At 41.7% G+C, this 288358-nt stretch overlaps 1 protein-coding gene across 1 annotated transcript; it reads left to right on the forward strand.

Moving 5' to 3' along the window:
* The first annotated feature begins 18778 nt into the window (after positions 1-18778).
* Positions 18779-239154, forward strand: PRDM5 (PR/SET domain 5). Its single transcript, XM_056564227.1, has 19 exons — positions 18779-18883; positions 25900-26011; positions 49056-49222; positions 49338-49443; positions 55984-56067; positions 59882-60004; positions 71206-71392; positions 73205-73379; positions 80335-80427; positions 80769-80887; positions 87226-87305; positions 107515-107599; positions 108046-108203; positions 115493-115586; positions 121463-121623; positions 132761-132854; positions 185112-185197; positions 220857-220961; positions 238939-239154. The coding sequence occupies exons 4-19, from the start codon at positions 49351-49353 to the stop codon at positions 239101-239103; spliced, it is 1902 nt and encodes a 633-aa protein (XP_056420202.1). The 5' UTR covers positions 18779-18883; positions 25900-26011; positions 49056-49222; positions 49338-49350; the 3' UTR covers positions 239104-239154.
* The last annotated feature ends 49204 nt before the right edge of the window (positions 239155-288358 follow it).

Raw genomic sequence — 288358 nt, forward strand, 5'->3', positions numbered from 1 at the left:
ATAAATAAACAAATCTGTAGCAAGCCAGCTGCAGGGATAAAAATGACACATAGCAAGGTAATTTGCATGGTGATCTTTGTCTTTTTTTTTTTTAACATCCAATAGACTGTGCAGACTTCATTGTATAGTTCTACATCCAATAGACAGTGCAGACTTCATTGTATAGTTCTACATCCAATAGACAGTGCAGACTTCATTGTATAGTTCTACTTTAATCAGTAAAATAAAAAACAACAATAATAAATAATATACTGAAAACAAACACTGGAAATAAAAAAAAAAAGTGTATTCTCAGTTAATAAGCAATTTATTTGGTAAAATTATTCTAATGGATATTTGGCTGCAGTCCTACTGTGGTAATCATAACCACTATGAAGCCGATAATAGCTGTTTTGGAACCTTTACTTATCATGTATTATAGTGGCTTACAATTCTTTTATTGACAGTTAGATAAAAAAAATATTTAAAAAGTTGATATAGTTTGTAATTAAATTTACTGTTAATGTTAACAGAGATAATAGGAGTAAATCAGGACACTAAACATCATGTGTACAATTAAATCTAACAATACATGCTGTTTAAATCTAGTGCATACTATATATATATATATATATATATATATATATATATATATATATATATATCATTTCCTGACAATAGTGTTTGTATGTAAAGACCACCCGTCAGAGCCTCGCATTGGTTTTTAAAGAGTTTGTTTGTCTTTCAATTTCAACAGGCTGGAATGGAGCCAGAAACTGTGATCCCGAAAACATATCAGAAGCTGTGATAAACTGAGAAATTAAACCCTAATATCTTTCTATCAATAAACACTTAGCTCTGCCTATGCATTATCTACATAGAGACTGATATATGGATAAATGTAAACAAAGACAGCCAAACTCACAAGCACCATAGCTCTGACAATCTGTTTCCAAAACATATGGTCAATTCTAAAAATTGACTTCTTTTAAAGATAACTTGCACTTTTTCAGGTTGTTGCTTATGGGAATTTTTCTTCATCTGTGTTTATATTGTTTGATAAATATGTTAAACAACAACAAAGACGTGGTCTCAAATGGCTGGAGGTGCTCAACCCCAAATGCAGTTGTGCATATATACTGGGGGAGCAGATCCTGCCCTTGTGGTCTGTTGCTAGGGGCAATCCCCAGCATAAAATACATACAATGCCTGCAGTAGACTACAAGTGCCACAATAGAATCCTACACCAGATTGACGGTGTGGATGTGTAACAATTAGAATAATACAGGAATTTTGGGGAACTACTGTGGTAGATGTAAACAATGACATTGGCTAACCCTCAACACTGATGTTAAAATTGAGACATTATCCAGTATATCCTTGTATGAAGGACATACCTGAGCCCGCACACGAACCCAAGGTTTCTCAAGTGGCACGGGACCTAACACTAACCTAACTGTGCGTGATAAGCAAAACCAGGGGCCAGTGGGCAATTACAACAGCATTAGGTCTGACTCACAGCCTGTTCCCAGGTTAGCTCCAGTGTGGCTGGGTACACATACAATGGGAGGAGGGAGGCTGACTATAAACCCCACTCAAGTTGGCTGATATAGTTGCTGGCCTCACATGTGCACCTCAATGCTGCCTAGAAAGTGTTCAAGTCACGTTAAATATGGAGTTTACACACCTCCAAGTATAAAATTTAAACAACAACATCTATCACAGTAGTGCACCTAAATTCCTGTATTATTGATAAATATGTTGTTAGGCTTGGTTTCCATTTGGCAGTTTTTTTTTTTTTTTAGAAAACTGCCACTGAGGTTTTTTGAGCCAAAGCTAGACGTGTATTCAAAAGGAATGGGAAATATAAAAGAAGGGCTAATACTTCTCCGTCTTCATGGTTCCACTTGTGGCTTTGCCTCAAAAACTACAAAACCAATTTTCAAAAAACCACCAAGTAGAAACCCAGCCTTACGCTTAAGTAATAGTGCTGTTATTTCCCTGGCTATGAAACGCTGAAGAGAAAAATGTCTCCTTACCCTCTGTCTTGTAGATCAGACACAATGATTGAAACTCCAGGTGCATAAGGCATATCTGTAGCGGGATCACAGGAAATCTTGGTACTAGGGAGGAATACTGTATGTCCACAAGGCACAAGCCGAGCACTCAGGAGAAGCACATTATTAATTAAATAAAAATTTTGACTTCATAGTAAAAACAGTGAACCCAAAAAGTTGACATTGGGGGGTGGGAGTTATGAAGCTATTACTGTTGTTTCTGTTTAGGTGTAGAAAAGTCACACATTTTTGCACAAATATGTAAAAACTAAAAAACTTTTTGACAACTTTATGCCACACTCGCCAACTGAGCAGGGCATCATGTGGTGGGGTCTGTTGTTGCGCTGAATTTACCACAACTTATCACTGCAAACAGTCATAAGTTCAGCTCCTATGGAGAGGGCAGGTATGCCAGATTTGTTAAGAGGTGTTTATTAAGATAATATTTTACATATCTAACATATATGGTACTTGCTAGGCTTCCTTATTCATAGAAAATTACTACTGCATGAATACTATCACAAATGCCCCATAGTCATAATCCTTTTCAACGATTTTACATGCTGACTCCCTCACATGTGATGTAAAAGTCATGAAAAACATACATCAAACTATCAATAGACGTATCATCTATAATATGCCCTGTATATTATAGGTGACATAAAACCTGATGGATTTATCTTATCTTTGTGTGAGTAGCAGCTAAATGGTAAGATATTTTTAATAAAGACTATTTAGAAAGTTGTTTCATTTTGCATTCAGGAAACAAATAAGTAATAAAAGAAAAGGCACTGCATTTGTGTCCCTACCCTTTAATGTCGGCATGCTCAACATTGCTTAACTATATAAGCTCATAAGTGTTATGGTACTAAGAAAGAGGCAATTGCTCAATAGTCCTAACAATATGAATGGGACCTGTGCACAATACTTGAATTATATTAACCAGCATGTTATTGCTTCTCTCCATGCCAAATGTCAGAATAGGCAAGAGTGTATGCTCTCTATCTTAAATAGCTTTTCCCAATGCTGCCCCCGATGCTCCCTGACTCTGGCATCAGGAACAGCATTGGATAAAGCTATTTAGAGAGAGAGAAAGATAGAGCAATGAAAGCAGTGTGCACGTAGTGCAGCTCTGCTGTTGACCACACACAGCCAGAATAGTCTAGTAAATAAAGTCTAATAAAATAAATAGCAAAAATACTTAAAATTGCCTATATTTTGCAGTAATAAAGAAGACCAAATTCCATGGAAATGTATGAAGCAGGTACTAGAATATCCCTGAAATTATATCTATACCTTATAAAAAATAGCAATGTCTAATAAACACATTCATATGTTTAAGCTCAGTTTTCTAGATAATCTAGGGCAAATGAAATTATAGCTTCACGTTTCGTGACATAAGGAATTTTTTGAGAGGAAATATAGTTTTCTTATAATATCAAGCAGACAATGAAAGTGATTAAAGGAAAATATGACTCACCTGTGTCTGTTCAATGTTACTTCTCAAAGTGATAAGACTGATTCTTTATAACATTCCAACTGCTCCTGAGTAATGTGGCTAAACCATCAGTTATTATTAAAAACATTTGGTGACCTTGTACTTTCGCATGAGAGATAATGTCTAGACCTTGACACAGTGGCATGTAAATCTATAATGTAATAAAACAGATGACGTTCTTCTGTACGTAAGTTTATAATATTCCATAAGAGGGAAGAGGCGGTTGGATGAGTGTTTACTTTTGTGTGAATGTAATTTCACAACCTTACTGTGCCCCCTGCATAATAGCTTAACCATCATTGCTCAGGAAAAGGCACAGCCTGTACTTTAACCAGTAGATTATAATAAAATATGGCCGGTCAAGTATCCTTGTAGTTGTTGAGCTCAAGGTGAACCTGAATTTGTAAAGAAAGCTAAACAATTGCCCTAATATACTAATGCAACTACAATTTCTTTCAGAGGACACCAACCATTTTAATATTTAGATTTGTTGCACCATAATAAAAAAACATGGCTTTCTGTAAATTGCAATGTATAGCATTGTATATGAAAATAATGGCATTATACCCTATGTCTGTCTATATATGGAATTAATCAACATATACAGTTTGCTTAGGACTGCAAAAAGCTGCAGAAGAACAACTCCTTCAACTAGTACAAATTGAAGGAGTTTTCTGCTGAGGTGAGAAGAAAAGCTTGTGGTCCTGGGGTCCATCCACATTTTTTCTCTAAGAACTAGTCAAACTTACACTGGAGACACTTGACCCACCTGTGAACATTATAGGGACATAACTTCATCAAGGGGCCAAAACCATGGACACATAGGCCCAGATTTATCAAACTGTGTGAGAGAAAAAGTGGAGTGATTGTTCCACAGCAACCAATCACAGCTCAGCTAACGAGCTCTGGTTGCTGGTTGGTTGCTGTGGAAACATCTCTCCACTTTTTCTCTCACACAGTTTGATAAATCTGGGCCATAATATTTTCCTGTGAGAGCCTTTGGGCATTCCCATGGTGTTGGTTTATTTGGCTTTGGGTCAAGTAAAGTACTTCCTAATGGTAGGTGCTGGTTGCAGAAGAGAGATCAAGAAAAGACTACCTGTATTACCTCCATGGACTGTATTAGTTTCTCTGCATGTCCTTTTGGCCTGACTAATTCCCCAGCCATCTTGTAACAGTTAATGAAGCTGTGCCTTGGAGAATTGAACGTTGAGCTCCAACTGATTTACTTGAACGTTACTGACATTTTCTCCAACGCTGAGAGACTGGGTTGATCTTAACCTGTTCAGGACCCAGGGCGTAATTTTACGCCTTGGTGCCCTGGTACTTAAGGACCCAGGGCGTAAACTTACGCCCTGGTGTTTTCCGGTCCCTGCCGCACGCCGGGCAGAGATCGGAAACAGATGCCTGCTGAAATGCTTCAGCAGGCATCCAGGGCAAACGCTGAGGGGGGCCATGTCTGCCCCCGATGTCGGCGATCGCTGCAAATCGCGAGGGAAATCGCCCCTGCGATCTGCAGCGATACCGGGCTGATCGGGTCTCTGGGACCCGATCGCCCGGTAATTTTGCATGATCTCGGTTGTCACAGACAGCCAGGACCATGCTGAAGTATAGGAGCAAGGTGCTAACCGATCAATCGCAGGGGGGGGGTTACTTCCTCCCGCCCTGCCCGGCCCCTGGAAGTCCAGTGAGAACGGGAGGAAGACCGGAGGTCGCGGCGGGGGACGGGGAAGTGCTGGGGCCCGGCCCGGTACTTACCTTATCCCTGAAGACCCGGATCCCGGCGCCGGAGGTGACGACAGGTGAGTGGATCTTCGGCGGCGTTGCGGGACCTTTGCAGCAGTCCAGACCACCGTAAAGCGATCTGGACTGCTCCATCTGGTCCCCTTACACTACAACTCCCAGCATGCCCAGACAGCCTTTGGCGTTTGGAGTTTGGAGACCACTGTGCCCTTCCAGATGTTGCAAAACTACATATTACTTACTGTCCAGGCATGCTGGGAGTTGTAGTTCTGTAACATCTGGCCCTTCAGATGTTGCAGAAATACAACTCCCAGCATGCCTGGATAGTTTTGGCATACTGGGAGTTGTAGTTTTGCAACATCTGGAAGGGCACAGATTGGGAACCACTGTATTAGTGTTCTGCTAACTGTAGTCCTCCAGATGTTGCAAAACTACAACTCCAAGCATGCTGTGAGTTGTAGTTTGGCAACATCTGGCTCTAAAGATGTTGCCGAACTACTACTTCCAGCATGCCTGAGAATGTTTGGGAGTAGTGGTTTAACAACAACTGGAGGCACACTGTTTAGGAAATTGTCTGTTTCCAAACTCAGTGTTTCCCAACCCGTGTGCCTCCAGCTGTTGCAAAACTATAACTACCAGCATGCACTGATAGACTGTGCATGCTGGGAGTTATAGTTTTGCAACAGCTGGAGGTTCCCCCCCCCCCCCAGGGTACATTCACATGGGCAGGGGGCTTACAGTGAGTATCAGGCTGCAAGTTTGCGATGCAGCAAATTTTGCGCGGCAACTCAAACTCGCTGCGGGAAACTCGCTGTAATCCCCTGCCTATGTGACTGTACCCTAAAAACACTACACTAACACAAAATAAAATAAAAAGTAAAAAACACTACATATACACATACCCCTACACAGCCCCCCTCCCCTGCCCTATAAAAATGAAAAATGTCTGTTACGCCACTGTTTTGAGCCTCCAGCTGTTGCAAAACAACAACTCCCAGTATTGCCGGACAGCCGTTGACTGTCCAAGCATGCTGGGAGTTTTGCAACAGCTGGAGGCACCCTGTTTGGGAATCACTGGCGTAGAATACCCCTATGTCCACCCCTATGTAAATCCCTAATTCAGGCCTCAAATGCATATGGCGCTCTCACTTTGGAGCCCTGTCGTATTTCAAGGCAACAGTTTAGGGCCACATATGGGGTATTGCCGTACTCGGGAGAAATTGCCTAACAAATTTGGGGGGGGGGCTTTTTCTCCTTTCACCCCTTATGAAAAGGTGAAGTTGGGGTCTACACCAGCATGTCAGTGTAAAAAAATATTTTTTTTACACTAACATGCTGGTGTTGCCCTATACTTTTCATTTTAACAAGAGGTAAAAGGGGAAAAAAGCCCCCCGAAATTTGTAATGCAATTTCTCCCGACTACGGAGATACCCCATAGGTGGACGCAAAGTGCCCAGAAGGGAGAGTGCACCATGTACATTTGAGGTGATTTGCACAGGGGTGGCTGATTGTTACAGCGGTTTTGACAAACGCAAAAAAAAAAAAACATGTGACCCCATTTCGGAAACTACACCCCTCATAGAATGTAATGAGGGGTGCAGTGAGAATTTACACCCCACTGGTGTCTGACAGATCTTTGGAACAGTGAGCTGTGCAAATTAAAAATGTTGTACAGCCCACTGTTCCAAAGATCTGACAGACACCAGTGGGGGTAAATGCTCACTGTACCCCTTGTTATGTTCCTCAAGGGGTCTAGTTTCCAAAATGGTATGCCATGTGTTTTTTTTTTTTTGCTGTCCTGGCACCATAGGGGCTTCCTAAATGCGACATGCCCCCGAGCAAAATTTGCTCTCAAAAAGCCAAATATGACTCCTTCTCTTCTGAGCATTGTAGCTCACCCGTAGTGCACTTCAGGTCAACTTATGGGGTACCTCCACACACAGAAGAGATGGGGTTACAAATTTTTTTTTTTGGGGGGGGGGGGGGGTATTTTCTGCTATTAACCCTTGCAAAAATTTGAAATTTGGTGGGAAACACACATTTTAGTGAAATTATTATTATTTTTTTTAATACATATGCAAAAGTCGTGAAACACCTGTGGGGTATTAAGGCTCACTTAATTCCTTGTTATGTTCCTCAAGGGGTCTTGTTTCCAAAATGGTATGGCAAGTGTTTTTTTTTTTTTTTTTTTTTTTTTGCTGTTCTAGCACCATAGGGGCTTCTTAAATGCAACATGCCCCCCAAAAACCATTTCAGAAAAACGTAATCTCCGAAATCCCCTTGTCGCTCCTTCCCTTCTGAGCCCTCTACTGCGCCCGCCGAACACTTTACACTTTACATTTCTAAGATGAAGACCCTTCAAATCCACTTCAAACCTGAACTGGTCCCTGAAAAATAGTGAGTTTGGAAATTTTGTGAGAAATTGGAAAATTGATGCTGAACTTTGAAGCCCTCTGGTGTCTTCCAAAAGTAAAAACTTGTCAATTTTATGATGCAAACATAAAGTGAACATATTGTATATGTGAATCAAAAAAAAATTTCTTTGGAATATCCATTTTCCTTTCAAGCAGAATGCTTCAAAGTTAGAAAAATGCTAAATTTTCTAATTTTTCATCAAATTTTGGGATTTTTCACAAGGAAAGGATGCAAGTTACCAAAAATTTTTACCACTATGTTAAAGTAGAATATTTCAAGAAAAAACAATCTTGGAATCAGAATGATAACTAAAAGCATTTAATGTTTAAAGTGACAGTGCTCAGATGTGCAAAAAATGGCCGGGTCCTAAGGTGTAAAATGGCTGGGTCCTTAAGGGGTTAAACCCTAGCAAGTGCCATCTGTACAAAGAGCATATAATACCTGGGACATGTAACAATGGGAGGAGGTGTCCAGTTCATAGTTTTGGAGGTGTATGCAGTGCAGCAATGGCCTTTGGCAACATCAAAAAACTCAGAGCTTCCTTGGGTTTGTCAGTTACTACTGATGATTAGTGGACTTTGTGAAAGTAACTATTCCCTTGTATGCACTCTTGAACAAAAAAGGAAGAAAAGTGCCATTGTCTGGGGGTTGATTACAATGAGCTGTTTGCCATTCACAACAATAGTAGAATGAAAGGCTTGGTAGTGGGTTGCTCTTGGATGATTTCCTTTGCCAGTTAGACCCTGTTAGGAGAGAGAAACCTTGAAAACTATAACTGCTTTCAGTTAGGATTATTTAGTGGCATGGGCTGTAACAGAAAAGTTTGCTGACATCCTACTGGGAATTAGATTTTGTGTTGTGGACCAGCAACAATCCCTTAGTTTTACATCGACAGTGGCAAGTTTGGGAAACTGTAACAACACTGGGTGGCTTTTTGAACAAGTTCAGGAGCAAAATGCACTAATGGCCCGTGCATAGCAACAGGAACGCAGATGCATTTTACGGTCACTGGATGGAAGTGGCCATTGGTCCTAAAGATGAAGAGAGATACAACATTTGTCCTGGTCCAAAATGCCAAACCATCTGAAGAATAGAAGATTGCACAGTAAGAAGCAGCAACATAATGAACTGGATGGGCTTAAAAAGGGGGCCTTTTAGGCATTTCAGCCCAACCTTGAAAAAGGAAAGGATGCTAATGCTTTCTGGAGGAGAACTACATCAGGGATATTGGCTGGATGTTCAAGCTGGGTAGCTATGTGTAAAGATAATGCTACTGACTGAAGTGAGCCTCATCTGCCTAAGGGAGGAGTGAGAGACGTGGCTAGGTGGATTCATATCTGGTAGTTATATAGTGGGAAAAAAGTGGAGACACTCAAAAAACCAACTTTTGATAGGATGCCCTCCATGTTTAAAGGGGTACAGAAAACAGAAAGTTTAACAGATTTGTAAATTACTTCTATTTAAAAATCTTAATTCTTCCAGTTATCAGCTGCTGTATAATACAGAGGAAGTTCTTTTCTTTTTGAACTTCCTTTTTGTCTGACCACAAGTACTCTCTGCTGACACCTCTGTCCATTTTAGGAACTGTCCAGAGAAGGATTAAATCCCCATAGCAAACCTATTCTGCTCTTGACAGTTCCTGACATGGACAGAGGTGTCAGCAGAGAGAACGTGTGGTCAGACAGAAAGGAAGTTCAAAAAGAAAAGAGCTTCCACTGTAGTATACAGCAGCTGATAAGTACTGGAAGTGTTAAGATTCTTTAATAGAAGTAATTATCAAATCTGTTTTTTTCGCGAATATCGCATATTCGTGAATTTGCGAATATTCGCGAATATAGCACTATATATTTGTAATTACGAATATTCACTTTCAGCTTGTGTGTTGTAAAGAAGGCTCTAATACTACTGTGTGAGACTGGCGTGCAAATTTTCGCATGTGTGAAAATTTGCATATGCTAATTTTTGCATATGCAAATTTTCGCCTATGCTAATTTCTGTATATGCTCATTTTCGCATATGCGATTTTCGTATACGCGAATTTTCCCATATACGAAAATAAAACACGAATATTACGAATATGCAAATTTTGCGAATATATGAAGAATATTCGTCCATATATTTGCGAAATAACGCAAATTCGAATATGGCCTATGCCGCTCAACACTACAGTTGATTAAAGAAAAATGTTTTCCATTGGAGTACCCCTTTAAGTTATTTATCTTGTGTGACTATGTTACCGAGACTGCTACAGAAAAACCAGGAGGAAGACGGTATAACCCATAAAAGGAGTAAGCCACCATTGGGAAACCAATAACTAAGAGATCAGAATACATGTCCCATTTAAGTGGTCGAAAGAAGAAGTGTTACCAGCAGTTCCTGATGCCCCCCAGTTGGTAGCAGCACATATTATATGCTGATGTACTGAAGTGGAAACTGTTATTAAGTTACCAAGTGCATCGCCCTTATCCGAGAGACTGATCCATCTGTTATCTGCTATTCTTTACAAAAATTATTGCTGTATGCCTGTTCTGAAACTTTAGTACATTCTATTATTCTATTATTGCCTGAATATTGTCACCATATTATTTGTGCTTACCATAACTAACAGGTCCAACAGAGTATGCCCGCCACAGCGTAGCTGAAGAGGCTCATGGAAATCTCTATTATATTAAATACATCCAATCGCTGAACTCCACCAAAGGGGAAAAAATTATTAAAACTATTAAAGCCATTCTAAGTCATTGGCTGAATTTATGACTTTCACATCTCATCCATAAACTTCTCTCGTTTATTTAGCAATGATATCACCTGTGCATTGGCTCCACTGGGACCAGACCTTCTCTTTATAGACAGAGGGGATATAAAATATAAAAGATTTAAAATACATTCAGGGAATAAACATGGTAAAGGAGCTGAGAATATTTAAAACAAGCAAAACTACCAGAAGAAGACATAGTTTTATATTAGAGAGCCTAAGGTTTATGCAGTAATACCAGGAAGTATTACTTAACTGAGAGAGTAGTGGATGCAAAGAATAAGCCTTCCTGCAGAAGTGGTCACTGCAAATACAGTGAACATGCATGGGATAAGCATAAGGCTATTCTTTATATAAGATAGGGCCAGGGACTATTGATAGGATTCAGATTATTGGGCAGACTAGATGGGCCAAATGGTTCTTATCTGTCGACACATTCTATGTTTCTATTACAATTTCCAGTGGTTTTACATAATACTGCAGTAAGCCTAAGTAAAAACAATTAAAAACACATTCAACACTGCTACATTTGTAGTTCTTGTGAAACAGAAACATAAGAAAAAAATCCTTTGATGTCAAAATAAAATGTAACCCCATTTTGAAGTATTCAGTTTAATTATGTTGCATAAGTGATGATTACATCTGAAAGATCCTCAACGATGCATAACATATATTTTTCTGCATTGACAGGGAACCAATACACTGCTTAGGCCTTTGTGCCACAGAGTTATTTTTATAGTGACCAAAGGCAAGTGTAATTGTTTCCGAAAGTAGATTATGGTTTTGATTTTATTAAAAGACCTCAAAGTTCAGCATTAGGGATCTGACATGTGGTTTGTGTTGAGGTCATGTCAGTATGATTTGTTCTGGGTCTTTACTTGTACAATATCTGGTAGTTACATAGTGGAAAAATTAGTAAGGGAATGTAGAAGCCAATGACAAAATCAAATGTTATCTTGCTTCTATAAATCTCTATACTTAATAGAACTGGCAAGTCTCACTTTTATTGCAACCATCAAAGTAGATTCCTTGTTAAGTAGCTGACCTCAATGTACTGCAAGTAAGGGTTGTGCTCGCAAGATGGAAAAAGCTGAAGGAGCACACTTGTTTGTTTCCTACTCTACTAACCATCGCTATGGAGAGGGATGGCATATGCTGACAAATGGCTTCAAATCAAATGGTACCAGAAAGTTATACAGTTTTGTAAATGACCTCTATTTAAAAATCATAATCCTTCCAATACTTATCAGATGCTGTGTACTACAGAGAAAATTGTATAGTTCTTCCCAGTCTGACCACAGTGCTCTCTGCTGCCTCCTCTGTCCATGTCAGGAACTGTCCAGAGAAGGAGAGGATTGCTATGGGGATTTGCCTCTACTCGAGACAGTTCCTGACATGGACAGAGGTGACAGCAGAGAGCACTGTGGTCAGACTGGAAAGAGCTACATATATTTCTCTGGAGCATACAGCAGCTGATAAGTACTGGAAGAATTACAATTTTTAAAGGGGTACTCCGGCGCTAAGACATCTTATACTAACAATCACGGGGGCCGGAGCATTGTGACATCACGGCCCCACCCCCGTGTGATGTCACGCTCCACCCCCTCAATGCAAGCCTATGGAGGGGGCTTGACAGCTGTCACTCCCCCTCCCATAGGCTTGCATTGAGGGGGTGGAGAGTGACATCACACGGGGCCGGGGCCGTGACATCACAATGCTCCGGCCCCCATGATAGCCAGTAATCAGACTCGGAGCGAATGTGGACTGATTGTAACGGGGTGCTGCGTGCAAGATCACGGGGTCGCCAGCGGTGGGACCCCCCACGATCAGGCATCTTATCCCCTATCCTTTGGATAGGGGATAAGATGTCTTAGTGCCGGAGTACCCCTTTAAATAGAAGTAATTTACAAATCTGTTTAACCTTCTAGGACTAGTTCATTTGAAAACATTTGTTTTCCACCAAAGTACCCCTTTAAGGCCCCTTGTTTTTGGCAGCGGAATCCCATATTGTTGCATATGCTACAGAAATAGCATACAGTTGCATATGTCTAAAGTATAATTTTGGTGTCACACCAAATATACACATTAAACATAAGCCCCAGACGCAATGTAAACAGCTCGAACAGCCATTTACAGTCATCTTTACATGCTCCATTTTCTTTTATCACTTTATCCAAATGTAAATCACTATGGAATACTTTGCCAATAATATGACATATCTCCTATGCGGTCGATTATCAACAATATTGTAGAAATAATTTGCACGATAAACTATGATCCCTTATTTACTGGTGTGGTGCTTCTCTGCCCACAATATCGGTGTTTAGTAAAATCAAAGGACAATATTTAAAACAAATTGGATTTCGTGCGTTTTAATTCAAATAAACAGATTTAAAAGATTCATGGAAAGAATAGTTTTCCCTGAAGTAAAATGAATGTTTATTTATTTAGCCAGTTGCCCCCATCATTAACAATTAGCTGGACAAAAAAGAAAATGCCAATCTTTATTAGTAATAAGTAATCACATCCCCGTTCAGACTTAAACTGTGAAGACATGGCTATACTTTAAAGCTATCAATCAAGTCTATTGATCTTATTTATGACACATCTGTTTCTTATGCTTTCTTTGTTGTCTTGACCTGATAAGAAGCTACAGATTTCCTGTTTTGTACTTCAAGTCAATGTAGATAACATTGTTTTATTAGTGCCTCACTTTAAATTAATTCCCATGGAATTGTTAAAAAACAAAAAAGGAGTTCAAAAGTTTGGTATAATATTGAAATTTACATGCAATACATAGTTTTTGTATATAATCATGATTATATAATTTTTTTTTTTTTTAAATTCAGTACAAAATAATATGCAGTGGCATGTGGCGAATTTAATGAAGTGAGAGAGGGTGAATTTACTGTCCTGAGGCACAAGGTGAAGGCAGGGCTGCATACACCTCCGGGCTGCTCTGAACTGTGATACAAGTTTCAGGGGACGCTGCAATGAATATATGCCAAACACAGGATGCATGTTTTCTTGAGGTTTATTGCAGAATGTCACAATTTAAAAACAGCAAGCAGACTTTGGTTCTTCCCAACTTTGAAGGCACATATCTGAATGTGGCTAAAACTCTGTTGCTGTCTGTCATTGCTTGCCCCTTGGAGTGTTAGCTAATTCTGCTGTAGTAAAAGCAAAACACTGTGACAGTCTCTTAATGGCAGCAGGACAGAATGAGCTTTCTCTTGGCCTGCTTGCTTATGGACAGCCCAGGCAATTTTGATTCTTATTCTGTCTCTTTTATATGTTCAGTTGTCACCCCCTGGAGAGGCAGGAAAACTAACATGTACTTCCCAGTACAGGGACAACCCATGGTTCGAGGATAGTATAAGACCCAGAAATGAACTATGAAAACCAAACCCTTAAAGCATACCTGTCATATCACAGAAAAAAAATAATGCTTATATATGTTACTCACTAGGTCATGCAGATACTTTACATATCTTTTTTTTTTATGTGTCTAGCTTCTGTATTTGGCTTACAAATCCCTCAGTTCTGCTGCTCACTCATTTTGACATCCACTGCTCATGAAGGGACATGTCCAAGACACACACTGAGAACGCTCTTACTCACCATGCATTCACTTTTGGCCTTAGTCTGCTGTGTGTGCTGGGTCTCTTCACCAATCACTGCAGGCTGCTCTGTAACCCTCTCCTCTCTGTTTTCAGACAGGAGTCTGACCTACAGAAACTGTTAGTTAAAACAACTCTTTTGGTCCAGTCTTCACTAATTTGGCTTATGGACAGGTTTTGTGCTGATGGGACACCTATCTAATTGTTGGAACAATATCTAATCTATATAAAACAACAATCAAACAAACAATCAAACAAATTGAATTTTAAAGGTGTCTAACAGACCCCTCCCCCCTCCCCCCCCCAAACTTCCTTTATATAAATAACATACCTTTTCACCTGGGAAGAATAGACATGCACATGGGATCATTAGAAAAAAGCTATTGGCCAAACAATCATTAAACCAAAAACCGTCAAAACATACAAAGAAGCATTTTCCAATTTGTTTTCCAAATCCTCCCTTTTGTATGTTTTAATGGTCTGCCTATCAGTTTTCAGTTATCCAAACCAAAGTATTTATATGTGGAGTAGATGCAGAAAAGAGGTGCTGTGAACCCCAGGGCTTGGGGTTATCTACTATTTGAAAATGTCTTTATGGCGTTAATCTTCATATTTTGTTGGTTTATTGATGTTTACTATTATAGAAAATGTACTTGGTTGAATAATAGACTTCTAACTCTTAACTCATTATTTTTATAAATCTTTGTAAGCCATTACTATAAGTAGTCTTGTATGAAAAGTCATTGCATGGTTATAATTGTTAAAATCACCTTGCTTAGTGGTTTTGATAACATGTTTTTCACATCACTTTGCTATACAGTTATTCTTATTCTTGGAACACAACGAATAGTCATTTGTGCTAACAATTGGGAATGTGCTGCCATCACATTGAATAGAACCTTGGATCTTTCAGCCTTTCTTCTAGTATAATACTGGTGTTTGCTATTGGAGAGGTATGGATTGCACTTTGGCCCTTCAGACATCATTTTCTTCATTTCTTATTTCTGAATATTAACGTGGATGTACTGGATGATACAACTGTATGTGGTGTGTCTCCTATCTCCCCTAAAAAATGTTTTGTACAAAGAAAAACATAATTTTTGTTTCAATCTCCAGATGATCTGAATTTTTGTGGTTTATTCTTTAACAGTTTTGATGAGGGACAAAGAATTGTGGTGAAAACTGCAAAGTTAAGCATTTTTACACAAAACCAAGCTTAAAGAGTCAATTTCCGTGTACAGTATTTATTTTAGATTTCAGGCTTATTTTAGCAGTTTTTATGTGAATAGATATGTGAACCATTTGCCTTTAAAAAAGAAAACTGTGAACAAAAGACGTTAACAAAATGTTATGGAATGACCTAAATTATTATTATCATGTGGGTATGGGGTATTAGTTATTCAAAGTCATCATTATAATGCACTGCTAGAATCTGTATTTCTGCTGCTTATAGGGTACCTCTCATCAAAAAAACTTTTGATATATTATAGATTAATGTGTGCAGAATAACTTTACAATTGCATGTTATTAAAAAATATACTTCTTTCTATTTAATTTTCCACTTTGAAGAAATGACCACTAGGGGTCTCCCTACCAGTCCTGGCAGCAAGCATTTCAGACTCATGCTGGAGTCCTAAACACTACGAGCTGCCAGTCTGCTTTGTTCACAAAGGAGAACACTCAGAGCTGCCAGCCTGCTTTGTTCACAGCCTGTTTGGCTGTGAACAAAGCAGGCTGGCAGCTCTGAGTGTTTAGGACTCCAGCATAAGTCAGAAATGCTTGCTGACAGGACTGATCGGGAAAAATACAATAGAAAGAAGCATATTTTTCATTAAGATGCTATTGGAAAGTTGTTCAACATTCATTAATCTAAAATATATCAAAAGTTTATTTGAAGAGAGGTACCCTTTAACTCATGGGAAATGTGAAATAATTTACTGTTTATGCTTTTACTGTCTGCATATAGTTTCTGCTTATATTGTTTCTGCTTATGGTATATATAGCTTTGACAGAAGAGTCAGATTTTTTTCCCATTTCCACATGCTTTTCATGATCTTTAGGCCAGTTTCCTAAACCATTCTATGCTGCAAAAATAAGTTTCTATGAAGATGGATGTCCTGTACAGGTTAATTCCTTGAGTATGGGACCAAACTTGGCAAGGCCTCCTCTAAACAAGGAATCCATGGTAGCCACATTGTCTGCCTTTATGGTATATACAGTACACCCTTGGTTTCTGCAACTTACCGTATAAGACTCACTTTTTCTTCCCCAAAACTGGGGGGGGGGGGGGAAGTTGGTGCGTCTTATATGGCGAATACCTGCGGCCATCAACGACCGGGACCCGCAGCAAATACAGGACATCACCAATCGCGGTGATGCCCTGTATTAACCCTTCAGACGAGGCGATCAAAGCTGACTGCCGCGTCTTAAGCGAAAATAACACTAACCTGGCTGTTCTGTCGGGACGTGGCGACAGCGATGGAGTGACATCCAGGGCAGCGGTGATGGGTCCGGGACCAGGTGAGTACTACCTCCTATCCAGTGGTCTTCAACCTGCGGACCTCCAGATGTTGCAAAACTACAACTCACAGCATGCCCGGACAGCCAACGGCTGTCCGGGCATGCTGGGAGTTATAGTTTTGCAACATCTGGAGGTCCACAGGTTGAAGATCACTGTTGGGTGCAGAATCTTTTTTTTTTCTAGATTTTGCACCTTTAAAATAGGGTGCATTTTATATGCCGGTGCGTCCTATAGGGCGAAAAATACGGTATCATCAACAGGTCTGATATCTACAGAATTATATATGTACACAGATGTATCACAGTAATTCATTATACAACCTAGCTAGTAAACCAAACTGGTAGAAATATATATCGCTCATAAGAAGCCAGAAAACTACATGGATCTCATTATCGGTGGTATAGTCAACTCAGAATAAAATGCAAAAACAATGTTAAGGTATGGAGCTAGAGGATGCTGAAAAGTTAGGATTGGAGACTCCAGGGAGGGACCAACAGGCAAACTGTGGAAGATTTGATGACTGAGAGGGGTCTGTCCCAAAAAGATTGGCATGGAGACTTGAATGAGCTTGGTGGGAATGAGAATGGTGACTTGGTAAAGGTATTATTTGTCCTTAGGTGTTACTTTGATGAAGTAGAGCCCACAAGTGACTGGGCTGTTATTATTTTTATACAGCAATCATTGACATACTGAAAGAAGCCATATATTTCTGGATTGTTCTTAGCTGCTATACTGTTTTGTTGGCTGTCACATCACTAACTCATAAATCAGGAAACTGGTACCTCTGATTGGATTGTGTAGTGAATTTATATTTATTTTTTTTACCTAAGGGCCCAAACTTCCTACTAAAACAGAAAAGGCTTATACATATCTCTCTTACTCCTTCATAGTTTATCAGTTCCCGGCCTCTACAGAACTTCCCCTTCATGAAGTTGCAGATATGACGCAGCTAAGCAAATCACTGGCCGTGGCGATGTCCTGCCTCAGTCAGTGACTAGCTGAGCAGCGCTGCTACATCACATCTGCAGCTCAGAGAAGGTCAAGTTTGGCGGTAACTGTGCACTGATACTGAAGGATAAAAGGGAGCAACAACGGTGGAACTCTGGTGGAAAACATTTTTTTTTTTAAATCAACTGGTGCCAGAAAGTTAAACAGATTTGTAAATGACTTCTATTAAAAAATCTTTACCCTTCCAGTACTTTTTAGCAGCTGTATGCTACGGAGGAAATTATTTTCTTTTTGAATTTCTTTTTTTGTGTTGTCCACAGTGCTCTCTGCTGACACCTCTGTCCGTGTCAGGAACTGTCCAGAGTAGCACATATTTGCTATGGGGATTTTCTCCTGCTCTGGACAGTTCCTGATACGGGCATCAGGTGGCAGCAGAGAGCACTGTGGACAAGACGAAAAAGAAATTAAAAAAGAAAATGATTTTCTCTTTAGTATACATCTGCTAAAAAGTACTGGAAGGGTAAAGATTTTTTAATAGAAGTCATTTACAAATCTGTTTAACTTTCTGGCACCAGTTGATTTAAAAAAAAAAATGTTTTCCACCGGAGTACCCCTTTAAGCCGTCTGGGCCCATTGGATAAAAAAAAAAACTAAAACAGTACAACCCCTTTAAGCAATGATACTGTGTTTCTAAATTGGCAAAAGTGTCATTAAAGCTAAGAGCAAAAAGTAACAAGGAATGAGGCGTTCTTGACAGCTGACTTTGCAGATATGACGCAGCTAAAAGCCAATCACTGGCCGCGGCGATGTCCTGCCTCAGTCAGTGTTTGGCAACTCCTTTACATGTAGAACATGCCTGTACAAAATATTTGTGAAGCTGTGAAGAGCTCACCTAATTCCAAGATTGATGAATAGGACGCAACCATTTCACCAATTCAGTTCTTGAAATGTCTTCCCTCCTAGATCTTTTGAGATTATTTCACCAAGTGCTAATAATAATAATAATAATCATAATGATTAAGCTAAAAGGCATAGGTGGAGATTTATAAAAACCTGTCTAGAGGAAAAGTTGCCCAGTTGCCCATAGCAACCAATCAGATTGCATCTTTCATTTTGAAAAGGCCTCGGAAAAATGAAAGAAGTGATCTGATTAGTTGCTATGGGCAACGGGGCAACTTTTCCTCTAGACAGGTTTTGATAAATCTCCTCCATAGTCTTTAAATGTTGCCATCTCTCTGCTGACTCAATAACTGCAGAATTCCAAACCTCACTTGACATTTAAATGAACACAACTGTGCTTTAGGAGCTTCATGGCATGGGTTTCCATCACAAAGGAAAATGCTCGGGGTAGGATGATTTATATTACAACAACTAGTGTAACAATCAATATATAGGTCTCTTTCTTCTTAAATCATATCAAATCAAGGGAGCATTTTTTCTTCAATAACATAAAACATCAATTTTATTCAGACTCTTAAAACCATGATAGTGTTCACATAACAGCACTTATTTTGTTAACCGACCGCCACCATTTATATCCACACACCTTTTGCGCATAAATGACTTTTATAGTAACCTCGCAGTCAGTGCGCCAAATGACAGTCCTGTATTCAATCAGTGGATACAAACTGAAAGTCCATCAATATTTCATAGTCTTTTGCTGAAGCTGCAATATTTTGCAATCAACACCTTCATGACTGTAGTATTTCATAGAGACAAGGTTTGACACTGATATCAACCAATGTGTGTATTACAGTTTGTCAGCCGTTCACATTAGCACCATTTAATTAGTGTCTATACTCATATTCAAATGCATCAAGGTGTCAAGGTTTACAAATAGACATGCATTCCATATAGCAGCAATTGTGAATATTGCACCAGTCCGAGATGTAAAGGTGTAGAATCCAAATAGACATGCATTTCATATAGCAGAAAAATGTGAATATTGCACCAGTCCCGTATTGCACATCCACAAGCAGATGAACTTGTTTAGCAGCAGCCGTAATGAATTGCACTATCCACAAACTGATTAGCAGCTACAGGATTGCACCACTCCATTGTCTGCTATTCACATTTCTAAATGCAGCATGGAATGTAATGCACTTTATAGTGACATATCCTGTCGCATTTTCTGAATGGGTCATACGCGCTTCCCTTGCCATCAGTTGTCAGGGACCAAGCTTTGTGGCATCTTTATATTTGCAGAGTGTGCCACTGTGGGTGTGTGCGGCTCTGGTGGCGGCTCAATAAAGAGCCTGCACTCATTTTAAAGGCAGTAGTCCCTCCCCCTGAATGACGTACCCGCTTACCCCAATCTCCGTAACTGTGTAAACACATGTCCATTACCTGAGAACTGAAGTACTTGATTCAGGTGATTTTCTGGGGAGGACTCTAGATACATTACATCGGGATGTGCTCCAAGCCTGGTTCTGAATACTGAGAAGCTTAGATACCAGGCGGCTTGCGTGTCAAATGTTCTGCGATCCTGATACTGATTCACAGCTCACATTAAGGTACTTAATACCAGTATGCTGTACACACTGTTTCCAAGTATATATAATTTATGCTAGAGGTGTGTGCCAATTGCGCTGCGATCCCAGTGCTGGTCCACAGTTTGATTGACTTCAAACTTTTCCAACGTGGAACAATTTCTCTGCATACGTAGGTATTGACCTGTAGGAATGCTCCTCTTCAGTGGGAGAGGATGACATTTTTAAGTCTAAAAAGACTAACTCTTTTTTGCTACAAGTGGAAGTAAATCCTAAGCCCAACGTGTTTCTGTTGAGGGTTTTGACAAAATCATTAAACATGTCCTCGGTAGATGTCCACATCAGGAACACACCATCTATGAACCTGACCCACATAGCTATGCGGTCAGTCCATAGAGACATGTCTTCCCCGAAGACATGCTTGTCCTCCCACCAACCGAGGTACAGATTTGCATAACTGAGGGTGCACGGCTCCTCATTGCTTTACTGTTGGTGGAAGGACTTCCCCTCAAACAAAAAATAATTCTTATTAAGGATGAATGTTAGGAGTTCCAGGGCAAAATAATTATGTGGGCCATATTGTGTACCTCTGGTATGAAGAAAAAAATATGTGGCCTCCAAACCTCTCTTGTGCGGTATTGAGGAGTAAAGGGCCTCCACGTCTAATGACTTTAGGGGGGCCCCCCTCCTCAATCCTTAAATCCTCTAATCTTTTCAGCACATCAGTAGTATCCTCACTTGCTGCTTGAGTGAGATTTTCTATTCCAGATACAATAGGGCGCCCCCTCAAAGGGGGGGGGGGGGAGGGTTGCCCTTGTGTATCTTCGGAGTAGCATAAAAACTGGCAATTGTCGGATGTGTAGGTTTCATGTACTCATATTCCTTCATGTTAATCAGACCAGAAGCCATAGCTCGATCCAAAATACCTAGCAATTCATAACCAAACTTTTTGGTAGGATCAGTCCTCAATGGAAGGTAACATTCTCTATTGTTAAGAATCTGGAGACACATCTCACGGTAATCCTCCCTGGTCATCAATACAATATTATCCGAGGGTTTGTTGACCAGGGAGGAGTCCTGTTCCAAACTCTTAAGTGCTTCACTTTCATGTTGAGAAATGTTATAATATCTGGACGGTTCATCCCCCAATTTACGCAATGCATTAGACACCACGTCAACAAAAATGTCTATGTTAAAATAGTCTCCTAGAGGTGGAGCATGTGTACTTTTTTTGCTTAATTGAGTAAAAGGACCCTGACTCTCCGGTATGAAACCTTCTTGCATGAGTTGTCCCATGTCCCTAAATAGGGCCCTCTCTGAAGATTCAAGGCCATATACTTCACACTGTCCGCCCTCTTGTAAGAGGAAATACTTCCTCCACTTGAGCCTCCTCGCAAACAGGTTTAAATTCTTCCCCCACAGGAAAAGATTGTACCTCACCATGGGCAGGGAGGATAACCCCCTTGCCAGTACTCATCTCTTTTCTTTCATGCGCACAATAGACCTGTCAGTGTCAGCAAGCAATGGTGGACTAGTGGTAGCTGTTGCCAGTGGACAGCAGGCATTGGTGGACTGATGGTAGCTGTAGCCAGCGGACAACAGGCAATGGTGAACTAATGTTATCTTTACGCAGTGGACAGCAGGTGGTGGTGAACTAGTGATAGTTTTTGCCAGGCCTTGTGATGTCGCTCCATGTGGTTACGTAAAGTCGTACTTCCTTAACTCAGGTCCTGGCCATATATTACTTTCTGTTTGCAGTGTTGCAAGTGAATTGGTGTCTGAAAATAGTGAAGAAGATATAGAAGTTGGAATCTACACTGCTCATAAAAATAAAGGGAACACTAAGATAACACATCCTAGATCTGAATGAATGAACTAATTGTATGAAATTCTTTTGTCTTTACATAGTTGAATGTGCTGACAACAAAATCACACAAAAATTATCAAATTATCAATGGAAGTCACTCTCAAAATCAAAGTGGAAAATCACACTACAGGCTGATCCAACTATGATGTAATGTCCTTAAAATAAGTCAAAATGAGGCTCAGTAGTGTGTGTGGCCATCACGTGCCCGTATGACCTCCCTACAACGTCTGGGCATGCTTCTGATAAGGTGACGGATGGTCTCCTGAGGGATGTACTCTCAGACCTGGACTAAAGCATCTGGCAACTCCTAGACAGTCTGTAGTGCAATGTGGCATTGTGGATGGAGCGAAACAAGTTGTCAAACCAATCTAATTTGCTTTTATGAAGAGGTGAGTAGAAGCCTTGACAGAGGAATGGCTGTGGATATAGTGTGTCTGGATTTTGCTAAAGCATTTGATAATGTCCCTCATAGTCGGCTGACAGGTAAGTTAAGGTCTTTGGGCTTGGAAACTTTAGTTTGTAACTGGATTGAACACTGGCTCATGGATCGTACCCAGAGAGTGGTGGTCAATGATTCGTACTCTGATTGGTCCCCGGTAATTAGTGGTGTACCCCAAGGTTCAGTACTGGGCCCGCTGTTGTTTAATTTATTTATCAATGATATAGAGGATGGTATTAACAGCTCTGTTTCTATCTTTGCAGATGACACCAAGCTTTGTAGCACGGTACAGTCTATAGAGGATGTGTATAAGTTACAAGATGACTTGGATAGACTAAGTGTCTGGGCATCCACTTGGCAAATGAGGTTCAATGTGGATAAATGTAAAGTTATGCATCTGGGTACTAATAACCTGCATGCGTCGTATGTATTAGGGGGGATTAAACTGCCAGAGTCACTGGTAGAGAAGGATCTGGGTGTACTTGTAGATCACAGACTACAGAATAGCATGCAATGTCAGGCTGCTGCTTCCAAGGCCGGCAGGATATTGTCATGTATAAAAAGAGGCATGGACTCAAGGGACAGGGACATAATACTCCCCCTTTATAAAGCATTGGTATGGCCTCACCTGGAATATGCTGTTCAGTTTTAGTCGCCTGTCCATAAAAGGGACACTGTGGAGCTGGAAAGGGTTCAGAGACGTGCGACTAAACTAATATGGGGCATGGAACATCTTAGCTACAAGGAACGATTAAAGGAGTTACAATTGTTTAGTCTTGAGAAGAGACGTTTAAGTGGGGATATGATAAACGTATATAAATAGCCTATACAAAAAATATGGAGAAAAACTGTTCCAGGTTAAACCCCCCCCAAAGGACGAGGGGGCACTCCCTCCGTCTGGAGAAGAAAAGGTTTAGTCTAAAGGGGCGACACGCCTTCTTTACCATAAGAACTGTGAATTTATGGAACAGTCTACAACAGGAACTGGTCACAGCAGGAACAATTATTAGCTTTAAAACAGGGTTAGATACATTCCTGGAACAAAATAACATTGATGCTTATGCAGAATTGTAAAACAACATCCCTTCCCATTATCCCCTTACACCCTTCCCTTCAATTCCCTGGTTGAACTTGATGGACGTATGTCTTTTTTCAACCATACTAACTATGTAACTATGTAACTATGATGTCCCAGATGTGCTCAATCGAATTCAGGTCAGGGAAACGGGCGGGACAGTACATAGCATCAATGCTTTCCTCTTGCAGGAACTGCTGACACACTCCAGCCATATGAGGTCTTGCATTGTCTTGCATTAGGAGGAATCCAGGGCCAACCGCACCAGCATATGGTCTCACAAGGGATCTGAGGATCTCATATCAGTACTTAATGGCAGTCAAGCTACCTCTGGCAAGCACATGGAGGGATGTGCGGCCCCCAAAGAAATGCCATACCCCACACCATTACTGACCCACCGCCAAACCGTTCATGCTGTAGGATGATTCAGGCAGCAGAACGTTCTCCACAGCGTCTCCAGACTCACATGTGCTCAGTGTGAACCTGCTTTGATCTGTGAAAAGCACAGGGCTCATGTGGCGAATTTGGTCAATATTGGTGTTCTTTGGCCAATGCCACCTGTGGATGTCGGGCCCTCATACCACCCTCATGGAGCCTGTTTGGGACAGTTTGAATGGACACATGCACATTTGTGGCCTTCTGGAGGTCATTTTACAGGGCTCTGGCAGTGCTCCTCCTGCTCCTTCTTGCACAAAGGCGGAGGTAGCGATCCTGTTGCTGGGTTGTTGCCCTCCTATGAGCTCCTCTACGTGCCCTGATGTACTAGCCTGTCTCCTGGTAGCGCCTCTATGCTCTGGACACTACGTTGACAGACACAGCAAACCTTCTGGCCACAGATCGCATTGATATGCCATCCTGGATGAGCTGCACTATCTAAGCCACTTGTGTGTGTTGTAGACTCCGTCTCATGCTACCACTAGAGTGAAAGCTCCGCCAACATTCAAAAGTGACTAAAACATCAGCCAGGAAGCATAGGAACTGAGAAGGGGTCTGTGGTCACCACCTGTGGTCACCACCTTATTGGGCGTGTCTTGCTAATTGCCTATAATTTTCACCTGTTGTCTGTTCCATTTGCACAACAGCATGTGAAATTGATTGTCAATCAGTGTTGCTTCCTGAGTGGACAGTGTGATTTCACAGAAGTGTGATTGATTTGGAGTTATATTGTGTTGTTTAATTGTTCCCTTAATTTTTTTGAGCAGTGTATACAGTGGTCCCTCAACATACGATGGTAATTTGTTCCAAACGACCCATCGTTTGTCGAATCCATCGTATGTTGAGGGATCCGTGTAATGTAAAGTATAGGAAGCTGTACTCACCTGTCCCCGTCGCTCCAGACCAGGTCCTCACCGCTCCCGATGCTGTCCCAGGGGCTCCCGATGCTGTCCCGCTGCTCCGGTGTCTTCTTCGCGATCCTCCGGCTTCCTCCGCATCTTCTGCAGGGTCCGGGCCTCGCTTTCTGGTGACGTTATTACGCTGCTGCGCCGGCGCGGCGTGCGTAGTGACGTAATAACGACGCCAGAAAGCGAGGCCCGGACCCTGGAGAAGATGCGCAAGACACCGGAGGATCGCAAAGTGGAACCGGAGCAGCGGGAATAGGTAAGCGAACCTGCCAGGGATGCTTAAACTGCTATCCGACAGCAGCTTAAGCATTTTGCGCTGTCGGATAGCAGTTAATGCGATGGCCCCGACATAAAAGCATCGTATGTCGATGCTGACATCGACACGCGATGGCCTCTGAGAGGCCATCGTATGTCGATTTTATCATATGTCGGGGCCATCGTAGGTCGGGGGGTTACTGTATACTAGTAGAGAAGGTAAGCCAGCTCACCACAGGTGGGTTCCATCCATGGCACGGCAGCATCAAAAGTCCAATAGAAATAGAAGCAAAAGCCAGCTTGGATATTTCAATGTGCGGAGTCCCGTTTATTCAAGTAAAAGTCATGAGACACAGGTAGTGAACATAGAATGATGCATTTCAGGCGTTGCCGCCCTTAGTCATATGACTAAGGGTGGCAACGCTTGAAACGTGTCATTCTATGTTCACTACCTGTGTCTCATGACTTTTGCTTGAATAAACGGGACTTAACACCTTGAAATATCCAATCTGGCTTTTGCTTCTATTTCTATTGGAATCTATATCGTTTAGTATTTTAATAGACTAGAATAAATGTTTTTTTTTAGCTTGATCTTTCTTTAGTGATAGCAGCTTTTCACATGGTAAACTGGGTTTATATTTTTCTTCTGTGATTTTCAATCGCAATTGACCCTAAAAGAAATATAATACTACACAGTACCCTTAATGAGAAAAACACTGTGTTTCCTGAAAATAATTATAATATACACTCTGCCACTGAAATGAATTGTAATCCCTACTGTGCTCCCTAAAATGAATTATAATACACTGTCCCCTTGATGATAATACACATGATGATAATACATTTTCCACTAAAAGATACTCACCTGTTCCCATTCATGTGCTGCCTTCCATAGGTACCAGTTTGGCCTCTTATGGCCAGGCCTGGCTCTTGCTGATAGAAGTAAAGTGAGAATGTAATTGTACTGTCTATATCGCAATGAAAGTGCTGAACGGTTGGAAAGAGAGGTAAGAAATTTTTGGTACCCTCCAATGACTCATTTTTAAATCATATATATGCCCTAAGAACTCAAATTACAAATAAATTACAAATTACAAATACATTTTGGCGAACTGAGTTGAGACCCCGCTTCTCCCTAGTGTCCTGAACCAGAATCGGGAGATCCAGAAAAAACCAGCTGGCTCTCACTCCTGTCTCTGTCTGCTCTGTCTTGCACAGTACTATCAGTTCTCGTAGAGGCCCAACAGGATCCCCCTGTACCCTGTCTGACACAGTGTAAAGTAATGGATACCAGAAATCAGCTAAATTAAGGATATTTGTGTTTGATCTTTAGTTTTAAAATGTTCATATCTCCACGTATTTAGTATCCTTTTGTGACTAAGTTGAAAGGGGAGCAGCAATGAATCCCTGTATAGTAGAGCGGTGATATCCACTGATTAAACAGAGACATCTTTACATGTGATTGCATACTGACAGCATTCTGCTCTATATCCCATGTAGCCCAATTACATGTGTTTTGTATATGTGTCTTTAATCAGTCAGGTGGTTTGGTAAGTTTACACTGCAGGATACATTTCAAAAGGCGCCTATGATCTTATATTTTTAATTTGATAGAATTAGAGTCTATAGTAAATATGCTCTAATCTTAGATGTAAGCCACATACAGTAGATCACACAATATAACTGGATCTGCTGCCTCAGTTCTCTATTACAGTAGAAGGCTTGTTTGAGCATTGACAAGTTTTGAAGTGATATCAGCTACAACATAATGTTGTCATACCCGTCTCCACTTCATACCTATTCCAAGTAACAAAATTTCTTCTCTAAGGCTGCATTCACATCTCGTTTTTAACATACGGGCGCCGGATTCGGATGGGGGAGGGGCAAACCAGGCGCTCCCGTACCCCAGCCGGATCAGCCCGTGACTCCATTTACTTTAATGACCCGACCGGAGTCAAACGGTGACTCCGGTCAGCTCAGTTTTGACCCGTATGCGGTTTTGGACCGGACCTAAAACCGTAGTATACTACGGTCTTAGGTCCGGTCCAAAACTGCATACGGGTCAAAACTGAGCTGACAGGAGTCACCGTTTGACTCCGGTCGGCTCATTAAAGTAAATGGAGTCACGGGCTGATCCGGCTGGGGTACGGGAGCACCCGGTTTGCCCCTCCCCCAGCCGAATCCGGCGCCCGTATGTTAAAAACGAGATGTGAATGCAGCCTAAGAACACCAGCGGAAGACAAAGGAAATGTTAAAGTGTACCCGTCAGATCCAACTAAACATTCTTTTTATATATATATATATATATATCACTCAGTACCTAATCCTGACCATGTACATCAAATTTTTATGTGTCTAGCACCTTTATTTTTTTTATTTCACTTTCAATTTAGCTCACTAGTCTGAATTCCTCTCAAAGGGAGGGGCGTGGCCTCATTGTGCAGGTCTCCGCCCCCTCCCTCAGTATGCTGTCTGCTCCCATCTCCCCTAGCATTAGCAAAACTACAACTCCCAGCTCGTCCTCACTGACAGTAGCGGGACACAAGCTGACAGTGGGAGAATTTTTCCTTCAGCTGTGAGCCCTGCGCTCACAGCTGTCAATCAAGGAAGTGTGTCCATGACGCATGGACACAGCAGGACTAGTATGTGTCCAAGCAGGAAGGGGGGGGGGGCAGAAGAGGTGTGACTGGCTTTTTCAGTATGAAATACTGACAATTTTCTAATGAAAGTAATTGCAAAACCTATTGGTTATACATGCTTTTCAACATATCAAAGGTTTTTGTATCTGACAGTGCCCATTTAAAGGTAAAGAGGTAAAGGTTAATGAAAATGTTACAATGTGGTTTACAATTAAAAGTTGCATTTCTTTCAGCAGCATTATTGTTTCTGCACTATATAGGTTTTACACATAGCGTTTTTGGGAACTTATTTTTTTTACCAAACCGAGAAGTGGCTCCAACAGAAGGAGAAATATATATTTTATTATTTTACCATTCCTTTCTAATCCATTTCTAGTTCTGACTCAAAAACTGCATTGAAACAGTGTGCAGATTTACTATTGTGCCAAAATTCGAGCACAGTTTGCACCAAAAAACTGGGGCACGTGCTGTGCACTACATTTATTATTACACTCAACAATAGAGAAAAATCTGGTGGTGAAAACTTTGACTAGACTATGAAAGAATGAAAATGAAACAAAGTGGACACAAAACAACACAAGGTGTGATTATTGGAAGTGCCTACCTAAGGCTAGGTTCACACAGTGCAGACAATTGCCCTCATTTACTAAGAGTGGAGTGTAGGTTTCTTTGTGGGTTTTAATTCCCTACAATTTATTTTCCATGGTATTTACTAAGGTTTCCCTACATTTTCCACTTTCCCTACACTTTGCTTTTTTTTTTTACACATGTTCTGATCTGTAGGGTTTTCCTCAGCTGAAATCCACCACATTTTATGTGGAAACCTTAGTAAATATGTTGGGTTTTTGTGAAAATGTCAGGAACACACCCCTTTTCAGAGACCACACCCCCGTTTCACAGCGGCCACGCCCCTTTTTCGGGTTTTCTTAGCAAAATGGAGAGTTAGTCGGGGTTTGTCCAATTCTGGCGCAAAATCTAGCGCAAAATCTGGCGCAAACAGAATTTCTGGCGCAATGCGACAGAATCTGGCGCACAACCCGACAAAACATGTCGGGTTTGCAATAGTAAATGAGGGCCACTGTGTGTATATTTTGTTTAACCCCTTAAGGACACATGACGTACTGGAACGTCATGTGTCCACTCCCGATCTATAACGCGGGGCCACGGCGTGACCCCGCGTCATAGCGGTTCGGGCCCGGCCTCTAACAACGGCCGGGACCCGTGGCTAATAGCGCGCGGCATTGATCGCTGTGCCGCGCGCTATTAACCCTTTAGACGCGGCGTTCAAAGTTGAACGCCGCGTCTAAAGTGAAACCGAAAGCATGCCGGCTAGCTCAGTGGGCTGTTCGGGATAGCCGCGGTGAAATCGCGGCATCCCGAACAGCTGACAGGACAGCGGGAGGGCCCCTACCTGCCTCCTCACTGTCCGATCGCCGAATGACAGCTCAGTGCCTGAGATCCAGGCATGAGCAGTCATGCGGCAGAATCATCGATCACTGGTTTCTTATGAGAAACCAGTGATCAATGTAAAAGATCAGTGTGTGCAGTGTTATAGGTCCCTATGGGACCTATAACACTGCAAAAAAAAAGTGCAAAAAAAAAGTGAATAAACATCATTTAACCCCTTCCCTATTAAAAGTTTGAATCACCCCCCTTTTCCCATAAAAGAAAAAACACAGTGTAAATAAAAATAAAAATAAACATAAATGGTATCGCCGCGTGTGGAAATGTCCGAATTATAAAAATATATCGTTAATTAAACCGCACGGTCAATGGCGTGCGCGCAAAAAAATTCCAAAGTCCAAAATAGTGCATTTTTGGTCACTTTTTATATCATGAAAAAATGAATAAAAAGCGATCAATAAGTCCTATCAATGCAAAAATGGTACCGTTAAAAACTTCAGATCACGGCGCAAAAAATGAGCCCTCATACCGCCCCATACACGGAAAAATAAAAAAGTTATAGGGGTCAGAAGATGACAATTTTAAATGTATTAATTTTCCTGCATGTAGTTATGATTTTTTCAAGAAGTCCGACAAAATCAAACCTATATAAGTAGGGTATCATTTTAATCGTATGGACCTACAGAATACATATCAGGTGTCATTTTTACCGAAAAATGTACTACGTAGAAACGGAAGCCCCCAAAAGTTACAAAACAGCGTTTTTTTTTAAATTTTGTCGCACAATGATTTTTTTTCCCGCTTCACCATAGATTTTTGGGCAAAATGACTGACGTCATTACAAAGTAGAATTGGTGGCGCAAAAAATAAGCCATCATATGGATTTTTAGGTGTAAATTTGAAAGAGTTATGATTTTTTAAAGGCAAGGAGCAAAAAACGAAAATGCAAAAACGGAAAAACCTCCGGTCCTTAAGGGGTTAAACTCGCATTTTCAGTCTTTTGTTTGGCAAAAAACTGCTGCAAAAAATTACACTGACAGAAATGACTGAAAATGCAAGCGTGTATAGATATGCAGACAGGTAATAGAATAGGCAAACTCATCCTCTGGCACAATGTTCTGGCACAATTATATTGAGAAAATTGTCAGTCAGGCTGCACATCCTATTTACAAAGTGTTAATCCTTTTTTCCTTTACATACAGTGCACCTTACTTAGAAGGAAATCATTTGACAATACCAGTATTAGTAAATATGCTCTTTGTCATGCAGCTTTAGAAAGCAGTAACGTGTCCTTGAGAAGTAAAAAGGTTATACTGTGATTGCGGTTACTTGTATAATCTGTGTGATTTTCACCTCACATACACAGTATTGAAACATATTTTCTGCAGAAAAAGACCACCTGGACCATCTAGTCTGACCTTATATTATTTCCTTTTTATTCTGATTTTAGAATAGATATATGGATCTATATAGATACCAGGCTTTACTAATTTTACTTACTGTGGATTTACCAACCACATCTGCTGGTAGTTTGTTCCAAGCATCTTCCACTCTTTCAGTAAAATAATATTTTCTCAGGTTACTTCTGATCTACCTCCCCCAATGAATCTGAGATTGTGCCCTTGTTCTTGTGTTTAGTTTTTCGTCAAAAATGCTCTTCTAATTTCTGGCATTAAACCCTCAAGGACATTGGAAATAAATGTACATCCTGATGACCTGGTACTTTGCGTACCAGAATGTACATGAAGGGAGCGCTGATGTCCGCCATTAACCCTTCAGATGCCATGATCAATTCTGACCATGGCATCTCCAGCTTTGCAGTGGGTTTTTATGGCTCATTGTTGAACCCGTCGCACAACCGCGGGGATCTGGAGGTCCCCTCACCTGCCTCCAGCTGCTCTCACGGGGTCTTCTTCTCTGACCTGCCTTCTAGCAGACCAGAGAAGTAGATCACCAATAATGCTGATCAGTGCAACAAATATGCACAGCATTGAACAGTATTAGCAATCTAATGATTACTATAAATAGTCTCCTATGGGGACATAAAAAAAAAAGTAAAATAATTGGAAAAAAAAGGGAATAAGCCCCTCCCCCAATAAAAATGTAAGTTACCCCCTTTTCCCTTTTACCCAAAAAAGTGTACAAAATGTTCCAACTATCAAAATATAATGTTAATGATCCTGTACAGTGAACTCAATTCAAGCATAAAAAAGTCCAAAATTGCTGCTTTTTGGTCACATCACATTTCAAATAAAATTTCCTAAAAAGCTATTACAAACATCCCATATATGCAAAAATTTCACCAATAAAAACTGCAGATCAGAGTGCAAAAAATGAGCCATCATATACCCCCGTACAGTGGCGTTGCTAGGGTTGGTGTCACCCGGTGCGGTAGAAAATGGTGTCACCCCCATACCTACCCCCTCCCCCCAGTAAGTTTTTAGCCTGTTGTGACAGACACCACTGTTGTAGCGCATTGTGAGAAATTCCAGTATAATAATCAGATATACCAGTTGCCACAGAATAGGAAAGTGTTAAAGAAGTTTTCACCATTGAAATATACAGCTCCCAGAATGACTTAAAGGGGTATTCCACTGGAAAACATTTACTTTTATATCAACTGGTACCAGAAAGTTAAACAGATTTTTAAATTACTTATATTTAAAATCTTAATACTTACAGTACTTATAAGCTGGTGTATGCTCCACAGGAAGTTGTGTTGTTCTTTCCAGTCTGACCACAGTGCTATTTGCTGACACCTCTGTCCATGTCAGGAACTGTCCAGAGCAGGATAGGTTTGCTATGGGGATTGGCTCCTACTATGGACAGTTCTTGACATGGACAGAGGTGTCAGCACAGAGCACTGTGGTCAGACAGAAAATAAATTAAAAAAGAAAAGAACTTCCTGTGAAGGTACTGGAAGGATTAAGATTTTTAAATAGAAGTAATTTACAAATCTGTTTAACTTTGTAGCACCAGCTGATTCATTTTTTTTTTTCCAGTAGAGTACCCCTTTGAGCAGTGGTGAGGTTATGCTGGGAGTTGTAGTTTCACTGACCTAACTGTAGAACTGACAAGTGACTACAGCTCTGATAGGACATAGAGAGGAGAATGTACAATGATATCAGTGACGTCTTCTCTATAGTCTTCCCTTATCTAATTCAGATGGTACATACCGCCTGGTCCAGCTAAAACTTCTCTCTGCAGAATGTGACGCCCAGACGTCTCCTCACTATGTCAGCGCATTCTCATCCTCTATATGAAAACAATTATTATTATAAACCTGACAGACACTGTATCCTCTAAATATAATACTACTATACACTATACTCTTTCATTATAAACCTTCCATACACCATACCCACTGAATATAAGACTACCACACACTGTACATTCTGAATATAATACCAACACATACTGTACACTCTGAATATAAATCTGCCACATACTGTACCCCTGAATATACCGCCACACACTGTACCCACTGAATATAATACTACCACACACTGTACATTCTGAATATAATACCAACACATACTGTACACTCTGAATATAAATCTGCCACATACTGTACGCCTGAATATAATACCACCACACACTGTGCCCACTGAATATAATACTACCACATACTGTACCCTCTGAATATAATACTACCACAAACTGTGCCCTCTGAATATAAATCTGCCACATACTGTACCCTCTGAATATAAATCTGCCACATACTGTACCCTCTAAATATAATACCACCACACACTGTACCCACTGAATATAATACTACCACACATTGTACATTCTGAATATAATACCAACACATACTGTACCCTCTGAATATAAATCTGCCACATACTGTACCCCTGAATATAATACCGCCACACACTATACCCTCTGAATATAATACTACCACAAACTGCGCCCTCTGAATATAATACTACCACAAACTGCACCCTCTGAAAATAAATCTGCCACATACTGTACCCTCTGAATATAAATCTGCCACATACTGTACCCCTGAATATAAATCTGCCACATACTGTACACCTGAGTATAATACCGCCACATACTGTACCCTCGGAATATAATACTACCACCCACTGCACCCTCTGAATATAATACTTAGAGATGAGCAAACTACAGTAAATTCAACTCGTCACAAACTTCTCTGCTCGGCAGTTGATGACTTATCCTGCATAAATTAGTTCAGCTTTCAGGTGCTCCGATGGGCTGGAAAAGGTGGATACAGTCCTAGGAGACTCTTTCCTAGGACTGTATCCACCTTTTTCAGCCCACCGGAGTACCTGAAGGCTGAACTAATTCACGCAGGATAAGTCATCAACTGCCGAGCCGAGAAGTTTGTGATGAATCGAATTTACTGTAAGTTCGCTCATCTCTAATAATACTACCACAAACTGCGCCCTCTGAATATAACGTTGCCATACACTGCCCCCTCTGAATATAATACCACAACCGCAGTAACACCCCTCAACATCCGTTAGCTGATGCTATTACCACGGGAGGGTGGTATTGGTGGTGTTGCTAGTGGATGATGGGGGTGCTACTACTGGGGGGGTGTTGCTGGAGGATGATGAGGGTGCTACTGGCCATCCCCCCTGGCAGTATCACCCCCATCATCCATCGGCAGGATCATCCTCCTGGCAGGAGCACCTCCATCATCCACCATCAGGATATGTTGATGGAGGTGCTGCTGGGGGGGGGGGGTGTTGCTGGTGGATGATGAGGGTGCTACTGCCAGGGGGGGGGAGCATTAGGTAGGCAGCAGTGCCCCCACATTAGGTAGGTCGCAGTTTCCCCACATTAGGTAGCATCTATTCCCCACATTAGGCAGCATAGATTCCCCACATTTGGTACCAGTTCCCCCACATTAGGTAGGTACCAGTTACCCCATATTAGGTAGCAATTTCCCCACATTAGGTAGCAATTTCTCCACATTAGGTAGCAAAGATTCCCCACATAAGGTAGCATAGACTTCCCACATTTGGTAGCACAGATTCCCCACATTAGGTAGCATACTCCCCACATTAGGTAACATAGACTCCGCAGATTTGGTAGTAGTTTCCCCACATTAGGCCGCAGGTTCCCTTGCAGGTTCCCCACAATGGGTCAAAGTCTCCCCACAATAGATCGCTGGTTATACCCCCCCCCCCCCCACACACTAAAAAAAAAACACATACAACACAGAGAGACAAACACACACACACAGTCAGAGAGACACACTCACAGACAGACACACACAGTCACACAGTCACACACACACAGAGTCGCACAAACACACACACACAGAGTCACACACACACTCAGAGAGTCACACAAACACACACAGTCACATACACACAGTCACACACAAGCATAGATAGAGACAGACAGACAGACATACACACTCACCCATCCAGCACAGCGCTCCTTCTCACCGGGCGCTGTGCGAGTGACGTAACTCACGTCCTCCTGCGCGGCCATGCGGTGTGACGTCAGGCCGGCGCAGACGTGGGAGCGGAGGACGGGCACAGTGCTGGTGAAGGTGAGGGGTTTGCTGACGGACGGGCGCACCGCACACACAGTGCAAGGAGGGGGGGGGGGGGGTGCTGACGGATGGGAGGCCGGTCGGGCACAGATGGGGGGGGGTGCTGCGGAGCGTCTTGGTGTCACCCCATTAGGTTGGTGTCACCCGGTGCGGGTCGCACCCCCCGCACCCGGGTCGCAACGCCACTGCCCCCGTACATGGAAAAACAAGAAACTTATAGGTGTCAAAATAGGGCAAATTAAAACATACTTATTTTGTAAAAAAGTTTGAGCTTTTTTTTAAAAGTAGCACAATAATAGAAAAGCGTGTGTCACGATGCCGGCTGGCAGGTAGTGGATCCTCTGTGCCAGAGAGGGATTGGCGTGGACCGTGCTAGTGGATCGGTTCTAAGTCACTACTGGTTTTCACCAGAGCCCGCCGCAAAGCGGGATGGTCTTGCTGCGGCGGTAGTGACCAGGTCGTATCCACTAGCAACGGCTCAACCTCTCTGACTGCTGAAGATAGGCGCGGTACAAGGGAGTAGACAGAAGCAAGGTCGGACGTAGCAGAAGGTCGGGGCAGGCAGCAAGGATCGTAGTCAGGGGCAACGGCAGGAGGTCTGGAACACAGGCTAGGAACACACAAGGAAACGCTTTCACTGGCACAATGGCAACAAGATCCGGCGAGGGAGTGCAGGGGGAGTGAGGTATAAATAAGGAGTGCACAGGTGAACACACTAATTGGAACCACTGCGCCAATCAGCGGCGCAGTGGCCCTTTAAATCGCAAATACCCGGCGCGCGCGCGCCCTAGGGAGCGGGGCCGTGCGCGCCGGGACAGGACCGACGGAGAGCGAGTCAGGTACGGGAGCCGGGGTGCGCATCGCGAGCGGGCGCCACCCGCATCGCGAATCGCATCCCGGCTGGAGGCGGTATCGCAGCGCCCCGGGTCAGTGGATCTGACCGGAGCGCTGCAGTGAGGAGAGTGTAGCGAGCGCTCCGGGGAGGAGCGGGGACCCGGAGCGCTCGGCGTAACAGTGTGTTATTATGGGCATCATTTTAATCGTATTTACTCACAGAATAAAAAAAAATACATGTTAACAGTTTTACCTTAAATATACAGCATGAAAACAAAATCCTCCAAAAGCTATGGTTTTCTTTTCAATTTCCCCACACAAATTAGTTTTATGGTAAAATGAGTGACGTCATTTCAAAGTGCAATTTGTCGCTCAAAAAACAAGTCTCCTATGGGTCTGTGGATGGAAAAATAAAAGAGTTATGGCTCTTAGAAGGTGTCCTTAAAGAAGAAGTCTCATAAAAATAAGTGGTATCGCCGCATGCGTAAATGTCCGAACTATAGAAATATATCATTAATTAAACTGCACGGTCAATGGCGTACGTGCAAAAAGATTCCAAAGTCCAACATAGCGTATTTTTGGTCACTTTTTATATCATGAAAAAATGAATAAAAAGCGATCAAAAATGGTACCGCTAAAAACGTCAGATCACGGCGCAAAAAATGAGCCCTCATACCGCCCCATAAGCGGTAAAATAAAAAAGTTATAGGGGTCAGAAGATGACAATTTTAAACGTATACATTTTTCTGCATGTAGGTATGATTTTTTACAGAAGGATGACAAAATCAAGCAAAAAAGTGTAGATCAGCTCACCAAAGTCCATATGAATTAAGCATCTGTCAATGGTCCCGGAGCACGGGTGCAGGGAGCCGCCACTCCCCGTAACATATGGAAGAAAATTGTAGCAAGGGTCCAGCTCCTGGGTGTGCAAAAATCCAATAAAACGTAACCTTTAATCGTGCACATTAAAAACATGGAAAAAATCGCCACTCGGTGGCAAGTGACATGTCACTTAAAAGAAGGGTGAAACGCCGACACGTTTCGAGCTATTGCTCTTAGTCATGGCGTTGGTACCTTGTCACACGGGGGTTTAAATACCTGTTGGCATATGGTCAGGTCCCACAAATACAGGACCCATAAATGTATGGGTCCTGTGATATCATCTTTATATTTCTCTGCGTGTTGTATGTCCATCTGCATGTTCCCATAAGCTAAAATATGTTGTATGGATTTCTAACAACACGGGAAACCATGCATTGACGGATTCTAAAATATTATTTATTCTATTTATCGCTGTATTTCACATTGTGCGATATGTGTTGTTATATCCGCTTCAGTTGTTGGGTTATGGCACTACTTGTGCTTCTACCATACCAGATACCCAGGTTATTTTCCACTTTTATTTTTATATTTTTTTCATATGATTTATTAGTTATGTAATCTGCAATTGATGGTATATTATGCACACCATGTCAAGTTGCATTTGTGCATTCATAGGTCCTGCGTTACTAATATATTTTTCGTGGGTTATATACTCATCCATTTGCATGTTCCCACGAGTCTAAATATGTTGCATTTATCTTGAATATTTTATGGGATCACAAATTGATGGCTTTTCAAATATTATAGACTTTAATTTATTGTTGTTATTATATGGGCCAAATTCTATGCTATACACGTTGAGGACTATTTGCGAAACAATATACAATTTTTTGCTTTGGGTATGTTTTTTGTTGTTTTTTGTTTTATTTTTTTCCTATACACATATGTCATGGTTCACAAGATGCCTTTTCTGAAATGTATTCTGCATATTCTGCTTACCTTTGCTTCTGGTTTCATGTTTTGTGTTTCCTATGCCGTTATTGTTCCTCCATAATATTTCATAAGATTTGGAACCTGTGCGACTTCTTGCTTGTGTTTTACAGGTTGCGGTTGTGCATATTGTACCGTATATATGTATCTGTGGGCACAACTGCAGATAAACTAATATGATATGTATGTTTGCAAGCAAGAAGGTTACCTATGGGTTAATCAGCTTTATTCAGCACCCCAATTAGGTTTCACCTGGTCGCACTTTCATCCAGCTATCTTCCACATGCCACGTCATATCCTGTTTGACGGAGGCAGGGAGTTTTGATCCACGGTGGGACCTGACCATATGCCAACAGGTATTTAAACCCCCATGTGACAAGTTACCAACGCCATGACTAAGAGCAATAGCTCGAAACGCGTCAGCGTTTTACCCTTCTTTTAAGTGACATGTCACTTGCCACCGAGTGGCCATTTTTTCCATGTTTTTAATGTGCACGATTAAAGGTTACGTTTTATTGGATTTTTGCACTCCCAGGAGCTGGACCCTTGCTACAATTTTCTACCATGACAAAATCAAACCGATATAAGCAGGGTATCATTTTAATCGTATGGACCTACAGAATAAACATAAGTTGTCATTTTTACCGTAAAATGTACTGCGTAGAAACGGAAGCCCCCAAAATTACAAAATGGTGTTTTTTCTTCAATTTCGTCGCACAATTATTTTTTTTTTTCATTTCGTCGTAGATTTTTGGGTAAAATGACTGATGTCACTGCAAAGTAGAATTGGTGAATATAAGCCATCATATGGATTTTTAGGTGCAAAATTGAAAGGGTTATGCTTTTTATAAGGTGAGGAAGAAACTAAAGTGCAAAAACGGAAAAACCTGTGGTCCTTAAAGGGGTACTCCCATGGAAAACTTCTTTTTTTTTTTTTTATCAACTGGTGCCAGAAAGTTAAACAGATTTGTAAATCCCTTCTACTAAAAAAATCTTAATCCTTCCAGTACTTTTTAGGGGCTGTATACGAAAGAGAAATCCAAAAAAGAAATGCATTTCCTCTGATGTCATGACCACAGTGCTCTCTGCTGACCTCTGCTGTCCATTTTAGGAACTGTCCAGAGCAGGAGAAAATCCCCATATCAAACATATGCTGCTCTAAACAGTTCCTAAAATGGACAGCAGAGGTCAGCAGAGAGCACTGTGGTCATGACATCAGAGGAAATTAGTTTCTTTTTTGGATTTCTCTTTACTATACAGCCCCTAAAAAGTACTGGAAGGATTAAGATTTTTTTTATAGAAGTGATCTACAAATCTGTTTAACTTTCTGGCACCAGTTGATTTAAAAAAAAAAAAGTTTTACACGGGAGTATCGCTTTAAGGGGTTAATAAAATTTCGTAGGGTACCATTAAAAAAAAAAAAAAGATACAGTAGTGATGGAAAAAATTGTATCTAACTAAATTTATATTTTTATAATGAAATTTGTATTAATTTTTAAAACAGGGATCAATTTATGTGGGCGGGCAGGGACCTAAAAATGTAGCCGACAATAATAAAAATGTATTGTGTGCGTGTTTTTAACTTTTTTTTTCTTTATTATTAAAATTTTTTAGGTAGTACAACTACACCCTGCATTGAATACACTGTTCCATGATAGGAGTAGTAGTACCTGTACTAATTGACAGATCGCCCGTGTCACTTCTGACACCCGTTGCAATCCTCCTGTTTAATGAATAGATGGGGCCGTACGCTCTTCTATGGTCCCCTGCACTGTCGTATATATATATATACCTATTCATATTTCCCGCAGAGAGTTGGGATTGGCCAGATGGTCCCAGCCAATCACAGCACTCTGCGGAAAATATGAATAGGTGTATACATATAAGTCAGAGCAGGGCACCATAGAAGAGCGGCCGGCTGCATCTACACATTAAACAAGAGGGGAGGATCACAGCGGGTGTCAGGAGTGACACTCCCTGCCATCTGTCTATTAATGCAGGTACTACAGCTCCCAGCAAGGAGCAGAGTGTGCTCCATGTTGGCAGCAGTAGTACCTGCAGTTTAGGACAGATCACAGCGGATATCACTCCTAACACCCACTGCGACCATCCTCTGTCCAAAAAATATAAAAAATAAAGAAAAAAAGTGAAAAACACACACATTACATTTATATTATTGTTGGTTAAATTTTTTGTGCCCTGCCCGCCCGCATAAATTGATCTCTGTTTAAAAATTTATAAAAATGTTGTTTACAAAAATATGAATTTTGTTAAATAGATTTTTTCCCATCACTACTTCCTTCTTTTTTTAATTTATTTTTTGGTACCCAACAAATTTTGGAAAAACTTCAGAGGAGCCAAAAATGCAATTTCCACTCAACGGCAAAAAACGCCAGGAAAAAATTCAAGAAAAAAACACAGGACAATACTGTGGCATTTTTTCTGGCGTCTTTTTTCTTGCATTTTTTTTTAGCCACAAAAACACCAAGTAGACGCTGTAAAACATGTTTTATTTTTTTTTAAATCAACTGCTGCCAGAAACTTCCAGTACTTATCAGCTGCTGTATACTACAGAGGAAGTTCTTTTCTTTTTGAAATTATTTTCTGTCTGACCACAGTGTTCTCTGCTGACACCTCTGTCCATTTTAGGAACTGTCCAGAGTAGGAGCAAATCCCCATAGCAAACCTATTCTGCTCTGGACAGTTCCTGACATGGACAAAGGGGTAAGCAGAGAGCACTTGTGGTCAGACAGAAAGAAAGTTCTGGAAGGATTATGATTTTTAAAGAGCTGATCAGCCGATCAGCTGATCAGTTCTGGAAGGATTATGATTTTTAAAGAGAAGTAATATACAAATCTGTTTAGCTTTCTGGCACCAGTTGATTTAACCCCTTAACAACACAGGACGTATATTTACGTCCTGCGCCAGCTCCCGCGATATAACACGGGATCATGAGGCGACCCCGCGTCATATCGGGTTGGTCCCAGCAACCGATCGCATTAATGCCCTGTATTAACCCTTCAGACACAACAATCAAAGTTGACCGCCGCATCTGAAGTGAAACTGAAAGTATCCCGGCAGCTCAGTCGGGCTGTTCGGGACTGCCGCGATGAAATCATGGCGTTCCGAACAGCTTGCAGGACACCGGGAGGATCCCTACCTGCCTCCTCAGTGTCCGATCGGCGAATGACTGCTCCGTGCCTGAGATCCAGGCAGGAGCAATTGTCACGATGCCGGCTGGCAGGTAGTGGATCCTCTGTGCCAGAGAGGGATTGGCGTGGACCGTGCTAGTGGATCGGTTCTAAGTCACTACTGGTTTTCACCAGAGCCCGCCGCAAAGCGGGATGGTCTTGCTGCGGCGGTAGTGACCAGGTCGTATCCACTAGCAACGGCTCAACCTCTCTGGCTGCTGAAGATAGGCGCGGTACAAGGGAGTAGACAGAAGCAAGGTCGGACGTAGCAGAAGGTCGGGGCAGGCAGCAAGGATCGTAGTCAGGGGCAACGGCAGGAGGTCTGGAACACAGGCTAGGAACACACAAGGAAACGCTTTCACTGGCACGATGGCAACAAGATCCGGCAAGGGAGTGCAGGGGAAGTGAGGTGATATAGGGAAGTGCACAGGTGATAACACTAATTGGAACCACTGCGCCAATCAGCGGCGCAGTGGCCCTTTAAATCGCAAAGACCCGGCGCGCGCGCGCCCTAGGGAGCGGGGCCGCGCGCGCCGGGACAGGACTGACGGAGAGCGAGTCAGGTACGGGAGCCGGGGTGCGCATCGCGAGCGGGCGCTACCCGCATCGCGAATCGCATCCCGGCTGGAGGCGGTATCGCAGCGCCCCGGGTCAGTGGATCTGACCGGAGCGCTGCAGTGAGGAGAGTGTAGCGAGCGCTCCGGGGAGGAGCGGGGACCCGGAGCGCTCGGCGTAACAGTACCCCCCCCCTTGGGTCTCCCCCTCTTCTTAGAGCCTGAGAACCTGAGGAGCAGACTTTTGTCTAGGATGTTGTCCTCAGGTTCCCAGGATCTCTCTTCTGGACCACAACCCTCCCAATCCACCAAAAAAAAGGTTTTCCCTCTGACCTTTTTGGATGCTAAAATCTCTTTGACGGAGAAGATGTCCGAGGAGCCGGAAACAGGAGTGGGAGGAACAGATTTGGGAGAGAAACGGTTAATGACAAGTGGTTTAAGGAGAGAAACGTGAAAGGCATTAGGAATACGAAGAGAAGGAGGAAGAAGAAGTTTGTAAGAGACAGGATTAATCTGGCACAGAATTTTGAAAGGACCAAGGTAGCGTGGTCCCAACTTATAGCTAGGGACACGGAAGCGGACATATTTAGCGGAGAGCCATACCTTGTCTCCAGGGGAAAAAATGGGAGGGGCTCTTCTTTTCTTATCCGCGAATTTCTTCATGCGTGATGAAGCCTGTAAGAGAGAATTTTGGGTCTCTCTCCATATGATGGAGAGATCACGAGAAATTTCATCCACAGCGGGCAGACCAGAGGGCAAGGGGGTAGGGAGGGGGGGAAGAGGGTGACGGCCGTACACCACGAAAAATGGGGATTTGGAGGAAGATTCAGAGACTCTGAAATTATACGAGAATTCGGCCCAAGGTAGAAGATCTGCCCAGTCATCCTGGCGGGAGGAAACAAAATGTCGTAAATAATCACCCAAGACCTGGTTAATTCTTTCTACTTGTCCATTGGATTGAGGATGATATGCAGAAGAAAAATTTAATTTAATCTTGAGTTGTTTACAGAGAGCCCTCCAGAATTTAGACACGAATTGGACGCCTCTATCCGAGACGATCTGCGTAGGCAACCCGTGAAGACGAAAAATGTGTACAAAAAATTGTTTAGCCAACTGAGGCGCTGAAGGAAGACCAGGAAGAGGGATGAAATGTGCCATTTTGGAGAATCGATCAACGACCACCCAAACAACAGTGTTGCCACGGGATGGGGGTAAGTCAGTAATAAAATCCATACCAATCAGAGACCAAGGCTGTTCGGGGACAGGCAGAGGATGAAGAAAACCAGCGGGCTTCTGGCGAGGAGTCTTATCCCGGGCACAGATAGTGCAGGCTCGCACAAAGTCCACCACATCTGTCTCTAGGGTTGGCCACCAATAGAAGCGAGAGATGAGTTGCACAGATTTCTTGATGCCCGCATGACCTGCGAGATGGGAGGAGTGACCCCATTTGAGGATTCCGAGGCGTTGGCGTGGAGAAACAAAGGTCTTTCCTGGAGGAGTTTGCCTGATGGAGGCTGGAGAAGTGGAAATCAGGCAGTCAGGAGGAATGATGTGTTGCGGAGAGAGCTCTACTTCCGAGGCATCCGAGGAACGAGAGAGAGCATCGGCCCTAATGTTCTTGTCGGCAGGCCGAAAGTGAATTTCAAAATTAAATCGGGCAAAGAACAGAGACCACCTGGCCTGGCGAGGATTCAGCCGTTGGGCAGACTGGAGGTAGGAGAGGTTCTTGTGATCGGTGTAAATAATAACTGGAAATCTTGATCCCTCCAGCAGATGCCTCCATTCCTCAAGTGCTAATTTAATGGCTAGAAGCTCTCGATCCCCGATGGAGTAGTTCCTCTCCGCTGGAGAGAAGGTCCTAGAAAAAAAACCACAAGTAACAGCATGCCCGGAAGAATTTTTTTGTAGAAGGACAGCTCCAGCTCCCACTGAGGAGGCATCAACCTCCAATAGGAAGGGTTTAGATGGGTCAGGTCTGGAGAGCACGGGAGCCGAAGAAAAGGCAGATTTGAGCTGTTTAAAGGCGTCTTCCGCTTGAGGAGGCCAAGACTTGGGATCGGCATTTTTTTTGGTTAAAGCCACGATAGGAGCCACAACGGTAGAAAAATGTGGAATAAATTGCCTGTAATAATTGGCGAACCCCAAAAAACGTTGGATGGCACGGAGTCCGGAGGGGCGTGGCCAATCTAGGACAGCAGAGAGTTTGTCTGGATCCATTTGTAGTCCCTGGCCAGAGACCAAGTATCCTAGGAAAGGAAGAGATTGGCATTCAAACAGACATTTCTCTATTTTAGCATAGAGTTGATTGTCACGAAGTCTCTGAAGAACCATACGGACATGCTGGCGGTGTTCTTCTAGATTGGCAGAAAAAATCAGGATATCGTCCAGATATACAACAACACAGGAGTATAGGAGATCACGAAAAATTTCATTAACAAAGTCTTGGAAGACGGCAGGGGCGTTGCACAGGCCAAAGGGCATGACCAGATACTCAAAGTGTCCATCTCTGGTGTTAAATGCCGTTTTCCATTCATCCCCCTCTCTGATGCGGATGAGATTATAAGCACCTCTTAAGTCCAGTTTGGTAAAAATGTGGGCACCTTGGAGGCGATCAAAGAGTTCAGAGATGAGGGGTAGGGGGTAGCGGTTCTTAACCGTGATTTTATTAAGACCGCGGTAGTCAATGCAAGGACGTAGAGAGCCATCTTTTTTGGACACAAAGAAAAATCCGGCTCCGGCAGGAGAGGAGGATTTACGGATAAAGCCCTTTTTTAAATTTTCCTGGACGTATTCAGACATGGCAAGAGTCTCTGGGACGGACAGAGGATAGATTCTGCCCCGGGGTGGAGTAGTGCCTGGGAGGAGGTCGATAGGACAATCATAAGGCCTGTGAGGAGGTAGAGTCTCAGCTTGTTTTTTGCAAAAAACATCCGCAAAGTCCATATAGGCCTTAGGGAGACCGGTTACAGGAGGAACCACAGAGTCACGGCAAGGGTTACTGGAAACCGGTTTTAGGCAGTCCTTGGAACAAGAGGACCCCCAACTCTTGATCTCCCCAGTGGACCAATCCAGGGTTGGGGAATGAAGTTGAAGCCAGGGAAGTCCAAGGAGAATTTCAGAAGTGCAATTGGGGAGGACCAAAAGTTCAATCCTCTCGTGATGAGATCCGATGCACATTAGAAGGGGCTCCGTGCGGAAACGTATGGTACAGTCCAATCTTTCATTGTTTACACAATTGATGTAGAGGGGTCTGGCGAGACTGGTCACCGGGATGTTGAACCTGTTGACGAGAGAGGCCAAAATAAAATTTCCTGCAGATCCGGAGTCCAAGAAGGCCACAGTAGAGAAGGAGAAGGCAGAGGCAGATATCCGCACAGGCACAGTAAGACGTGGAGAAGCAGAGTAGACATCAAGGACTGTCTCACCTTTGTGCGGAGTCAGCGTACGTCTTTCCAGGCGGGGAGGACGGATAGGACAATCCTTCAGGAAGTGTTCGGTACTAGCACAGTACAGGCAGAGATTCTCCATGCGGCGTCGTGTCCTCTCTTGAGGTGTCAGGCGAGACCGGTCGACCTGCATAGCCTCCACGGCGGGAGGCACAGGAACAGATTGCAGGGGACCAGAGGAGAGAGGAGCCGGGGAGAAGAAACGCCTCGTGCGAACAGAGTCCATATCCTGGCGGAGCTCCTGACGCCTTTCGGAAAAACGCATGTCAATGCGAGTGGCTAGGTGAATGAGTTCATGTAGATTAGCAGGGATTTCTCGTGCGGCCAGAACTTCTTTAATGTTGCTGGATAGGCCTTTTTTAAAGGTCGCGCAGAGGGCCTCATTATTCCAGGATAATTCTGAAGCAAGAGTACGGAATTGTACGGCATACTCGCCAACGGAAGAATTACCCTGGACCAGGTTCAACAGGGCAGTCTCAGCAGAAGAGGCTCGGGCAGGTTCCTCAAAGACACTTCGAATTTCCGAGAAGAAGGAGTGTACAGAGGCAGTGACGGGGTCATTGCGGTCCCAGAGCGGTGTGGCCCAAGACAGGGCTTTTCCAGACAGAAGGCTGACTACGAAAGCCACCTTAGACCTTTCAGTGGGGAACTGGTCCGACATCATCTCCAAGTGCAATGAACATTGGGAAAGAAAGCCACGGCAAAACTTAGAGTCCCCATCAAATTTATCCGGCAAGGATAGTCGTAGTCCAGAAGCGGCCACTCGCTGCGGAGGAGGTGCAGGAGCTGGCGGAGGAGATGATTGCTGAAGCTGTGGTAGTAACTGCTGTAGCATAACGGTCAGTTGAGACAGCTGTTGGCCTTGTTGCGCTATCTGTTGTGACTGCTGGGCGACCACCGTGGTGAGGTCAGCGACAACTGGCAGAGGAACTTCAGCGGGATCCATGGCCGGATCTACTGTCACGATGCCGGCTGGCAGGTAGTGGATCCTCTGTGCCAGAGAGGGATTGGCGTGGACCATGCTAGTGGATCGGTTCTAAGTCACTACTGGTTTTCACCAGAGCCCGCCGCAAAGCGGGATGGTCTTGCTGCGGCGGTAGTGACCAGGTCGTATCCACTAGCAACGGCTCAACCTCTCTGGCTGCTGAAGATAGGCGCGGTACAAGGGAGTAGACAGAAGCAAGGTCGGACGTAGCAGAAGGTCGGGGCAGGCAGCAAGGATCGTAGTCAGGGGCAACGGCAGGAGGTCTGGAACACAGGCTAGGAACACACAAGGAAACGCTTTCACTGGCACGATGGCAACAAGATCCGGCAAGGGAGTGCAGGGGAAGTGAGGTGATATAGGGAAGTGCACAGGTGATAACACTAATTGGAACCACTGCGCCAATCAGCGGCGCAGTGGCCCTTTAAATCGCAAAGACCCGGCGCGCGCGCGCCCTAGGGAGCGGGGCCGCGCGCGCCGGGACAGGACTGACGGAGAGCGAGTCAGGTACGGGAGCCGGGGTGCGCATCGCGAGCGGGCGCTACCCGCATCGCGAATCGCATCCCGGCTGGAGGCGGTATCGCAGCGCCCCGGGTCAGTGGATCTGACCGGAGCGCTGCAGTGAGGAGAGTGTAGCGAGCGCTCCGGGGAGGAGCGGGAACCCGGAGCGCTCGGCGTAACAGCAATCAAGCGCCGATTACACTGATCAATGGCATATAAATACAGTGGTCCCTCAACATACGATGGTAATTCATTCCAAACGATCCATCGTTTGTCGAATCCATCGTATGTTGAGGGATCCGTGCAATGTAAAGTATAGGAAGCTGTACTCACCTGTCCCCGCCACTCTGGACCAGGTCCTCACCGCTCCCGATGCTGTCCAAGGGGCTCCCGATGCTGTCCCGCTGCTCCGGTGTCTTCTTCGCGATCCTCCGGCTTTTTCCACATCTTCTGCAGGGTCCGGGCCTCGCTTTCTGGTGAAGTTATTACGTTGCTGCGCCGGCGCGGCGTGTGTAGTGACGCAATAACGACGCCAGAAAGCGAGGCCCGGACCCCGGACAAGATGCAGAAGACTCCGCAGGATCGCGAAGTGGACCCGGAGCAGCGGGAATAGGTAAGCGAACCTGCCTGGGATGCTTAAACTGCTATCCGACAGCAGCTTATACATTTTGCGCTGTCGGATGGCAGTTAATGCGATGGCCCCGACATATAAAAGCATCGTATGTCGATGCTGACATCGACATGCGATGGCCTCTGAGAGGCCATCGTATGTCGATTTTATCATATGTCGGGGCCATCGCATGTCGGGGGGTTACTGTACATGACAGAGATCAGTGTAAAAGATCAGTGTGTGCAGTGTTATTGCCCCCTATGGGAGCTACAACATTGCAAAAAAAAAAAAAAGGGGAAAAAAAGTGTTAATAAATGGGACTTAACCCCTTCCCTAATAAAAGTTTGAATCACCCCCCTTTTCCCATAAAAAAAAACCAAAACAGGGTAAATAAAAATAAACATATGTGGTATTGCCGCGTGTGTAAATGTCCGAACTATAAAAATATATCGTTAATTAAACTGTTAAGGACCCATGACATACCGGTACATCATGAGTCCCCCCCGTTCTAAAACATGGGGCCATGGCGTGGCCCCGCATCATAGCGGGTCGGGCCCGGCTTCTAACAACCGCGCGCTTTTAACCCTTTTGATCGCCGCGTCTAAAGTGAAACTAAAACGTTGCGGGTTAGCTCAGAAAGCTGTTCGGGATAGCCGTGGCAAAATCGCAGCATCTCAAAAAGCTTACAGGACAGCCGGAGGGTCCCTACCTGCCTCCTTGCTTTCCGATCGCCGAATGACTGCTTAGTGCCTGAGATCCAGGCATGAGCAGCCAAGTGGCAGAATCATCGATCAATGGTTAACTATGAGAAACCACTGTATAGCCCCCTATGGGAGCTATATCACTGCAAAAAAAAAAGTGCAAAAAAAAAAAAAGTGAATAAAGATAATTTAACCCCTTCCTTTAACCCCTTCCCTAATAAAAGTTTGAATCACCCCCCTTTTCCCCTAAAAAAAAAACAGTGTAAATAAAAATAAGCATATGTGGTATCGCCACATGCAGAAATGTTCGAATTATACAAATATATAATTAATTAAACTGCACGGTTAATGGCGTACGGGCAAAAAAATTCCAAAGTCCAAAATAGTGTATTTTTTGTACTTTTTTTGTACTTTTCATATCATGAAAAAATGAATAAAAAGCGATCAAAAGTCCAATCAATGCAAAAATGGTACCGATAAAAACTTCAGAACACGGCACGAAAAATGGGCCCTCATACCGCCCCATACACAGAAAAATAAAAAAAGTTATAGGGGTCAGAAGATGACAATTGTAAACGTATAAATTTTCCTGCATGTAGTTATGATTTTTTCCAGAAGTACAACAAAATCAAACCTATATAAGTAGGGTATAGTTTTAACCGTATGGACCTACAGAATAAAGATAAGGTGTCATTTGTACCGAAAAATTCACTGCGTAGAAACGGAAGCCCCCAAAAGTTACAAAATGGCGTTTTATCTACGATTTTGTCGCACAATGATTTTTTTTCCATTTCGCTGTGGATTTTTGTGTAAAAGGACTATTGTCACTGCAAAGTAGAATTGGTGACGCAAAAAATAAGCCATAATATTGATTTTTAGGTGGAAAATTGAAAGGGTTATGATTTTTTAAAGGTAAGGAGGAAAAAATGAAAATGCAAAAACTGAAAAACGCTGAGTCCTTAAGGGGTTAAAAAAAATGTTTTCCAGCGGAGTACCCCTTTAAGGCCTAAATAGGCTGTGCCATTAAGGGGTTAATGCTTAAAAGAATTATCAGACGGCAGATAAGGCATTGTCGCTGTTGTCATTATTATTTTAGAATCTTATATAGCATTATAATTTGAATACAATTCCCTAGGGTTGCTGGATGCCTTTCTCTTACTTACACCAGCTCTTAGAATGTATTTTTTATACCAATATTTTGCACCCCTTAAAGGGTTACTCCGCTCCCCAGCGTTCAGGAACTCAGTGTTCACGTTGAGTTCCTGAACGCTGTGTGTGGGCTTTCGTGTTCACGCCCGTCCCCTCGTGACGTCACGCCCCATCATGTGATGTCACGGCCCGCCCCCTCAATGAAAGTCTATGGGAAGGGGGCGCGGCGGCCTTCACGCTACCCTCCCATAGACTTGCATTGAGGGGGCGGGATGTGACGTCACATGACGGGGCGTGACGTCACGAGGGGGCGGGCGTGAACACGGAAGCCCGCACACAGCGCTCAATGTTCCGCACGCCAGGGAGCGGAGTAACCCTTTAAAAGAAAAAAAAATGTCAATAAATTTGTTGCATTTATATTTGTCGCAATCCTCTTTTTATAGCGGTATTTTCCAAACAGTTTGTCTCCAGCTGTTGCAAAACTACAACACAGCATGCTGGGAGTTGTAGTTTTGCAACAGCTGGAGACACACCGTTTGGAAAACACTGTTCTAGAGACCTTTTAAAGTGACGTGCAAAATCCATCTATTACAAAAAACACCTAATATATCTGGTATTACTGTTTAGCTAGTGTTTGCTTGTGTGTGTACACTGAATGCTTCTTCACTGATTCCTCCTCCCCTGTTGACCAGGGGGGCTTCTCCCCTCCTATGAGTCATTTCAGTGGGATGTCGGGACTTGTAGTTTGCTGAGAGGGGGGGAAGAAAACACACGTCACTACAGACTGCAAGCCCTCCCACATCCCAGGAATGCAGGCATGAAATCCAGCATGAGAAAGGAACTACACATCCACAGATAAGTAATAAAAAATGCTGAAAAAACAAAACAAAAAAACAATAGTTGTTGGTGAGAAGCTACCTAAAATGTTCTATTATCTACGTATTTAATGGTGCCCTGAATTCTTCTTTAAATAGCAGAGCCATAAAGATGCTGGGCATGTATGTGCCAGACAGATTTTCTCTGAAGTCGTCCCAAGTCCAAGACGGGATGGGGATATACACCAGCAGGAGAGTTAAAAAGGTTTGTGTCCTTGTTCAGTAAAGCCGTAGAGAGTGGCACCGATACCCAGGAAACAACATTAGTAGGCTGCTCATCCCTGCGAGCCGGGCGAAGCTGCCACATCTACACATGGAGAACACAGAAGCTCTATGCTGGAAAGGAAGCTCAGCCCGGCTCCTGGACATACCTCATACTTGGCTGTCATGTTATCGGATAAATGTTTACGCTCCCTAGATTGCAAGCTCTTGTGGACAAGCTTTTTTTTATTGTATTCTATTGTATAAAAGATGCCGAATATTTACAGTTCTGCGTCTTTTATACATGAAGTCATCAGGCTACTTGTTGATATTATAGTCGTTTACTGCTGCTGCCAGATATGACATTATAATTAGTACAGTGGTCCCTCAACATACGATGGTAATCCGTTCCAAATGGACCATCGTTTGTTGAAACCATCGTATGTTGAGGGATCCGTGCAATGTAAAGTATAGGACAGTGGTCTACAACCTGCGGACCTCCAGATGTTGCAAAACTACAACACCCAGCATGCCCGGACAGCCGTTGGCTGTCCGGGCATGCTGGGAGTTGTAGTTTTGCAACATCTGGAAGTCCGCAGGTTGAAGACCACTGGTATTGGAGGTTATACTCACGTGTCCCCGCCGCTCCGGACCGTCACTGCTCGTCACCGCTGCCCTGGATGTCGCCTTCCATCGCTGTCGCCATGTCCCTGGGGTGTCCCCGACGCTCCAGCAAGGCCTCTGCTTCCCCGGCATCCTCGCTCTCTGTCGCCGCCATCACGTTGCTACGCACAACGCTCCTATTGGATGATGGGACGGCATGCGCAGCGACGTGATGACGACGATGGAGAGCGCAGAAGATGCAGGGGATCCCGAAGAGGACGCTCCGGAGCCCCGAGGACAGGTGAGTGACACCCACCGGACCACACGGGGCACCGTAAACGGCTATCCGGTGGCAGATGAAGCAGTCTGAGCTGCCGGATAACCGTTTATTCGATGGCACCGACATACAAAAGCATCGTATGTTGATGCTGCCTCTGAGAGGCCATCGTATGTTGAAATGATCGTATGTCGGGGCCATCGTAGGTCGGGGGGTCACTGTAATTAGACAAGAGAGCCTGGCACTTCAGAGACCATAGGGGGTGGATAGGGACTCGGATATCAGTACTGCGGTATATAGACGTATTAGTGGTGCTCTAGCTTCTATAGTAGAACTTTAATTCACAGTGAGATAAGAGACAGGAAAAAGACGGCGACTCACCATTCGTACGTCTTCAGATTTCTTTTATTGAGGTACTCACATAAAAATCTTGGGAGGGAACATGAACAGGGGGGGGGGTACAGATAGGCGACAAGCCGACATATGGCCAGATGAAGCCTCCCGAGATTTTTATGTGAGTACCTCAATAAAAGAAATCTGAAGACGTAAGAATGGTGAGTCGCCGGCTTTTTCCTTTCTCTTATCTCACATTATAATTAGTGATGAGCTGCATTGGCCGTATTCAAATTCATGATATTTTGCGAATATATGGACGACCATTTGTCCTATATTTGCAAATTTTGCATATTCGTTATTTTGTTGTGTATTTGTTGCATATTCGCCTAATCACACATGAATCTGCAAAAAAAAAAAAAAACTGCTGGGAGGAGTCTTATGCAGTGAAGGGGGTGGGAAACTTTACTATTGGTTGCTAGGGATGTTGATAACCTGTGACAAGTGTATTTGCATCCTTCCCATTGGCCCACAAGCTAAAAGAGGAAATATGCAAATATGTGAAATAGTCGCGCTCCACAGTCTCACACATTAACTAGTATTGGAGCATTCTTTAGACCACGAGCTGGAAGCAGGGAGGGATGATGATCACTGTGATGTGTTCTGTGAAAAAAGCAAAAAAAAAAAATGAATATTCGTAATTTCGAATATATAGCGAATATATTCCAAGTATTCTCAAATATGCGAATTTTCGATATTCGCAATAAAAATTTGAAATGCTGATATTCATGACCAACACTAATTATAATGGATAGAATTAGAAGATCTAACTTAAACAAGTTTTAGGACGTATTCACACCTATAGTATCCTGACAAAATTTGATGCGCAGAAATTGAATCTACAGATTTGGTGCTGAGTTTAATCATTTAGTTTACACTGAACTCTGAAGCATAACATCTGAAGCTACAAATCCTGTGCATCAAATATGCACAGGATACTGTACGTGTAAATACACACTTAGGGTATGTTCACATGTACAGGTACTGCTGCATATTTTTTCTGTATGTTTTGTGCAGCTGATATTGATACCCATTAAATTCAAGGGGCAGCAAAATCAGCTGCACAAAATGTGCAGCAAAAATATGCAGCAGATCCTGTACGTGTGAACGTACTCTAAGTGTGTATTTACACGTACAGCATCCTGCGCATATTGTATGCACAGGATTTAAAGCTGTGTTCAGTCATTTAGTTTACATTGAAACCGTAGCATGCAGCATAAAATCGGCAGCTATAAATCCTGCATATTAAATATACGCAGGGTACTGTACGTGTGAATACACCCTGAGGGTACATTCATATGTGTGTATTTTTGCTGCACATATGCTGCAGATTTGCTGCTGCAGATTTTGCTTCCCATTGACTTCAATGGGCACCAAAATCTGCTGAAGCAGATCTGCAGCAGAAAATAAGCATGTGTGAAGGCATCCTTAGGGTACTTCACATGTACATGATCTGCCACGTATTTTGTGCAGCTGATTTTTTTAACCATTAACTTTAATGGGTAGCAAGATCAGCTGCAGAAAATATAATATGCAGTAAAAATATGCGCAGGATACTGTTTGTGTGAGTATGGGAACATTCACATGTGTGTATTTTTGCTGCAGATCTGCTGCAGATTTGCTGCTGCATATTTTGTTGCCCATTGAAGCAGATCTGCAGCAGAAAATGTGAATGTACCCTTAGGGTATGTTCACACATATAAGTATCCAGTGCATATCTGCAGCATAAAATGTGCAGCTTTAAATATGCAACATCAAATGCACATGATGCACATACAAATACACAACCCCTCCCATAGGCTTGCATTGAGGGGGCGTATCGTGACGTCACATGGGGCGGGGCCGTGACGTCACAATGCTCCGGCCCCTGTGATCGCCAGTAATCAGATCCGGAGCGGACCTGCTCTGGGGACTGATTATAGCGGGGTGCTGCGTGCAAGATCACAGAGGTCCCCAGAGGCGGGACCCCCACGATCAGGCATCTTATCCCCTATCCTTTAGATAGGAGATAAGATGTCTAAGCGCCGGAGTACCCCTTTAACGATTAGTGTGGGTCCAATCTCTGGTACACACCACTGATCCTGAGAAAGAAGGGTTGGCAGCTCTGATTCAGCTGTCGTTTCCAGCCACCCAGCTATGTGGGGAACTGCAGTTGACCTTTATATAACTGTGCTGCAGTTCCCCCACAATCTGGTGGCTGGACACTGCTATGCAGGAAAAGACTGTGAAGAGGCTACTACACTGAATCAATGCTGCAGTTCATGCTTCTAAAGAGCTGTGATGAAATATTTTACCAACATGCCACCATCACACCACCTTACATTAGATGGGAATTCCCCTTTAACACTGGAAAACCCCTGATAATGAGGCTACTAGTTATTGTGTACTATGTGTGAGTATTTGAGGCTCTGCCTCTTACTCAATCCTCTTAAGCTGCCCATAGATACATTATAGATGTGACAAATAACGCTCCTTTGTCTGGCAGCCATCTCTTCTACTGCCAACACACACACACAATGGATCCGGTGGCATCCATTTTGAGTCTTGTACAGTTTTGTCCATTTTTTTTCCCGTACCCAAAACCGTAGCCTACCACAATTTTCGGTCCGGTTCAATGGGAACCGTACAGACCCGTATGTGCGTACGGTTCCCTCCCATTTGCATGATACATTTGCAGTTTTTTTTCTTTGAATTTCAATCAAACAAGTGAAACTATTACTATTCATAATGGAGTGAAAAGTTAAAAACATATACATTTTTTTCTTAAAAAAACGGATGCAACCGGACATAATTTTTCAAACCGTATACGGGTTAAAATTTGTACACAAATTTTGATACAGTTTAGTCAGGTTTTGAGGAATCAGTTTTTCATCAAAAACCTGATATGGGAACTGTATTACAGAAACGTGGTGTGAATGCAGCCTTACTATGGTTATTCATTTTGACAATATATCCTATAGTACTACTCAAAGTATATATTCCTTCTCATTGGACACTAACATGATAGGGTTACTACTATATGTCATGTGACAGGCAACTGGGTTTTGACAGGACTGTCCTTTTTTTGACCCAAGTCCCAAGTCACTTTGTGCTCCTAAAATGTCCCTCATTTTGACCTGGTGAAAAGATTTGCGTTGTTACACTTTATGAGACTATTGCCAAGACTTACCAATCTGCCTGAAACCAAAATGTTCTGGTTTATCCAATTACAACCAATCACAGCTTAGCTTTTCTATCTCATCGAGCTCTGGTAAAGTGAAAGCTGAGGTATGCTATTATATCTCAGAACCTTCATGTGATCTGTAAGGGAATCCAGACATCCTTGACAAAAACGAATTTGTCTCTGTTATGTGTCAGAATAAAATGGGCCTTTTATGTCTTATGCACATGATATAGTTAAAGGGGTATTCCCCTGGAAAATATTTTTTTAAATCACCTGGTACCAGAAAGTGAAACAGATTTGTAAATTATATATGATAGAAAGAGTCTGGCACTGCTACAATGGAATCCGGCTGAACACGAGCGCAGGTGTGGAGTGAAGCCAAAACGATGCCGGGGGTGCTCGGTCTAATAGCAAAGACCAACAATGGAAACCAGCAAATGTAGAAAAGAAGACGGCACTCACCCAGGTACGTGATGCTGACAATTTCTTTATTTCATATCATCCACAAGTTAATGCGGGGAGGTGCAGTGTCAGGCAGGTGTAGACGGCAGGAACGCTGGAGCTAACAGCGTGATGACAACAGCTGTGTCATGCTTCCGCACTTCTTCAGACCGTGGTCTGAAGAAGTGCGGAAGCACGACACAGCTGTTGCCATCACGCTGTTAGCGCCAGCGTTCCTGCCGTCTACACCTGCCTGACACTGCACCTCCCCGCATTAACTTGTGGATGATATGAAATAAAGAAATTGTCAGCATCACGTACGTGAGTGAGTACCGTCTTCTTTTCTACATTTGCAGATTTGTAAATTACTTCTATTTAAAAATCTTAATCCTTCCAGTATATGTTCCACAGGAAGTTCTATTCTTTTTTAATTTCCTTTCTGTCTGAACACAGTGCTCTCTGCTGACACCTCTGTTCATTTTAGCAACTGGCCGGAGCAGGATAGGTTTGCTATGGAGATTGGCTCCTACTCTGAACAGTTCCTGACATGAACAGAGGTGTCAGCAGAGAGCACTGTGGTCAGACAAAAAGGAACTTCCTTTAGAACATACAGAAGCTGATAAGTACTGGAAGGATTACGATTCTTAAATAGAAGTAATTTACAAATTTGTGTAACTTTCTGGCACCAGTTGATCTAAAAAAAATGTTTTCCAGTGGAGTACCCATTTAACCGCTCAGAATGTTTATGACAACATCAGGAATCCCTATGACTTAGTACTGCATGGCCATAGACACTCTTTATGCTTGCCTATGGACAGTTATGAATGGTCTCTATAATGCGACGTGTGTTTATATGTGTCTGAGGCCTATGGAGGTACAGTGTATAATAGACTTCTATTAGTCCATAATGAACCTTTTTACTTTTTTCCACTTTGTTCTGTATTGCCCCTGTTAGGGTATGTTAACACCGCAAAATTTCCGTTCGGAATTTAGCAAAAGAATTCAGCCAGAAATTTTGCTGTCATTTACTGTCTTATGGTTTAAATGTGATTCCGTAGTCCCATTCAGACAGCAGAATTTCCGCAGTAGGCATTTGGCATTCCGGTGTGGGAATTCTGCTTTTGGCATTCCACAAAAATATAAGACAAGTCTTATATTTTGTGACATTCCGCAGCAGAATCCCATTCAGATCAATGGGCCTTGAATTTCGGCAGAATCATGTGTTCTATGAATTTCTGTGGAAATGTGAAAATTCTGCCGTGTAAACATACCCTAAGGCTTTGTTCACATTAAGGAAATTCCCCCCAGAATTTACTGCTTGCAGCATCTTCCCATTAATTTCAGTGGAATGTTTCTGCTCTGTTCCAGAACTTCCAATGAGGAATTTGATTCTTCTGACAGATTGAACATGTTCAATGTTCCTGCCTAATCCGCAGAGAAGTCCCAGTACTGTGCTGCAGTGAATTACACAATGTACAAATAGGGTTGTTGTCTGATATCAGGGGTAGATGCCCATTCAGTTCAATAGACATGGGACAGACATGGTACCTTCTGGTACTGCAGCCACACATAGACTGGTTTAAAAAAATATATTTACTTGACATCTATTTCTGCCATTTTCTAGTTTTCTAACATATATTCATTTGTTTTTAAATGTTTTTTATAAGGGAGAGAAGTTTGGACCATTTGCTGGAGAAAAACGGATTCCAAGTGAAGTGGATGAAATTTTGGATAACAGATTAATGTGGGAGGTAGGGACATACAAATGTTATATTTTATATGTTGTTATTTCAAGATGAAAAAACATAGTTACAATAATAAAAACCTGTTCTGAGCTTATAAGAAAGATGAGCTCTGTTGAGGGATATGCAGTACTGAAGTTGAAAAGTTTTGCATAAGGTAAAGTGGCCAGCAGTTGCATTAGTATCAATGGAAAGGTGGTGATTCGAGGTCTATGGCAGCTACAGCTATTTCCAAAATTCTCAAAGTTACATAGGCCAGGTTCACACTACAGAAATTCTGAGCAAGATTCTGTGTCACGTACCGGGATGTAGGCTGTCACGAAGCTTGGATATGGATCCTCCACCTGTGTGGCTGATGACTCGGACCATATCAGGGAGCGGAGTCTAAGGTGCTGCTGGTCTTCACCAGAGCAAGGCAGGATGGGCTTGCTGCGGCAGGCGACACCCAGGTCGCTACCCCCGACATGGCTCGACTACACAGGTAACTGGGCAAGGCAAGGAACCGTAGGATGAGGCTGTAGCGTAGTCAATGTAGCCGAAGGTCAAGGCAGGCGGCAAAGGTTCGTAGTCAGGAAACGTAGGGGGAAGGTCTGGATACACGGGTATGGCAAAACAGGCTATAGGGAATGCTTTCTCTAAGGCAATAGGCACTGAAGATCCGGCAGGGAAGTGTGGGAGGTGCAGGAACCTTATAATGTGGTATCAGGTACTGGCCCTTTAAATTTCAGAGCTCCAGTGCGCGTGTGCCCTAGGAGATGGGGACACGCGCACCGGAGCTGAGAGACAGGAGAGGATACGGCAGCAGGACGTGCTAAGTGACGGGCCAGGATTCGCATGCGGGCGCTTCCCGCGATGCGAATCCTGGCCCCGCCGGCAGACGGGGACACAGGTACTCCGCGCTCCCAGCCGGAGCTTGTGGCGGGAGCGCAGAGTGTAACATTCCGGTGCAGCAGTCCCATTGCTGGCAATAGGATTCCCCTGCACAGTGCACACTATGGAATTTTCAAGGCGGACTCTCTGCTTGGAAAATCTGTGTGCAAAATACAGCCAGAACATTGAACTTGTTAAAAGTTTAGGTGGATTTCCGCTCTGCAGAAATTGCCGTCTATGGGGACAGCAATGTGTATGTGGTCCTAGCGCCGACTGATTCAGTCAATGCTGGCTGCACTCGGAAAATACAACAATGGCGTTCAATGGCGTCCAATTGTATCGGCAAAACGGAGTCTGAGGGATTCTCTTCTGCACCTATCAGGTATTTTTGGCCAATTCTGTGGCTATGCAGTATGTTTTTAAAAAAGGAATATCCCATACAATATCTGAATATAGTTAAATGTGATATGAGAAGACAAAACCTCATGAACTAATCTGCATGTCTGTGTTACATATTGATAATACCGTCTTCCCGTAATCTTACCCTCCTGCTTTTCCTTGTATATGAAAAAAAAAAAAATCATGACAAAAATTGTTTAAAATCATCCGGAATTATTTTATTGTTTCTTACACGAGTGGTGATTAGTTTTCTATTCATTTTATTTTTATATATTCATAGCATGTTATGTAAACATTTTATGATGGAACTTTGACATTATGAGCAGACCAGATATGATGACAAGAGAAAATAAGATCTAATATGGTCAGTTTTCACATAATCTATCATAATATTGATTTTGTTAAATTATACCAGAGATAATGAGATTTTCGTCCTCTCAGGGAATCTATATTCTCCGCTAGCACTAAGACCTACTTAGGCTCATTTCACAGAAGCTCTGTTCAAACAAGCCATACATTTCAATTTAATACTGTGTAAATACTGCAGAGAAGAAAACATACATATAGTCATGTACCATATAATGCTCAGTACATCAGGATGTACTGTATAATGTCGTTTTGTGTTTTTTTGATGCCCTTTTGGCTGTGCCCCATATAACATTAAGCTTATTGTTTTTTTTTTGAGCTTCTAAAATCGCCCCAACATTTATTTAATATGAGGCTATTCTATAAGGTCAGTAGTTGACACTATCACTGTGCAATGTGTCTGTGTGTTAAGGGGTTGTTGAGTAAAAACTATGTTATCGCCTATCCACAGGATAGGGGATAAGCTGATTGCGGGGGGTCTTGACTGCTGGGAACCTCCCCCCCCCCCCCCCCCCCATGATCTCTTGAACAGGACCCTGGCTCTCAGTGAGGAGTTTGTATGGTAATAATAAACAGGGCCAGTTGCTACAGATATAGAAAGGGAAAGAACCCTGAAGCAGATGCCATCGGTTGGGTAACTTTTCTTTTTGAAGGAGATTCTTACAATTACTCATTTTTTTTATGCTTTATGAATTTTTCATAATTTTTTGCATCTTGAATTTAATCACATACTTATAATAGTAACTTATAATAATAATAATTACTTAATAGCTAAAAATGGAAAAGGACTTTCCCTCTGTCACTGTTCCCATGACCCTGTACAGGGCTGATTTTAGACTAGTGTAGACTAAATGTGGCACTGTCTTGGCTCTTTAAGGGGTTGGACTTATTTATAAAAAGATAACAGCCTGTTTTGCTTTGTCCGAAGCTTCTTCTGTGGGAAAACATAATATGTACATATACACCGGCTAAGGGCCCATAGGTCGGTATATATGTACACTTCATGCTATCCCACAGTAGAGGCCAGAGGAAGCTTCAGATGAAGCAAAACAGGCTGTTGTCTCAGTGTTCCCCTGCATTCCTACCCCTCCCAGCCTCTATGTAACCACCTGTGTTTGTGTACTGCAAGAAAGTTGCCAAATAAATATAAGAAGTGTTCACAACAAAAGGGGGAGTCATTACATGTCACCACCTGTTACTGAGAGTGCAGTGAGATGTATTAGGCCCCGGCACCAGGAAGAAGACCGGTGCTAGGGCTCAATACGTCACACTGGCAAGGGACATTGCTGCGGCCAACAATTAGCTAAGCTGTAGTCTGAGTAGTCGAGCACAAGAACCAGAAAGTCTAGGTTTAAAAAAATAATAATAATAAAATAAAAAACACAAGTTCTATTCAAAATAAAGCCATTAAGCTTTTTTTCATAGGTTGTTATTTTTAGAGTGACTACCAGGTTCGGACTGGCAATCTTGTGGGCCAGAGTACCCCTTTTTAGAGGTTTTTTATTGGCCTCACCGTTCCAGCGATATAATCTTCTGTAGCCCCCTGACAATCTTAGTAATCCTTCAGAGGGGCGGGGACATAATTAAACAGTCTGTTGTGTTTGCTGTGCAGTGACTGTGATGGAGGTGTGGGCATATTTGATGGCCAGGCTGTGTATCCAGCGCATGCCAGTGCTCAGTGAACAGGAGATGACCTCAGGATTTTTTGTTGTTCCAATGGGTCAATCCTACACCGTTCAGATGTCATTTCCAGGCTTTGAAATTACCCTGAAGACCATGAAACAGAAAGTCATGGACATATATATTCCAATCCAATGAGTAAAAAATTGTAGAGTTTAGCATCTCTTTTGTTTTGCAGTCAGACACAGATGAAGTATGAATAGTTGAGGCCTTCCTCACGTAGATGTGCCTAGCATATATCTATAAATGTTTTTATTTATTCTTAGATTCTTTTCTGTACAAAGTACTGCACTTTTGTCTTCCTTTTTAATGAAAAACCAAATAAGGTCTCATTTCTTAAATGACCAAATCAGATAAAGTCCATGTTCTCACGGTATATGCAAGTGCCATGAAAATTGTTAATAGGTCTTTTAGGAGTTGTGTACATAGTATGTTTTGTCTGTGGTTTTCCATTTTCTTTTCTAAAGGAAAACATTCCATGTTTAAATTATTCTTTTTTCCTCTCCAGGTCCGAGGGAACAAAGGGGAAGTACTGTATATCTTAGATGCCACAAATCCACGCCATTCCAATTGGTTACGCTTTGTCCATGAGGCACCGTCCCAGGAGCAAAAGAACTTGGCAGCTATTCAGGTAACTTTTTTCTAAATACATTGGCACAATTGTGTTTATAGCTTAAAAACAAAGTGTAACTTCAAAATGCGTTCTTTCAGTAGGTTGTGAGATATTATATATTTTTCTTCACCTATTTACAGATTTAGCTCTTGGGAGGTGAATACAACACCGCTGAGTTTGTCATCATGGTGTTCCCATCAGTGTAGGTCCCTTGCGCCTGATTGTACTGTGTCGATTTTTTCCCCCATATCATACACACTTACTATCACTAGTCCTACAGTGCCATTTGTTTTATTCTAGCCCAGCTGCATCTATATGTTTCACTACAGTAACTAGGTCATGTGATGAGTCTGACTTTCCAAACCTTCCAGTGCTTAATGTGCCTGAACAGAATGTCAGTTCTGGGTCTAACTTCCTGTGAATTAAAGGGTGACAACATCACCTACAAGATCCCTCCCAGCAGCCCACAGACCACTCCCCTCTCAGCTCCACCTGCTATCTTTATGAGATCAGGATATATAGTATATGTTACGCCGAGCGCTCCGGGTCCCCGCTCCTCCCCGGAGCGCTCACAGCATTCTCCTGTTCGCAGCGCCCCGGTCAGACCCGCTGACCGGGTGTGCTGCGATAATGTCCCTAGCCGGGATGCGATTCGCGATGCGGGACGCGCCCGCTCACGGTGCGCATCCCAACCCGCTTACCAGACTCGCTCCCCATCTGTGCTGTCCCGGCGCACGCGGCCCCGCTCCCTAGGGCGCGCGCGCCGGTTCTTTGCGATTTAAAGGGCCGGTGCGCCACTGATTGCCGCATGGTTTTTAATTAGTGTGTTCACCTGTGCACTTCCCTATATAACCTCACTTCCCCTTTCCTTCCTTGCCGGATCTTGTTGCCATTGTGCCAGTGAAAGCGTTCCTTGTGTATCCCTAGCCAGTGTTCCAGACCTCTTGCCGTTGCCTCTGACTACGATCCTTGCTGCCTGCCCTGACCTTCTGCTACGTCTGACCTTGCTCTTGTCTAATCCCTTGTACCGCGCCTATCTCAGCAGTCAGAGAGGTTGAGCCGTTGCCGGTAGATACGACCTGGTTGCTACCGCCGCTGCAAGACCATCCCGCTTTGCGGCGGGCTCTGGTGAAAACCAGTAGCAACTTAGAACCGGTCCACCGACACGGTCCACGCCAATCCCTCTCTGACACAGAGGATTCACCTCCAGCCTGCCGAATCCTGACAGTATATATTTATCTCCCCTGTGGCCATGTTTACATATTGCATGCATTTTTTTATGTTTTTGTTGTAATTTTTCAAAAATTGTGGCAAAAAGATGCTATTTTGCCACAGTTGTGCAAATCATAGTAAAAAAATGTCATTGTACCATGATTTTTGAAAATGGCAGCAGAAATTGTCAAAATGTTGTAAAATGCAGTAACATTAAAAATGTGATCACAGCCTAAAGACTTCATAAAACTTCTCTAATTTGATCATAGGTCACTAATGTGAACTGATAACTGACATCAATCCATTTATGAGTATTAGCTGATTAGGCTTCTGGTTGTTACAGTGTAGCAGGTGAATAGGTTGGCCTCACCAGGGATTGACCCCCCCCCCCCCCCTCAGTTCCGCTTCCCCTCTGTTTGTAAAGCCAGATGATTCATGGGAAATGTAGGTAGAAAAACAAATCCAGTTGTGCTCTGAATCAAAAACATGTCTAAAATCTGATGCATGCCAAATCAGCTAAAAAAGGTAAGCACAAGGCATACATGTGGCAGACATGGATTGTTTGTCACCTTGATTTTTATTCTTGTCTGATATGATTTCCCATTGCTGGCTACATTTCCCATTATGGATATTGGTATTGGCCTTTGTTTCAGACAGAAGCCACCAGGGACTGCCCAGATGACTTGTGGTTTAGGCAAGACGATGACAGGTTACCTTCAAATGGCGTATGCCTTTATTAGCTAGTTCTCAGCTTTGTTCTGGGCCTGGCCTAGACCAGGATCAGGTTAAAGTGAGTAAGTAAATTGAAGAAGCAATAATTATTATTATTGATTTAATAAATTTTTTTTGTTTTGTTTTTTGCAGATATAGTGCAGCATAGAGTATTATCAAATAGTAGAGTAACAGCTTTTGTGCATGCCTTGTGCTTACCTGTTTTTGCTGATGTAGCAGGCATGGATTGTACGCTACCTTGATTTTTATTCCTGTCTGATATGATTACCTATTGCTGCCTACATTTGCCATGATGCCTCTGGGTTTGCAGAGAGTTGGTGGAAGTTTCATTATAGTGAAAGTAAAAAGAAAATGGAATCTAGAGCACTCACCCAATATTTGATAGTAGATACTTTATTGATCAACGTCCACAGAAGTAAAATCTGTTTAAAAGTACATGCTGAGGAGCGGAGGCTGCCTCTGCTCCTCAACATGTACTTTTAAACAGATTTTTTCTTCTGTGGACGTTGATCAATAAAGTATCTACTATCAAATATTGGGTGAGTGCTCCAGATTCCATTTTCTTTTTACTTTCATTGCATGATTGAAGCACCACACGTATGAAGTACACAACTTAGTTTGGCTTCTCACCTGCCAGTGACTGATAGCGTGTTACACAACCAGTACCAGGTAGCTGTTCTTCTTTGGACTTTTAGTCTCATTGCAGTGTTTGCTCTGATTTACATCTAATTGCAGTAAGTGACATCAATCTTCTTTCCATTTACTCATATGATACTGCAAACCTGTCTCCTTTTCTCCCACTTTTCTTTAACACACATATGGTAGACTTTTAGTATTGTAAGTGACATTTTTCTTTAAATGATGATAGCAAAATTGTATCTATTATAACTCTGTATGTTCCATCTCCTCCATATTTAAAAAAAAAATCTAGTTACCTTACCGTTATATAACCAGACTATCACAGAATACCAGGAGGAAATGGAAGAATTCTTAAAAATTGAGAGGGCACTAGATAAGCTACTTACTAGAATTTACATATTACTGAACTGTTTGGTGAACACAGCAAATCTACTACAGTCTTTATAACTACAAAGGGAAGATTAACTTGTAACAGAGCACGAATTGTAAATTTGAGATATAATTTGTGTCAAGGATACATTGAGGACAGAATTAGGCTGTCTGCTTGATGTGTTTTCTTTTAAAGAATGCTAAAACCTAGCCTTTTAAGGTTATCACACATATAAAGGAAACATTTATTTTTCAGAGTGTTGTTTGATAGTATTAACTTAGTTAAACCTCAGGTGAATTGTCAACGTTTGAACATGTACGTGAACATAATTGGGAATGATTTATTTCTACATCAATTTAAAATTCTCAGTTGTTCAGGTAAAGAATGGGAAGCTTATTCTTGCAGGTGTAGAAGAATATTCAATAACATATTTTTCCTTCATAGTTACATAGTTACATAGTTAGTACGGTCGAAAAAAGACATATGTCCATCAAGTTCAACCAGGGAATTGAAGGGTAGGGGTGTGGCGCGATATTGGGGAAGGGATGGGATTTTATATTTCTTCATAAGCATTAATGTTATTTTGTTCCAGGAATGTATCTAATCCTGTTTTAAAGCTGTTAATTTTTCCTGCTGTGACCAGTTCCTGAGGTAGACTGTTCCATAAGTTCACAGTTCTTATGGTAAAGTAGGCATGTCGCCCCTTGAGACTAAACTTTTTCTTCTCCAGACGGAGGGAGTGCCCCCTCGTCCTTTCGGGGGGTTTAACCTGGAACAGTTTTTCTCCATATTCTTTGTATGGGCCATTTATATACTTATATACGTTTATCATATCCCCCCTTAAACGTCTCTTCTCAAGACTAAACAATTGTAACTCCTTTAATCGCTCCTCATAGCTAAGATGTTCCATGCCCCATATTAGTTTAATCGCGCGTCTCTGCACCCTTTCCAGCTCCACAGTGTCCCTTTTATGTACAGGCGACCAAAACTGAACAGCATATTCCAGGTGAGGCCGTACCAATGCTTTATAAAGGGGGAGTATTATGTCCCTGTCCCTTGAGTCCATGCCTCTTTTGATACATGACAATATCCTGCCGGCTTTGGAAGCAGCAGCCTGACATTGCATGCTATTCTGTAGTCTGTGATCCACAAGTACACCCAGATCCTTCTCTACCAGTGACTCTGACAGTTTAATCCCCCCTAAGACATACGATGCATGCAGGTTATTAGTACCCAGATGCATAACTTTACATTCATCCACATTGAACCTCATTTGCCAAGTGGATGCCCAGACACTTAGTCTATCCAAGTAATCATGTAACCTATACACATCCTCTATAGACTGTACCGTGCTACAAAGCTTGGTGTCATCTGCAAAGATAAAAACAGAGCTGTTAATGCCATCCTCTATATCATTGATAAATAAATTAAACAACAGCGGGCCCAGTACAGAACCTTGGGGTACACCACTAATTACCGGGGACCAATCAGAGTACAAATCATTGACCACCACTCTCTGGGTACGATCCATGAGCCAGTGTTCAATCCAGTTACAAACTAAAATTTCCAAACCCAAAGACCTTAACTTACCTGTCAGACGTCTATAAGGGACAGTATCAAATGCTTTGGCAAAATCCAGAAACACTATATCCACAGCCATTCCTCTGTCAAGGCTTCTACTCACCTCTTCATAAAAGCAAATTAGATTGGTTTGACAACTTCTATCCTTAGTAAACCTATGCTGGTTATCACTTACAATACTATTATCCCCTATGTAATCCTGTATGTAATCCCGTATAAGTCCTTCAAACAATTTACCCACAATGCATGTTAAACTTACCGGTCTATAGTTTCCTGGGGAAGACCTAGTGCCCTTCTTGAAGATTGGCACCACATTCGCCTTGCGCCAGTCCCTTGGCACAATACCAGACACCAGTGAATCTCTAAATATCATGAACAGGGGTACAGATATTACTGAACTTACCTCTCTAAGAACTCTTTGGTGCAATCCATATTGCCCTGGAGATTTGCTTACAGTTATATTACTTAACTTACCTTGAACCATCTCTATATTAAGCCAGTTCAGTACATTACATGATGTGTTACCAGCACTGACCTGTCCAATGTCAGCTCCTCCTTCTTCCCTAGTATATACAGAACTAAAGAACCTATTCAGTAGCTCCGCCTTCTCTTGATCGCCGTGACAACCTCCCCATTATCATTATTAAGGGGTCCTACATGCTCTGTCCTTGGTTTTTTTGCATTTATATATCTAAAAAAATAATTAGGATTAGTTTTGCTTTCTTTGGCCACCTTTCTCTCATTTAGAATTTTTGCTGTTTTTATTACATTTTTACAGATTTTATTAAGCTCTTTGTACTGTTTGAATGTTATCGCTGACCCATCAGATTTGAATTTTTTGAAGGCTATTTTTTTGTTGTTTATTGCTCCTTTAACATCATTTGTCAGCCATGTAGGATTTAGTTTTAGTCGTTTATATTTGTTCCCCTTTGGTATATATTTAGCTGTATAGTTATTTAGAGTTGATTTAAAGATGTCCCATTTACCTTCTGTATCAGTATTTGACAACACCTCCCCCCAGTCTATGTCCTGTAGTGCAGCTCTCATCCCAGGGAAATTTGCCTTTTTAAAGTTATATGTTTTTGCCTTCCCCGCCTGTCTTTGTTTTCTACATTTTAAGTCAAAAGTAACTATATTGTGGTCGCTATTACCAAGGTTTTCCCGCACAGTTACATTACCAACCAGCTCTGCGTTGTTGGAAATGATCAGATCCAACAAGGCATCACTTCTTGTTGGGTCCTCCACAAACTGGCCCATAAAATTATCCTGCAATAAATTTAGGAATTGTCGCCCCTTTGTTGTTTTAGCCAACCCCGGACCCCAATCTATATCTGGATAGTTAAAATCTCCCATTATTACCACTGTACCTGCCCGGGAGGCCCTCTCTATTTGTTTATGCAGCCGACCTTCTATCTCTTCAGTGATATTAGGGGGTCTGTAGATTACACCAAGTATTATTTTTTCAGTATTTCCCTCCTTTTGTAATTCTACCCACAGTGATTCCACATCCTCAGAATCATCACACACTATGGCATCGTTCACACTGACTTTCATACCACTTCTAACATACAGACAGACTCCACCTTTTCTGTACATTCTATCTTTGCGAAACAATGTAAACCCCTGCAGATTGACAGCCCAGTCATGCGAGGAGTCCAGCCATGTCTCAGTGACCCCAACTATATCAATATGTTCCTCCAGTATCAAGGCCTCAAGCTCCCCCATTTTATTTGCTAGGCTTATGGCATTTGTGAACATACACTTTACATTTCCATCCTTTATGTTATTGGGGTTAATGGGATTGAAGGGTGTAAGTTTTATTTTCCTATGAAGCCTATTCCTATTAGCTATTCTAACCCCTCCCTCCGCTCCACCCCCAGGTACATTTATAATTCCCACCTCTCTATCTACACTATCCTCCCCCCAAGTCCCTAGTTTAAACACTCCTCCACCCTTCTAGCCATCTTCTCCTCAAGCACAGCTGCACCTTCCCCATTGAGGTGCATCCCGTCCCTACGGTAGAGCCGGTAACCGATAGCGAAGTCAGCCCAGTTCTCCATGAACCCAAACCCTTCCTTCCTACACCAGCTTCTGAGCCACTTGTTTACCTCCCTGATCTCCCGCTGCCTCTCTGGTGCGGTTCGTGGTACTGGTAGTATTTCAGAAAATACTACCTTGGAGGTCCTTGCCTTAATCTTGCGGCCTAAGTCCCTGAAATCATTTTTGAGGACACTCCACCAACCTCTTACTTTGTCATTGGTGCCAATATGTACCATGACTGCTGGGTCCTCTCCAGCCCCGCCCAGCAACCTGTTAACCCGATTCGCGATGTGCCGAACTCGTGCGCCAGGCAGACAACACACTGTTCAGCGATCCCGGTCTTTGTGACAGATCGCCCTGTCTGTACCCCTAATAATTGAGTCCCCCACCACTAGTACCTGTCTGGCCTGCCCTGTACTCCTCCCTCCCTCCTTACTGGAGCAGACACCCCCTTTGCAGTCAGAGGCAGTATCCTGCTGCAGTTTTGCTAGCTCTGTAATGGCATCCCCCTCATCTGCCAAGCGGGCAAACTTGTTGGGGTGAGCCAGTTCAGGACTAGCCTCCCTGACACTTTTTCCCCTACCCCGCTTTCTAACTTTAACCCAGCTAACTGCCTTACTGTCCTGCAACTCCGTCCCACTGTCCTCCCCCACCTCTACTCCCGAGAGTGCCTGCTCAGTGAGCAGGAGACTCCTCTCCATGTTGTTAATGCTTCTCATTGTTGCCAGTCGCCCCTCTAGATGCAGGATCTGGGCTTCCAAACGGACAACTAGCACACATCTGGCACAACAATATGCACCCTCAAACTGTTGTTCAAGGATTGCATACATTGAACAGGTTGTACATTGGACTGCACTTTCCAACATGGAGGCCATCTAGTTATGGGGAGGCCATCTAGTTATGGGGATGTTTTAGTAATTATTAATTATAAAAAAAATTGGAATGGTTACAAAGTTGTTTAATTTTAATAGTTAAAAAAAAAAACATTTTATTACTTAAGGGAACCTGTAATCACCTTTCATGCTGCCTGAACCCTAAGTCACCAGGATAATCCCCAATGGCTTTATCCCTCCCCACAAGCCATGATTAATAGATCTATCCCTATATGAGTATAAGAAAAGATTTATTGATCAAGCCTGCACAGGGAGGGGAAAAAGCCACTGGGGACTGGTCATCAATTTCATGCTGCCCGAACCATAAATCATTAGGGTAATTCTCCATGGCTTCCTTCCTACCTGAAAGCCATGATTGATAAATCTATCCCTATATGAGTATAAGAAAAGATTTATTAATCAAGCCTACAGGGGCAGGGAGAAGCCACCGGGGACTGGTCATCAATTTCATGCTTCCTGAACCAATCCCCAATGGCTTCCTCCCTGCCCAGAAGCCATGATTGATAAATCTATTCCTATATGAGTATGAGAAAAGATGAAGGGGAGAAGCCACCTGGGACTGGTTATCAATTTCATGCTGCCAGAACCATAGACAGCAATCAAGTCAAGTGGGGTGTAGACAAACTGGCTAAGAAACGCTGTAGATTATTAAAGCAAATCATAGATAACTGTGATAAAGGAGCCTGTCCCTGTTTAATGCTGCCTTTGGTTCTGACAGCATAAAACTAATGATATGTTCCATTTAAAGGGGCATTCTGTTTTTTTATTTTTTTATTAATGAAGTATATTTAGGTGTAGAATAGGGAACCATAATACTTTTCAATATACATGAGTAAAAACCAGAAACATTCTCTTTAATTCTCCTTAAATCAAGTTTTTATCTTAACCACATTTTGAAATAATTTTTAGTAATGTTTTTTCTCTAATTTTCCATTTTTCTATTTACGCTATATTTTATAATAATCTTTAAAATGCAGTTTCCATTCTGGCCACTAGGGTTAAAATGTAACTGGGACTTTCTGTTCTGCACTACTCATTGCCTACTAGTGAAAAAGAAAAATATATATGTAAACAAAAATAAACATAAACATATGTGGTATTGCTGCGTGCATAAATGTTTTTTTTACTTGCCCCACAAATAATTTATTTTTGTTTCGCCATATATTTTGTGGTGAAATAATTGATGCCATTACAAAGTACAATTGGTGGCGCAAAAAAACAAGCTCTCATTTAGGTCTGTAGGTGGAAAATTAAAAGCGTTATCATTTTTAGAAGGTGAGGTGGTAAAAACGAAAGTGCAAAAATGAAAAAACACTGTGTCCTTAAGGGTATAATATTTTGTGTTAATACATATAGTAGGTTCTGTCTGGCACTTCAGTAGTTGTCAAGACAACATATTCACACTCTCTTTGAAGACTGCGATAACGCTACAAATCATTCCGAACTAAGGTGGTGCTGTATTATAAAGATGTAGTAGAAGCATAAGCACTATATCACATAGAAAAGTATACAATGGCACTCCCCTCACCATTACCGGTAAATTCAGTTTTTATTCAGCCACAGTGAAGCGTGCATACATGGACACTGCAGCGGGGAGCCAGTGACGATACAACAGGAGGAGATTGTGCAGAGTATGGTCTGATTACTGACAGGCTGACACCCCCTTTAACCCCTTAAGGACGCAGGACGTAAATGTACGTCCTGGTGAGGTGGTACTTAACGCACCAGGACGTACATTTACGTCCTAAGCATAACCGCGGGCATCGGAGCGATGCCCGTGTCATGCGCGGCTGATCCCTATCCCTATTTTACCCCCAAAAAGCGTAAAAAACATTTTTTATAGACATATTTGGTATCGCCGCGTGCGTAAATGTCCGAACTATTAAAATAAAATGTTAATGATCCCGTACGGTGAACGGCGTGAATGAAAAAAAATAAAAAAAAGTCAAAAATTCCTACTTTTTTAATACATTTTATTAAAAAAAAAATTATAAAAAGTGTATGAAAAGTTTTTTATACGCAAATGTGGTATCAAAAAAAAGTACAGATCATGACGCAAAAAATGAGCCCCCATACCGCCACTTATACGGAAAAATAAAAAAGTTAGAGGTCATCAAAATAAAGGGATGATAAACGTACTAATTTGGTTAAAAAGTTTGTGATTTTTTTTTAAGCGCAACAATAATATAAAAGTATATAATAATGGGTATCATTTTAATCGTATTGACCCTAAGAATAAAGAACACACGTCATTTTTACCATAAATTGTACGGCGTGAAAACAAAACCTTCCAAAATTAGCAAAATTGCGTTTTTCATTTTAATTTCCCCACAAAAATAGTGTTTTTTTGTTGCGCCATACATTTTATGATATAATGAGTGATGTCATTACAAAGGACAACTGGTCACGCAAAAAATAAGCCCTCATACTAGTCTGTGGATGAAAATATAAAAGAGTTATGATTTTTAGAAGGCGAGGAGGAAAAAATTAAAACGTAAAAATTAAATTGTCTGAGTCCTTAAGGCCAAAATGGGCTGAGTCCTTAAGGGGTTAAACTCTGCAGAAATGCAGCACATAATTTTATTTGCTGAATTTCTCTGTTCAGGGAGAGGCCGTTTATATCAAGGGGGGGCTCATCTTACTGCTGAACAGTTTTCGAGGTAGAAGTAGGTAGTGCTGGGCAGTATACCGGTTCATACTGAATACCAAAATGTTTGTGCTGCACGATATGAATTTTTCCCATACTGCAATACCGATTGGGCCCCTCCCCCTCGGGAATGAATGAATTATCAACCCAGCGCTGCACTGCCCCCACATCGGGGAACTAATCATATGTGACTTGCGAGCGCTGTTCTGCCCCCCCCCCCAATTAATTATCAGCCCAGCCAGCGCTGCTCTGTCCCCATCGGGGTAAATACTCACATATTACCCGCAAGCGCTGCCCTCCTCGTCCTCCTGTTTGTTGCGGGCCGCCGGCGCTGACACTCTATACTGAACGCTGTATCCCTATGCCCGGGCTGCAAAAGATAAACAAAATAAACTTTAACTCACCTTCCCCGTCAGTCCGGACCTGCTTCCTGGGGACGGGAGATGGCCGGCTTCTTTCATGACAGTAGGCTCAGCCTATCACCGACCGAGACGGAACATCGCTGCGGCCGGTGATAGGCTGAAGGCTCTCCGACGTTCCCGTCCCCAGGAAGAGCGTGAGGCCGACGTAGGAAGGTGTGTTTAAGTTTATTTTGTTTATCTTTTGCAGCCCGGGCATAGGGATACAGTGTTCAGTATAGAGTGTCAGCGCCGGCGGCCGGCAACAAACAGGAGGACGAGGAGGGCAGTGCTTGTGGGTGATATGTGAGTATTTACTCCCATGGGGACAGCGCTGGGCTGATAATTAATTGGGGGGGAAGCAGAACAGCGTTCGCGGGTCACATGACTTGGGGGGGAATACCGTTATATACTGTGGAACTGCCATAAGTTACAAAAATACCGTGATACACATATTTGGTCATACCGCCCAGCTCTAGAAGGAGGCCTTTCTCAGTCACAGTAATTTCTGTCAGAACAGGCTCACTGCTGTCTTATAAAAGAAAAAAAAACACTAAATATGTATTTAAGATAAATTACATAGTGGCATATCTATATATAATGTAGCTACAGTACATGCACCAACGTGTGAACTATGGTTAACTTGCACTTTATTTTTTATGATATTTTTGATTGTTTCATTGGCATGTGGAATTGGTATGTTTCAGGAAGGAGAGAACATATTCTATTTGGCTGTTGATGACATAGACACAGACACTGAACTTCTTATTGGCTATCTAGACAGTGATATGGAAGAAGCCGAAGAAGAAACCAAAGAAGTTGTGAATGTAGTAGCCAAAGAAGAGGAAGAGAACATTAAGGAAGTTCAGCCATCTGGGGAGAAAATTGAAACAGGTTAATGCTATTCTCTTCTAGTCTGAGATATATATATATATATATATATATATATATATATATATATATATAGTATAATCTCTAAGCTTAATGGGGAAATTCATTAATAATGTCCTACTGTCTGTGCTATTTTTAATAAATAAAGCTACAGTGGATTTGACTCACGTGCGACAAACTCATCAAACGTTACTCGTCATTTGATGAATTTGGCGAACGGCAAGTCATGCTGACAGTTTACAAGCTTTTGTTGGCCTGGTAAGAATTAGCGTGAGGTACGGCACCAAACTTGCGACATTAGCATAAAAGTCGCAAGTGATGAATTAGTAACCACAGCAAAATGTGCTCTTAAGAAAAAGTCGCACAGTAATGGCTGCAACTTTTCCTGCGACAAAATATAGACTAAATAAAATGGTCTAAAGGGTTTGAGGAATTCCCTCGTTGTGTGAACATTAAGTGGCTAAATGACTAAAACACATAACCAGTCATTTTGGGGTAAGAAGCTAAATTCTTACTATAGAATGCCATATTAGCGCACAACAAACCTCAGTGACCTATAAGGGGGTCCTTTAGGTTATGTCATTGTGTCTGCCATTTTGAAAAGAAAAAAAAATCTGCATTACGACAGAATTTGTGATGGAGTCTTCATCACACATGCTCAAAAAGCCTAAGCCAGTGTGATCTTTTCACATAAATGTATGTCATGTCAAAATATCAGTTCGATTGGACTTGCCCTTTAATATAAAGGCTAACTGTATGGACTTAAAAGGTTACTGTCAATTCAAACTGTACAATAAAATATGTAATTTCCCTCACAGTTGGTGGGTAAACACTCAAGAGCAGAACCATTGCAAAACTATTGTAGCCTCTTGCTTGGGAATACACCACACCACAAATCCTCCAGGAGGTCAACTTGCACCCAAATAGTTGGAGGCTTTTGCTCAAACATAACATACTGTTATTTGTCTAGAAAAGAAACTCCATTCACTATTCACACTTTTTATCATAAGGAATATTACAGATTCTAGTTACAATACAATTCCTTTCTAGCTCGGCAATTGTAAAGGCATCCTTTTTTACTTTCATAGTAGCACAACCTCTCACTATGTCTCACAATGTACTCCACTAACTAATCCACAGGGCAACAAGTCCTGGTATGATACTGGACATTCTGGTGGTTGTATTGATGGTCCTATCAATATACAGCTATTAGCTGGCTTTAACACGCTCTCGGACTCACAGCAGTCCTTTGTAGGCACTGACAGTATAAAAACTGCAATGATATGAACCTGGCTCAGCCAAACCTAGAGAAGCTGTAGTGAAACATATTTGTATCCCACTATCCACCATCCAGGGGATGATGAGCACTAAAACAATGGCCCCACTAACTGTTACCTGCAGGATGGCATTCAGGAACACTATTCTTGGCATCATCAACTCTACTCTGAGTTCCAGGGTGTCCTTAGACTCAATACAGTGCATGGCATCAAACTTTACAGTACAATAGCAAACAGTGTCATAACATCACATATAAAGCACCCAACAGTAATAACTGCATAACTTAGCAATATATTTTTTGTAGGTGGATAAAAGTTGGTTACTTGCAGTTCATTCCACTTACAAACTGCTTTGAGAGCTATGACATATTGATGACTATGTCTCAGTAGATTCATGTAAAAATAATAAAAACATATAACCTTGACAAACAGTATATACAGTAATAGTAAATAACCACAGTTGTTTGAGCCATAAATCTATAGCAACTGCATTCAGTGAGTTCAATTTTGTTACTTACCCTTCCTTTCAACCTTCTAGAGCAAAGCAATTGTAAAGATGGTCATGGCTGCCCACTTTGTGAGTCTAGTTTTCCGAGTCAAGAAATCTTAGCAGAACATCTTCAAACTTTGCATCAGAAGCCAAGTGAAGAAAAGGAGTTCAAGTGTAGAAACTGTGGGAAGAAGTTTCCAGTAAAACAAGCTCTCCAACGACAGTATGTACTCGAAACTGGTTTTCTTCCTTTAAATACAATCTCTCTATCTTAATTGTCTTATGCTTATCTTCAGTGTGTGGTGACATTGGAGACATTGATTGTAAGCTGGTATTGACTGTCTATGACAATTAGTGCAAAAGAAGTGAACTGTTGCCTATACCAACCAATCAAGTTGCAGCTATCACCCCAATGGCCCAGATTTACCAATTTGTCTGAGACAAAAATATGTCTGATTTTTTATCTCAATCACAGCCCAGCTTTTATTGCTCTGGTAAATTGAAAGATGATCTATCTGTGGTTGGTTGCTTTCTGCCTGAGACAAAAATCAGATTGATAACTCTGATGTTTAATACTAAAAATATAATGTTACATAAAATGTTAATACTAACCTAATTTTATCTCTATATTCTTTGTTTCTTGGTGTTCTGTTGATTAGTTTGGGTTCCAAAAAAGAGGGAATTACGACCTCAAGGTGTAAACGTATTACTTATTAAAATGTAACCTTCCAATTATGGAAATGCAGAGAAATAAGATGTAGCTGGTTTAAATTTAAATAAAATATGTGATTTATTAAGTAAATATCAATGATATACTCTTAGTCTGGTATCTGTGCAGGGCCCTTGCTACAGATCCAGTAAAATTAGTTAAAATAACATTAAAACATGGTATCAAGGATTTGTAAATACTGGCCTGTATGTACAGAGTACCTGTTTCCAGATGCAGGTTGTCGCTAGAGGTGTCCATTTGGTGTGTTGGCTCAACGAACTGCAGGGGAATGCTGACTTCTACTGCTGCTAGGTGGCACGGCACTGCGTCTGGCTTGCTGTAACGAGCCATTGAGAAAGGGGGACCCCCCGAAACGCATCTGGCCTTCCCATCACAGTACACAGTCCAGTATTGCCACCACATTGCTATTGCTTATAGCTCTTGCACATTTGCACTCTAATCCCTTGCAAGCGCTCGAGTCTCCGCATCTGGAGATCACTGCAAGGTTTACTACGCACTTGAAAGCCTCCAACTGCCACACGAGGACGCCGCTGACAAGGTCTGCACTCACCACTCCTGCCTGCCAGGATTCCGTTACAGCAAGCTGGACTCAGTGCCGTGCCACCAGGCAGCAGGAGAAGTCGGCATCCCCCTGCAGTTCGTGGAGCCAGCGCACCGTAAGGACACCTCTAGTGACAATCTGCATCTGGAAACAGGTACTCTGTACATACTGGCCGGGCGCAGCCCGTGCCATCCTGTATCGCATGCTCTCCGCTAAAGGCAATTATACTATAACTTTTGCAACATCCAGCACTCACATCGCAACTCTGCGTAGTTTAATTACTGATACACAGGATTATTATTTGGAATTATTTTGCATAGACTACATCATTGGATCTAATCACATGTGTCTATAAGGATCTATAACTGAGACACTATACAAAGGTGGCATACTGTGAAAATGTAATTTCTCTAATGATTTTTACAAATCTTGGTATTGATACCATGTTTTAATGTTATTTTAACTAATTTTACTGATCTGTAGCAAGATACCAGACTAAGTGTATAATATTGATATGTATTTAATAAATCACATATTTTATTTAAATTTAAACCAGCTATAGCTTATTTCTCTGCATTTCCATAATTGGAAGGTTACATTTTAATAAGTAATAAGTTTACACCATGAGGTCTGAATTGCCTCTTTTTTTGGTTATTATTTATTTTTGGCACTTTTGAGTATAGTGCAGCTCAGTACCTCGGTCTATACTCAACGTATTTATATTAGTGTGCAGCCACCCATATTTTTCCTCTCACTAGTTTGGGTTCCGGATATTCCAAGGATTCTTATTCTTAGTTAAAGGGGTACTCCGGTGAAAACCTTTTTTCTTCTAAATCAACTGGTGGCAGAAAGTTAAACATATTTGTAAATGACTTCTATTAAAAAAATCTTAATCCTTCCTGTACTTATTAGCTGCTGAATACTACAGAGGAAATTCTTTTCTTTTTGGAATGCTCTCTGATGACATCACGAGCACAGTTTTCTCTGCTGACGTTAATTATTAATAATAATAACACTTTGTTTATTGTTGTCCTTAGTGGGATTTGAACCCAAGTCCCCAGCACTGCTAACCACTGAGCCACCATGCTGCCCTTAGCATACATCTGCTATGCATGGTTGCTAAAATGGTCAGAGATGTCAGCACTGTGCTCGTGATGTCATCAGTGTTCCAAAAAGAAAGGAATTTCCTCTGTAGCATCCAGCAGCTAATAACTACTGGAAGGATTAAGATTTTTTAATAGAAATAATTTACAAATATGTTTAACTTTCTGCCACCAGTTGATTTAAAAGAAAAAAGGTTTTCACCGGAGTACCTCTTTAATAAATTTTTTAATAGTGTTGTTTGATGCCAGTGCCATGCGGAACGAATGATAAAGTGTTTGACATAGACAGACAGGAAAATGCAGCATGCACCATAATGGATGCATGGTATCACAACTGGTGCCAAAATTGTAAAATTTAACCCATCTGGTAACAGCAACACTTCAGCTCAACAATAGAGTCTAAGCAGATATTTCCATGAAGAAATGACAAGTTAACCAGGAAATGTTCCCACAAAACTACATATCAATCTGCTCAGCTCCTCCTGCTCTATAACATGATGCCTGCAGATTGAACTGCATTTCTAATATGGAAGGTTCCCTTTAACTATCAATTTGTAACAGTAATTGCTCACAATATCATATGATAGCTTTTTGATATACTCTACACAAGACAAAAATGTGTCTAATTTCCCTAAAGCAATCATCACAGCAAAGCTTTTACAACGTAATAAGCTCTGGTAAAATTGGTTGTTTTGGGTAAACTAGACAAATATATATATATATATATATATATATATATATATATATATATATATATAACTCAATGGGGAGATTCTCAATTAATTTTGCACCAAAATGTTGTCACGAAAAATATCGACCACATTTTCAAAGAGCTTTGTGCCGCGTTTTACACTGTTCACGTCAGTTTTGTGAAAGTGGGCGTGTCCACGTATATTGTCTGCTTTAAAGGGGTGAGAGTCCAGTTTACATCAAAAATTTCACACCAGCTTTTTGATTTAGTTTTATTGTTTTTTTTTTTTTTCTTATTTTTTTGGGGGAAAAGGTGTTATTTAAGTAATTATAAAAAAAATAGTTATTATTGAAAAGTATTATTTTAAAACAATATATTTTTATTTATTAATTAATTTTTTTTCTTGGTCACTGCACCTGCACTCACATTTAAATTGCTTATCTGGGCACTAGTAACCATGGTATATTTCATGAGATGTTTCCACCAGAATTTTCTGTGATGTAAAATTTGCTTTTGGCGCCAAACTCTGCAATTTTGGTGCAAAAAAATCCAATATGGCTGCAACAAATATTTTTATATTTTCAAAGCAGCACAAAAGACCTTTGAAAATGTGAGGAGAAAAAAAAAAAAAGGTGTGAATATCGCTGGAACAGAAATTACAGTAGTTTTTGAGAATCTCCCCCATTGTGTGTGTATATATGTGTGTATGTTCCAGCATCACTTCCAAATGGCTGAAGATGTTAACATGAACCTTGGTACATATGTTACTTATATGTCAACAACAAACATAGGATTGGTAATTTAACCCTTACCCACTCCCATTTGCGAGAGTCTGAGTTTTTATTTGAAGACCCATACAAGTCTATGGGAAAGATAAAACTTCCAAACAGCAAGAGATATTTTGATAATACTCAGTCACATGTTACTTATATGTCCACTAAAAATATAGGATAGTTAATTTAACCCTAACCTAGCCTCATTTGTGAGGGTTGGGGTTTTTGTTTAAAGTCCAATGCAAAACTATGGGATATGTATGTTCCAGCATAACTTCTGTACGGCTGTAGATATTTCGATAACACTTGGTCACATGTTACTTATATGTCAAACAAAAATATATAATAGTTAAATTAACCCCTAAACTACCCCTATATGTGAAGGATGAGGTTTTTGTTTTAAGTCCCATGCAAGTATAAAGGACTTCTGGTACCTTACTCCACAAGCTCCACTCTGCATTTCCTGGTGAAAACGTTAGTCCGGCTGGCAAGTCACACCCTCCCTGCATTCAATGCCCCATCTTGCAAAGACATGCCCACCATTTAAGCCACACCCCTTTTATTTTCAGCTTACAATATCTTTCCACAACTCAGCCCCACCTGAGGACGGGATATGAGGATTAGAAATGAGGATTAGATATCTGGACGAGACATGAGGACAGGACATGAGGAAGGGACATGAGGACGGGACATGAGGATGGGACATGAGGTCGGGACATGAGGACGGGACATGAGGACAGGACATGAGGATGGGACATGAGGATGGGACATGAGGTCGGGACATGAGGTCGAGACATGAGGATGGGACATGAGGTCGGGACATAAGGATGGGACATAGGGTCGGGATATGGGGTCGGGATATAGGGACGGGATATGTGGCCGGGATATGAGGTTGAGATATGAGGACAAAATATGAGGACAGGATATGAGGTCGGAATATGAGGAGGAGATTTGGTAGGTAAAAAAAACGGGCAGTGCCGGGTACTCAGCTAGTTATTAAATAAATGTGGGCCATTGTTTTTGCTATAAAAATATCAAATCAAGAGAGTTTTGTCTATGCTACCATTGGTGACAGAAGGAGACATATATTGTTTACATCATTTAATTGTTTGCTTTTAGGATAAGCCATCAGAATATATGTAACTAAGTTATTATTGGGATCAATTAATAGACATTAAACAGTGATAACTAGTTTGTCCCAGACAGCTCCCATATTTGAGTGTGTGTGTACAGTGCAGGTTCTATATGATGGAATATAGCATTTTTTTTGTTCGGCATTAGCTTATAGAAACTGTTGGTCTGTGTAAAACAAAATGTATTTGTCACTGTCTACATTGAAAAATCCTGTCTTTCCAGATTTATGCAGGTACCCTGTCGATGCTTTATGTTCTTTGTACACTCTCCATCTATGAAGAACGTAAATTTTCTTGTTATCATTTCCTTAACAGCACATATCATTCATATGGCTTAGTGTTTATCAACGCAACTGGGTGTGTTTTCTTTTGGGTCCATTATTGTGTTAAACCTATGGGAGGATCTTTGTGGACTTTAGTGAGCCAGACTCACCATAGTGACTTATATATGAAGAGATTGTAGCTGCACAGAACAAGTCAAAGCTTCCACTATGTTCTTATTTTGTATACATCTGTTGCATTTCCTTTATTTACTCCTCTACTATATATCTTATACACATATTTTTTCATCTTTTATGTGGTTTTCTCTATCCCTTCTTTTTCAGATTTTTGGTCTTTACATATTATTATCATGATAACATTTTAAAGTACTTTAATATACCCATAGACATTAGATTTTGTCAGCTGACATTTATCCTATGTCTATGACCAACTTCATTTCTGTTTTGTTTAAATATGTTTTCTTTTCTCATTTCTTCAATTTCTAAAAGAGGAAATTATGACATGCATTCATAAAAGTTCCTTGCAATGTCCACAAACAAACCTTCTATATAGACTGATGCTTTTGCACAGAAAAAATAATGTATTTTCCTATAGCACTTCTTATAGTCATGCATTTGCACCCTACCCTGACTGATACAAACGGGACAATATGTTAATACATTTTAAGTGCATGCTTAAGGAGATGTTTGCTTTGTACATATTTTTTGTAGAGTAGCCCAATGACCCAATGATCAGCTTATCTCTACTGTGACCTTCAAAAATTTGATAAACTCTGCTGCAAGTGTTCCATTTTCCTGCAGCACAGGCACTTTTTATTAGCTCCTATCTACTATATCAGTTATAGTATACAAATGTACTATATGAGTACCCCATACATAAGTGAAAATAAGTCATAAGTTTCCATAATTCCTTTAAAGTAATTACTTTATGCAGGCAATTGTAGTGAATAGTACTGAGAATGAACAACATTAATGCAGGCAGCAGTGAACCCCATCTCAGTTAGTACAAGTTGGAATTATTTATATGCTGGTGGCATACTGAGACAAAGAAAACACTGTGCGAAATGTTTTCCTATCTAGATAATGGTCCATCGTTTCTCAGTGCATTACTGTATACAAGAAATACAATCATTGCCACTTATATATAGTGAATTCTACTAGGGAAAAACACAGACATGGTCGCACATCCACAACATACACCTTGATCTAATGCTTCTCAGCAACATTTATTAAACTAACAGTTCGTTAGTGTACTTTATGATCATGAAGTGCAAGCCCGCTAGCCATGTCACGGCCACCTGTAAATAGCGGGTCACTAACGTCCCTAACATAAAATGGCGCAGCACTGAGCGACGACCACCACCACCCCAGCACCAGTGCCCACAGGGGGAATGACCCACTGGCAGAGCAGCCCCAATGCCCCTCAAACCAGTCCCTGAGCCACACCTCCCCTCAGACACGACGCCGGGGCAGCAATGGATGCCACACAGCACCGCACCAGTGTGAACAAATAAAAAAGACTGGGAGGCTGCCAGGAAGGAATAGGACCCTAATGCAGCTTCCTGCTAATTTATATAGGCCTGGGATGAGGGAAAGGGGCAGTGTTTTTCCATAGAAAGTAATAGCATAGCCCTAGGATGCATTAAAACTTTAAAAATGTTGGAGGTCTGACGGCTGGAATCCTCACCAATCCTGAAAACCAGTACTGTAAGTGAATGGGAATGTGCTGGGTTTCCCTTCATTCTCAGGATCAGTGGAGGTCCTGACCCGCGCTGGTCTGTAAATAATGACATATCCTACAAATAATTCCTCACTTTCTATCATGGAAAACCTTAATATGGTATTTGTGTGATAGTTGAAAAGTAAAACCAATATACAGCATTTTGCTGTTATGTTCTAGACTCTAAACTGTTCTCTTTTCTTTAGTGTACTTCAGTGCTCAGAAAGTATCATCTCCGGAGACACGTCAGGGAGTTATCAGTGTTCCGTTTGCAATACCTTCTTCGGCTCAGCGTTGAGGTTTTGTGTTTGAATTACTGAACCGCTGTCTAATTTCTGGCTTCCCTTTTTGCATGCCTGCTTTCAAGCTTCTTCTTGTTCTTTTTTGACATCTAACCAAGAAAAAGAAGTTCCTCCTTACCTCCTATTTAGGTAATGCACGTGTTAACTTGCGTTCATACTGTAAGGCCGTGGTCTCTAACCTGTGGCTCGATAACTGTTATGGCAAAGGTTGTGGCTTTGTAACAGTTGGAGCCACAGATTGAAGACCACTGCTATAAGGCATGCTCGATTTGATAGTGTGCAGATATACCTAATCATTTACATTCTTTATTGTTAATGTGTCATTTTTTCTATTATAGCTTTGACCAACACAAAGAGGCCTGTAAAGGAGATGTAAGGTTTATATGCAAGTCTGATAGTTGTGGGAAGAAATTTAGAAGCAAAGATGCCCTGAAAAAGCACAAAGAAAATGTGCATGGTATGTTTTGTGAGCAAAATACTTGTACATAGCTTTATCTTATTAGGCCTTGGTCAGAGTATTTCATGTATGGTTGTATTCTATGGATAAGGCAATAATAATAATAATAATTCTACTGTTCGTGATATTGCCAGTAATTCCTTGTTCGCCTCCTTGTTATAGTGGACAGTTATCTACTCTATTGCCATGCATTTTTAATGCACTGACTTGTTACTTATAATTTTAGAGTAAGACCTAGCATTAAGTTCTTGTCTGTGGGTATATATGGCAATATAAAAGCCATTGAATTTTAAAATACACTCTGCTGATACTGTAAATACTTTAGCAAGTCCATTACGTGTCACTTTACCTCAAGTGTGTCACCCACACTTTTACTTGAATTACTCTGGCTGGCATACATTATGGAAGGAAAATGTTGACATGATTTAGAGGGTAGATTGGTTAGCAATGTGTATGGGTGGGGTAGAGAGATAATTCTGGTTGGTATTGGCTGGAACAGTATATTTAAATGGAGGGTCACTAATACTTTGAAATAGAAAAGCTGACTAACAAAATTAATTATGAGGGCTCTGACTGGCATGGTTTATTATATGGGCAGCCCACCAAGCATTGTACTGGAGTGGCAGCAGCTACGGGGCTGCATATGCAGAGAAACCCCTATCACAGTGAATCTTTCGTCTTAATATTTACCTGTATGCTTTATGCACATGAACGTCCAGCACAAGTACTAAGTAGTAATAGTTACCCCCTCAGATTACAACGGTGAGCTGCTACAGCAATAACATATACTTGGTAACACCGTCATACAGAGTACAGTCTTGGTCACATGACAGGGAAGAAGAAGGGCTTAGTCTATGGTAGGGAGGCAAATATATGTTGTACAGTCCCAAACAGAAAGAAGCCCGCACCGCTACTCCGTAATCCAGTAATCTGCTATTCTCTTCTCAATATTAGACCTTTTCGGTCCTCACATTATAAGAATACAGATGCAAGTCCCAAACAGATAACAAAGAAATGGAGCACTCACCAGGTCATTCGGGGTCATCAAGCTTCTTTTATTTCATGGAGCTTGGCAGCATACAAACATGTAAGGGAGAGCGGACGGAACAAGGTGGGTGGGGGAGAGGGTTGGGTGACGGTCCGTATTCGCACACGTATCGCTTCGTTAGGCCCCTCAGGGCCTGACATGTTTTTATGCTGCCAAGCTCCATGAAATAAAAGATGCTTGATGACCCTGAATGACCTGGTGAGTGCTCCATTTCTTTGTTATCTTTTTGGGACCTGTAAATATATGTTGTGGTTAGCTTTACTTCATAATGTTTCTCTACAGAAGACTTTTCTTTACTCAGTATGCATCAGAGGCTTGTCTAGTTGATTTGTCTAACTAGATTTTTTTTCATAAAGTTACAGCTGCAAATTCTTGACGCCATTTGCATTAGTTACCATTATGGTGACCATCTGGAGCCCTGACACTGACATTCCTAGTCACCTCCCTACTGTTTGTGATATTTCCAGTAATTCCTTGTTCCCCTCCTTGTTATTGTATTGCCCATGCATTTTTAATGCACTGACTTGTTACTTGTAATTCTAGAGTAAGACCCAGCGTTAAGTTCTTGTCTGTTGGTATATTTGGCAACATCAAGAATAAGTGAGAGAACACTCTAGATCACATTGTCAGTTGGCAGCAGATTTTCTGCCAGTTTATTCCTAACATTGTGCCCTACTCTACACATTAGAAGCACATTGGTAAATAGGTTCGTGTTTTTGTTTTCTTGTCTAATAAAGTATTTTATGTGGTTCATTTGGTTTCAGTAGCCAGATGGATCAGAAAGGAGAGGTGATATCCGATACTCTCCGAAAGTCTTTGCGAGCTTGAGACCGGAAAATCAGCTAATCAGCCAGTTCTGCTAACTGCAAAGCAGCTCCGGGAAGAAAAATAATCACATGGTCCTCTGAATCCTATAGCATATGGCTGCCTTCCTGCCAAAAAATAGTGCTTTGTGAACTGATCATACTATGACATCTGCAAATGCTTTGAAACTAAGATGCTTTGATAGGAATACCTACTCTTCTTTATTTGTAAAGCTTTAGGCACTATTTGGCAAAGTGAAGTGTATTTATTAACAGGATCGTAGTACATTTCTAAGGGCTCAATCTGATCTTGAGGGGCCTGAAAACTTGACTATTATCAACTCAATTTCAGCTCACAATATCAATTTGTATGGATTTTGTCAAGCAAAGCAATACACCTGTTTTTCTAAAACATATAGATACAACACGATATAGCATAGATTGTTTCTGATTTTTCCTTAAGCAATAACGTTTTATTTCTTTATGTATTTATGGTATGCACTATATATATATATATATATATATATATATATATATGTGTGTGTATATATATATATATATATATATATATATATATATATATTACTTTATTGAAAAGATAAAACAGTGCAAATAAATTTATAGACCATTACAATTTCATATTATCATCAGGTTCCAAAATCACAGTCACATAGAATAGAGTTCACATAAGTACAAAATCGTATTCATGTACAGCATATTCAAACTGTACATCTGTGACAAAAATTACAGAGAGCTTAAAATTTCAAGAGTGAAGCACAGTATCACATACAATTCACTGTAGTATAGACAACTTGATAAAAAAAATTCTATATTTTTTCCCACTGATAACCAATCCCACCCCCACCCAGCATGGAAAAGAAAGAAGAAAAACTTTAAGAATATTTAAATTAACTCATCCTCCCCAATCTTCCTAGATCTTAGCTTTTTGTGATTTTGTGATTCTTTCTACTGGTAATTCCTATACATTAATGGAAGGGATATTGTTAGAAAACCAATTCCTAACTATTAAAAGTTTAGACACCGATTTAATATTTCGCACCTCAAGTTCCATGAATATTGCCCAAAATAGCTATCACTAGACTAGTTTCCAAGTTCACATTTACACTCTCCCTGATTTTTCTGAAAATTTCAACCAAAAGACCCTTTACTGCTGAACATTTCCATAGAAGAGGTTGTAATCCAGCATCACCCATTCCACATCCTGGACATTCCAACGAAGGTCTCACACCACACTTAAAAAGGCTTTCAGGGGAATAATGCCAATATATACACAGTCATGGCCGTAAATGTTGGCACCCCTGAAAGTATTTCTCACAGAAAAGGATTGCAGTAACACATGTTTTGCTATACACATGTTTATTCCTTTTGTGTGTATTGGAACTAAATCAAAAAAGGGAGGAAAAAAGAAAATGGGACATAATGTCACACCAAACTCCAAAAATGGGCTGGACAAAATTATTGGCACCCTTTCAAAATTGTGGATAAATAAGATTGTTCCAAGCATGTGAAGCTCCTTTAAATTGACCTGGGGCAAGTAACAGGTGTGGGCAATATAAAAATCACACCTGAAAGCAGATAAAAAGGAGAGGAATTCACTTAGTCTTTGCATTGTGTGTCTGTTTGTGCCACACTAAGCATGGACTACAGAAAGAGGAGAAGGACTTGAGAACCAAAATTGTTGAAAAATATCAACAATCTCAAGGTTACAAGTCCATCTCCAGATATCTAGATTTGCCTTTGTCCACATTGCGCAACATTATCAAGAAGTTTGCAACCCATGGCACTGTAGCTAATTTACATGGGTGTGGTCAGAAGAGAAAAAACTATGAAAGGTGTCAACGCAGGATAGTCCGGATGGTGGATAAGCAGCCCCAAACAAGTTGCAAAGATATTCAAGCTATTCTGCAGGCTCAGGGAGCATCAGTGTCAGCGCAAACTATCCGTCGACATTTAAATGAAATGAAATGCTATGGCAGGAGACCCAGGAGGACCCCACTGCTGACACAGAGACATAAAAAAGCAAGTTCATGTATAGAAAAAAGACCAGCTCACCGCCCAGTGGTTTCTTTGAATTGGAGGAACTTCTGTGGTTACCTGGAAGCAGGGAACCAATGGCCAAGCTGCATATTTGGTGTGAACAGGCAACAAAAAAGAGATGAAAATTCCAGCTCCCAAAAATAAGATTAAAGTCGTAAATTTATTTCACATAATTAAAAATGAATGCAAAAAATTAAAACCAAAAAAGGTGATTTTAAAAGCATAGCAGAAACGCCAACGCATTTTGAACCATTATGGTTCTTAGTCATGACACAACACTAGCTGTCTCATGCATCTTTATATACTATAAGCAAGACAAGAAATGAACACACATGCCTGCATGTGGGAACGCCTCTGATTGACGAAAGTTCTGGTGGTGAAAAAATAAAAAAGCAAGACTAAATTTTGCCAAAATGAACTTGAGTAAGCCAAAATCCTTCTGGGAAAACATCTTGTGGACAGATGAGACCAAGATAGAGCTTATTGGTAAAGCACATCATTCTACTGTTTACCGAAAATGGAATGAGGCCTACAAAGAAAAGAACACAGTACCTTCAGTGAAATATGGTGGAGGTTCAATTATGTTTTGGGGTTGTTTTGCTGCCTCTGGTACAGAGTGCCATGAATGTGTGCAAGGCATTATGACATCTGAGGATTACCAATGGATTTTGGGTCGCACTGTACAGCCCAGTGTCAGAAAGCTGGGTTTGCATTCGAGATCTTGGGTCTTCCAGCAGGACAATGACCCCAAACATATGTCAAAAAGCACCCAGAAATGGATGGCAACAAAGCGCTGGAGAGTTCTGAAGTGGCCAGCAATGAGTCCAGATCTAAATCCCATTGAACACCTGTGGAGAGACGCTAAAATTGCTGTTGGGAAAAGGCGCCCTTCCAATAAGAGAGACCTGGAGCAGTTTGCAAAGGAAGAGTGGTCCAACATTCCGGCTGATGGTTATAGGAAGCGACTGATTTCAGTAATTTTTTCCAAAGGGTGTTCAACCTGATATTAAGTTAAGGGTGCCAATAATATTGTCTAGCCCATTTTTGGAGTTTGGTGTGACATTATGTCCAATTTACTTTTTTTTCTTCCCTTTTTTTGTTTAGTTCCAATACAAACAAAGGGAATAAACATGTGTATAGCAAAACATGTGTTACTGCAATCCTTTTCTGTGAGAAATACTTCATTATCTTGAAAAATTTCAGGGGTGCCAACATTTACGGCCAATACTCAACATGCTATTAAAATTAACGATAGACAAATAGATCAATTAAGCAATAGATAATGAGTAGAAGGTTGATAGTTTTGATTTCTCAGATTTAAATAGATAAGGCTATGGAATTTTACAATTTCATAGCAAGAATCTCTGTTTTCACCTTATCACCCTTTTTGACACACTAAAATGTATGTTTACTGTAGTAGGTGTCATGAAAAAAAGTAACATTTCAGAAGACCTAATTGTCAAACCAATTATATATGCAAATAATGAAAAAAAACTATTTAGCTTGCAATCCAGTTATGTAAACAGTGGAAAAACTGTAAAAATAATAATCATCAGTCATCTTGTTATGTCATTCCTAAAGTGACCTGTTTAAGTAAACTAAACAAATGGATCTCTATAACACATAAAACAGTCTGCAAGCTGTCAGTCATTTCCCTCGTGTGACTGGCCTCAAACTGTTCTGACTTATGTATTGATGTGCATGTGTATGTATTTATTGTATAATGTATATACTGTAAAAGATAGTTTTTTCCTATATATAGAAAAGGTACTCTTGCATCCGTTTTGCACAGATCAGTGCAGAGAGTCAATCAGATAAGATTCTATGAATTAATTAATATTTTCATAGTTTTCCAATTCTTCTGTAAAACAGTGCTACACTGCACAGTGGTAAACAGAGGTGCTGTACACTGGCCCTCATTTACTAAAAACATTCCAACTCTTTTTGTCGGGTTGTGCGCCTAAATTCTGTGTAAATTCTGAATGTGCGACAGAAAAAACCCAACAGAATCAGAAACACTCAGAGTGGAAAAAAAAAATACAAATCGGGGTGGTTTTTGGGAAAAGAGGCATGTTCCCTGCATTTCATCCAAAATCCCTGTCTTTTCTTAAAACCCCTCAAAAAATCATGTGAATTTTCTATGAAGAAAACCCCACACCTTAAAGCATGTATAATGTTTCCAAAAGCGGAGTAAATTAGTAAATACCATCGGAAAAAAAAAGGTCAGAACAGCAAAATACACAACAAAACCTACACTCCACTCTTAGTAAATCAGGACCACTATGTCCACTATACTATCTATAGTGGTTCTCAACAATGAATAAATAAATATATAAATTGAACTATGTATATGTACTCATGTACCTTTATTCCACAGTAGTTCTATTATTCCATTTCTTAAGTTGTAATCCCCCCTTTTTTTTTTCCAGGAAATTCTAAGAAGAGGTTGATGTGCACAGTCTGTAACAAAAAATGCTCATCATCCGTTAACCTTCAAGAGCACCGAAAGGTAAAGTATAGACTTAGCAAGGTTAGTCTTCTTTAAGTTCACAGTTTGTTCTTAAAGGGGTACTCCGGCCCGGAGTCGTGATGTCACGATACTCCTGCCACATGGTTGTAACGCTGCACAGTCGGAGCCTCCAGCGCTGCGGAGAGCTCGCAAAGGTGGTTGCTGAATGACAGATTGCGGGAGTCCCCAGTGGTGGGACCCCCACAATCAGACATCTTATCCCCTATCCTTTGGATAGGGGATAAGATGTATTAGGGCTGGAGTACCCCTTTAAAAAATTGGTCACTTTGCTAATGAATGTCAAGCAAATGAATGAAAAGAAATATCCTTCATACGTACAATATGTTTCAATCTAAATTAAATGACTGAACACATCAAATCCTGCATATCAAATATGTGCAGGATACTGTACGTGTGATGGACCCTTAAAAGGGTGGCATGAGACTAGAAGATCATGGCTGCCTCTGTTTAGAAACAGCATCATTGTTGTCTCAGTCAAGTACAGTTAGTAATTCACAGAAAAACATTATTGATAAAAAGTGTTTATATTTATCAAGTGTTTTAAAAATACATTTATGGTATCACAAAAAAAAAGCAGAAAAGTAATACAATCTCTTGGAAAACAATGACATAAAAACTACTTATAAAAAAAGAAATGGGATTTTATTGTACAGACATACTGAAACATAAAAACTCATAATCACTGTAGTCAGACTGAGCAATAGTAAAGCAATAGTAAAGGTAACACATCACTTAAGGTGTGCAATGAGTGGTGTTACGTAAAGAAAAAAAATAGGCACCGACGTAAGTTATGGCCTGCCAAGCAGAGCCATGAGGGTGGATGGGAAATGGGAAGGAATATTAATGGGTACACAGGGAAGGGAAAAAAGACAGGACTCTGGAGAAAGATGAAAAAAGAGAACAAGAAATTAACCGTTTATCGGGGAGATAAAAGTCAGGCATTATTCCCCTATATGGTTTTTCAAAATGATGTGCAAATAGTTGTAAGATTAGTTACTAAAGTACTATCTGTAGACAAAATATCAGTAACGCAACATTAGGTGAATAATCTTATGGTGTTTACCCCCTGCTAGTGTGACGCACCATACTCCGGATACATGATTATTCCCCCTTCCAGTGGTATCAGACATTGCACCCTACTTGCCTCTTATCCCTTCTTCTCTCTGACTCCTAATCTCTCTCTATTTCAAAAGGGATCGTGTTTTTACATGCTGGGCATCAAGCAATGGAGGGTCAGTGAGAAGAACAGCAGATATATAACTCAATGACAGATTTGTGTTGTGTGTTTAAAAACTGCAATTACAGCACTACCTGCCTACCTGCCCCCTCCCATAGACTTGCATAGCGGCGGGTGACATCACACGGGGGCGGAGTCGTGACATCACGATACTCCGGCCCCGTGGTCGCCACCCGGCTGTTTGTGAGCTGGCACCGCGGTGTGCAGCTCAAACAGCTGGGTGGCGAATACAAGACTGTTGGGGTCCCCATCGGCGGAACCCCCGCGGTGAGATATCTTATCCCCTATGCTTTGGATAGGGGATAAGATGTCTCAGGGCCGGAGTACCCCTTTAATAACCGGATTGTGCTGGTCGCTGGAAAAACTCAAACCATTGCTTTTCTATAGAGAATATTTAGAATATGATTTTATTTAAATGTTAACTTATTGAACTTGGCTTTAGAGCCTTTTGTGCACATTAAAAAAATAGGTCCTAAGATAACATATTGATAAGACTTGGAGATGTTTCTAAAAATACCACGTGTTAGCTGAGCTTTAATGTCATCCTACATTGTCGACTTTTTCAAAGCAGTCACCTGAGCAATGACATGACAATGTACCTGGGGTCTAATCAATACATTTTACTTTCATTACCAGTGACACAACATAAAAGCATATTAATAAATAGTAACACAGATATTTTTCTTTGGTTTTCATTTAGAATGCCAGCTGACATACTGAGTTTTTTTCTTTTTTGTCTTCCCTGCATTTTAATGGCACTTGTGGGTGAAAGGGAAATCCCAGTGCATTTAGTTTGACATTTTTGACATTCAGGTCTATCACATATCCTACAAAAACATTGTACCAGAGTCATAATAATCAAAAATAATGAAATGCATAACAGCAATAAAAAAAACTGGTAAAATAACAAACTTTAAACATGGTACTTCAGACATAGACGCTCTTCTCTAATATACAATATATTAACAAACTGACACTATTAACAGTTTGGTACAAATATCAGGTATATGTACTTAATTATACAATAAGACAAACATAATGTTTCATAACTTTGTATTGAAAAAAGATACATTTCCCTTTGATATTTTGAAAATTAAATAGTACTCATTAACTCATTAATACAAAAGTTATGCACCAAGAAGAAGTTGATAAAACGTTATATCTGTGAAAGTTATAATAATATATAGATACACTTAAGGGGTATTCCAGTGGACTGGTGCCAGAAAGTTAAACAGATGTGTAAATTACTTCTGTTTAAAAATCTTAATCCTTCCAGTATTTATTAACTGCTGTATGCTTCACAGAAAGTTCATTTCTTTTTTTAATTTCCTTTCTTCCTGACCACAGTGCTCTCTGCTGACACCTCTGTACATGTCAAGAACTGTCCTGAGCAGGAGCAAATCCCCATAGCAAATCTATCCTGCTCTGGACAGTTCCTGACATGAACAGAGGTGTCAGCAGAGAGCACTATGGTCAGACAGAAAATAAATAAAAAAAAAAGAAAATAACTTCCTGTGGAGCATACAGTAGCTGATAAGTAATGGAAGAATTAAGAGAGAAGTAAATAAACAGATCTGTTTAATTTATGACACCAGTTGATAAGATATAAATGTGCTTCCCCCCCCCCCAATTCCGTGGCTCACTCCCAAGTATGCTCACTATACATATTACCATCATACTGTTACTGCCTAAATCCTGTATACTGACAAATAATACCAATAACACCAGTATACAAGGGAGAATAATACCACCACACCATGACCTCTACCATTATCACCACATAGTGACTGTATAAAAACCATTGAACACAGACCAAGATCCCCAATCCAAAGCCATACAGTGGTGACCCCCCCCATCTCTACACAGGTGCTGTAGACTGTATAAGTGATTGCAGTGCAGTTACATCTACTTACTCACAGGAGGCATCTTCTTAGAGTCATTCTCTTTCCTTCCCTGTCTTGCTCAGACCGCAATAAAGTCTTCTTCCAGTCATGAGTTGTCTTCCCAGAAACTGCCAGACGACAAACATATTATGCACCACACTTTTTCAACACAATCCCCACCTGTTTCCTATGCTAAATGCCCCAAATATTGCCCCCTTTGTGCCCTGCATAGTATGAGGGAGTAGATAAGTGTGTTGGGGGAAAGAAATACCTCCTCTATTAGGTAATGCTTCCAGTAGGTAGGTAAGGAATCCCCATATAACATAGAATCCCCAGTAGGTTGGTAATGCCCCCAGTATGTACTAAGCAAATAATTCCCCCCAAAATGCTCCCAGGTAGGTAATGCCCCAAGTAGGTAAGCATTAGTTAATGCCCCCAGAAGGTAAGTAGTAGGTAATGCCCAAGTAGGTATGTTGAAGGCGATGCCCCAGTAGGTATTGCCCCCAGGTAAGTCAAAGGTAGTGCCCCAAAGTAAGTAATGTCCCCAGTAGATAGTGCCCCCAGTAGATAATGCCTCAAGTAGATTGTTCCCCCAGGTGGGTAATGACCCAGTAGGTAGTGGCTACACCTGGCAGACACTATGTTAAGTTTATAGGGCCCGCAGCCTGTCCTGTCATTTAACCTCTAAGGACCCAGGGCGTACCTGTATGCCCTGAGTCAGGTTCCTTTCTATAACGCGGGATCACGGCGTGACCCTGCGTCATAGCGGCTTGGTCCCGGCCTTTAACAACGGTCAGCCCAGGACCCATGGCTGATAGAGCACATCACCAATCGCGGTGCCGCACACTATTAACCCTTTAGGCGCGGCGTTCAAAGTTGATTGTCGTGTCTAAAGTAGTAAAAAAGCACCTCTGGCAGCTCAGTCGAGCTGATCGGGACCATTGCGGTGAAATCGCGATGTCCCGATCAGCTAGGATGCAGCAGAAGGGTCCCTTACCTGCCTCCTGCCCGTCCGATCGCTGAATGATTGCTCCGTGCCTGAGATCCAGGCAGGAGCATTCAAGCGGCAGAATCACTGATCAATGTTATCCTATGGCATAGCAGTGATCAGTGTAAGAGATCAGTGTGTGCTATGTTATAGCCCCTTATGGTGACTATAACACTGCATGAAAAAAGTGTTAAAAAAAAGTTAATAAAGATGATTTAACCCCATCCCTAATAAAAAATAAAAAAAACTTTTTCCATTTAAAAAAAGAAACAGTGAAAATAAAAATAAACATATGTGGTATCACCACTTGCGGAAATGTCCAAATTAAAAATATGTATAAAGCCTGATGGGCTGTGTTTGTGCGAGGGGCGGAAGTAATTATCGCTCCCTGCACTTCCAGGTGGGGCTCATTGGGAACAGGTGGGGGCGTGTGTACATAACTTCCCCCTCTCCTACAGGGGCGGAGCACGTGTCGTCTGTGGAATCTCTGCTTCCTGTGGCAGTCTGGTGTTTGAATCTCCCACAAAAATCTTCAGAGCTGCTGCTCACGGTGTGGAGGCCTCGCTGATCATGGGTCTGGGGTGGTGCAGGCGCGGCATCCTGGCAGCTCCGCTGGCTGTCTTATCTGGGGATGCTGTGTCTCACTCTGATTATAAGGTAATATTGGGAAGGTATGGTTCTGGCTGGCTCGGCCCGCAGCGGTAGTGGGGGCCAGGAGCGGCAAGCAGGTGAGTTAAATCGGTGCTGGGGGTGGTGCGGCCTCAGCATTTCGTACAGCCCGCTAGCTGCCTCATGGCGACATGTGGACCGCCCGCCACCCACACAACTACAATTGTCTATGCCCTTGGGACAGGTTGCGGCAGCTGCCCAGTCCTCGTTAGGCGGTCCTGTCAGCTTGTCTGCTTTCGTTAATCTAAAGTATAGTGTAATGCTCTGCGGAGGGTTGTTTCAATATAAAGTTTGCTGTATACAGTGTGGTGCAATGCTCTGCAAAGAGTCGTTTCAATATAACTTTTGCTGTGTGGTGCGGTGCTCTGCGGGGTATACGGTGCCCTTGCAGTATACGGTACAGTGTAATGCTCTGCAAAGGGTCTCGTTACAATATAACATGTACTGTATAACGGTATAGTGCAGTGCTCTGCAGATGGTCTCGTTACAATATAGTATACATGATATACAGTTAAGGGCAATGCTCTGCAGATGGTCTCATTACAATATAGTATACATGATATATAGTTAAGGTGCAATGCTCTGCAGATGGTCTCATTACAATATAGTATTCATGATATACAGCTATGGTGCTATGCTCTGCAGATGGTCTTGTTACAATATAATATATACTATATACAGTATAGTGCTATACTCTGCAGATGGTCTCATTATAAACAAACTTTATACAGTTAGTGCAATGCTCTGCAGATGGGATGGTTTCAATACAACATATTATATAGGGCATAGTGCAATGCTCTGCAGAGGGTCGTTACAGTTAGCATGTCCAGTGTGGTGCAGTGCTCTGCGAAGGGTCTCGTTGCAACACAGGGTGGCATTTACTGTTTGGTGTGGTGCAATACTCTGCAGAGGATCACGTTGCAGGGTAGCATATGCTGTGTGTGGTGATACAGTGCTCTGTAGACTGTCTTGTTTCAATATAGTATATAGTAGGGTGCAATGCTCTGTAGAGATATAACATAGGCTACATCCAAATAAATCATAGTATACACAGTGTTATTTGCACGATCATGGTGTCCATACGGTTCATACGCTTGGTTTATTATGGGCATACACGCATTACTGGTACAAGGTGCACACGAGTAGAGCATCTTCACGGTTTGATAACTCCATGAGTTTCTTTTTGTCCGTACTCTCATGGTTAATTCATACGCTTATGGCACTGCTCGTACGCGCTTAGTATGTATACAGTTTCATGTGCTAATATCATTATATACGGTACATATACTCACTGACGATACATTCACAGCATTTATACTGGGCAAACTCGTTTATGCTGTTCACCTCATGGTTATTCTCTCACTCACTGGTGTTTTACACGGTCCACAAACTTGGCATTAATGCTGTTCACATATTCTTGGCATGTTCACGGTCTTACGTTCTTTCTACCATGTTACGTTCATGGCAATCAAACACCTCGTAATTATCACTGGTTCATACGCTCAAAGTATCATTCGGTTCATATGTTAATGGTATTTCATACTGGTTACGGCAGTATACTGCCTATAGCAATTATACGGTTCATACACTCATGGCAGTTATAGTGGTCACACTCTCACGGTTCTTAAGTTGTTCACATGTTCACCGCAGGGTTCATACGGTTCATACGCTCATGGCGGTTGTATTGGTTGCACGGTCATGGTTTTGTTGTTCACGCGTTCACCGCATTCATACACGCAGGTTTTATACGCTCATGGCAGTTACATTGGTCACACGGTTATGGTTTTGTTGTTCACACGTTCATCGCATTCATACATGCAGGGTTCATACCCTCATGGCAGTTATATGGGTTACACGGTCATGGTTTTGTTGTTCACGCGTTCACCGCATTCATACACGCAGGTTTCATACGCTCATGGCAGTTACATCGGTCACACGGTTATGGTTTAGTTGTTCACACGTTCATCGCATTCATACACGCAGGGTTCATACGCTCATGGCAGTTATATTGGTTACACGGTCATTGTTTTGTTGTTCACACGTTCATCGCATTCATACATGCCTAGTTCATACGCTCATGGCAGTTATATTGGTTACACGGTCATTGTTTTGTTGTTCACACGTTCACCGCATTCATACATGCAGGGTTCATACACTCATGGCAGTTATATTGGTTACACGGTCATGGTTTTGTTGTTCACATGTTCACCGCATTCATACACGCAGGTTTCCTATGGTTCTCACACATAGTGACATGCTGTTTCGTGCAGTTGTGGCCACGCGCTCATAGCATGTTCACAGCATTATACTGCTCATAGTACTCATACCTCATAGCGTCATACCACATATTAATTCGTAGCACATATGCTCGACGCTTATACTGCACATGTACTTGTAGCGTTTATACTGCACATACACATGGCCTACATCAGGCACATACGCTCTTAGCATTGATATCGCAAGTATACTCATAGCATTATACTGCTCATAGTATCATATCACTATACGCTCATAGCATTTATACCACATACACGCTCGTTGTATTCATACCACAGACATGTTCACGTCATGTATATTGCACATAGAATTGTAGCAATACACTACACGGACATTCGTAGCATTCATTCTGTACATACGATGGTAGTAATTATTATGCTGACACGTTGTAGTACTTATTCTGCGTACATGTAGCATTCATTCTGTTATGTTATCTGCACTAACATTCATAGCGTTTACTGTACATGGGTAATGGTATTTATTCTGCATGTTCATCCATAGCGTCTACACTACACACATGCTCCCGTAGCTTTTACTGTACGTATGTTTATAGCATTCATTCTGTGTATTCGTGCATAGTATTTTATACGGAAAGTTCACTCAGGTTTGTCAGGATGTAGCCCTATTGCCTGACTCCTCTTCAGGTTAAGGGGTCAATGTCGGTTGCTACTGACTTGTTCAGAGCAATCGCATTGTTGTTTATTGTCATGTCCTGCAAGTTCTCAGGTCAGATACAACCTCCTCTGTTGTATTTCACGACTAAGTTATCAGTTAGTTATAGAACACATATTCAACTATCCGGCACAGGTACTCGTTCAAGGGTGGTCATCATTTTAGTGGCACTAATCGGCTGTTCAATACCCGGTCACCTGACTCGTTCCTTCAGGGGTTGAATCGCGGTTGATACTGACTCACATTCAGAGCAACCAATTTCAGGAATAGTCACAATGTTAACCTGTTGCCTGACTCCTCTTCAGGTTAAGGGGTAATGTCGGTTGCTACTGACTCGTATTCAGAGCAATTTTGTCGTTGGTGTATTTGTTATGACCTGACACGTTTTCAGGTCAGATACAACCTCGTCTGTTGTATTTCTCGATTATGTTATTTCGTTATAGTACACAGATTCAACTCTCTGGCATAGTTGCACGTTACGCTCATAGTCTGGTTACGTTCATAGCTTTATTTTGTTGTACTGCACATGGGTAATAGTTTTTCTGCATTTCCATCCTTAGAGTCTACACTACACATATGCTCATAGCTTTCATACTGCATATTCGTGCATAATGTTTATACGGAAAGGTTATACAGCTTTGTTAGGATGTTGCCCTATTTGCCTGACTCCTTCAGCTTAAGGAGTTAATGTCGGTTGCTACCGACAAATTTTCAGAGCAATTACATTGTGGTTCATTGTCACGACCTGAGACGTTCTCAGGACAGATACAGCCTCCTCCATGGTATTTCATGACCAAGTTATCAGTTACTTATAGTAAACATATTAAACTATCCGGCATAGTTGCACGTTGTCTATCTTTTTAGATATATGTTTACACTTTATTTTCTAGGCATGTATGAGGTACTCATAATGATGTTAGAGCATAAATTCATAACGTTCCTTACGTTTTCACGGTACTTACGCTCCCAGCTTGTGTATGATACATGCACCAGTACACAGCATTTGTTGCATACTACCATAGTTGTATGCGGGTAGGTTATGTGCATTCGTTCCTAGTGTTGAATAGCAGTTGCACCTCTGGCTGTACATATATTTACAAGACACGATTACAGTATTCATATGGTGCTTACATTCATTGCAGATATATCGAGCACATTCTTAAACCTCCTACGTCTGCAGGGGGGATGCACCACATAGGTTATTGTTAGACATGTCTCAGAGCAATAACATATTGAGTAGCGACTTGTAGTTGGGTATACTGTTAGCAGGTTATGCCGCACATACGGTTAACATGTTTCATGTGGTGCACACAGGGGAGGTAGATCCTTTGCTTAGGGTATTGGACACAATTGGTCATTTTTGTTACTGACACGCCTTCAGAACAACACGCCAGCTTCATACAGTTATCTTGTCATGAATACTCATGATGTTACCCTGTTGCCTGACTCCTCTTCAGGTTAAAAGGGGTAATGCCAGTTGCTACTGACTCGTTTTCAGAGCAATTTTGTTGTGGGTTATATTTGTTATGACCTGACACGTTTTCAGGTCAGATACAACCTCGTCTGTTGTATTTCTCGATGACGTTATAATTTCGTTATAGTACACAGATTCAACTATCTGGCATAATTGCACGTTCTCTTTTAAGGAGGGCCAGCATTTAGTTGCAGATATATTCTGCATTTAATACAGTTTCATGACTCATTTCTTTAGGATCGGGGATTGAATCATGGTTGCTGCTGTCTCATTTCAGAGCAATTGATTTGACATGGTTATGTAGGTAATCTGACACGTTTCAGATAGTATACAATCTCAATATGGCATTTCACACTTACGTATTTGAGAAAAAAAAAAAAAAGTGGTTTACAAAGACCTGTGACGTTTACAGGCACAATGATTTCACAAAGACCTGTCATGTCTACAGGCTCGATGGTTCCGCGGGGACCTGTGACGGGTTCAGGCACGACGGTGTCACAAAGACCTGTCAGGTCTACAGACATGATGGTTCATCTAAACACTGGTCACGTCTACAGATACGTTGCTCTCGCAGGGAGCTGTCATCTGCAATGGGTCATCACTTCCAAGTCCAGTTGGGTCAGTACAGTGGCTAGTTAGGTATGTCTGTTACAGTCTCAATCAGGTAAGGTGCCTTCGTGAACCTTGTCATGCGACATGACCCACACGATCTATCAGGTAGATAGGTATTTCTTGTCATTTACCTGTCAGTTTAGTTTTTGCCTCTTAAATAGCAGGGGATTGGTGCTTGTCAGACCTGCCATGAAGTTAGCCTTTCCGTGTCCATTTGAAGTAATGTCACAAGTAGGGATGGTGATAGGTATAGTTCAGTTAGTATTTGGCAGGGAAGGTTATTCTCAGGTTGATTCTTTACAGATGGATGTTACTACCACGGTTTCAAAGGTATGGTTACCACCTCTAGTAGTCACTAGTTGGTCAGGGCTACTCTTTCAGCACATTAGGTATAGTCTACTTTGGGTATGTGAAGATTGATGCTGGATGTAGGATGTTTTATTTCAGGAATTGTATTCATCCTAGCATGGTTGCTTTTTGCCCTCTATAGGCGTGCCCTCATTGCGCGGTTATGGCACAACTCAGACCGCTATGCTAGGGTAAGATCTTGTATAGGTATGTAGGCAATCTTTCCTGTCACTAGTACACGTATGGAGCCCCGACCACAAGTATAAAGCCTGATGGGCTGTGTTTGTGCGAGGGGCGGAAGTAATTATCGCTCCCTGCACTTCCAGGTGGGGCTCATTGGGAACAGGTGGGGGCGTGTGTACATAACTTCCCCCTCTCCTACAGGGGCGGAGCACGTGTCGTTTGTGGAACCCTCCCAACCCTCCCTTATCTTATTCCTTCACTATAGTGCATGCCCTCTATAGGCGTGCCCTCATTGCGCGGTTATGGCACAACTCAGACCGCTATGCTAGGGTAAGATCTTGTATAGGTATGTAGGCAATCTTTCCTGTCACTAGTACACGTATGGAGCCCCGACCACAAATATTATTAGTTAAACTGCATGGTCAATGGCGAATGCACAAAAAAAATCCTAAGTTAAAAATAACGTATTTTTGGTCATTTTTTATACCATTAAAAAAATGAATAAAGTCCAATCAAAACAAAAATGTTACCGATCACGGCACAAAAAATATGCCCTCCTACCGCCCCGTACATGGCAAAATAAAAAGGTTATAGATGGCAGAAGATGACAATTTTAAACATATGAGTTATGAGATATATAGATATGAGATATATAGATATGAGATAGATAGATAGATAGATAGATAGGAGATAGATAGATATGAGATATATAGATATGAGATAGATAGATAGATAGGAGATAGATAGATAGGAGATATATAGATATGAGATATATAGATATGAGATAGATAGATGATAGATAGATAGATAGATAGATAGATATGAGATAGATATATAGATATGAGATAGATATGAGATAGATATATATGAGATAGATAGATATGAGATAGATAGATATATATGAGATAGATGGATATGAGATAGATATGAGATATATAGATATGAGATAGATAGATATGAGATAGATATATATGAGATAGATAGATATGAGATAGATAGATAGATATGAGATAGATATATGTGAGATAGATAGATAGATAGATATGAGATAGGTAGATATGAGATAGATATATATGAGATCGATTGATAGATATGAGATAGATAGATAGATAGATAAAGAGATAGATATGAGATAGACAGTTATCTATCAATCTATCTATCTATTTCATATCTATCTATCTATCTATTTATCTAACTATTTAATTTCTATCTATCTATCTTGTGAATAAATGCAGCACACCAAAGAAAGTCCAATAAAGTGCAGTTTATTCCATGGTGTAGATATACAACGTCTCAGTAGCCTCACGCCACCTTTTTCAAGTATCTCTACACTATGGAATAAACTGCACTTTATAGGACTTTCTTTGATGTGCTGCATTTATCCACAAGTTATCAAGTTTGGATTGTCTTGCCAGGATTCTATGACTGCGTGCACCCGCTACAACTTTTTATGGCTTCTGGATGTGCCTTCCTATCATTTCTATCTATCTATATATCTCATATCTATCTATCTATCTATCTCATATCTATCAATCTCATATTTAATTGCGTTTACGCACTACTGATTGAATACTCTGGATGTGCTTCTTCTATCTTAGTTAGATAGATAGATAAATAGATAGATAGATAGATAGATAGATAGATAGGAGATAGATAACTAAGGCTGCATTCACACCTCGTTTTTGCAATACGGTTGCCGTATCCAGTTTGGTTTAAAAAAACATTTCGAACCGTATTGCAAACCGTATACATGGACCGCTGTGTGGTCTGTTAATTCATTTCTGAGGCTGCTGCAGTGGGGGGGGGGTAAAGCGGGGATTTGGGGCCCCCCCTGGGATTACTGGAGTACTGGCTGTACCCCCCCCTGACGAAGGCCCTGTCTTATCTATGGTCCTGCAAATTGAAAGCCATATGGGAACGCAGCCCAAAAGGGGTTATCCAGAGTTAAAAAAAAAACAAAAAAACTTTGTGGCTTTCTTGAAAAAATAGCTCCTCACCTGTCCTCAGTTTGGGTGTGGAACTACAAATTGGCCAAGATGGATTCAGACAGCAAAATTGTGCAATTCCGTACAAATTCTGTTGTGGTGGAAAGGGAACGGAATTCTGTGTTCTCTATCACATCAAAGGATTTAGACTGTTTTTTCCCGTCTAAAACTGTTACACAGAAAGTCTCATTCTGAATATGTGCGACTTTTTTGTGACTTTTGCTTAACCCCTTAACGACGCAGGACGTATATTTACGTCCTGCGCCGGCCGCCGCGATATGAAGCGGGATTGCGCCGCGATCCCGCATCATATCGCGTCCGTCCCGGCGCTCATCAACGGCCGGGACCCGCGGCTAATACCACACATCGCCGATCGCGGCGATGTGCGGTATTAACCCTTTAGAATCAGCAGTCAAAGCTGACCGCCGCTTCTAAAGTGAAAGTGACCCGGCTGCTCAGTTGGGCTGTTCGGGACCGCCGCGGTGAACAGCGAACAGCTGACCGGACATCGGGAGGGCCCCTACCTGCCTCCTCGGTGTCCGATCGACGAATTACTGCTCCGTGCCTGAGATCCAGGCAGGAGCAGTCAAGCGCCGATAATGCTGATCACAGGCGTGTTAATACACGCCTCTGATCAGGATGAGAAATCAGTGTGTGCAGTGTTATAGGTCCCTATGGGACCTATAACACTGCAAATTTTTTTAAGAAAAAAGGGTTAATAAAGGTCATTTAACCCCTTCCCTAATAAAAGTTTGAATCACCCCCCTTTTCCCATAAAAAAATAAACCAGTGTAAAAAAAAATAAACATATGTGGTATCGCCGCGTGCGTAAATGTCCGAACTATAAAAATATATCATTAATTAAACCGCACGGTCAATGGCGTACGAGCAAAAAAATTCCAAAGTCCAAAAAAGCGTATTTTGGTCACTTTTTATACCATTAAAAAATTAATAAAAAGTGATCAAAAAGTCCGATCAAAGCAAAAATCATACCGATAAAAACTTCAGATCACGGCGCAAAAAATGAGTCCTCATACCGCCCCATACGTGGAAAAATTAAAAAGTTATAGGGGTCAGAAGATTACATTTTTAAACGTATACATTTTCCTGCATGTAGTTATGATTTTTTCCAGAAATGCGACAAAATCAAACCTACATAAGTAGGGTATCATTTTAACCGTATGGACCTACAGAATAATGATAAGGTGTTATTTTTACCGAAATATGCACTGCGTAGAAACGGAAGCCCCCAAAAGTTACAAAATGGTGTTTTTTTTTTCGATTTTGTCGCACAATGATTTTTTTTCCGTTTCGCCGTGCATTTTTGGGTAAAAGGACTAATGTCACTGCAACGTAGAATTGGTGACGCAAAAAATAAGCCATAATATGGATTTTTAGGTGGAAAATTGAAAGGGTTATGATTTTTAAAAGGTAAGAAGGAAAAAACGAAAGTGCAAAAACGGAAAAACCCTGAGTCCTTAAGGGGTTAAGAGAATTTTTAGAATATGATGCATGTAAGTCTATTTTAGATGGAAAAATGCATTGGTGCTAAATTTATCATCATTTATCATATTCTTTCAGCGAAATGTCGCATTGGTCAAAAGTACGCCGAAATGTCAGACCATGTTCGAGCAGGTTTAAATACAGTCTAAACCGTAGATCCCGAAGTCTGTGCACAGAATTTATCAAGAGCCGTGCGCCTTTTGATAAATTAGGCTCACAATAGACCGTCCTAACCCTCTGTACTTTGGTCTATATTGATGCGGGACATAGACAGCTTTGATAAATCCCCCCCCCCCCCCCCATATTCTAAAAAAAAAAGGCCTATTGAGTTCAATGGGATTGAAGTAAATGGGCAGTACATTTCTGCAGAATTGTCAGTAGAATTTTTCAGCAGAATTCTGCACAGAAAAGAGACTTTACCCCTGCTGGATTATACTACAAAATAAAAAAAAACATCAGTAACCCTCTGCAGTGTTCCTTTATTGCAATGAGCACTGTAATAGCTTGGTTATCTGACTTTAGTTAATGACTTGCTCTTTAAATGAACTTCCTACATGGCTAAAATTAGCATACATGTAACGCACAGGGAATTGTTTCCAGAAGTTTAGACTTTTTGTAATTTGTGGGAAACTAGCTTAGGTTAAAAATCGCAGTAAATAATTGAATATTCTTGAAGATTTTATTTTTGTAGTTTATTTTTTATTATTTATGTATTTATTTATTTATTTATTATGCTTTATTCATTCATTCATTCATTATAAGGCTAAATGCACACACCGTATTTGGTTTGTACTTCAGCCTTATGTTTACCAACATCCGAAATGGGTTCCAAACAGAAAAAAGGTACACACCTTTCCATTATAGCTTTTTCTGTGTTAGTTCTATTCCCGATTTTGCAATGATGAAAACCCCACTTACCCCTAAATTTTCTCCTAGCACAGAAGAGACAGAATGACTCTTTAACCAGTTTCCTCATATCATATTGTTTGTCTACTGTACTTATATTGTTTATTATAATTTCTTCCATTTTCTCCTATTATTCTTTTTACACATATATAGTGTGTTTAAAGGGAAACTTACAAGCTGTTCACTCGCACTTAACCCAATATTTTGTGTTATAGTGTGGCTGAACAGCAATAAATAGAGGGATTACTTACTATAATAGGTACAGTATTGGCAGAGTTATGTAGGCTTAACCTCCTCTTGCTATTGTGCTGCTGTGTGCAATGGAGGTGGGGAGCCGCCTCACTGTGCTCCCCTGCCTCCTCAATATTCACCACCTGGCCCTCCCCTCTCATGAATATGCTAATGTCACTGCAGGATCGTGAGCGCTCTTCTCTCTAAGCAGAACAAAGACACCACTGTCTTGCTCCACCTGACGTGAAACTGAAGACATTAGCATATTCTTGAGAGGTGTGGGCAGAGCACGGAATATTGAGGAGGCAGAGGAACATGGCGAGCTGGCACCATGCCTCTATTGAGCATAGCACATTGTTATATAGGTTACTACGGTCTTCAATATAACTAAACAAAACTAACAAAATCTCTATATTAAACCTCTTGACTGCAACACATTTTTTGTAGCTCAGCTGCTCCTTTCCAGAAGTCTCCAATTAATTTCCATGACCGCAAAAGATTTACAACTTTATTATTTATAGCTGACACTGCTGTATGCATAAGATCTCATTACATTTATTTATTTTTTGTGAAATATACTCTATATTCTCTATTATGTATTTATTTATTTATTTTTGCTTATTTTCATCTTATTTAGTTTAGTCTCGAGCAGCTACATATCTAAAATAGAAATTGAGATGGAACATGGTGTTCCTCTGGGGAATCCACACCCTCGCCATCGCCAGAACATTATCCTAAACCATGCAACTTTGATTCTCAATACACTAATAGGGACGAAAAATTATGTATGTCTCTGCATGAAATCAGAGGATTATGGAACGTATATGGGGGTAGAGAAAGACCCCTTAAATTTCTTTGACATTTTTATTACAGCTCCAGTCAACTTGAAGGTTTATAATTTAGTCATTTGTGTAAACTACTCTTCTTTTAGAATTATGGCAAATTCACGTCATCCAACTACCACGTTAGCCCATAGAAAAGCTACATTTTCCCATTTGTAATGAAATCCCTGATTAGAATTGTGTGTATTCAAATTGTGCATAGCAAATTGTGGCCTTCACTGGAGTTTCCTGTTTCAGGCCACAGTGCTGCCAGATGTGGGAACAAAGCTTTAGTAAATGATGTTCCTGAAAGTGTTACATTTCGTTTTATCCAGTTTACACTATTTACTTTGACTGAACATCCCACTTCACAGTGTTATCGCCAGAAGTAAACAGACGGGCACATTCTGCAATTGGTATAATTACGCTGCCTTTGATAGGACAAATCATACATTTTAGTGTTTATTAACTGTATGAAAGCAGGACGGTTTGTGTGTCATCCGCTGATCAATGTTTGGTATGGTTAGAAGGCCGTCGTATCTAATGCCGAAAAGAAAAAAAAAAACATTGGGGGAGATTCTCAAAGAATTATGCACAAAAAAAAATAAATCAATTCCGCGCCAAAATTTTGGCATGAAAAGTATCGACCACATTTTCAAAGAGCTTTGTGCCGCGGCTTACACTGTTCACGTCAGTTTTTGTAAAAGTGGGCGTGTCCACGTATATTGTCTGCTTTACATGATATTTTCAAAGGGGTGAGAGTCCAGTTTACATAAAAAAATTCACACCAGCCTTATGATAGTGTAGGAATCACAGAAAGGGTTGTAGTTTTATTGTCTTTGGGTTTTTTTTTCTTTGGTTTTTTTTTTTTGGGGGGGGGGGGGGGGGGAAATGGTGTTATTTAAGTAATAATAAAAAAAAAAAAAGAGAAATAATTTTTATTAAAAAAAAATTATTAAAAAATATATGTACCGTATTTTTCGCCGTATAAGACGCACTTTTTCTTCCCCAAAACTGGGGGGAAAAAGTTGGTGCGTCTTATACGGCGACTGCACACACCTATGGTGGCGGTCCCTGCGGCCATCAACGGCCAGGACCTGCGGCTAAAACAGGACATCACTGATCGCGGTGATGCCCTGTATTAACCCTTCAGTCGCGGCGATCAAACTGACCTCCACGTCTGAAGGGAAAGTGACACTAACCCGGCTGCTCTGTCGGGCTGTTCGGGACTGCGCTGGTGAAATTGTGGCGTCCCGAACAGCTTACAGGACACCGGGAGGGACCTTACCTGCCTCCTCGGTGTCTGCTCCGTGCCGGGATCTCCTGCATGGCCGGCGCTCTCCTTCGACGGAAACGTGATGACGGCGATGGAGAGCGTGGATCCTGAGGAAGAAGATGTCTGGAGCGTTGGAAAACCACGGGGACGTGGCGACAGCGATGGAGCGACATCCAGGGCAGCGGTGACGAGCGGTAACGGGTCCAGAGCAGCGGGGACACGTGAGTATTACCTCCTCCAGTGGTCTTCAACCTGCGGACCTCCAGATGATGCAAAACTACAACTCCCAGCATGCCCAGACAGCCAACGGCTGTCCGGGCATGCTGGGAGTTGTTGTTTTGCAACATCTGGAGGTCCGCAGGTTGAAGATCACTGTTGGGTTCAGAATCTTTTTTTTCTAGATTTTGCACCTTTAAAATTGGGTGCGTCTTATATGCCGGTGCGTCCTATAGGGCGAAAAATACGGTATATATGTTTAAATTTTTTCTTTATTGGTCACTACATCTGCACTCACATTTAAGCTCAGAAATGTTTTATTTATTAGTTCAGCAATTTTGACGCAAAAAAATCCAATATGGCTGCAAGAAAAATAAATGTTCTGGCGCGGAAAAAAACAAAAGTGGCTTGAACATGAATTTTCACATATTTTCAAAGCAGCACAAAAGTCCTTTGAAAATGTGAGGAGAAAAAAAAAGGTCTAAATAATATCGATGGAACAGAAATGACGGTACTTTTTGAGAATCTCCCCCATTGTCTTTTCCTTTCATGTTGATTTATTGAAATTCACTATTTTCACTCTTCATTTTCTGTTTAACTCTGGAAAACTTAGATAAGGAATCCCATATAAAGATTATCCAATAAAAATGTAACAGGTGAAGGATTGCAGTAGTAAACTTGCATGTAAGCTTGTAAATATTGCAAAGCCATCTTTATAGTAATTGAAGAGGATAAAAAACAATCCTATAGCATTAGTCCTGTCCCACATATACTTTTCCTTGTGTTTTATTTTGCTTGTAAAAACGCCATTAATTCCAAGGTTTTTCATTGCATTTTTTACAAGTGTTTTAAGTGCCATTTTTGTGTTGTTACATTTGCCTGTTTTCCTGTCATTTTAAAAATCCTATTTGGGAAACCTTGGGCCAAGCTTCCATTTTTCAACCTGAAAAAAAAAAACACAAAAAACTGCCATCATTTTGCACTTTTAGGTTGCAGTTTTAATTAAAAAAAATAGTTGGTTTTAGTCTTGGTATTTTTTTCTTTGCCATTTCTTTCCTCTGCGTTTTTATCATGACATGTCATGTGATTCTTTTATCATGTGACTCAAGATTTCTATTAAAGAAATGGGGGAACAAAACAGCAGAAAAAATTCCAACAATAAACCCACATGGCGTTTTTTATGGCGTTTTTTTTTCAGGGTTTTTAATGAAAATGCTGCTTCTTTGCAGCATTTTTTTCAGGTATTTTTGTAATTTTTTTTTGGTGACAAATATTGTGGCCACTAATGGTCACCAGTTCACCCGCACTATAACCCGATACACCGTGCTATAGTGTGGGTGAACAGGAGACCAATGTGGGGTCTCGGACTGCTATACCTACCTGCAAACCGGAGCCCCGATCCCACGTGAGCGCCTACTGAGCGCTCACGTGACCAGCGCTTATGAATATTTAAATCTAGCTGGCTGTACCGCCTCAAAGCGCAAGTCAGTGCTGGAAAAAGGGGACCTTCGGGGGATCTGGGCTCCGGACTGCAGGTAGGTATGTAAGTCCAAAACCCTGCATCGGTCTCCTGTTCACCCGCACTATAACCCGGTGTATCGTGTTATCCTGGGAATCCAAACAATATTTTTTCAATGAGTTGCCCCCAAAGTGTAGAGTGCAAAAAGGATAACTCTGTGTGGTGTCCCAGCACCAAAGGCTGTCCTGTGTGCTGCAGATCTCCTCAGGCTGGGCAAAAAAAAGGACTTGGGAGTCTTAGTTAACAGTAAATTTAGCTGTAGTGACCAGTGTCGGGCAGCTGCTGCCAAGGCTAATAAAATCATGGGGTGCAGCAATAGGGGCATAGATGCCCACGACAAGGAAATAATTCTACCACTGTACAAATCACTAGTCAGACCACACATAGAATACTGTGTACAGTACTGGGCACCAGTGTACAAGAAATATATAGTGGAGCTGGAGAGGGTTCAAAGACAGGCAACCAGAGTAATATGGGAATGGGAGGACTACAGTACCCAGAAAGATTATCAGAATTAGGGTTATTTAGTTTAAAAAAAGAAGGCTTAGGGGAGACCTGATAACTATGTATAAGTATCAGGGGGAATACAGAGATCTTTTTCATAATCTATGTATACCCAGAACTGTATCTATAACAAGATATCTATAATGTCTAGAGGAAAGAAAGTTTCTACAACAGCACAGACCAGGGTTCTTTACTGCAAGTGAGACTATGGAACTGGAGGATGAAGTGGTCATATAGTGGGTATAGGTTGAATTTGATGGACTCTTGACTTTCTTGAACCTTATGAATTATGTAATTATGTAACTATAGGAATGCATACAGACCTTTAAAATCATGAGGAATTGATACAGAAAGCATATTTAGAATTTGTAATTACATAAAAATATTAATAGTATTTATTCATTTATCTTGTTTATTTAAACAATTTTTTTAATTAAATAGATTCATCCTTTCTTTGGCAAGCATTCTGTTTTTAGATGTTGGGGGAAGCAGCAGCCATGTGAAAATTCAGATCATTGTGAGGGAGGGATCGGCAGTGCTTAAAAGGGTACTCCGCTGCTTAGCGTTTGGAACAAACTGTTCTGAATGTTGGAGCTGTCGCCGGGAGCTCGTGATGTCATCGCCCCGCCCCCTCATGAAGTCACACCACACCCGCTCAATGCAAGTCTATGGGAGGAGGCATGAAGGCTGTCATGCCCCCTCCCATAGACTTGCATTTAGGGGGCAGGCATGACATCATGAGGGCTATGACGTCACGAGCTCCCGGCGCCGGCTCCAGCGTTCGGAACAGTTTTTTCCAAGCGCTGAGCAGCGGAGTACCCCTTTAATACTTGCAGTGTGAGAACCATCACATTTTTCATTCTCAGTAAACACTTATTTTGCAGGTTCATGAGATCTATGAGTGTCAGGATTGTGACAAGAAATTTATATCAGCTAACCAGCTTAGACGGCACATGATAACTCATTCAGGTAAAACCACCCTTCCTCTTGAATGTCTGTTGTCTTATAGTGTGCCACTGTACCTGTGTATTACTTCATTTCACTGTATTATTTGTGTCCATTATTTGGAAGAATACAATTTTAGAAAATCATTGTGTTATTCGTAAAGCACGCTGCACATCTTCCAACTTTTAATCTCGTAGTAAGGCTTCTTTGAAGTCTTTCTCTTTTGATTTAAGCTAGTTAATTCGATGTCGGTTCGGGAAGATTGTTGTGAAGAATGTGGCAATGTCTCACTATTCCATCCGCTATGAACCATCATGTTAGAGAGGGCATTAGATGCTTTTCCAATTGGTTAATCTTAATTGGACTGACTTAAATGCGGCAGTCTCTCTGGAGAAGGCTCTGTTTGCCTTTCATCTTCTACCTCCTTTTCCATGTACAACAGATTAAATGTCCCCAATCATTTTCCGCAGAGAAGCGCCCCTACACCTGCGAGGTTTGCTGTAAGTCCTTCAAACGGCTCGATCAAGTGACTGCACACAAAATAATACACAGCGAGGACAAACCTTACCAGTGCAAACTGTGCGGGAAAGGATTCGCCCATAGAAATGTTTACAAGAATCACAAGAAGGTAAATAACTCATGCTGGTCATTTACAGCCTTTGATGCTGAATGGTAACATGCTGGAAATTCAAATGTTCAAAAGGAGATAATAGATGGCATGTGTCCCGTATAACACGGGATATATGTGCTAAGTATAAGTCTTGTGTATTTTGCAAAACAAAATCAATAAATACCCCACTTACATTAGCTTTAATATGTAGGAAAACAATCACGTTTTGTTTGGAGTTAGTATACTCATCCACTTCTATAAGGTTTTGTTTAGGCCTTATGCACACAGCCATATTACAATTTGGAGATTATTTCTTTTGGATACTTTAAGACTCTAACAAAAAATGTGGAATGTCCCACCAGATGCTATATGTGCTGTTTTTATTATTTTAGCCGTTTTTACCAACAAAATGGGGAGAAATAATCAAAATGCTCTGAAATGTGTGAACTCCCAGCTACTCTTTCATAGATTTTAATATAATATAGCCATTTTACTGATAAAACAATGACTAATTTTACAGTGTGTGAACATGCCTAAGGCTGACCTAACACATATATTGCTGTGTGACATTGTCGTACATATCAATCTCAGGTGCATGGATTGTTTTACGTGTTTCCTGCATTTCTTTAATAAATTGGTTAAAGGAGAGGTGTAGTGAAAAAAAATGTTATCCCCTAACAAAGGTTGGGGGATAAGTTATAGATCGCGGGGTGTCCGACCGCTGGGACCCCCATGTTCTCCTGTATGGTGCCCGGCAGTCCACGGGAAGCGGGTGTACTGCTGCTGATATGCCCCCTCCATGTTTCTCTATGGGGGCTTGGCATGCCTCCTTCCTGCGGACTGCTGGGGCCCCATACAGGAGATTGCAGTGGGTCTCAGCGGTCAGACCTTGCAGGACTTATAATTTATCCCCTATCCTCTGGATAAGGGGATAAGTTATTTTTCCCTACACTACCCCTTTAAAATAAGTTGAAAGTTTCATGACAAATCTTTTCAGCTTATATGTATCACATGCTGCAGTGCTTTTTTATGTGCATTTTCAGTAGAAATAGTGGTGCATATTGTGCATGATTTATTATATATAGTAAAAACTCTCTAAAAGACCACCTCTATGAGAAGACTACCCCATTATCTTGACCAAATATTGTATGATAGATTTTCAGTCCACCAATCTAGCGGACCTGTGTGCCACGCTAAAATCTCCTCTAGCTCCGAGCTAGTGGATATTTCAACATCCGCTTTTACTGCCAAAAACGGAGAATCTTGTCTGTTTAACCTGAGGAAGGGGACATAAGTCCCCAAAACGCATTTTAATAAGGACAATAAAAGAGTTTTAGGATCTTCTTATCCTTGCGGTTTATAGCACAGCCTTCAGGTATTTTTGCTGTTATCCTGCAGTTGTTAAAGGGGCACTCCACCCCTAGACATGTTCTCCTGTACTCCGGCCTTGGGGACCCCCACGTTCTCCGGGCTGGCGCTGCGGTGCTACAGTGACGAAAGTCTGTTGCTTCCATGATCGTGACGTCATGCCAAGCCCCCACCATTCATGTCTACAGGAGGGGGGTGGTGGTTAGTACACAGCCGTCAAGCCTCCTCCCATAGACATGAATGGAGGGGGCATGGTGGCTGTGTTTTCCAGTCATCCGATACTGCACAGAGTTCACTACATGCTTAGGATGACTGGGGTGCTGCGGCAGATATTGCGGGGTTACCCAGCAGCTGGACCCCCACAATCAGACATGTTATACCATGTCTAGCAGCAGAGTACCCCTTTAATATGACCCCATTTAATGGTACCCATTTACCCACCTTGGAAGGATGATGGGCTAAATTGGTCCTGCCTAGATTTGAACCTGTGACCCAGAGGTTTTGAACAGGCTCTGTCGTCAAGACATTTACCACTGAAATTAGTTAAGAATTCCAATTTCTCACACCATAAATTCAATACAGTTTTGAAACCAGTTAAAGCCTTTAACAATCTAGAATTTACATTACAAAATTTGGATGGCCAAACATAGACATAACTTCTATGCAGAATTCCCTTTATTTAAGGGAATTTACTGCCCATAGACTTTGACAGGAAATTCAGCAAAATTGAAAAACCTAATTTTTAGTCAATAGAGCCTTGAATTTCAGCAGAATTCTGTGTTTTGAGAACACAGAATTCCGACGCAATTTCAGGGGAGTTCCACACTTCCGATTTTATGCAGAATTGTGTAAATTCCGCAGTATGAACATAGCCTATCAATGAAATGTATTGCACAGGGCATTATTCAGACTGGTTTACTACAAATACTATTATTAATAGTTTCTGGCTTTCATACATAATTAACATGTAGGAATTCATGTGTTCGTTTACATCAGTGTTTCCAAACTAGGGTGCCTCCAGCTGTTTCAAAACGGCAACTTTCAGCATGCCCGTAAGCTGTCCAGAAATGCTTGGAGTTGTGGTTTTGCAACAGCTGGAGGCACCCTAGTTGGAAATACTGATTTACATGGTAGTTTTAGAAATGGTCTTCTTGCTTGGTGTTAGTGAAGAGCACAGATGTCGAATTTTTTAGCACAGAAGAAAAAGTGTTGTTCATAAAAATCTTTGTTTCATTTATTTGCATATTAGGAACCAAATTAATATAAGCTTGTTATACATCTGTTTTATATTTATAGTGTTTGCAGCAAAGACACGTTTGGCCTGCTTTAGAAGCACACAGCGTCAATGAGAACATTGTACATGTGTTTTTTGTCTGTTTTAACTCTATCCTTTTGCTTTATTTCCACTTGTTGACACATCATCAAACTAGTTCTTAAAGGAGTACTCCGGTGGAAAACATTTTTTTTTTTTTAAATCAACAAGAGCTACAAAGTTAAACAGATTTGTAAATTACTTCTATTAAAAAATCTTTACCCTTCCAGTACTTTTTAGCAGCTGTATACTACAGAGAAAATTATTTTCTTTTTGAATTTCTTTTTTGTCTTGTCCACAGTGCTCTCTGCTGACACCTGATGCCTGTATCAGGAACTGTCCAGAGCAGGAGAAAATCCCCATTGCAAAGCTATGCTGCTCTGGACAGTTCCTGACACAGACAGAGGTGTCAGCAGAGAGCACTGTGGACAAGACAAAAAAGAAATTCAAAAAGAAAATAATTTCCTCTGTAGCATACAGCTGCTAAAAAGTACTAGAAGGGTAAAGATTTTTAAATAGAAGTCATTTACAAATCTGTTTAACTTTCTGGCACCAGTTGATTAAAAAAAAAATCCACTGGAATACCCCTTTAAACTGCAACCCAGAAATAATTTAAAAACATCACAAGAAGAAACTCTTAATGTACAATGGAGTGTGAATGCTGAACGTATGCGCAAGTGTTATTATGTCACAGGATGTCAGACAGGAGATAGTTGTGTAATCATGCTTGTTGGATTATTTAGAACATGCACATGAGGGCTTATGTACATGGCCCCTGGGAACCTCCGCGATCTCTGGGCCAGCACCCTGGCATTCTGAACATCACGTCACGCCATGCACATTTCATTTATGTCTATGGGAGGGGGCCTGTCGAGTGTCCGCAGCCGTCACGTCCCCTCCCATATACATAAATGAAGGGGGCATGGCATGACGTCAGGACCATGGCAGCATGAACCTGGTGTTCTGAGCACACATGATCAGAACGGTGCCGGCCCATAGATCATGGGGGGTCCCAGCAGATAGAGGATATGATGTCTAGGGGCGGAGTACCCCTTTAAAGGAAAACTGTCAACCTGTTCACCCCCCCTAAACCCAATACACTGGGTTATACTTACTTAAATATGTTAAGTAGGTCATGAGATATGTCCCTCTGCTGAATTTACTGAATTGCCTACAAAGGGAGGGGCTTTGCCAGCTCAATTTACATATCCATTGTCTGTGCCTCCACTTTACTAGGATGTGGAGTCACAGGCAATGACTATGTAAACTCCGCCCCCTGCGCACCATTCACTGAATTCACCAGAGGATCTTCTGGGGGATATATCTCAGGACCTACTGGACATATTTAAGCAAGTGACCTCTCATCGGACTCCTGTTCACCCACACTATAACCCAGTTTTCCTTTAAGTGCATAAGAAGCCCATTTTTGTCTTATACTGTCAGCTTGTTTCTTTGTTTCTCTTCACAACTAAAACATAAAATGCTCGCAAAATGCAACTAATATGCTCTATTGACAAAATTTTGGCTTGCAGTGATCTGTCAGATTTGTTGGGCAATTTATAGAATAAGTTTCGTCCCCCTTTACAGATATCCAGACCTCTGTTCGGCATTCTTTCTGAAACAGTACAACCGCATTGGATAGAAACTGATGACTAAACTGATTACATACTTTCTATTGACAATAGTTTTGTATCTAGTGGCCTCAGTAGTGACCCCGGATATTTCCCTGCACCAGAAAGAAAAATTAGAGGGCCAAAAGGAGTTAGACAATGAACTATTCAAACATCTATATATGTCAATGACCTTTTTTTTTTATTTTTTTACTTGGCATACCCTTTGGATGGTACATTGATGCAGCGTTTGTTATTCTTTGATCGCAATATTTTTCTCAGTTTGACACACCTAGTAATGCAGAACTTCCCAGGCTTTATAATAAGTGGACCGTTGCTGAAGGTCAATGCAGCCAAGCACTTATGGCTAATGATAATTGTTTTCTTGTGTAGCCTTTATGTCTCTAGATGTCTACTGCTTTTTGTGGTCTGCTTGCTACGTAGCCAACAGCTGTGCAAAGAGAGTGACGTGGGTAGTTTCCTTCTTGATAGGTTTTACCTATGTCTGCGATATGTTACAACATTAAAGGTTCTTATTCATCATATACCTCTTTAGGGAATAGAAGTACAGGATGATGTCTTCCTCCTGTTGTATAAATAGTCATAAATCATGCATGTGCTGGTATTGTTTTCTGTCTCTTAGAATGGACACCTGCATTAACCTGCTGAAACCTATCTATCTAATATGTGTATATATCTCTACTGTATCTACAGTATATATCTATCTTCTGTTTATTATGTGTATATAAAGTACGTATATGTAGAAAACTTGGCAATATAAGTCCAAAATGTAGTATTATATTTGACCTGACTTTCAATGTCACATTTCTATTGATAAACAATGCAAGCTATATATTCTATTCACAATGTGCTACTTTACTTGTGTATGTTCTTTAACAAAACAGATATAAAAGATAAAATAATAATGTTAACATTGAAAAAGTTGTCCACACTTGTATTTTAAAAGGTCCCTGAACAACTTGCTGACCACAAGGAGTCATACTGCTTTAACCCACTAAGCCAAGCATTTCTCACCAGATAAAGAATTCTAGTATAGTTTGCCATGGTGCAAAACAATGAAGGATTATATGGCAGCCAACTGCTTTGCTGGTTCTTATAATGCCCCCTTGTCTTCTATCTAATAAAGAATTTGAAAAGTGCTTGTTGAAACAGATTAAACCTTAAAAAAAAAAAAAAAAAAATATATATATATATATATATATATATATATATATATATATATATACTAGCTGAGTACCCGGCGTTACCCTTCCTTCCTAATCCTTGTTGTCGAGGAAAATCAACAGATGAAGCTTTTGACTTCATATTCCGTCCTCATATATTGTTGTCATATCCCAACCCCGTATCCCGACCTCCTATCTCGACCTCCTATGCCGTCCTCATATCCCATCCTCATATCCCGTCCTCCAATCTTGACCTCCTATCTCGACCTCCTATCTCGACCTTCTATCCCGACCTCCTTTCCTGTCCTCATTTCTTGACCTCCTATCTTGACCTTCTATCTCGACCTCCTATCCCGACCTCCTATCCCAACTTCCCATCCCATCCTCCTATCCTGTCCTCCTATCCCGTCCTCCTATCTTGACCTTCTATCTTGACCTCCTATCCCGTCCTCCTGTCTTGACCTTCTATCTCGACCTCTTATCTCAACCTCCTATCCCGACCTCTTATCCAGTCCTCATATCCCAGCCTCCTATCCCGACCTCCTATCCTGACCTCCTATCCCTTCCTTCTATCCCGACCTCCTACCCCGTCCTCATATCCCATCCTCCTATCCCGACCTCCTATCCCGTCCTCCTATCCCGTCCTCCTATCCCGACCTCCTACCCCGTCCTCATATCCTGTCCTCCTATCCAGACCTCCTATCCCATCCTCCTATCCCGTCCTATCCCGACCCTTAATATGTGTATCAGATATTGAAATATCTCCAGCCATACGGAAGTTATGTGGGAACATACATTTCCCATTGATTTGCATCACAAATGGGGGTAGTTAAAGGTTAAATTAACTATCCTATATTTTAAGTGGACATATAAGTAACATGTGTGCCAAGTTTCATGTTCATATCTTTAGCCGTTTGAACGTGATGTTGGAACATTCACACATACATACCTTGAGATATATATATATACAACAAATACATTTTCTGTTCATACATTCTATGTCTATATCTAATCCATCAATAATAAAAACTTGGTATTTCACTATTCAAACACCATAGAAACTATGAAGAATGTGACACCCATGAAAAGTCTAAAGGCTTTCACAAGAGGCGGTGGTAGATATACAAGCATGGCTGATTTGCGGCTTTTGCTTCTTCCAGCTCACAGACATACATCACTCCCTCTGACGGTAAACTTCATCTGCGATGTTGTCATGGTTACCAATACACTCTGATTAAATGTATACTGGCAAACGGCATGTGCCCATATGGGTCATGTCACTGCAGTCAATCGCCCCATCAAATACTACATATAAAAACTACAAAAAACATGAGTTACAAACTATAGGAATACACTCCAGTGCTCCAGTACACAAGATCTAGGTGGCTTCCTTTCTCAATAATCAACGGTGACAATTTCCACCTTCTCTAGGAAGCTTTTTCTCCTCCAGTCCTGAAAATTGTATCAATCCTGGCTTTACCTAAAGTTCACTCCTTATAGAATTTATTAAATTGGGTACACCCTACACCCCTTTTAATTGAATTATATAAAGACAACACATGATTAATATGGTTTATTATTATGTTATTATTGATTCTGATGTGCTAGTCATTTGTCTTTTTTCACCTGAAGTATTCTGAAGGAATTTTAGGAATGACCATTTTTTTAGAATCTGTTAACATAGCTAGTAAGATTTTTAAATCTAGAATATAAAGCAGCGTTTCCTGAACCTTTCTATACTCTCCCCAAGGTTTACTTGTTTCCACCGTTATCATTGTAATTAGGCTTAATTAATTTACCCAGAGCTTTCTTTTTTCTCCCCCCTCTTTACAGACGCATTCAGAGGAGAGACCATTCCAGTGCGAGGAATGTAAGGCTTTGTTCCGCACTCCCTTCTCACTGCAAAGGCACCTGCTAATACACAACAGTAAGTGCTAATTTAAGGGCAAAAGGACACCATTAATTTACATGTGTATATCTCCTTTTCTTTTAACCTAATAGGAATTGCTCTCCTCTATTACCCCATATATTAGTCAAAGTAAAAAGATTAATTACATAGTATAATGCAAAGGAACAATGTAGTGTTAAGCAGCAGACTTACTGAAGACATGGCCCCAGGGTGAAGAATGGACAGACCTTTCTGCCCTATTCCCCTCAATGCTGGCATTTCTTTAAGTCAGGGAATGCACATTGAATATGATGAAATGGGGATGTGACTGTAACAATAGAAGAAATACTTCACATATCAGCTGTAACTGATACCTATAGGATGCATTTTCCCTATTGCTTTCTCTAATGCCTTTTCTTTAACCTATGAAACCCAAATGCTTTGTAACAATATGATATATTGTGTTGGCTTTGACAATTTAAGGTCTGAGTGACAATTCAGAACCTTAGGACTATATGGTTCCTCAATGAAAAGGGAATTGCTTATAGTAGCTTCCTGATGTGCAATAATCTTAAAATTATCATACTTACCTCTTTGCTCTTTTTATTTTGGCATGGTCTTTGACCACTGGTGTCATAAGCTCTGAAAAAAAGGACTTTTAGGAACAAAACTATAAGGATTTTGGAGGTTTCAAATACACCCAGCACCCAGTGTCATATGTGTCCTAAAGATCCCTTTAACTTAATACTTAATATTGCGGATGCAAATGCTTTACAACACATATAAGATACATCAGATCAATAGGATATTCAATTACTTAATCCCTTTAGGTAATTGTTTTACCTTAATGACCAGGCTCTTTTTTTTTATTTGACATGTGTCTCTTTAAATGGTAACCTTAGAACGCAGAGCGATTCTGAGATTATTGTTTGAGGGACAAGCAGTATTTTTGCGATACATGCTTTTGATCTTTTTTATCCCGTTATTTGTACCAAAATTGGCAAATTTTGTGCTTTTTTGTAGTTTTTTTTTTTTACAGTGTTCACCGTGCAGGATAATTAACATTATAGATTTATAGTAAACGTCATTATAGATGTGGCGATACCTAATATGTATATGATTTGTGTGTTTTTTATGATAATACAGGGCTTTTATTGGGAAAGGGGCATTGTTTTTTTTTATTGTTTTTTTTTATTGTTTTTTTTTACACTTCATACTTTTATTGAAGAACCTTTTATTATTTTATTTTCACTTTTTACAGCAGCACAGTATGACCTGATGAGCTGCACACACTACAGCCTGTGCAATCCAGCCTGTGGCTGGATCTCACAGGCTTCCGTAGCAGGCAGACAGAAGGCCATGATCTGGCCTCCTACTGCCATAGAAACGAACAGCGACCCACGATCATATCGCGGCACCGCCGTCGGTGAACAGGGGGAGCACTCTCCCCCTGTTAAAACCATAGATGCTATGATCAGGATTAATCACGGCATCTATGTGGTTAACGCTGCTGGGATAAACGCGATCGCGGCCCCGGCAGCTTCAACCAATCTTCTGAGCAGAAGATCTGCAGGACATATGCATACGTCCCAGCGCACGAGCGTGTTGGGTGCTGGGACATATGCAGACGTCCTGTAATGGGAAGGGGTTAAAGAGAATCTTTTAACCTCTTAAGGACCAAGGACGTATGAGTACGTCCTTGGTCCTGCTCCCGTGATATAACGCGGGGTCCCACGGTGACCCCGCATCATATCACGGCGGGCCTGGCGTCATAGTGAAGCCGGAACCCGCCTCTAATAGCACGTGGCACTGATCGCGGTGCCGCGCGCTATTAACCCATTAGCCGCGCGCTCAAAGCTGAGCCACGCGGCTAAAAGTGAAAGTACAAAGTGCCGGTTAGCTCAGGGAGCTGTTCGGGATTGCCGCGGTGAAATCGCGGCATCCCGAACAGCTGTACTACAGTAGGAAGGTCTCTTACCTTCCTTCCTGCAGTCCAATCGCCGATTGAATGCTTCAAGCCTGAGATCCAGGCTTGAGCAATCAATCGCCGAAAACACTGATCATTGCATCTCTATGGAGATGCATTGAACAGTGTTAAAGATCAGTAAATGCAATGTTATAGCCCCCTATGGGGGCTATAAAATTGCAAAAGAAAAGTGTACAAAAATCATTAACCCTTTGAATTATCCATTCCCCTAATAAAAGTTTGAATCACCCGGAATTTCCAATAATTAAAAAAAAAACTGTGTAAATAAAAACAAAAATAAACATATGTGGTATTGACGCATGCGGAAAGGTCCGATTTAAAAAAATATACCGCTAATTAAACCGCATGGTCAATGGTGTATGCGCAAAAAAAATTCCAAAGTCCAAAATAGCGTATTTTTGGTCACTTTTTATATCATGAAAAGATGAATAAAAAGCGATCAAAAAGTCCGATCAATGCAAAAATGGTACCGACAAAAACTTCAGATCACGGCACAAAAAATGAACCCTAATAGTGCCCTGAACACGGAAAAATTAAAAAGTTATATGGGTCAGAAGATGACAATTTTAAATGTATACATTTTCCTGCATGTAGTTATGATTTTTTTTCTGAAGCAATACAAAATCAAACCTATATAAGTTGGGTATCATTTTAACTGTATGGACCTAGAGAATAAAGATAAGGTGTAATTTTTACCAAAAAATTTACTACGTAGAAACGGAAGCCCCCAAAAGTTACAAAATGGCTGTATTTTTTCAATTTTGTCGCACAATGATTTTTTTCCCGGTTAGATTTTTGGGTAAAATGACTGATATCATTACAAAGTAGAATTAGTGGCACAAAAAATAAGCCATAATACAGATTTTTAGGTGCAAAATTTTAAGAGTTATGATTTTTTAAAGGTAAGGAGGAAAAAACGAAAGAGCAAAAACAGAAAAACGCCCGGTCCTTAAGGGGTTATTAAATGAAAATGACCTGCCCTAACCTGCTGATATAGGCATGTAGTGCAGGTGACTCTGATGACAATGATACTGCCAGATCCAGGTCCATGCCTCCTTTCCAGCAGTCTGACTTAATAGAAAACACTTCCTCAATTGTAATAAGCCTTCACTCTGCATCTGTGCAAAAAATCCCCAAGGGGGTTATTGGGCACATTAACAAAAAAATACAAAACCCTTGGGGGGAGCCCCCCTCGGGATCAAACCTTTAACTTATAAACCCCCTAATAAAAAGTTAATCTTTATTTATATACGTTAAAAAGAATAATAACTCATAAAGTGTGATGATTAGTGTATTTAAAAACATGGTCAGGATAGGTGAGTGATGTAGGTGAGAGGCTGTTAATCCTAATTGAGTTAGCTATATTAATGTAGCTAGCTCAGTTAGGATTAACATCCTATAAAAGGCACATGCAACTAAATTACTCAGCAAGCTGTAATCCCGGTAGGGATACCACTCACCTATCCTGACCGTGTTTTTAAATACACACATTGTCACACTTTACGAGTTATTATTCTTTTTTAATGTATATCAATAAAGATTCAATTTTTATTAGGGGGTTTATAAGTTAAAGGGTTGGTCCCGAGGGGGGTCCCCCCCCAAAGGTTTGGTATTTTTTTTCACTCTGCATCTAACCCCTTCCACTTTGAAATTTCTCTCACGAGCAGAGAGATTTCACTTAATGTCTCCTGTGGCCTGCTGTGCATGTGGAGGAGAAAGATCAGATGCAGAGTGGGGCTCCATTTTGCAGCATAGGAGGATCAGAACAGGGGAGGTAGCATTTCCTATGAAGATTTAAGCTGGATGTTACTATGCACAAGGGGAATATCAGCAGATTGTAGGCCCAGATTTGGGAACGGTAAGTACCATTGTCATCCACAGGATAGAGGATAGGTTTCTAATCCTGTGATGCCGACCACTGGGACTCCTTGCAATCCTAAACTGAGTCCTGTCTCTCCCCACTCAACTCACCAGCCATTTCTCCTCCCATGACCGCTTCAACCCCCACCTTAGAATGTGCGCTTGTGGCAAACAGGAGTGACAGACACTACTTGTGGCAAACAAGGGTGACAGCCAAATACCGGCTAAGACAGGACCCCAATGGTCCAAGGCAGCAAACCCAGTTAAGGGCTGGGTTCACACATCGTAAAACCATAAGAAAAAAACTGCAATAAATAGGTATAAAAAAATGGCCGCATTTTTAATCTAATATTGTGTCCCATTAAAATCTTTTTAGAAAATGGCCATACTTCTAACATTGGTGAATGAGTTAAAAGTTATTCAAATGTTCAACATGTCATAAAATATCCACACAATTGGTATTAACCCTATAATTTCTATACGGAACATATAGGTTTTTTTGCATGTTCTGTAAAACCTAAAACCACACATTGCTAATATCTCAGTTGTCATCCTTAAAATAGTTCTTTGTAGTCTTGATAGCTTGCAGTCAAGCCCAATTTTTTGGATGACAATAAATATTAAAGTCTTAGCTGAAGACCATATTGAGCAATGCATTTGTTTTGTTGACTTAAAAAGGAAAGCATGTAAAATATTAAAGTTTTCAGTCGATTCCTAATAATAGCTCAGGAAGACATCTTATTTATATCCTGGTGAGATCAAGAAGTCTTGATGAATAGACCTATATATATTTATAGTCTAGGCAAACCACACATTTATTACGTTGGCTCCACTGATGATGAAGGAAAAGAAAATGTATTCTATCCCCAACACAAAACAAATCCTCCATAGGACACATCACAAACAGAGAGCAGACATGTTTTTCCAATTGGACACTATCATCCATCTGTCCTCCATTAAGGTACATGTGGTTACTTTTCCCAAGTTTTTCTGCTCTACAGATCTTAAACAGATCTTGATCTGTTAAATAAATACTAATTATCCCATTTGGTTTCCAAACCGATCAGTTATTTACTAGATCACAAAGCTAAAGAATACCAAATACTATCTTTTTACTGACATATTATTGAAATATTTGCATAAGTTTTAGGTGATAATTTACAATTTAACAGACACCCAAAATTAAGGACAGCATGCATCAGTGAGTGGCAGCACGTAATTCAATGTGTGATAGAAGACTAAAGTAAAACGTTAAATGGACATATATGTGGAAACAGAACTATGATTGTCCAAGTTCATTGATGGGATAAAGCAACAGTAAAATGATTTTGAGGGTCCCCTGACAGCAGACATCAAAAGAAAGAGGAATTGGGCATGGTCGTCTTCAACGTGCCTAATTCTACTACCTCAAGAGATATAACACTGTCCGAGGTGCCTAGCACCCTTCTGATCCCCTCCACACTCTAATATAGCATGCACACATTGGTCAAGTTGATTGCACATTGTTATTGTGGGGTCAGAAGAAATACATAGCTGTCAGGTGAACACTCGCATGGCCACTGTCAAATGTGTACTGGTCACCAGATGGAAATAAAAAAAGCTCATCTAAAAAATACAAAACATAATAAGTATATTTGCACAGTATTGATTTCTATTATGTGTTTATGTTTATTATACTGTGTTAATATTATTATTGTTTAATCTACAATAAATTTCTTTGATATTTTCAGAATGTTGCAAAGTTAAAGGGGTACTCCACTGCCCCAGCATCCAGAACATTTTTTTCCGAACACTGGGTGCAGTCAGCGAGGGTCGTAACGTCATGCACAAGCCCCCTCGTGACGTCACGCCACGCCCCCTCAATGCAAGTCTATGGGAGGGGGCGTGGCTGCTGCCACACCCCCTCCCATAGACTAGCATTGAGGGGCCGTGGCATGACATCACTTGGGGGCGTGTTCATGATGTCACAACCCCAGTAGCCCGCACCCAGCGTTCAAAACAAAATGTTTCGGACACTGGGGCAGTGAAGTACCCCTTTAACATTATATTGTTGTTTGTTTTTTTCAAGGTGAACGTACTTTTAAGTGTGATCACTGTGACGCCACATTTAAAAGAAAAGACACATTAAATGTCCATATACAGGTTGTACACGATGGCCATAAGAAGTACAAGTGTGATCTTTGTGACAAAGCATTTGTGACTCCATCAGTTTTGAAGAGCCACAAAAAAGTAAGTATGCGCTGTTCCTAAATTTACTGTCTGTATATGTATATGTATTAATTCTTATAACAATGTAGCAGTCTTCTATTCAATGATTGACAGTTTAGTAAATATTACAATATGTCCCTATGACTGAATGTATGTGCTGTGTTTAATAAGGTTCGCACAACCATGAATCTATGAATCCTAAAATTTAACTAAGCACAAAAAGATCCAAATAAAATAGGCCTTTTTATAGACAATTAGAAAACACATGTCCATAATCCCTATTATGACTTAAAACATCATAGGGAGAAGTCCCCTGCCTTAATTTATGAGCCAAAACAGAAATCCACTAAGAAATAGGGGGTGATTATTCTCAGTCTGGCCATATATAGTATTTATATGGGCGCCAAATATCAGCTGTTTGTCGAGGTTTCAGGAGCCAGACTCTGGGTACCAGAATTGCTTAGTCTGCAAACCTTTTGGGCAACATTTAAGTGGTGTAATTTTAGCCAATGTCTACGTCAAAGCTCGTCTAATTCCTGGACATATGCTCAGCAGATTTCTGATTGTACATTTGATAAAGTTGACACAACATACATCCGTTAACTTTAATGTTTTCTAAAATTACACTTTTTTGATGCTATTGTCTATGGGAAGCAGAGATTTTTTCAGATTTGCTACATAAAAAAAAATAAATAAATAAAAAACTCACATTTTATAAATGTGTCTAAACCCTTGCCAAGTAGTAAGCCATGCACATTTTTCACTCCATTTTTTTTTAAATCTGATGTGTATGTTACATATGGTTAATTAGCATGCCACACAGCATATACGACTAGTTTGGAATAAACTACAACAACTAAAATGCAAATATAATGATAACTATGATCCTTTTAAAGTATTGAAACTACTGTATATACTCGAGTATAAGCCGAGTTTTTCAGCACGATTTTTCGTGCTGAAAATGCCCCCCTCGGCTTATACTCGAATGAACTTTCCGCCTGTCAATCAATCCCTTCTCAGTGGTCTTCAACCTGCGGACCTCCAGATGTTGCAAAACTACAACTCCTAGCATGCCCCGACAGCCATCGGCGGTCCGGGCATCCTGGGAGTTGCAGTTTTGAAACATCTGGGGGTCTGCAGTTGAAGACCACTGACGGGCCTTCGTCATCATCCAGACCCCCCCTTTAGTTTTCTACTCACCTCCCCTTGGTGGGAAGATAGGGTTAGCTGGTCTGGGCCATCTATGCTGCAGGGACCATCCAGTGGGGAGGGCTAGTCATTCCGGGCTGTCCATCTTCACCGGGAGGCCTTCTTCTCCGCTCCGGGACGGCCCCGAACTAGTGATGTTGCCTTGACGACGACGCACAGGGACCTCCCTGCGCATGAATGTCCCTGTGCGTCATCGTCAAGGAAACGTCACTAGTCCGGGCCTCACGGTGAAAATGGACAGCCCGGAACGACTAACCCTCCCCACCGGATGGTCCCTGCAGCATAGATGGCCCAGACCAGCTCACCCTTCCTTCCCACCGAGGGGAGTTGAGTAGAAAACTAAAGGGGGGGGTCTCGAAGGCCCAGCAGTGGTCTTCAACCTTCAACCTGCAGACCTCCAGATGTTTCAAAACTACAACTCCCAGCATGGCCGGACAGGGCATGCTGGGAGTTGTAGTTTTGCAACATCTGGAGGTCCACAGGATGAAGACCACTGATTGAAGGGATTGACAGGGGGTGAAGGGGGGGGTGATGACGAGGGGGATGATGACAGGGTGATGATGACGGGGGTCTGGATGATGATGTATTTCCCACCCTAGGCTTATAATCGAGTCAATAACTTTTCCTGGGTTTTTGGGGGGAAAATAGGGTCCTCGGCTTATATTTGGGTCAACTTATACTCGAGTATATACGGTAATGCTTTCTATCTACATCATACTATGTCTATACTTATGCCTTACCTATGCCACAGTAGAGCCATACATTGCCCATTGGTCATATATAAAAAGAGAAACGGTGGCCAACCATATGGGAAAACAATATTGGATAGCTCCCTCCTATATAACAAAAAAAGAAGGCTGATGCACACCATCCTGATGGAGCCCAAATATAGACATGCTTTGACAATGTAAAGCTGGCTTTCCTCAATATATACATATGCAGAGACATTGGGGGAGATTTATCAAAACCTGTACAGAGGAAAACCAATCAGATCGCTTCTTTCATTTTTCACAGAGCTTTTCAAAAATGAAAGAAGCGATCTGATTGGTTGCTATGGGCAACTCAGCAACTTTTCCTCTGGAAAGATTTTGATAAATCTCCCCCATTGGATCTAAGAGTTTGAGTTACAATGATTATGTATGATACTTTGCTAAAACATACCAAGATTTTTATTATGTTAGTTGTTTTGGTCATCTATTTATGTACATGAAAAATATTACAACTTTAAACAACATGTCAATATTCCTTTTATGTTTTTTTTTTTATGTGTCTAATGATCATAATAATACAGCTAAATGTAAATCAGTATGATCCTACCTTAACCTGTTAAGGACCCATGACGTAACGTTACGTCATGAGTCCGCTCTTGATCTATAACGCGGGGCCACGACCCGTGGCTAATAGTGCGCGGCATTGATCACAGTGCTGCGCGCTATTTGCCCTTTAGACGCGGCGTTCAAGTTGAACGCCGCATCTAAAGTGAAAGTAAAACCATGCCGATTAGCTCAGGGAGCTGTTCGGGATCGCTGCGGTGTAATCGTGGCATCCCGAACAGCTGCAGGACACGAGGAGGGTCTCCTACCTTGCCTCCTGGTGTCCGATCGCCGAATGACTGCTCAGTGCCTGAGATCCAGGCATGAGCAGTCAAGCGGCAGAATCATTGATCAATGCTTTCCTATGAGAAAGCATTGAACAATGTAAAAGATAAGTGTGTGCAGTGTTATAGGTCCCTATGGGAGCTATAACACTGCAAAAAAAAAGTGAAAAAAAGTGAATAAAGATCATTTAACCCCTTCCCTATTAAAAGTTTGAATCACCTCCCTTTTCCCATAAAAAAAAACCACAGTGTAAATGAAAGTAAAAATAAACATATATGGTATCGCTGCATGCGGAAATGTCCGAATTATAAAAATATATCGTTAATTAAACCGCACGGTCAATGGCGTATGCGCAAGAAAATTCCAAATAAGTCCTATCAAAAATTGTACTGCTAAGAAATTCAGATCACGGCGCAAAAAATGAGTGCTCATACCGCCCCATATGCACAAAAATAAAAAAGTTATAGGGGTCAGAAGATGACAATTTTAAACATATTAATTTTCCTTCATGTAGTTATGATTTTTTCCAGAAGTATGACAAAATCAAACCTATATACCGTATTTTTCGCCCTATAGGACGCACCGGCTTATAAGACGCACCCTATTTTTAGGTGCAAAATCTAAAAAATTAAAGATTTTGAACCCAATAGTGGTCTTCAACCTGCGGACCTCCAGATGTTGCAAAACTACAACTCCCAGCATGCCCGGACAGCCGTTGGCTGTCCGGGCATGCTGGGAGTTGTAGTTTTGCAACATCTGGAGGTCCGCAGATTGAAGACCACTGCTTAGGAGGTAATACTCACGTGTCCCCGCCGCTCCGGACCCGTCACCGCTGCCCTGGATGTCGCTCCATCGCTGTCGCCGCGTCCCCATCGCTCTGCTGCCTGCCTGCTGCTGAAGGTCTCTGCTGCCGGCCGGGTATCCTCGCTCTCCGTTGCCGTCATCACGTCGTTACGCACGCCGACGCACGTACGCGACGACGTGATGACGAGGAAGGAGAGCGCCGGCCATACAGGGGATCCCTGAACGGAGAAGACACCGAGGAGGCAGGTAAGGTCCCTCCCGGTGTCCTGTAAGCACTAACCTGGCTATTCAGTCGGGCTGTTCGGGACCACCGGGGTGAAATTGTGGCGGTCCTGAACACCCCGACTGAACAACCGGGTTAGTGTTACTGTCACGATGCCGGCTGGCAGGTAGTGGATCCTCTGTGCCAGAGAGGGATTGGCGTGGACCGTGCTAGTGGATCGGTTCTAAGTCACTACTGGTTTTCACCAGAGCCCGCCGCAAAGCGGGATGGTCTTGCTGCGGCGGTAGTGACCAGGTCGTATCCACTAGCAACGGCTCAACCTCTCTGGCTGCTGAAGATAGGCGCGGTACAAGGGAGTAGACAGAAGCAAGGTCGGACGTAGCAGAAGGTCGGGGCAGGCAGCAAGGATCGTAGTCAGGGGCAACGGCAGGAGGTCTGGAACACAGGCTAGGAACACACAAGGAAACGCTTTCACTGGCACGATGGCAACAAGATCCGGCAAGGAAGTGCAGGGGAAGTGAGGTGATATAGGGAAGTGCACAGGTGATCACACTAATTGGAACCACTGCGCCAATCAGCGGCGCAGTGGCCCTTTAAATCGCAAAGACCCGGCGCGCGCGCGCCCTAGGGAGCGGGGCCGCGCGCGCCGGGACAGGACCGACGGAGAGCGAGTCAGGTACGGGAGCCGGGGTGCGCATCGCGAGCGGGCGCTACCCGCATCGCGAATCGCATCCCGGCTGGAGGCGGTATCGCAGCGCCCCGGGTCAGTGGATCTGACCGGAGCGCTGCAGTGAGGAGAGTGTAGCGAGCGCTCCGGGGAGGAGCGGGGACCCGGAGCGCTCGGCGTAACAGTACCCCCCCCCTTGGGTCTCCCCCTCTTCTTAGAGCCTGAGAACCTGAGGAGCAGACTTTTGTCTAGGATATTGTCCTCAGGTTCCCAGGATCTCTCTTCTGGACCACAACCCTCCCAATCCACTAAAAAAAAGGTTTTCCCTCTGACCTTTTTGGATGCCAGAATCTCTTTGACGGAGAAGACGTCCGAGGAGCCGGAAACAGGAGTGGGAGGAACAGATTTGGGAGAGAAACGGTTGATGATAAGTGGTTTAAGAAGAGAAACGTGAAAGGCATTAGGAATACGAAGAGAAGGAGGAAGAAGAAGTTTGTAAGAGACAGGATTAATCTGGCACAAAATTTTGAAAGGACCAAGATAGCGTGGTCCCAACTTGTAGCTAGGGACACGGAAGCGGACATATTTAGCGGAGAGCCATACCTTGTCTCCAGGGGAAAAAATGGGAGGAGCTCTTCTTTTCTTATCCGCGAACCTCTTCATGCGTGATGAAGCCTGTAAGAGAGAATTTTGGGTCTCTCTCCATATGATGGAAAGATCACGAGAAATTTCATCCACAGCGGGCAGACCAGAGGGCAAGGGGGTAGGGAGGGGGGGAAGAGGGTGACGGCCGTACACCACGAAAAATGGGGATTTGGAGGAAGATTCAGAGACTCTGAAGTTATACGAGAATTCGGCCCATGGTAGAAGATCTGCCCAGTCATCCTGGCGGGAGGAAACAAAATGTCGTAAATAATCACCCAAGACCTGGTTAATTCTTTCTACTTGTCCATTGGATTGAGGATGATATGCAGAAGAAAAATGTAATTTAATCTTGAGTTGTTTACAGAGAGCCCTCCAGAATTTAGACACGAATTGGACGCCTCTATCCGAGACGATCTGCGTAGGCAACCCGTGAAGACGAAAAATGTGTACAAAAAATTGTTTAGCCAACTGAGGCGCTGAAGGAAGACCAGGAAGAGGGATGAAATGTGCCATTTTGGAGAATCGATCAACGACCACCCAAATAACAGTGTTGCCACGGGAAGGGGGTAAGTCAGTAATAAAATCCATACCAATCAGAGACCAAGGCTGTTCGGGGACAGGCAGAGGATGAAGAAAACCAGCGGGCTTCTGGCGAGGAGTCTTATCCCGGGCACAGATAGTGCAGGCTCGCACAAAGTCCACAACATCCGTCTCTAGAGTCGGCCACCAATAGAAGCGAGAGATGAGTTGCACAGATTTCTTGATGCCCGCATGACCTGCGAGATGGGAGGAGTGACCCCATTTGAGGATTCCGAGGCGTTGGCGTGGAGAAACAAAGGTCTTTCCTGGAGGAGTTTGCCTGATGGAGGCTGGAGAAGTGGAAATCAGGCAGTCAGGAGGAATGATGTGTTGCGGAGAGAGTTCAACTTCAGAAGCATCCGAGGAACGAGAGAGAGCATCGGCCCTAATGTTCTTATCGGCAGGCCGAAAGTGAATTTCAAAATTAAATCGGGCAAAGAACAGAGACCACCTGGCCTGGCGAGGATTCAGCCGTTGGGCAGACTGGAGGTAGGAGAGGTTCTTGTGATCGGTGTAAATAATAACTGGAAATCTTGATCCCTCCAGCAGATGCCTCCATTCCTCAAGTGCTAATTTAATGGCTAGAAGCTCTCGATCCCCGATGGAGTAGTTCCTCTCCGCCGGAGAGAAGGTCCTAGAAAAAAAACCACAAGTAACAGCATGCCCGGAAGAATTTTTTTGTAGAAGGACAGCTCCAGCTCCCACTGAGGAGGCATCAACCTCCAATAGGAAGGGTTTAGATGGGTCAGGCCTGGAGAGCACGGGAGCCGAAGAAAAGGCAGACTTGAGCCGTTTAAAGGCGTCTTCCGCTTGAGGAGGCCAAGACTTGGGATCGGCATTTTTTTTGGTTAAAGCCACGATAGGAGCCACAACGGTAGAAAAATGTGGAATAAATTGCCTGTAATAATTGGCGAACCCCAAAAAACGTTGGATAGCACGGAGTCCGGAGGGGCGTGGCCAATCTAAGACGGCAGAGAGTTTGTCTGGATCCATTTGTAGTCCCTGGCCAGAGACCAAGTATCCTAGGAAAGGAAGAGATTGGCATTCAAACAGACATTTCTCTATTTTGGCATAGAGTTGATTGTCACGAAGTCTCTGAAGAACCATACGGACATGCTGGCGGTGTTCTTCTAGATTGGCAGAAAAAATCAGGATATCGTCCAGATATACAACAACACAGGAGTATAAGAGATCACGAAAAATTTCATTAACAAAGTCTTGGAAGACGGCAGGGGCGTTGCACAGGCCAAAGGGCATGACCAGATACTCAAAGTGTCCATCTCTGGTGTTAAATGCCGTTTTCCATTCATCCCCCTCTCTGATGCGGATGAGATTATAAGCACCTCTTAAGTCCAGTTTGGTAAAGATGTGGGCACCTTGGAGGCGATCAAAGAGTTCAGAGATGAGGGGTAGGGGGTAGCGGTTCTTAACCGTGATTTTATTAAGACCGCGGTAGTCAATGCAAGGACGTAGAGAGCCATCTTTTTTGGACACAAAGAAAAATCCGGCTCCGGCAGGAGAGGAGGATTTACGGATAAAGCCCTTTTTTAAATTTTCCTGGACGTATTCAGACATGGCAAGAGTCTCTGGGGCGGACAGAGGATAAATTCTGCCCCGGGGTGGAGTAGTGCCCGGGAGGAGGTCGATAGGACAATCATAAGGCCTGTGAGGAGGTAGAGTCTCAGCTTGTTTTTTGCAAAAAACATCCGCAAAGTCCATATAGGCCTTAGGGAGACCGGTTACAGGAGGAACCACAGAGTCACGGCAAGGGTTACTGGGAACCGGTTTTAGGCAGTCCTTGGAACAAGAGGGCCCCCAACTCTTGATCTCCCCAGTGGACCAATCCAGGGTTGGGGAATGAAGTTGAAGCCAGGGAAGTCCAAGGAGAATTTCAGAAGTGCAATTGGGGAGGACCAAAAGTTCAATCTTCTCGTGATGAGATCCGATGCACATTAGAAGGGGCTCCGTGCGGAAACGTATGGTACAGTCCAATCTTTCATTGTTTACACAATTGATGTAGAGGGGTCTGGCGAGACTGGTCACCGGGATGTTGAACCTGTTGACGAGAGAGGCCAAAATAAAATTTCCTGCAGATCCGGAGTCCAAGAAGGCCATAGTAGAGAAGGAGAAGAGGCAGATATCCGCACAGGCACAGTAAGACGTGGAGAAGCAGAGTAGACATCAAGGACTGTCTCACCTTTGTGCGGAGTCAGCGTACGTCTTTCCAGGCGGGGAGGACGGATAGGACAATCCTTCAGGAAGTGTTCGGTACTAGCACAGTACAGGCAGAGATTCTCCATGCGGCGTCGTGTCCTCTCTTGAGGTGTCAGGCGAGACCGGTCGACCTGCATAGCCTCCACGGCGGGAGGCACAGGAACAGATTGCAGGGGACCAGAGGAGAGAGGAGCCGGGGAGAAGAAACGCCTCGTGCGAACAGAGTCCATATCCTGGCGGAGCTCCTGACGCCTTTCGGAAAAACGCATGTCAATGCGAGTGGCTAGGTGAATGAGTTCATGTAGATTAGCAGGGATTTCTCGTGCGGCCAGAACATCTTTAATGTTGCTGGATAGGCCTTTTTTAAAGGTCGCGCAGAGGGCCTCATTATTCCAGGATAATTCTGAAGCAAGAGTACGGAATTGTACGGCATACTCGCCAACGGAAGAATTACCCTGGACCAGGTTCAACAGGGCAGTCTCAGCAGAAGAGGCTCGGGCAGGTTCCTCAAAGACACTTCGAATTTCCGAGAAGAAGGAGTGTACAGAGGCAGTGACGGGGTCATTGCGGTCCCAGAGCGGTGTGGCCCAAGACAGGGCTTTTCCAGACAGAAGGCTGACTACGAAAGCCACCTTAGACCTTTCAGTGGGAAACTGGTCCGACATCATCTCCAAGTGCAGGGAACATTGGGAAAGAAAGCCACGGCAAAACTTAGAGTCCCCATCAAATTTATCCGGCAAGGATAGTCGTAGACCAGAAGCGGCCACTCGCTGCGGAGGAGGTGCAGGAGCTGGCGGAGGAGATGATTGCTGAAGCTGTGGTAGTAACTGCTGTAGCATAACGGTCAGTTGAGACAGCTGTTGGCCTTGTTGCGCTATCTGTTGTGACTGCTGGGCGACCACCGTGGTGAGGTCAGCGACAACTGGCAGAGGAACTTCAGCGGGATCCATGGCCGGATCTACTGTCACGATGCCGGCTGGCAGGTAGTGGATCCTCTGTGCCAGAGAGGGATTGGCGTGGACCGTGCTAGTGGATCGGTTCTAAGTCACTACTGGTTTTCACCAGAGCCCGCCGCAAAGCGGGATGGTCTTGCTGCGGCGGTAGTGACCAGGTCGTATCCACTAGCAACGGCTCAACCTCTCTGGCTGCTGAAGATAGGCGCGGTACAAGGGAGTAGACAGAAGCAAGGTCGGACGTAGCAGAAGGTCGGGGCAGGCAGCAAGGATCGTAGTCAGGGGCAACGGCAGGAGGTCTGGAACACAGGCTAGGAACACACAAGGAAACGCTTTCACTGGCACGATGGCAACAAGATTCGGCAAGGAAGTGCAGGGGAAGTGAGGTGATATAGGGAAGTGCACAGGTGATCACACTAATTGGAACCACTGCGCCAATCAGCGGCGCAGTGGCCCTTTAAATCGCAAAGACCCGGCGCGCGCGCGCCCTAGGGAGCGGGGCCGCGCGCGCCGGGACAGGACCGACGGAGAGCGAGTCAGGTACGGGAGCCGGGGTGCGCATCGCGAGCGGGCGCTACCCGCATCGCGAATCGCATCCCGGCTGGAGGCGGTATCGCAGCGCCCCGGGTCAGTGGATCTGACCGGAGCGCTGCAGTGAGGAGAGTGTAGCGAGCGCTCCGGGGAGGAGCGGGGACCCGGAGCGCTCGGCGTAACAGTTACTTTCCCTTCAGAAGTGGCGGTCAGCTTTGATCGCCGCGTCTGAAGGGTTAATACAGGGCATCACCGCGATCGGTGACGTCCTGTATTAGCCGCGGGGTCCCAGCCGTTGATGGCCACAGGGACCGCCGCGATAGGGGTGTATTCGCCGTATAAGACGCACCGACTTTTCCCCCCCAGTTTTGGGGAAGAAAAAGTGCGTCTTATACAGCGAAAAATACGGTAAGTAGGGTATCATTTTTATCGTATGGACCTACAGAATAAAGATAAGGTGTCATTTTTACCGAAAAATGTACTGCGTAGAAACGGAAGCCCCCAAAAGTTACAAAACAGCATTTTTTTTTCCAATTTTGTCTAAATTTTGATGATTTTTTCTGTTTCGCCGTAGATTTTTGGGCAAAATGACTGATGTCATTACAAAGTAGAATTGGTGGCACAAAAAAAATTAAGCCATCATATGTATTTTTAGGTGCAAAATTTAAAGAGTTATGATTTTTTAAAGGCAAGGGGGAAAAAACGAAAATGCAAAAACGGAAAAAACCCTCGGTCCTTAAGGGGTTAAAGGGGTATTGATGTGGATTTTTTTTTAAATCATTTGATGCCAGAAAGTGAAACCGATTTGTGAATTACTTCTATTTAAAAATTGTAATCCTTCCAGTACTTATTAGCTGCTGTATGCTCCACCGAAAGTTCTTTTCTTTTTAAATTTATTTTCTGTCTGACCACAGTGCTCTCTGCTGACACCATCCATTTTAGGAACTGTCCAGAGCAGGAGCAAATCCCCATAGCAAACCTATCCTGCTTTGGACAGTTCCTAACATGGACAGAGGTGTCAGCAGAGAGCACTGTGGTCAGACAGAAAAGACCAGTTGATTTAAAAAAAATTGTTTTCCACTAGAGTACCCCTTTAAGAAAGATGTCCCTGACTTTAAGAAATTAACCTACTGTAGCAGCTAAATATATAATATGAAATGTAAAAGCATCTATGTGACTATTGTAGCCACATCTACTATGTGTCCTAATGTTGAATGCGGAGTTAGAACGTTCTAAGCATCTGAATCCTCTGCATAGTGGGTGCACGGTGCAAGATGTGCACCTTAGCAGGCCCTCACCTGCAGTTGGGGTAAGATATTCTTCATCCCATCAATTTAACCCCAATGAATAATCAAAAGAGACTGCATCATCCGGGTGACTATACAAAGGAGAGGTCCCTCTGTCACTCCCACATACCTAGTGAAGACCCCTATGACTGCTGTTTTACTATTCCCAGTATATCCTACTAATTGCAAGTCCATAGACTTTCATAGAGAAATGATTATATAAAAATATAATATACCTATTTTATACCATATTTTCATGTTCTTTGTAATGACCATTTGAATCCTATTACTGTCACAATATTTTAGCTTGATTTATAAAAAAGTAACCAAAAAAGTAAATTGAGACAGTAGTAGTAGTAGTAGTAGTAAAAAAAAAAATATGGTAGTTTTAAATGGAACACTTTTGTGTTATTATAATTTGTGATTAAGATTATATTATTGTTTTAAAGACTCACACTGGGGAAAAGGAGAAGATCTGCCCTTATTGTGGCCAAAAGTTTGCAAGCAATGGGACACTGAGAGTTCACATACGAAGCCATACAGGTATGAATATATGTTTCTTCCAGAACATACAATGAACATTTACATATAATTTTTTTTTTTTTTTTGTGTAGTGGGATGGATGCTGGGCTGACTGACTGACTTTATTAATAGGGTGATCATATTTGTTGCTGAAGGTATATGACTAAATACATCCTATTGAGTATCAGACTGAACTTGATTAATACGGGTTATTTAAAGATTGTTCTGCATCTGCTGGTTCCTTTCATGTGCCCATGGATGCATTCCAATTTCCCAGCCCCTGGTAACTGTACCTATAAAAGTGCTTACGCTTTATATTAGATCACCACATTATCAAGGTCAATCGGACACTTTTTTTTCTCGAAAAAAACGTTATAATGGCCTTAGGTTTCAACATACAGTGGTCTTTTCTGGACCATTTTAACTTGAAACCATAGTGAACATACAATACTACAGACAGTCCAGGTCAGCGAAATGTGTCAATGGCTGGATGAACTGACAAATCAGAATAGGCATTGCACTGCTGTCTGGTTGCGCCTCCTTACAGTACAGGGAAGTACTACATGTTCTTTACTAATCTTTACCTGTGCCTGGTTAACTGATCCTATGGACATCAGGAGAGAGCAGCTCTCCCGTGTCATCACGCCACCGGTGTTAGCGCTCACAGTGCCGAAGTCTGTTTTTGCTGGAAGAATAAGGGAACCCCTGCCAGGATTCCCATCCTCCACATCTGTATCCCTACATTATCCACCATCCTCGACGGGACCGACGACCAGCTGCTCCCGACGGACCTGCTAAAAGAACCTGCTCAAAGCGCTTCACAGTGTTGCGTCTGCACAGCGCAACCTGCAAAGGTGAGCAGATTCCCTACCTACTATCCTAAACTCCCGGTAATCCCGGATAATCGGCACTATATAGCACCATCTCTGTCCCCCCCCCCCCTTTTTTTTCTTTCCTTATCCTACTATATTTTTATTTGACATATGAGTAGCATGTGAAACAAAGTATTATCAAATTATCTCTAGCCATTTGAAAGCTATGCTGGAACATACATTTCCCATAGACTTACATGGGATTTTAAACAAAAACACCAACCCTCTCAAATGGGTGTGGGTTAGGGTTAATTTAACTATCCTATACTTTTAGTTGACATATAAGTAACATGTGTCCCAAGTTTCATCAAAACATCTTTAGATGTTTGGAAATGATGCTGGAACATACACACATTGAGTTTTATATATACTAGCTGAGTACCCGGCGTTGCACGGTTTTTCCTTCCTAATCCTTGTTGTGGAGGAAAATCAACAGAGGAAACTTTTGACTTCATATCCCATCCTCATATATTGTTGTCATCCCAACCCCATATCCCGTCCTCATATCCCAACCTCATATTCCGACCTCCTATCCTGACCGCCTATCCCTACCTCCTATCCCGTCCTCCTATCCAGTCCTACTATCCTGTCCTCCTATCCTGTCCTCCTATCCCGACTGTCACGATGCCGGCTGGCAGGTAGTGGATCCTCTGTGCCAGAGAGGGATTGGCGTGGACCGTGCTAGTGGATCGGTTCTAAGTCACTACTGGTTTTCACCAGAGCCCGCCGCAAAGCGGGATGGTCTTGCTGCGGCGGTAGTGACCAGGTCGTATCCACTAGCAACGGCTCAACCTCTCTGGCTGCTGAAGATAGGCGCGGTACAAGGGAGTAGACAGAAGCAAGGTCGGACGTAGCAGAAGGTCGGGGCAGGCAGCAAGGATCGTAGTCAGGGGCAACGGCAGGAGGTCTGGAACACAGGCTAGGAACACACAAGGAAACGCTTTCACTGGCACGATGGCAACAAGATCCGGCAAGGAAGTGCAGGGGAAGTGAGGTGATATAGGGAAGTGCACAGGTGATCACACTAATTGGAACCACTGCGCCAATCAGCGGCGCAGTGGCCCTTTAAATCGCAAAGACCCGGCGCGCGCGCGCCCTAGGGAGCGGGGCCGCGCGCGCCGGGACAGGACCGACGGAGAGCGAGTCAGGTACGGGAGCCGGGGTGCGCATCGCGAGCGGGCGCTACCCGCATCGCGAATCGCATCCCGGCTGGAGGCGGTATCGCAGCGCCCCGGGTCAGTGGATCTGACCGGAGCGCTGCAGTGAGGAGAGTGTAGCGAGCGCTCCGGGGAGGAGCGGGGACCCGGAGCGCTCGGCGTAACAGTACCCCCCCCCCTTGGGTCTCCCCCTCTTCTTAGAGCCTGAGAACCTGAGGAGCAGACTTTTGTCTAGGATATTGTCCTCAGGTTCCCAGGATCTCTCTTCTGGACCACAACCCTCCCAATCCACTAAAAAAAAGGTTTTCCCTCTGACCTTTTTGGATGCCAGAATCTCTTTGACGGAGAAGATGTCCGAGGAGCCGGAAACAGGAGTGGGAGGAACAGATTTGGGAGAGAAACGGTTGATGATAAGTGGTTTAAGAAGAGAAACGTGAAAGGCATTAGGAATACGAAGAGAAGGAGGAAGAAGAAGTTTGTAAGAGACAGGATTAATCTGGCACAAAATTTTGAAAGGACCAAGATAGCGTGGTCCCAACTTGTAGCTAGGGACACGGAAGCGGACATATTTAGCGGAGAGCCATACCTTGTCTCCAGGGGAAAAAATGGGAGGAGCTCTTCTTTTGTTATCCGCGAACTTCTTCATGCGTGATGAAGCCTGTAAGAGAGAATTTTGGGTCTCTCTCCATATGATGGAAAGATCACGAGAAATTTCATCCACAGCGGGCAGACCAGAGGGCAAGGGGGTAGGGAGGGGGGGAAGAGGGTGACGGCCGTACACCACGAAAAATGGGGATTTGGAGGAAGATTCAGAGACTCTGAAGTTATACGAGAATTCGGCCCATGGTAGAAGATCTGCCCAGTCATCCTGGCGGGAGGAAACAAAATGTCGTAAATAATCACCCAAGACCTGGTTAATTCTTTCTACTTGTCCATTGGATTGAGGATGATATGCAGAAGAAAAATGTAATTTAATCTTGAGTTGTTTACAGAGAGCCCTCCAGAATTTAGACACGAATTGGACGCCTCTATCCGAGACGATCTGCGTAGGCAACCCGTGAAGACGAAAAATGTGTACAAAAAATTGTTTAGCCAACTGAGGCGCTGAAGGAAGACCAGGAAGAGGGATGAAATGTGCCATTTTGGAGAATCGATCAACGACCACCCAAATAACAGTGTTGCCACGGGAAGGGGGTAAGTCAGTAATAAAATCCATACCAATCAGAGACCAAGGCTGTTCGGGGACAGGCAGAGGATGAAGAAAACCAGCGGGCTTCTGGCGAGGAGTCTTATCCCGGGCACAGATAGTGCAGGCTCGCACAAAGTCCACAACATCCGTCTCTAGAGTCGGCCACCAATAGAAGCGAGAGATGAGTTGCACAGATTTCTTGATGCCCGCATGACCTGCGAGATGGGAGGAGTGACCCCATTTGAGGATTCCGAGGCGTTGGCGTGGAGAAACAAAGGTCTTTCCTGGAGGAGTTTGCCTGATGGAGGCTGGAGAAGTGGAAATCAGGCAGTCAGGAGGAATGATGTGTTGCAGAGAGAGTTCAACTTCAGAAGCATCCGAGGAACGAGAGAGAGCATCGGCCCTAATGTTCTTATCGGCAGGCCGAAAGTGAATTTCAAAATTAAATCGGGCAAAGAACAGAGACCACCTGGCCTGGCGAGGATTCAGCCGTTGGGCAGACTGGAGGTAGGAGAGGTTCTTGTGATCGGTGTAAATAATAACTGGAAATCTTGATCCCTCCAGCAGATGCCTCCATTCCTCAAGTGCTAATTTAATGGCTAGAAGCTCTCGATCACCGATGGAGTAGTTCCTCTCCGCCGGAGAGAAGGTCCTAGAAAAAAAACCACAAGTAACAGCATGCCCGGAAGAATTTTTTTGTAGAAGGACAGCTTCAGCTCCCACTGAGGAGGCATCAACCTCCAATAGGAAGGGTTTAGATGGGTCAGGTCTGGAGAGCACGGGAGCCGAAGAAAAGGCAGACTTGAGCCGTTTAAAGGCGTCTTCCGCTTGAGGAGGCCAAGACTTGGGATCGGCATTTTTTTTGGTTAAAGCCACGATAGGAGCCACAACGGTAGAAAAATGTGGAATAAATTGCCTGTAATAATTGGCGAACCCCAAAAAACGTTGGATAGCACGGAGTCCGGAGGGGCGTGGCCAATCTAAGACGGCAGAGAGTTTGTCTGGATCCATTTGTAGTCCCTGGCCAGAGACCAAGTATCCTAGGAAAGGAAGAGATTGGCATTCAAACAGACATTTCTCTATTTTGGCATAGAGTTGATTGTCACGAAGTCTCTGAAGAACCATACGGACATGCTGGCGGTGTTCTTCTAGATTGGCAGAAAAAATCAGGATATCGTCCAGATATACAACAACACAGGAGTATAAGAGATCACGAAAAATTTCATTAACAAAGTCTTGGAAGACGGCAGGGGCGTTGCACAGGCCAAAGGGCATGACCAGATACTCAAAGTGTCCATCTCTGGTGTTAAATGCCGTTTTCCATTCATCCCCCTCTCTGATGCGGATGAGATTATAAGCACCTCTTAAGTCCAGTTTGGTAAAGATGTGGGCACCTTGGAGGCGATCAAAGAGTTCAGAGATGAGGGGTAGGGGGTAGCGGTTCTTAACCGTGATTTTATTAAGACCGCGGTAGTCAATGCAAGGACGTAGAGAGCCATCTTTTTTTGGACACAAAGAAAAATCCGGCTCCGGCAGGAGAGGAGGATTTACGGATAAAGCCCTTTTTTAAATTTTCCTGGACGTATTCAGACATGGCAAGAGTCTCTGGGGCGGACAGAGGATAAATTCTGCCCCGGGGTGGAGTAGTGCCCGGGAGGAGGTCGATAGGACAATCATAAGGCCTGTGAGGAGGTAGAGTCTCAGCTTGTTTTTTGCAAAAAACATCCGCAAAGTCCATATAGGCCTTAGGGAGACCGGTTACAGGAGGAACCACAGAGTCACGGCAAGGGTTACTGGGAACCGGTTTTAGGCAGTCCTTGGAACAAGAGGGCCCCCAACTCTTGATCTCCCCAGTGGACCAATCCAGGGTTGGGGAATGAAGTTGAAGCCAGGGAAGTCCAAGGAGAATTTCAGAAGTGCAATTGGGGAGGACCAAAAGTTCAATCTTCTCGTGATGAGATCCGATGCACATTAGAAGGGGCTCCGTGCGGAAACGTATGGTACAGTCCAATCTTTCATTGTTTACACAATTGATGTAGAGGGGTCTGGCGAGACTGGTCACCGGGATGTTGAACCTGTTGACGAGAGAGGCCAAAATAAAATTTCCTGCAGATCCGGAGTCCAAGAAGGCCATAGTAGAGAAGGAGAAGGCAGAGGCAGATATCCGCACAGGCACAGTAAGACGTGGAGAAGCAGAGTAGACATCAAGGACTGTCTCACCTTTGTGCGGAGTCAGCGTACGTCTTTCCAGGCGGGGAGGACGGATAGGACAATCCTTCAGGAAGTGTTCGGTACTAGCACAGTACAGGCAGAGATTCTCCATGCGGCGTCGTGTCCTCTCTTGAGGTGTCAGGCGAGACCGGTCGACCTGCATAGCCTCCACGGCGGGAGGCACAGGAACAGATTGCAGGGGACCAGAGGAGAGAGGAGCCGGGGAGAAGAAACGCCTCGTGCGAACAGAGTCCATATCCTGGCGGAGCTCCTGACGCCTTTCGGAAAAACGCATGTCAATGCGAGTGGCTAGGTGAATGAGTTCATGTAGATTAGCAGGGATTTCTCGTGCGGCCAGAACATCTTTAATGTTGCTGGATAGGCCTTTTTTAAAGGTCGCGCAGAGGGCCTCATTATTCCAGGATAATTCTGAAGCAAGAGTACGGAATTGTACGGCATACTCGCCAACGGAAGAATTACCCTGGACCAGGTTCAACAGGGCAGTCTCAGCAGAAGAGGCTCGGGCAGGTTCCTCAAAGACACTTCGAATTTCCGAGAAGAAGGAGTGTACAGAGGCAGTGACGGGGTCATTGCGGTCCCAGAGCGGTGTGGCCCAAGACAGGGCTTTTCCAGACAGAAGGCTGACTACGAAAGCCACCTTAGACCTTTCAGTGGGAAACTGGTCCGACATCATCTCCAAGTGCAGGGAACACTGGGAAAGAAAGCCACGGCAAAACTTAGAGTCCCCATCAAATTTATCCGGCAAGGATAGTCGTAGACCAGAAGCGGCCACTCGCTGCGGAGGAGGTGCAGGAGCTGGCGGAGGAGATGATTGCTGAAGCTGTGGTAGTAACTGCTGTAGCATAACGGTCAGTTGAGACAGCTGTTGGCCTTGTTGCGCTATCTGTTGTGACTGCTGGGCGACCACCGTGGTGAGGTCAGCGACAACTGGCAGAGGAACTTCAGCGGGATCCATGGCCGGATCTACTGTCACGATGCCGGCTGGCAGGTAGTGGATCCTCTGTGCCAGAGAGGGATTGGCGTGGACCGTGCTAGTGGATCGGTTCTAAGTCACTACTGGTTTTCACCAGAGCCCGCCGCAAAGCGGGATGGTCTTGCTGCGGCGGTAGTGACCAGGTCGTATCCACTAGCAACGGCTCAACCTCTCTGGCTGCTGAAGATAGGCGCGGTACAAGGGAGTAGACAGAAGCAAGGTCGGACGTAGCAGAAGGTCGGGGAGGGCAGCAAGGATCGTAGTCAGGGGCAACGGCAGGAGGTCTGGAACACAGGCTAGGAACACACAAGGAAACGCTTTCACTGGCACGATGGCAACAAGATCCGGCAAGGAAGTGCAGGGGAAGTGAGGTGATATAGGGAAGTGCACAGGTGATCACACTAATTGGAACCACTGCGCCAATCAGCGGCGCAGTGGCCCTTTAAATCGCAAAGACCCGGCGCGCGCGCGCCCTAGGGAGCGGGGCCGCGCGCGCCGGGACAGGACCGACGGAGAGCGAGTCAGGTACGGGAGCCGGGGTGCGCATCGCGAGCGGGCGCTACCCGCATCGCGAATCGCATCCCGGCTGGAGACGGTATCGCAGCGCCCCGGGTCAGTGGATCTGACCGGAGCGCTGCAGTGAGGAGAGTGTAGCGAGCGCTCCGGGGAGGAGCGGGGACCCGGAGCGCTCGGCGTAACACCGACCTCCTATTCTGACCTCATACCCCGTCCTCCTATCTCAACCTCCTATCCTGTCCTCCTACTGACCTCCTATCCTGACCTCATATCCTGTCCTCCTATCTCGAAATCCTATCCCGACCTCCTATCCCGTCCTCATATCCCGTCCTCCTATCCCGTCCTCCTATCCCGTCCTCCTATCCCGTCCTCCTATCCCGACCTCCTATCCCGACCTCCTATCCTGACCTCCTATCTCAACCTCCTGTCCTAACCCTTAATATGTGTACCAGGTATTGAAATATCTCCAGCCGTACGATAGTAATGTGGGAGCATAAATTTTCATTGATTTGCATGGGACTTTAAACAAAAACCCCAATCCTCACAAATGGGGGTAGTTAAGGGTTAAATTAACTATCCTATATTTTAAGTGGACATATAAATAACATGTGACCAAGTATTATCGAAATATCTCCAGCTGTTTGGAAGTTATGCAGTAACATATATTTCCCATAGGCTTGTATGGGACTTTAACCAAAAACCCCGCCCCTGGCAAATGGGGGTAAGTAAGGGTTAAATCACCTATCCTATGTTTGTTGTTGACATATAAGTAACATGTGTGCCAAGTTTCATGTTAATATCTTTAGCCATTTGGGCGTGATGCTGGAACATACACACAGATACACACACACACACACACACACACACATTGGGGGACATGTATCAAAGATTTTACCCCTGTTTTGAGTGTATTTTTTTGAGCAAAATTTTGCGCAAGCCCTTTTCTTGCGCAATTTTGTTGCGCACGTTTTGGTAGAGCATGTCGTCCAGATGTGGCTGAATCAGGGTACCTTGGAGTGACATCTATAGTACACATGGATTTATTACCTGCGTTCTTTTCCTTTGCACCCAAAATTTTGACGCAAGTGCGTCTTTTTCCCCATAAATATAAGCCATCTTTAACTGCACGTAGCGATCCTTTCTATCTCTGAAGGAAAGTTCTACTAAGGAACCACCAGAATGTTTTTACTTTCCTATCTCAATTCCTCATTTGGTTTGCTTTATATTTTTACTCCTTGGTTATTCCAAAGCACTTTTTAAATAATTTGCATATAGAATATTTGTTTCCAGTTCAGTTATTCATTAGATCACTTGTATATTGGTATTGTTATTTTATGATCCAACAATTTAATACATTTACATAGGAAATGTTTGATAGCTTACTTATCATTGATCAAGCTCCGTCACATTAAAATAGCTTTGTAATCCACTTAACACTGTAGATCATTCTCTTTTTATTTTTACAATTTACTGCTTTCCATTATACTTTTCCCCAGCGCCCGGTAAGATGGTGGCTATCACTGATAACCAGCCATCTTACCATGTGACCACGGGGGGTTTCATCCCCCCCCCCCCCCCCAGCGATCACTGCTATCAGCTAGTCAAATCTGACTAGCTGATAGCAGCGCGGTGTGTGAGTCCGAATCACGGGGATCGGGACACACACACCTCTCTGCTAAGTGTCCCTTACCCGTCCCCCAGCGTCACTTACCCGGCCATGCGGTGTCCTGAGCAGTCCCGGTGCCAGCGGCGTCCTCCAGGCTGTCCCGGGGGTGGTGCGTCCCGGCGGTGAGTTTCCGGCAGCAGGGTGGCATCTTGATTGGCAGCAGTAAGATCACCGTAAAGCGATCTCACTGCTGCCTCTGGGAGTTTCAAAACTGCAACTCCCAGCATGCCCAGACAGCCTTTAGCTTTCTGGGCATGCTGGGAGTTGTAGTTTTGCAACATCTGGAGGGCCACAGTTTGGAGACCACTGTATAATGGTCTCCAATCTGTGCTCTTCCAGATGTTCCAAAATTACAAATCTCAGCATGCCCACTATGTTGAGGCATGCTGGGAGTTGTAGTTCTGTAACATCTGGAAGACCACAGATTGGAGACCATTTTACAGTGGTCTACAAACTGTGGACCTCCAGCTGTTGCAAAACTACAACTCCCAGCATGCCCAGACTGCCCAAGCATGCTGGGAGTTGTAGTTCATCAACATCTGACCCTTCAGATATTGCCGAAATACAACTTCCAGCATGTCTGGCCATGCTGGGAATTATAGTTTTGCAACAGCTGGAGGCACACTAGTTGGGAAACATTGTTCGTTTCCTAACTTTTTCCCAACCCGTGGGCCTCCAGCTGTGCCTCCAAACTATAACGCCCAGCATGCACTGACAGACCATGCATGCTGGGAATTGAAGTTGTGCAACAGCTGGAGGCACACTGGTTTGGAAACACTAAGTTAAGTAAAAAACTTTCAAGTGTTTTGCAACCAGTGTGCCTACAGCTGTTGCATAACTACAACCCTCAGCATGCACGGACTGCCAAAGGGCATACTGGGAGTTGTAGAAGTATGCCTCCAGCTGTTGCATAACTACAAGTTCCAGCATGTCCTTCTGCTGTCACTGCATGCTGAGATTTGAAGTTTTTGCAACAGCTGAAGGCACACTGGTTGTGAAACACTGAGTCTGTTTCCGTGTTTCGCAACCAGTGTGCCTCCAGCTGTTGCAAAACTACAACTCCCAGCATGCACGGACAGCCAAAGGGCATGCTCAGAGTTGTAGTTTTGCAACAGCTGGATGTTCCCCCCCCCCTCCCCCCAATGTGAATGGACAGGATACACTCACATGTGCGGAGGTTTACAGGGAGTGCTGCAAGATTGAGATGCAGCAAACTCGCTGTCAACCCCCGCCCGTGTGACTGTACCCTAAAAACACTACACTACACTTAAATAAAATAAGTAAAAAACACTACATATATACATACCCCTACACAGCCCCCCTCCCCAATAAATACGAACAACGTCTGGTACGGCACTGTTTCCAAAATGGAGCCTCCAGCTGTTGCAAAACAACAACTCCCAGTATTGCCGGACAGCCATTGACTGTCCAGGCATGTTGGAAGTTTTGCAACAGCTGGAGGCACCCTGTTTGGGAAACACTGGCATAGAATACCCCTATGTCCACCCCTATGCAAAACCCTAATTCAGGCCTCAAATGCGCATGGCGCTCTCACTTTGGAGCCCTGTCTTATTTCAAGGCAACATTTTAGGGTCACATATGGGGTATCGCCATACTTGGGAGAAATTGCCTTACAGATTTTGGGGGGCTTTTTCTCCTTTTACCCATTATGAAAAGGAACAGTTGGAGTCTACACCAGTATGTTAGTGTATAAAAATAAAATTATTTACACTGACATGCAGGTGTTGCCGCATACTTTACATTTTCACAAGAGGTAAATGGGGAAAAAGGATCCCCATTTTTTGGGACTCAATTTAGCCAGAGTACGGAGATACCACATATGTGGGCGCAAAGTGCTCTGCGGGCGCACAACAAGGCCCATAAGGTAGAGTGCACCATGTACATTTGAGGTGATTTGCACAGGGGTGTCACAGATGTTAAATGAAGAATAAGGACATTGGTATAATTGATGTGTTATAATTGGGTGCAAAAAGTGGTATTATTGTGAGATTAAAACTCTACATAATGAAGAAAAAAATTCTAAAACTAATAACAAGGACACACTTACTGTTTAGGTGCAGATACGCTGCAGACAAAGCTCCTACTAAATAGAGCTGCGGTGTAGATTTATGCTCTGAGGAGAATTCTAAATTTAAACGCAATTCAAGAAAGTAGCTGCGCAAGAATGATAAATTTAATGCAGCTGCACCAAATTTAGACAACAGGCAGAGGGGTAAAAATCTTCTATTATATACTGGAAATGATACATGTCCCCCATTGAGTTTTATATATATAGACTAGCTGAGTACCTGGTGCTGCCCGGTTTTTACTACCTTTTCCTTGTGGGGGAGGAAAAGCAACAAAGGAGGAAGCTTTTGTCCTCATATCCCATCCTTAAATCGTGACCCCATATCCCCTCATCATATCCTGACCCCAAATCCCCTCCTTATATTCTGACCTCATATCCTGTCCTCAAATGTTGTCCTCATATCCCGTCCCCATATCCTGACCTCATATCCCGACCTCATATCTCAACCTCATATCCCGGCCTCATATCCCGTCCTCAGGTGGGGCTCAGTTGTGGTAAAGGGTGGGCGTGTCTTTGTGAGATGGGGCATGGAATGTGTGGAGAGTGTGGCTTGCCAGCCGGACTGACGCATCACCAGGAGATGCAAAGTGGAGCTTGTGGCGTAAGGCACCATAAGTCCTATATACTTGCATGCGACTTGAAACAATAACCCCATACTTCACATATAGGGGTAGGTTAGGGTTTAATTTAACTATTATATATTTTATTTGACATATAAGTAACATGTCACCAATTATTATCAAAATATCTCCAGCTGTACCGAAGTTATGCTGGAACATACATTTCCCATAGATTTGCATTGGACTTTAAACAAAAACCCTGACCTTCGCAAGTGAGGGTAGGTTAGTAAAGTAACATATAAGTAACATGTGACTGAGTATTATCGAAAAATCTCCAGCCGTTTGGAAGTTATGCAGTAACATATATTTCCTACAGACTTGTATGGGACTTTAAATAAAAACCCTGAAATTACCTATCTCATGTTGGTTGTTGACATATTAGTAACATGTGTATTAAGGTTCATGTTAATATCTTTAGCCATTTGGAATTGATGCTGGGATATGCACACATACATACATACATACACACATTGAGTTTTATATATATAGATACTAGCTGAGTAGCCGGCGTTGCTCGGTTTTTCCTACCTAATCCTTGTGGGGGAGGAAAAGCAACAAAGGAGGAAGCTTTTGTCATCATATCTGTCCTCATATTCTGACCCCATATCACCTCCTCATATCCCAATCTCATATCCCGTCCACATATCCTGACCCCATATCCCCTCCTCATATCTCATCCTCATATCCCGACCTCATATGCTGTCCTCATAGCCTGATCTTTTATCCCATTCTTATATCCTGACCTCATATTCCATCCCTGCAGTATATCTTGTCCTCATATCCCGACCTCATATTCTGACCTTTTATCACGTCCATATATCCCAACCTCCTATCCCGTCCCCATATCCTGTCCTCATATGTCATCCTCATATCCTGTCCTCAGGTGGGACTGAGTTGGAATAAAATATTGTAAGATGAAAATAGAAGGGGCGTGGCTTTGTGGGAGTGGGTGGGATTTGCAAGCCAGACCAATACACAAAAAGGGTAGAAAATAAAAGAGGAGTGGCTTAAATGATGGTCGTGTCTTTGTGAGATTGGGCGTGTCATGTAGGGGTGTGGCTTTCAAGCAGTACTGATGCACCCAAGCCATATACTGGCTTGGGACTTGAAACAAAAACCTAATTCTTCCCATAAAGGGGTAGATTAGGGTTAATTTAACTATCCTGTATTTTTATTTCACATATAAGTAATATGTGTACCAAGTATTATCAAAATATCTCCAGCCGTACGAGGTTATGCTGGAACATACATTTCCCATTGACTTGCATGGGACTTGAAAAACAAAAACCCAGTCTCTAGCAAAAGGGGGTAGGTTAGGGTTAAATTAGGGTTAAATCTTCAACAAGATTTTCGAGTGTGTCTGTGGGAATCTGTGCCCTTTCAACTAAAAGAGCATTTGAGAGGTCAGACAGTGATATTGGTTGAGAGGATCTGCCTTGCTATTTGCTTTCTAATTTATCTCCGAGGTTGAGGTCAGGGCTCTCTACAGGATCCTCTCCTTCCCTATAGAGGGGTTTCACGGTCTCCACAGTTATATCGCATAGCTAAGTTGGGAAATATGGATATTTAGACCCCAAAGGGGTTTTCAGAGCATCTCTTGCCATTTTTAAAATAAACTCGTTGTCCCTGTAGAAATTAATTTCCTGTAAACTGTGTCCCTTGGGCAAGACAGGGCACTTGACTTTGGTCCCAAAGCCCTATGAAACCTGACAATTTCAATTGGATTCTCAGCAGGGCTTTGTAAGTAAATCACAAAAATATTTCTGGGCCCAGTGCTCACACTGTGAGGGTTAGGTCTTCTCCCTTAGACCATGTATCAAGATTATTTCTCCTATTCGGTCTTTTTTAAGACCATGAAAGAGGGTAGGTTTATAAGAAATGGATAGAGGATAAGATGTATAAGGGTCGGAGTACCCCTTTAAACTGCTTCTTCTTAAGGCTGGGTCTTTTTCATGCTAGATCTAGCATTGCTTCAATCATGTGAACACTTGCAGGATGAAAGCATTTTTCAATTGGCTTTATGTATCTGGCACAACTTGGTAATTGAATTATCCATTGGCCTGAAATAATTTGACATCATCAGCTACATAACCTGTTACATGATCCCCAAAACAGGGGACATAGCCTGGTTACTGTATATCATTATGGGTGTTTTTTCTTCCTTTTTATGATGTATAAGCTTCCTTTCTCCTAATGTTTGCCTACCAAATATTTGATTGTGGCGATTATTACGATTCTAGAAAATACTAAGCATTATGTTTTCAAACTCAATGTTTTATATGTTTAATTTAGAACTATATATTTCCATTTAATAGGTGCAGCATTCAAACAACTGCATTTATAATGTGACATCTCTATGGGAAATACTTTATGATAATTAGATTGCACCATGGAGTACAACTAGCTTAACAAGCAAAAGCACATTAGCGACAAACTGTTTGTGGATGTCTTATAATTGAAGTAATTTGTTTTAAAGATAGAGTTCCTATTGGGAAATTGTGCTACAAATACTCTTATTAAATTAAAAATATATAGACTAAATGTATAGACTGTCATAAAATAGCTAACATTTTTCTTACACTTATGTTTCTGCTTTGGGAAAATAGAAATTTCCCTGGTGGCCAGTTTTACACATGTGCAGTCAAGGCATTGGGAATTGGCACAAGCTTTCCTCTCTATTCCCTATAAGGCATTTTTCATACATTTTTTTGCCTGCATGGTGAGACATCCTGGAAAGCAGACAACCCCTTAACTCAACATAGTCTGAAAAAACAACATATTAGACTCTCGTGCTTTTTGAATCAGGATAGCCAATCTGATTGTTTAATTGTTGTTGTTTTTTTCCGAGCAAATTATGAAAAAATCATGGTCAGCTAATGTAGGATCAGGAATCAGATAGAAAGTCATGCTGGGAACCATAAGTGAGATGAAGAGTTGTGCTGGGTAACAAGAATAAGAAGAGAAGAGATGCTGAGGTATTCATGTTACTATGGCTGGGTCCGGCTCAGCCTAACTCGCTGCAACTGATGCCACAACTGATGACGAAAGTTCATCAGTTGGCATCAGTTGTTTGGGATACGGTGTTCATTATTGTGCATGCTAGACAGGGGAAAGCATCTGATGCCTGGCCCACATGCATTGTGTTCTATCATCTATCATCTTGAGATTAGAGGTGAGCGAATCGAATCTGACGACTTTCCTGTTAAACTAATTTGGGCCAGTTACTAGAGATAAGCGAATCTTTGAAAAATTCAATTCGGCCGATTTGCTGAATTATCTGAAAAAAAAAACGGTTAGGTACGAATTTATTTGCAGTGAATCGCTATTAAAAATGGCTATTTCTGGCCTACAGAAAGCCTCATTAGGGGTGTAGAACACTTTGACTTGCTGTAACACGCATAGGGTGTGTTCTTTGTTAGTGAAATAATACTGTTATTCAGTATGACATGCAGATCAGAGGCGTCACTATTAGAATCACTGTTGCAGAGCGGCACAATAACAGAGCCTGGAGGTGGCATCAGTACGAGGAGACCATATAGTGGCTGAATGACACAGCGTGGAGGTGGCGGAAGCATGAGGAGATCATGCAACCTCAATAAGGTTGTAGAACACTTGTTCTACACTTGTCCTAACACGCATAGAGACTGTGCTGTGTTAGTGAAATAATACTGTTATTCAGTATGACATGCAAATTACAGGCACCACTATTAGAATCACTGCCGCAGAGCATCTAGATGTGGCAGCAGGGAGACCATATGGCGTCAAAATGAAGAGAATAAAGAGAATTTTTATGTCATTTTTATTTTATTTTATTTGAATTTATTAACATTTTTTGAGTACCCATTCTGGTGAGCATCGAGCGGGCGGTCCTCCACCAGGCGAGAAACCGCCTTCCAGCCCCTGCCTCTCAGCGCCCCCCTGACTGTGAAAGTGCGAATGTTTCATTTAATCAGTTATGGTTCATTGTTATCGCTCTATAGATTTTTTGAAATTGAAATTTAAGATTTAATAATAAAATGTGTGGTTACAAAAAAAAACAAATCCAACAAGGAGTCACATAGCACATGGCGGCACAATGACAGAGCATAGAGGTGGCAGCAGCATGAGGAGACCATAATCTGGCAGAATGACACAGCCTGGAATTGGTGGCAGCAAGAGGAGACCATATAGTGGCTTAATGACACAGCCTGGAGTTGGCGGCAGCATGAGGAGACCATAGATCCTCACAATCCCTAAGATAAAAAGATGAATTTTCAAATTTAAATTGAAGATTTATGTTAGCTAGTGCTACCATAAAATGTTTAGGTAATGTCCCAGCAGCATGGGGAGACCATATAGTGGCTGAATGACACACAGCCTGGAGTTGGAGACAGCATGATTAGGCAATAGGGCTTCACAATCCCTACGATTAAAAGATGAATTTTCAAATTTAAATTGAAGATTTATGGTAGCTAGTGCTACCATGAAAAATGCTCTACGGTACACATAAAAAGTATTTATGTACACTAGCCATTGACTACTTTTGCATGGCCTTTCACAGTATATAGGTCTTTAACAGGAACAAAATAGTACACAACTTAGATATATGAATGTGCTATGCCCTTATGAGGGGAGAAAAATGCGCTACAGTACGCTTAAAAAAATATTTGTGTACACCAGCCGGTGAATACTTTTGCCTTTCACAGTATCTAGGAGAAAACTGTGCTACAGTACACTATCAGCTGGTGAGTACTTTTGCCTGGCCTTTCACAGTATCTAGACCCTTAAGTCTTTTGCCTGGCCTATCACAGTATCTAGGCCTTTGAGGCTTTAACAGGAACAAAATAGTACATCACTTAGATGTACGTATGTGGTATACACTCATGAGAGGAGAAAAGTGTGCTACAGTACACTTTAAAAAGTATTTGTGTACAACCCCAGCTGGTGAGTACTTTTGCTTGACCTTTCACAGTATCTAGACTCTTACGACTTTGACAGGCTCAAAAAAGTACATCACTTAGATGTACGTATGTGCTATGCATTTATAAGGGGAGAAAATGTGCTACAGTACGCTTAAAAAAGTATTTGTGTACACCAGCCGGTGAGTACTTTGCCTGGCCTTTCACATTATCTAAGCCCCTGAGATTTTAACAGGAACAAAGTAGTACACAACTTAGATGTATGAATGTGGTATGCATTTATGAGGGCAGAAAAGTGTGCAACAGTACTCTTAAAAAAGTATTTGTGTACAACACCAGCAGGTGAGTACTTTTGCCTGGCCTTTCACAGTATCTAGGCCCTTGAGATTTTAACATGAACAAAATAGTACACCACTTAGATGTACGTATGTGCTATTCACTTATGAGGGGAGAAAAATACTCTGCAGTACGCATAAAAAAGTATTTCTGTACACCAGTCATTGACTACTTTTGCATGGCCTTTCACAGTATCTAGGCCCTTGAGACTTTAACAGGAACAAAATAGTACACCACTTAGATGTACCTATGTTGTATGAACTTACAAGGGGAGAAAAATACGCTACAGTACGCCTAAAAAAGTATTTGTGTACAACATCAGCCGGTGAGTACTTTTGCTTGGCTTTTCACAGTATCTAGGCCCTTGAGACTCTAACAGGAACAAAAGAGTACACCACTTAGATGTACATATTTGCTATGCACTTATGACGGGAGAAAAATGCGCAACAGTACACTTAAAAAAGTATTTGTGTACACAGCCGTTGATTAGTTTTGCCTGTCCTTTCATAGTATCTAGGCCCTTGAGACTTTAACATGAACAAAATAGTACACCACTTAGATGTACGTATGTGGTATGCACTTATGAGGGTAAAAAAATGCACTACAGTACACTTAAAAAAGTATTTGTGTACAACACCTGCCAGTGAGTACTTTTGCCTGGCCTTTCATGGTATCTCGGCCCTTGAGATGCTAACAGGAACAAAATAGTACACCACTTAGATGTACGTATGTGCTATGCACCTATGAGGGGAGAAAAATGCGCAACAGAGCGTTTTAAAAAGTATTTGTGAACACCAGCTGGTGAGTACTTTTTCCTGGCCTTCCACAGTATCTAGGCCCTTGAGACTTTAACATGAACAAAAAAGTGCATCATTTAGATGTGCGTATGTGTTATGCACCTATAAGGGCAGAAAAATTCGCTACAGTATGCTTAAAAAAGTATTTTTGTACAACACCCGCTGGTGAGTACTTTTGCTGGCCTTTCACAACATCAGCGTCCTTGAGACTTTAACCCATTTAGGACCACAGGTTTTTCCGTTTTTGCACTTTTGTTTTTTCCTCCTCACCCTTTAAAAATCATAACCCTTTCAATTTTGCACCTAAAAATCCATATAATGGCTTATTTTTTGCGCCACCAATTCTACTTTGCAGTGACATCAGTCATTTTACCCAAAAATCTATGGCGAAACGGAAAAAAAATAATTGTGCGACGAAATTGAAGAAAAAAACGCCATTTTGTAAATTTTGGGGGCTTCCGTTTCTACGCAGTACATTTTTCGGTAAAAATGACACATTATCTTTATTCTGTAGGTCCATACGATTAAAATGACACCCTACTTATATAGGTTTGATTTTGTCGTACTTCTGTAAAAAATCATAACTAAATGCAGAAAAATGTATACGTTTAAAATTGTCATCTTCTGACCCTTATAACTTTTTTATTTTTCCACATATGGGGCGGTATTTTTTTGCACGTACGCCAATGACCGTGCGGTTTAATTAATGATATATTTTTATAGTTCGGACATTTACAGATGCGGCGATACCACATGTTTATATTTATTTTTATTTACTTTTTTTTTTTATGGGAAAAGGGGGGTGATTTTAACTTTTATTAAGGAAAGGGTTAAATCACATTTATTAACTTTTTTTTGCACTTTTTTTTTGCAGTGTTATAGCTCCCATAGGGACCTATAGCACTGCACACACTGATTGCCAGCACTGTTCACTGTAAAGTCATAGCTTTGCAATGATCAGCGTTATCGGCTGTCAAATGCTCAAGCCTGAATCTCAGGCTTGAAGCAATCAATCGCCGAGGGGACACGCCGGAGGCAGGTAAGAGGACCTCCGCTCGTGTCCCAGCAGATCAGGACACCGCATTTTCACTGCGGAAGTCCCAATCAGCCCTGCTGAGCAGCCGGGAAGGTTTCACTTTCGGTTTAGACGCGGTGTTCAACTTTGAATGCCGCGTCAAAAGGGTTAATAGCATGCGGCACCGCGATCGCTGCTGCACGCTATTAGCCCCGGGTCCCGACATCATATACATGCCGGGATCGACCCGATATGACGCAGGGTCACCGCGTGACCCCACTTTATATCGCGGGAGCCGGCCAAGGACATAAATATACGTCCTTGGTCGTTAAAGGGTTAACAGGAACACAATAGTACACCACTTAGATGTATGTATGTTGTATGAACTTATGAGGGGAGAAAAATGCGCTACAGTACGCTTAAAAAAGTATTTGCGTACAACACCAGCCGGTGAATACTTTTGCTGGCCTTTCACAGTATCAAGGTCCTTGCGACTTTAACAGGAGCACAATAGTACACCCCTTAGATGTATGTATATGCTCTGCACTCATGAGGGGAGAAAAATGTGCTACAATATGCTTAAAAAAGTATTTGTGGACACCAGCAGGTGAGTACTTTTGCCTGGCCTTTCACAGTATCTAGACCCTTGAGACTTTAACAGGAACAAAATAGTACGCCACTTAAGTGTATATATGTGCTATGCACTTATGAGGGGAGAAAATGTGCTACAGCACGCTTAAAAAAGTATTTGTGTACAACACCAGCTGGTGAGTACCTTTGCCTGGCCTTTCACAGTATCTAGCCCTTGAGACTTTAACAGGAACAAAATAGTACACTACTTAGGTGTGCATTTGTTGTATGCACTTATGAGGGCAGAAAAATGAGCTACAGTATGCTTAAAAAAAGTATTTGTGTACAACACCAGCCGGTGAGTAGTTTTGCCTGGCCTTTCACAGTTTCTAGGCCTTTAAGACTTCAACAGGAACAAAATAGTACACCACTTAGATGTAAGTATGGGCTATGCACTTATGAAGGCAGAATAATGTGCTACAGTACGCTTAAAAAAGTACACACCAGTGCTACAGCATACATTCGCTGTGTACTACACCCAAAATTACACTATCTCTCTGAATCTCAGGCAGGATTTGTGCTTGAGCTGAATCGCTGCTGTTCTTCTGTGCAACAAACTGCTCTCTGTAATAGAACGCTGTAGACAGTGACTGGGAGTTAAATCGCTACAGTAAGAATGCTTTTCTGTGAAACACCACTGTCCTCTTTCCCTCTCTCTGTGCAACAGAACACTGACATTACTAGGAGGTGAATCTCTACTGAAAAAAGCTTTTCTGTGCAACAAACAGCACTGTCTGTCCCTATCTATCTCTCTGCAGTGAAAGGCTGAAGTGACTGGCCACAATATGGCTGCCTTATATATAGGGCTGTGACATCACAGATGTTACTGGCTACTGATAGTCTGCATCCTGCATGTGATTCAGGGTCCTCCCGCCTACCCTTGTTCCCGCCATCCCAGGATTCTTTGCCCCATGTCCTCACATGTGGATCTGCCATTTTAGATGCCCTAGAGCTTGAACTTCACTAAATGGAGTTTACTGAAATGATTTGTGCGATAGGATCACGTCAATATTCGTTGCAAATCTATTTTTTCCTGAAATTCGTAGCAAATTTCAGCTTTCAGGTGCTCCAGTGGGCTGGAAAAGGTGGATACAGTCCTAGGAGACTCTCTCCTAGGACTCTATCCACCTTTTCCAGCACACCGGAGCACCTGAAAGCTGAACTCATTTATGCAGGCTAAAGTCAGCAACTGCCAAGCCGAGAAGTTCGTGACAAATCGAATCACTGTAACTTCACTCATCTCTAATCCCTACCAGTTACTGTGAAAGGGCAGCCAAAGCTACACACTTGTTTTTCTAGCCTAATACAGTTTTAGGCATAGCGGAGTGTATTGCCTCCTCTCATAAGTGTAAACTGTACATACACCTATGTGGTGCATGTTTTTTTATAATTTTTTTTCCTGTTAAACTAATTTGGGCCAGTTACTGTGAAAGGTCAGCCAAAGATATACACTTGTTTTTTTAGCCTAATACAGTTTTAGGCGTAGTGGAGTGCATTGTCCTCATCTCATAAGTGTAAACTGTATGTACACCTATGTGGTGTACGATTTTTTTTTCTTGTTAAACTAATTTGGGACAGTTACTGTGAAAGGCCAGCCAATGCTACACACTTGTTTTTGTAGCCTAATAGAGTTTTAAACACATAGTGGAGTGCATTGTCCTCCTCTCATAAGTCTAAACTGTATGTACACCTACGTGGTGTACGATTTTTTTCCCTGTTAAACTAATTTGAGCCAGCCAAAGCTACACACTTGTCTTTTTAGCTTCATACAGTTTTAGGCATAGTGGCGTGTATTGTCCTCCTCTCATAAGTGTAAACTGTACGTACACCTACGTGGTGTATATATTTTTTTCCTGTTAAACTCTTTGGGACAGTTACTCTGCAAGGCCAGCAAAAACGACACACCTAGTTTTGTAGCCTAATACAGTTGTAAGCGTAGTGGAGCGTATTGTCCTCATCTCATAAGTGTGACATATATGCACTCAACTGGTGTATAAGTATGTCAGGCAAATAAGTGCCAGGAAGTGCACAGAGCAGTGGCAGAGGCCTAAATTCATCCGGTGCAGGCAGAGTTCGCAGTAGACTAGGGGCATCTGGCAGCAGTAGTTGCAGTGAGAGGCCTGAGTTCCCGGTATCAGTTAGCGGTCATGTCTCGACCAGCAACCCATCTGCCATCATTGATTGGTTAACTCGGTCATCCACTTCATCCCAAGAGACATCTGACACCCTCAGTCAGAAGGTGGTGGGTTCCTCAGACACAACCCTCAGTTGGAATGGCCCAGGAGAAGTCCCTGTCATCCAATTGCCTCTGTCCTATCCTGTTCCCTCCCCCACATAAATATCGTATGCTGTGGGTACAGCTCCCCTATTTAGTGAGAATGATCTACTAGAGGACAATCAGCAGCTAATTCCCAGCCATGAATTGGAGGAGACATCCGCTGCTTCCTCCGCTAGGCGGGCAAGTAGTGATGAGGATAGTGGCATTGGAGGTGGTGTTGCGATCGTTCAGGCTAATGAAGCAGACACCGTTGAAGAACCGGAGGAGTACATCAGTGATGTGCAGACACAACTTGATGATCATGAAGCCGGTCACACTTGGGAGCCAGGTGCAGAAGGGGCTTCATCATCATCAGGAGAAGAGAGTTACAGGTTGCCCGTGAGGCAGCAGCTGAGCCAGCAAGGTGGTAGCATGGTTGGGCGTCAGCATGGTGGCAGCAGTATGAAGTCTGGAGCCAAATGTGCCCGGGGTAGACCACCTGCTTTGCGGCAGCCTACCAGCCCGGGAGGTAGTGGGACTGGGGTTCCTGGAGTCGGCGGCAGTAGCAGTCAGTCAGTGCGGACTGTTGGGGGTAAAATCAGCTACTCGGCGGTGTGTCAGTTTCTCACATGCAAGATGTGTTGGTAGAAGGTGAAGCATGGAAGCATGGCCAGGGTCCCAATGTTGGCACCACAGCCCTGCGTCAACATATGCAGCATCACCATAAAGCGGCCTGGGATAACCGTGGCTCTGATGTGGTGGTCCAGCCTGCTGCATCAACCAGTGGCAGGCCGCTCCCTCTTTCAGCCAGCCAAGGTTCCATCACCTCAGCTGAAGAGCTGTCTGTCATACCCATCTTCTGTCGTTCCAGATGCTCCTGCTACTCCTACTTCGAGTCAGTCATTCCGGGAGCAATCCATCAGCAAAGCCATATCCAAGAAAAAGCAGTATGCGCCCACTCATCCAACGGTGTAGAAGCTGAATTTGCTCCTGTCCAAGTTGCTGGTGCTGCAGTCCCTTCTTTTTCAAGTGGTAGACTCTGCACCTTTCAGAGAACTGATGGCTTGTGCCAAGCCGAGGTGGAGAGTCCCAAGCCGTCATTTCTTTGTGAAAAAGGCAGTACCAGCCCTCTACAATTATGTGGAACAGAAGGTGGGCCAGTCCTTGAGCCTGTCAGTGTGTACCAAAGTGCACAGCAGCTCTGCATGTGGAGCTGTAATTACGGTCTTGGACAATACATGTCCTTTACGGCCCACTAGGTGAATGTGGTTCCTGCACAGCCACAACAGCAACTTGGCCAGGTCACACTGCTTCCACCTCCACGCTCTCAGGCCATTGGTAATGCAACTGTGTAGGACTCTGCATCCTCATCCTCCACTGTGTCCTCATCCTCAACTGCACAGACAAGTCTCAGTGCCCCTCCAGCATACCATGTGTGCAGGGGATGGCGGTGTCACTCTGTTCTTCACATGGTTTGCCTTGGCGAATGGAGTCACAAAGGGGAGGAACTGTTAAAAGGGATTCATCAAGAAATCAAATCAAGGCTTTCTCCACGAAAACTGGAAATGGGAACCATGGTGACCAACAACGTGAAGAACATCTTGTCTGCGCTGTGTCAAAGAAGACTGAGCCATGCGCTCTGTGGGGGCTGGACTGGAAGAGGAGGAGGGGGACAGTGGAGCACAGGCAATGTTTTACAAGATGGGTGGTTTTTATAGTCATCTGACAGGAGAGGAGGAGCAGGAGCAACCTATGGAGCTACAGGGTGATTAGGAAGACGAAAGAGGACCCAGACATACAGAGGTAGTATGCAGTGGAGATGGAGGCAGTCAGTCCTTCCGAGTCACTTGCACAAATGGCATGATGCATGCTCACTTGCATTCGGCGGCAGGATGACTTCTGGCTCTCCACCTTATTGGACCTTTGCTACCGGCACAAAATGGGGGCCTTTTTTACACCCACTGAGAGGGAGGACAAACTGACCTACTACAGAGACATCCTACGTAGTCAGTTGGCCAATGCCTATCTGCACCATCGTCCATCCTCTCGCAGGTCTGACTTGCAGGGGGCCATCTGTGCTCACGTTCCACTGCCATGGCTGCTGGGGAGGGGTGGGGTGGCAGGAGCAGTACCAGCTCCATCAGCAGCAGCCTGAATCCACAGTCGCTGATTAGAAGCTTTTTTCACCCGCATAGGGAAGCAACTCATCAGCAGCAGGTAGACCTGGAGCAGGACCTGAACCAGCAGTTGGTGGCATACCTTGAAATGACCCTGCAAACAAACTTTAAAGATCCGCTGGACTTCTGAGCAATCCAAAGTGGATTTGTGTCCGCAACTAGCAGAGTTTGCCCTGGAAAAGCTGTCCTGCCTGGCCAGTAGTGTGTCATCAGAGCGGGTGTTTAGTGCGGCAGGGGCCATAGTAACCTCAAGGAGAACTCGTCTGTCCACTAAAAATGTGGAGATACTGACCTTTGTCAACATGAATCAGGCATGGATCACCAGGATTTCCATCCACCAATGCCTGATGCATCAGAGTAGATTGGCCATACTTCAAAGATATGGATACTGCAAAAAAAAAAAAAAACATTTACGGTGCTGCTCCCCAGTTACAGAAATTCCTCTGCATCTGACCACAAGTAAGTATTGAGGATATGCATTAGCTAAAACTTAACTTTTCTTAGGATAAAATATATGGACCAATTTTTTTTTTTTTAATCTAACAAAAGGAAAGGTGTTCAAAAACATCATTGATGTGATACACAGGCCTCTAAAAGGTGGAAGGGAACAATGCATAGTCCATTATAACAGGTGGGGGTAAAAACTTCCCCTGTAAGGCCCTACTCTTGCCCTAATAATTCCAAGTGTTACGCGCACTAAAAAGTCATTTAGTGCAAGTGTTGCTCGAACCAAAAGGGCGGCCCCACACAGGATCCTCTCCCTATTTCCACCACTGCCATTTCCCAGGGTTTTTAGGTGGATATAGGGAGAGGTTCCTGTGTGGGGCTGCCCTTTTTAGGGCGAGTAACACTTGCCAAGAAGGGAATTAATAGGGCAAGAGTAGGGCCTTACAGGGGAAGTTCTTACCCTCACCTTTTACAATGGACCATACATTTTTCCTTCCACCTTTTTGAGGTCTTTGCATCACATCAATACTTGGTGGTGTAGGTGGCACATGGTGTTTTTTGCACACCTTTCCTTTTGTTTGATTAAAAAAATGTTTAGGTCCATATATTTTATCCTACAAATAATATTAAAAGTTAAGTTTTATGTAATGCATATCCTCAATACTTACTTGTGCACACCAACACTTTGATAAAAGAGACCGTTTTCTTCTGCCTACCTGCCTCAGCTAATATTCTGATCCTGCCACCTGCCTGATGCCACATATCTGATGCCAAGTGCTCCTTCTTTCACCCACCTTCGTCACCGGGTACTGATATTGCCACCTACCTCCTTACTCTGTCACTGGGTCACTTTTAGGACTCCTGATGCTGTTGATGCCACCTCCAGGATGTCTTATTCAGTCACCATATGGTCTCTTCATGCTGCCGCCACCTCCAGGCTGTGTCATTCTGCCACCATATGTTCTCCTTTTGCTGCTGCCACCTCCAGGCTGTGTCATTCTGCCACCATATGTTCTTCTCATGCTGATGCTATCTCCAGGCTGTGTCATTCTGCCACCATATGTTCTCCTCATGCAGATGCCACTTCCAGGCTGTGTCATTCTGCCACCTTATGATCTCCTCTTGCTGCCGCGACCTCCAGGCTTAGTCATTCAGCCACTACATGGTCTCCTCATGCTTCAACCACCTCCAGACTGTGTCATTCAGCCACTACATGGTCTCCTCATGCTGCCGCCACCTCCAGGCTGTGTCATTCAGCCACTATATGGTCTCCTCATGCTTCCACCACCTCCAGGCTGTGTCATTCAGCCACTACATGGTCTCATCATGCTACCACCTCCTACAGGCTGTGTCATTCAGCCACTATATGGTCTCCTCCTGCTTCCGATACCTCTAGGCTGTGTCATTCAGCCACTATATGGTCTCCTCATGCTGCCACCACCTCCAGGCTGTGTTATTCTGCCACCATTTGGTCTCCTCATGCTGCTGGCACATTAATTAAAAATGTGTAGGTTCATCGTCTATTTAAAATCTTAAATTTATATTTTAAAGAATATATTTAATCTCTTCAATTGTGTGGCCGTATGGTCTCGTCAGGCTGCTGCCACCTCTAGGCTCTGTCATTGTGCCGCCATGTGATCTTGTTATATTGATCTTGTAGTTGTAATTATACACTATTGGAGCTGGAATTACTGCGACTGTTGATGCCACCTCCAAGCTATGTCATTCCATTCCATTTGGTCTCCACTGGCTCATATCAGCTATTTGATCCAAATAAATTCAGATCGAACAACATTATTTGAGAAAATTCTGCTAATGGGACAAAATGACATTTTTTAAATAAAATTCGATCATCGCCCAGTCCTCATATGTTATCTCTGGAATTACCACAAGAATCCAAAGAAACAGGTTGGAGCGAAAAATTTTTACGATAAGTGATTTAATTAAACATTCAAAGTTTAATAAGCAGTTTTGCAGTACCAGCCGTTTCTATTTACATTTGCATGGCTTGATATTTTCGACAAGCATTTGATACTGGCAGGATCTACCCAGCAACCCTCCCGGGTCAGGCCTGCCCCACTGAGAGGGAGTACAAACTGACCCACTACTCTAAAATTGTGCCGCTTTGCAACCTACATAGGCTGCCACCACCTCCAGACTGTCATTGTGCTGCCATATGGTCTCCTTATACTGCTGCGACATCCAGGCTCTATCATAGTGCCACCCTATGGTATCCTCATGTTGCTGCCACCTCTAGGCTCTGTCATTGTGCCATCATGAGTATTTTTTCAAAGTAAACGCTTCGGGCACCCGGGACACTCAGTCATGAGCATGGGGGGGGGGGGGTGCTGAGCAGCAGGGGCTGGGACAGGCGGTAGCTGGCCTCTTGGCAGACCTATGTTTATGAAATTTCTTGCTTCTCATTGGCTCACAACCTAAAAGAGGGGAGGGATCGGTGTCCTCTGGAAGTACCAATATTCGCAAATATTTGCTTATTTGCATATAGGAAATATTCGGTCTCCACACCAACTCACACAGTAAATAATATTGGAGCCTTCTTTGGACCACAAGCTTTTTTTTACACAGTACACATCATTGTAGTGATGTCTACTGTGAAGAAGAAAAACGAATATTCGTCCTAATGAATATATAGCGTTATATTCTAAATATTCGCTAAACCGCAAAGTGCCGATATTTGTGGTAAAAATTAGCATTTGGAATACTCGCGCTCAACACTAGTAATAATAAGGTGCACAATAGAGGGAAACTGCTTAACAGCCCAAGATGGCTTTCTTTAACCTAGCTTGACAAATTACACCATTAGCTACCAAATCTGTCATCGTCCAGCAGTAGGAGTGGATAAATTACTGAATCTTCAGTTTATTGCTGTATAACATTGTGGTACATTTCTTGCCTAAGGCCAAAAGCAGTGTTGAGGTGCCTGGCTCTGCCAGTTAGAATTGTAGAGTAACATTGTAACAATGTATGAAGTAAGGAGACACAAGATTAATGGCAGTCTATGTTTTCTTTGTTGGGATATGACATATGTCTCTCTTGGCAGCAAAGTTTTTATAAGGAATTTGACTTTTCACTATAGTTTACATTAAACCCTATCTCCGTTTATTCAGGACTAGGCGGGGACAAACTTGTGTATTGCCATTAATCATTAATTTATTAACGTGAACCATCACTAACAGACAAGTCTCCCATGAATATCCTGTAGGCTCAATCACTGTTCAATAGGACGTAATGTACACAGATGTGGTTTAACATAGAGGTGAGGACTTGAGTGATTATTTCCTGATGTTCTCTCCCGTCTTAGATTTGAGGGATGGACACTAGAAAGAAAGAAATGTAAACCTATGTATTTTGTAAATGATTGTGTATTTTGGGAAAATGTGCTGTTTATGTGCTGATATCCTGTGTAATCAGCCTGTATTATGGAGCCACTTTGTCCCTGTCCTTAGTTTAGATAGCAAATAATTAAAAATGGATGTGTGCCTATCTGTGGATGGATGTATGGCATTCATCACTTCTGATTATATCGAGGGATTTTCTGCTCTGCAAAACTGGTAATTGGATTAAACTGTTCAAGGAACTTTTCTTGTAGATCGGTATATGAAAAGAGTTTAATAAATTCAAATGCTAACAGACTGGATTTCAAGAAATTGAATGTTTTTTGTTTTTTTTTCTACCCTTTTAATGTGATTGCTTTGATTTGTGCGCTTAAAACCGGAGCAGTCACACATGCTTTCAGGAAGATTTAGATGGAGCACCCCAAATGCTTATTCTTGTAACCTATGGTCACATACTAAAAATACTATAGAGTGGTGATGGTTATTTCTGCAAGATGAGTGACAGTGCACTGAACTTACAAAAGAGTCTCTTAGAATTCAGTTGTTTTGATGGTAAGAATAGAGCAAATGCAGAGCACTCCGTTGCTCAGCATTTGGAACAAACTGTTTCGAGCGCCAGGAGTTCGTGTCGTCATAGCCTCGCCCCCTCATGATGTCATGCCCCGCCCCCTCAATGCAAGTCTATGGGAGGTGGCGTGACGGCTGCCACGCCCCCTCCCATAGACTTGCATTCAGGGGGCAGGGTGTGACATAATGAGGGGGTGGGGCTATGACATCACGAGCTCCCAGCTTCCAGCACTTCAGTGTGCGGAGTATCCCTTTAAAATCTCCAATGCAGATATCAACTATTTGACTTGCAAATAGACTTGTCTTTTTACGGATCATTGAATTGCCTTATTTATGTGAGCGGGAACCAGTGTTAATACTGATCAACAATAAACTACCAAAATAAGGCGTATAGCGACCAAATAGTAATGCAAAAAATAGATTTTATTAGACATATATGCACAGCAATACAGACATATATGTCACCCGGAAGAAGCTCTTCAGCGAAACGTTGGGTGGTGGAGGCACACGCTCGGATCTGCTGAAAGAATTAACCTATTTATTCTTTCAGCGAACTTAATTTGAATTTCCTCAGCGAAAATTCAACAGTGTGCATGGTGCAGCAGAATTCCATTCAAAACAATGGGAGCCTACCGCTCCGGAAGTTCCAAACTGAAATTCTCTGCTCAGAAATTCCATAGGGTGAAGGTGCCCTTAGTCAAAAATAACACCTGCAGCAAAATATGCACATGTAAAGATACCTTAAGATAGTTTAGTTCTGAAGCAGCTGATTTTTGTGATTAGGTTACTGCAGTGATCTGAAGCAAGTCAGGGTATGCAGAAACTAGCTTTATTGCATAAAAGAATCAGTTTTGCAATTTCCTGATGTAAAGCATACCCCTAAGGCCAGGCTCCCTCGGCACTTTTGGTGTGCAATTTGGAGTACATTCTGAACCAAAATATGTGCCAAAAAATGCATTGTTGGTTACATTTTTTTCAATAGGAATGCGCTTCATATTTTTTAGTCCATATTTTAAATATGCCAGAATACATTATATCACTTATTCCATGCATATCCCATGTCAAAAATGCAATAGAAATCCATTAGTCAGGTTAGCAATAGTGTTGAGCGCAAATATTGGCAATTCAAATATTGTTTGCAAATTTAGCATATTCGCGAATATGGCACTATATATTCCCAATTACGAATATTTGTAATTTTTTTTCACACAGAACACATCACAGTGATCTCATCCCTCCCTGCTTCCAGCTTGTGGTCTAAAGAAGGCTCCTATACTATTTACTGTATTAGACCAGAGAGCGAATTTTCGCAAATATGTGACTATTCGTGAATATCCTCATATTTGCGAATATCGTCACTTAAGAATATTATGATAGATAGTATAGATAGATAGTTATCCGCATGCGCACAAAATAACCGCAAAATAACCACAAATACATCGAATATGCGAATTTCGCGAATATAGCATGAATATTCATCCATATATTCACGAAATAACGCAAATTCAAAAATGGCATATGCCGCTCATCACTAGTTAGCAACATTGAATCGGGCTAATTCAGCCCCATATGATGTCAAAAGAGTGGAAATACTTGGCAAAAGGTTAAAGGGGTGGAAAACTATTTTTTTTTAAATCAACTGGTGCCAGAAAGTTAAACAGGATTACTTCGATTTAAAAATCGTAATACTTCCAGTACTTATCAACTGCTGTATACTACAGAGGAACTTCTTTTTTTTTTTTTTTTTTGCATTTCTTTTCGGTCTGACCACAGAGAGGTTTGCTGTGGGTATTTGCTTGTACTTTGGACAGTTCCTGACATCGACAGAGGTGTCAGCAGAGAGCACTGTGGTCAGACAGAAAAGAACTCCAGAAAGAAATACAACTTCCTGTGGAGCATACAGCAGCTGATAAGTACTGGCAGTATTAAGATTTTTAAATAGAAATACTTTACAAATCTGTATAACTTTCTAGCACCAGTTGATTTGAAAAAAATTGTTTTCCACCAGAGTATCCTTTTAGGGTCTATTCACACGTACAGTATTTTGTGCACATTTGATGCGCAGACTTGATGTGCAGGATTTCAAGCTGTGTTCAGTCATTCAGTTTACATTGAAATCTTCAGCAGAAAATCCTGTGCATCAAATCTGCGCAGAATACTGTACGTGTGAATTGACCATTAAAGAACATATCGTCCAATACTGTTATGTCCAATATGTCATTGTTACACCCCTTCTGTAGAATATACATCCCATTGTTGTCCAAATATTGATATAGTTGGGACAACTAGGGCTTCTAGGAGGTTCCAGTGGGGGATCACTCTTGTGCGAGTGGAAGTCCTGCAGATGATAGACAGGGCCTAATGTCTGGGTAGGGACTACTATTGTAAACTAGGTGTAATAACCTCTAGCCTAATTGTTGTGTTTTTCACTCTTTACGTTTAGACCTATGAAGGCACTTTTAAATACAATTTGAATAAAGGTTACACTTTAGACAGTACTTTAGTATAGATAGCATTAGTTACCTCAATGGCCCTCATTTACTATTCTAAACCCGACTTGTTTTGTCGTTTTTTTTTGGTGCATCTTTGTCTGCGACATGTCGCAGACATCGTGCGCCAGTCTGCGACATGATGCGACATTTTTTCCCGACGGACCCGATGTGGACCCGAAAAAGGGGCGTAACCCAACATTTCTGAGCTTTCCCAAGTATTTATAAAGGTTTCCAACCCGAATTTGTTGAATTGTTGTGGATTTTTTCCCGACAACTCAGAGGAGTTGGAAACCAAAACCTACAAAACCCACGTGCGACAAACAGGATGCGACATAATAATAAATACCAGGGGGAAAAAGCAATCGGGTAAGAAAGCAAGATAGACTTACAACCTGATTTTCTAAGTAAATAAAGGGCCAATGTCTGTAGGCTCATATTTTGAAGCAAACCTTTTTTTCCCAAGCCGAGAAATTTGCCATGTGTACAAATTCTTATGTCCTGGTTCACACTTCGAAGATTCCATGTAGAATTTCCAAGGGTGAAGTCTGCATGAACTTCACTTGCAGCAGCCTCCCATTGATTTCAGTGGGAATACTGCTGCTTAGTTCACAATCAGAAGTTCCATAGTGGACTTGGATTCCAGTGGAATCCTTAAGAGAATCCTTAAGAGAAGTGCCATTTGTCAATGAGACAGTACTTGTCCATCGCAGATTGCTGCAGACATAAGTGCCGATTCTGGACCATTGTGAATAGCCCGGATCCACAGAGGAGTTTCAGCAAGGAAATTCTTTGCTGATTTTTCTCAGTGTGAGCATACTCTAACTGTACAAACATTTCTCCATTTATCTGAATGTGGTTTGTTAAAAACCTTGCTCAATGACCAATCTCTCAATTCCTAAATGTGGCACACAAACTTAATGACATGAACACCCCTTATGGCTGGAAGTCTAAAAAAGCAGAAATAGAGATCATTCCACCTTCCTCTGCATTTAAAGTGTACATGTCGTTTGCAAAAACTTTTTATATAATGTAGATAATACCATTATGTATACAATGGGGTATACAATGTATACAATTGGGTGAAAAAATGCTGCCCCTGCAGCTATTTCATGTATGTATCTGTGAGGAGACCAAATACAGGAAGTGAGGGTGGGACAAGTAGGGCTCTGTGCAGCCTCCTGGCTTGTCAATAATCCTCATGTGTGAGTCGGGGGGGGGGGGGAGTGTCATAGAGCCTCTTTGCATAGAGCCCTGCTTGTCATCAGTGTACAGAGCCCTGCTTGTCTTTATTGTATAGAGCCCTGCTTGTCCTCAGTGTACAGAGCCCTGCTTGTCCTCACTGCACAGAGCCCTTCTTGTCCTCAGTGTACAGAGCCCTGCTTGTCCTTAGTGTACAGAGCCCTGCTTGTTCTCAGTACAAGAGCCCTGCTTGTCCTCAGTGTACAGATCTCTGCTTGTCCTCACTGCACAGAGTCCTGCTTGTCCTAAGTGTACAGAGCCCTTCTTGTCCTCACTGCACAGAGCCCTGCTTGTCCTTAGTGTACAAAGCCCTGCTTGTCCTCAGTGTACAGAGTCCCGCTTGTCCTCAGTGTACAGAGCCCCGCTTGTCCTAAGTGTACAGAGCCCTACTTGTCCTCAGTGTACAGAGCCCTGCTAGTCCTCAGTGTACAGAGCCCCGCTTGTCCTCAGTGTACAGAGCCCTGCTTGTCCTCAGTGTACAGAGCCCTGCTTGTCCTCAGTGTACAGAGCCCTGTTTGTCCTCAGTGTACAGAGCCCTGCTTGTCCTCAGTGTACAGAGCCCTGTTTGTCCTCAGTGTACAGAGCCCTGCTTGTCCTCAGTGTACAGAGCCCTGCTTGTCCCCAGTTTACAGAGCCCTGCTTGTCCTTAGTGTACAGAGCCCTGCTTGTCCACAGTGTACAGAGCCCTGCTTGTCCTCAGGGTACAGAGCCCTGTTTGTCCTCAGTGTACAGAGCCCTGCTTGTCCTCAGTTTACAGAGCCCTGCATGTCCTCAGTGTAAAGAGCTCTACTTGTCCTCAGTGCACAGAGCCCCGCTTATCCTTAGTGTGCAGAACCCTGCTTGTCCTCAGTGTACAGAACCCTGCTTGTCCTCAGTGTACAGAGCCCTGCTTGTCTTCAGTACACAGAGCCCTGCTTGTCCTCAGTGCACAGATCCCTGCTTGTTCTCAGTGCACAGAGCCCTGTTTGTCCACACTGCACAGAGCCCTGCTTGTCCTCAGTGTACAGAGCCCTGCTTGTCCTCAGTGTACAAAGCCCTGCATGTCCTCAGTGAACAGAGCCCTGCTTGTCCTCAGTGTACAAAGCCCTGCATGTCCTCAGTGAACATAGCCCCACTTGTCCACCCACACTTCCTATATTTTGTCTCTGCACAGCTGCAGGGTCAAAAATATACAATTTTTTTACCAATTTATATTACAAATATACATATAATATGTTCTACATTAACTAAACCATTTTTCCTAATGACAGGTACACTTAAGCATTGAAAAGATACCTATGTGTCCATGTGCAGGCACTCTCAATTTACTAAATGAAAATTTGGAAAGTATAGAATGATATGGATTGGTATACAACTGCCATCATATAATAAGCTATAGTACCGGTAATTAAGTTTTTTACACTGGTTCCCAATTCCATGCCTCTTTCTGATGTCTTTATTTATTTGATTATTGTCGACAAGTGTCAAGATTGAGGTGTCAGCACCAGTTTCTATGTGCTTCTTGAATTTCATTGAACACAGAAGTGCTTTACTCTTTGAGTCTTTATAGTAAATATCACAGCATGGATAATAGGTTACAGACAGAACATGAAATATGTAGTCAGTTCCTTCAGGTTTTACATAGGTGAATAAGAGCGCATTGTAACACATTATGCCTTTTTTTTTTTTAAACGTAATATATGCGGTATGCATTTGGTTTCATGAAGACTTCAAGCTGTGATGAGAAACCTTATACGTACTGTTTTCGGTCTTTTGGGTCTATACCTTTGTGTACCATATGTATACTGTACTTAGTGATGACAAGTTGTAAATTATATGATGATATGTTATCACCAAAGGTATTGCACTTTGGGGCTGTTGCTCATATTTCTTTCATAAATCCACCTCAACACTTCATTCCTAATTTATGTCAGTGCTATGTCAACACAGATAGTGTGCAAAATTGACATTATACACTTGTCTGGGACTATAAGTTTCCACGATGTTATCTGCTAGATGTGCATTCTTATGACAGTATCTATGAAATCAAATATTTTGAAATACTTAAAACCACATTGTGTCACATTTGATATGCCGAAGACTTGTTAAGCATACAGACAGTACCACACAGGCTTGCTGACAAATTGCAATTGTATATTTATTATGTTTTATTATAACTAATATTATTACTAGTAGTAGTAGAGGATTATACTGCAGTATTATCATGTGGCGTACTGTGTATTATTAATTTCTGTCTATATTCTCATTAAATAATAAAGACAGCATTTCTTTTCTTTTCTTTTTTTTGTATATCCGCTTCTACTGCTGCTATGGAGTAATGGATGCATTTTTTTCAGTACCTAGTACTGTCCTTATTCCTCACTTTAGTGTGGCTGCTGTACAGAATTTTGGATAGTACACATTGGTGTTTTTTAGCCACGGTTCTGCTTGAACAGTGTAGTTCCTTGGGACTCTGACACGGTTCCATAGGATCCTGACAGGAATTTCATGCACTGTCTGTGGTTCCGGACCAGTTTTGTGCTTGTTTTCACTGCACATGCGTCAGCGCCATTTGGTGATATGAACAATGAAAAGAGGCCTTGCAGTAAATCACAGCCCACAGGCCCCTTTGCCATATAAGGTCTTTCGGGTCCCAACACACCGGATTCTGTTACTGGTCGTTGTCAGAATTATGTGTGTTGCAGCACTGCAAGGTTCTTATGCTGAGCAACATCAAGGTCTGAATTAATATAGGGGTCTGAATCAATTTGGGAATCTGCCATAATTCCCTTTACATTATATGTATGTGTCAAACACGTGGTCTGCAGAAATTGCACTCTAAAACAGTAGGTAAAAAAAAAAAGATGTTTTAAAGGGGTTATCCACCATAAGGTGATTTTAGTACATACCTGCCAGGCTATCTTTTTGTGAACTGGGAATTTCCTGTTGGAGTTTGGTCCCTTAAACTACACATCCCATAGTTCCATGCTTGTAAGTGTGAAGTTACATTCCTTCCTCCCACACATCAGCCACCCCACCTATTGCAGCACAAATGAGCTGCATCCATTCAAAAGACCCAGTGTGTTTTCTAACCAGGGTGACTACAGCTGTTGAAAAATAATCTCTCCCACCAAGCGGTCGCTCCACCCATTGAAGCAGACAGGCTCCCTTTGCACAACTGACTAGTGAGGTCAGGTCTCGACGCACTGCAACCTGGGAAATCACGAGACTTGAGTAATTTTGTGTAATGTTAAAAATAAATTTGTGGTGAAAATCACATAAGAATTGTGAGAAAACCGTCACACACAGGCACAGACACTATATTATGAACTACACTAACTTTACAGCCCCTGTAGCATAAGCAAATAAAAAAAAATCCTGGACTACCCCTTTAAATTATAACTTTACAGTTACTTTGACTGTTGGGATTGTTGGTTTGTTGTTGGTCATACTCATTTTCAATTCAGTATTCCGGTTATCAATAAGAACAATTGTTTCCAGTAAAGTTGAAACTTTTCTTGTTTGTTTTTTTATTTCTTTTAAGAAGAAAAAAAAATATTGAAATTTATTGAAAAAAATCAGCATTAAAATGTAAGTTAAATAGAGAAACGCTGTATAGTATCAAAATATGGAATTTAAAAATGATTTGCATAAAAGCTAGGTCACCAGTGTATAGGATATGGATAATGACATGTGTAAAGTATATAAAAAAGATCATAGAATGGTAATAAATGTTAATAGACATCAATAAATATCACAGGTATAGGAGAGAAAGCGACAAAGATTATAAGTATATCATTTCTAAAGCTGCAAAGCTATATGTGAGTATTATGAAGTCAATATGAAAAGTATGTGTAGAAATGAAGAGCTTATGTGCATTTATTATTGAAATCAGTACCAAGGGGCTAGGAGAGGAATTAAATTATATATTTGTAGAGTGGGGTGTGCAGTGGCAGAGGACTGTAGCCGGTGGACAGGTTGAAAGAGGCATTTCATATTTGGTAGTACATATGTAGTTAGCAGTCAGGTTTTGTGTGTTAACCCATCTAGGTAAGGCACTATAATCCTTACTGTTAACTCTGCTACATCTGTATATTGTCGTAACACTGCTGGTAGGAAACCACCAGCATACCATGTGTCCTGGCTCCTACTAGCGTCTCAGACTTCAAGTCAGGAAACAGTCTGCTTAGCTTGTCTGTCTGCTGATCCTGTGTTGCTGATCCCTGCCTGTATTTTTTACTTTGCCTTTGCCTTATTCCTTGGACTCTGACCTGCATCTCATATGTATGAACTTGGACTGTCTACCACGATTCCTGTCTGCTTGTAGCTTGTCCTAGCATGCATCTGTAGCCATCTTGGCTAACTGCTGTCACTGTACCTGCTCTATTAATAAACACCCTAACCAGCTTTGCTGCGCCTAACGCTATTTTTGGTGTCAGTTTGCCCCATTATGCCTGCCTGGCTGGCTGCCAGTTGTGGCGCAGTGGGTCCACACCCGTCGGGCATTAACATTTTTACAATGAATAACCATTCTGAGACGGAAGGGGAACATTGGGCCAGCCACGTTTTTGCAATTACCGTCCCTTTTGCCGAGAGGTCCATAGTCTCAATTCTTTTACAGTAAAGAACCCCATCTGTGCTGGTGTAGAAATCTTCTTCCTCTAGACATAGAGAATGCTATAATTATAATTACTGTCCTGGGTTAAACAAATGATGGTAAAGATCTCTGTATTTACCTTTGATATATTATTACAAACTATAGTTAGAAGGTTACCCTCTTTCTGAGTACCTTTCTGAGTACCTATTCCATTTATTACCTTGGTTGCCCGTTTGAACCCTCTCAAGCTACATTTACATATGCACTGGTGCCCAACACATACACAACATTAAATGTGTGATCTTCCTAGTTATTTGTAGAGTGATATTAAAGGGGTACTCCAGCCCTAATATATCTTATCCCCTATCCAAAGATAGGGGATAAGATGTATGATCGCGGGAGTCCCGCCGCTGAGGACCCCCACAATCTGTCATTCCGCACCCACCATTCCGCACCCTCCTATGGGAGAGGGCCGTCACACCCCCTCCCATAGACTTGATTGAAGGGGCGAGGCATGACGTCACACGAGGGCAGAGTCATGATGTCACGCTTCACACTCGGAGCCTCCAGCGCTGCAGAGAGCTCACAAAGGTGGGTGTGGAATGACAGATTGTGGGGGTCCTCAGCTACGGGACCCCCGCAATCATACATCTTATCCCGTATCCTTTGCATAGGGGATAAGATTTATTAGGGCCGGAGTACCCCTTTAACATAGTCTGGGACTATCACCACTACAGTTATTGGTTCTGTTGTTAATTAAGTCATAACAACAAAGACAAATCCATTGAGAAATCTTCGCTAACAGATCCCACTGGGTCCATTGGCTTTGATTTTACTTTTACGCTCTCTTCAAATCACTGTTTTATCCTTTGACAGAAAGAATAGTGGACCTCATTAAAGTCAACCAAATCTGTCAGGATTAGTTGGGACCTATTAAAAACGGATCCATCATATCTGTCATGGCTCTTTTGTTGATGGAGGCAATTAGATTAGTGTGAATAGAGTCTTACAAGAAATAATAGCACAGCAGACCAGACCTGTCATGCTGTCAAACAGCAATAGAAATCTCAGGTCTCTCTTAATTGTTCTCTGATTGTTTATTTATTTGGAAAAAATATATAATCTAGCAGTTATGTACATACATATATAAATACATACATAATAACATAAATAAAAACATAAATAGTTTAACAACAGATATTGTAACTCCATTCTCTTTCTGCTATATATTTTACATAAGTTAAAAGCCTTAGTATGGCATGTGTTTAAATACATAAATTTAAGGTCTTTTCACCAGAAATTGTAAACAAAAATGTTTGCTATTATTGATTTAGACGTATAAATTATTCCAACGGAAAAACACAAGGTGCTTAAAACTTAACTTTTACTGTTACCACTAATAAAATCCACCCTTAAACTACATGTGGACACCAATCAAAATGATAGAAAAAAGCTCAGCATAAAATATCCATTCACAGTCCACCTGGGACTATTAGTTCCACTGACCCGCTAGCCAAGCGGTACTCAATTATATATATATTGAAGTAAATCCTATAGATCCTTAGCTGATATAGGCACGCAATTCCCACGCTGTCCAGGACCTTTAACATAGCCAAACCCAGTGTATGCATGGTATAAGATTCAAAGCCCATGCAACACTGTATTGACACCAAAAAATTGCTGATGTTAAACAGAAATAATAATACAGAACCCCAGTCCCGACGCGTTTCTGCAGGCACCTATCCAGTCACATAAATATCAGTGCCTACTTCCTCAGGGGAATTAGAGGGGGCTAGAAGTAACACACATTAATCATCTTACAGTGTCGCTATGTATAAGAATAAATGCATATATGGAAATCAATGCGGTATAGCAATATATTATACGTGGGTCAGTGGACCCCAAGTTAATAAAAATATATATATTAGAGATCAATGGACCCTTAGACCAGCACGCGTCACAGTATCCTTCCGGGTGAATCAAAGCTGTTCCCATTTATTCTCTCTCGTAGTAAAGGAACCTGAAAGAATGCACAAGGAAACAAGCGCGTAATGAGCATTTTTCCTCTAACTTACCCCAGTCGCAGTATCTAGGGTCCAAATACTTGTAACACACAATGCTACTTACATAACCACCAGAGGTTTCAAAGGGCAGACGCTATCTGCAATAAATAAATTTGTATCAAGGCAGACTCAGTATATGCTAACTAAGAAGATGCATCTAACACATAATTTATATTAGTTAGAGAGTTACTTACGGTCAGGAGTCTGTTACTGTACGCCGCAGTGGCAGCGTTCTCCGTCCTAGTGTCGGAGCTACGCGCGCCATCACACACACTGGCGTTTTATGATCACATGATCGTGGAAGTTCACGCCCATAGACCGCCCCTCGCAACGCCATAGCGAGAGGAAAGCCCAGTACAGAGCTATCCGCTCTATGTTTAACTATGTGGGCGTCCACGAGCATGGATCAGTATCTGACTAGTATATTAAAACAACTGATTTATAGGTCCTGCTTGCTGCTAGTCACAGTGTAATGAAGATTTCTTTCAAAGGTTATTATTACTGTCTGGGCACATAGCATTGAAGTGATGTATCCGCAACAGTGGGCGTCATCGGCTCACACCCACTATGCAATGGGGTAATAGATGGACAAACCATCTCTCACCCATATATTGGCTACCTGTGCTAAATCTGATAGTATGATAGCCAAAACTATTATTGATGTAGCTCATGCTGCATAGACAATATTCCCTCGTACATATTTAGCTTGTAGAGAAAAACTTTTCCCCATTGATAGTATAAGGAACAAGTGTCTGACCTCTTGGACTCCCTTGTGATCATGAAAAAGGGGACATGACTCTCCCCACTGAATGGAGCGGCGGGTCAGTATGCACCATTCTCTATCATGTTGCTGGAGATAACCAAGTGCTGTACATGTCTATCTCCAGTGACTCCATAGGGAATAAAAGGAGTGGATGGGTGCTCATGCCAATCTGCTGCTCCATTCACCAGGGAGAGTCAGGTACCCATTCTTATGATAACGGAGGAGTCCCAGAGGTCAGACTGTAGATAGAGGATACATTTTTGTTACTGGAATACCCCTTTAAATAACCCATACATAATTTACTTCATAGTAATAAAGAAGTGATAAAAAAAAATAAAAAATAGAGAGAAAACATGTAAATAAATGACATTAACAAAAAGATTCTATATACTTAATACTTGTGTATCAAGTAAATATTAAAGTGATTTTTCCCAGGAGATTCTAGGGTTGAACAAAGCAATATATGTTTTATTTACAGAAAAGTGTTTTCAGTAACATCCCTTAATGGTCTCAGCTATAACCGCTGCCGGACCATGGGTGTATGTTAGGTGATCAAAGCAAAGCTTATCGCAGGGAGCACATAACTATTTAGTTACCATATCTCCCCTCACTGGCATCTGATGAAAGATGTTAAAGATGTGGCTATTATTCCCCATTAACTGTGCGATTCATATCAGAAAGACATTTATAATAGTTTTCAGACCCAGGCAACACGTGGTCCCTGTTTTCATTTAATAAGATAACATTTTTCATCTGACCACTCTATGTCGCTTTCAGACCTTGTTTATGTCAATACTGGATAAACAAAGCGTAAGGCTCCCTCTTATATGAACACATGCTGCTTTGCTGAGGGTCTTACTAATTCGCTAGAAACATATGGAAAAGCAGGGCATGTGGCTTTACTAGTAAGATGTAGAATGTCTAATACAGAACACAGAATCTAATGTCATGGTCTCTTTTGTGGAATATTTAACATAACTGTTGAGGAGATGATTAATAGGTTTTTGACCAGGTAACTTTTCTTAGTCTGCGAGAAGAGCCTTTCTTTCCTGAATTGTCTTTCAGGCTTGTTAGCCTTCAAAGACTTTTAAGGTCAGCTGTGGCGAGACACTAAATCCATTATATTTTCTCTTCCTCTGTCTCCTCACATCACCCTTTTACTCCCAGCGTGGAGCCATCCCATTTTCTTGTCTGCAAGTTAGATATGGGGAAAAAAAATGTTTGACTCGCTTGGTATCTTGATGCTTTGCAGCCCTTCTCAAGCTAAGGTGGATAATGAAAAGCAACTTATTGGCTGTGGTAGTGGAATTAATATAAGACAATTTGGAATATCTCAAAAACACTGTGTTAATATTTGCTATATAAAATAAACTTACCATCGATTAACACTTACTTAGCAGTGTCTAACATTATGCTTGTTTTATATTTAGCCATGTGCAGTATGTCTGCTCAATGTAAACAGACTGCAATTGTTTGGATTGTTGCAAATGGCTCCACACTGTGAGGGTGGTGGTCAAGAAACAGGCCAAAGGTAGTAGAGCAGATATATGCCAGCAAATGACATAGTTATTGCTCACGCACATCTGATTCATATCCTGGTAGAAGGTATTGTTGTTAATATTTGCTGTCAGTAACAGGCATTGCAGGCTGAGGAGCAGCTGGATACAATGTTTCTCAATGTGATATCTCGACAGGAAGTCAACCGTTTTCTTTTAGAAAATAGGTTTGCATTGGTGGACATATATGTACACCGATCAGCCATAACATGAATAGCTCCTGCCTAATATTGTGTGAGCCCCTACCCCCCCCCCCCCCCCCACCACCACCACCACCACCCTTTTGCTTCATCACCTTTGCTATGTTCCTCAATTTTTGCAGTGTGGCATGGCATATTATCCTGCTGAAAGAGGCCCCCTACCATCTGGGAATACCATGGTGTATATTAGTGTGCAACAATATATAGGTAGGTGGTGCATTTTAAAGCAACATCTGCATGAACATCCAGACCCAAGGTTTCCCATTGTCAAGGCTTCATGCTCCCTCCACCATCTTGCCTTTTTTACATAGCGCATCCTGGAGTCACCCATCCTATGCAGCATTAACCTTTTCAGCAATTTGTTCTACAATAGCTCATCTGTAAGACATGCATGATTGAATTCACAAATGAAGAAATCACAAAGCGCTTTCTGCGTAGCCGTCTTCAGACAACAATTTTCAAGTAGAAAATTACAAACAATATTCACCCCAAGTGCTCACTGATATACGCAGCAGTCCATCAGAGCTCCATTGAATCTTCACCCTTCGGCGGGCATATGGAGTTCAGAGGACCTTCCTTCCTCTCCTGAAGGAGACCGCTGAATGAGTGCCAGATACATCCCCGACGTTTCGAGGGACACGCCCCCTTTCTCAAGTACTTGAGATTTCTTCATTTGTGAATACATGTCTTAACATGGATTGAGCCTCCATTACCTAAATCACAACCACCCATGTGCACTATCAAGGTATTAGCACTTTATTACACATGCATGAATGAGCCTTAAATGTCCAAAGCTGAGTTGCTGTTTTACTGGTTGTCCTTCCTTAAAGCATGTCTGTATCTCCATACATAGACTATGGAGCCTGGAAGGAATGAAAAAAAGAGTGAGCAGTTTAAACTGTGTATAAAGCCCTGGAGTGAGGTCTCTTACTTACAGAGCTGTCTATATTACCTCTCTCTGTTGTGCTGCTGTGTACACAGACACTCCCCCCTCCCATCTCCCTGCTCCTTAATCCCTTTCCTTCATAGGCATGTACTGCTTCCTATAATTTGATGCCAGAGTAAGCTTAGAGGGCAGGACATGTTTTATCTGATTTTTAGAGAGGGATACATTCTGAAAGGAGAACTAAGCATTTCTGTCTAATAAGATATATTACAAAGTTTCTTATAATGTTTCTTATAATGTCCTATGTTCAAAGTTTCTTATAATGTACTATCGATCTATGCAAAGTTTGTTAAAACGAGAGGCACGATTTAAACCACTTTTAATAGGTACCGACCACTATGTAGGAGAAACACCTTAATAGACCTGCCAAAAGGCATGTCTTGTTTGGTGTTGGGTGGTGATTACCTTTATTGAGAGGTTTTGACCCATTTAGGCTAAATTTCCACTTGTTTTTTTTGTTTTTTTTTTCTGGCAGTTTTTGGAAAGCTGCCACTGCAGTTTTTGAGCCAAAGCCAGAAGTGTATTCAAAAGGAATAGGACATATAAAGGAAGGACTTACACTTCTCCTCCCTTATGGATCCACTTCTGACTTTGGCTCAAAAACTGCAGTGGCAGTTTTCCAAAAACAGCCAGAAAAAAAAAATAGTGGAAACTTAGCCTTATTGCAATTTGACTCAGATATGCTTGTCTGTTTTTCCTGCTTGCCAGACACCAACTTCAAGAACTGACTGTTTACTTGCTGCCTAATATATCATATCCTTTGGCAGGTGCTATTGTGGTGGGATAATACATGTTATTTACTGTTATATCTGCTTAAGTTTAGACTTCAAGACAGCTCCCATGGAAGTATATTGAGCTATACTTTACCTCTGCATGCCTGTGATTTCAAATGGAGCCCACATTGGTCTTTTGCTGTCATATTCATTATTTGTGGCCTGACCTATTAAATGGTGTATTATGTAAGTGTCTGGAAGGGGTATTCTAGTGGGTATAAACAATTAACATGTTGCTGAGAATGTGGTGAAATGAAAATCAAAAAAACAAAAACTATACTTACCCCTGGTACTCCGCTGGTCCCACTGAGGCTCCCATTGTCTCCTTCTGGTCCCCCCAATACTCCCCTGTTCTTCCTACTTTGGGAGGAGAGTTTGCTGCAGGACCTGCCCAATCACTTGCCGAGACGGGACACTGCTGCACCAAGGTTTTGAATTAGGTTGAAGGAGAGCCGCAGAGGGACCTGTGAAAGATTGTTACGATGAGCGCTCAGGGTCCCTGTTCCTCCCCGGAGCGCTCACGGCGTTCTCCTGCATGCAGCATCCCGGTCAGACACGCTGACCGGGAGCGCTGCTCAAGTATCACCGGCAGGGATGTGATCCGTGTGGCGGGACGCGCCCGCCCGCGGGTCGCATCCCAATCCCCTCACCTGCCCCGTCCTCCTTCTGTCCCGTCCCAGCGCACGCGGCCCCGCTCTTTCGCGCGCTGGCTCTCTGAAATTTAAAGGGCCAGTGCACCACTAATTGGTGCCTGGCCCAATTAAGTGTAATCACTCCCTACACATAAAAACCCACTCCCCCTTCCTGTCCTTGCCGGATCTTGTTGCCCTAGTGCCCTGAGAAAGCGTTTTGTGTGTATCCCTAGCCTGTGTATCCAGACCTTTGCCGTTGCCCCTGACTACAAACCTTTGCCGTCTGCCTTGACCTCTTGCTACGTCCGACCTTGCCTTCGCCTTGTCCTTGTGTACCACGCCTATCTCAGCTGTCAGTGAGGGCGAGTCGCTATCAGGAGATACGACCTGAGAGTTACCGCCGCAGCAAGTCCATCTCGCCTTACGGTGGGGTCTGGTGAAAACCAGTAACTTCTTAGAACCGGTCCCCTGGTACGGCCCACGCCATCGCCTCACTGACACAGAGGATCCACTACCCGTATCCTATACGCATACCAGTCCGGTTCTTGACAAAGATCATGGGTAAGTAAAATATGGCTGTTTTGTTTCAACACATCCTTAGCAAAATATACTTGCAACATACTGGAATACCCCTTTAAGCTTGCACTAAACAGAGGTGCACAAAGTCCATACAGCTCCAAAGTAAAGGGATACATAATTAGGCTGTTTCATCATCATAACGATTACGGTAGTATTTTGGGGTCATTGCTTTCAATTGTTATTTTCCTCATTTTTTGTTAATTTATGTATTCTGAAATGCAGAGCACGTCAAAAAATATGTACTTGGTGAACATTAGGGAAGTAATATATTCAATGTTGGCTTAAAATCCATTTTGGGTGATGTAATGAAAAGTTTGTTGTGTCTGGTTCCAGTGACCACCAGCTTCTATTCCCATCCTCTGCTTATACTAATTAGGACAGACAATCCTTTCCGCCCATCACCAGTTCTTATCCCCACAGATCCTTTGTCTATAGGTTTTCAGGCACATGAGACTTTTTGAGATGGTCTTGAATTGATCCCAAACACATAGTAGCGTGGGAGAGAAACCACTGTATTCACTAGGCAAGTGACTGAAATCCCATTTGTAGACAAAAAAGAGCATGTGAAAACACCCTAGAATGAGTGTTCAGTTCATGTCAAACATGTAACCAGAGAAACATGGTTCTTCCCAACGCACACACACCACCCATCAACCATCCTTTGAGAAATGCCAGGTCTTATAGGCCATTCATATGAGTAAAGCTTAGCTGCTGGGCTATGTTTGCTTCCACATTCTGATCTGTAAATGATGTGTCCTTTATTTGAAATCTTTTTTATAGAACACTGAAATATACACAAAGAACAAAAAAAAAAATATATATATATATATATATATATATATATATATATATATTATTCATAAAACAGCAAAATAAATTTACCTAAGTTTAAATTGAAATCCAATGGTACTTGATGGTGCCATTTTGTGAGCAATTAAAAAATGTTATTTCACAATTAACCATAAAAAATATCACATAAAATCGTTTGTGTGGTGTGAATGTATAAGACAGGCTGCAATTGTTAAATCTCACGTGAAAGGCAAATTAGACTTGGTGCATACTGCATTTGACCTATAAATTTGGTGTATATCAGAGAAAGTCCATAAAACTTTGCTATAGCATTAAAAGATACATCCAAGCATGGAAAAAAACAGTAGTGTAGCCAGAGGCATAACTTGTAGTCTCTGAGACCCAATGGAAAATATGCAACAGGGCTCCATGTGCCATTAGGCACAAGGGTCCGGAGTGACTGCTGACACATTGTAGATGTTACTCCTTAGTCATAATCGGGCTTATTCTACAGGCCTTCCTAAGCATGTCCATTTCTGTCTGGCAGGTAGGTACTAAAATCCCCTTATGGTGGATAACCCCTTTAATGTCTCTGTTTTAGTGCAAAATTAAGAAATGTGCTGATGATATAGAAGGAACTTTTCTAGCTTATTACAAGCAAAGTGTCCTGTAATATACAGATAAACTATACTGTATCTAGGATATATGTAATGTATTGTACAATAAATAAACACTTACATTTTAAGCATTGTATATTGTCCAATAAATCATATTTACTAATGAATACTACTGACATTTTTTTTCTCTTTGTCTTAAATCTTTACATACAACATTCTTACAATGATCATTGATATTCTTCATATATGGAGACCTATTGATTTGAACATATAAAATCAAAGACCAGTTCTCATCTTTTTATGAATAATCAGTCATGACAATACTATAAATCATTGCCTTAGTCCAGAATGGGAATTCCCAGGTGCCTGCCTTCATCAGAACATTCCTTGACCTTACTAGATTCCATCCTACAATTTGTGTGTATCAGAAATTGACATTCAAGGCCTGGGACTGTGCAGGGGTTATTCAGATCTGAGCCATGGGAAATAAACACCTTAGATTGGATAAATAGTACTTTGAACCACTCTTCAGGTCTACTGACATTGCTGTTGGTATTGCCTGGAACTGCTTAAGCCCTCTATTTAGGCTTTAAAAGGAAGAAGCAAAGGAAATACTGCCACTCAGAGCCATAAGTGGGTACAAGTATGTCCTTGAACCAAGTAATGTTTCTATAATAGGCTGTAACCCCAGACTAAAATGATGGAATTACTACACTTGGAGGATGTTCACCCAACTTTTTTTTTTTTTTATTTAGAAGCAAATACATAAATCACTGATATGATAGAATAGAATATTTGTTTAATTATAGAATAGAATATCTGTTTAATAGCTGGACATTCTGGCTCTGTGAAATAGAACACATGAAACACATGAAAGAGAATTACTGTAATTAATGACATATGTTTTTTGTTTTTCTTTAAATGGGTACTCCAGTAGAAAACATTTTTTTGGTGCCAGAAAGTTACACAGATTTGTAGATTACCTCTATTTATAAATCTTAATCCTTCCAGTACTTATCAGCTGCTGTATAATACAGAGGAAGTTCTTTTCTTTTTGAATTTATTTTCTGTCTGACCACAGTGCTCTCTGCTGACACCTCTGTCCATGTCAGGAACTGTCCAGAGCAGGATAGGTTTGCTATGGGGATTTGCTCCTACTCTGGACAGTTCATGACATGTACAGAGGTGTCAGCAGAGAGCACTGTAGTCAGAAAGAAAATAAATTCAAAAAGAAAAGAACTTCATCTGTATTATACAGCAGCAGATAGTACTGGAAGGATTATATTTAATTTACAAATCTGTTTAACTTTCTGGTGCCAGTTGATTTAAAAAAAAATATATTTTTACACCGGAGTACCCTTTAATTCAGATCAAGTAGAGGTAAAAAAATAATAGTAATATATATGAATAAATGAAAATCCCAGTTAGTCCTTTTGTGCTTCTCTTTAGGCTTTTATTACAGTCAGAATGCATACATTTAAATAATGATAAAATAGAAATTTTACATCATGGTGGATTTTACTTTCTTGAAGCACATTTAACATATTAGCTTTGCAGGATAAAACATTGACGCATAGTTTTATTTATTTATTTGTTTATTTATTTCTTTATTTCAGTTGGATTGGATCTGTCATACATGAGGGGGTGAAATGTGTCTTTTTCAGGCATCATCTTTGTATGCTTTATTAGAATGACACCAAACAAAAGTTCTAGTAGCATTTCAGAATCATCCCTGAACTCCACTATTCATGATCGCTTCTCCCACAATATACTTGCCTTCTGCAGTATTAGTGTTAATTTTCATTTAGCAGTTTTAATGTGTGTTCTATTGTTTGAAAACCCCATTTCATTCAGCTAATTGTTTTCAGTTCTGTCACAAACCCCGACTCCTGTTTCTCCTCAATTAATTCATTGTGAATTTTTATCAAGGAATATTGCTTAAACTTTTCAATCTGACATCTTCCTTGTGCTACCCATATGTTTTCCTTTTATAACCTTCCTATTTTGTTTAGACTTGCACTAAATTTTACACGCAGCTAACTGGGAACCACTTGAAAGTGTTATAATTCTTTCCAATGTTTAATGTTGGGGTCATGTTTTATTTCTCACCACAGCTTGGTTATATTTGTATTTATAGACTTGCTTACAAATGTGCTGAAAATGTTTTCCCCCTTAAATGGGCACTGTCAGATACAAAAACTTTTGATATGTTGTAAAGCATGTATAACCAATAGGTCTTGCAATTGCTTTCATTAGAAAATTTTCAGTATTTCATCCTGAAAAAGCCAGTCAAACAACTGTACCCCCCCCCCCGCCTGCTTGGACACAGACTAGTCCTGCTGTGTCCATGCATCATCACCTATGTCATGGACACTTCCTTGATTGACAGCTGTGAGCACAGGGCTCACAGCTGGAGGATAAATCATCCCACTATCATCTTGTGTCCCACTGCTGTCATTGAGGAAAAGCTGGGAGTTGTAGTTTTGCTAATGCTAGGGGAGATGTGAGCAGACAGAATGCTGAGGGAGGGGGCGGAGACCTCCACAGTGAGGCCACTCCCCCTCCCTTTGAGTGGAATTCAGACTAGTGAGCTAAATAAAAAATGTAATAAAAAAAAAAATTTAAAGTGCTAGACACATGAAAATTAGATGTACATGGTCAGGATTAGGTACTGAGTGATATATTAACTTTTTTTTTTCTGGCCTCTGACAGGTACGCTTTAACACTGAGTGATTCCACTTTTTTTTTTTTCCTCTACTTGAAATAGAAAAACATTTGCCAATAATTGAAGTTATGGCGAGTTTAGACTAGGATTGTTCCCTTCGTGGAGCTAGTTACTAAGTTCGGGTCATTTCCGACACATATGCGTGTTTTGTGTGCTGTAGTTTTGAGTCCAAATACAAACAGGTATACATCTAAGAATTGACCTGTATGTAGTCACTACCCTTGAGGCATTAAAAACAATGGGACCCCTGCTTGTCTGTGCACATATATGTTGGCATCCCATTTTGACAGGTTGCCGATGTATACTTGTAATGTGAACCCAGCCTTATTGTATACTTGTAATGTGAACCCCGGCTTATTGTATACTTGTAATGTGAACCCCGGCTTATTGTATACTTGTAATGTGAACCCTGTCTTATTGTATACTTGTAATGTGAACCCAGCCTTATTGTATACTTGTAATGTGAACCCCGGCTTATTGTATACTTGTAATGTGAACCCAGCCTTATTGTATACTTTTAATGTGAACCCCGGCTTATTGTATACTTGTAATGTGAACCCCGGCTTATTGTATACTTGTAATGTGAACCCCGGCTTATTGTATACTTGTAATGTGAACCCCGGCCTATTGTATACTTGTAATGTGAACCCAGCCTTATTGTATACTTGTAATGTGAACCCCGGCTTATTGTATACTTGTAATGTGAACCCCGGCTTATTGTATACTTGTTATGTGAACCCCGGCTTATTGTATACTTGTAATGTGACCCCCGGCTTATTGTATACTTGTAATGTGAACCCCGGCTTATTGTATACTTGTAATGTGAACCCCGGCTTATTGCATACTTGTAATGTGAACCCCGGCTTATTGTATACTTGTAATGTGAACCCAGCCTTATTGTATACTTGTAATGTGAACCCAGCCTTATTGTATACTTGTAATGTGAACCCCGGCTTATTGTATACTTGTAATGTGACCCCCGGCTTATTGTATACTTGTAATGTGACCCCCGGCTTATTGTATACTTTTAATGTGAACCCCGGCTTATTGTATACTTGTAATGTGAACCCCGGCTTATTGTATACTTGTAATGTGAACCCAGCCTTATTGTATACTTTTAATGTGAACCCCGGCTTATTGTATACTTGTAATGTGAACCCCGGCTTATTGTATACTTGTAATGTGAACCCCGGCTTATTGTATACTTGTAATGTGAACCCAGCCTTACTGTATACTTGTAATGTGAACCCCGGCGTATTGTATACTTGTAATGTGAACCCCGGCTTATTGTATACTTGTAATGTGAACCTAGCCTTATTGTATACTTGTAATGTGACCCCCAGCTTATTGTATACTTGTAATGTGAACCCCGGCTTATTGTATACTTGTAATGTGACCCCCGGCTTATTGTATACTTGTAATGTGAACCCCGGCTTATTGTATACTTGTAATGTGAACCCAGCCTTATTGTATACTTGTAATGTGAACCCCGGCTTATTGTATACTTGTAATGTGAACCCCGGCTTATTGTATACTTGTAATGTGAACCCCGGCTTATTGTATACTTGTAATGTGAACCCCGGCTTATTGTTTACTTGTAATGTGACCCCTGGCTTATTGTATACTTGTAATGTGAACCCCGGCTTATTGTATACTTGTAATGTGAACCCCGGCTTATTGCATACTTGTAATGTGAACCCCGGCTTATTGTATACTTGTAATGTGAACCCAGCCTTATTGTATACTTGTAATGTGAACCCAGCCTTATTGTATACTTGTAATGTGAACCCCGGCTTATTGTATACTTGTAATGTGACCCCCGGCTTATTGTATACTTGTAATGTGACCCCCGGCTTATTGTATACTTGTAATGTGAACCCCGGCTTATTGTATACTTGTAATGTGAACCCCGGCTTATTGTATACTTGTAATGTGAACCCAGCCTTATTGTATACTTTTAATGTGAACCCAGCCTTATTGTATACTTGTAATGTGAACCCCGGTTTATTGTATACTTGTAATGTGAACCCCGGCTTATTGTATACTTGTAATGTGAACCCAGCCTTACTGTATACTTGTAATGTGAACCCCGGCGTATTGTATACTTGTAATGTGAACCCCGGCTTATTGTATACTTGTAATGTGAACCTAGCCTTATTGTATACTTGTAATGTGACCCCCAGCTTATTGTATACTTGTAATGTGAACCCCGGCTTATTGTATACTTGTAATGTGACCCCCGGCTTATTGTATACTTGTAATGTGAACCCCGGCTTATTGTATACTTGTAATGTGAACCCAGCCTTATTGTATACTTGTAATGTGAACCCCGGCTTATTGTATACTTGTAATGTGAACCCCGGCTTATTGTATACTTGTAATGTGAACCCAGCCTTATTGTATACTTGTAATGTGAACCCCGGCTTATTGTATACTTGTATTGTGAACCCCGGCTTATTGTATACTTGTAATGTGAACCTAGCCTTATTGTATACTTGTAATGTGAACCCCGGCTTATTGTATACTTGTAATGTGACCCCCGGCTTATTGTATACTTGTAATGTGACCCCCAGCTTATTGTATACTTGTAATGTGAACCCCGGCTTATTGTATACTTGTAATGTGAACCCCGGCTTATTGTATACTTGTAATGTGAACCCAGCCTTATTGTATACTTTTAATGTGAACCCAGCCTTATTGTATACTTGTAATGTGAACCCCGGCTTATTGTATACTTGTAATGTGAACCCCGGCTTATTGTATACTTGTAATGTGAACCCAGCCTTACTGTATACTTGTAATGTGAACCCCGGCGTATTGTATACTTGTAATATGAACCCCGGCTTATTGTATACTTGTAATGTGAACCTAGCCTTACTGTATACTTGTAATGTTACCCCCAGCTTATTGTATACTTGTAATGTGAACCCCGGCTTATTGTATACTTGTAATGTGACCCCCGGCTTATTGTATACTTGTAATGTGACCCCCAGCTTATTGTATACTTGTAATGTGAACCCAGCCTTATTGTATACTTGTAATGTGAACCCCGGCTTATTGTATACTTGTAATGTGAACCCCGGCTTATTGTATACTTGTAATGTGAACCCAGCCTTATTGTATACTTGTAATGTGAACCCCGGCTTATTGTATACTTGTATTGTGAACCCCGGCTTATTGTATACTTGTAATGTGAACCCCGGCTTATTGTATACTTGTAATGTGAACCCCGGCTTATTGTATACTTGTAATGTGAACTCCGGCTTATTGTATACTTGTAATGTGAACCCCGGCTTATTGTATACTTGTAATGTGAACCCCGGCTTATTGTATACTTGTAATGTGAACCCAGCCTTATTGTATACTTGTAATGTGACCCCCAGCTTATTGTATACTTGTAATGTGAACCCCGGCTTATTGTATACTTGTAATGTGACCCCCGGCTTATTGTATACTTGTAATGTGAACCCCGGCTTATTGTATATTTGTAATGTGAACCCCGGCTTATTGTATACTTGTAATGTGAACCCCGGCTTATTGTATACTTGGAATGTGAACCCCGGCTTATTGTATACCTGTAATGTGAACCCCGGCTTATTGTATACTTGTAATGTGAACCCCTGCTTATTGTATACTTGTAATGTAAGAAAGAATTTTCACCTATTAAATAAACATTGTTTTGTGTCATGTCTGTGATGTCTCTGTGATGTAGTAAGTGTGGTGATACCATAATTTTTGCCTGGGGCTGTATTTATTTAAAATGTATTTTTCATGTGAATGTTAGATTAAACTATTTCAAATAGAATTGCTCTGACATTTATGGTTTCCATGATTTTCTTCATGGCATAAAACTACATAGTAAGATGTCTCGATGTAGATGTACGTTGGTAGTTAAATATAGCGGAGGAGGAGAAATTGATTATAGTAATTAAATGTGATGTTTCCAATCCAGATGGTGGAAATGTTCAACAGATGTGTAGAAATGTTAGCACTCCTTAAAGGGGTACTCCGACCCTAAGGTGGGTGCTGCATGCAAGATAACGGGGGTCCCCAGTGGCGGGACCCCTGCGATCAGACATCTTATACCCTATGCTTTGGATAGGGGATAAGATGTCTTAGGGCCGGAGTACCTCTTTAAGAATAAAGTGTATCAAAGCAGCAAATTGAAAAGAAAAAAAAAAACTTACTAGCCACAACAAAATGGTTCATAACTCACTCCTTTACTGGACTGTCATATTTGCCCAGCATATCACTGCATGCATTCATATGTTGTTAGAAAACATCAGGCAACAGGAAGAGGAGCTTTGATCCAGCCCAGCATGTAGCCTGTATGTTCTTTTGTTCTTTATGTGAAGCTTTTAAAAGCTCAGATCTCTGCTCTCTTTTTTCACTCTTTTCGTAAATGAACATGAACCTCAAGCTGGAAGAATGTACCTCCTTTGACATAGTCATGCTGTGCTCTCCTGATGTGTCAGGGCAGTGTTTTCTATCCATGGGCTGCATATGGTAATTCTGATGCTTATCTTGTTTGCAGGTGAGCGCCCCTACCAGTGTCCTTACTGTGACAAAGCTTTCAGTAAGAATGACGGATTAAAGATGCACATTCGGACGCACACAAGGGTAAGTCAGGAATTAAATTTATACTCATTGGAATTACTAGTTAATAAATTACTATGTACGGTGTTTATGTCAAGTTTGTTTGTTTCCAGACATTCTGTCACTTGAATATTCAATAGTATGTAGATTGTTAGATTAACCTTTTAGAGTAGTGACAAGGCAAATTTTTGGCCTCCTACTGCTGTTTTTGAGTCCCTGAAAGTCCGCTCCTTTGTGCACAGCTATTTTTCATTTTCCTCAATTTGGAGGGCAGGAGCAGAGCTGGGCTATTTTTAGTAGCACACAAACAGTAACTTTCTTCACTTAGTTGCCTGTACAGTGAAAGCACATCATATACTCATTTCTGCTTTGCTATGAAATATTGCTGGTGAAAGTGCACTGAAGAGACTGCCACTCTGCTTGGTTGATGATTTACACAGTACTATATGTTGGGAAAGAAGGGATCTAGTGCACTGGCTTTGCAAGGGGTTATGTGAGCATAAATTAAAGAAACAGCAGCACAGCAAGCAGTGAGCTGCTACTGAAGATAAGCTAAAGGAAGAAAAGGGGAGAGTAGATTGAGGAAGCAGCACAGTGTATGTACAGCAGCAGCACAGCAAGAAATGGGTTACACTGCGCACTGAAACTAGCGCTGCCACTGAGATGAAAGGAAAGCTATCTCCTTTCAGGGACAGTGCAGATTCTCTGAAGGCTAGTATATTGCATGTGCAAAGTCTTTCATTCTCCTTATCTTCTGCGTATACAGTAGCACATAATAAGCCCTTTTCCCACTTCCTTTCTTTTGTCCTAGTCTCTCTGTTACCAACTATTTCCCTTAAAGTGTTCCTGTCGTCAACAAAAACTTTTTCTATAATGTAGATAATACCATTATATGTATATTTGTAACATACATTGGCCCTGATTTACTAAGAGTGGAGTGTAGGTTTCTTTGTGGGTTTTAATTCCCTACAATTTTTTTTCCACAGTATTAACTAAGGTTTCCCTACATTTTCCACTTTTCCTTACATTTTGCTTTTTTAAACACATGCTCTGATCTGTAGGGTTTTCCTCAGCTCAAATCCACCTTAGTAAATATGTAGTGTTTTTGTGAAAATGTGGGAAACACGCCCCTTTTCTGTGACCACACCCCCTTTCCTTGACAGGCACACCCCTCTTTTGGGTTTTCTCAGTAAAATGGAGAGCTTGTTGGGTTTTTCCATTTCTGGCACAGACAGAATTCTGGCACAATTCGCCTGATTCTGGCGCACACCTCGACAAAATGTCAGGTTTACAAAAGTAAATTAGGGCCATTGTTTAAAAAAATATGTATATTTTCCTTGCAGCTATTGCCTGTGTGTCTCCAAATACAGGAAGTGAGGGTGGACAAGCAGGGCTCTGTACACTGAGGACAAGCAGGGCTCTGTGCACTGAGGACAAGCAGGGCTCTGTACACTGAGGACAAGCAGGGCTCTGTGCACTGAGGACAAGCAGGGCTCTCTACACTGAGGACAAGCAGGGCTCTGTACAGTGAGGACAAGCAGGGCTCTGTACAGTGAGGCTCTGTGACATGCTATGGGCTCACACATGAGGATAAATAACAAGCCAGGAGACTGCACAGAGAACTGCTTGTCCTGCCTGGTCAATAAAGCAACCTTCTTATGTCTCACAAAAATTGGAGAAATACTGTTTGTTTGTTTCTTACACTTTTGTGACTGTTTGGTCATACGAGCATTGATTTTACTGCTATCAAGTGCCATTTGTTAGTTTTTTTGTTAGTTTGAAGGCACAAAAGAGCAGTTTTTGTCAGTATTTCTTGTCAATGTTGTATTTTGTATAAAAAAAAAAAAAAAAAAAACATTTTTAAAGTCCGAAAATACGAACATGGGAACATGGCCAAAGAGGGAACAAAAACATTTTTTTAAGTTCATGATTTGCAGATCCTGAATTCCACCAACAATGAAAAATAAACACAGATCAACTCATCTATATTGTCAGAAATTATACAATTTTCCAATGCACTGTATGTACCTGCTCCTATTATTTTCAAGATCTCTTTTTGCAGTCATTTAAAGGGAGTTTCCATTGTTTATAACTGCAAGCAGAGATCTTAAAGGGGTACTCCGATGGAAAACAATTTTTTTTATCAACTGGTGCCAGAAAGTTAAACAGATTTGTAAATGACTTCTATTAAAAAATCTTTACCCTTCCAGTACTTTTTAGCAGCTGTATGCTGCAGAGGAAATTGTTTTCTATTTGAATTTCTTTTTTGTCTTGTCCACAGTGCTCTCTGCTGACACCTGATGCTCGTATCAGGAACTGTCCATAGCAGGAGAAAATCCCGATTGCAAACCTATGCTGCTCTAGACAGTTCCTGATACGGGCATCAGGTGTCAGCAGAGAGCACTGTGGACAAGACAAAAAAGAAATTCAAAAAGAAAAGATTTTTTGTCTGTAGCATACAGCTGCTAAAAAGTACTGGAAGGGTACATTTTTTTTAAATAGAAGTAATTTACAAATCTGTTTAACATTCTGGCAACAGTTGATTTACACTATTTTTTGCCACCAGAATACTGTCATCAAACCATTTCTTCTAAACTAACTCAGATCATATTCACTAACTACTCCTAACACCCCTCCTGCCCTTAAAAATGTTCTCCAAGCTTTAAAAAGCTCTGTATCATACCTTTCCCCTTGCTCACGGGTTCCCCAGCAGGCGTGATGTCACTGAGGCCTGCGAGAGCTGTGTTTCGCCATGCCTGGTCTCCTGCCAGGCTGGGAGGAGACCAAACTAACTGTTTGACTTGCGCAGGGAACAGAACAGAGCCACCTAGTGGCCGTTTTTTCAATCACATTAAAAACATATAAAGGTTGAGAATTTTAAGTACCGTAAATAGCAAATTGTCTTTTAATTACATAAGGAACAATATATTAAAAGTTTAGTTTAGAGACCGGTACACTTTAACTATGAGATACTGGTACAGAATATATGTTGGAAAACTGTATGAATAAATAACCATTCACTGATAAAACTATAATATCCCTTAAATATGAATTTACCTACATTACAGAGCTTGGTTTTTCAATCCTCTGAGATTGTAACAAAATGTAAATGAATAAATTGTCTCTATGGCTCTACACAATATGTCAGTGTGGTACACATTAGAGATAATATTAATCCTATAGATTTATATTGAGACGATTTATCCTGGGAGCTCATGATAAGATAGCTAATTTGCCATGAAACCCATGAAAAACAATTGAATCATCCAAGTACTAGAAAGGTTTCTGCTCCACTGATGTGATTAAATGAGGTATAAAGATATCCCGGAACAGTGTATCAAATATGCAAACTTATTTTCATGTGCTGCCACCAAATCATATTGTATAACATGTCAAGTGGAATTAGATCCACAGAACAAATTAACTCATTTGTAGAAATGAAAAATAAAATTGATGTCAGATATGATTGTGAAATGCCGCATGTCTAGGTCAGTTAATTCAGTTGAACAGGCACTTGAAAATAATCCCCATATATAGTTTCTGAAATATTAGAAGGCACTAGAAGAACTAACTTTCTGGTAGTTTAACTTGGTAACAGAAATATTAGGCGTCACGCACATATATTTAACATGTACACCAAGTAAACCCCCAACATATATACCGAATTTGTGCATAGGGGTCCATTAGTCAGACAGAGGCCAAAAGAATGACCTTTTGGTCTCTGTCTGGATGATATATGTCAGTATACCACAAAGATAAAGAGGAGCAAATAGTGTAGTAGACTGCCCTACACAAGCTACCAGTAAATAAATAATATATAGTTTCCACTCTAGCTTTATATCTGTGTTGTTTAGCCAATAATTAGCTTTACTGCAAGATGAATCCACTATAATGTTGACTGGTAATGTTTAGGTTGAATGGTATATAGAAGGAGTTTTGTCTTGACTAGTTGGAGGCACTAGTTGGTGTCTTCTATGATAATACATCACTAGCAGATCCAACTTGCAAATAGAGATACAATGGCTGTTTTAGGGAAGTCATCAGGACATGGGACCCTGTGTATGGAAAAATGTACTAAGTATTCATGCACACCGGTGTGTTATGGATCTGTGCTATTGCCCATAGCAACCAATCAGATCGCTTCTTTCATTTTTAAGAAGGCCCCTGCAAAATAAAAGAAGCAATTTGATTGGTTGCTATGGCCAACTGGGCAACTTTTCCTCTGGACAGGTTTAGATAAATCTCCCCCTATATGTTATGCACAGATCCATAACACACCTGTGTGCATGAATACTTTTTTTTTCCACACACAGGGTCCCATATCCTGATGACTTCCCTAAAACAGCCATTATTGTATCTCTATTTGCAAGTTGGATCTGCTAGTGATGTATTATCATAGAAGACACCAACTAGTGCCTCCAACTATATATATATATATATATATATATATATATATATATATATACATATAATGGTCCCTCAAGTTACAATATTAATCGGTTCCAGGACGACCATTGTATGTTGAGACCATAACTCTATGGAAACCTGGAAATTGGTTCTGAAGCCACCAAAATGGCATCCAAAAATAGGAAAAAGTGAGGATTAAACAAAAATAAGTGGATAACTAATATAGATAAAGCAAGTCCTTACATATAAAAGTAAGAAAGAGCTGCTGGAAGCTGTAAATCACTGTCTATGTAAAGGACAGGAGCTTCTTCAGGGTCCTGTACAGTACACACAATGTCCTAAAAAAGTAAAATGGAGCTGCCTCCACCTGGTGTCCATAGGATCAGCTAACCCTGGCACTGGGAAAGAACATGTAGTACCTCCCTGTACTGTAGGGAGACACTACCAGACAGGAATGCAGTGCATACGCTTCAGTAATACAGGTGTTTTACCAGTGAATGCCCATTCTGATTGGTCGGTTCTTCCAGCCATTGACATGTTTCACAGCTTTGGACTGTCAGTAGCATTGTATGTGGAGTCTGGTTTCAAGTTACAATGGTCCAGAAAAGACAATTGTATGTTGAAATTATTATGTTGAGGCCATTGTAAGTTGAGGGATTACTGTATATACATATATACCGTATTTATCGGGGTATACCACGCACCGGCCTATAACACGCACTCTCATTTTACCAAGGATATTTGGGTAAAAAAAGTTTTCTACCCAAATATCCTTGGTAAAATGAGGGTGCGTGTGTGTGCATGTGTATACCCCGATACACCCTCAGGAAAGGCAGGGGGAGAGAGTCCGTCGCTGCCCGCTTCTCTCCCCCTGCCTTTCCTGGGGTCTAGAGCACTGCTGCCGCCGCTTCTCTCCTGCTTGCTATCTGCGCCGCTGCCCGTACTCTCCCCCTGACTATCGGTGCCGCTGCCCGTTCTCTACCCCTGACTATCGGTGCCGGCGCCCCATTGCCGGCACCGATAGCCAGGGGGAGAGAAGCGGCGCCAGCAATGGGGCAGCGGCACCCATTGCCGGCGCCGCTGCCCCGTTGCCTCCCCCATACCCGCTTGTATAATTACCAGTTGCCGGGGTCGGGTCTGCGCTGCTTCAGGCCTCCGGTGTGCGTCCCATGCGTCGTTGCTATGCACTGCACGGCGCGGCGCAATGACGAGTGACGTCATTGCGCCGTTCAGCGCATAGCAACGAAGCAGGGGACGCCACACCAGCAACAGGGAATTATACAACCGGGGATGGGGGAGGCAACGGGGCAGAGGCGCCGGCAATGGGTGCCGCTGCCCCTTCTCTCCCCCTGTCTGTCGGCGCCGCTGCCCCATTGCCGGCGCCACTTCTCTCCCCCTGGCAATGGGGCTCCGGCACCGATAGTCAGGGGGAGAGAACGGGCAGCAGCACTGATAGCCAGGGGGAGAGAAGGGCCGGCAGCAGGGCTCTAGACCCCAGGACAGGCTGGGGGAGAGAAGCCGGCAATGCTGGCAGTCTCTGCACCTGCAAAGCCACTGCAGTTCATTGATTTAAAGCGCCCGCTTTAAATCATTGAACTGCAGCGGCTTATCAGCGTATAACACGCAGGTAGACTTTAGGCTAAACATTTTAGCCTAAAAAGTGGGTGTTATACGCCGATAAATACGGTGTATATATATATATATATATATATATATATATATATATATATATATATAAATATATTGCATTGGATGGGAATAGATCCTATACAGGGATATCAGGAAAGCCTTTAGCAAAGAAAAGCTGGGTTGAAGGCTTTCATAAACTCCAAGGACAGTATGCAGTGCCATCCTTGGCACATGGAGTGGACTCAAGGATCTTCTAGTGTGTATTCTTAACAGGGCATGTTACTAGTTGAGCTACACTGTATCTACATATGCCTTGGATTTTATAGATAGACATAAAGATTCCATGTGAATTTTATGGAAAAAATGGCATGCTTTTTTAGGTGCTTCACTTCTAGAGGATAATACTGCAATTGGAAGCCAAATGACCTACCACTAAGTTTTCGAAGTGTGAATGAGACCTATACCTGAACATACAAAGGCTATATAGATGTTTAACCCATGGCCCAAGAGCTTGAAGTTAGCCTTGCTAACTGCTATAACTGTATTTCTGCAAGAGGTAACAAGTATATATATAATAATGGGGCTAGATCTACATTTGTGTATGTAGGGTGGCCTTTTTTCCCACTTTTTCTCTGGTCAAATTCTAATACATGGCAGAAGTTGCTCACCCAGAACATATATATATACAGACTGACTACAATATTGTGCCTACTGGGAGTACAATATTGTAGCGTACATTCATGTGTTCCTTCTCCTCTCTAGCTTTTTAAATCTTTTGTATAATGAGGAAATAAAAACTAAGTATCAGTCATCATACCAACAAGAAGGTTTTCAGAATAGGCAAAATTTTTTTTGCATTTGTTTGAATTGATACATTTGCTTCATTGATAAAAACTGTAAAACATGAAGCTCGTAGTGGAGACAGAAGATTTTGTCCGATCGGAACCCAGGGGTAGGCAACTTTTATTATGTTTCCATCAGAGAAAGATGTGGAAAAACCACCCTATTACCTACCTCTGTTCATAAGAGTGGATCTATTAGTGTGCAGAAAAAAGAGAAATAGCCGGAATAGACATTCTTTCCTGTATAACGAAACAAAGGCGCACCCACTGTTGCTATGGTTTAATCTAATTCTTTCAGTGCTTTAGTTTTTAAAATAGAATAATAAAAAAAAAAGCTTAGGTGCAAATACATAGAAAGAGAGTTAAAGGGGTACTCCCGTGGAAACCTTTTTTTTTTTATCAACTGGTGCCAGAAAGTTTCAGGGGCTGTATACTAAAGAGTAATCGAAAAAAGACATTTATTTCCTGTGATGTCCTGACCACAGTGCTCTCTGCTGACCTCTGCTGTCTATTTTAGGAACTGTCCAGAACAGGAGAAAATCCCCATAGCAAACATATGCTTCTCTGGACAGTTCCTAAAATGGACAGCAGAGGTCAGCAGAGAGCACTGTGGTCAGTACATCACAGGAAATGCATTTCTTTTTTGTATTTCTCTTTAGTATACAGCCCCTAAAAAGTACTGGAAGGATTGAGATTTTTTTATAGAAATGATTTACAAATATTTTTAACTTTCTGGCACCAGTTGATTTAATAATAATAAAAAAAAAAAAGTTTTCCACGGGAGTACCCCTTTAAATATGCACTTCCATAATGCAAAATGGCCTTGTACTGGAAAGAAAGCCATTTTAATACAGTATTCTCCAACAGACAGGACAACACAATTCTTCCCCTCTAGGAGAGAACTAGGGGACTAGGTGAGTCCATCAATGAACTTATATCAATTAAAATGAAGAAAAATGCTTTTTTGAGATAGCCTGACGAAGAAGGGGTCCCCCGCCCCTCGAAACGCGTCGCTGTATTGCATGCTGAAGGAATAAACCTTCTTTTTCTTTTCTAAATACATCCGTGTCCAAGCGGTTTTATTTCACCAAGTTCTTGGAAATATCTACATACCTGTGACGGACTACATCTGCGACGGAGGTGAGCGCCCTTAGAAGCACTTCTTTTTTCTCTGGACCACGGGACCGATATTCTTCCAAATGTTAGAATGTGTTACATTTAAAACATTAGAAATTCCTAGCTCAGAAAAATAATATATATAAAATATAACAATGTTTTTTTCTTTCTAATCTGTAACAAGGAGACGCATTTTGTTTTCTTTTACTTATCAATTCGGGTTCTTCTGACTTCCTTAGAATGTCACGGTATGTCAAAGGGCAGAAAAAGCACATCCTCTGAAACCACGGCTTGTATGGATTCTATGCAGTACCTTTATGTGTATCCTGACATGCTTTTGTCATAAGCTCTTGTCCCATATGAATGACCCTCAATCTGGTTAGTGCTCAGGAGGTCTCAAGGTTCCTGGCTGGAATGGGAAGGGAATTTCTGATAGCCCCCTTAGATAAGTTATTTCCTTTTCTGTTACCTTAAACACAAAGCCTTGTCTTGTTTCAAACAAGTAGATTTGTAGTCTTTATCCTGGGGAGTAGAGGCTAAATCTAATTAGCTTCTTTTTGAACATTTCCCCATCTGTTTACATGATGAAAAGCACATTCCACTTCAGTTGGTCATTTCTCACACCATAAACTACGTTGGTTGTTTTAATTCACCCAAATATTACGTTTTTCCCATCAAGTTGGACAATCAAAATGAAAATAATGCCCAGTATTAGATAGAAAAAAGTAGTTGTTATATTAGATAAGAAATGGATTTCATTCTACTGTAACATCGTATATGGATATGAAGTTTGCTGTTAGCTGTGAGGAAGTAAGCACTAGCTGGCCAAATAACAGTGTGAACCACACATTATAAAATTACCATATATACTCGAGTATAAGCTGAGTTTTTCAGCACGAAAATGCCCCCCCTCGGTTTATACTCAAGTGAACTCTCCGCCTGTCAATGCCTTCTCAGTGGTCTTCAACCTGCGGACCTCCAGACGTTGCAAAACTACAACTCCCAGCATGATGGCCGGGACCAGCTCACCCTAACTTCCCGTTGAGGGGAGGTGAGTACAAAACAAAAGGGGGGTCTGGATGATGACGAAGGCCGCAGTGGTCTTCAACCTGCTGACCTCCAGAGGTTTCAAAACTACAACTCCCAGCATGCCCGGACAGCCGATGGCTGTCCGGGCATGCTGGGAATTGTAGTTTTGCAACATTTGGAGGTCCGCAGGTTGGAGACCACTAGTGAAGGGATTGACAGGCGGTGATGATGAAGGGGGGGATGATGACGGGGGTCTGGATAATTACATGGGGGATAACGTATTTCCAACCCTAGGCTTATAGTCGAGTCAATAACTTTTCCTGGGTTTTTGGGGTGAAATTAGGGGCCTTGGCTTATATTCGGGTTGGCTTATACTCGAGCATATAGGGTATATATAGGAAGAATTCTACTGGTGAATACAATCTTTATCACATTGGGAAATCTTTTTTTCAGCATAAGGTCAGCATTATAGGAAAAACAGGAAACCAAACCACCACACAGGCCACCAAACAGATACTCATACAATTGTGCCAACCATTTTGAACTCATTATTAAAAAAAAGATACATAGCAACTTCTGCCACAACAGTATCCATATAAATGTTCTATGCCCATTTAAGGAGTTATTACAGTTCCACACATTGATGTCTTATCCTTGAAGATAGGCCATGGGAATATGATCAGCCGGGTGACAACATTTGTCACCCCAACCAATCAGCTGTTCAGCATGGCTAACGCAACCAGATCTATACTGCAAACGAGGGTCAGGGCTCAGCTCCTTTTTTACTACAACAGGAGTTGAGCTGCAGTAGCCAGACAATGTCGCTATACAGTGAACAGAGCCAACTTCTTCCGGACCCATTTTTCAGGGTAGGTCTTTCTATAGAAGGACTGCAGAACAGCTGTTTGATTGGGGTTCCAGGTCAGATGTTGATGGCTTATCCTGAGGAGCTATCAATATGTGGAATCAGAAAGCTCATTTAACAGAACACCCAGTCCTGTACTGCTCTCTGCTACTCTAAAGCAAACTCTGGTTCATAGGGGAACTGGTAATTGTCTAGTTGCCCCCCACTTATGTCCAGTCTTAAAAAAGACACAGTCACTATATTTGGCTGGCTGGCTGGCTGGCTGGCTGTGCAAGTAGCAAATTTACTAGATGTCAGGTCACCTTTACACATGTGTCCTGTGTCAGCATAGCAGTGGGCTCATCCGCTCCCTCCCTGGGCCACTCTTCTTAACTCACTGTGATGCCAGATGCACTTTTCTTACCATATCAACCTGCAGATTCTTTCTTTAATCAATGATGGTAAGATAATCTGTTCACGTGCATGAGATCTAAAAGTGATCAGGTATTTTTTTCATGCACAGACAGTTGGGAGCCCAGTCCGACACCCCTCTAACCAGAACTCACAATCCCTTGTTATCTGTTGTTGTGCAATGCTCTACATGGAGAAATTATGACTGAAGTATTCTGATAGAACCGATCTATGACTGATCAGGATATTGTGGGACAGAATCAGGAATCTAGGGTTGTATCATTGTATGTTGTGATTTTTTTTCTTGACTACCTAGGGTTTAATGTGTCAGGAGCCATACAGAATGACCATAAGGTATATGGTCATCACTGCAAATCTACCTCATGAAAGACTTTATAGTTTGGCTGAAGTTATGCAAACACACATTTGCCAAGTTACGAACTTGGATTATAATATTAACTTGACCAGTTCATAGTTATTTCAAGGTAGCAAAAATGGTTTCCCACTTGTAGTGGAGTACATTAAATACTTCATATTGATATTGGCTTAAATGTACTTCAACTAATTTTGTATTTCTTTGTATATATATATATATATATATATATATATATATTCACAGTATTTATTGCATAAAATCCGTCTTAATATGAAAAAATATGTTTTCATGGTTTCACACTACTACTACTACTACATTTACTTAACCCCTTAACGACCACAGATGTAAATGTACATCCTGGTTTGGCGGAACTTCGTGCTCCTGGACGTTTATTTACGTCCTGTGCATGACTGCGAGCATTGGAGCGGTGCTCACGTCATACACGGCAGGTTCTGGCTGCTATCAGCAGCCGGGAACCCGCCGGTAATGGATGACATCCGTGATCGCGCAGATGTCCGCCATTAACCCCTCAGATGCCGTGATCAGTACAGATCACGGCATCTGCGGCAATGCGCATGTTAAAATAGATGATCGGATCGCCGGCAGCGCTGCCGCGGGGATCCAATCATTTCTAATAGCGGATGGAGGTCCCCTCACATGCCTCCGTCCGTCTCCCGGTGTCTCCTGCTCTGGTCTGAGACCGAGCAGACCAGAGCAGAAGATAGCCGATATAACTGATCAGTGCTATGTCCTACGCATAGCACTGAACAGTATTAGCAATCAAATGATTGCTATAGATAGTCCCCTATGGGGACATCAAAAGTGTAAAAAAAAAGTTGAAAAATATAAAGATAAAAAGTAAAAAAAAAAGTAAAAAATTCCCTCCCCCAATAAAAATGAAAATTGTCAGTTTTTCCCATTTTACCCCCAAAAAGCGTAAACATCTTTTTTTATAAGCATATTTGGTATCACCGCGTGTGTAAATGTCCGAACTATCAAAATATAATGTTAATGATTCCGTACGGTGAACGGCGTAAACATAAAAAAAAAAAATGCTGCTTTTTTGTCACATTTTATTCCCCAAAAAATTATAAATAATGATCTAATAGTTTTATATATGCAAATGTGGTATCGATTAACCCCTTCAGGACCAAGCCCATTTTGGCCTTAAGGACCAGAGCGTTTTTTGCACATCTGACCACTGTCACTTTAAACATTTATAACTCTGGAATGCTTTTAGTTATCATTCTGATTCCGAGATTGTTTTTTCGTGACATATTCTACTTTAACATGGTGGTAAATTTTTGTGGTAACTTGCATCCTTTCCTTGTGAAAAATCCTAAAATTTGATGAAAAATTTGAAAATTTTGCATTTTTCTAACTTTGAAGCTCTCTGCTTGTAAGGAAAATGTATATTACAAATAAAAAAATTTTTTATTCACATATACAATATGTCTACTTTATGTCTGCATCATAAAAGTGACGAGTTTTTACTTTTGGAAGACACCAGAGGGCTTCAAAGTTCAGCAGCAATTTTCCAATTTTTCACAAAATTTTCAAACTCACTATTTTTCAGGGACCAGTTCAGGTTTGAAGTGGATTTGAAGGGTCTTCTTATTAGAAATACCCCACAAAAGACCCCATTATAAAAACTGCACCCCCCAAAGTATTCAAAATGACATTCAGTCATCATTTTAACCCTTTAGGTGTTTCACAGGAATAGAAGCAAAGTGAAGGAGAAAATTCACAATCTTCATTTTTTACACTCGCATGTTCTTGTAGACCCAATTTTTTAATTTTTACAAGGGGTAAAAGGAGAAAACGTATACTGATATTTGTAGCCCAATTTCTCTCGAGTAAGCACATACCTCATATGTCTATGTAAAGTGTTCGGCGGGCGCAGTAGAGGGCTCAGAAGGGAAAGAGCGATAAGGGGATTTTGGAGAGTACGTTTTTCTGAAATGGTTTTTGGGGGGCATGTTGCATTTAGGAAGCCCTTATGGTGCCAGAACAGCAAAAAACCCTCACATGGCATACCATTTTGGAAACTAGACCCCTTGAGGTACGTAACAAGGAATAAAGTGAGCCTTAATACCCCACAGGTGTTTCACGACTTTTGCATATGTAAAAAAAAATTTTTTTTTTCACTAAAATGTGTGTTTCCCCCCAAATTTCACATTTTTCCAAGGGTTAATAGCAGGAAATACCCCCAATATTTGTAACCCCTTCTCTTCTGAGTATGGAGGTACCCCATAAGTTGACCTGAAGTGCACTATGGGCGAACTACAATGCTCAGAAGAGAAGGAGTCATATTTGGCTTTTTGAGAGCAAATTTTGCTCGGGGGGCATGTCGCATTTAGGAAGCCCCTATGGTGCCAGAACAGCAAAAAATACCCACATGGCATAGCATTTTGGAAACTAGACCACTTGAGGAATGTAATAAGGAATAAAGTGAGCCTTATTACCCACAGGTGTTTCATGACTTTTGCATATGTAAAAAAAAAAAAAAAAAATTCCACTAAAATGTGTGTTTCCCCCCTAATTTCACCTTTTTGCAAGGGTTAATAGCAGAAAATACCCCCCAAAATTTGTAACCCCATCTCTTCTGAGTATGGAGGTACCCCATAAGTTGACCTGAAGTGCACTATGGGCGAACTACAATGCTCAGAAGAGAAGGAGTCATATTTGGCTTTTTGAGAGCAAATTTGGCTTGGAGAGCATGTCGCATTTAGGAAGCCCCTAAGGTGCCAGAACAGCAAAAAAAAACACACATGGCATACCATTTTGGAAACTAGACCCCTTGAGGCACGTAACAAGGGGTACAGTGAGCATTTGCCCCCCACTGGTGTCTGACAGATCTTTGGAACAGTGGGCTGTACAAGTTTTCATTTTCATGGACCACTGTTCCAAAGATCCGTCAGACACCTGTGGGGGGTAAATTCTCACTGCACCCCTCATTATATTCCGTGAGGGGTGTCGTTTCCGAAATGGGGTCACATGTGGGGTTTTGTTTTTTTTGCGTTTGTCAAAACCGCTGTAACAATCAGCCACCCCTGTGCAAATCACCTCAAATGTACATGGTGCGCTCTCCCTTCTGGGCCTTGTTGTGCGCCCCCAGAGCACTTTGCGCTCACATATGGGGTATCTCTGTAGTCGGGAGAAATTGCGTTACAAATTTTGGGGGGCTTTTTTCCCTTTTACCTCTTGTGAAAATGTAAAGTATAGGGCAACATCAGCATGTTAGTGTAAAAAATAAAAAAATTTTACACTAACATTCTGGTGTAGACCCCAACATTTCCTTTTCATGAAGGGTTAAAGAAGAAAAAGCCCCCCAAACCTTGTAACGCAATTTCTCCCGAGTACAGCGATACCCCATATGTCGCCCTAAACTGTTGCCCTGAAATACGACAGGGCTCCAAAGTGAGAGCGCCATGTGCATTTGAGGCCTAAATTAGGGATTTGCATAGGGGTGGACATAGGGGTATTCTACGCCAGTGATTCCCAAACAGGGTGCCTCCAGCTGTTGCAAAACTCCCAGCATGCCTGGACAGTCAACGGCTGTCCGACAATACTGGGAGTTGTTGTTTTTCAACAGCTGGAGGCTCTGCTTTGGAAACAGTGGTGTACCGGACGTTCTTATTGGGGGAGGGGGGCTGTGTAAGGGTATGTGTATATGTAGTGTTTTTAACTTTTTATTTTATTTTGTGTTAGTGTAGTGTAGTGTTTTTAGGGTACAGTCACATGGGCGGGGGATTACAGCGAGTTTCCCAGCGCAAAATTTGCTGCATCTCAAGATGCGAGAAACCCACTGTAAAAGCCTCGCCCATGTGAATGTACCCTGTACATTCACGGGGGTGGCGGGGCGGGGGGGGGGGGGCTTGCATCAGCTGTTGCAAAACCACAACTCCCAGCATGCATGGTCTGTTAGTGCATGCTGGGAGTCATAGTTTTGCAACAGCTGGAGGCACACAGGTTAGGAAACACTGAGTTAGAAACAGACAATGTTTCCCAACCAGTGTGTCTCCAGTTGTTGCAAAACTACAACTCCCAGCATGCCCAGACAGCTGAAGGGCATGCTGGGAGTTGTAGTTCGGCAACATCTGAAGGGCCAGATGTTGCTGAACTAAAACTCCCAGCATGCCTGGACAGTCAGTGCATACTGGGAGTTGTAGTTTTGCAACAGCTGGAAGAGCACAAATTGGAGACCATTATACAATGGTCTCCAAACTGGGGCCCTCCAGATGTTGCAAAACTACAACTCCCAGCATGCATGGTCTTTTAGTGCATGCTGGGAGTTATAGTTTTGCAACAGCTGGAGGCACACAGGTTAGGAAACACTGAGTTAGAAACAATGTTTCCCAACCAGTGTGTCTCCAGCTGTTGCAAAACTACAACTCCCAGCATGCCCAGACAGCTGAAGGGCATGCTGGTAGTTGTAGTTCGGCAACATCTGAAGGGCCAGATGTTGCTTAACTAAAACTCCCAGCATGCCTGGACAGTCAGTGCATGCTGGGAGTTGTAGTTTTGCAACAGCTGGAAGAGCACAGATTGGAGACCATTATACAATGGTCTCCAAACTGGGGCCCTCCAGATGTTGCAAAACTACAACTCCCAGCATGCCCAGACAGCCAAAGGCTGTCTAGGCATGCTGGGAGTTGTAGTTTTCAGACTCCTAGAAGCAGCAGTGAAGATCTTCACTGCTGCCTCTGAGGACTACATACTTACCTGCTGGTCCCGTCACTGCTCGCCCACGTGGCCGGTCCTGCCGCTGCTCCTCGGTCCTGCCGCTGCTCAAGGTAAGTCCGCCGGTCCCCACGTGTTCCCCCCGTGTGCCGCAGGTCCCCGCGAGCCCCTGCAGCCTTCGTCCCCCGTTCTGCCCGACTTCCAGGGGCGGGCAGTGCGGGGGATCTGAACTTTCACCCCAGATCACTTTGATTGGTCCACAGGGACCAATCACAGTGATCGCTGACCAGGACCATCAATTGATGGTCCTGGGGGTGAAGCAGAAGTTGTCCCCTGCTGGAAACAGCGGGACTTCTGCCAGTTAACCCGTGCAATGCTGCGCATCGCCGGGTTAACTGCATGTCATTTATAAACGCCGGGATGCGCGAACGCACTGCACAACCCGGCGTTTATATATGACATTCTGCGGGAAGGGGTTAATATTACAGATGATGGCACAAAAAAATGAGCCCTCATACTGCCCTATATATGGAAAAATGAAAAAGTTATAGGTGGTCAAAATAGGGCGATTTTAGATCACTGATTTTGTACAAAATGTTTTAGATTTTTTTTAAGTGGTACAAAAATCTAAAAGTATCTAGCCATGGGTATCATTTTAATCATATTGACCCACAGAATAAAGAACACATGTAATTTTTACCGTAAAGTGTACAGTGTTAAAACGAAACCCTCCAAAATGTGCAAAATTGTGGTTTTCATTTAAATTTCCTCCCTAAAAAAAATTTGGGGAGGGGGTTCGCCGTACATCTTATGGTAAAATGAGAGATTTTATTACAAAGTACAATTGGTCACGCAAAAATCAAGCCCTTATATGGGTCTGTAGATGAAAATATAAAAGAGTTATGGATTTTAGAAGGCGAGGAGGAAAAAACAAGAATGCAAAAATAAAATTGGCCTGGTCCTTAAGGTCAAAATGGACTTGGTCCTTAAGGGGTTAAATTAACCAAAAAGTTAATAGCAATACCAACTTTTTTATATATATGTTTCTAAAAGGAACACTTCTTGAAAAACATATATTCTTAACTGTATGATATTGTGGGGCATGTGAGGTCTCTTTGGTTTTCCATAAATCCTTTATATGATTATGTACCATATATTCTAGACCAGGTCCTAATCTAATTTATAGTGAACCTCTGGAAAAAAGCTAAAATTTTAGAAACAGTAAAAGTCCCACTCTAGACCTAGAGTTATATTTACTTGGTCCTGATATTCCAAAGATCTTTGGGGTCTTCAAACAGGTAGCTTTTTAAGGAAACCACTCATATGAAGAAAGCCACCATTAATCTACAGACCCAAGTAGGTATAACTACTGTCTTTGGCTGGCAGCCTTGATTGGAAATGCTGGTGGTACCATCAGCCTTAGTGGGTTTTGTGTTTTCAGGCAGGCAAATATATTTGTAATTGAAATGGTTGGCCTTTGTGAATATATCCTATTTTTTTTTTTTTACTGTGTGACAGTTGTGGCATTTACAAACCCATCATGATAGTTGGTGGAGGGTTGATGTCACCAGTTAACCATATCCCCATCTAAGCTTAGACATGGGTACTTACTGCTGGAGTTAATGCAGTTTAAATGCCTATTGGATGCTCATTTAGATTTTCTTTTAAATACCACAATCACTATATGTGGGAATTGGGTCATCCAAAAAGAGCAGTTGTGCTGCTGTATATGTGTGCTTAGTAATAACTACAGACATTATACATTTAGCAGATTCAATGGAAATGAAAAAACACTATCTACATGTTTACCATATTTCATATTTTGTACTCTAACATATCAGAGAACTGTTAAAATATTTGAAATACAAGCAAAAAAAAAAGTTTACTGTACCCTACCATGTTAGCACTATTGTGTGTCTGTCAACTCAGTCCTTATGCTATCCTAGGTATAAATAAATGTAGAAGAACCAAGAACTGCAAAAAAGGAATTCCACTGTTTGATTTAGGTCTAGCAGCTGCCACAGAGCGCACACAGTAGGGAACCCAGTGCAGATCTGGATGGCTCTGCTGAAAGTAAAAAGAAGTGTTGAGTGAGGACCACCCTAGGAAAACAGGGGAATCATTGCCAGCAATTTCGCTATTGCAATTACACACTTGCCAATCGATATAAAAGCTGTGTTAAAGTAAAAAACAGAGGTCTTGGAATATTTCACGTGGGGTTTCATGAAAGTGATATGCAGTGTCATGACCTCTTAGCTCCTTTTTGGTCTCTGCTCAGCACGGGATGCTTACTGGTTGACCTCCGTAAATTCGGACTGCACGTGTACAATAGGAGCATCTCTTCATAAGAATTCTACCAATTATATTTAGTCTACAGGTCTTCAAGTGCAAATGTTTTTTTTCTTAGAATTGTCTTGTTTTGGTAATGTTTGTAAAGAACAATAAACATTATCGGTAGTCTCTTGAACATAACAAAAGAAAGATTATTATATATTTCTATTTTTATATTTACAAATAAGTGACATAATGGGGGATATTGTTTTCCTGCATTGCACTTATATAAAACTCTGCCTATTTTCACTGCAATGGATTTCCCATGAATCACATGCTATGAACTAGCTTACATTTCTGTGACATTTACTGTCGCAAGTCGGGCCTAAAGTCGCAAGTGAGGAGGGCGCACCTATGCAAAGTCAAAGGCTTTTGTTTAAAGAAACAAATACTTTGCGGAGCCTAGTTTTTCCCCACCCCTATTGTGTGTTATTTATTATATTAATTAAAAGGAAATAAAGATCCACATTGAAGACAACTTTGGTACTACTCAACTTATCTTAGATTGGCCATAAAAGAGTAAAATCCCATGTCATCAAGTAATTCAAGACTGTAGATAACTTTTTTCTCTGTGATTTAATATGTTAACATGGTTACACATTTACATTTATTATTAATTTTAATGTATTATTAATTATTAATTTCTAAGCATTTCTCTTGCATATCCAGTAAAAGGTTTTCTTAGGATGGATCCCTTGACCCCTTACGTTGTTAAGTATTTCATCCACTATTTAGAACCATAGTAGTAGTGCTCGGCCATAACTTCAGTTGACCTAGATTCTTTATTGATCCTCTGTAGTTGGTTGAAATAGTTGTCTACTTCATCTACATGTCCAATTAGGACATACGTCCTTCTCAGGACCTCACTTCATCAGTCAAAATGGAGAGACACTCTATAAGGATGTTAAGTAAGCTAACTAAGCATCACAAAACAATATTGTTCACATATTTTGTTCACACTGTATACGCGTACCAGTACCATGTTGCCCAGGAGTTTACATTGGAATAGACTCAACATACATCAATGCTTGGGGCCATATAATGGTAGGACAAGTAGTTCTAATACTCAGTAGCTCTTATGATTAATATACTATAAATCAATAGTGAGGTTAAACAAGCAGACGTATGGCTGAATAATACTTTCTTCTGTGACTAATTTTTAATGGTCAGTTTTCAATCCTCTGGTCATTGCCTATGTCTGTTTAAGGATGACAAATATTTTATATGAATGTTATGCGCTTTTCAGTATTTATTATGAATTATTTAATATTATGTCTATTATTTTAGGCTCTGTCTCCTATGTTTTTTATTTTATTTTTTTGTTTAATGTTATTACTAGTAAGGAGAAAATGAAGTTATTTATGCATGCAAAGGGAATATGACATAGGTAGCACATGCAGTTATCTCCTTAACTGTAGATTTATTATGTGCATGTTTTATATTTATGTGCAAGATTGCAACTGACTTATCATATCAGTTCTACTTATATGGATACAGGAAAGTTTTACGTTTCAAATAAATGCTTGTTTGATACAGGCTGAAACCAACCTAACTAAACAAAAAACTAAAAACATTTACTCACCTGTAAATCTATCACCACTGCTCAAGCATCCCCAGTTGGGTCTGTGGTGATGTCACTTACGTTGTTTACATGATACTGCAACCATCTATATCTTTAGCTGCCTCTGCTTGTAAGTACAAAATGTGACCACTAAGAAAAGTTCAATCAAAGTTTGTATTTTTGACTGATTCTATCCCTTATGCAATTTGTCCCTTTAACCGTAAGTTATTTAGATGGATTGAAATTCTCATACTGTTGATACATACTATTTTATTTTAATTTAAAGTTCTTTTTTTTTGTAAGTGAATTTGTCCTGCACTAATCTGTAGATTCAGGATTGTAGTGCAGGGGTGACACTGATGACAATGACAAATACCATTCTTTGCTATATGCCTTTGTTCGTGATCCCTGTTTTTTGGTATCTGGTAACGAAGGAGCTTGGTGCACTACTCTGTCACCATGGGAGTAGCGTACCATGGAATGTACGTACAGTGAGCACGTAGTTCTGTTCTGTGTCCTATTCTTTTTCCCAAGTTTGTAACTAACATAAGAGAAGGTTTGTGCCTTGTGCAGGGAGTTCATAATAGTTCATAATATATATTCTTCTGGGAAGACTAGATGGTGGTCTTTTTCAGCTGACAATATTCTATTTATCTGTTTTCATGTTATACCTGTTGAATATTTAAGCAAATTCCACTTTTTACACTAAACCTACTAAAACTGATTAAGAGAATGTATTAAGAAGACTGAAATTATTAAAACACTAAAGATGATTGCATGGTTTTCTTCTTTGGGTTAAAGAACCTATATGATATTGACCCTTTACAACTCATATTTCGTTACAGCTAATTTCTGCTGGGCTGGGAACATGGCTTTATTTAGGTTTGCATTGTCTAAGTGACACATCTCTGGCCAGGAATGACAGCCTCTGACTCCAGTACAATGAAGAAGGGCCATTTGAATTGATGCCTGTTTATGGCATCACTAGAACAAATTGTTTTATAAAAGGCCATAGAGAAGCATAGTTATGTACTCGAAGGAAATTAGAAAGAGGGGTGGGCATTTCACACTGTTATTAACATAGACCCCACGGAAAAGAGTGCCCAATAAACTCTCTTACTATACAACCGATGTTAAGGCAAGCATTAGAATAGACTGCAAAGTTAATGTGACCCTTTTCTCTTCTAAATATATCAATTGTGTTTACCTAAAACACACAGTAACTTCCAAAGCTTTTCTAACTTTTTATATATTTAAATAATAACAACTATAATTTATATTTGCTTTTATGTGTGATTTATGTTTAAGTAGTAATCCTATCCTTCTCTTTCTACTTCTATTTCCTCTTTCATTAATATCACTGTACAGAGGGATTTAAGTACAGTGGTCCCTCAAGTTACAATATTAATTGGTTCTGGGACGACCATTGTATGTTGAAACCATTGTATGTTGAGACCATAACTCTATGGAAACCTGGTAATTGGTTCTGAAGACCCAAAATGTCATCCAAAAATAGGAAAAAGTGGGGATTAAAGAAAAATAAGTAGATAACTAATACAGATAAAGCAAGTCCTTATATATAGAAGTAAGAAAGATTTGCTGGGAGCTGTAAATCACTGTCTATTTCAGTGTTTCACAACCAGGGTGCCTCCAACTATTGCAAAACTACAACTCCCAGCATGCCCGGACAGCCGAAGGCTGTCCAGGCATGCTGGGAGTTGTAGTTTTGCAACAGCTGGAGGCAACCTCTTTGGGAAACACTTGTCTATGTAGAGGACAGAAGCTTCTTCAGGGTCCTGTACAGAACACGCAATGTCCTAAAAAAAGGGAAATGGAGCCGCCCTCACCTGATGCCCAAAGCAGCAGCTATCCCTGAGTACAGAACATTTAATACCTCCCTGTACTGTAGGGGGCGCTACCAGACACTAGTCAGTGCATGCACTTTAGGAATAAACGGGTTTTTACCAGTGAAATATCCATTCTGATTGGTCGGTTCTTCCAGCCATTGACACGTTTCGCAGATACAATGGCAGAAAAGACCATTGTATGTTGAAACTATTGTATGTTGAGGCCATTGTAAGTTGAGGGATCACTGTACATTATATAGGACAAAAAGGTGCAATAAACATGAACAAAATAAATGACTGTCTGGTACAAAGGATAAGCTGCAAAGATTCACTATCTACAAGGGAAGGAGGGTGAGGGTAAATGCTGTCCATATGATGTAGGATTTTCAGAAAAGTTTAGTTTTTTTTATTATTTTCGAAGGATTGGATAGTCCAGGAGAGTCTGATCAGTTGTAATAGTGAGTTCCATAGTAAGGGAAGCGTGGGAGAAATCTTGTAGACAGTTGAGTGAGGAACGGCAAAGAGAAGAGCACTGTAAGTATTGGAGATTATGTTAGAGGAGGTATCAGGAGATTGTTAGAGATGCGTGAAGGGCATAGGCCTTATCATTATTTTGTGCGCATTTGGTTTTAGACTTGGTCAATGTAATTCATACCCATCTCTGATCTGTCTAATGTTTCCTCACTTTTTAACATTAAAAGAGATATCTAAAGATCATACAGTAACAAATTGAAAGAAATACACCAATATTTTGTGTGGCAGTATATTGTATGCTTCTGGTAGCATTAAGAGTTCAATTATTGTTGACATGATATTAACAGTAAAACTAAGCTGTTTTGGAAAGGAATGAGAAAAACATATAATTGATGCTGGTTTTATCATTTAGGCTAAAATCATACAGGCATAATTTCTTGTAATAGTAGTAGTAGGGAAATTAACCTCCTATTGTCGATATAAATGTAATAGGCCATCCTGTATATAGTAAGGCAGTCTAGTATTACACCATTGTCATTACATCCACAATATTTGTAAAACAAGCTGAAAAAAACTATCTTATTGTACTTGTGAACTGTTTATAGTTGTTATGACACTTAAAAGGGTACTCCCGTGGAAAACTTTTTTTTTTATTCAATGGGTACCAGAAAGTTAAACAGATTTGTAAATTACTTCTATTAAAAAATCTTAATCCCTCCAGTACTTTTTAGGGGCTATATACTACAGAAGAAATGCTTTTCATTTTGGATTTCTCCAATGTTACAACCACAGTGCTCTCTGCTGACCTCTGCTGTCCATTTTTGGAACTGTCCAGAACAGGAGAAAATCCCCATAGCAAACATATGCTACTCTGGACAGTTCCTAAAATGGACAGCAGAGGTCAACAGAGATAACTGTGGTCGTGACATCAGATAAATCCAAAAAGAAAAGCATTTCCTTTGTAGTATACAGCCCATAAAATGTATTGGAAGGATTAAGATTTTAATGTAAGTAATTTACAAATCTGTTTCACTTTCTGGCCCCAGTTGTTTTCCACGGGAGTACCCCTTTAAAGGAGCTGTAATTGCATCTTGCCATTTTCTGATAAGTTGATATCACAAATAGTATGGACTAGTAAATGTATTAGTCAGCAACCAAAAGGTTTATCTTAACATTCCATGCTGTGGTATCACATTGCCCCCTCCCCCCCCAATGGCCCAATGACCTAATGACCCAATGACTTCTATTATGACTTTCTCATTATTGGTTGAACATAAACTTTTATTCAACATTGCTCAAACAAATTTCCAGTGGGTACACAAATTTCATTCACGCTCAGAAGTATTATTTTTTTTTTTTTTTTTAATGATTATGGAAAATACTTTGAGAAAGGGAAGAGTAATGGACCAAGACCAATGAACATAACATTTCTCTAGATGACATAAATGCTGCACCATGGACCCTATACTTTACTAACAGGCACGTAAATATGTGATTAGGTCCAAAGAAACAAAGGAGTGTTCAGGCATATATTTAAGTGATTAAAGGGAATTTGTCAGTAGTATCCCTCACACTAAACCTGTAACACAGGCTTGTTGTATGGGTGATGCTGATTAAAACGGCACTTATATTGTGTAGATTCGCCCAGCTGTTCTGCCACAAAATGCATTTTTCTCTCTCTCTCTCTCTCTCTCTCTCTCTCTCTCTCTCTATATATATAAATATATATATATATATATATGCTAATGAGGGCCTTGGGGCATGGGCAGAGCTCCGATCCAAGCTTCGGGCACCCTGACGTCATATTTGCCGGACGGCCACTGTGCACAGCTCATCAATATTCATAAACCCCCTCCCTGATCCTTCGGCCGTGTTAAAGTACTGCGCATGCGCCGCTTACTGTCTCCTCCCAGAAACGGTGTTCCCCTCGGCTTCTCAGCTGCAGATGTCATCATACAGTAAGCGGCACATGCGCAGAACTATAACACGGGGGGGGGGGGGTATTAATATTGAGGAGCCAGGCGCAGCAGCTGCCCAGCAAAGATGATGTCAGGGTGCCCGAAGCTCCGCCCATGTCTCAAGGTCCTCATTGGCATATATAGAAAAATGCAATTCGTGGCGGATCGGCTGGGCGAATCTACACAATGTGAGTACTGTTATAATCAGCATCACCTGCACCACAAGCTTATATAACAAGTTTAGTGCGGGTGATGCTACTGACAGATTTTCTTTAAAATTATTCCTTCCAAATATCTATGTCATCCTCTATACATAGGGATTATGCCCTATATCAGCTCTATATTGTATATGAGGTTATGCCTGTCCAGACAGGCAGCCATCTACATTATGCAAATGCACAAATGCTAGCCTGCTCTCAGACATTAAATTATACATGGCAACACCACTAGTGATAGTAAAGTAGGAGGAGTAAAAATGGGGGGTATGTTGAGAGAGCTATTGTCAGATGGCGATGGTTGAAGTCAAGAAACGCTATGAGCCAGCACTTATGCAGAAACTCCGGCTAGGACTACACAAATTTATGATTGTGGACCTGAGGAAGGCGCCAGCGCGTGCCGAAACGCGTTGTCCTGTTTTTATTTTCTTGACTTCTTTTTTTCAATAAAAGTTAGTCCTGCATAAGTGCTGGCTCATACCATTTCTTGACTTCAACCATCGCCATCTGACAGTAGCGCTCTCAACATACCCCCCATTTTTACTCCTCCTACTTTGCATTCTTGTCCGTCTACCTCGGGAAGACGGAATAATAAGGGGTGAGAGCAGCAGACTGTCGCCATTCCTTCTCACCACCATTGTGTACTATTGACTAAGGTCAGTACGCCACCATAGGTGTTGGTGGCGGGTATTTTCACTTTTCCATAAAATACTACACAGGGAGCGCCCCATTGTTTTTTCTCCTCCTTTCCACTAGTGATAGTAGTAATTTTTACCCACAGTCCTTGTGTCTTTATTGACATGGGACACAAAAACTATTTATTTTAGTAAATTAACTGTATAAACCTTTTATTTAAGGACTGTGTGTTAAGTGGTGAGCTTTCTGTCCTGTTAGATAAATGATATATTGTTTTACAGAAAAAGGACCTGTCTGCAGAATAATAGGGATATAAATAAGCCAATGAATAGGGGCTTGTTAATATGATTCTGAACATACATTTTTTTATTGATAGTTAAATGCAGCTTCAGCCCCCAGGGGGCATTCCCCAGCATGGGAAGAGCCCAGTCCTTGCCCTCTTTATCTAGTTGCTTTCAAACATGGGGTGATAATAAAGAAGTCATAGGCTGGGCTTGCCTGGGCTCTTGCCAAGCTGGGGAACACCCCCTGGGCACTTGAGCCTAATTTACATATTAACAAAAAGGCTTGTACCCCACCATTAGAATGAACTATTGACATAAAAAAGGTATGCCTGGAATTCTGACAACTAACCTTATCTAGACATGGGCTTATTTCTACAAAATGGTTTCTGGAAAGCATTTAAAAAACATTTTACTCTCATATCTTGCGTGGTTATATGTAGTGCAGAATGTTTATCCTGTAGATATTAACACTTTTGTTAAATGTGTACATTTTAGTAATTATAAGCTTTTGTTTTTCTAGTTTGACAATATGCTATAAAACGTACATAGAGCTATTATTTGGTAAAATCATAAGGTTACTGGTAAAGAGACAAGTAACACAGTCACTTAGATCCTAGCCTGGTTGTCATTGAGGTGTATGACTGTAACAGGCTACAAATCTTTTCCTGTAGAGAAAATTGTGTCATGCTGTCTTTATGGGGATCTCTGCCCTTTACATTGCCCCTTTACATGAACCCTCTGTGTATGGTATGTCTAGAAGTCATTGTCAGACTTTAAAGCATTTTCCGGATTTGCTTTGGTTGCTAATTGGTTCATATATTTTGACTGTAAATTATGGTTACTCAGTCTCTTTCCTGTACAAAACTAAATTATATCACCTTGTTCAGCCAATAAGAAGTGACATTTAGGTATAGAGAATGCCTATGTGTATTGTTTTTCATTTAATTAAGTTATTAACTATATATATATATATATATATATATATATATATATATATATATATAGCAGAATTGTGTCATGCTAAATTTTAAACATATTTGATTACAACATTTATTTTTTATTTTTGCTAAATATGTACACAGTATAACCATTAACTATAACATTAAAACCACTGACAGGTGAAGTAATAGAATAGTATTGCAAAAATTGTTAACAAATCATTTAAGAAACATGACAAAGAGATGAAGGTGTTAACTTGGCTTCCAGATCCTCCAGATCACAATCTAATTGAGCATTTGTGGGATGTGATTAAAAAAAAAATACCTTCCATAATATCGTCATCCCAGACACCACAGGAGGCCTTCTGAGATGTTGTAGAGTCCATGCCTTATCAGGTCAGAGCTGTTATATTAGCACAAAGCAGGCCCATTAAGTATTAGGCAGGTAGGCAGGTAGTTTTAGACTATGTTCATATTGTTTTTTTTGGCCATTTTTTTTTTGTACAAAAAAATTCTATTTTAAATTAAAAAAAAATTCCCATAGACTTCAATACAACACATTATTAAACAGAAAAAAATCCTTTTTCAACGACAAAAAAAAATAAATTGCTGAATTATGACTGTTTTACAGTAAAAAAAAATGCAGACTTTACAGTGTCTCGCAATCTCCTATCTTCGGCTCTGCCATAGAGATATATGGAGGGAGCATGGTGGCCCCAACGTTCAGACCCCCCGTGATCTAAAACTACTATGGATAGGGGATAAGTTTTTAAACCAAGTTTTATCATCGTATACAGTATTTTCCCCATATCTAATAACTAATAAGAAACTGGAGAAGACATGCTTCCCTAAAAAAAATTCTAATCCACCCCACTTTTCTAATTTTTTAAACAAAACACTGTGCAAACAAGAAAATATACAGATATTTGGGATCGCCACATGCGTAATTGTCCAAACTATTAAATTATTATGTTTCCTGCTCAGTGAACGCGTAGATGCAAACATTTTCAATACGCCAACTTTGTCAGTCGGAAAATAAAAAAGTTATGGGACTAAGAAGGTAAGGAGGAAAAAAACATGAGCCAGAAAAATAAATTGCTGGATCCTGACGGGGTTAAAGGGGTACTCCGGTGGAAAACAGTTATGTTTTAAAATAAACTGGCATGAAAACATTTTGCAGATTATTTTTAAAAATCCTTAATCCTTCAGGATTTATCAGCTGCTGTATGCTACAGGAAGTAGTATAGTTATTTTCTGTCAGACCATATTGCTCTCTGCTGACACCTCTGTCCATGTCAGGAACTGTTCAGAGCAGGAACAAATCCCCATAGCAAACCTCTCCTGCTCTGGACAGTTCCTGACACAGACAGAGGTGTCAGCAGAGAGCACTGTGGTCAGAGAGAAGAGAACTATACCACTTCCTCTGGAGCATACAGCAGCTGATAAGTACTGGAAGAATTAAATAGAAGTAACTTACAAAACTTTCTGGGACTTGTTGATTAGAAAAAAATTGTTTTCCACCGGAGTAGCCTTTAAGTTAACTGAAATGTCCTTTTCTCTCAGTCAGTTGTAACTGTTCAGTCCTGAAAAGAGCAGAGAAGTGGTAATGGTCAGCTGACAACTCATCTTCACTTATAGTCAATTTTTTTTTTAACTAAACAAGAAAGTATCTTTTTCTACAAACAGCTGAGTTGCAGATGTGGATTTTTTGTACGCATAAAGATCAGAGCCTAGCATAAGAAATGTATAATTCTGCAGGGATGCAGATTTATTGATGCGCCCCCTAGTAATACAGAGGAGCCCAGATTTGTTTGTTAGAACTTTCTGCTGCAGTATGGATGACAGCCTTATCTCCCCCTTCTGTGCCCACCAGATCCCTTATACTGGTATTACACTATCTGAGATTTGTAACACAGCAAAGTGAGTATCTTGTTCGTTCTAATTTAGGACACTTAAACATATAAATTTATCTTTTGTTTATTAATATATTTTATAAGCTTTGCTATAGATCTGAAATCAAATGCAAAAAAGTTGTTCTAATATCCAGACATTCCTAGATTAACAATGCAAGTCTTTCTGACTTGATACTAGTTTTCTCTATTATTGATGGTCGGTGTTTGCCTCGATTTTATTTTTTGTTAATTTTCATTTCATTTTATTATTTTTTTTGTATTAGCTATACTGAGCAAATAATTGTTGTCTGTACAAAAAAGACTCAGTCTATAACCATTTTATGTTTTCCATGCATTACCATAAAATATGTGACCCCCATTAACTCCTGACAACTATGATCTTCACAGCTTAGTCACAGGTAGCAGCAGGGGATGTTTTACCTACTGTGCAGAGTTAATAGAAAGCAGCAATGAGCAGTAGGGGCAGCTCATGACTATATGCACAGAAATGTGAAGCCTATTTAAATGAGTATTATGTTTATCTCTTATATTTATATATCGCATTGTTTATATACACTCTTTTTTTATGTACTTGAAATGTAGTTCCTTTTTGTATTCTGTTAGTCTGTCTCTAAACAGGCCTATTAACATTCATATATAACTAGAGGAAACAATGGGATTTTGTCAGGACTCGGCAGGACTTTAATTCTGTTTTCATTTCTAACAATCCTATCGCTGCTGTTTCGATTTTATCCACACTAAGAAGAAAGGATGCACAGTATTAAATGGATGTCACTACATCACCACCCCATGCGTTACCAGATAGCATGCGCTTATATTTTTCTTCCTGTCATCTGTGTACACTTTACCCCCTGTGCCGATATTAGTTCAGATTTATTATGTGAGATTATTGAATAACATTTGGAGATGGGTATCTTTTTTTACTTTTGTAAAGAGATGCATATTCATTTGGCCATTTTGAAAAGTAATACTAGTTTTAAGGCTGTGAAATGGGAAATAGGATTAAAATGGCACACAACAAGTGAAAAGCCCCATTCTACTGAAGCATTCCTTGGCCCACAGCCTTAGAATAAGGTAAAGCATGGAATCAGTATTTGGGAATTTCCTTAAGGTCATTTTTAAACTTCAGAGGCACTGAAGAAGGCACTACATGGTCACATATTCACCTGTGATGATGAAGTAAAGGAAGTGCTGCCCATCTTGCTTTCGGAGCAGCCGGAAAACTTCTCTGCAAGAAAGTTGAACAGTGTGCTACACCATTTAAGCAACTCCCATTAATGTCAGGCGGACAGAAATTGTGTAGAAAAATATAGAAAAAGAGACAAAGAGAGAGAGAGATCCTCCTAAAGAAGTGGTTTGGTGGATTTTTTTATTTTCTGATTGTCCCCAGGCTGCCTAATAAAATAACAAACACTTTAACTTACCTTCCTCTGCTCCTTTTTAGCTCCATTATCGGGCAGCCCGTCCGCAGCTGGGGACACTGCTTTACCCAAAGTGGCAGAGTGTAGTGTCTACAGCCAAGGGAACTGACAGTGCGCTCACCAATCAGTGGCCAAGGTGGATCACTATTGTGGCCAGTGATTGGCTGAGCAGAACTGTGAAATCATATCTACAGCGCCAGCCGTGTCTGTTAAAGTAGATTGTCACAGACTGTCAGCAGAGATTGGCCAAAGACAGGGAATCCTGATCTCAGAGTTACGAGGGACTAGAGGAAAGTGAGTTAAAGTTTTTGTTATTTTTTAAGCAGTTTGGGGACAATACAATACATTACACAGGACAATTTCTTTTCATGTAACCTCTTACGTGCTGCTCCTTTAAACCATAGCATTCCTTAATCTATAGCATTCTAAAAAAATATTTTTTTTCAGTGCAAACATTGATAGTTTATTGCTAAGACATGCCACCAATGTTAGATCAGTGGAGCTCTGATCTCTGGTGATCCTTAGAACAAAGCAGCAGTGTCACTAGATAGTTACGGCTGGACGGTACTCCTGACATACCCGGTTGCAGGGTTTGTCCATTGTAGGCCTACATGTGGCTGCCTAAACAAAGCTAGTGAAACCAACTGTAAATGAAGTGGTGCAGGGATTTTCTAAGTAATTGCTGGGATTATCAGTGGACAAACCTCCACTTTGTAATATGGCATTGATGTCTATAATAATACAGTCCTTTTAAAATGAATACTTTAGTAAAAAAAAAAAATGAAATCTAAATATGTTTTATATTTTTATCCAATATTCTTAGTTTATGTTCACATTTCACCTGTATATGTCGTAATACCATCAAAAAGGTATTATGGTGTATAAAGCTGAAAGTCAGTAACATAGCCATAGGATTTAATAGATACAGAAATGTGGTTTAATACACTTTTCTAGATGTAAATGAAACATATATCAGCCTCAAGCATATCAATCAGCCATTTATAGACTATACTTTGTTGATACAACCTTACAGCTATGCTGCAGGCACGCCAAGTACAGTGACCCCCCCGACTTATGATGGCCTCGACATATGATCATTTCAACATATGATGGCCTCTCAGAGCCCATCGTATGTTGAAGGCAGCCTCGACATATGATGCTGCTGTGTGTCAGGTCCATCGTACAAACAGCTATCTGACAGCGAAGACAACTTCAGCAACTGACAGATAGTTGTTTAATGTGCCCCGTTCTGCCTCCTGTTACTCACATGCTGTCCTGCTAACTCACGCAGGCTTCCACTGTGAGCTCCGTGTAAGCCCTGCCCCCCCAGTGCAGCTATAGCCAATAGCCTGCAGCATCTTGCTGCAGGCATCCAATGAGCTGATGGCTGCCCTCCCCTTCCTTTCCTATAGAGCTGTAGTCGGCAGGATCGTAATGGAGGACATTCTGTCTCCCCTGAAGGTATTTGAAGAACTGTACAGTACTGTATGCGATGTCACACATCACATACAATACATATACACACAATACGCCCCATACATCAAAGTTTCCCTATCAGTGTGCCTCCAGCTGTTGCAAAACTATAACTCCCAGCATGCCCAGTCAATGACTGTACATGCATGCTGGGAGTTGTAGTTGTGCAACAGCTGGAGGCACCCTGGTGTGTTAAACACTCCCCATACACTCCACATACAATGGTCATCCCAGAACCAATTAGCAGTTTCCCATAGAGATATGTATTCAACATACAATGGTTCCGAGGCCCCAGAACCAATTACCATTTTTACATAGACATATGTACTCGACATATGATGGTTTCAACATATGATGGTTCTACTGGAACCAATTAATATCATATGTTGAGGGACCACTGTATATGTTGGAATATCCTAACCTGCAAAATGTAACGTGAACAGGGTCTTTGAGAGAACAGGAATTTTACTATTTCTCAAGAAAACAGTGGCCACATGTTAAAGTATTTGAATCCTACTATGTTTCCAATAAATATGTCCTGTCAACTAGCAGATCTCGCCGCTATGTGGTGTCTATAGCAATTTTCTCAAAATATCTTATGTTGTCTGCTAAGGTAAATAGCTAATTGAGCTTAAGTTATGTGCATGTTTATTTAGGAAGTGAGTTTGCTAGTGTATATTCTATACCTTTCACCAGTTATGTCAACGCTAAATCCTTGCTATGTGCTACTGTGTTATTTTACTTGATGTCTTATCTATGCAAGAATGTTTGGGATGCAGAAAGCATATGGCTAGCGTACAACATATTTAGTGTAGTCTCTTGTTTATAAGAGAGATGCAGGGCTGGGAGATATCTATTTTGGATGGATTTATATTTTTTCAATAAATAAGCCTAACACTGAATACTGAATCTATTATCTGTATATTATCTGTTCTGGGACTTAGAAAAGTTTATCATAAATGGACTAACAAAGTCCTCACAAAGATTGCAAACAGCCACTTGATCGGTCATGGGCAGTTTTGAGTTTTGCAGCTTATTTAAATTAATTTTAAACACTTTTATACTGCAGTTGTGGTTCCAGTTTTCTTGTGGGAATATTTTCGACAAAAAAAAAAAATAATTTAAGAAATAAAGAAATACACTCCATAAACAAAAATAAGAAAAAGTGTAGCAAAAGTTCAACAAAAAGGATTGAAAACTTGGCAACTAAGTTTTACCTTTATAAGGGAAATGTCATTAATGTTGATAAGGAATATACAACATTTCATTCTGCCATAAATAATAGCAACTATTTCTTGTTAGATGGGCAAACCATTGGACCTTTTTAAGTACGATAAAAACCTTCCACTGAGCAGGAGAGAATAAAATAGGTTCAATTAAAAAAAAAAAAAAAACATGGTCACATATTGATTTATTATTATTATTAATGGGAAATCCTTCTAGTGGTAGCTGCAGGTATTAACCACTAAGGACCAATTTGGGTTTCTGCCAAGCTCTACATGGGCTACACATCAGCAGCCTGTCAGAATGGGATGCCAATGTAAAGTCCCTCATGCCCCTTGACTTTAATGGGTTGAATGTAGTCTGACTGTGACTAAATGCAGTCGTCTATTTCCTGAACATATGTGATGTCTGTGCAGGGCCAAAAAAAGGTGGTCATCCATGTTTGTGTCCTGCACAGAAAGCATATGCATTGAAGAACCAAACACAGTCGCAATTAGACTTTGTTTAGCTTATTGAGGTCTATGCGCCCATTGGCAACATGTTGGGCTGTATGTCAGCATGCCTTTTTGACATTTTGCCAAGGTATGACCCAACGAAAGTACCAAAACATGATGTAATTAGAACTTAAGCCACTATGGACCACCAGGGATATTACAAAACTAACTCTTAAACTAACTCCTAAACACCTTTTATTAAACAGTTACAGTGCATAAAGAAAGATAGGAAACCCAGTATAATGGAGGATGGAGCTATAAGGTAGTATAATTGTGCTGTTTCTGCCATAAGCACCTTGCACTCAAAAAGACCTTCAAAAATGTACATGATATAATTATTTTTTTGTATTATATGTGTTACTCTTCTTGTATTACCAAGAATCAAAGTGTTAACTGGGGCGGTGTTTACAATACTCCTCTAGATTTAGTGAACTAGTAAAAAGAAGAAACAACTGTCCCGTGTCCAAAAATGAATATTCTGTTTATTCAGCTAAATTTCCACATTCCTGTAGAAAAATATTAGATCTGCCAGAAATTGATTACACATATGTCCAGACCTTATTATTGCTAATATTTTTACTTCATAAATTAAGATATATTTTACATATATTTTATCTTGGGCTTCAGTGAAGAGAATGATTGTAGGAGACAGTATCCCATCTGTGTGACTTTTGAGTGCAGAGTAGAGGAAGGAAGCTTTAAACCCTTTAGGGATATAGAGATCGGTGTGGAAACATAAACTAGTTGTAAGGAAATGTGTTCCTCTGGTCAGTCTTCATAAGCTTCATAAAACTGCAGTCCATGTTTTTTCAGCGATGAGTTCTGTCCTGTGCCAACAAGGGAAAATACATCACCTTTATTTCCAATGAAAACAAAAATCATCAGTCATGTTCCCTTTTTCTGTATAATAGTTTTATTTAGGGTCTAGACATATACCATAATCTCTTTTGATATACTACATAAAGCATAATTCTACTCTATAAATTAACTGCATATTTAATTCATAGTTATACTTGGTTTAGAGAATTCCATTCATTTACATACTATGTACTTAAGGGACATCTGTACTGCATGAATTTTACATATTCCTATGCCTGGGCTGCAAAAATAAACAAACTAAACTTTAACCATAAATGTATGATTGTGGGGGTTTGACTGCTTGAACCCCCACATTTTCCTAAATGAAGACTAGGCTCTTCTGGCTGAATGGAGCAGCAAGACAAGCTTATGCACTGCCACTTTATTTATTCTCTATAGCAAGTACGGCGGTCAGCAAGCTCTGCTGCAGGGCACATCCTTACCTATCTCCATTCAACTGAAGAATCGGGTTCCTGTTGAGGAGATTGCAGGGGGTCCCAGCAGTTGAACCCTTACAATTAAATACTAATTATCTATCATGTGGATAAGGATAAGTTATGGAGTGCTACAATATTCCTTTAATTATCAAATGTAGTGCCCATTACATTACCATGTGATTGAGGCCTTACATTTGCCTAGAGAAACAATATTGAAACATTATAAAAAGAGCATAGCTAAATCACTGACGAAAATCTATTATCATAGTACATGTAAAGGTTAGGCTTACAATTATGAACATGTGCTGCCTCAATATAGTTTAATTTTTATTTGCTATGTTCTGCTGGCTATGCTGCTTTTCAGTAAAGTTCAAATTCATCCCCAAACTAGGCTTACCTGTAGAAAGCTAATATGCCTGTTTCCTATTATAAAAACAACTTATTTAAATCTTTATTTATACTGTTCAAATGAAAGATGTATTACTAAGTGAAAGTGCTTAAAGGGGTATTCCAGGCAAAACCTTTTTTTACATATATCAACTGGCTCCGGAAAGTTAAACAGATTTGTAAATTACTTCTATAAAAAAATCTTAATCCTTCCAATAGTTATTAGCTTCTGAAGTTTTCTGTCTAACTGCTCAATGATGATGTCACGTCCCGGGAGCTGTGCATGATGTGAGAATATCCCCATAGGAACTGCACAGCTCCCAGGACGTGAGTCATCAGAGAGAAGTTAGACAGAAAACAACAACTAGACTTCAGAAGCTAATAACTATTGGAAGGATTAAGATTTTTTTTATAGAAGTAATTTACAAATCTGTTTAGCTTTCTGGAGCCAGTTGATATATAAACAAAAGTTTTGGCCTGGAATACCCCTTTAAGATAACTATACATATAAGACTAGATGTGAGATAACCTAGATCAGAGGACTTGGTTGGCGCTCCTATGCTTGCTTTCATCGTCTTCCTTTTGTTTATCACCCCATTCCCCTACTACAATACCTAGTGAGACTTTCCCTGCCTTAAAGGGGTACTCCAGGGAAGATAAGAAAAAGAAAACAGCCCCAAAGCCACCACAATACCTGTTCTTTGTCCTCTGTAGTTATTCCTGTGGTTTTTGCAGCTCCTTTTGCCCCTGATGTCTACTAAATACTTTTTTCTTCTTTGCAACACAGACTACAACTCCCAGAAGTCAGTGCAGCTCTGTGTAATGGCTGTCAGCCAACTGCTTTCACTATCTGTGTGCATGCTTACATTGCAGCTCACACATACACTGTACAAGTCTTTTCTTTCAGACTATCCTTCCCCCAGCAATAAATCATAATGCGGTGCACTGAAACGCAGAAGTCAGTGATTAGATATTCAGTAGAAAAACAGCAGCTATGTGCTGAGTTGTGCCTAAGAATATTCACTGCTTTTCTCTCACAGCTCACAAGCTCTCACACAGGGAGGGGAGGGGAGGTGTGGCTGTACAGCCAGAGCTCTAGACCAAACAGAAATCAGACAGAAATCAGGTGGTGTTGTCCTAAAGGGTGGGGGCTAGTCTCAGTGAGGGGTTTACACCAAGACAAGATAGATTTGAGAATTACATTTTTCTCTCATTTCCTGCCTGTAAGTGACAGCTAAAAGAGGGAAACTGCTGTATATAGCTAACTAATGATATTTAGACAAATACATAGGTTGGTGAGAGGGAAAGGATGGGCTATGGGTTTAGTTCCCTGGAGTGCCCCTTTAACTTATCAGTCTACACATCTGTCATGGAGAAAACTTATGTAAGACTTCACTGTTTATTATATAGGATTATATTGCTTAAATGTATTATCCATTCAGGTCACAGAGAGGTCCTTAAGAAGCATATATGTTTTCCATTTAATGCTCACATTTCAAGAAATCATCTTAATATTTATTTTTTAATATATCCTATGTATATTTTGAAGTGCTTATGAGATGATGGACGATGAGCCTGGTGTACACAAGAATAATGAGCTGACAAGACAGCGGTGTAGATTACCACCATTCTATTTCAATGACTTATGGTTTGCAGGGTGTTAAACAAGCATATCTAATATCACCTGCTCTTGTCATCGCAACATGGCTGGTGAAAGTTTCTAAATCTTAGTGAAATGGTTGTATTTCTATTCCATCTCTATTCTCGTTCCTTCTATAAGCTATAAGTTGAAGAGAGAGCATAAAAGCTTTACACCATAACATCAAGAACTGAGGTTCTTCAACAAAATAAGACCTTGGGATACGATCATTTTTACATCTTATCTTTATATATAGGAAAAGCCATACCAGTGCACGGAATGTAATAAGGCTTTCAGTCAAAAGCGGGGACTTGATGAGCATATGCGGACACACACTGGAGAGAAACCCTTCCAATGCGATGTAAGTTTTACAGTCTTTTTATAGTAGTATTTATTTACCATAATATATACACAGTATCTTATATAATTGAGTACACTCCTCATATTTTTGTAAATATTTTATTATATCCTTTCACGTGACAACACTAAAGAAATGTAAGTAGAAAAAGAAAACAAAGGTGCGCTCCTAGTGTAGAGGTCTCAGATAAGCGGGTGCCCCCAAACAATATGTAGTAAGCTTACCAGAGGTTGTTGTGCTACGGGCACAACGCCGTGGATTGCATGTAGAATCGCAATGAAGACAGAGGTCAGCTAGCCGTAGCGTCCTTCTCAAGTGGCTCTAGGTCACTTCAGTGTTGGATAGGCATCAAGATCCGGAAAACAGGACTTTACCAGGCGCTTCTCCTCAAAGGAATGACAGCCCAAACCACACTTGCTGGATTCAGGGAAAGTCAAATTTATTAGGTGCTAATAAATTTGACTGTCCCTGAATCCAGCAAGTGTGGTTTGGGCTGTCATTCCTTTGAGGAGAAGCGCCTGGTGAAGTCCTGTTTTCCGGATCTATATCCACTTGATGCCAACACTAAAGAAATGGCACTCTGCTATAATGCAAAGCAGAGTAGTGCAGAGCCTGTATAACAGTGTTTAATGATGTGTCCCCTCAAAATAACTCAACACAGCCATTAATGTCTAAACCTTGGCGACAAACGTAAGTACACTGCTAAGTGGAAATGCCCAAATTGTACTCAATTAGCCATTTATTCTCCAGTTAACACTCTCTAATACTGGTCACTGGAAGTTCAGCTGCAGCATGGTAGGCAAGACCATACAGCAGTTTCACAGCAAAGGTTCCACTCAGAACAGGCCTCACCATAGTAGACCAAAGAAGTGAAGAGTGCACATGCTCTGCATTATATCAAGAGGTTGTTTTCAGGAAATAGACAAATGAGTGCTGCCAGTATTGCTGCAGAGGTTTACGGGGGGGGGGGGGGGGGGGGGGGTTGGGGGTCAGCCAGTCAGTGCTCAAACCATACACCACACACTGCATCAAATTAATCTCATGGCTCTCATCCCAGAAGGAAGCCTCTTCTAATGGTGAAGCACAAGAAACCCACAAGACAAGCAGACTAAGGACATAGATTACTGGAACCATGTCATGATGGTCAGCTGAAACCAAGGAAAAATTATTTAGTTCAGATGGTGTCAAGGATGTGTGTCTTGCCCACAGTCAAGCATGATGGTAGAGTGTGATGGTCAGAGGCTGTATGAGTACTGCTGGTACTGAGGAGCTATAGTTCATTGAGGGAACCATAAATGCCAACATGGGCCGCAGGGCAGTATTACAAAATGAGAAAAACACATATCTAAGATGACCACTGCCTTGCTAATGAAGCTAAGGGGAAAAGGTGAATGACTGGCAATCCATGTCTCCAGATCTAAACACTATTGAGAATCTGTGGGGCATCCTCAAACTGAAGGTGGGGGCAGCTCAAGATCTTTACAGCCACCAGCTCCATGATATTGTCATGGAAAAGTAGACTCCAGTAGAAACCTTGAATATAGTACAATAGAAAAAAAGGGTTCACACTACACAGCTTAGAATGAATAAAATAATTTACTTTATTAGAAGAAAATATATGATAAAATGTACAGCTCTCAAAATCTGGATATTGTGAGGGCCCCAGATAATAGGCCGAGCAACAAACAGAGGAGTATGTATATATATATATATATATATATATATATATATATATCATAACATGTATACCTGCGAGCACCTTTGTACCAATGTTGCACAATAGTCCATACTGCTCTGTACCCCAAAGCCGTTTCATTACCTTTCTCAAGAGGCTGCTGCTGTCTACTACTTCCAAGCTGCTCATTTATATATCCCTGACCCGAAGGTGGTATACAGCAGCATCCCCTTGAGAAAGAGGTAACGAAACAGCTTTGGGGTACAGAGCAGCAACACTAATGGGTAAGCACATATGCACCTAATGATTCTCTGTTATGCACTTTATTAATTCTCAGTAGCTTTGGCACTTTATTGATATGAGTAGAAATGAGCAAATTTTTGAAAAATTCGATTTGGATGATTTGCCGAATTTTCCGAAAAAATTTGTTTCGGTCTGAATTTATTTGCAGCAAATCGCTGTTAAAAATGGCTATTTCTGGCCTACATAGAGCCTCAATAGGGGAGTAGAACACTTTGCCTAGTGGCTGATTGACACAGCCTGGACTTGGCGGCAGCATATAGTGGCTGAATGACACAGGCTGGAGTTTGTTGCCACATGAGGAGAACATATAGTGGCTGAATGACACAGCGTGGAGGTGGCGGCAGCATGATGAGAACATATAGTGGCTGAAGAACACAGCGTGGATGTGGCGGAAGCATGAGGAGACCATATAGCCTCAATAGGGGTGTAGAACACTTTGCCTTGTCCTAACACGCATAGGGAGTGTGCTGTGTTAGTGAAATAATACTGTTATTCAATATGACATGCAGATTACAGGCATCGCTATTAGAATCATTGCCGCAGAGTGTCTGGATGTGGCAGTAGGGAGACCATATGGCGTCAAAATTGAAGAGATTAAAAAGATTTTCGATGTAATTTTTATTTAATTTAATTTGAATTTTAATTAAATTAAATTTTACATTTTTTGAGTACCCATTCTGGTGAGCATCGAGCTGGCCGTCCTCTGCCAGGCGAGAAACCACCTGTTCCAGCCCCTGCTTCTTAGCGATTTGCTGCAATTAAATTCAGACGACTGTGAAAGTGCGAATATTTCATTTAATAAATTATGGTTCATTGTTATTGCTCCAAGCTGTTTAATTGGATTCTTGTGATAATTCTACAGGCAATATATGATGTCAACAACCATAGGGCCTCAGTCTTGAAAAGATTACATCGATTTTTCTAAATCTAAATTTAAGATTTATATTAGATTCCCAAGTTTAATGTCCCAGCTTTTACTTTGAACTAATACTGTAGGACCACAAAACCCAATCTAACAAGGAGTCACATGGTGGCACAATGACAGAGCCTAGAGGTGGCAGCAGCCAGACGAGACCATAGGGCCTCAAAATAGAAAAGTTTGAAGATATTTTGTAAAATTTTAATTGAAGATTTTAGATACATGAACATTTTTCAAGTTAAATCTAAGGTGTCAACAGCATAAGAAGACCATATGGTGGCACAATGACACAGCCTGGAGGTGGCAACAGCATGAGGAGACCATAGGGCCTCACAATTCCAAAGATTAAAAGATACATTTTCAAATTTTAATTGAAGATTTTTGGTAGTTAGTGATACCATAAAAATGTTAAGGAAATGTCCCAGCAGCATGATGAGACCTTATAGTTGCTGAATGACACAGCGTGGAGGTGGTATCAGCATGAGGAGACCATATAGTGCCTGAATGACAAAGTGTGGAGTTGGCGGCAGTATGAGGAGAACATATAGTGGCTGAATGACACAGGCTGGCGGCAGTATGAGGAGACCATATAGTGGCTGAATGACACAGCCTGGAGGTGGTGGCAGTATGAGGAGACCATATAGTGGCTGAATGACACAGCATGGAGGTGGCGGCAGCATGAGGAGAACATATAGTGGCTGAAGGACATAGCCTGGAGTTGGCGGCAGCATTAGGAGACCATATAGTTGCTGAATGACAAAGCCTGGAGTTGGCGGCAGCATTAGGAGAACATATGGTGGGTGAATGAAACAGCCTGGAGTTGGAGGCAGCATGAGGAGGCCATATAGTGGCTGAATGACACAGCCTGGAGTTGGCAGCAGCATGAGGAGAACATATAGTGGCTGAATGACACAGCGTGGAGATGGCAGCAGTATGAGGAGAACATATGATGGCAGAACGAGACAGACTGGAGGTGGCCGCAGCAGCATCAGGAGTCCTGAAAGTGACCCAGTGACAGAGTGGTGTGGTGGGTGGCAATACCAGTACACAGTGACGAAGGTGGGTGAAAAAAGGAGTACTTGGCATCAGATGTGTGGCATCAAGCGGGTGGCAGAATCAGAATAGTAGCTGAGGCAGGTAGGCAGAAGAAAACGGTCTCTTTTGTAAAAGTGTTAGTGTGCACAAGTAAGTATTGAGGATATGCATTACGTAAAAATTTACTTTTATTAATATGCTTAGGATAAAATATATGGCCCCCCAATTTTTTTTTTAATCAAACCAAAGGAAAAGTGTGCAAAAAAACACCATGTGCCACCTACACCACCAAGTATTGATGTGATGCAAAGACCTCTAAAAAGTGGAAGAGAACAACATATGATCCATTATAACCGGTGGGGGTAAACACTTCCCTTGTAAGGCCCTACTCTCGCTTTATTAATACCCTTCTTGTCAAGTGTTACTCGCCCTAAAAAGGGCAGCCCCATACAGGAACCTCTCCCAATTTACACCTACAAACACTGCCATTTCCCAGGGTTTTTAGGTGGAAAAAGGCATTGGTTCCTGTGTGGGGCCACCCTTTTTAAGACGAGTAACACTTTCCTCGAAAAGGTGGAAACTAACAACGTATTGTCCATTGTAGCAGGTGGGGGGTAAAAACAGGAACCTCTCCCAATTTACACCTACAAACACTGCCATTTCCCAGGGTTTTTAGGTGGAAAAAGGCATTGGTTCCTGTGTGGGGCCACCCTTTTTAAGACGAGTAACACTTTCCTCGAAAAGGTGGAAACTAACAACGTATTGTCCATTGTAGCAGGTGGGGGGTAAAAACTTCCCCTGTAAGGCCCTACTCTCACCCTATTAATTCCCTTCTTGGCAAGTGTTACTCGCCCTAAATACGGCAGCCCCACACAGGAAACTCTCTCTATTTCCACCTAAAAACCTTGGGAAATGGCAGTGTTTGTAGGGGGAAATAGGGAGAGGTTCCTGTGTGGGGCTGCTCTTTTTAGGGCATGTAACACTTGCAAAGAAGGGAAACAAACCACCCATCTTGTGAAACCTAAACTGTACTCCACTGTGCCCCTCCCCTTCCTCCTCCTCCTCCTCCTCCAGTTCAACCCCCACAGGGCTCATGTGGCCGTGAGATGTAGGCGCCACGTCTCCAGTGCCCTGACCAGCCATCGTTTCCAAAATGTGTTGTAGTAGATGAAGCAGTGGAATGACATCGTTCATCCCGTAATCCTGGTGACTGACTAATAATGTGGCTACCTCAAAGGGCCTGAGCATAAGGCAGGTGTCACGTATGAGCTGCCACTGGTTAACATTGAAGTTACACAGGGGAGTACCCCTATCCGCTTGGATCATCAAAAAATCGGTGATGGCTTTTCTGTTTGTATAGTCGGTCCAACATATGGAGGGTGGAATTCCAACGTGTGGAAACGTCGTAAATCAGAGTATGTTGGGGAATGCCATTTTGACACTGCAGCTCAAGAGGGTGTGCTTTGTAGTGTACGAGTGGCTGAAGTGCATGCAAAGTTTCCTTCCCATTGTTAGGATGTCTTGCAGATGGGGGGAACCCTTCAGGAACCAGTGGAGGCTGAGTACACGGTGGAGGATGAGGAGGCGTAATCGCACACTGTCACAAGACCAATATCCTGAGAGCGTGGAGGCAGAAGCAGCGTGACCTGTTCAAGTTGCTGTTGATGTGGCTGTGCAGAAACCACATTCACCCAGTGGGCTGTAAAGGACATGTAATGTCCATGACTGTAGTTACAGCTCCACACCTCAGTGCTGCCGTGCACTTTGGTACACACTGACAGGCTCAAGGACTGGCCCACCTTCTCTTCCACAAAATTGTGCAGGGCCGGTACTGCCTTCTTCGCAAAGAAATTACGGCTTGGTACTCTCCACCTCGGCTCAGCACAAGCCATCAGGTGCAGAGTCTACCACTTGAAAAGGGAGCGACTGCAGCACCAGCAACTTGGACAGGAGCACATTCAGCTTCTGCGCCATTGGATGAGTGGGCGCATACTGCTGTCTTTTAGACATGGCTTTGCTGATGGATTGCTGGTGGAATGACTGACTCGAAGTAGGAGGAGCATCTGGAGCGACATAAGATGGGTATGACACACAGCTCCCTTCGGCTGAGGTGGTGGAGACTTGGCTGGCTGAAACAGGGAGCGGCGTGCCACTGGGTGATGCAGCAGACTGGACCACCACATCGGAGCCACGGTTCTCGTAGGCCACTTTATGGTGACCCTGAATATGTTGACACAGGGCCATGGTGCCAACATTGGCACCCTGGCTACGCTTCACCTTCTGCCGACACATCTTGCATGTGGCCAGGTTAATCTCCTCCGGATGAGTAGCTGATTTTGCCACCAACAGTCCGTACTGATTGACTGCTACTGCCGCCGACTCCATGAACCCCCTTTTTCACTACCTCCTGGGAAGGTAGGCTGCCGCGAACCAGGTAGTCTGCCTGGCCACGTTTGGCTCCAGAATTTTCACTTCTGCCACCATGCTGACTGCCAACCATGCTACCACCTTGCTGGCTCAGCTGCTGCCTCACGGGCAACCTGCAACCCTCTTCTCCTGATTATGATGAAGCCCCTTCTGCACCCAAGTGCGATTCTCTTCATCATCATCATCATCATCATCGAGTTGTGTCTGCACATCATTGATGTCCTCCTCGGGTTCCTCAACAGTGTCTGCTTCAGGAGCCTAAATGCTCGCAACACCACCTCCCACACCATTCTCCTCATCACTACTTGCCCGACTAGCGTAGGAAGCAGCAGATGTCTCCTCCACTTCTTAGCTGGGCAGTAGCTGCTGACTGTCCTCTAGATCGTCGTCACTAAATAGTGGAGCTGAACCCACAGCATAACATACCTCTGTGGGGGAGGCAACACCATAGGACAGAGGCAATGGGAGGACAGGACAGGGCTGCTCGCGGGCCATGCTAACTGAGGGATGTGTCTGAGGAACCCACCGACTGTTGACGGGGGGTTTCAGATGTCACTTGTGATGAAGTGGATGAACGTGTTAACCAATCGATGACGTCAGATGGGTTGCTGGTCGACACCGCTAATTGATACTGGGAGCTCTGGCCTCTCGCTGCGACTCCTGCTGCTACTTGTCCCTAGTCTACTGCGACCTCTGCCTGATGAATTTAGGCCTCTGCCACTCCTCTGTGCACGTCCTGGCACTTCTCTGCTTGACATACTTGCATATATGAGAGGAGTACAATACGCTACAGTAAGCTTAAAAAAGTATTTGTGTACAAGTATTGAGTACTTATGCCTGGTCTTTCACAGTATATAGGCCCTTGAGAGTTTAAAAGGTACAAAATAGTACACCACTTAGATGTACATATGTGGTATGCACTTATGAGGGGAGAAAAATGCGCTACAGTACGCTTAAAAAAGATTTTGTGTACAACACCAGCCAGTGAGTACTTTTGCCTTGCCTTTCACAGTATCTAGGCCCTTGATAGTTTAACAGGTACAAAATAGTACACCACTTAGATGTACGTATGGGGTATGCACTTATGAGGGGAGAAAAATGCGCTACAGTACACTTAAAAATGTATTTGTGTACAACAGCCTGTGAACACTTTTGCCAGGACTTTCACAGTATCTAGGCCCTTGAGAGTTTAACAGGTACATAATAGTACACCACTTAGATTTACGTATGTGGTATTCACTTATGAAGGGAGAAAAATGCGATACAGTACGCTTAAAAAAGTACTTGTGTACAACACCAGCCGGTGAGTACTTTTGCCTGGCCTTTCACAGTATCTAGGCCCTTGAGAGTTTAACAGGTACAAAATAGTACACCACTTAGATGTACACATGAGGTATGCACTTATGAGGAGAGAAAAATGTACCACAGTACGCTTAAAAAAGTATTTGTGCACAACACCAGCAATACACACCACTGCTGCAGCACACAGTCGCTGTGTACTACACAAAAAATTGCACTTTCTCTCTCAATCTCATCCCCTTCCCTATCAGTGCTTCTAGGCAGGATTTGTGCTACAGCTAAATCGCTGCTGTTCTGTGAAAGACAATGTGCAACACACTGCTCTCTGTCCCTCTCTCTGTGCAACAGAACGCTGACTTGACTAGGAGGTGAACTGCTGTTTGAAAAAAGCTTTTCTGTGCAACACACAGCTCTGTCTGTCCCTTTCTCTCTCTTTGCAGTGAAAGGCTGTAGTGACTGGCAGCAATATGGCTGCTGATTATATAGGGCTGTTACATCACAGGGGTGACTGGCTGGTGATAGGCTGCATGCTGCATGTGATTTAGGGTCATCCCGCTTACCCTTGTTCCTGGCTTCCCAGGATTCATTGCACCATGTCCTCACATGTGGATCTGCCATTTTAGATGCACTGGAGCCTGGACCACGCTAAATGGAGTTTAATGAAGTGATATGCGCAATAGAATCGTGGTGATATTCGCATTCGTTGCAAATCAAATTTTTCCTGAATTTTGTAATGAATTTGGATTCGTCTGGTTTGATTCGCTCATCCCTAGATATGAGGAAGGGGTGTTAGTCACTGCTAATTTCAGCATTGATGTAAGGAAGGCATTTGCGCAATTGATAAACGTTTAATGCACTATACTCCTCTCTTCTTTATATGGACTAAGTGCAATATTGGTGTCACGTACCTGGATGTGAATGTCAATGAGCAGGTAGTGGATCCTCTACCTGTGTGGCTGATGACACGGACCGTATTGGGGAGCGGAGTCTAAGGTGCCGCTGGTCTTCACCAGAGCCCGCCGCAAGGCAGGATGGAATTGCTGCGGCAGGCGACACCCAGATAGCTACCCACAATACGGCTCGACCACACAGGTAACCGGGCAAGGCGAAGTACAGGAGGATGAGACAGAGGCGTAGTCAACGTAGCAGAAGGTTAAGGCAGGCGGCAAAGGTTCGTAGTCAAAAACGTAGCAAGTAAGTCTGGTAACACGGGTATGGCAAACAGGCAATAGGAACGCTTTCTCTTAAGCAAAGTGCACTGAAGATCCGGCAGGGGGTGTGGGAGGGCAGGAACTTATAATGTAGTGTTCAGGTGCAAGACTAATTATGGGCGCACTGGCCCTTTAAATTTGAGAGCTCCTAGGAGATGGGGACGAGCGCGGCGGAGCTGCGTTACAGTGGCAGCAGACGAGGTAACTGACGGGCTGGGATTCGCATGCGGCGCATCCCGCGATGTGAATCCCAGCCCCGCCGACAGAGGGGGACCCCGGGACACTGCGCTCATGGCCTGAACTTGCGACCGGAGCAGAGTGCGTAACAGTACCCCCCCCCCTTTTGGTCTCCCCCTCTTCTTAGGGTTCAGAAACCTTTTAAGAAGAGATCTTGGTCCATAATATTGTATTGTGGCTCCCAAGACCTCTCCTCAGGACCGAATCCTTCCCAATCCACAAGGAAGTAGCGTTTCCCTCTGACCAGCTTGGAGTCAAGAATTTCCTTTACAGCAAAGACATTAGAGGTACCAGAGATGGAGGAAGGAGTGATGTCTTTGAGAAAAACAGTTGTGAATGACAGGTTTTAAGAGGGAGACATGGAAGGAATTTGGGATCCGGAGAGAGGCAGGCAGATGGAGGGAATAAGCCACAGGATTAAGTCATTTTTTGACTTTATAAGGACCCAGAAAACGTGGACCTAGTTTATAAAAGGGTACCTTAAAGCGGATGTACTTGGAGGACAACCACACCTTGTTCCCAGGAGAGAACTCGGGAGGAGGCCGTCTTTTTCTGTCCGCTTGTGACTTCATATGATTCGTAACAAGAAAAAGGGAATGACGAGTCTTTTGCCAGATGGAGCGAAATTCCGAATCAGTTCATCAGCCGTAGGTACTCCGGAGGATGAGGAAGACAAGGGAAGAGGAGGACGAGGATGAAGGCCGAAGACCACAAAGAAGGGGGACGTTCCAGTGGATTCAGAATTCCTATGGTTATAAGAAAATTCGGCCCAGGGTAGTAAATCGGTCCAGTCGTCTTGACGGGCAGAGACAAAATGGCAAAGATAGTCCCCCAGGACTTGATTCACCCTTTCAACTTGACCATTGGATTGAGGGTGGTAAGCCAAGGAGAAGTCCAATTTTATTTGGAGACGGGAACAAAGGGCCCTCCAGAACTTGGAGACGAATTGCCCCCCCTCCCCGGTCAGAGACAATATGGGTTGGTAAACCATGGAGACGGAAGATGTGGGCGAAGAATAGCTTGGCAAGCTGCAGTGCAGATGGCAAACCTGGCAAGGGCACAAAATGGGCCATTTTAGAAAACCAGTCAACCACAACCCAGATGACCGTGTTGCCGCTGGAAGATGGAAGGTCGGTTATGAAATCCATAGCTATGTTGGTCCAGGGCAACTCAGCAACTGGCAGAGGTTGTAGTAGACCAGCAGGCTTGGCACGAGGGGTCTTGTCCCGGGCACAGACCGAACAAGAGCGGACGAAGTCAACAACATCTTTTCTCAGCGTTGGCCACCAATAGTGTCGGGAGATGAGTTGCAAGAACTTACGTATACCGATATGGCCGGCGAAAAGATTTGGAGTCTTAGGCGGGGAGTAACATAAGTCTTCACAGGAGGCAGGTGCTGAAGAGTTGCTGGAGCTGCAGTAAGGAGATGATCGGGAGGTATAATATGCTTAGGATGTGACTCTTGATCTAGTACCTCAGAGGATCTAAATAGCGCGTCAGCACGACGATTCTTCTCTGCTGGTCGGAAATTAATAAAAAAGTCAAACCTGGAGAAAAACACAGAGACCAACGGGCCTGTCGAGGGTTGAGACGATGAGCAGTCTGTAGATATAGCAAGTTCTTGTGGTCAGTATAAATGGTAAGTGGATGTACTGAGCACTCCAAGAGATGGCGCCATTCTTCCAAGGCCAACTTGATAGCCAAAAGCTCACGATCTCCTATAGTATAGTTTCTCTCCACAGGTGAGAAGGTTTTAGAGAAGAAGCCGCAGGTGAAAGTTTTTCCTTTGGAAGATTTCTGTGTCAAAATAGCACCTGCACCGACAGAAGAAGCGTCCACTTCCAAAATAAATGGCTTGACTGGATCTGGTCTCGACAACACAGGAGCAGAAGCGAAGGCAGATTTAAACTGTTTAAAGGCCTCTTCGGCCTCTGGAGTCCAGACCTTTGGATTAGCAATTTTTTTTGTAAGAGAGACGATGGGGGCGACCAAGGTGGAATAATGCGGAATAAATTGCCGATAGTAGTTTGCAAAGCCGAGGAAGCGCTGAAATCGCATTCAAGCCAGAAGGTCGAGGTCAATCCAGTACTGCTGATAATTTGTTAGGATCCATTTGCAGACCTTGACTAGTGACAATATACCCCAGAAACGGAAGGCTGGTCTTCTCAAACGTACACTTTTCAAGTTTTGCATAGAGATGATTGTCTCGGAGGCGCTGTAAGACTTGAGAACGATGAGTATGGGGATTGGGCGAGTAGATGAGAATGTCATCTAGGTTAAACAACAACGCAGGATTACAGGAGATCACCAAAAATGTCATTGACAAACTCCTGGAAGACCGCCGTAGCATTACAGGAGTCCAAATGGCATCACCAGATACTCAAAATGTCCGTCACGAGTATTAAATGCGGTCTTCCATTCGTCCCCTTTTCGTATATCAAATTATAGGCCCCACGGAGATCCAATTTAGAAAAGATTTTGGCACCTCGCAGACGGTCAAACAATTCTGTGATCAAAGGAAGTGGATAGCGGTTCTTTACAGTGATTTTATTCAGGCCACGGTAGTCGATGCAAGGTCGTAGAGAATGGTCTTTCTTTTCTACGAAGCAGAAACCAGCTCCGGCAGGGGAGGAGGACTTCCTGATGAATCCCTTCTGTAAATTTTCCTGGATATAAGTAGACATGGCCTGGGTTTCGGGAACAGATAACGGGTAGATTCTGCCCCTGGGAGGTGTGGTGCCGGGCAGCAGGTCTATGGGACAATCGTAGGGGTGATGTGGAGGTAACACTTCGGCTTGCTTTTCACTGACGACATCTGCATAATCCAGGAGAGAGGAAGGCAAACCGGGCAATAGACGAGAAGATGGTTCCAGATTGGTCACCCATACGTGAATGCAATGGTTGTTGCAATGCGGACCCCATCGTAGGATTTCTCCAGTTTTTCAATCCAGGTGTGGGGCATGGAGCTTCAACCAAGGTAGACCAAGCAGAAGAGGGGAAGTACAGTGTGGGAGTACGTAGAAGGACAAGTACTCTCTGTGTGAGACTCCGACCTGCATCAACAGGGGTTCTGTGCGGTATAGCACGGTACAGTCCAATTTTTCTCCATTGACTGTGGAGATGAACAGCAGTTTCGGGAGGCGTAGAGAACCGGCAAGAGATACTTGTGCACTAGAGAGGCATCAATGAAGTTACCAGCGGAGCCAGAGTCCAGGAAGGCCAAAACTGAGAGGTTCACTTTTGAAGGAAGATGAAGCTAAACCGTCATATTTAAGCATGGAGAGGAGGAATTCACACCTAGGGAGGCCTTTCCTACAAACCCTAGGTGCGAGCGTTTCCCTGTGGCTGTGGACACAGATTCTCAGCCCGTCTGCAAATTCTTTCCTGCGGAGTCAGGCGAGTCCGATCCACCTGCATAGCCTCCACTGCGGGAGGCAAAGTAGAAGGTTGCGGTGGTTGCTGAAAGACTGGTGCCAAGCGAGGGAAGGGCCAAGGTCGTACAGATTCTCTTTCCTGTCGTTGTTCCTCACGTCTCTCAGAGAAACGGATATCAATCCGAGTTGCCAATTGTATCAGTTAATTTAGATTAGAAGGCAATTCTCGGGCAGCGAGGACATCCTTTATCTGGCTAGATAATCCCCTCTTGAAAGTAGCGCAGAGAGCTTCATTATTCCAAGAAAATTCCGAGGCCAGGGTCTGGAACCGGATGGCATACTGCGATCCCATAGTGGAGTAGCCCAGGCCAAGGCCCTACCAGACAGGAGACTGATGACGAAGGCCACCTTTGCTCGTTCTGTGGAGAACTGGTCCGCCATAAGTTCTATGTGCATGGAGCACTAAGTCACGAAACCCCGACAGGACTTGGGATCTCCCTCAAACTTCTCAGGAAGCGACAAACAGAGTTTCGATCCAGAGGAGACTGCAGCAGCGGGAGGCTGTACTGGAGCTGGAGGAGGCTGAGGCTGTGGGGGGTTCTGCTGGGCAGATAGCAGCTGCTGCATCATGGCGGATAGCTGGTTTAGCTGCTGTGCCTGCTAGGCCAACTGCTGGGACTGAAGCACCACGACAGATGCAAGATCCGAATCAGGCAGAGGAACCCCAGTTGGATCCATGGCCGGATCTTGCTTTCACGTACCTGGATGTGGATGTCACTGGGCAGGTAGTGGATCCTCTACCTGTGTGGCTGATGACACGGACCGTATCGGGGAGCGGAGTCTAAGGTGCCGCTGGTCTTCACCAGAGCCCGCCGCAAGGCAGGATGGATTTGCTGCGCCAGGCGACACCCAGGTCGCTACCCCCAATACCGCTCGACCACACAGTTAACCGGGCAAGGCAGATTACAGGAGGATGAGACAGAGGCGTAGTCAACGTAGCAGAAGGTCAAGGCAGGTGGCAAAGGTTCGTAGTCAAAAACGTAGCAAGTAAGTCTGGTAACACGGGTATGGCAAACAGGCAATAGGAACGCTTTCTCTTAGGCAAAGTGCACTAAAGATCCGGCAGTGTTCAGGTGCAAGACTAATTATGGGCGCACTGGCCCTTTAAATTTCAGAGCTCCGCCGCGCGCGTGCCCTAGGAGACGGGGACGAGTGCAGCGGAGCTGCGTTACAGTGGCAGCAGAGCGAGGTAAGTGACGGGCCCGGATTCGCATGCGGGCGCGTCCCGCGATGCGAATCCCAGCCCCGCCGACAGACTGGGACCCCGGGACACTGCGCTCACGGCCGGAGCTTGCGGCCAGAGCGCAGCGCGTAACAATTGGTACAAAGGTGCTCACAAGTATACATGTTATATATATATATATATATATATATATATAGAAAATTCATAAAAAGCAGCACATCCAGAATAGTGAAATGGGTGCAAGCCTGTTGAACCTCGGTGCTCCGGTTCTTACTAGATATAAAATGGATAAAGGCAGCACACCACGATGGTATAATCCAAAAAATCGTGAATTTATTCCATGATGTAAAAAACAACGTTTCGGCGATCTCTCACCGCCATTTTCCTGGAAAATGGCGGTGAGAGATCGCCGAAACGTTGTTTTTTACATCATGGAATAAATTCACGATTTTTTGGATTATACCATCGTGGTGTGCTGCCTTTATCCATTTTATATATATATATATATATTTTTTTTTTTTTATATATATATATATATATATATATATATGTACATATATATATACTCCTCTGTTTGTTGCTCTGCCTATTATCTGGGGCCCTCACAATATCCAGATTTTGAGAGCTGTTTGTAATTACATTTTATCATATTTTCTTCTAATAAAGCAAATTCTTTTATTCATTCTAAGCGGTGTAGTGTGAACGCTTTTTCTCTATTGTTTACTATATTCATGGTTGAGGTTTTCCACTTTATAAGTAGGATCTATAGAGACACAATGTAGCCATGAGGACAATATATATATATATAATGATGTCATTTGGGATTCTTTGCTTTTGTATTGCTATCCAGTAGCAACCCGTAAAGCTCTGGTAAACTCTATTCCCAAGAGGCTTAAAGATTACCTGTCATCAAACCATATTTTCTAAACTAACTCAGATTATATTCCCTAACTACGTCTAACACCCCTCCTGCCTTTTAAGAAAAATTTCTGAGCTTTAAAAAGCTCTCTATAATACCATTCCCCTTTCTCGCATTGTGTGTGAGCTCCCAGCAAGAGAAAGTGGGCGTTCCCCAGCAGGCGTGAAGTTACTAAAGCCTGCGAGAGCTGTGCCTCGCCATACCTTGCACGCACTTCCTGAGTTTGGTCTCCTGCCAGGATGAGAGGAGACCAAACTAACTGTTTGACTTTTGCAGGGAACAGAACAACGCCACCTAGTGGCTGTTTTTTCAATAACATCAAAAACATATAAAGGTTAAGAATTTTAACAGCAAAATTATACACTGTTATACAGGCTGTAAACTACTTTACATTGCATAAGTGTCATTTCTTCAGTGTGGTCACATGAAACGATATTTAAAAATGTCTGAGCTACTGCGAATATATATAGAGAGAGTCAAAGAGAGTTAGAGAGTGTGCCACTCTTTGTTAGCAATTCTGTGCTTTGGTGTATGCAAGGCCATGTAGATCTCCAGCAGAGGGCTGCACAATTATAAGCACTGATCAATGAGATCGCTGCTCATTTAATAGGCCTTCACACAGCTCAATCAATTAAAGGGGTACTCAACTGGAAAACATTTCTTTTTAAATCAACTGGTGGCAGAAAGTTCTACAGATATGTACATTATTTCTATTAAAAAATCTTAATCCTTCCAGTACTTATCAGCTGCTAAATGCTCCACAGGAAGTTCTTTTCTTTTTGAATTTCCTTTCTGTCTGACCATAGTGCCCTCTATTGACACCTCACACTGTTGACACTGTTCAGTACGGAGTGGTTTGCTATGGGGATTTGCTCCTACTCTGGACAGTTCCTAAAATGGACAGAGATGTCAGCAGAGAGGTGGTCAGACAGAAAGGAAATTCAAAAAGAAAAGAGTGGGAGCATATAGCATCTGATAAGTACTGGAAGAATTAAGATTTTTTAATAGAAGTAATTTACAAATCTGTTTAACTTTCTGCCACCAGTTGATTTAAAAATAAATGTTTTCCATTTGAGTACCCCTTTAAAAGCTGGGCTGCATAAATTTTCTCAGGATAGATTGTATGGCTCTTTAATTTCATGACCGTTGGCTGCATATCACCCATTTACACAATGAGATGAGGCACCAAACTAGTTTTTTTTTGCTGGCCCTTTTACACAGGCCGATAATGGAGAGGAAGCATTCCTTTGAACTCTCATTCAGCTGATAATCAGATAACATGAAAAGTCCTTATCACATTAATATGCCCTAATACATTAAGGTGCCCTTATAGTACACTGATCAAAACAATAAAGGGAACACTTAACACAATATAACTCCAAGTCAATCACACTTCTGTGAAATCACACTGTCCACTCAGGAAGCAACACTGATTGGCAATCAATTTCACATGCTGTTGTGCAAATGGAACAGACAACAGGTGGAAATGATAGGCAATTAGCAAGACACCCCCAATAAAGGAGTGGTTCTGCAGGTGGTGACCACAGACCACTTCTCAGTTCCTTTGCTTCCTGGCTGATGTTTTGGTCACTTTTGAATGCTGGCGTAGCTTTCACTCTAGTGGTAGCATGAGACGGAGTCTACAACCCACACAAGTGGCTCAGGTAGTGCAGCTCATCCAGGATGGCACATCAATGGGAGCTGTGGAAAGAAGGTTTGCTGTGTCTGTCAGCATAGTGGCCAAAGCATGGAGGCGCTACCAGGAGACAGGCCAGTACATCAGGAGACCTGGAGGAGTCCATAGTTGGGCAACAACCCAGCAGCAGGACCGCTACTTCTGCCTTTGTTCAAGGAGGAGCAGGAGGAGCACTGCCAGAGCCCTGCAAAATGACCTCCAGCAGGCATCAAATGTGCATGTGTCCACCCAAACAGTCAGAAAAAGACTCCATGAGGGTGGTATGAGGGCCCGACGTCCACAGGTGGGGGTTGTGCTTACAGCCGAACACCGTGCAGGACGTTTGACATTTGCCAGAGAACACTAAGATTGGCAAATTTGCCACTGGCGCCCTGTGCTCTTCATAGATGAAAGCAGGTTCACACTGGGCACATGTGACGAACGTGACAGAGTCTTGAGACGTCGTGGAGAACGTTCTGCTGCCTGCAACATCCTCCAGCATGACCAGTTTGGCGGTGGGTCAGTAATGGTGTGGGGTGGCATTTCTTCGGGGGGGGCGCACAGCCCTCCATGTGCTTGCCAGAGGTAGTCTGACTATCCTCAGGTACCGAGATGAGATCCTCAGACCCTTTGTGAGACCATATGCTGGTGCAGTTGGCCCTGGGTTCCTCCTAATGCAAGACCATGCTAAACCTTATGTGGCTGGAGTGTGTCAGCAATTCCAGCAAGAGGAAGGCATTGATGCTATGGACTGGCCCGCTCGTTCCCCAGAGCTGAATCTGATTGAGCACATCTGGGACATCATGTCTCGTACCCACCAACGCTACGTTGTACCACAGACTGTCCAGGAGTTAGCGGATGCTTTAGTCCAGGTCTGGGAGGACATCCCTCAGGAGACGATCTGCCACTTCATCAGGAGCATGTCTAGGCATTGTAGGGAGGTCATACGGGCACATGGAGGCCACACACACTACTGAGCCTCATTTTGACTTGTTTTAAGGACATTACATCAAAGTTGGATCAGCCTGAAGTGTGGTTTTCCACTTTGATTTTGTGTGTGACTCCATATCCAGATCTCCTTGGGTTAATAAATTTGATTTCCATTGATAATTTTTGCGTGATTTTGTTGTCATCACATTTAACTATGATGTATATTTCATACAATTAGTTCATTCATTCAGATCCAGGATTTGTTATCTTAGTGTTCCCTTAATTTTTTTGAGCAGTGTATATATATATAGTGAAATCACTTTTCTTTATGGCAATAATTCTCTAAAAATCACACTTTCAATAAGAAACCCCTATCCCATTTATCAGTCTCATTAATTTAGGCTGCTGGAGTCTAGCAAGGGGATAGATAGATCACAGGTGGTTTCATCAGGGGAACTGCAGTGATGAGACTTCACCGGCTCTCTCTGCAAAGCCAGAGGAAATATGGGAAATATGAGCAGCATTAGAAAATCCTTTCACTGATGAAATATGAGTCAATAAAGCTAAAAATCCATGCATGTCACCTCAGCTGAAACAGGTAAGCACAAGGCATACACAAGAACCTCTAAATTATTCTCTAAAAGCCTATACTGCATGATATACACACAAAAAAATTATATATCCTATAATTCCAGAGTGCTTTTTTAACTTGCCATGTGATTTTTATTTTCAGGTTTGTGACCTTTCATTCTCCCTTAAAAAAATGTTGATCAGACACAAGCTGACGCATAACCCTAATCGTCCTATGGCAGAGTGCCAGCTTTGCCACAAAAAGTTTACAAGAAATGACTACCTCAAGGTGCATATGGAGAATGTGCATGGAGAAACCGACAGTTAGGTTGTAGCTGCCAGAAATGAAAGGGGTACTCCGGTGAAAAACTTTTTTTTTTTTTTTAAATCAACTGGTGCCAGAAAGTTAAACAGATTTGTAAATTACTTCTATTAAAAATTTTTAATCCTTCCTGTACTTATCAGCTGCTGAATACTTCAGTGGAAATTCTTTTCCGTTTGAAACACAGAGCTGTCTGCTGACATCACGAGCACAGTGCTCTCTGCTGACATTTCTGTCCATTTTAGGAACTGCCAGAGTAAAAAGGAAATCCCCATAAGCAAACATATGCTGTTATGGAGTTCCTAAAATGGACAGAGATGTCAGCAGAGAGCACTGTGCTCATGATGTCAGCAGACAGCTCTGTGTTTCAAAAAGAAAAGATTTTGCGCTGTAGTATTCAGCAGCTAATAAGTACAGGAAGGTTTAAGATTTTTTTAATAGAAGTAATTTACAAATCTGTTTAACTTTCTGGCACCAGTTGATTTAAATAAAAAACGTTTTTCACCGGAGTACCCCTTTAAACCATGAAATGTGTTTACTTGAATTGCATACAGTGATTCCATGTCTGAGACATACAGTATTTGTTTGAGAACCAATAAAATGTTAGGCTCCGTTCACATTAGCATCATGTTTTTTTTTTTTTTGTGTAAACTGAAGCCAAGAAAGCTACGCGGTTAACTTATAACTGGTCCCTCGGATTTTTGCAATTGCTGTCAAAAATATTAGACATAATGAAAAAGAAAAACAGAAAACCAAATGTGAACAGAGCCTTAAAGGGGCTATCTCATGAAAACAAATTATCACAGGATGGGTTATAAATGTATGATTACTGGGGTTCTTATACCTTGGACCCCTATCAATCACTAGAATGAGGGGTTCTAGAGGAGTTTCAATGCACCCTGCCATTCTAATTAAAGTTTATGGGACAGATGAAGATAGCCAAGTACAGAGCTCACATTGTATGATTGCTCCTACTTCAGATTATACACTTATCACCTACCCTGTGTATAGGCGAGACATGTTTTTGTGGGATAACCCATTTAACAGTAGTGAAAAAGGGTAAATATTGGCACTTTAAATACTTTTTTAAACAGTGGTGTAACTATTATGTTATTGTGAGTCAAAATACTATTATGAATGGTGTCATATAACAATATCTTTATTGCTGTCAGAAATATGGCAACCATTCAGTTAACATTTTAGGGGAGAGAAGGGGTGGACAATGCTTGAAATATGTTTCATTTACAATTCTATAAAATAAGCATTTTACATTGGATGTGGCTACAGCTAAACTATGTATATTATAATGTGAAGTTATGCTACAATATTGCAGTGTCAGTCTTGCTTGCTGTATTAGTCCAATTGACAATATTGCAGTGCCAAATGTTCTCATTGTGGTGGTCCCATTGATGATGATATTGCAGTGCCAATTTTGCACACTGTAGTAGCCCCATTGAAAATATTGCAGTGCCATTTTTGCTTACTGTAGTAGTCGCATTCAAAATATAGCAGTGCCAAACTTACTCACTGTGGTAGTCCTATTGACAATAATGCAGTGCAAGTCTTGTTCACTGTTGTAGTCCCATTAATGATATTGCAGTGCCAATCTTGCCCACTGTAGTTGTCCCATTGATGATATCACAGTGCCAGTCTTGCTCACTGTGGTAGTCCCATTGACAATATTGCAATGTCAATTTTGCTTACTGTAGTAGTTCCATTGAAAATATTGCAGTGCCAATCTTGCTCACTGTAGTAGCCCCATCGACATTATTGCAGTGCCAATCTAGCTGACTGTGGTATTCCCATTGATAATATTGCAGTATCAATCCTACCTAGTGTAGTTGTCCCATTGATGATTTTGCAGTGCCAATCTTGCTCACTGTAATATTCCCATAGACAATATTGCAGTATCAATCTTGCCTAGCGTAGTTGTCCCATTGATGATTTTGCAGTGCCAATCTTGCTCACTGTAGTGTTCCCATCGACAATATTGCAGTATCAATCTTGCCTAGTGTAGTTGTCCCATTGATGATTTTGCAGTGCCAATCTTGCTCACTGTAATATTCCCATCAACAATATTGCAGTATCAATCTTACCCAGTGTAGTAATCCCATTGATGATATCGCAGTGCCAATCTTGCACACTGTAGTAGTCCCATTGTAATAATGCAGTGCAAACTTACATTCTGCCTTGACACCAGGTATCCCTAGCCTATTGTTCAGAATGTGTTTTGTCTGTTTTGTATTATTCTTTTACAATACATTTTTTAAACTGTTTTGTTAAACATTATCCTGTTATTACTCTGTGAATATTGTTTTTATGTTTCTTGTCTGTGAAATAGATATACTGTATTGAAAGAATTTATTGTTATCTGAACTTGTTTTGAACTTGTGAATTGAAAGTTAAAGGGGTACTCCCGTGGAATTTTTTTTTTTTAAATCAACTGGTGCCAGAAAGTTAAACAGGTTTGTAAATTACTTATATAAAAAAAATCTTAATCCTTCCAATACATTTTATGGGCTGTATACTACAGAGGAAATGCTTTTCTTTTTGGATTTCTCTGATGTCACTAGCACAGTGCTCTCTGCTGACCTCTGCTGTCCATTTCAGGAACTGTCCAGAGCAGCATATGTTTGCTATGGGGATTTTCTCCTGCTCTGGACAGTTCCAAATATAGTCAGCAGAGATCAGCAGAGAGCACTGTGGTCATGACATCAGAGAAATCCAAAAAGAAAAGCATTCCTTCTGTGGTGTATAGGCCCTAAAAAGTATTGGAAGGATTAAGATTTTTTTATAGAAGTCATTTACAAATCTATTTAACTTTCTGGCACCAGTTGATTTAAAAAAAAAAAAAGTTTTCCACGAGAATACCCCTTTAATGGGGGAGATAATAATGGGGGAGATAAAAAAAAAATACTGCCTGCTCCATAAATCTGGAGCAATTAACTCGCTCCACATTTCCAATGTGTTTTCTACACCATACTTGACTAGGGCACTTGGCTTACCAGAAAGTGGGCATGGCCTCACTAAAGGGGGTATGGCCTAAATACACCAAAATGCTAATTTTTTCGGTGCACATTTTTGGCATAATTACAACTAATAGAGGGTACAAACATAGACTAGACAGTCTAATGCTTTGGTCCCCAACCATTGAGGTATGAGAAGGTAGTAAGTAGTCTGTGCACACATATAAAAAATGATGGTACTTTTTCATCTGCGTAAATAATGTTTTTTAATAAAATATGATCTGTGACCATAGCCTTATACTGTCTAGTCTAATTTCCCAGTGTTTAAAAGTTAGACAGTTTTATATTATCTCCCCCAGTATGCTTAAGCCGCTAAGAGGAATTATAATAACATCAATTATCTATGCATACTGTGTTATAATAGACAAATCTGGGCATTAGGTTGTTGCTTTTCATAATAAAAGTAAGAAAAAACATATGAGGATGTGTTTCTTAAATGTGTAGGTTTGAAGCATGTAAAAGTTTTCCGTATAGCAATAAAGAAGAAAAAGGAAAACACTGAATATACATCAGCACACCAACACACCAATATTAAATAAGTATGCAAATTTTATTAGATATACACATTACAGAAGAAGGGAAAGGAAGAAAAAAGAAGTAAAACCATTTAAAATACTGGGCTGGAAACGTAAGCCCAAACACTTACCTAGGGAGGGGCCATGAACCCCCTCTCATAGAAACAGGCACCCGTCCTATTAATTAAATAATGCGTCACACCATACATATGAGACCATTATGCATCATAGATATAGGCTATGCAGAAAGATGTCTGCGTATATAACAATAAACAGTAATTCAAAATACTGACATAACCTATAATACTTGCAAGTCACAGGCATGAAAGAAGCATATCAAGAGATGGAGGACTAGACCAGATGTACGGGGTCAATGAAAGGACGGGGCCACAAGAAGCCCCACGCGTTCCGTCGCTCAAAAGGGTGACTTCCTCAGGGGTGTAAAAGTTTTCCAACATTATTCAATTTAGGAGTAAAGATGCAAAAGATTCATGGTGTTGTGTTCTGTCTCTAAATAATCTTTTCAATGCATTGTGGCTTTATAGTAGCAGCCCCCCCCCAATACCAATCTAGTCCATGTTCTAGAGTTATTCTGCAATTTTTTTCTGAGAACTGTTTCTTTTATTGGTATCGGTTTTGTAGGTTACCATGGGGGCTCCGGAGTAATGAAAGTGCTTAGAAATAGACCCTCATCTCTTTAGAACTTACCTTTGTTGATAGCTACAGTAACAACATGCAACTCTAGATATTCCGATCCTGAGGTCATCTAAAAGAAGTGTTCTTTAACTAAAAGCCCATTAAGGCTTTAAGAAAAAGGGGGCTGATATTACAAATATAAAGCAGTTGTATTTTTTTTACTTTGGCATATCCATTAAAGGGGGATTCCCACTAAAATCTATCAGGATAGGTGATAAATGTGTGATCACAGGGATCTCAACTCTGGGACCCTGATAAATCTTGAGAATGTTAATCCCTAAATGCCATTTTTGAATCAAGAAGCAGTACACTTGCTTTACTTCTACTCCATTCCCTGTTATTGGACTGAGAGAAGTGATAAGAGATGATAAATGATTTTGGTGGAATATTGCCCTTAATTCAATCATTATGTCCTATATCAGACACTAGGGGCAGGATAACACCTCTGCCTATTTTAAAGCTGAAGCAGATAACACAGGATCCGCTATTGACAATAGGTGATAGACACAAGTCCTCTCTTCCTCTTCCCTGCACATTGGACACATAGGACTCTCTCATTGGACATCACAGAAGTCATAGAGCATGTGCACTACAATCTCCCATAGGTCAATGTAAATAAAGACAACACCATCTTGGTAAGTTTCAATGCTTCAAATGCAATCATGTTAAATGTCTGTGATGTTATCCCTTGACCTTCCAAGCCCCAGTAGTGACAAAATGATTGAAGAAGACCACAGCACTGCCATATCTTCAATTGTGCAGAATATATAAAGTTCTGTTTGATGAAAGTAAAATAGCTTATGCACAATTGAAGATATGGCAGTGCCGTGGTCTTCTTCAATCCTTTTATAATTCTTATAGGAGAAATTTTCTGAATGGATTTTTTAAATATCTCTGTGACTGTTATAGCAGCAGTCCAGGCAAGACTATCTACCCACCCCCATTCCCCAGGCTTCCTGTTGTCAACTCAGTTCTTGTCAGAAATTGCCCAAAATAGGAGAGATTAGCTCTTGGCACTTGCCTCTGCTCTGGACAGTTCCCAACATGGACAGAGGTGGCAGCAGGGAGCACAGCATTGTATTGAAAAGAACTACACAACTTCCTCTTGAGCACACATCATCTGATAACTACTGGAAGGCTTGAATTTTTAAATAGAAGTAATTTACTCATTTAAATAAAAAATATCCTTTAGTATAAAAAAAGAGTGATATATTCTTTTTAAGCAGTTCTCTGGAAACCTATGCATCCACAGTCTACAGACCACTGTATGTTTTAACCCCTTAAGGACCAACACAAGTAAACCTGTACGCCCCTGAAAGACCAGGCCTGTTTTTTTAAAATTGGGGAAGTTTTTTAAATCGGGGAGGTTATGTTACCAGATAACTCTGGTAACATTCTGCCAAACACGATAATTCTGACATAGTTTTTTTTGTAAGAAGTTGTCCTTATGAACATAGTAAAAGTAAGCCGATATCATTCGTAGTTTTTTTTTTTTACAATGCAAAAAATCATGAAATTAAAAAAAAATAAAGATTTTTCGCTATTTTAACAATGATAGGTTGCAAATATGTATACTTTCTGACCAAATAGTTTATGAAACTTATACTTTCAGATGTCTACTTTATTTTGAAAGCATTTCTTTTGTTTTTAATTAACATTTTAAATGAATTAGAAGCCTAACAATTTAACTTGAAATTTTGAAAATTTTGTAGTACATCTTTTTTTTGTGTGCTATGCAAGGTTTGCAGAAATTTGAAGGTGGGAGAACAAAGACCCCCCCCCCCCCCCCAAATAACAAATTCTAAAAATTAGACCCCTCAAGGTATTTGCCAGGGGGTACAGTGAGTATTTTAAGTGTATTTTACAGTGAGTGACCCCATTTTGGAAACTACACCCCCTTAAGTGTTCACCTAGACCAAAAGTGAGTACTTTGAGTCATTTTTGTGTGGCAGGAGCGGTTACAAAGTCACTGGGAAAATAAAAATGTTCCCATATTTTATTACGCTGTTCGTTCCGTGTTTCTTAATACCCCCGCTTAGGCCATATTTGGTTGCATGGCCACATGGTGGGACCCAAAAGGAGAGAGGAGCCTCATTTGGATTTCAGAATATCATTATACAAATTATAGGCTGCACTTCATCTTGCAAAGCATTCTAGCTGTCAGAACAATACTCCACCCCCCCCCCCCCCCCCCGAAGTGTCCCCATTTTCAAAACTACATCCCCTAAAGTATTCACCTAGGGCAAAAGTAAGTACGTTGAGCCCTTATTGTGTGGCTAGAAATATTTCAAAGTCAGTGGGAAAAAATTTAAATCTCCACAAATTCTTTATTTGTGGGACATCATTTTGGTAAATCACTTTTGAAATGGAGGAAATGCTCCCCATATTTTATCACCCTGTTCATCCCGGGCTGGACAGTACCCCTACTTAGGCCATATCTGGTTGCCTGACCGCCTGGTAGGACCAAGAAGGAGAGGAGCCCCCTTTGGCTTTTAGGGTATCATTATATGAATTATAGACCCCACCCCATGAAATGCAGTATGAACAGGACGCAGTGCAGGGTCACATAGAGCACATCCGCGACTTATTTCACACTGCGCATGCCCCCCAGCAGTCACAAGGGCAAGATCACTGCTGCGGCTGGGTAGCTCAGTGTATCCGCTCATGACTGCTGGCGGGAAATCCGCCGCTATGAGTGGACACACAAAGCTACCCAGCCGCAGCAGGGAGCTCATTATTGTGACTGCTGGCGGGCATCCTACACATTTTGCATTTTTATTTTTCATTATATTTATTTAATAAATGTATTTTTATTTTATTTCTTTACACTTTTTAGATTTTTTTTACACTTATTGTTTTTACACTTTTTTTTACACTTTTTTTTATTTTAAATTTTTTTACACTTTTTTTTTAATGCTTTGGACTACTTAGTACTCCAAAGCATTGCAGTTACAGTCATGGCCAAAAATTTTGGCACCCCAGAAATTTTTCTAGAAAACTAAGTATTTCTCACAGAAAAGGATTGCAGTAACACATGTTTTGCTATACACATGTTGAGGGAGGAAAAAAAGCTAATTGGACTTAATATCACACCAAACTCCAAAAATGGTCTGGACAAAATTATTGTCACCTTTTCAAAGTTGTGGATAAATAAGATTGTTTCAAGCACGTGATGCTCCTTTAAACTCACCTGGGGCAAGTAACAGGTGCAGGTAATATAAAAAATATCACACCTGAAAGCAGATAAAAAGGAGAGAAGTTCACTTAGTCTTTGCATTGTGTGTCTGTGTGTGCCATAATAAGCATGGACAGCAGAAAGAGGAGAAGAAAACTGTCTGAGGACTTGAGAACCAAAATTGTGGAAAAATATCAACAATCTCAAGGTTACAAGTCTATCTCCAGAGATCTAGATTTGCCTCTGCCCACAGTACGCAACATTATCATGAAGTTTGCAATCCATGGCACTGTAGCTAATTTCCCTGGGCATGGACAGAAGAGAAACATTTATGAAAGGTGTCAACACAGGATAGTACGGATGGTGGATAAGCAACCCCAAACAAGTTCCAAATATATTCAATCTGTCCTGCAGGCTCAGGGAGCATCCGTGTCAGCGCAAACTATCCGTCGACATTTAAATGAAATGAAGCGCTATGGCATGAGACCCAGGAGGACCCCACTGCTGACACAGAGACATAAAAAAGCAAGACTACATTTTGTCAAAATGAACTTGAGTAAGCCAAAATCCTTCTGGGAAAACGTCTTGTCGACAGATGAGACTAGGATAGAGCTTTTTGTTAAAGCACATCATTCTACCAAAAACAGAATGAGGTCTACAAAGAAAAGAACACAGTACCTACAGTGAAATATGGTGGAGGTTCAATTATATTTTGGGGTTGTTTTGCTGCTTCTGGTACTGGGTGCCTTAAATGTGTGCAAGGCATCATGAAATCTGATGATTAACAACAGATTTTGGGTCGCACTGTATAGCCCAGTGTTAGAAAGCGGACAATGACCCCAAATATATGTCAAAAAGCACCCAGAAATGGATGGCAACAAGGCGCTGGAGAGTTCTGAAGTGGCCAGCAATGAGTCCAGATCTAAATCCCATTGAACACCTGTGGAAGGATCTTAAAATTGCTGTTGCGAAAAGGCATCCTTCCAATAAGATGGACCTGGAGCAGTTTGCAAAGGAAGAGTGGTCCAACATTCAAGATGAGAGGTGTAAGAAGCTTATTGATGGTTATAGGAAGCGACTGATTTCTGTTATTTTTTCCAAAGTTTGTGCAGCCAAATATTAAGTTAAGGGTGCTAATAATTTTGTCTAGCCCATTTTTGGAGTTTGGTGAGACATTATGTCCAATTAGCTTTTTTTACTCCCTTTTTTGGTTTAGTTCCAGTACACACAAAGGGAATAAACATGTGTATAGTAAAACATGTGTTACTGCAATCTTTTTCTGTGAGAAATACTTAATTTTCTAGAAAAATTTCAGGGGTGACAACATGTACGGCCATGACTGGATATGCTGTCTGCCAGTTTTACACTGGCAGGCAGCACATCAGGACGTGCCTCAGGCATGTCCTGACAGGCAATAAACGGGGCAGATTTGGGGGTCCTAGTAAAGACACCCGGCTGCCCAGGTAACCAGCAGCACCCCTCGATCGTTGTGGGGTGCTACAGCAGAGAGACCTAGGGAACCCCCTCCCTCTGTCAAAACTCCTTACAGCTCTCGGTCGCCTCCGACCGCGGCTGTAAGGGTTAAACTGCCAGGACCAAAGTTTACTTTGGTCCCAGCATTGCGGCAGGCCCCCTGCCGGGGATTACACACAGCACCCCGCGATCGTGCTGCGGGGTGCTGCAGGTAATGCAGAGGGAGCTCCCTCCCTCTGTCATAACACTTACGGCCCGCGGTCACTTCCGACCGCGGCTGTAAGGGTTAAACTGCCTGTTACAGCCAAGTCCCTGTCCAGTGCACCCACGAGAGCCATGGACGTGTATACTCGTCCTAATGGCAGAACGTGCATTCTGCCTGGACCACGTTAAGGTTGTTTGCTACTTTGCAAACCTCCCTTTCAACATTTTTTTGATAAAAAAAATATAAAATAAATACTGATAGGTAACAGAACTGTTTGTTACAATATATATCTATTTGGCAAAATGGTGAGCAAAGCACCTCATTTATTTTTTATTTTTTGCATTGTAGCAATATAGCATTTCATGTTCAATTTGTATCTTTGTGCTAGCAGTGTGTTGCTGCATTCTCCTGTTTATATATATATATATATATATATATATATATATATATATATATATACGTCCAAGGAGGAAGACAGCACTAGTCCCTGCTCTTATGCCCGTGACCATCCGGATAACCAGTCCAGATACAGAACATCCAATTGGTATAGGTCACAGCAAAAAGTATGCAGACTCCCAATTTCAAAAAGGCTGTGGTCTTTATTTAGGTCATCAGCAATGCAACGTTTCGGCTATAGTGTAGCCTTTGTCAAGCATGCTTGACAAAGGCTACACTATAGCCGAAACGTTGCATTGCTGATGACCTAAATAAAGACCACAGCCTATATATATATATATATATATATATATATATATTCTGTCTAGAGCTTGTGTAGTGTCAACATAAGTCAACCATGAACCCGGGTTTTAATTATTTTTTTTTTACATATGTTTATTTGTTTTATATTTCTTCTACATGTGCATAAGGCCAAATATAAATGTACATTTGTGATACTGCTTCTGCTGTGTAATCCTTCACTGACTCGTAAAGCCTATTTATACATTTTCCCTCTGTGACTTAAAATATATATGGTCCCAGAACAAGACCACACTGGCACAACATTTGCGCAGGTGTTACCATGCAGCCCTTTGAGACCATCAAGGAAAATGTAATTAGAAAGGGAGTTATAGGCCAATATAACCTTATATAACCACCACAACCTGTTGTCATAGTTGCCCAATTATAGTGTAACCAGAACAGTCATATTATTGGCCAATCAGAATTTTATAAAATATTTCATTATGTAGGAGTAATAAAATGTAATATATTGCTTGTATACAATCTGTTTTAGTGAGCAGTTTTTGAAATGTTACATTCCTCATACATTAAATATTTAAAACATAGTAAAACAGTCATATATCAAAGACCAGATTTACTTAACCTCTTCACTGTACATGTACATGTTGCAAACAGATGGCAGCATAGTGTTATTACATTGGGGCACAGATATGAAATCACATGCAAATATTCAGCTCCTACAGTATAGGCAGCATTTATGCACTAAACATGCAAGGATTATCAACATTTTAGATGGTGTGAATAAGCATCTAGAACACATAGATTAGCAATATTTTATATGTGTCTGATTTGTTGTACTTCAGAAGAAAGACTGGTTAATTACTATATATGTATACCACATGTGTCTACAAAAATAGTAAAAGAGGAAAAAGAAAAAAACTCATCATTCAAAAGACAAACTCTCATATGGAAACATTGACTGGAAAAGTTATGATTTTTGAAACGGGGAAAAGTTTACTAGTACTAGGTTGCTTTAAGTCTGCCCGTCAGAAAAAGTTATGTGTGTACACGAGAAATAACAGTATTTATATACCATTATATGACTTGGATATAGCATTTTTCACTATTTGACTCTCTCTTCTGTACAGTGCACATATACAGAAGGTGATCCTGCAACCCCCCCCCCCCCCAATGTTTCCCTTCCTTAGTAGCAGTAACAGTAGCAGCATGGAGGACATTTTACAGCAATAACAGCAGTGCTGCTTTGAATCCTGCTACCTCAGCCAGATCTCTGTGTCTCTATGTCTCTCTGCAGCAGCTCTCTCTATGTGCAGTAGGTAACCTGATCTCTCAGTGAGTTGATTGTCTCTCAGTTCAATCAGTATATAATAATGAGCTGGGAGGAGGAAATGTTGCATTTTTGTCTAATAATTTTTTTTTTTTTCAAATCTACGCTTGTATTGTTGATTTATACAAAGTATGTTTTTAGGGCATTGCCTTTTTAAGAGATAAAGAAGAAAACATCAAAGCAGAACAGCAGAACAGACTCTTTGATTGCTTTTTTTTTTTTTTTTTTATGGTATAAAAAGTGACCAAAAATACGCTATTTTGGACTTTGGAATTTTTTTGCGCGTACGCCATTGACCGTGTGGTTTAATTAACAATATATTTTTAATCTCTCCGAGGAGAAAGAGCAGCCAGTACTGCTTGGCACTTTATCCCCCCCATGTTCCCCAAAACGTTTGAACGTAGGTTTAAAGGCAAATGAAAAACCCTCTCTTTTGTTCCTTTGGTTCTGAGGATATAATAAATGTTCATGCTTTCTGTGCAATGCTTTATCCCAGGCTTGTTGGATTATCAATGGGGGATATCCTCGGTCTAATAATTTATCACTGAGTAGTTTTGCCTGTTGATTGAATGAAACAGTGTCACTGTTAATGTGATGTAAACGGATAGATTGACCATAGGGTAATGATTCATTTGTATGGTTAGGGTGAAAGCTGTTATATTGCAATAGGGAATTGGTCGCAGTTGGTTTTGTGTATGTCCAAGTATGACTTGAACTGTCCACAACAGAAACCCTAATGCCCAGAAAGTTAATGGTTGTCTCACTGCAGTCACTGGTGAAGGTCATATTGTCATTATTTGAGTAGAGGTACATTACAAAAGTATTAAAGGACTCCCTAGGACCCGCCCACACCATAAAGACATCGTCTATATATCTCACATATAAACGGATATGTCTCAGGTATTGGTTGGAGAGAGAGAATACCATTCTCTCCTCCAAATCCCCTAAGTATATGTTTGCAAAAGTTGGTGCAATTGGGTCCCCATCGCGGTCCCCGCTCGCTGCTAGTACCACTGGCCACCAAACGTGAATGCATTGTGTGTGAGGACAAAGGTAATTTCCTGGCAGACGAAGTCCCTATGGGGGTCCTCCATCTTTGTGTGACCTAACTGGCATTTAACATCCTGTGGGATGCAGGTTTAGAGGCACTCCACATTCAGGGTCGCCAGCATGGTGTCCTCCTGCCACACAAGGCAATCCAAGTGCTGCAAAAAGTCACCTGTATCCTTTATGTAAGCTGGTAATATATCCAGGACTGGGCATAAAGTCCAGTCTAGGTTACGGGACAACACTTCTGTAACCGACTTGCGGCCCGCCACAATTGGTCGACCTGGTGGTCTAGACAGATATTTATGGGTTTTCGGGAGAAAGTACCTATATGGTCATTTGGGGTGAGGTTGAATCAGTTTTTCTGCAAACCTCTCTCAACTCCTCCTCGTAGTAAATTCCTCAGACCATCCTGGTACTTTCTCATGGGGTCATAAGGTAAGACTGCAAAAGTGCCTACATCACTTAACTGACGTTTAGCCTCCTCCAAATAGTAACTGGTATTCATTATTACGATATTTCCACCCTTATAGGCCAGTTTTATCGTAAGATCACCCCGAGAATGATAAATTAGAGCTTTTACTTCTATGGACACTCTGTCTCTAAATATTTCTAAGGGTGAACCGGCAGGCAAGGGTGGATTAAATCGAGAAGATATACCACTAAAAAATTTATCACTTTTTATAGTTTGGACATTTACGCATGCGGCGATACCACATATGTTTATTTTTATTTACACAGTTGTTTTTATGGGAAAAGGGGGGTGATTCAAACTTTTATTAGGGAAAGGGTTAAATGATCTTTATTAGCTGCTTTTTTTTACTTTTTTTTACAGTGTTATAGCTAGTGTTGCTCGCGAATATTCGCAATTCGAATTTTATTCGCGAATATCGCATATTCGCGAATTCGCGAATATAGCGCTATATATTCGTAATTACGAATATTCGTTTTTTGTTTTGTTTTTTTTTTCACAGTACACATCACAGTGATCATCCCTCTCTGCTTCCAGCTTATGTGGTGTAAGAAGGCTCTAATACTACTGTGTGAGACTGGTGTGCGAATTTTCGCATATACGAAAATTTGCATATGATAATTTTCGCATATGCGAATTGTCGTATATGTTAATTTTGCATATACAAATTTTCGCATGCGCGAATATTTGCAAATGCGAAAATAAAATGAGACTATTACGAATATGCGAATATTCGCGAATATGACGAATATTCGTCCATATATTCGCGAATTCGAATATGGCCTATGCCGCTCAACACTAGTTATAGCTCCCATAGGGGGCTATAACACTGCACACACTGATCTTTTACACAGATCACTGCAAAACCATAGCTTTGCATTGATCAATGTTATCGGCGGTTGATTGCTCAAGCCTGGATTTCAGGCTTGGAGCAATCAATCGACGATCGGACTCGCAGAAGGCAGGTAAGCCACCCTCCTGCTGCATCCTAGCTGATCGGGACATCGCGATTTTATCGCGATGGTCCCGATCAGCCCAACTGAGCAGCCGTGATGCTTTAACTTTCACTTTGATCGTCGCGTCTAAAGAGTTAATGCCGGATATCAGCCCGATCGGCGATGTCCCGCATTAGCGTGGGTCCTGGTTGCTTACAGCTACCGTGACCCACCCGGTATGATGTGCGATTACCTCGTGAGCGCGCATTATATCTGGGGACGTACATATGAATGTTTATAAACGTCCAATTGCACTAAGGGGTTAAAGTGCCAATACTCATTTAATTAAGTGTATTCACCTGTGCTCTTGTTATAAGTATCAGCTCCCCCCTTTGTTCCCTGTCAGATCTTTGTTGCCTTTGTGCCCTAGAGAAAGCTACTGTGTTGTTGTGTTCCTGATTTCTGTGTACCAGATCCTTGTTCCGTTATCTGACCCTGCACCTGTGACGCCTGCCCTGACCTACTGCTACCTCGACCACGTCTTGCCAGTTTCCTTCCGTGCCATGCCACATCCCAGCAACCTGTGTGGACGAGTCGTGCCAGGGGTATCGGGGCCTACCGCAGGAAGACCATCCCCCTTTGCAGCGGGCTCTGGTGAAAACCAGCAGCACCTTAGACTCTGCTCCCTGGCACGGCTCATGTCATCATCCACACTGGCCCGGAGGATCCTCCACCTGCCGTGACCCGTTACAATGGTAAAGGATAGCCTTCCATGTCTTTTGGAAACTTCAACCACTGGTAAGTCAAAAACTGCAGGAAAACATCAAAAGTTATAATAATAGGGAAGTACATGAACAAAATGTTAAAACACGATACCCTTTCACATTTTGCGTGTAAGTAAGTATTATTTAAAGGTCCACAACCCCTTGTAGTTGCTCAGTGATTTCTGTTACATAAAATAAAAGTTTTACAGATTTACACTTCACCTATGTGCCAACATGTTTTAGGGCCCATTTACTTAGCATATCTGAAAGGAATTATTTCCCTGCTTCTCTCTACTGGGAACAATTATCATGTGTGTCAAAAAAATACATACAGGGACCATGAACATCAAATGTAGCCATGTAAATGAGCCCTTACTCTACAGAACTGTAGATAAAACACTTTCAATGGGAGTTTATAAGTATGTGACAAGATAAGAGGGTTTTTGTTAGTGGGTGATTTATTTTATAGAACAGTATGTACTTCATTAGTTCTTCCAGGTATAAACAATAGTTAAGTAAACACAGTGATAATAGTTAAGTAAACATAGAATTCAAAGTAAGCAATCTTCTGAAGTGCACATGGCCACGTGGAGAGAAGATAATGAATGGAGGAAGAGGTACTATACAGATCATGTACAAAGGGATGAATTCAAGTGGGGGTACTGCATGATAAACGTGAGGCCAAGGCCATACTCCCTTTTGCTCTAAGTTATCTAATGATACGGAGAATATTAAATCTACATTGTCAGCTTTAATACATACGGTTGTGGAATAAAATGCTTTGTTAGTTGACACACTTTTATATGTATTTTAGTCTATTGGAAGAAAATATTAAATATAATATTCCACACATTAGTCTAGTGGAAGAAAATATAAAGTACATATTATGTCCAAGTTTTTTCTACTGGTCCCTCACCAAGCAAACCATAATGATTCCTGGGCCTTACCATTGTTTAACCCCTTCCCGCTATAGGACGTATGCATACGTCCAATCATCTGACATGTTCGCGCATTTGGACGTATGCATACGTCTAAGTGATCTCCGGCACTTCCGCGGGCAGTACAGGAGATCGGCGATGTGACCGCGATTGTGATTACCAGCCAGAGTCCTGCCGCAAGTGCCGGAGACACAATCGCGCCAGTCCCGGTAGCATTAACCCCCTAGATGCCGTGATCAATCCTGATCACGTCATCTATGGTGTTGACAGGGGGAACGCTCTCCCCCTGTTCTCCAACGGTGGCGCTGCGATACAATCGTGGGATTGCCGTTAGTTGCTATGGCAGCAGGAGGTCAGATGATGACCTCCTGTATGCCTCCTACAGAAGCCTGTGAGATCCAGCCAGAGGCTGGATCGCACAGGCTGTAGTGTATGCAGCTCACCAGGTTATACTGTGCTGCAGTACAAATGTATTGGAGCATAGTATAACCTCTAAAAAGTGTAAAAAAAATAAAATAAAAAGTTCTTCAATAAAAGTATGAAGTGTAAAAAAAATAATAATAATATGCCCCCAAAAAAGCCCTGTATTATCACCAAAAAAGATCAAAAACACAAATCATATACATAATAGGTATTGCCACGTCCATAATGATGTGTACTATAAAACTATAATGTAAATTATCCCCCACGGTGAACACGGAAAAAAAAAATACATAAAAAAAAGCTCAAAATTCGCCAATTTTTGTACAAATAAATAAAAAATTCAAAAGATAAAAAGGTAGCACATAAATGATACCAATAAAAAAGTAGAGCTCATCCCACAAACAATAAGCCCTTACTCAATGGCGTCGGACGAAAAATAAAAAAGTTTCGGCTATTGGAAAATGAATGGCAGAAAAATAATTTTGCTCAGAAAAGGAAAAAGAACATAGAAAGCTATATAAAAATGGGTATCGCCATAATCGTACTGACCCACAGAATAAATATAAGATCACTTTTACAGTGTACACCTTAAAAAAATAATTTAAAAAAAAGCCAGAAATGTTCCAGTTTTTCACAATATTTTGAGGTTTTTCACAAAAAATGCTGCACGTGTCAACAAAAATGCCCCACTTATATAAAGTACAATATGTCACGAAAAAACAATCTCAGAATTGCTCTGCTCAGAAAAAGTGTTCTAAAGTTAATACCATTTCAAGAGATACATGTCAAATAAAAAAAAAGAGCCTGGTCATTGAGGTAAAAAATGGGTCCGTTCTTAAGGGGTTAAAGTTCATGCCAAGCTGTTAAATATACCTCAATTTGTCTTTAATTTGTCTTTGAAATGTATAGAACATTAAAAGAAGTGGCAAATCAGTCAAAAATGTGGCTAATGATGCAGGAAAGAAAGGCCTATGTGGTATAATATAAGAAAAACAAAGAGATGGGGTTGCCCACACCTTCAACCATTTTGGATCACAGTTGTTGATCTTATCTTTAAAATTACAGGTTCTAAGTTAGCTAATGACCTGGCACCCTTACTTTTATTAATCATTCCAGGTTCTCTGCGCTCTAAGTCACTGTATTGATTTCTTTTGTTGGCAGCGAGGCTAGTGATAACCAGACAGTGGAAAAACATTCAACCTCCTTTCATAGCAGAATGGTTTGAGGAGATGTCTCATTTACAAAGCATGGAGGAACTTTTAGCAGACTCCCACAAATGTTCAATACAACATGAACTCCTTTGGAAACCATGGATCTTATCTCTATAGGATATTGTCCTCCTAGTCAGGATCTCACCTATCTCTTTCCCTCTGTCTTTATTCTCTCTTAAAACCTGGATACATGAGAGGTGGGATTAGTCCTTCTAAACCCTCATCGACTCCTCCCATTTTATTTACTACCGGGGTGGTTAATAGTCGTATTTTGTTCCCACTTTGTGATGACCTGATTTACAGTCAGCTGCATAAATATTGGGACATCGACAGAATTCTAACATTTTTGGCTCTATATACTACTACAATGGATTTGAAATGAAATGACCAAGATGTGCTTGAGGGTATTTACATCCAAATCAGGTGAATGGTGTGGGAATTACAACAGTTTGCATATGTGCCTCCCACTTGTTAAGGGACCAAAAGTAACACTGGGACAGAATAATAATAATAAATCAAACTTTCAATTTTTAATACTTGGTTGCAAATCCGCAGTCAATTACAGCCTGAAGTCTGGAATGCATAGACATCAGCAGACATTGCTGGGTTTCATCCCTGGTGATGCTTTGTTTGTTGTTTCCTGCTTGTTCTTGGGGCATTTTACCTTCAGTTTTGTCTTCAGAAAGTGAAATGCATGCTCAATCGGATTCAGGTCAGGTGATTGACTTGGCCATTGCATAACATTCCACTTATTTCCCTTAAAAAACTCTTTGGTTGCTTTTGCAGTATGCTTTGGGTCATTGTCCATCTGCACTGTGAAGCGCCGTCCAATGAGTTCTGAAGCATTTTGCTGAATATGAGCAGATAATATTGCCTGAAACACTTCAGAATTCATCCTGCTGCTTTTGTCAGCAGTCTCATCATCAATAAATACAAGAGAAGTAATTCCATTGGCCGCCATACATGCCCACGCCATGACACTACCACCACCATGCTTCACTAATGAGGTGTATTGCTTAGGATCATGTTCCTTTCCTTCTCCATACTCTTCTCTTCCCTCTGGTACAAGTTGATCTTGGTCTCATCTGTCCATAGGATGTTGTTCCAGAACTGTGAAGGCTTTTTTAGATGTAATTTTGCAAACTCTAATCTGACCTTCCTGACTCACCAATGGTTTCCATCTTGTGGTGAACCCTTTGTATTCACTCTGGTGAAGTCTTCTCTTGATTGTTGACTTTTACACACATACACCTACCTCCTGGAGAGTGTTCTTGATCTGGCCAACTGTTGGTTTTCTTCACCAGGGAAAGAGTTTTTCACTCATTTACTACAGTTGTTTTCCTTGGTCTTCCGGGTCTTTTGGTGTTGCTGAGCTCACCGGTGTGTTCCTTCTTTTTAAGAATGTTCCAAACAGTTGTTTTGGCCCTACCTAATGTTTTGGGTATCTCTCTGATGGGTTTGTTTAGTTTTTTCAGCCTAATGATGGCTTGCTTCACTGAAGAGTGACAGCTCTTTGGATCTCATCTTGAGAGTTGACAACAACATATTCCAAATGCAAATAGCACACTTGAAATGAACTCTTGACCTTCTATCTGCTCATTGTAATTGGGACAATGAAGGAATAACACACACCTGGAACAGCTGAGAAGCCAACTGCCCCATTACTTTTGGTCCCTTAGCAAGTGGGAGGCACATATGCAAACTGTTGTAAGTTTACACAATTCACCTGATTTGGATGTAAAAACCCTCAAATTAAAGGGGTACTTCGGTGAAAAACCTTTTTTTTAATTTTTTTTTAATTAACTGGTGCCAGAAAGTTAAACAGATTTGTAAATTACTTCTCTTAAAAAATCTTAATCCTTCCTGTACTTATTAGCTGCTGAATACTACAGTGGAAATTATTTTCCGTTTTAAACACAGAGCTGTCTGCTGACATCCTGAGCACAGTGCTCTCTGCTGACATCTCTGTCCATTTTAGAAACTGTCCAGAGTAAAAGGAAATCCCCATAGCAAACATGTGCTGTTCTGGACAGTTCCTAAAATGGACAGAGATGTCAGCAGAGAGCACTGTGCTCATGATGTCAGCAGAGAGCTCTGTGTTTCAAAAAGAAAATAATTTCCGCTGTATTCAGCAGCTAATAAGTACAGGAAGGATTAAGATTTTTTAATAGAAGTAATTTACAAATCTATTTAACTTTCTGGCACCAGATGATTTAAAAAAAAAAAAGTTTTTCACTGGAGTACATCTTTAAAGCTGACAGTCTGGAGTTAAAGCACATCTTGTTTGTGTCATTTCAAATCCATTGTGGTGGTGTATAGAGCCAAAAATGTTAGAATTGTGTCAATGTCCCAATATTTATGGACCTGACTGTATTTATAAGCTTATGTGAATGGTACCAAACATATCAATTGTACATTGTGACCCAGATTTGTTTTTGTTGACTGAGGATTTTGCCCTCAGATTTGTATCCCCCCATCCCCCCTCCCTTCTTATTTTCTGGACCCTCCCTTTCATGCTTCCTTCGCTTTTTGGTTTTCTAAAAAAAATGTATAATCTTGACTAAAATAAAAACAGAGAGACCCCTATAAGCATTTAAATAGCGCTAGACAATAATCTAACAATATGTTCCTGTTAATGTGTATTTAGTGACCTGTGATTCACTACAGTTTGCACACATGGTAATTCTCAAGGATTTAAAGTCTTGACATCTCTGTTATGTGATAGTTTTTATTTAATCTTTTTATCTATCTAAATTGTTATTTATGGGTACTTTGTATCACACTGTTAACAATGTCAACCAAATGTGCTTAGTCAAACACCTTTTACAAGTGTTGATTATGATTGTGTTTTCACATGATCCAAGGTGCTGGTGTCACCATTTTAAATATATCAGAAATGTGTTTTACAAGGTTTTCGCTTCAATGCCTGAGCTATACTGTTCATATCTATTTATAACTATGGAAATGTGAACCATTTGTTAAAGAAGAATTAAGACAACAAAATACTTCCGATGATATTTTAATCCAAGTGTTTTGCAAGGTGAAAAATCGAACAGTTTTTTTTATTTTTTTCTGGAGGTTTGACTATGTGAACAATAAATAAAGAAAAGCACTATAATAGTTCTCTGACATGGCTTTTTTAAAGAGATCTTTCCAAAAACATTCAGACTGACTAATATAAAAGGAATCCTTTAGAGTTTTTACTTTTTCCATGGTGGAAAAGAAATGTATTCAAATCAACTGGTCCCGGGAAGTTAAAAAAGATTTGTAAATGACTTCTATGTAAAAATCTTAATCCTTCCAGTACTTATCAGCTGCTTTATACTACAGAGGAAGTTATGTAGTTCTTTCAGGTCTGACCACAGTCAGTGGCGTTGCTAGGGCTGGTGTCACTCTGTGCAGTAGAACATGGTGTCACTCCCACTACAGTGACTACAGGTGCAGGGGCGTACCTAGAGCATTTGGTACCCGGGGCAGACCCTTTGTATGGCACCCCCCCTTAATTACACCCCCTCTCTTCCCTCCCCTCTAATTACACCCCCTTCCTCCCCCCCAATTACACCCCCTCCCTGCCCCCCCCTAAATTACACCCCCTCCCTTTACATAGAATTAGTTACTTACATTTTGATGATACCTCCGTCCGACCGCTGGTGATGGATCCTTCACCTCCTTTAACCCCTTAAGGACTCAGGGTTTTTCCGTTTTTGCACTTTCGTTTTTTCCTCCTTACCTTTTAAAAATCATAACCCTTTCAATTTTCCACCTAAAAATCCATATTATGGCTTATTTTTTGCATCGCCAATTCTACTTTGCAGTGACATTAGTCATTTTACCCAAAAATGCACGGCGAAACGGAAAAAAAAATCATTGTGCGACAAAATCGAAAAAAAAACGCCATTTTGTAACTTTTGGGGGCTTTCGTTTCTACGCAGTGCATATTTCGGTAAAAATTACACCTTATCTTTATTCTGTAGGTCCATACGGTTAAAATGATACCCTACTTATATAGGTTTGATTTTGTCGCACTTCTGGAAAAAATCATAACTACATGCAGGAAAATTTATACGTTTAAAAATGTCATCTTCCGACCCCTATAACTTTTTTATTTTTCCACGTACGGGGCGGTATGAGGACTAATTTTTTGCGCCGTGATCTGAAGTTTTTATCGGTATGATTGTTGTTTTGATCGGACTTTTTGATCACTTTTTATTCATTTTTTAATGATATAAAAAGTGACCAAAATACGCTTTATTGGACTTTGGAATTTTTGACCGTACGCCATTGACCGTACGGCTTAATTAATGATATATTTTTATAGTTCGGACATTTACGCACGCGGCGATACCACATATGTTTATTTTTTATTTTTTTTACACTGTTTTATTTTTTTTATGGGAAAAGGGGGGTGATTCAAACTTTTATTAGGGAAGGGGTTAAATGACCTTTATTAACACTTTTTTTTTACATTTTTTTTGCAGTGTTATAGGTCCCATAGGGACCTATAACACTGCACACACTGATCTCTAATGCTGATCACTGGCGTGCATTAACACGCCTGTGATCAGCATTATCGGCGCTTGACTGCTCCTGCCTGGATCTCAGGCACGGAGCAGTCATTCGTCGATCGGACACCGGGGAGGCAGGTAAGAGCCCTCCCGGTGTCCGATCAGCTGTTCGGGACGCCGCGATTTCACCGCGGCGGTCCCGAACAGCCCGACTGAGCAGCCGGGTCACTTTCACTTTCACTTTAGAAGCGGCGGTCAGCTTTGACCGCCGCTTCTAAAGGGTTAATACCGCACATCGCCGCGATCGGCGATGTGTGGTATTAGCCGCGGGTCCCGGCCGTTGATTAGCGCCGGGACCGACGCGATATGATGCGGGATCGCGGCGCGATCCCGCTTCATATCGCGGGAGCCGGCGCAGGACGTAAATATACGTCCTGCGTCGTTAAGGGGTTAAAAAATCCTTGAAGGTGGCGGTCAGCGTCAAGATTGTAACATTTTTTTTCATTATGTACCCTATTATAACCAACTATGTTTGACATGTGCTCCCTTGCTCCCACCCCTTTTTGGCTCCACCTTCTATTTTAGACTAAGCAACCCACATCGGTCATGGGTGTGGCTATGTGAAGGTGGAGCCAAAAAGAGTAGCACATGTCAATCATAGTTGGTTACGCGGCCGGCCGACGCACATAGCTATGCTGGCTCTTATTTAGAGGGAGAGCAATTACAGGTGAGCCGAAGAACAAATGCTAGGCAGAAAAATGTGAGCCGGAGGCCGAGTGTTTTTACTCTCTGCCTCCTGCTCCTGTGCCAGGGTTTCGCACTTTCGGGCCGGCCAGCCAACAGGGGGAGCGGACAAAAAGGAATATTTCCTGCTTGCCCAATAGGCCAGTCTGGCCCGTGTAACTGTACAGGGCAGAAGGACGGCCCAACCAACCAACCAGGCACATAGCCAGTTAGGTGATGGGGGGATGACCCCCGTCATGGCACCACCCTTATGAGTGGCACCCGGGGCAGGCCGCCCCCCTGCCCTCCCTTGGTACGTCACTGTACAGGTGGTGTCTTCTCTATAGAGAGGAGAATACACAAGGACATCAGTGACCACAGGTGACATCTTCTCTATAGTGAGGAGAATACACAATATCAGTGACTACAGGTGACATCTTCTCTATAGTGAGCAGAATACACAATGATATCAATGACTACAGGTGACGTCTTCTCTATAGTGAGGAGAATACACTATGATATCAGTGACTACAGGTGATTTCTTCTCTATAGTGAGCAGAATACACCATGATATCCGTGACTACAGGTGATGTCTTCTCTATAGTGAGGCGAAAGCACAATGATATCAGTGACTACAGGTGATATCTTCTCTATAGTGAGGAGAATATACAATGATATCAGTGACTACAGGTGACATCTTCTCTATAGTGAGGTGAATACACAAGGATATCAGTGACCATAAGTGATGTCTTCTCCATAGTGAGCAGAATACACCATGATATCAGTGACTACAGGTGACATCTTCTCTATAGTGAGGCGAAAACACAATGATATCAGTGACTACAGGTGACGTCTTTTCTATAGTGAGGAGAATACACAATGATATCAGTGATTACAGGTGGCGTCTTCTCTATAGTGAGGAGAATACACAATGATATCAGTGACTACAAGTGACGTCTTCTCTATAGAGAGGAGAATGCACAATGATATTAGTGACTACAGGTGACGTCTTCTCTATAGAGAGGAGAATACAGAATGATATCAGTGACTACAGGTGATGTCTTCTCTAAAGAATAAGCTTTCCTTAGTAGAACCCACATGGCTCCTCACTGTTTCAGCAGATTATGAGCCTCTATATGAAAACAATAATTAATATAACCCAATGATAATAATATAACCCAATACCCCCCCCCCCCCCCCCGGCAGGAGCAGTAGCACCACGTAATCCATCGGCAGGATCATCCTACTGGATGATGGGGATGCAACTGCCAGGAGGATGATCCTGTCGATGGATGATGAGGGTGCTACTGCCCCCCCCCCCTAGCAGTAGCAGTAGCACCCTCATCATCCATCAGCAGGATCATGCTATTGGCAGTAGAACCCCCATCATCCAGGAGGATGGTGCCACATGAGGGTGCTACTGCCAGGAGGATGATCCTGCCGATGGGTGATGAGGTGCAACTGCCCCCCCTCCATCCAGTGGTAGGACCATCCTCCTGGCAGCAAACTAACACCCCCCCTCCCCAGTAATAGCACCCCTTATTATCTTTTATCTCAGCAGACCATGTCCCCCGCCAAAGTCTAGAGCCCCCCAGCACCCCCTTTCACCCTGGCAGTAGCTTACCAGGGCAAGGGGAACGCCACTCTTCCTTGCTGGGTGGTTTGCCGGCAGTGCTAATCACGTCGGTGCCATCAAGCATGACATTCCATCGCAATCTCGTGACAGGACGTCATCGGCGGCTAGGTGGAGTATGCTTGCGGCTTGTACGACAAGCAGGTACATGAGGGGTGACACCCCTGGGCGGCGTATCCGAGGATGGGTGGGGGGGGGCATACGTGGAGCATCGTGGTGTCACCCCATCAGGCTGGTGTCGTCTGGTGCAGCCTGCTCCCCCCCACCCGATCGCTATGCCACTGACCACAGTGCTCCCTGCTGACACCTCCATGTCAGGAACTGTCTAGAGCAGGAGAGGTTTGCTATGGGGATTTGCTCCTGCTCTCAACAGCATCTGACACAGACCGGTGTCAGCAAAGAGCATTGTGGTCAGACTGGAAAGACCTACACAACTTTCTCTATAGTATACAACAGCTGGTAAAGGGGTACTCCAGTGGAAAACAATTTATTTTAAATCAACTGGTGCCAGAAAGTTAAAAAGATTTGTAAATTACTTCTATTAAAAAATCTTAATCTTTCAATCTTTTCAGCTGCTGTTTACTACAGAGAATGTTCTTTTCTTTTTGAATTTCCTTTCTGTCTGTCCACAGTGCTCTCTGTTGGCACCTCTGTCCATGTCAGGAACTGTCCAGAGTAGGAGCAAATCCCGATAGCAAACATATCCTGCTCTGGACGGTTCCTGACATGGACAGAGGTGTCAGCAGAGAGCACTGTGGACACTTTCTCTGTAGTAAACAGCAGCTGATAAGTACTAGAAGGATTAAGATTTTTTAATAGAAGTCATTTACAAATCTGTATAACTTTCTGGCACCAGTTGATTTAAAATAATTTGTTTTCCACCGGAGTACCCCTTTAAGCACTGGAAGGATTACAATTTTTATATAGACGTAATTTACAAATCTGATTAACTTTCTGGCACCAGTTGATTTGGTATTTTAATTTCCACCGGAGTTCCCCTTTAAGTTATAGGTATAGTATCCCTTTAATATCCACTTCAAAATTCTTTAAAAAAAATATAAAATATATAATCTTGATTTGAACAATAGGTCAGTTTTTTATAGCACTTTCACTTTAAGAAAACTTTATTTTCAGCAAACAAAGAGTTAGTCTTACCAACAACATTTACCCATAGAAAACAAAATAAGTATATGAGGAGCTGTTTGATTACACCCAGTGATCTCGATAATGAGGTTCCTAGACTTTCTTCTGAAAGGAGTTAACCAAAATGCAAGTCCATCGATTGTCTATAAGACGGCTGAAGACAGCTAAGCACCATACTCGGCTATGTCTGGCAGTTCTATAGTCAGTGAAATTAACTTGTGTGAAAGCTCCTGCATATTGATAGGAGACGTAGGTCTCCCATTCTCCAGATTTCTGGCAATCCCAGCAGCAAGACACCCAGTGATCATACAATTATCTTGTATTCTCTAAGTAAGTGTTGTTGCTTGAAAAACTCCTTTAAAGTATACCTGTCATTTCAGGTGACTTTTTTGGATAAGCTGCCCTGTGTGTGTAGACGAAGAATAGCATTATATCTGGCCATTTATAACATGTAAATGTTGTTTTGCAGAAGATTTCTGCTCTGTAAGCTTCATCTCTAATTTGCAGTCCCCCCCCATTGACTTTTATGCTTGTCTTGCAGACACAGGACAGAGCTGAGCTGATTTTCATTGTAGAATACAGTTTCACAGGAGAAGGGAGGGGGGATGAGCTTAAAGGAAAACTGTCAGGCAGTTCACCCACACTGGGTTATAGTGTGGGTGAATAGGAGTCCATACACTGGTCACTTAAATTTTTTGGTTTTGTTGCTGCCGAGTTTTTGTCCTCTAAAGTTCCGTAATTCACCTCCTTAGTTGTGCTCTGCAGGCGTGTCCCCTGCAGGCAGTCATGCTTTGGGTTCTAGAGGAAGGGGCCTAAGCCCACCCCCCTTATTCGCATATTCATTTTCTTTACCTCCACATCCTAGTGACGTGGAGTCGCACACCCCCTGAGCGCAGCGCTCTGTATGCAGAGTGCATGCGCTAAAGTTTTTACCCAGCCCTCACGTCCTGATGACGTGAGAGCTTTGCGTTGGGAGAGCAGCTCTGTGCAGCATAACTGCGCATGCGCCGGTCCCTCACTACCCGGAAGTTGGGTGTAGCGAGGGACCGGAGCATGTGCAGTTAGGCTGCAAAGAGCGGCTCTCCCGACGCACAGCTCTCACGCAATCAGGATGTGAGAGCTGGGTAGAAACTTCAGTGCATGCACTCTGCATACAGAGCGCTGCGCTCAGGGAGCGTGTGACTCCACATCACTAGGATGTGGAGTTGAAGAGAATGAATATGCGAATAAGGGGGGGGGGGGCTTAGGCTTATATTCTTATATCTGCATGCATTATTGATCTATGCAAAGTTTGTTGACAGGGCGTATTTAAGTGAATTACATTTTTTTAAAACATCTCATGATACCAGCTCAGCTTTGCTACATATTCAGTAGCTACAAAAGTGCTCTCCAGACATTCCTTAGAACTTAAAGGAGATTTCCAGGATTGAAAAACTTATGCCCTATCCTAAGGATAGGGCATAAGTTTTAGATTACGGGGGGCCCAACCGCTGGAACCCCCACGATCTCCTGTACGGGCCCCGGCAGCCCGCAGGAAGTGGGCGTGTCAACCACTGCACTAAGCAGCGGCTGACACGCCCCCTCAATGAAACTCTATGGCAGAGCCGGAGCGCTGCCTTCGGCAATCTCTGGCTCTGCCATAGCGCTGTATTGAGGGGGGGGTGTCGGCCGTTGCTTTGTGCGGTGGTCAACACGCACTCTCTGGCCAGAGAGTCAAGGTCCCGTACGAGAGATCACAGAGGGTCCCAGTGGTCGGACCACCCCGTGATCTGAAACTTATCCCCTATCTTTAGGATAGGGGATAAGTTTTTTAATCCTGCATATCTCCTTTAACAGCTTCAAAGAGCTTCCCTTTTTAACTTCATGATTTTTTAATATTTTTCAATTCTTCAATTGCATTTTTTAAAGGGCTTGTGTTATAATTGCTTTACAGCAATTTTTCACCTGGCATCATTAAAACAATTGTTTCTTTGTCTAGATATTGCTATTCTTTTGGTGGCCCCCTCCCCCCGGGTGCTGGTACTAAACTACTGGGCATGTGTGACCACCAGCACGGGGCACATTAGAGTCAATTAAAAGCACACCAGGTCGCACCATAACATGTATGTGACAGCAAAAGCTAGACACAATTGCATTTAAAAAAAATTATTCCACTTTAAAAAAATTGCATTATTAAGGTTAATGGCCACGGTTTTTTATTTATTTATTTATTTTTTTTTTTTTTTGTGCAACCATGTACAAATATAATTTTTCATTGTTTTATAACCAACAATTTCCCCGGATTGGCTGAATGTACTTTGGATGTTATGCATAATACATAGCCTTTCATTGAGCACCGCACTTTGCCAGATGCATAAGTTTTGTTTAGACTGCGGCATATAGACTGCTGTAGTTAACATTTTCATAATTGACCGTCCTAAATCCAAATGAGCAGCAAACATGAAATCTGAACCTGTGATGATAGGCTTGTGGAAACTTCAGTCAATTCTGAATGATCTAGTCTATGCATTTTATGGGTTTATGTTACACATGTTTAAATAAAAGCAAACAGTTCAGTGGCAAGTAATAATATTTGAAAATTATATATGTAATTCTAAGAAGTATTACTTTTACCATAGCATAGGGAAAAATAGGATAAAACCTATAACTGATTTTATGAACGTGCCATTGAGAAGGGTCATGTAAAGGGTCATTCAACAGCCTTTCTTAAGAATAGACTTAATGGTCCAGAATTACTAAGGCTAGTGGGTGGCACAGATATAATACACAGTTAATTTACAACAGCACAAGCACTAAGACATATGTATAATGTGAGTAATAATTGTGAGATATTAAAGGGGTTGTGCGCTGCCCTGACCCCTGACTTTATTACTCCGAACGCTGTGTGCCGGCTTCCGTGTTCGCGGCCGCCGGACGTGACGTCACGCCCGGCCCCTCGTGACGTCTCGCCCGCCCCCTCGTGACGTCACACCCGCCCCCTCTCCCGCTGTCACGCCCCCTTCCCATAGACTTTCGTTGAGGGGGTGGGGGAGACGGCACGAGGGGGCGGGCGAGATGTCACGAGGGTCCGGGCGTGACGTCACGTCCGGCAGCCACGAACACGGAAGCCCGCACACAGCGTTCGGAGTAATGAACTTCTGGACGCTGTGAGCAGAGCTCTGAAAGTCAGGGCAGCGCACAACCCCTTTAAAGAGTACCTCTCATGATCTTGTTAAATTTTATAATCCTCCCAGTTCACTGCCCCATCATGATTAACCACCCTCTGCCCCCTTATTTTTTTTAATTTTCTTTTAGTTTTCTACCTTGATATTGCTCTGTATTTTCTGTTCAGTCTCAGTCAGAATCACAGACTGGGAAGGGGCGTTCCCCAGCAGGCATGACATAATCTGAAGCCATACAGGGGAGAACTTCCTCCCTCACTCTGCTACACAGCTCAGAGCAGTTCATTGTGAGATGAGCTATGATTGGCTAAGGCTGCACACACACCCCTCAGCATTCCAGACTGCATTTACTGATTTTGGACTTCTGCCAGGCCAGCAGGAGTCCAAAGTCTGTGCAAGAGATGGGGGGGGGGGTGCTCTGTACAAATAGGCAATAGCAAATATTAGTTTTAATGACAGTGCCTATTTAATCTGAGTAAAGTGCAATACTGATATAAAATAACGGAAGTTCTTCCAGTACCATCCCATCAAGGTAAGGTGACCTCATCAGGACCCACACTATAGACCCTCCCCCACACTATATGACCCCCCCCCCCACACACACACACACACACACACATAAAATACAAAAAAAATGGTCAGCACACCCAAAAAAAAAAAAAAACACTACAAAAATGGAGGTGCACACTCCAAAGGCTGAAATACAAATACAAAATATGCCAATGCAATTCTGGATCAAGTCAATACCAACTATTTCCTCTACTTATGGGATGTTTATTAATAAAATGGTAAATGCAAACTTGTCTACACTTTCTGAGCACATCCTTTTTGCTTTGCCCACTATATAAAAGGCATAATTACCTACCTGGATCCCTAGCAGCCCAAATTGTGATGTTGTTCAGTCCCTGCTCATCACTCTACTTCCTACTTCCAAGAAGAGCTTGTCTCTACAGTTACAGCCCACTTAGATTATCACTGGCCACGGTAGGGTGCCCGGCTGAGCAGGCCATTGCTACAGTGACAATTCTGCAAGTCTGTCTGTCATTTTTAGTAATGTATGCCTATAGGAATTTACCCCTATACAGTCAATCTCTCTAATTATATCATATATATACATACATATATATATATATATATATATATATATATATATATATATATATATATATAAATATATATAAATATATATATATATATATATATATATATATATATATATATATAAATATATTTATATTGGAATTATTGGTATATTCTTGGAGGGGACAACTCCTTTACATGACCAGCTTTCATTGCAATTTTTATTTAGTGGGGAATCAGGGATAAACCTTAAAGAGGTTTGACTATATTACCTTAATAAATATAGTCAGTCGAAGTATCTGCTTTTATTAAGATATATTTCCCAAAGATAAAAAATGTAAGAAAATGTATACCTTGCACAAACTCAAATCTGGATCATTCTCCCATAACTAAAAGCCTTCTCATACTGATATGTATCTCTGGTGTACTTTCCTTGGTTTTTGAATGGAAATCCATCATATCTCTAGAGCTCCTTCCTTTGTTTTGAGTACATGTTTATTATATGTGATTACCAATGTCTGCTTTAGATAATAATCTAGGAAAGCTGAAGTAGAACTCTTTTCCCTTCATATTGTTATTGTGCAAGCAATTCACCCATACTGAATAGTGAAATGAATCAATGACAACTTTGCTCAGTAAACAACTCTTTGAACTTCTGATGTTACCATCAAGACGTAAATTCCATGAACATTGTAGGTTACGATTGTTTATCTCTAAGTGTCTTCAAAAGATGTAAATAATGAATGAACATTACCATACCTGTAACAAAGTGTAGTTCTAGTGGGTTTAGCAATCCAGTGCTATGAAATAATCCTCCTTATATTTCATCCAGAAGCAATAGAACAGTGTTAACCCCTTCACGACCCAGCATATTTTGATTTGTGGCTTACACTTTTATCCTGGTGAATGACAGTTTTCAGAACTTATTCACTAAAATATTCTAAAGTTAATTACTGAAGTTAGAATTCTGAAGCATTTAGTCCTTTTGCCATAGAACCATTAGATGTCCATAGATTTGCAGCATTCAAGGAAACTCAGGATAACATTAAGCCTTAGTCTGCTCCTGAATCACTTGAAGCCCTGTTAAAGGGGTACTTCGCCCCTTAGACATCTTATCTCCTATCCAAAGAATAGGGGATAAGATGTGTGTTCGCGGGGGTTCTGCCGCTTGATGCCACGAGCGTCCGGCTGCGGCGCCGGAGGCTCGTGGCGTCAAGGCCACGAGCTCTCATGATGTCACGCCATGCCCCCTCAATGCAAGTCTATGGGAGGGGACGTGGCGACCGTCATAGACTTGGGAAGGGGGGGCGTGATGTCACAAGCCTCCGGCATCACATACACTAGCCATATTGCCTTATTTTGTGGTATTAAAGGGGTACTCTGGCGCTAAGACATCTTATCCCCTATCCAAAGGACCCCCGTGATCTTCCACGCCGCACCCCGTTAGCATCAGCCCCCGGAGCATGCTCACTCCGGGTCTGATTACTAGCGATCACAGGGGCGGAGCATAGTGCTGTCACGGCTCCGCCCCGTGTGATATCATGACTCCGCCCCCTCAATGCAAGCCTATGGAGGGGGCGTGCTCTATTCCTACATTACACCAACACTTGTATTCTTGACTTCCAGGGAGAAGAAAATAGCAGTGGAGGCCTCAAAGTAGAATATGGATTTTTGTTAAGTAAAGTGGTTTGAAGGAGGCAGGATTGGTATGGGGATAGTAAAGAAGTGGGAGGGTTGGCCAGACACTTTCCTTACGTCTCAGAAAGTGTCATTTGCACCTATAGCACTCAAAAAAAGTTGTTTTTGATTTATTTGCAAAAGTGAACTTTTTAAGATGTGTGTGTGTGTGTGTGTGTGTGTATATATATATATATATATATATATATATATATACACACATAATTTTTTTTATAAATGTTTCACATTTTCTTCTTGTAGCTTTATTGAGCGTATACTATCCAATGCACATGATGGGGAGTTTCATCACCGTCCTGTTTGTGTTCACATTAAATAAAGAACATCCATGGGTAGACAAAATCTTTAACATCTCTGACCCCAGGGTTTAATATATCTGTGGGTGATGCTGGTTAAAAGGTAAATGGATATTCTGGGAAAAATGGGATGAAACAATCGGTGCTTTAAAGTTATGTAGCTTTGTAAATTAAATTTCTATTAAAAAATCACAACTGTGTTGGACTTTTGGACACCTGTATGCCCAAGATTAAGTTCTGTAGCTCAGATCACTTTGACACCCTCTCCCTGTACCTTTCTATTCATGTCAAACGGGCAGGAACAGACGAATGAAGGGGTCATATATACTATACTTCTATTCTTGCCTATATCCGTTTTATGTTTTGTGGGAAAGTGTCATATCATTAGCCACTTGTATACCCTCTCTATTTCTTCCAGCAAGCATGCAATCCTAAACATCCCATATAGATCAGTTACACTGAAGTATTAGCCCCTATTGGTATTCACACCACTTGTGAGACATACAGCTGCTTTGGAAAGCATTCCTGCATTGTTCAGCAGGCTGGTAACACATACAACACTTCTGCCTCATTCATCAAAATCTTGACAAACTTCTTGAACCATCCATTATCTCTGATAGACGCTGATGTCTGGACACATCACATCTTTGTTGCTGTTCTTTTCCTTTGTCACGTGTCATAGTTACATGATTTTTATTATGAAATAGTATAACTGCAGGGCAAGTTTCAATCTGTGGACATTTAGTCCTAATTCTTCTTGGAATCTTCATATACTAAAGAATATTCATTAGTATTGGCTGCATATGTCATGTGAAATGGTTAAAGGGCATTTCCTGCTGAGGTCAAAATCAAATTACCAGAAAACCAAAGCCCTTCCTTTATGTTTTCTTTTATATGGTGAATGGGTAACATCATAACATCGGGTGAAACATCTCTTGAAGACAACTCTATTAAGGTAATAGATGATTTTTGTAAAGTATTTAAATTAACAATGTATTTGACAGTTGATTGCCTTTACTGGATACAATTGTGACAACTTAGTGTAAAACGTTTAATTTTGTACATACAGCATCCCAGGGGGAACATATAGTGGTAGAGGCCCAATGGGACATGGGTGGATGAGTTGAGTTTAACCTTCTGAGTGCTATTGTGGTTGTTTTTTTTTAACAGACCTCCCACATTTCTTGAGCTGACACAGTGAAGAGGGTGTAGCACTTATGTATGATGGTTGGGGTAGTCACCCATGGCACTCCCTGTCTCTTGGCTGATGTAAGTGGGAGTGCCCTTGTTGGTGAGGTGCAAATAATTAGTCAGAAACTGAGGTAATTTGATAATGGTTAATGAAATAACTCGGCACTCAAGTAGAAATAAATATTATTTGTATTTATTTCTACTTGAGTGCCGAGTTATTTCATCTACTATTGATGGCCTGGGAACCTACTCGTGCACCGAGAAAATAGGAGAGTGCCATATTTCTCACTAATTGATAATGGTAAAGTTATGGTTTTCTTAAATTTGGCAGATGAAGACTTCCACTTAAAGGGGTGCTCCAGTGGAAAACAATTTATTTTCAAATCAACTGGTGCCAGAAAATTAAACAGATTTTCTATTAAAAAATCTTAATCCTTCCAGTACTTATAAGCTGCTGTATACTAGAGAGGAAGTTGAGTTGTTCTTTTCTGTCTGACCATAGTGCGCTCTGCTGACACCATTGCCTGTCAGAAACTGTCCAGAGTAAACCTCTCCTGCTTTGCACAGAAAAGAACAACTCAACTTCCTCTGTAGTATAAGAAGCTGATAAGTATTGGAAGGATAAAGATGTTTTAATAGAAGTCATTTACAAATCTGTTTAACTTTCTGGAGCCAGTTGATATGAAATTTTTTTTTTCCACCAGAGGCACATGGAGGATGGAGGCACACTGTCTTCAACAAGATTCCAAAGAGACTTTGCCGAGACTATAGCAAGTTTCTCAAAAATTATATATTCGAATTTGCGATATTTTGCGAATATATGGACAAATATTCTTCATATATTCGCTAAATTTGCATATTCGTAATATTCGCGTTTTATTTTCACATATGCGAAAAATGTACATATGCAAAAATTAGCATAAACGAAAATTTGCATATGCGATCATTAGCATAAGCACAAATTCGCATATGCGAAAATTAGCATATGCAATTTTTCACACATGTGAAAATTCGTACACCAGTCTCACACAGTAGTATTAGAGCCTTCTTTACACCACACAAGCTGGAAGCAGAGAGGGGTGATCACTGTGATGTGTACTGTGAAAAAAAAAATGAAAAAAAAATGAATATTCGTAAACGCGAATATATAGTGCTATATTCGTGAATATTCGCAAATTTGCAAATATGCGATATTCACGAATAAAATTTGCATTGTGAATATTCGCGGGCAACACTAGTAAGGACCTAAACTTATATCACCTCCTAGAATTTCCATGTCTGTCCCAATAGACACTTTCCAGCTCCCCATTCTCCCAGTCCTGCACTCACCTTCTCTCTAACTTTCTCCTGAACAGAAGCTGGGATAGCTTAAACTCTGCCTACTTTCCAGAAGGTTCCTACAGTTTTGGGCATACTACATATAGGTTTACTACATATAGTTTTTTAGCCTCTAGATCAGGGGTCCTCAAACTACGGCCCACCGAGGACATTTATCCGGTCCAACGGGTGTTTTTGTCGCCGCCGCTGCCTAAGGACATCCCTGTGTCCCGAAAGATGTTTAGTTTCCCCACCTAATGTGGGGAAACTATACTGCACCTAATGTGGGGAAACTGTACTGCACCTAATGTGGGCAACTATACTGCCAACCTAATGTGGGGGAACTATACTGCCAGCCTAATGTGGGGGGAACTATACTGCCAACCTAATGTGGGGGAACTATACTGCCAGCCTAATGTGGGGGGAACTATACTGCCAACCTAATGTGGGGGGAACTATACTTCCAAGCTAATGTGGTGGAATCTATACTGACAACCTAATTTGGGGGGAACTACACTGCCTACCTAATGTGGGGAAAACTTTTTTTTTAACTATAGTATGGCCCTCCAAAGGTCTGAGGGACAGTGAACTGGCCCCATGTTTAAAAAGTTTGAGGACCCCTGCTCTAGATACAAACATAAATGTGCTTATTTACTTACAGTCAGCAGAAATCTTTGGTAAGGGACTAAAACAATATATAAGAATGTTGTTAGATGCGGCTATCAGCTGCTGAAACCATCCGGCAGCTGTTAGGTTGGGAGAGGTTTCAGGTGAATGAGGGGTTAATCATTATTTAGCCTTATTTTATTGTAAATATATGTTTTTTTTTGTAGGGGTTAAGGTTTAAAAACCAATTTTTTTCAACAATGGTCATTCTGAAACGGATTAATATTGTAACATTATGGACCACTGCATTTCTATCTCTATGAATTACTAAAAGACTAAGGCAAGTTCTCAGGATCTCATTGCTTCACTAATTCAACAAAGCATAATTTTCCCTGTAAAGAATCCTATTTCTGCCACTTGAGATATTGGAGATTGATATAAAGTATGGATCTGTATTTTTGCTGCTTGTATTAAGTAATAACATTTGGATCTGTAAGAGGAAATTTGCTGTTTGATGAATCGAAGAGCTGCCAGATATTGGGACTTATTGGACACATGGAAGGGCCATAGTAACTGTACTACAGATAAATATTGTTATAAAAAAAACTCTGCCTACCTTCCAGTAGGTTTCTACAGTTTTAGGAACACTACATATAGGTTTTCAACCTCTGGATACAAACAAAAATGTGCTTATTTACTGACAGACGGCAGTTAGGACTAAAACCATATATAAGAATGTTGTTAGACAAAGGAAACGGCATAGTTTCAGAAACACGTCAGAAGGACTCATGGACCTCTGAGGTACTTGTAATGAAGTGATTATTGGTTGCCATTACCATCAGGCAAATTTTTCCAGCTGGTCGGATATCGGTGGAGATGCGACCAACCAGGGTAATCTCCTGATACTTCCCATTTGTTCCAGATAGAAACCGCTTAAAGGGGTAGTCCAGTGCTGAAAAATTCATCCCCTATCTTAAGGATAGGGCATAAGTTTAAGATTGTGGGGGGTTCGACCTCTGAGGCCCTCCGCGATCTCCTGTACAGGGCCCCGACTTGCAGGCCAGATAGCGGGTGTCGACCACAGCACGAAGTGGTGGCTGACACGCCCCCTCAATACATCGCTATGGCAGAGCCAGAGATTGCCGAAGGCAGTGCTCCGGCTCTGCCATAGAGTTGTATTGAGGGGGCGTGTCAGCTGCCGCTTCATGCGGTGGTCAACATGCCCCCTTCCCGCAGGCTGCTGGGCCCGTACAGGAGATCGCAGGGGGCCCTAGTGGTCAGACCCCCTCGACAATCTGAAACTTATCCCCTATTTTTAGGATAGGGGATACATTTTTCAGCACTGGATATATCCTTTAAGATTGCTAATACCACGCACCCACTGGAAAAATCACAGGGCATCATGAAATAAGGAAATCACAGGTATTATTCGCCTATGCATAGTAACTGTGAGTGCCGTGTGAATAATGTCATAAATACTGATGATTCAGGTGGAATATAATCTATATATATAAAACTCAATGTGTGTATGTGTGTGTGTATGTATGTATGTTCCACAATCACGTCCAAATGGCTAAAGATATTAACATGAAACTTACAAACATAGGATAGGTAATTTAACTCTTACTCACCCCCATTTGCCAGGGTCAGGGTTTTTGTTTAAAGTCCCATACAAGTCTATGGGAAATATGGCATAACTTCCAAACGGCTGGAGATATTTCGATAATACTTGGTCACATGTTACTTATATGTACACTTAAAATATAGGATAGTTAATTTAACCCTTAACTACCCCCATTTTTGAGGGTCGGGGTTTTTGTTTAACCCCGTAACGACGCAGGACGTATATTTACATCCTGCGCCGGCTCCCGCGATATGAAGCGGGGTCGCGCTGCGACCCCGCATCACATCGCGTCGGTCCCGGCGCTCATCAACGGCCGGGACCCGTGGCTAATACCACACATTGCTGATCGCGGCAATGTGCGGTATGAACCCTTTAAAGCGAAAGTGAAAGTATCCCGGCTAGTCAGTCGGGCTGTTCGGGACTGCCGCCGTGAAATCGCGGCGTCCCGAACAGCTTGCAGGACACCGGGAGGGCCTTACCTGCCTCCTCGGTGTCCGATCGACGAATGACTGCTCCGTGCCTGCGATCCAGGCAGGATCAGTCAAGCGCCGATAACGCTGATCACAGGCGTGTTAATACACGCCAGTGATCAGCATAGGAGATCAGTGTGTGCCGTGTTATAGGTCCCTATGGGACCTATAACACTGCAAAAAAAAAGTGTTAATAAAGGTCATTTAACCCCTTCCCTAATAAAAGTTTGAATCACCCCCTTTTCCAATAAAAAAAACATAAAACAGTGTAAATAAAAATAAAAATATGTGGTATCGCCTCGTGCATAAATGTCCAAACTATAAAAATATATTGTTAATTAAACCGCACAGTCAATGGCGTACGCGCAAAAAAATTCCAAAGTCCGAAAAAGCATATTTTGGTCACTTTTTATACCATTAAAAAATGAATAAAAAGCGATCAAAATGTCCGATCAAAACAAAAATCATATCGATAAAAACTTCAGATCACGACGCAAAAAAATGAGCCCTCATACCGCCCTGTACATGGAAAAATAAAAGTTATAGGGGTCAGAAGATGACATTTTTAAACGTATAAATTTTCCTGCATGTAGTTATGATTTTTTCCAGAAGTACGACAAAATCAAACCTATATAAGTAGGGTATCTTTTTAACCGTATGGACCTACAGAATAATTATAAGGTGTCATTGTTACCGAAATATGCACTGCGTAGAAACGGAAGCCCCCAAAATTAGGTCATAAAATAAAAATAAAAAAAGGAAAAAAAAAACTCCAAAGAGGGCGCTATCCCATAAAGTCCGGAATGACTAGTGTATTTACATAACCATACTTTATTGGATTAAAAGACAGTCAGCAAATACATCCATAGCAAAACACATTTCGGATATAATATTACCCTTTTTCAATTGCAGATGTAGGGTCTACACAGTACATGGCTACTATATATATATATATATATATATATATATATATATATATACTCAAAAAAGACGCCAAAAGCAGGAAAGAGCAGGGGGCATAATAAGCCCAAAGTGCTCCGAAAAAACCATTGCAATAAAAAAAGCAGAATAAACATTCAATGTAAAATCAAATAGAATTAATAACTATACATATTAGGTAGCAAAAATGTGCAGTTTTAAACAAGACATTATATAAGTAAGTTTCATCATTACATAAGTAGTACCGGATATAGTTGAGCTGAAGTTCTTCCGGACTAATAAAAAGAAATTTCGTAATCATAAAATTGTATTAATGTTAAAAATGTAGCACGGCAACTGTAATAAAACTATGAGGGGCAACAATGAAACTCCTTTTAAAAGATACGTAAAAAATAGTGAATATTATGAGTGTTCAGTCCAGAGAGATGTGTGGACGTAAGGGTAATAGATTTTTATGAATGAAACAGTGAGTCTCGTAATGACATCAAGATGTTTGTAAACAAAGTAACTGAATGGGCTAACGCGGCAACGGGAGATGTTTGAAACAGCGGCCCCATGACAGATCTTACTGGCACATGCAGATCGATCGATTAAGAAATTGAGGAATAAGAGGCAGCGGCATCGCGCGCGCATATGGAGGTCCGAGATGGGGATCCCCTGGAGGCACGCAATGGTGAGTAATAATTATTATTTAAGAGGCAAGAGATAATTATAAATATAGAGTGTGTAATTAAATATAAAATGGGATCACAAGAGGCATGGGTCTATTGCCATCCTCTGTTGGGTTACTAAAAAGGGATTTTTATAAAGTGGTGTAAAGGCATCTAAAATCTGTGATTATTATCACTATAATTATACTATCTTCGGTTGACACTGATGATCAAAGCAATAATATGAGAATAGTACACATGAATAAAATTTTAAAAGTGTAAATATAAATACTATGTGTGCAAATCTATATATATAAAACTCAACGTGTGTGTGTGTGTGTATGTATGTGTGTATGTTCCAGCATCACGTCCAAACTGCTAAAGATATTAACATGAAACTTGGCACACATGTTACTTATATGTCAACAGCAAACATAGGATAGGTGATTTAACCCTTACTCACCCCCATTTGCCAGGGGTGGGGTTTATGTTTAAGGTCCCATACAAGTCAATGGGAAATATATGTTACTGCATAACTTCCAAACGGAGATATTTCAATAATACTTGGTCACATGTTACTTATATGTCCACTTAAAATATAGGATAGTTAATTTAACCCTTAACTACCCCCATTTGTGAGGGTCGGGGTTTTTGCTTAAAGTCCCATGCAAATCGATGGGAAATGTATGTTCCCACATAACTTCCGTACGGCTGGAGATATTTCAATACCTGGTACATATATTACGGGTCGGGATATGAGGATGGGATGGGAGGTCGAGATAGGAGGACGGGATAGGAGGTCGAAATAGGAGGACGGGATCGGAGGTCGAAATAGGAAGTTGAGATAGGAAGTCGAGATAGGAGGACGGGATAGGAGGTCGGGATAGGAGGTCGGGATAGATGGACCGGATAGGAGGATGGGATAGGAGGTCGGGATAGGAGGTCTAAATAGGAGTTCAAGATAGGAGGACGGGATATGAGGACGGTATAGGAGGTCGGGATAGGAGGACGGGATAGGAGGACGGGATATGAGGACGGGATAGGAGGTCGGGATAGAAGGTTGAGATATGATGACGGGATAGGAGGTCGGGATATGAGGACGGGATATGGGGTTGGGATATGATAACAATTTATGAGGACGGGATATAAAGTCAAAAGCTTCCTCCTTTGTTTATTTTCCTCCCCAACAAGGATTAGGAAGGAAAAACCAGGCAACGCTGGGTACTCAGCTAGTACTGCTGTAACATAAGGCTAGTACTGCTGTAAAATAAATATAGAAATAAATATAGGTGCACACATGATGATATAAATAATATAAATACTGTAAAAAAGCCATAAAAACAGGTACACAGCATGTTGTATTACAGATGGTGAAGGGCTATTTGTTTCAATGTAAGTTCTCGATATATTAATTAAGACTGCTATAAAATGTACATAAATATAGGGGCACACATGATGATATAAATACTGTAAAAAAGCCATAAAAAAGGATATAGTACATAGTTATTACAGATGGCTATTATTTCAATGTAAGTTCTCGATATATTAAGGCCAGAAGGGACTAAAGTTTTTAAACGATATATCCAATAGTTCTCTCTCTTTTTTTAGAGAGTTAAAGCATTGATTTGTATTTGTATATGTTCTATTGGAAAATATTTAAACGCACAGAAGTTGCAGTTTTGATATTCCAAGGCATGTCTGGATACACTATGTAGAATGTATCCATTAGTGACATTATCATGATGTTTATTTATGCGGCATCTGAACGGTTGAATCGTATGGCCAACATACTGGCATTCCATAAGATAAATAACATAGGTAGTGCTACAGTTCATACAAGATTTGATCTGGAATGTTTCACCAGTGGTCATCGATTTCAATTCTTTTTTTGCATTGATAAAATTCAGACAGCATTTGCATGCAGTGATATTACATTTAAAAGATCCCAGTGGCTGATGGGTTTTGTTTGGGATTTTTTTGAGTTTACCAGGGGCTAAAATGTTTTTTAGGGATTTAGATATATGAAAAGTGATATTGGGCTTAGACGGGATCACCTCTTTCAAGTATGGATCTAACATTAAAATACCCAATGTTTCGATAAAAGTTGTCTGATTTTCTTATTATCCGAACTGTAATTGGTATTAAAATTACTCTTATAGTTATCATTTTTTGTGGGACTTTTTTCCTTAGGCAAAAGGCAAGTTTGTTGATCAAGCGTGGCTGCTTTGTTTCGTGCATTCATGACTAAAGATTTCGGGTATCCTTTCTTTTTTAATCTAGCCATTAGTGTATTGCTTTGTTCCATATAAATATCTTTTTTTGTGCAGTTGCATCTTATTCTTTTGAACTGTCCAAAGGGAATATTATGGAGCCATTTATCATAATGTGCACTTGTGTAATCCAAATAACTATTACTGTCCACACGTTTAAAAAAAGTTTTAGTCTCCAATTGTTTCGTTTTGTTGCGTGTTACAATAGGAGGTCGGGATAGGAGGTCGAGATAAGAGGAGGGGATATGAGGAGGGGATATGAGGAAGGGATATGAGGAGGGGATATAAGGAAGGGATATGAGGAGGGGATATGAAGAGGGGATATGAGGACGGGATAGGAGGACAGGATAGGAGGTTGGGATAGGAGGTCGAGATAGGAGGAGGGGATATGAGGAGGGGATATGAAGAGGGGATATGAGGACGGGATAGGAGGACGGGATAGGAGGTCGGGATAGGAGGTCAGGATAGGAGGTCGGGATAGGACGACTGGATAGGAGGTCGAGATAGGAGGTCGGAATAGGAGGTCGGGGTATGAGGACAGGATATGGGGTTGGGATAGGACAACAATATATGGGGATGGGATATGAAGTCGAAAACTTCCTGCTTTGTTGATTTTCCTCCCCAACAAGGATGAGTAAGGAAAAACCAGGCAACGCCGGGTACTCAGCTAGTATTATATAAAAAGAAAGAATGCATGTTTCATTCCAGTTGTACACACACAAGTACTTCACAACTGAGACAGCTGGACTACATGGTATATATAACAGGTAGGAAAAATAGCACTGTATTGATATAGTAATATATAATTGTGTCAGCATTATAGATGTGCCAGTGTATGAGTATAGTACATGATTCATTATAGAAAGACCTGCACAGCGCCAACTATTCTATTTTATACAGCACTTTGATAATATTGGTATGAGATAGGAGGACCCATACTACAGATTCAGCTGCAACGTCTAATAAGTCCACAGTATCTTTTTGATAGGTCTAGTGTTATATTTTTTTTTAACCTCTTCAGGACACAGGGCGTACAGATACGCCCTGCATTCCGAGTCCTTAACCCCTTAAGGACGCAGGACGTAAATGTACGTCCTGGTGAGGTGGTACTTAACGCACCAGGACGTACATTTACGTCCTAAGCATAACCGCGGGCATCGGAGCGATGCCCGTGTCATGCGCGGCTGATCCCGGCTGCTGATCGCAGCCAGGGACCCGCTGTCAATGTCCGACGCCCGCGATCTCACGTGCGTCCGCCATTAACCCCTCAGGTGCCGGGATCAATACAGATCCCGGCATCTGCGGCAGTTCGCGATTTAAATGAACGATCGGATCGCCCGCAGCGCTGCTGCGGGGATCCGATCATTCATAACGCCGCACGGAGGTCCCCCCTCCTTCCTCCGTGCGGCTCCCGGCGTCTCCTGCTCTGGTCTGTGATCGAGCAGACCAGAGCAGAAGATGACCGATAATACTGATCTGTTCTATGTCCTATACATAGAACAGATCAGTATTAGCAATCATGGTATTGCTATGGGGACTATTCAAGTGTAAAAAAAAAATGTAAAAAAATTTAAAAGTAAAAGTAAAAAAAAAGTGAAAAATCCCCTCCCTCAATAAAAAAGTAAAACGTCCGTTTTTTCCTATTTTACCCCCAAAAAGCGTAAATTTTTTTTTTATAGACATATTTGGTATCGCCGCGTGCATAAATGTCCGAACTATTAAAATAAAATGTTAATGATCCCGTACGGTGAACGGCGTGAACGAAAAAAAAAAAAAAAAAGTCCAAAATTCCTACTTTTTTTATACATTTTATTAAAAAAAAATTATAAAAAATGTATTAAAAGTTTTTTATATGCAAATGTGGTATCAAAAAAAAGTACAGATCATGGCGCAAAAAATTAGCCCCCATACCGCCACTTATACGGAAAAATAAAAAAAGTTAGAGGTCATCAAAATAAAGGGATTATAAACGTACTAATTTGGTTAAAAAGTTTGTGATTTTTTTTAAGCGCAACAATAATATAAAAGTATATAATAATGGGTATCATTTTAATCGCATTGACCCTCAGAATAAAGAACACATGTCATTTTTACCATAAATTGTACGGCGTGAAAACAAAACCTTCCAAAATTAGCAAAATTGCGTTTTTCGTTTTAATTTCCCCACAAAAATAGTGTTTTTTGGTTGCGCCATACATTTTATGATATAATGAGTGATGTCATTACAAAGGACAACTGGTCGCGCAAAAAACAAGTCCTCATACTAGTCTGTGATGAAAATATAAAAGAGTTATGATTTTTAGAAGGCGAGGAGGAAAAAATGAAAACGTAAAAATTAAATTGTCTGAGTCCTTAAGGCCAAAATGGGCTGAGTCCTTAAGGGGTTAAGGACTGAGGGCGTATCCATATGCCCGTGGGAAATCCGGTCCCCACCACTAGCCGGTTGGGGACCGGAGCCGGATGCCTGCTGAAATCGTTCATTATGTCCCCCCATGTCGGCGATGGCCGCATATCGCTGGACAATTCAGCCCAGCGCTCTGCGGCGATTCCGGGTCAATAGGGTCTCCAGTGACCCAGTGACCCGGAATTACAGGCTGTCTCTGACTGCCCCGAACAGCCATAGCCAGCAGGGGTGAGGTGGCACTGGTGCCACCTCACGATCGCCCTGATTCGTCGGCCGGTTTACCGGCCGACCAATCAGGGCATCTGCTGCGGGTGTCACTCCCGCAACCCGCTCCGCCCCTCTTTCGGAGGACTTGAGCGGGTGTGGAAAGTTGACCCCGGCAGCTGGGGACCCCGATCCCCGGCATCCCTGTTGGGATTGGGGCCCCAGGAGCGGCGGCGACGACGAGGGACTGACCTGTGTGCGGCGGCGTGGAGCAGCAGTTGGAAGTGAGTGACAGCCTCCTGCTGTTGCATAACTACAGCAAAAAGGGCATGCTGGGAGCTGTAGTTATGCAACAGCAGGAGGCAGGCCACCACAACTCCCAGCATTCCCTTATGGGCATGCTGGGATTTATAGTTTTGCAACAGCTGGAGGCACATTTTTTCTATGGAAAAGTGTACCTTCAGCTGTTGTATTACTACAACCCCCAGCTTGCACAGCTAAAGTGCATGCTGGCAGTTGTAGTGGTGCATCTGCTGGTTGCATAACTACAACTCCCAGCATGCCCGTTGGCTGTCGGTGACTGCTGAGAGTTGTAGTTTTGAAACAGCTGAAGGCACACTGGTTGTGAAACTCAGTTTTTTTTTACCTAACTCAGTGTTTCACGACCGGTGGGCCTCCAGCTGTTGCAAACTACAACTCCCAGCATGCACCGTACACCGTACGTTGTAGTTTTGCAACAGCTGGAGGCACACTGGTTGTGAAACACGCAAACTCAGTGATACATAACCAGTGTGCCTACAGCTGTTGCAAAACTAAAACGCTCAGCATGTACAGTCTGTCAGCGCATGCTGAGAGTTGTAGTTTTGCAACACCTGGATGTTTCCCCCTCCCCAATGTGAACGTACAGGGTACACTCACATGGGCGGAGGCTTACAGTAATTATCCGGCTGCAAGTTTGAGCTGCAGCAAATTTTCTGCCGCAGCTCAAACTGCCAGCGAGAAACTACTGTGAACCCCCGCCTGTGCGACTGTACCCTAAAAACACTACACTACACTAACACAAAATAAAATAAAAAGTAAAAAACACTACATATACAAATACCCCTACACAGCCCCCCTCCCCAATAAAAATGAACAACGTCTAATACGCCACTGTTTCCAAAACGGAGCCTCCAGCTGTTGCAAAACAACTACTCCCAGTATTACCAGACAGCCACTGACTGTCCAGGCATGCTGGGAGTTTTACAACAGCTGGAGGCACCCTGTTTGGGAATCACTGGCGTAGAATACCCCTATATCCACCCCTATGCAAGTCCCTAATTTAGGCCTCAAATGCGCATGGCACTCTCACTTTGGAGCCCTGTCGTATTTCAAGGCAACAGTTTAGGGTCACATATGGGGTATCGCCGTACTCGGGAGAAATTGTGTTACAAATTTTGGGGCCTATTTTCTGCTTTTACCCTTTTTAAAAATGTAAAATTTTTGGGAAAACAAGCATTTTAGGTAAAAAAAAAAAAAATTATTTTTACATATGCAAAAGTTGTGAAACACCTGTGGGGTATAAAGGTTCACTTAACCCCTTGTTACGTTTCCCCGAGGGGTCTAGTCTCCAAAATAGCACGCCATGTGTTTTTTATTTTTTTTATTTTTTGCTGTCCTGGCACCATAGGGGCTTCCTAAATGTGGCATGCCCCCAAAGCAAAATTTGCTTCCAAAAAGCCAAATGTGAGTACTTCTCTTCTGAGACCTGTAGTGCGCCACCAGAGCACTTTTCACCCCCATATGGGGTGTTTTCTGAATCGGGAGAAATTGGGGTTCAAATTTTGGGGGTGTTTTTTATTTTTTTTACATTTGCAAAAGTCATGAAACACCTGTGGGGTATTAAGGCTCACTTTCTCCCATGTTACATTCCCGAGGGGTCTAGTTTCCAAAATGGTATGCCATGTGTTTTTTTTTTTTTTTGCTGTTTTGACACCCTAGAGGCTTCCTAAAGGTGACATGCCCCCCAAAAACCATTTCAGAAAAATGTTCTCTCCCGCCGAACACTTTACATAGACATATGAGGTATGTCCTTACTCGAGAGAATTTGGGCTACAAATACAAGTAAAATTTTTCTCCTTTTACCACTAGCAAAAATTCAAAAATTGGGTCTACAAGAACATGCAGTTTTTATAATGGGGTCATTTATGGGGTATTTCTAATATGAAGACCCGTCAAATCCACTTCAAAACTGAACTGGTCCCTGAAAAATATCGAGTTTGAAAATTTTTCCTCTGATGTCTTCCAAAAGTAAAAACTCATCAATTTTATGATGCAAACATAAAGTAGACATATTGTATATGTGAATCAAAAAAAATATTTGTTATATACATTTTCCTTACAAGCAGAAAGCTTCAAATTTAGAAAAATGCTAAATTTTCAAATTTTTCATAAAATTTTGGAATTTTTCCACCAAGAAAGGATGCAAGTTACCACAAAAATTTACTACTATGTTAAAGTAGAATATGTCACGAAAAAACTATCTCGGAATCAGAATGATAACTAAAAGCATTCCAGAGTTATTAATGTTTAAAGTGACAGTGGTCAGATGTGCAAAAAACGCTCTGGTCCTTAAGGCCAAAATGGGCTTGGTCCTTAAGGGGTTAAATGTTGCATGTCTTTTAAAATCTTTTTAAGTGAAATTTTGTATTAAAACAAGATATAAAGAGAAAGCAAAAGGACAGTTTTAATCCTGTAAAACAGAATATTTTACATTATTATCAGCCTCAACTTCACATCTGCAGTAGCTGCCATTATACCCCTCAGATGACCAAAATTTGGGTCACAACCCCTAGGTGCCCTTAATAGTGGAAAGACTCTATGGGGGAGATTTATCAAAACCTGTGCAGAGGAAAACTTGCCCAGTTGCCCATAGCAACCAATCAGATCGCTTCTTTCATTTTTAACAAGGCCTCTGCAAAATGAAAGAAGCAATCTGATTGGTTGCTATGGGCAACTGGGCAAGTTTTCCTCTGCACAGGTTTTGATAAATCTCCCCCTATGTCACTTGGTCCCACAAAGATACCGGTAAAAAATGGCTGAAATATTTTTTTCAAAAAATTTTGTCAGAACAGCACAGCCATAAAAATTATTATGGTAATTGTAAGTATAAAAGTAGGAAAAGATACTCTGTTTGATGGTTTTTGGTGGCTCTTAGTGGTGATTGATGAAGCTTTTATTTTAAAGGCAGGGACTGCATGAGATGAAGGCAGGAAGGTCAATAAAGTCACTACATGCCTAGAAGGCAGGTTCTTGTCATACAGCTTTACCAGCCCACTTCAATGTCCTGCTGACACACAATGGCTCTTTTTTAAGGCAGGTCCATGAAACTTCTAAAAGTTCTCTCCAGTTTGAATTCATTTTTGGGAAGGTTTATATACTTTATAATGATAACCATTGGGCTTAGTAATATAGATAAGAAAACATGGGGAACACAACCGCTGGTATCCAAATATCCTTTTTACCATATACCAGTACTACAATTGCCTCTTAATATTTAGCATCTTTATTTATTAAATGTACAGTGGTCCCTTAAGTTACAATAAGGGGTGAGCTACTACGCTAAGCGCCAGCTCATTTTTATTTTTCTGGAACACTGTGTTCTGTAAAGGCCTCTGAAGAAGCTCATGTCCTCTACATGGAAATAAAAGTATAGCTTCCAGCAGCTCGTTCTAAATTATATATAGAATTTCTTCATTTGTATTAGTTGTCTAGTTCCTTTATTTGTATTAGTTGTCTGGTTATATTTCTTTTATCTGTTCAGCGCACAGTCAATATTTCTTTTATGCATTTTTGTTTTCTCATCTTTGACTTTTTTTTTATTTTTTACATCTACAGGCCCGCATGAGAGGTTGCTTTCTGCAGGACCAATTGTACTTTATAATGACATCCTTAATTTTACTATAAAGTATAATCCACCAAAAATATTTGTGTAGTGAAATTGAACAAATATGCAATTTTGCTAATATGAGGTGGGGGATTAAATTGATGCCATTCATCTTGTGGTAAAAATTTAATGTTTTCTTTATTATTTAGGTCAGTATAAGTACAACTACCGGTAATTTCTATAGTTTTTGTTAACTACATTTAACCCCTTAAAGGGGTACTCTGCCCCTAGACATCTTATCCCCTATCTAAAGGATAGGGGATAAGATGTCAGATCGCCGGGGTCCTGCTGCTGGGGACCCCGGGGATCGCTGCTGAAGCACCCCGCTATCATTACTGCACAGAGCGAGATCGCTCTGCACGTAATGACGGGCAATACAGGGGCTGGAGCATCGTTACGTCACGGCTCTGCCCCTCGTGATGTCACGGCCCGCCCCAGTCAATACAAGTCTATGGGAAGGGGGCCTGGCGGTCGTCACGCCCCCTGCCATAGACTTGCATTAAGGGGACGGGCCGTGATGTCATGAGGGGCGGAGCCATGATGTCACGCTGCTCCGGCCCCTGTATCGCCCGTCATAACGCACAGAGCAAACTCGCTCTGTGCAGAAATGATGGCGGGGTGCCGCAGTGGCAATCCCCGGGGTCCCCAGCAGTGGGACCACAGCGATCTGACATGTTATCCCCTATCCTTTGGATAGGGGATAAGATGCCAGGGGTGGAGTACCCCTTTAAGGACTCAGCGTTTTTCCGTTTTTGCACTTTCATTTTTTCCTCCTCACCTTCTAAAAGTCATAACGCTTTCAATTTTGCACATAAAATTCCATATGATGACTTATTTTTTGCCCACCAATTCTACTTTGCAGTGATATTAATAATTTTACTAAAAAATCCACGGCAAAACAGAAATAAAATTCATTGTGCGACAAAATTTAAGAAAAAATTTCATTTTGTAAATTTGGGGGGCTTCCGTTTCTACGCAGTACATTTTTCGGTAAAAATGCCACCTTATCTTTATTCTGTAGGTCCATACGGTTAAAATGATATCCTACTTATATAGGCTTGATTTTGTGGTACTTCTGAAAAAAATCAGAACTACATGCAGGAAAATGTATACGTTAAAAATTCTCATCTTCTGTCCCCTATACCTTTTTTTTACCTTTTTCCGCATATGGGCCGGTATGAGGGCTAATTTTTTGCGCCGTGTTCTGAAGTTTTTATCGGTACCATTTTTGTATTGATTAGACTTTTTGATCACTCTTTTTACATTTTTTCATGATATAAAAATGACCAAAAATACGCTATTTTGGACATGGAATTTTTTTTGCGTGGACGCCATTGACCATGTGGTTTAATTAACAAGTTCGGACATTTCCGCACGTGGCAATACCACATATGTTTATTTACATTTTTATTTACACAGATTTTTATTTTTTTTATGGGAAAAGGGGGGTGATTCAAACTTTTATTAGGGAAGGTGTTAAATGACCTTTATTAACTTTTTTTCACTTTTTTTTGCAGTGTTCCCATAGGGGGCTATAACACTGCACACACTGATCTTTTACACTGATCCCTGCAAAGCCATAGCTTTGCATGGATCAGCGTTATAGGGGGTTGATTGATCAAGCCTGTAGCTCAGGCTTGGAGCATCAAACACCGATTAGATGCAACAGATCAAGGTAAGGGGGCCTCCGCTCGCATCCTAGCTGATCGGGACATCGCGATTTTATCGCAATAGTCCCGATCAGCCCGACTGAGCTGCCGGAAAGCTTTTACTTTAGTTTTAGACGTGCCGATCACCGCAAAGTTGATCTCCCCTTCTAAAGGGTTAATAGCACGCGGCACGACGGTCAGTGCCGTGCGCTATTAGCCCAGGGTCCCGGCTATCAAAAGCCGCCGGGGCCGACCCGGTATGATGCGGGGTCACAGCGTTACCCCGTTTTAAATACCGGGAGCGGGCACAGGGCGTAGAGGTACGCCCTGCATCCTTAAAATCTTAAATGTTTTGAATCGCTATATTCTGACCCCTATTACCTTTTTTTCTGTCTGTAGATCTGTTAGAACTTGTTTTTGAACTATAGCCTGTAGTTTTTATTTGTAATTTTGGCTTTAATGGGACTTTGATCACTTTTTATAAAAAATTTTTTACTGAGATGTAATGTGACCAAAAAAATAACAGAATTGTAGCAATTAGTGCATGTACCGTTTTTTCTCCCATCACAAAATAACCTCCGTTATTCATAACGGCATTAACGGATCATAACGGCTAATCACAAAATCTCATAGACTTGACTGGGATTTTGTAACGGCCATATGGGATTTTGTAACGGCCGGTTTTAAGGGTTTCCTTAACGGAACATTATAATGGGTCTTTAAAACTGAGAAATTATATAGTGTGAAAGCAGCCTTATATATTGCCTATTTTGGTGTAGAAAATAATTATTTTCTGTAATTCCATGGATCTGTGTACATGAAAAGGATTGGTTATAAGCAATGGTGTATCTGATTACAGGAGACATACAG

The sequence above is a fragment of the Hyla sarda genome, chromosome 1 (genome assembly GCF_029499605.1).
Source record: "Hyla sarda isolate aHylSar1 chromosome 1, aHylSar1.hap1, whole genome shotgun sequence".
NCBI lineage: Eukaryota > Metazoa > Chordata > Amphibia > Anura > Hylidae > Hyla > Hyla sarda.

What these genes read in the sequence shown, in the direction of transcription:
- PRDM5 (XM_056564227.1), top strand. Translation starts at nt 49,351, where the DNA reads ATGCTGGGCATGTATGTGCCAGACAGATTTTCTCTGAAGTCGTCCCAA. An exon ending in ATAACAGATTAATGTGGGAG is followed by an intron (nt 56,068 to 59,881) that starts GTAGGGACATAC and finishes TTTCCTCTCCAG; the next exon opens with GTCCGAGGGAACAAAGGGGA. An exon ending in TTCTTCGGCTCAGCGTTGAG is followed by an intron (nt 80,428 to 80,768) that starts GTTTTGTGTTTG and finishes TTTCTATTATAG; the next exon opens with CTTTGACCAACACAAAGAGG.